A 229894-nucleotide genomic window follows, 5' to 3' on the forward strand; every position below is an offset into this window, starting at 1 on the left:
CAGCCCTATGAAATGGATTCTACTAGCGTCCCCATTTTATAGATGAACTAGGTATAGTGGGATTAAGTTCCTTAGTCAATGGTGGAATCAGGGCACACAGGCAGTTTGACTCTAGGACTGGTGTTCTTAACCATAGCCTATCTGTAGTTCTGAAACTCCCCAACCTCAAGCACTCACTCAGTTCGTGTTCACTCATCTTAATGGGGGAGACAAGAGTGGCATCTAGAAACTAGGTTATAGAAAGAGCCTAAGAGGGGCTGAGCTCCTCCCTAATTAGTACCACAGGTTTGTCTAGTGCCTACCGCATATAAGAGGAGAAATATACTCGTGAGGTTTTTGATATGCCCATACTAGTAGTCACATAATGTTAATCTTACATGTTTACAGTCAGATTTTAGTTTCCAAAAGCATGTTGTTTATTTTATGTTTTTGAAGTATAATTGACATACTATATTAGTTTCAGGTGTCAAACGCATTTTTAAAAAGCTTGATATCATTTAATCTTCTGAATGCCTTGTGAAGCGAACACAGTAAGTTTAGAATGAGAAAACAAACGCAGAAATGTTATGTTTGTCCATCCATCCACATATTTTTTCCACAAACATTTAGCAAGCGCCCATTATGTTCTAGGTACCACAGAGTTTTGTAAAGGTGTTATCTTTATTTTTAGTAAGAAGATGGAAGTCCTGAAGACCACATTAGTGTTGGCATTGGTGCTTTCTCATCTACACCCTCTCACGCACAGGCACACACATGATGTATACATGATGTATTTTGGGGCCCCTATATTACTTATTTTTCTTTCAAAGGATGGAATTGGAAGGTCATTTCCTTGCTAGTCACGGTTAAATTTCACAGTCCGGTGTGCTAGAAAGGAGTTTCCATGATATCCCAGTAGTTGAGTAACTAGTAGTCGAGTTCTTGGTTCCCATTATGAGAGTCTAACCATGATTAGGTAGGTTATGTGAAAAAAATCGAAGTGACATTCATGCAAAAGGGAGTAATTACTAAAAGTGGGAATGAAAATAGAAATAAACACCTATTAGAAAATGAGATCATCTTTTGGAGAGTGCTTTGAGATCTTTGGGAAATATGGTTGGGTGGGGGAGCATGCTGGGACACCTTCCCTCTGTGGGTTCCAGACATTCCAGGCTCCCAGCCTCCCAGCTATGGAATGTCCTGGAATGTGCTCGAATCAGTGTGGGTTGTGGAGCCTGGGAGCAGTAGGGCTCTGCTAGCAGGGGCTGGTCTGGCCCACCTGGGATCTCTGCTGTGGTTCAGTAGCCCCCAGGGCTGGGAGGGGAAGAAATGAATAGGAAATGCAGAACTTGTCACTGCAGGCCTCCCTGAGAGCTAAGGTCAGCCTGGAGCTTAAAGAAGATAGCGGTTGTTCTGTCCTACCTTATAAGTGTCCACGGTGTCAGCATAATTTCCAACAGAGGCTATCCAAATGCCTCCCTCACCCCTGTGTTCACTGAGAGTTATAAAACAGGTGTCACCTACCCTTCTTTCTTGGAAATGAGCATCTTCTATCTAAGCAGTCTTCTATTTCTTTAAGGTTAGGACTGAAGAGAGATGATGTGACTTGGGCAGTGAAGGTACTGGTAGTGGGAAGAGAGGCAGCGTGTTTGGTCCTCCGTCCCTGGCATTCCTGGGGACTCTCCTGCCTACCTCTCTGCCCCCATTTGTACAGACACAAAGGCCCGCCTCTCTGCAGCAGCCTTAAAAGTGAGTCAAGGAGGAGGGTTGGTATGCTTATCAGGGAAAGATTGCTGTTTCTCTCCCACGGAGGCCTTAGAGACTTCTCCATTTCCCAGCACTTCCCAGAAGTGAGCACCGGGGAAGGAAAATTACTGCTTGGAGCAGTTGGCAGTGGCTCGGGATCAGCCCCCTTGGGCCTGGCTTGGTGCCTCTACGGAGAAGCATCTTTAACTTTCGTTGCCAGAGGGTGTTTTGCTTCTAGCGAGGGGAGGAGGAGATGGAGGAAATAAAAGCACAAAAATGAAAAACAAAGAATTCCTGAAGGTCTGATAAGCAGTTCAACTATGCACCAAAACATAAATATTTGGCCAAATTAGTTACTCCAAATGCTTCATATTTCTAAAATTGAACCACAGTTTTGTTATACTTTGAAGTTTTTCAGCTCTTGACAATGCTGTGCAAATCTAAGGGGCATGGGGACTGGAGTTCATTTCCTTCCCCAAGATCCCAGCAAATACTCAGCTTCTTGCTTTTTGATGCCTGGTAAAATGATTTTGCTTTTTGGTTGGTCATCTCTTTCCAAATGGTGATGTTCTCTGTATAGTCACTCAAGTCAGCATTTTATCAACGAACAGGCAGCAAGAAGCTGGGAAGTATTAGATTGGAATGGATCAGAAAGGCTCTAATGGTCATTTACATATCTGCATCCTAATACCTGCGATAGTGCTGCTGTTTGATTTCTCTTTGCCTTTTGTTGAATTCACCTCTGGAGATTTGCGTGATGTTAGTCATAGAGCTTCTCACAAATACAGGTCTCAAATCTAATTTATCTATGCATGGCAGAAATCTGTTGTTCCCTTGGGCAGAAGAATTAACATCTATAAAACTGAGTATTTTATGTGATCCTCAGGCAGTTGGTTAATTTCTTCACTGCAGTCCTCTAATAAATTCAGTGAAAAGCAGCCATCAGACCAGTTATTTGCTATCACTTAAAAAAATAAGTGGAACATGTTAAGGTCTAGCAGAGGACCCTCATTTCTTTTAGCACCCATATTTGAGGTATTAAATTAATTAAACTAAGTTAATTAAGGAGGCCAGGGGTGACTTTAATCCCTTAGTAGTCTCTGTAAGCAAACCCAAACCTAAACTTGCAGTGTTTTCAATGTTAAGAAATCAAACCTAAAGATGATCCATCAAAAATGAGCCTTTCCCTAATAAAACAACTGTGTAAGCTATAGACAACCTACTAATTTCCATGCTTTGCTTCTGCCTCTTGTCTATAAAGTCTCTGCCAGGGCACCTGTAGGTGGTGGGGCGCTTCTGATTACTCATGACATTGCCTGATATGATTCAATTTTAACTCATAGCCTTAGAAATGTAGTATGCCTTAGTTTATCATTTTTTGAAGATATTGTTTATTTGTTGGAAAGAGAGAGAGTGTGTGTGCACACACATTCATGTGCGGCGGAGGCTGAGTGGTAGAGGGAGAGCACACTCTCTCCAGTGAGCATGGAGCCTGATGTGAGGCTCAGTCCTTTGACCCTGAGAGCATAACCTGAGTTGAAATCAAGAGTCAGACACTCAACAAACTAAGCCACCCAGGCACCCCTCCTTCAGTTTATCTTTTAACAAGGGGAAGGTCAAGGCTCTTGGCCAACGGGAAACATCTTCTAGTAGCACTTCATAGTAATGAGAACTGTTTGCATTGAAACACAATGGGTGGTGGTAAGCAGACTGTCACTTTCTAGACATAGGGGCTGAGGAGGTATTCAAGCTTGCTCTTAGACCTGAAATCTTTTTATCTGATTCCAGGAAACAAGACCAGAGACTGCCTCCAGATGTTTCTGATGGGAGTCAGTATGTACCTTAGGGTTCAGGTTAGTTATGTAATGAAGAAAATTAGACACCCTGCCTCTTTAGACTTGGTTTAAATGATCTCTTCTCTTCCACCAGGAACTATTTGTGGGGGTTCAGGGAGAAAAAACAAGGGAAAGAGAGAAGATCAACTGCATAATTTTATGTAAGAAATGCATTGAAAGCACACGAAGTTCACCTATGTATGCAGACACTACCTGAATTACTCTGAAACCAGGCAAAACCAGTAAGCCGAGCAAGGGCACCTGGGTGGCTCATTCAGCTGTGTCCAGCTATTGATTTTGGCTCATGGTCATGAGTTCAAGCCCTGCATATGGCTCTGCACTGGGTGTGGAGCCTGCTTGAGATTCTCTCTCTGTATCTGCATGGCGCCCCCCCACCCCCGCCCAACTTGCATGCATGCTCTTTCTCTTAGAAAAGAAAAGAAAAGGAAAGGAAAGGAAAGGAAAAAGTAAGCCAATCCAAATAAGCTCAGAGGAACAAGATTCTTCAGGAAACATTACCTGTTAGTCTTCATGCTATCACTTCCTTTCCCCCAAAGGAGCTTATCTATCCTTCCTAAGCCTTGAAGGGCCTTCTCTCTTTGCTCTTGAAAGGGCAGTTGAAATGCCTCTTTCTCCAGGAAGCCTTTCTTGGAGAAAATAAGTGACACTCCTCCCCTTCACGTGACTCTCACAGAATCTTCGTTTTATACCTTTTTATGGCACTTCCTTAATTGTACCACATATTGTAGCAATTGATGTTTGCGTCTTATGTTTGCCTCTTATCCCCACTATCTATCTCATGTGATCTGTAAGCCTGGAGGAGAGGAGATCTGTGATATATTTTACTTCGTACCTCCACATTACTCAGCACAATACGTTGTTCCTTACAGGGCACACAGTAGGTGTGTGTTTATTAATAAAGGCATTCAGAGCCGCTCTACTGCAGCACTAACCCGCAACCTCATGTTCTTACAAGCGAGGATAAGATAAGGTTAAAACTTTACTTTTTAAGTTAGTTAAAAAGTACTTCCTTGACATTCTCAATCAAAACTTGTATCAGGCATCTTCAGTTTGTTCAGAATGGGCTGAGCAGTTTAGAGTGTAATAGTTTAAGTAAAGGTTTTTCTTTTTCTTTTTGTCTTTCTTGGGAACAGATGACACTTTGCTGGACAAAAAGGAAAACTGTCTGGGTGGGAGAAGTAGGGTGGGGCCAGTGAAGTCTGAATTCTGTGGCTGGATTTAGTTGAAAATACCAAGCTGTGCTCAAGAACTCTGCATGAAACGGACTCCCTCAGACAGTACTTGGGGTGCCTTCCGTTAAGACTGGAGTTAGGAAGATTTGGGAGCTAAGAGTTAAGCTGAATGAAAGGTCCCTATTTTAAATCAGAACATATACAAGGAGGAGAGGGAGCTTAACCTAAACTCTGAATTCTACCACTTGGCTCTCACCCCTTAGACCTATCTTCTCTGATAAATTTTCCCCAGTTCTATTAAAAAAGGAGGGGTTGTTGCTGTTGTTTTGCCATCCTTTAGTAAGAGCAATTTAAAATATACTCGGTTTCCTTTTAGCGTTCTAAAAGTTAGGCTTTCATCTCCCAATTGTTCAGTAGGATACCTGGGGTTAGGTGGCTTTGTTTTGTTTTGTTTGTGAGGTTGTCTTAGTATTTCGAGTAAAGAGGAGATGGAGAACAAGTGGTAGAAGAATTACAAGATAGGGAAGACAGTTCCTGTTCTTTTTGCTCGGCATCTGGGAGTTTTGGAAGACACTGGGAGCCTTTTTGTTGTGGTGATGGTGGAATTTATTGTTCAGTTTGTGATATATTGTGTTATCTGTCATGGTTGTGTAGGTTTGATGAAGCACTTGCTGTTAGTAGGGGATGACTGGAGAGAACCTGTGGGCATTCCGCAGAAAGAGCTTGATTGGGCTGGAAACTCCAGCAATGGTACCTCCAGGCCTCAGAGCTTGGATTCTGTCATTTGAATATCACTGCAGTCTGGACTTTTTGGGAAGGAGGAATCTGGTGAGAAATAATAACTAGAGATTAGTCTAATGAGGCTAGAGTGATGTAAAGAGAAAAGAGACTTGTTTATTTTTCTACACAAATACAAAGAAATATCTGTCCGCTGCGGAACCAATAATGGAAATGACACAAGGGTGCAGAGCAAGGAATGGGACTTTCAAGGGACAAGTCCAGAGAAGCAAGGTAAAGGTCATTTGCGGGATGGATTTAGCCTCAGAGAATTTTGGAAAGCAGAAGGTCAAGATATACCTACAGCCAGAGACTCAGGTGGTCACTGTAACATTGTGAAGGAATTCTATTTAGCTAACCCTAAAGGGGGAAATTTTCAGAGTTCCAGAAGACAGCAGGAGAGTTCAGAGATGCCAAGGACATGCCCAGATTTCTGAGGTACCAGAGGTACAAGGGTGAACTACATTTCTATAATTTAATTTTTAAAAATCATTTAATTTAGAGAATAGATGTAGGTTTCTAGAGTCAGGATTAGACAAAAATGTTCTTTTTTTTTTTTTTTTTTTTTTAATTTTTTTATTTTTTATAAACATATATTTTTATCCCCAGGGGTACAGGTCTGTGAATCACCAGGTTTACACACTTCACAGCACTCACCAAATCACATGCCCTCCCCAATGTCCATAATCCCAACCCCTTCTCCCAAACCCCCTCCCCCCGGCAACCCTCAGTTTGTTTTGTGAGATTAAGAGTCACTTATGGTTTAGACAAAAATGTTCTTGATCTCACACAAAACACATTCTCAGACCTCTTTAGGGGATGCAGTTCCCAGTAATGTAATGCCTTTCCAGAAGGGAACCAATAGGCCCAGATGTCTGGAACTAAAGGAATCTGAGGAAGGCATAGAGAATGGCCCCCTCAGAAACCCAGAAGCAAGTGTTGTGATCGTGTGGGTGCCGGGAACTCCGGGGTCATGATGGGTACTGTCTTTCAGAATCCTGAGACCTAGAATCACTGGAACGGACCCCTCTCCAATCTCTGACTTCCTCTGCCAGTTTTCTCCACATTGAGGATCTAGCCTCAGCTCTAAATCCGCCAATAAAATGACAGCACCTTACCGTCCTTTCCAAACATCTAGACTTTCCTTGATCTTCTTGATCAGGAAATTCCCTTTAAAACCCCACTGGTTGCACTTTTTGCTGTTTTCTGCTCATTTAAGGCTTTCATATTCCCAGTATTTTCTCTATGAGTTAGCTTCCATTTAGGAGACAAAACCACTACTGGTTACTTGAACAGAGAGAATTTAATAGATAAAAAAACAGCAACAACCGTTAATGAGATACAGAGCTGTTAACAAGGTAAATAAAAGGGTTAGATCTCAAAGATACCATGGAGGAAACCGCAAGAGAAAGCAGCAAACCACCCATAGACCCATAGGATTGAAAGAACAAAGGAAAGAGGCCTAGAGTGTTGACATTTAGAACTGAAGGGAGGGCTCCCATAGAGCTGAAATTGAGATTTCTGAAGAGAAGGGGCTGCTTGGGTGGTGTTGGAATCTCTGAGCTTGGAGGAGCAACCTCAGGAAACCTGGATTTTTTTTTTTTTTAAGACTATTTATTTTGGAGTAAGGGTGTCCAGGGGGAGAGGGAGAGAGAATCCCAGGCAGACTCCCAGCTGAGCTCAGAGCCCAAAGTGGGGCTCCATCCTAGGACCCTGAGCTCATGACCTGAGTGAAAATCAGAAGTCTGAGGCTTAACCAACAGCCACCCAGGCATCCCAGGAGACCTGGATTTTTGAGGAGAGAGTTCAGATAGGAGGTCTTGGGGTACTGGTTGGAGGCTTGATAGGGCATGTGTTGGAAAAACTCCAAACTAGATTCACCTGTGGTTTTAGGAGGGCACAAACTGAGGGCACAAACTCCAGCTGTTGCTGGAGTGACCTCAGGACCTGCTAATGGATGAGACAAAGCAAGCCTCTTCTCTTTCTTCATTTAGCCCTGTGGTCTCCCTCCCCATTTGGTGGTGGAACAGGAAGTCTGAGGTCCAAGCAGAAATGTGTTAGGCAGAGTCACAGCTCCAGCATCACGAAGCCAAACAGGGCAGGGTGGATCTGGAGGTGAGAGGTAAAACCTTAACTGACACACTCTGCTGCCGGCTGGTTGGGAAAGCACTTGGTTCTTTCCTATTAGAACTGTGTATTATTGATTACAGCTAGAATTGTATTTGAGGCCTTTCTAGGGACCTTTCCTTGGAAGGGAAGATCATACCTTTTTTTTCTAGACTTCAAAAAATCCTGCCTTCCTGAAGTCTCAGGCAGGGGTGCTTGGATGGCTCAGTCATTAAGTGTCTCCTTCGGCTCAGGTCATGATCCCAGGGTCCTGGGATCCAGCCCTACATCGTGCTCCCTGCTCAGCGGGAAGCCTGCTTCTGCCTCTCCCATTCCCCCCGCTTGTGTTCCCTCTCTCGCTGACTCTCTCTCTGTCAAATAAGCAAAATAAAAGTTCTTAAAACAAAGTCTTGGGCATATGCTTGATGAGGCTTACCCTTTCATTCCTAGCTATTAAAAGAAAAAACATCAACTTCCACTTTGTTCTGAAAGATGAAGGCAAGTCAAGAATGTGTCTACCCCATATGTGTGTGTGTGTGTGTGTGTGTGTGTGTGTACATATATATTGATTCATCACTTCTAGATCTTACTCCTGTACTAGTTTCATCTGTCAGAAATGTGCAATTTCTTTCTGACCAGGTAGCCCATTGCAAAATTCCAAAACAAATCATTTGTGTTCTTCTCTAACTTACCCATTCTTTCCAGTGTTCCATTCACAGATTACTCACATGAATGAATGCCTTCTTTACCTATAGTACCACTCAGTCCCATCTTATTACAAGACTGTAGTTTAAGAAGAAGATATACTCTTATCATTGTATTTCTTTTTTTTTTTATTTATTTATTTATTTATTTGACAGACGGAGATCACAAGTAGGCAGAGAGGCAGGCAGAGAGAGAGAGAGGAGGAAGCAGGCTCCCTGCTGAGCAGAGAGCCCGATGCGGGACTCGATCCCAGGACCCTGAGATCATGACCTGAGCCGAAGGCAGCGGCTTAACCCACTGAGCCACCCAGGCACCCTTATCATTGTATTTCAATCTGGTGTCTCTTCCCACCATGCCTCAAAGATCACATGAGGGTATAATCCTAGGCTTACTTTGGTTGCAACACATGCTGGGCAGGTTAGGGAGACAATAAGGTGTCACGTGGGCTCTGGACCAGATTGCTTTTGTCCAAAACCTGGTTTTCCTACTTCCCAGCGGAACTCCTAATAGTACCTACTTATAGGACTATTCTTCAGTCTAAAAGCAATATGTAGATAGTGCTGAATCAGTGACAGTTACTATTGGCATAAAGATTCTGAGGCTGTAAGCATTATTTCCATCTCTCATCTCCCTTCCACTATTTTTGGGGTATAAAACACTAGGCACTTCCCATACTTTTATTCATCTCATCTTGTTGTCCTCTAAAGGTGCCACTTTTATAGTTTACCAAGGTAGTTGTCTCCTTTTCCTTCTTTATTTAAAGTCTTTCAAGGAGGGCATTTAGACTCTGGTCAAATATCCTTCCGAGGCCAAGAATCCATCATTCAACCTAGTGCCCAAAACCGTGGTTCTGTCTTTTTAATCTCATGTCTCTTTATCATCGCTTTATTGGGACATTCATCTCCCACATCTTTTCTAGTCCAAAGCCTTGACTGTTGGTAGAGAAAAGTTTAGTCCACCATTTGTGCTGTTGAACCCTATGATTCCTTCCCAAGGCCTCGTAGTTTCTATTCAGATAATGTCATTCATGAAGCATTTTAAACTTAGGTTGTGCTGGGAGGAGATTTCCAGGAGCAAGTTAATAGGGATCGTCAAGTGGCAGAGGAATCAGAGAAGCAGACCTGAGAGCTTAAGGGAATAGCCTTCAAGAGCTTGGTGATCCGTCTTGAGTATGTGACTTGGACAGAATGCTTATTTCAGATAGGTTAAGTAGGGCGTCTTGGGCCTGTCAGAAAATGAAGCTATCTGTAGAATGCCAAAGAAATATGCTATTTAGTCAAAATAACCAGTCACATAATTTCCAAGTTAATTTATTTTTCATTTGGTGTTTGCATTTGCACATCCAGCCCAAGATTCTCAAAAGAATAAATTATTATTTCAGCATGTAAAGGTTTAGTTTCTTCTCTTGGGAGAAGAAAACCATTCAAATTATAAAAGTAAGACTGTATATTGTACAGTGATACCTTCATAAATCTACTTCCATGAGCCAGAGAAGAGGCATCAGGAGTGGGGAATTTCATATGTGTCCATGCATGTACAGAGTTCAGGCTCTAGAAGATAAATGTGTCAGGAATGCATAACTGCTGCTGAGTAATTATGCAACTTATATTTCTGCCAATAAATTTCGAGCCTGATTTATGTCAGATCAGACTATAAATCCAGTGTTTGCACCAACTATCACAAATGCATTTTACAGTCTTGACTATATTATTTTCAAAGAGAAAATAAACAATGGAATGTTATGTCAGGTCAATACTGTGAACTCTTTTGGAGGTTGGGTGGGGAATCTGTCGGGAGAAGGCTCAGCTCAGAAAAGAAAATTTGTACTCTAAGGGTCCAGAAATCATGATGACTTTATGAACCTTGGGCCTGAGCTCTCATGTGAGAAAATAATGCGAGAAGTCATCTTAATTATCCTAAAAAAAAAAAAAAAAAAAAGTATGTTCTCTATTTACTGAAGTAATGAGAGAAGATTATTCTGTAGGAATGGATTCCTAGCTTCTCCAGCCTGTGTGTCCCTTCCCTGTGCCACGTATCTATCTCCCAGTCTCCCTTTATAGAACCTGGACCGTGCATCTCAATGTTGGGAAGTCACCTGGGGAGCTTTGAAAACTACTGATGTCTGGCTCTACCCAAGAATCTGAATTTAATTGGGCTGGGTGCCACTCAGGCATTGCTAGTTTTTTTAAAGCACACTGGGAGAGAAGCACTGGCCTGAGTCGATTGTCCTGGGAGTGGCTTCTGCTTCGTAATAACAGCAGAATCCATTGGCAGGGATGTGAAACAGTGGGGGCTCTTTCCCTTTTTTGTTGTCTCCTCCATGCTCCTCATTCTCTTGCCTTGCCATGTTGGCCCTGTTCTATAGATTGTCCTCTATCCGATTTCATGCTTCTGATTCCCAAGTACCTGCTAGTTCCCTCCCCTGCCTGCTCTGACTCCAGAAATTTGTTTTCCTTCTGAGTGTTTGTTCCCTCTGTTGCAAACTCTGGCCTCATGATTTCCCAGCTGCCTTTGCAAGCCCCTCTGGCTGCACCCACCGGAGGCAGGTGTCTGATTCAGCGCTCTGGGTTGGTGCAGGAGACTGGGACCTCTCCATAGGTAGCCCCTGAATGTATTTGTTCAGCCTGTGACTTCTGTGGGATGGGGTGAGGTCCAGGCTTATCTGTCTAGATCATAGTCTTCTTTTAGAAGACAATGATAATGTGATTCTGGATCAGAACAACCAGGGTTTGAATCTTGGGCAGGAAATCACTGTCCGAGGAAAAAAGCCTAGGTGGCCAGGAGCCAGGTTCCCAAGCAAGGGCTGGAGACATGCAAAGGAGGAACATTATAAAGGGAAGCAAGGAAAGAAATGAATGACAAGTAACACAATCTACTTAAGGTAAAGCTACGTTTGTATAGTAAGTGTTAGTGTGGGTTACTGTGGCTTGCACAACTGCCATTATCATTTTAAAAATTCTGCAGTATGTCTTCTTTGTGACTTTTTAATAGTATCCTTGTCTCAAGGCACAAACAAAAGTGTAAATTTTTTAAATGTCAAGAAACTAATACGTATATTATTATTTTCAACAATTGCAACACTAAAAATAAACTAAAATGCACTGTTGACTTCCATGCCCAATCCCAGTCGACTCCCAGAGGTGCCTCTATTAACAGAGATGTAATCCTTCTAGTGCTTTAACATACCAGATGTATAAAATAGAGGTATATAGCATTTTTATGTTATATAATGTATATTTCTACATAAAATGCGCATTTTAAATTTAAATAGATATTATCACGTTCACACTTCACCTAGGAATGCCAGAGAATACCATTTCACCATACCCTAACCAATACTGGTAACACAACATGGTTCATTTATTGTTCAGTATCCATTTCTTTGATTACAAAGATTACATCTTTGTATACGCTTACTGTCTTCTATCCTTTACCCACTTTGACATCAGGTGGCTTGTCGATCTTTTTATTAATATAGGAATGCTTTAAATATTACGGATTTTGATCAATGCAACTTCAGGCACGCTACTTATTGTCATCTACTTGAATGGCTCCCCCTGCTGGTGTGCAGTACACAGCCTGTGCAGCCATTCCTGGCCAATCTTAATCTTTTGTTTGTGATGAATTATGTAAATACTTTAGCCGTAACTTTTCTCTGTCTTTTAACTTTGCTTGTGTTATTTTTCATAGTAGCAAAATCATTTAATTTTAGTCCTATCAGTCTTTAACTTTGTGTCATTTGCATTTTTGGTTTTGTTTAAAATAGTCTTTTCTACCTAAGGTAATAAAATATTCTCCTCTGTTTCCTCAGATTGTTTTCATAGTTTTTTAATGGTTATATCTTTTATATATCTGAAAATTATTAGTGAATGATGTGAAATGGTATTTTTTTCTAATTTTTTTCTTAACGGATAACCAATAGTCCCAGCAAATCATTGGATGGCTATCCTTTCCCCCTATCTAAAAACACTATCATTATTATATACTTTTCCCCCCTACATTCATGAGTCTATTTTGGGACTCAATTCTGCTCTTATGATTAAAATAATATTTGAAGAAAGTATTTAGCTACACTAGTCAAGTGTAATCTCTATCTATCAATAAGTGAAAATGTGACACTGAAATAAGACTCCACTCTATATTGATTTTAATCCAGAAGATAAGACCTGATGTTACAGTAAATTATATATAAATTATATGGAGTTCTTACTTCTGATAGGAGGCTTATCAATTTCAGTAACTTGTTTGCCATCTTCATACAGCCCCCCATTGAAGACTCCTGTCTAGAAACTCTTATAGGGTTAGAACTGGTAGATCTTATGTGATTCGTAGACACAAGATCCTTGTGCCTAGTTAAGCAATCAACTTGTTTTGTTTTTTCCTGAATATTGTGTTCTACTTGAAAACTCTTAACTTGATTTAACCACATACGTAGTGAACTACTAAAAATTAATTAATATATCTTTTCACTTTAAATGAATTGATTACTGCAACAAAGTACAAAGATATCATAAATACATGAGCTTTTGCATGGGGCCATGAGAACCTTAAAAACAGGATACATCTGATAGCATGGTGTGACAAATAGTAGGCACTGAATAAATATTTGGAGGATGAATGAAGCTAATTTACTTTAAAAAGCACCCTTTATGCTTCACTTTAAAAGCATCCTTTATGCTTTCTTTTTTCTAAGCATTTGACTGATTTGCTTCATTCAGAGTGGCTGTTTTGTTCTTACTGCTTTATGACATATAATATTAAAATGTGGCATGAATCTGGCTTTCTTAGCTAGAAAACTTCAAGTCAATTTAATTATTTTCTTTGGGGTTTATTTAAACCCAAGGCTTAATTATTGGTTATTGGTTTTTTTAAAAAGCAACCTGAAATATAAATCTTATTATCCATATTTGCTTTCCACATGGACCACAGAATGAAAACTGCATTTACTTTACTCTCTCTTGTCTTCAGGTGGCACTATCTATGTAGAATACAGTGTGAATGACTCTGGAGTTGTGCAGTGCACAGTACTGTCCTCCTTCCATCCCAACCCCCTACTCTCTCTATATTTTTCTAATCAGAAAAAGCTGCTTGGCTCTGACTAGCCTGCTATCTGCTGGCTTGTAGATACCTAGACTGTAGCTCTGTGTTCCTTGAAGACTTCATTTCAAATACTGCAAAGATTATTTGTGAAAATAGGCCAGAGACTTTTAGCAGTTTCCAGTTCTGAGTTCTTATCAGAGTTTTTCTTAAGAGTTCAAATTGTCTCCTTTGTGACTATATTTAAAATACAGAGTATAGTAAAACTCTTTTAGAATGACTATATTGATGATAGCTTGTCTACTCACACAAGCCTTAGCACTACTGACCATGCATAAGCATTTTGATGACAAAAGAGGGTTTGCATCTGGAGTCACACTTAAAGCACAGAGATTCTGTTCAGTGTAGCAAGCTTAAGCTACATTTACCCACCAAGGAACTTCTTGTGAGTATATTCTGCTTGCTGGTGTTTTTGAGGGATACTGACTCATTCAGACTGTTGTGTGCAACTCTGTTCTTCCTTTTTTCTTTAGAGAAAGGGGAGAGAGAGAGAGAAAAAGGGGGAGGGCTAAAGGGAGAGGGAGAGAGAGAATATTAAGTAGACTCCTCCCCAGTGCAGAGCCTGAGACAGGGCTAAATTCCATGACCCTGAGATCATGACCTGAGCTGAAATTAAGAGTTGGATGCTTAACCCACTGAGCCAATCAGGTGCTCCACTGTGTTCTTTTCTAAAGCACGTGTAAGATAATGAAAGTCAAAGTCAAAATTCTTAGACTTATAGATTCCTAGGACTGAAAATGCCTTAGAGATCTTCTGAATTTAGAGAACCATCTGAATTTAGAATTGGGATGGATGGCTTGCTTGCTCATTTGATTATATATACCACATAACTGTAACAAACATGTTAATAATGATAGTAAGTGAAAATTAATGTAAATTAATGTAAACTTTAAATGAAATGATCATTTTGGATAAGAGTCCAAATATATCTATAAACACATAAGTTTGCTCTCTTTAAAAAAAAATTCAAAGCACCTATTGTGTGTGTGTGCATGAGTGTGTGTGCGTGTGTGCGTGTGTTTGTGCATGTGCACTTAGAAGAATGTAAGGTGGAGAGGTTACTGATTACCACCCAGCTTCTGATAAGAATGGTGGATCCAGCTACACGTGGAATTCTGGCTGGCTGCTTTTTTTTACTTCAAAGTCTGTTTTATTTTGTGAAACACTTTCTTATCGCATTTATTTATTATTCCTCAAAGGGTTGCTGGGAAGGAGACCGCCTTTATTGCTATTCTCATGTTGACATGTGAGAAAACCGAGTTCACACAAAGCTTGACATTCTCTTCCTGGAAATGTATACTTAAAATAACCTCCAAGATCTAGTCGGCTGTCACTCAGCCCAGCACCCTCTTCTGCTCCCTTTTCTTCCGGTCCTAGGGCCTTTCACACACATGAAACTGATGTCACATGGAAATTCCCCAAGTCAAGGGTTGTGTAGAAATCCCTGTGGGAGAGTGGATGAGGCATATCCCCGTGTGGCTAGAAATGCATGCATATAGAATGATATCTCTATGCTTGGGAAGAAGACACCCAAGGCAAAAAAAAAAAGTACAATTTTCAGAACAGTTGCCTGTGTTGGGGAGGAGTGAAAAAGGATGTTCTGAAAACAAAAACGAAAAGTTTTGTTTTTGCTTCTCTCCACCCGCACCGCCTGCCCCAACCCAGCTTTCCAGAAGTTATCTTCTTCCAACACTTAAGGGAAACTTTAGTGTTTTCTTCTCTGTACACAGTGGAATTTCACCAATTTCTTTGGAATGACAAGTATCGGACAAAGTTTTGTGGCTGCTGCAATCACTTTTCCATAATCCAGCAAGAGTGAAGATCTCGTAGAAAGACAAAATGCAGTAACTTAAAGTTAAAAAATGAAGCTGGTGGGAGGCCGCTAGGGTTTGAATCTCAGTCTTGTGCTGCTGACGATAATCACTCATTGCTAAGTACCTCTGAACACTTTATAAAGTGTGTTCACATTTATTAATCTATTCGATCTTCACATCACCTCCTCAAGGCAGCTGTTTTACAAATGAGAAGACTAAAACTTACAGAACTTAAATGACTTATACAGGTTGCTTTATCTGTAACCTGTACTTTTTCTGTGTTCTGAAGGCAGGTTCTTAACCTGTCTTGCTCCCCATAAGTGAATATTATAATTTGCCAACCATATGGGAGTGTGTAAGGGGAAAGTGGTAATAATGTGGGTGACAATGTCATGGTAACATGACATTGAAATGAGTGCTAAATAAATAAATACATAATAATAAATAAAATTATTTATATTTAGTGTATTAAATACTAACTGATTATAATTACTAAAGCATTAAATGTATTAACACATAATAGGTGCATTAAATATATTAATATATTACTGTATGAAATAAATACATAAACTATATCTATATATCTAGATATAGATGGACACCATTATTTGTATGTTTAGTTTGTTATTTATTCTTACTTCTGAAATATCAGCACCCAGGGTCTTTGTAGTCTAGAAACTGTCTGAAATGGATGGTATTTAGCCAAACTGGATTCCCCCCCACCACCACTTAAGACACCCTTTTCTGTGAGTTTCCCGAGGAAAATAATATGTACAGAATTCAGGGTCAGGCAAAGGATCATTTCATTCATTAACTGGACCTAACCCCAAATCCAGGGTATCTGCCAAGTGAGCTTGGCCACACTGTAATCAATCTATAATTGACTCTTGAATCTTTTTTTTTTTTTAAGATTTTATTTATTTATTTGACAGACAGAAATCACAAGTAGGCAGAGAGGCAGGCAGAGAGAGAGAGAGAGGAGGAAGCAGGCTCCCTGCTGAGCAGAGAGCCGGATGTGGGGCTCGATCCCAGGACCCTGGGATCATGACCTGAGCCGAAGGCAGAAGCTTTAACCCACTGAGCCACCCAGGCGCCCCTTGACTCTTGAATCTTACCGCTCCATTAAGGAAGAAGGGCTGATCCAATGCGCACCAGTCAGAAAAATGAAAAGGAAGTAGAAGAAAGAGTGGCCAGGTGCTGTCCTCAGCATATCCCCAGCTCCCCTTAATACTCTAGCCTGGGAACGGTAGAGCATCTGACCTCAAATACATCTGCCTGAAGGCTTTATCCCCTAGCACCTGGAAGATGTAGCCCAATCAGTTTCCTTGAACTTGACCAATTGGTTTCCTTCTCTCTTAGTTAATAGTTTCCACAGTAAGAAGAATCCCAAAATTTGGGAATACTATCATGAAGTTGAAATTCTCTAAAATTCCTTTACTCATTCTGTAACATTTCGTTTTAGGCATTATACCAGGTGCTGGGCATACAGAGATGAGTATTTGCTTATATATATACACACAGAGAGAGAGGCAGACATACAGACAGACGTACTGTGAATAATCAATCTGAATGTAAACTTTCCAGAAATTATCCATTTAACAAAGTGACGAGGAGATACAGAGGTGGTCTTTTCTTTTCTTGCTTTTAAAAATGATTTTATTTATTTATTAGAGAGAGAGAGAGTGAGCACAAGCTAGGGACAGAGGCAGAGGAAGAAGCAGGCTCCCTCCCGATGTGGCTCATTCCCAGGACCCCAGGATCATGACCTGAGCCGAAGGCAGGTGCTTAACCAACTGAGCCACCCAGGTACCCCAGAGGCAGTCTTTCAAAGGAGATAATTTCTAAGGACATGGATTCAAATAGAATACCAGGAGATAGTCAGTGAAAAGTAATACATAGATAAGATTTGTAACCTGAAAAACAGCAACGTTGGTGTCCTGACAGGCAAAGAGAAGCCTGATGTTTTAAAAGGAGAATATGCTAGGATTCCCCCAGTACTGTTTTAGGGGCAGTTCTCCCAGCCAATAGTGTCTAGTTCTTCAGACAGACAGAAATATCCTGAAGAAAGGCAGTTTATCAGCTGCCACCGGAACCTTCCTGCCAAAGTGGCCAGCTTCTTGGGTTTTTGAGTCAGAACTTTTCCCCAATACCTCCTTTGTGTCTCCTCAGGGAAGCTGCCTATTGGACAGGAGCCTTGGTTCAGATGGCTACCTCAGTTTTTGTGTCAGGATATATGTCCCACTTCCAGTTAATAGGTTGGCCCTCTAGTTTCTTTCTTTTTTTTTTTTTTAAGTTTTATTTTTTTAAAGATTTTATTTATTTATTTGACAGAGAGAGATCACAAGTAGGCAGAGAAGCAGGCAGAGAGAGAGGAGGAAGCAGGCTCCCAGCTGAGCAGAGAGCCTGATGCAGGCCTCGATCCCAGGACCCTGGGATTGTGACCTGAGCCGAAGGCAGAGGCTTTAACCCACTGAGCCACCCAGGTGCCCGGCCCTCTAGTTTCTAACTCAACTCTGGCCATACTCATTTTTTGTTGTTGTTTTTATTATGGCTATTACTTCCCTGACTTCCAGGAGAATCATATGAACTGAGTGTCCCCAAAAGTCCATACATGGGTAGTTCTATTTGAGGTATGCCTGGTATTCATCGGCTCGTGGGAGGGCTGTAGTCCTTCCCCTCCCCCAGCCACCTGCACCTCTTAATTAGGGTAGCTGCAACAAGATTCCAGGGTTCCTGGCCTAGACCCAAATCTATATTCACCATTCCCCGAGCACTGACTTGAATTCTTAGTTTTAGTACTGGGTTTATATGCAGTTAAATATATAATGTAGTTTTTGTCAAAACATCTTAATATTTTGTTTGTTTGTATTTTTTTAAAAAGATTTTATTTATTTATATGACAGAGACCACAAGTAGGCAGAGAGGCAAGCAGAGAGAGGGGAGGAAGTAGGCTCCCCACTGAGTAGAGAGATAGACTCAGGGCTCGATCCCCAGGACCCCGGGACCATGACCTAAGCTGAAGGCAGAGGCCTTAACTCACTGAGCCCCCCAGCCGCCCCTGTTTGTTTGTATGTTTAAATGCTGGCCCAAAAAGGCAATGTTGAGATAAAGAACAAGATAAATGAGTATAATATACGGCCTATAATTTTAAGATACGGCCTCTATTTCTAGAAGTTCTGTCTTATTTAACACTGTGTCACTAGGATCAAAAAGAACTGACAACACATAACAGGCCCTAGAGAAATATTTGTTAATATTGATTAACTATTAATTAAATGATTAGCCATTAACCAATCAACCTAGAATGTATATAAATCAAATCAAATAATTCAAGTCTATTGAATTCAAGTCTAATATCAATTCTATTGATAAATAGAAAATGAGTGGGTTTGCCAGCAGGTTCTGTATGTAATAACCCCCAAGAAGAGTTATTAAATGAAGGCTTAGATTTTCGGGATGGCATTTAGGTGCGTCCGGAGCTGGTGCCAAATGACTGGCAAGGCCTCAGATCCGTGTGAAGGGGTAGAAGGCCAGCTGTGCCCCTTAGGGAGAGTGGGAGGGGGAGTGGGTTTGTGTTGGTAATCTAAGAGAGGCAAGAAGAGGGGGAACGGCTGATCTTGGTAAAATGCTAAGCCAAATTTTGACTTCTTCCTTTTGGTAGTAAGATGATATTGAAGATTTCCAAGCAAGGGAATTCACGATGAAAGCAAGACGTTTGGGCTAAATATATTTACTTTTTATTTTTCATATTAGAAGAGGTAATTGTTGTAAACATGAGAACAAATGAGATTTTTTTTTTTAAACCCTCTAAGATAAAAACGACCTCTCCCTCATGGGTTGCCTAGTGTAACCTCTCTATAGGATTTTTATGACCACACCTGCCCTTTCACTGCACTTATGAGTCCATGGGTCTGCCAGCAAAAGGCAAGGCCCTTTCATGGGACGAAGAGCTGCAGCACCTTACTCAGGATCACTGTATTCCCAAAACTGAGAAAAGCTTCAGTGTGGGGAAGGTGCTTCGTAGAAATTTGTCCCATCGGTAAACAAGCTTATAGTTCACAAAGCAACTTCACCTCCATTTTATCTCATTTAATTCTTAAATCTGCCCTGTGAAGTAGGTGCTCTTATTCTCTGAGAGAGAGATAATCTCTTTCTAAGGGAGAGGTAGGGCCTGACACTGGGGGATATGCACACCGAGGGAAAAGAACAAGGGAGAAACCAAACAGGCCAGCAGAATTAAGACAATAGGCAAGTCCTTAGTGGCAGGAGCTACCAAAGATAAAGGCAGCAGCCAGCGGGGTTAGGGGACGCCGGGGAGGACTGCAGGAGGGTCTAGCTGCTCAGGGATCGTGGGCAGAACCTCTCAGAAGAGGGATGGGGCTCAAGCCAAAATGTTCAGGGCCCAAGAAGTGAGGTCATGGAAGAATCGGGGGGAGGGGGAAGGGTGGCTGCTTCATGAATTAATCATTTGGAGAATTTTGACACTAAAAGAAAAGACGGTGAAGCTAGAAGAAACTAGAGTCAGTCAGAGGTGATTTCCCACAAGCACGGGACAGGTTTAGAGACAGAGGCCAGTGAGCTATGTGAAGAGGACACAGGGACTGTGAGTTGAGAGGAAACTGAGTGGCACCTGTGAAGGCTCAGAAAGGGGAGCCTGGAATGGGGCCGCAGAGGTGGCTTAGTCTCTGTCTGCGACATAAAGCAGACCTCCAGGAGAGCCTGAGGCATCCTCAGATGCATCGATGTGACACAGCTGGCTTGTTCCAAACAGCCATCTTTCCCTGGGTATTACCAGACTCAGCTATCTCTTTGAAAACATGTTTTCTTCCCCCCACTCTTTTTTTGGATCTTAAAAATATCTGCCCCCCACCCCAGGAGGAATCACTGCCTCTCAGATGACATTCTGCTAGGCCAAAGCTACAAAACCTCACCCAAAATAGATCAAATATTTTAAATGTTTTCTTATTTGCACCCCTCACAAGTATGTCTGCAATGCAAAGCCAATTATGAGATTGGCTTTTTTTCCCCCTGAAATGAGAGAAGGATGTGCTTTCTGGTTGGGAGGGAACACCAGTTCTCACCACATGGTCTTGGTTGGATTAGACAGCCTTCGTCACGCATGAGACAGGAAGAGGAAGCACACACAGCTGGGTGAACACGTGCAGAGCAAGCGGGTCTCTCCTAGCACCTGCCATTTGGGAGTCCATCTTGTGCGTGTGTCTGAGCTTCCCCTTTAGCATGGCAGTTCTTTAAAGCCAAGTGTGATGTTTTTACAAGATTATAAAAGGCACGGAGCCTAATAGGAAGCCTTGCAGATAATACCTGTTAGGAGGCTGGTCGATTGAGTGAATGAATGAATGAACACAACTGTCTGAGAAGAATCCAGTTATGGCTCTGAGTGACTCAGGTTCCCACTGGAGACCAAGAGAGATTTCCCATGGATGGAGCCATCTTCCTTTCTCTGAGGATAGAGTGGAAACCATAGGCCCATCCGGTTACCCTCCCTAGCTCAAGAAATAGGGAGATAGTGATTTCCCATAGGGAGACTGAAGGAATCGACCAGTCCTGTTCCTTGGAAGTGGGAAAAGGCAACATCTGTCTCATACGCTCCTTCATCCACACTGGGTCTTCTTGGATCACATCCTCTTTCCATTTCATCAGCTCCTCCCCCTTACATTGGACAACCCATGCCCTTCTTCTTCCTCCTGGTGTCCCAAGAGACCAGCCCCTCTTCCTTCTCTCTGTGCCCATTAAAATGGATCAGAGCTGGCCCTCATTTTATCTGCACCCTATTCACAAAACAATTGGCATTAAGGCACTAGGTCAGGATTTGGCTTAAGGTGTTAGCCCTTAAAGAGTAACCCTGGATTCTACCATGTCAAAGCCTAAATACAAAGATGTGATTCAGTTGAGACCTTCACATTCAGGGCTGGTCAGACTGGTCCTGAGTGAGCTGCACCATGGCCCGGAGGACACAGAAGGGCAGTGGCCTTTCCCAGTGTCACATAAGTGACCAGATACTATTGTCGAGGGGAGAGAATTCTCATTTGTACAGCCGTTTCTTTAATAATAATAAAAAAAAAAAAGTCTAAGGACAATACACAACCAGTGTACATATCTTCAGAACCAATAGATGTAATAATTTTTTCATGATTACTTGAGGTCTTCTTTTGTACATTGCAGATAAATTTCAAGTTCCTTGATTTTTGTGCCCAGTGTTATTCTAGCTTCTTACGGGCAACCACTGTGTTGAATTTGGAAGTGGTTCTAGTCTGCTGTTGCCTGTTGCCACAAATGATTCATATGAATGTAATCAGTCCAGCTGCATCTGGCTTTTTCTTCACATACTATGTTTTTGAGACCAAGTACATTGCATTCATTCATTTTAGCTACTAGCGAGTAGTCCGTGCTCATAGTGTATGTAGGGTCTCCCCTGCTGATGGCTAGAGGCATTTTTGTGGTACTGTGCTGACAGCTAATATTCCGATCAGTGGCCTTTTACTTGTCTCCTTGCTAAAGAATGTGAGTTTCCTGAGAGGATATACCTAAACGTGGGATTGCCAGACAAGGAAGGCATAGGCTAAACATCACTGCCAAGTCACTCTACGAAGTGAATGTACCAGTTTACTTTCTGATCCAAAAATGCATAGGAATTTCTTTCTGCACATGAACAACATCATTTAGTTTTACAACATTAAATGGTAGGGGTTTTTTTGTTTTGTTTTGTTTTCATTTTGTTTTGTTTTTTTACCAATTTGTTGGCTGTGAGCTGGTGTCAGTGTTCTAACTTTCATTTCCTTATCTCTAATAAGGTTGAGCATCAGCATTTCAAAGATTTTGACCTTTGTGTTTTCTCTTCTGTGGATGATGTATCCTATTCCCATTTTTTATTGTGTTTTCTCTTTCTTCTCTGTTCCTATCTCAGTTGATTTTTAGGCATTCTTTGACATTCTAGATTTTACTTTATTTTTTTAAAGATTTTATTTGTTTATCTGAGACAGAGAGAGTGAGCAAGAGCACGACTGGGGGGAAAGGAACAAACGGACTCCCCACTGAGCAAGGAGCCTGATTCGGGACTCAGTCCCAGAACCCTGGGATCATGACCTGAGCTGAAGACAAGAGGCTTAACCCACTGAGCCACCCAGGTGCCCCAATATTCTAGATTTTAATCCTTTATACTTTGCACATTTTCTCTTGGCTCATCTTTTCACTTTGTATACAGTGGCTTTTGTTGAACAGAAGTTTTTACATTGTAAAGTAGCCAAACTTTCTTTAGTGTAAATTTCTTTAGTTTTAAGTCTCACTTAATATATACAAATAGTAGTTAGCTTTTTCTTGGTAAAAACTGCTACAAAATCTCAGTGGCTTGTAACAACAAACATTTATTTCTTATGCCTTTTGTCTAAGGCCTGGACCAGTGGCAAATCTGCTGGTCCCGCCAGGCTCCCTGGCCCAGTGCAGCCCTACATGTCTCCTCGGTCTGGAACCCAAGCTGAAGAGTGGACACGATCTGGGGTGTATCATTTTCCTGAGCTGCTGTAACAAATTACCACAAACTAGATGGCTTAAAACAACAGAAATTTATTCTCCCATAGTTCTGGCGGCCAGGAGTCCAAAATCAATGTGTTGACAGAGTTGTTGGCTTTTTCTGGGAGCTCTGAGGGAGAATCTGTTCTGTGCCTCTGTCCTAGCTGCCTGTGGTACCTGCAGACCTCAGCTTTCCTTGGTCTGTAGATGCATTATTCTCTGCCTCTGTCTTCATATTTCCATCTACTCTGTGTCCTGTGTGTCTCAAATCCCCCACCTTTCTCTTACAAGGATACTTGCTGCTGGATGTAGGTCTCAGCAAGATAATTTCATGTGATCTTAAGATCCTTAACTGAATTACATCTCCAAAGATCCCTATTTCCAAATAAGATCACATTTACAGGTGCCGGATGAATGAATTTTCTGGTGGGGGCACCATTTAACCCACTCTATGGGGCTTGTTATCATGGCAAAAGGCAGACACTTGGGTAAAAACAGAACATGCAATGCCTCTTAAAGCTTCCACCCTGAAACAGGCACACCATCCCTTCTGGTACATCCCATCATTCAAAGCAAATCACAGGCCAAGTCCTCCTACAGGGAGCACTGCAAAGCCACATGGCAAGGACTGAGTGTTTAATCCCATTAAACAAGGAAGTGATTAGTTGGCTGCAGTAATCCAGTCTATAAAAAATGACCTTATTTTTATTTATATATATTTTTTAAAGATTTTATTTATCCATTTGAGATAGACTGCCAGCATGAGCAGGGGAAGGGGCATAGGGCAAGGGAGAAGCAGACTCCCCACTGAGATCCAGACGCAGGGGCTCAATCCCAGGACCCTGAGATCATGACCTGAGCCAAAGTCAGATGCTTAACTGACTGAGCCACCCAGGTGCCCCTACCTTACTTTTAAAGTCAAATAATACTGTGTGGCTTATAACAAAAAGCAGTAAACCTCCATCCTACCCATTCTTAAAACTGACCCCCTCAACCAAGCAGTGGCTCTCAGCTTTTTCTCAGTCTCCTTTTCTGGGCTTTAAATGTTGGGGCGTCAGTTTAACAGCCTCCTCTTTGCTGTTTGCATTCTTCCAGGTAACTTAGTCCCAAGTTTAAAACACCATCTAAAAATGGATGACTCTCAAATGTATACTTCAAGCCTCATCCTCTCCCCTAAACATCAGATTGTATATCACACTGCCTGTCTGCACTTCCGCTTAGATGCCTTTGGTCATCTTCGCATGCTGAAATTAGGTCTACTGTGATTCCCACACCTTCTTGCAAATCAGCACCTCCCTCCATGGCCCCCATTGCATTAAATAACACCACCCTCACTCAGCTATTCAGCCCATGAAAAGACACATCCTTGCTTCTTCTCTTTTTCTCACATCATCCCTTCTCTGAACCAGCAGTGAGTCCTGACATACCCCAAATCCAGTACTTTCACAGCTCCCTGACCACAGCCGCCCTAGTCCAGGCCAGCACTGCCTGCTCATAAGGAGGCTACAGTTCCCCCTGCTTCTACACTTGTGGTCTCAGCACTTGTTCGACACAGGACAGCCAGAGTGAGTTTTTCTTTCTGCTCAGCATCTCCCAGTGACCTTCTGTCTACTGAGAACAAAAACTCAAAGTCCTTACCATGGTTCTCAGGCTCTAGATGATCTGATCTGCCGTGGTGATCCCTCCTCCAATTACTCTGCAGTCTTTCTTTTTTCTTTCTTTCTTTTTTTTAAAGATTTCATTTATTTGTTTGACAGAAAGAGACACAGCGAGAGAGGGAACACAAGCAGGCGGAGTGGGAGAGAGAGAAGCAGGCTTCCCGCTGAGCAGGGAGCCCAGTGCGGGGTTCCATCCCAGGACCCTGGGGTCATGACATGAGCTGAAGGCAGATGGTTAAGGACTGAGCCACCCAGGCGCCCTCTGTAGTCTTTGTTATTCTTTAGTGAGTGTCTGCTGTGTTCTTGTTCTTCCTTCATATCACCCCACTGCTTGTTCCTTCATTTTATTCACCCCCCCATTGAAAACTTCTTCACAGAGGACTTCCCTGATTTTCTCTATTCCTTTATAATTTTTTTATAGCACTTTCCACTGCCCAACGTTAGTATGTTTATTAGTTAGTGGGTTTATCTGTCTTGAATTGTGTTTTGTTCACAATGCCCAGAACAGGCCCTGGCATGTGGTAGATATTCAACAAATATTTGTTCAGTGATTTGTTGGGGGTGGGGGGTAAAGTTGATATCTGTTTTCATGTCCCTAAATAATAGGCTAATCCTATTATTTATTAAAATTTCTTGGGGCACCTGGGTGGCTCAGAGGGCTAAAGCCTCTGCCTTCAACTCAAGTCATGATTCCGGGGTCCTGGGATTGAGCCCCGCATTGGGCTCTCTGCTCAGTGGGGAGCCTGCTTCCCCTCTATCTCTGCCTGCCTCTCTGCCTACTTGTGATCTCTGTGTCAAATAAATAAATAGAATCTTTTAAAGAAATAAAAATAATAAAATTTCAATAGTAGACATTAACTATTGATTTCTTGCTGAACAAAATGAAGGTTTAGCTCTCTTACCCACCCTCATCCTACTAACGTGTTCTTGCTCGTTATCCTTTGAATCTAATTACATCATTGTTTTGATGAAATCAATATGTAGTATTTACATTAGTATGACTGTAAATTTTTCTCACAGTTGAACTATATAGTGTACCATGATCACTTTTCCTTTCTCATACAAAATCTTATTTTTCCCGCAATTATAATGACCTCATTATTACATTTCTTTTTTTTTTTTTTTTTTTTAATTTTTTTTTTTTATTTTTTTTAAAGATTTTATTACATTTCTTATTTTCCGTGTATCTATCACAAATGCTTTCCCCAAGAAAATACCAGGTATAATCTGCCTACCTGACTGTCCTGAAAATGTTCTCCTGGAACCCTCTGCTCCAGTCTCTACTGGTTTTCTTCTTGACATCTGTTGTCTTGGAATTTTCCTTCCCTGTCATCCTGGGATCACCCCTCACCCCATCTCTCTGGTTTTGTACTCTCTATTTTCTGATCCTTATCTTCTGCCTTGGTTTCTAGTTTCAACCCCAACTTTTTTTCCCTTTGGGTGGAAGATATAACCCAAGAACTTGATAGCTTCAGAATTAAAAATGTTTTCACTCATTATACTGGATGCTCAGTGGGCCCTTTGAATCTGGAAACTTGTGTCCTTTAGTTTTGGGAAATTTTAATGTTTTATTTCTTTGATCATTTCCTCTTAACAGTTTTCTCTTTCCTCTTTTTCTGGAACACTTTCATGTTGGTTTTGTTTGATTTGGTAATGTTCTTTTCTCTCCTTTTTTCCATTTTGTCTTTTCCTACTAATTTTCTGATTTTTTTAAAAGACTTCATTTATTGGGCGCCTGGGTGGCTCAGTGGGTTAAGCCGCTGCCTTCGGCTCAGGTCATGATCTCAGGGTCATGGGATCGAGTCCCGAATCAGGCTCTCTGCTCAGCAGGGAGCCTGCTTCCCTTCCTCTCTCTCTACCTGCCTCTCCGTCTACTTGTGATTTCTCTCTGTCAAATAAATAAATAAAAATCTTTAAAAAAAAAATAAAAAATAAAAGACTTCATTTATTTATTTGAGGGGGGGCAAGATATTACAAGTGGTGGGAGGGAGGGAGAAGCAGACTCCCTGCTGAGTGGGGAGCCTGACTCAGGCTCAATCCCAGGACCCTGAGATCACGACTCAAGCTGAAGTCAGACACTTAACTGACCAAGCTTCCCAAGCACCCCTGGGCAAGTTTTTTAAAACTGTATCTTCCATTTCTTAAATTATTATAATTTTCTGCTACAGTATTTTTCATTTCCAAGTGTTCTTTTATCTTCTCTGAAAGTGCCCTTTAGAAGCATCTTTTGTTGGGTACAGTATCTTCTCTTAGCTCTCTTAGAATAGTAATTACGTTTCTCTTAGAATTTTCTTCTGTTTCTCACCTTGCCTCTTTTTCCTTTGAGTATCTTTTTCTTTTGTTCAAGTCTCCCTTTCAGGCCTCTCCTTAATTTGATGTTCATAATTAAGAGTGAGGTGCTAAACAACCGATTGGGAATTCCTGTGCACAAGTTCATGAAAGGGTCTTGGGCAATGAACTAGGTATTTCCGAGGTCCCTCAGTCTCGAGTTCTTTTTTCCATAGGCATGCCTGTTTCCCTGGAGTGGAATTCTCCAATTTCCTTTCTGCAGGGGATAAACCAGACTGTGTCCTGGGAGCCCTGCAGAGTGAGGAGACTGGGGGTGTTCCAGTGTTCACTGAGTAGACTTTCATTTAAATTTTGTTTTCAGTACAAAGCCTGTTCCCGACCCACGGCTTTGCCTGACATTCTGAGGGCAGCACTTCTCTTCTGAGAAAAAACTTTCAGCTTCTGTCTGATTGAAAGAGAAGTGTTCACTGAGTTGTATAGGGGGTTGTGGGGGCTTCTGGAGCTGGGTTTTCAACTGTTCCATACTCAGATTTTCTTTCTTCTTCTTCTTTTTTTTTTTTTTTAAGATTTTATTTACTTATTTGACAGGGAGAGAGATCTCAAGTAGGCAGAGAGTCAGGCAGAGAGAGAAGGGGAAGCAGGCTCCCCACTGAGCAGAGAGCCCAATGCAGGGCTCCATCCCAGGACCCTGAGACCATGACCTGAGCTGAAGGCAGAGGCTTAACCCACGGAACCACCCAGGCGACCCACATACTCAGATTTTCAACCAAGCCTGCTTTCTGCTCCATCCTTTGCCCTGAGTATTTCCTGGGGCTTCAAATCTTGTTTTTCCTGGTTCTGAGGTTGGAGTTGGCTTCTTTCTCATCCACCGGCCTTCCACTCCCCAGGCCAGAGTTCAGTTTCTTACTTCTGCTAAGTCACTTATCAGCCATTCGTCCATTTTCCATATTACAAAAATTGGCTGACATCTAGAGTCTGTGTTGACTCCCTTCCAATATTCTTTGCCTTGTAGGATTTACTGATAATTTTTTTTTTATTTCTAATGCTATCATTTTGATGGGGTTTGGGAAGGAGCAGAAGTAAACAAGCATTGTGAATTTAATATGAATTTAATATAACCATCTCCTCAAAGTTTTCAGTGTTTCTGTCTGAAGTTCTGTTTCTTCCACACCTCATCATAAAAGTACTCACCTGGAGTCTTTCCTAGTCATTTTTAAGTTTTGTTTTTCAGGTAATCTAGTTTCTTTTAGTGTGGGGTAGAAATTTTGAATCTAATTTTACTGTTTCTACATAATCAGTGGTGACCTTACCATTAATAGAAGGGCTCACCCTTTTCTCCCTGATCTGTAGTGTCTCTGCTATTACTTTAGAAGTGTCCGTATATGCTTGGGGCTGTTTCTAGGGTTTCCACTTCATTCTACTGGTCTCTTTGTCTATTCAGGGTGATAACACTCTTCTTAATTAGAATTGCTATATAAAAATAGTACTTATTTTTAGATCTTTATTTTTCCAAACAAATTTTAGGATTGTTTTGTTGAGTTCTACAAAGTTTATCATTTAGGGATTTTAGCTGGAATAATAAATGCATAGATTAATTAATGGAGAATTTACATCTTCATAATTTTGATGTTTGCCATTGGTAAAAGTGACATATTTCATCATTTATGCAGACCTTTTATGTCCTAAATCCAGCTTTGCAGTTTTCTTGCACTATTGTGTTACATTTATTTCCAAGTAATGCACACTTTGTTATTAATATGAATCATCTATTTTCCATTATATTTTAAAATTAGAGACAGCTGGTTATAGGAACTCTGGAGTTTTGCATACTGAACTTGATTCCAATAATCTTGCTAAACTCCTTTATTAATTCTAATATATTTGTTGATTCACTTGAACTTTTTACCCACATGATCATATCATAGCAATAAAGAAATTTGTTTTCTTTTTAATTCCAATAGTTCTTATTTCTTCTTTTTCTTTTTCATTGTCTTGGTTAGGACCTCTGCCCCTCCCCCCCTTTTTTTAATTGTAGAAGAGATGGTAGGCATCCTTGCCTTTTTGTTGATTATAGTGGGAATAATTTTTACCATTTCACCATTAAGATGATGTTTTCTATAGCTTTCTGGTAAAGCTCTCTTTGTATATGTTTGGAAAGAATCTGTTGCTGGTTTTTCAAGAGCTTCTTTTTTTTTCCCCCTATATGTGATTGCTAATTTTACCAAGTATTATTTTTGATATATTGAGACAGTTTTTCTCTCTTTTTTTGGTACTTTTTTCTCTTGACTTTTAAATTGCCAACATTGAATAATATGTCGCTGGATTTTTAGGTTTTGACCATCTCTGCATTGAGCGTGTCTTGTTTTATATTTGTTGGATTCAGTGTGCTAATTGTTCTCAGCTAGGATCATAAATACACTTAGTACAATTCCCTTCTTTTTGTGCTGTACTTATTGTCCAGTTTTGGTATCAAAATTTACCACTCTGATCTTATTGTTTTCTAAGCTTGAGTTTCTGGAAATACTTCATTTGAGTAAAAGAAGATGTGTGTGTGTGGGGGGTGGATATTGCTGCCTTTTAAAATGTTCAAAAGATCTGTTTTATTCAATAAAACTTATTTTAAGCTGGAAAAATGTATGTTCTCTGTGGTATTAAATGACGTGATTTTAATTTTGAATGAAAAAAAGGTGTGGCCTGCTTTTACTTTTCACAACTAACTTACAAGTGAAATGTAATTGCCCACTACTGATCTGCATGCTTGCAAATACTCATTTGGAACTGAAAAAATACAACGAATCTTTTAGGTATTTCCAAATGTCTCTTTTGAGTTGTTATGGTTTGATTAGGTAGATATATCGTATGCTAGACAAGCTGTTCTTTATCTGGGATGGTCTAAGTGGGAAATAGATTCCACACAAATTTCCTGTCTAAATCCTGTATATTTTTAGCGTTGTTTACAGATGACTTCTGGAAAAAGTAAATACTGTGAAAGTGAAGTTTCCCATGGCAGAGATTGGCAACGTGTTTTTTTCTTTCTTTTTTCTAATGAAATTTGTTAAATTATCCTTCCAGCCATATGGTTCTTCCACAGTGTCCATTTTCAAATGCATAAAAAAAGGCTGAATAGGTTGCTCTTCCACTATACCCTGAGTATGAGGTATTCATAATTTATCTAGGGAAGCATACTTCTTTTTTCTAAAGACGGAACCCAAAAATATTTAGCTATTTATCTTCTAAAAACCATGGAAAATGCATGTCCTTTCTATGTTTCCTGCTGATAATATTTTCCCCATTTGTAGTGTAATTTTTCTTTCCTCTGGAAAGCTGGTACTTATTTTATTCATAGATTGCACATTATGCCCTGATGCTGTTTAACCAAAAGGCATTACTCACACAAGCGGGAAGAATGTGGCTTAGGATTGAATCAGCAGTGGCCATGGAAGACAGTGCATTAAAACAGGCCTCACTGAGTCATAGTCCATAGGGCCTAGAGATCACAGGCCCCAAACATCTCTGGACACAGGTCATATCTTTGAACAGGCATCACCAACTGAGTTGGTTTCAGAAGTCATTGAAGTCTGCACTACAGCATCTCCAAACTCAGCAGTTTACCAGACAGGGAACTGTTCTTCTGTCTTCACAACCTGTCCAGATATGGGACAACCCCTGGAGCAAAACTGGCTGTGTTCCCAAAGTTTATTTCCAAATCATTCATTTGAGATCAGAAAACATTTTCCCATAGGAACAATTTTATAAACGGTGGTGCTCCACAAATGCCTGGTTGAGCCAGAGTCCTTAAAATGCTACATCGACTGTGCTATTCCCACCAGCCATTATTTATTCTGTTTCCCTGGGAAAGTGCATTCTGAGTTCCAACTTGGGATTCCTGAAGCTCACCTCTTACTCGGCCTGGCAGCCTCCTCTGTAGCTTTTTTAGGCTGCGCTGCAGCAGCAGTTGGGACGAGAGGATAGGCAGCCTTCCCAAGAAAGAGATGTGCATAGGTTTGATATAGATGCCTCTGGGTAGCTCGCTAATTAATGCTGGAGGGCTGAAGAAGAAAACCACCCATGTGGATTAGTGATTCCCCAAGTCTTCTATGTGAGGCACAAAGGGCAGGGACTTTTTCCTAAGTAGAGATCATTTTTAAGTCAGATCTTCATAAATAAGTAAAGGGTTATATGGTAAAACCTATGGTTTTTGGAGACCAAGCTTGTGGACTGTAGCTAGCCAGAGAAAATGTTTTAAAGTCTTCTTGGTCAGTGGTGAAACAGTTGCCAAACACATAGCAACAATGAGACAGAAATCTGACACCTTGCTCCTGGCCTGACAAATTTTTTGTTGTTGTTGCTGTTGAATTAAATACTGATTGACTAATTAAGTGAATTCTTTATCGAAAAGTACAAGACCACAGATTGTATGCACACGTGGCCCAGTGAATTTCATTCTAATTCAGCACCTCCTAAATCTGACCCTCTCATAACACACATCCTGTCAATGAAGACTTGGTTGAAGCACTTTGGAGAAGTCGCTAGAACAGCGGTGCCATCTCTGTGGGCATGTGCATTGTCTACACCAGTCTCAAAGGAGGGCCTGGGTCTCTTCACACCCTCTCTGTTGGGCACAGTTGCTAACCATGTCTCCCTGTTGCCAAATCCAAGGAAACAAAGGGGAGGTAGAAAGGGAGGTGATGCGGAAAACCAATGACGATAGCCACGCCTGTAGGACCCTGCCTAGCTGAGTTTCTGGCGCTACACTTATTCTGGAAAACATTACCTACTAAAAAAGACCTAAGCTCTTTTTGTCAGTTGTTTTTATAACACGTGTAGACATACTTCTAAGGGGCTGTGCCTTTTTCAGGTTAGAATTTAGTCTGTATACCAGACCTGGGTCCTGGCCATTGTAGGGTTTAAAAGCATATAACAATTTAATTTAATTTTGTATCCACAACTGCTTTTGAAGGAAATATGCTATTAGAGCTCCCTCAATCAAAAAGCCTCCCCCCCCCACCCCACTAAACTCACGGACTGTTAACTTTTGGTTTCATAGACCTGTGCTTTCTTTTTAAAGTTATATTTGCGTTCTACAAGACAGCCTCTTTCTCCAAGATTAACATTTCTTATGATTGTTCCTGACAATGGATTCACTTCCAGAGGCCCTGCTCAGGATAACCAAAAAAGGGCATGTAGCTGGCTGGTTTTGGCAGCCTGCACGCAGCTTCAGAGCTTTTTAGGTCTTGGTTTTTCTGATGAGTGATTTCCTGAGCATGCCTAGGGAATGACAGGCATCTCCACAGGCAGGCTGCATCCACCTCGGCCCGGGTGTCGTCATTGGCTGCCCTAGTAGAGAAACTACAGGACAATGCATACCACCGACTGCCGACTGTAAACATAGGGGATATGTGTTCACTTAGCACGGACTTCTGGGAGGGGCTAAGGAAGGGCGGTCTGGAGTTTTATTGAATAGAGAGCAGTGTGTATTAGGCTGCCTGCCTGGCTGCCCTCTTGCTGTGCTCCTGCTAGAGAAATCAGTCCTTCCTTTCGGACTTAGTCCCCAGGAAGAAGTTGCAGCCTGCGAGGTAAGCCACAGAGGGCTTTCTTTTAATCTCTTCAGAGAGTCTGGGGGCTTTCTGTGGGTTTCAGTCAACATTCCTGCTTAAGGTAGCTGGAGATGCAAGATTGTAAAAGCCAATAAAACATGCAGATTCGCAGAGCCAGACTGGGTTTTGCTGCCCTGCAGATGTTCCCGGAAGACAAACAGGATGAGATTTCAAGTTCTGTTCTTGGAGTTGGGACGGGAGGAGAGATCACATAGAGACCTATACTCAGGGACCACAGGCAACCTTGGCAAGGGAAGCCTTTGTTTAGGAGTGCCACGGGAATTCTACCTGAGAGCCCCAGGCCAGGGTCAGCAGGCGGGCCGTGCCGTTCTGCCCACACCAGTGGTCTCTCCTGCATCTTTTATTCCCAGGCATCTAAAGAGGTTTTACTTTAAAAACAACTTTTTAGGTTAATGAGAAACCAAAAAGTAATGGTTTTTAACCAAAGCCATTTGCATATTGTGCTGCTACCAGTTTTTAAGGCTGGACTTCTAGAGCTGCAAGGAAATAAGTTCAGAGGTGGAAAGAGCGTTTAGCACCAGTTGGGTTAACGTAACTGATCTGATACTTGCCAAGACAGGAAGATGCCTACCACGATCTGTTTCCTATAAAACCTAATAATGAGAGAATGCATGTGCTAGTGGGTGTGTTTTTAGAAATCGCATCTAACATCCTACCAAACTGTTCCTTTAGAAATCTTATTTTCTGTTTGAAAGTGTGCTTGTGACTAGAGAATGTGAAAAGATGTCGTTTTGGAAGTGCGTTCCAGAAAGAGAGGAACCAGTCTTTCATTTCAACATAGTCAGACATATTTGGGCATCTTAAACAGTAGTACAAGGCAGCTAATTGGTAGTAGCCTGGAATTCCTTTTAGAAAGAGCTGATTGTAAAGGGTGGGGGAATTTTAGTGCTGTGGTAATACATGGTCAGAAAAAGTGGATGAGAACAAAGTAGTTGGTATTCATAGATCCCTTCTGTTAACAGGGCTGTGCAGATGGACTTGTAAACTGGAACAGTAAAATCTTTCTAATGTGTTTGGCAAAACCAGACGTGTATGGCTAGAGCTTAAGTGAAGACGAGGTGGTATGTGGCAAGGAGGGCAAGTCTGATAATTTTTAAATAAACTTGGATATTAAAGGTTTTCAGCTCCAAAGGACTGAATTTGATTTTCTTTCTGCCAAGTAAGGTGGTTTTGTGTTGAGATTCATTAAATAATTTTTTTCTCTTTGTATTTAGAAATTTGGGGATAATTTTTTTTGAGAATGCCTCTCTCCCCTCCTAGAAATGATATATGAGAACAGAGTTCCCTGTGAATTTCTTTTCCTGGAACAGTTCTGAGTAAGTGTGGGAGAAAGGGCTGCAAGTGAAAGCTATAGTTTGATTATGGTCCTTCCCTCAAAGAGATCAAGTTCCAAACTATTTTCACAGTGTTTTTAATGTCAATCAAAATATGGAGAGCAATTTCTTTTTCAACTGTTCTCTAAACCATGTAGGGAATGCAGTTTGGAAGGAAATCTATAATCTTGGGATTTGAGGATAAATTCCATTTTGAAACCAACATCTCAAAATCCCTGAAAGTTCAAACTTTGCTGCCACCACCCTCCCCTCTCTTCTTTGTGCGCGCCCCATCCCCCAACAACCACAGAAACACATTTTTCAACATAAGTGTTGTGCTGTCCGTACTGATGTGCTGGAGCAAGGGGATTTGCTATTTTACTTTATATTGAGCTTTGGGCAGCTGTCTGGACTACTTTCCTCCAGCTGAATGTTAGCTAGAGCACATCTCACCAATTGGGGAGGTAAATGGAGATGGATGAAACTGCTGTGCAAAAACTTTCATTTTAATAAAATCATTTAATAAAGAAATACAACGGCAAGAGTCTAGAATAACAAGTCACTAATAAAAAACGGATCTCCGTATACACAAGGGATGTACAGTAGATAGATCCATAGGTGACAGGCTTGGTTGTTTCCACTGGTTCAAAACCAGTGGATAAACAGAATAAATTAAATAATTCAGATCAATAAATTGCTGTAAAGAAATATTCAGTTCTTCCATTAAAGTTAAGAGGAGAACCAGGCTCAAACTGCAGCTTAAGGGATTTACATGGGAGGCATAAAAGCATACCTGGTGCTCAGGCTATTAACGATTCTGATTGGCTCCTATGACAGGCCTAAGGATTTCCTGCTTTTTGGCAGAGGGAATAGGTTGGTGCTGAGTGCAACCTGGGTGTTCTGTGGCCTGATAAGCCCACAAATCACATATAGTTGGGGTGTGTGGGTGGCTTAGTCAGTTAAGTGTCTGACTCTTGATTTTTGGCTCAGGTCATAATCTCAGGGTTGTGGGGTCAGGCTCTGCGTCAGGCTCTACACTGGGCATGGAGCATGCTCAAGATTCTCTCCCTCCCTTTGCCCAGTAAAAACAAACAGAAAAAACACACGTGTAGCTGTCATGGAGACACCCTCACTGTAGCCTCCTGGCAGCAGGGCTGCTCATCAGTGATTCTTCAGCAAGACAGAAAAGTGACGTAGAGACAGGCATGTAAAGGAATTAGCTCAGTCCCCACCTGTCTGCAGTCTGTCACATACCTTAGAAATGTGGTGGGGTGAGCCCATGGTGGGGGGACGGGGAAAACGCTGACAAAGCGGCATGTAAATAGCATGGCGGGCCCAAGGAGGAGGTTAGATGCTGCCAAAGAATTTTTAGACTTTAGAAGAGTTTTCTGGGTAAATTCTCTCTGAGTAATTCTCTCTGAGTAAGTTCTCTCTGGGTGAATTTTCTCTCTGAAAATAGAACCATTAGATCCTTATTGAAAGTCCTTCATCTTTAATGCTAATCCAAGTTTGTCATTAGAGAGATGCCCATAGGTTCTGAGTCCTTTGGTAATTTAAAAAGGTACTTGTAGCTTGACCTAAACTCAGGAACACTGCTAAGAGAGCTCAGTCCCAACACTCGTTCCTCTGTTCAGATAGCTAGGACCTTTGAGGAAGCCATCAATTCCTTGACCTCATGGATGGAACGGGCATAAGGACGCTTCTTCTATCTCCCATAGTGGTTAAAATGCCCAAATGAGATGAGGCTGTTTGACCCTCTTTTATGTAGGCTGTATACTCCAATTTGAGGCCTCTGGACATTAAGCTCATCTTGACTGTATCCTCCACTTCTTACCTAGTATCCCTGATTATCATATTACCCTGATTATAGCTCCTTCCTCATACTTGAGGACCCTTGAGTGGTACCTTCTGAATCTAGTTCTTTCTAGAACCCTGAGCTCTGAGTCCTGGGAATACTGGTCCACCCCACTGTTATCTGAACTTTAGCTCTGGTGATCAGAGACCAGAACACATATCAGGAGGCAGAATGAGATGGGTTATCGGTGGTACAAGGCCATATCCAGGAACCAGGAAATCTGAAGATCCAGTTGAGTGGAAGACCAGTGACAAGGTGCTGACAACAGAAAGGCCTTAGTAAATGAGGCAGCTTCTCTGCCTCCAGCCAAAAGCATGGAACTAATCCCAGCATGTCAAGCCTGGGCCTTGTAGAGAGGGTGAGGTAATCAGGAGCACCTGGCTGTGGTTCCTGTTGGTATTGAGACCAGACTGCTCCGGGATGGAGCCCCCACCCCCACCCCCTGCTCCCTGTTTCCCTCAATCTTTAGTATCCCCAGCTGGCTCTCCTGGGACTAATCCTTGGTGGCCTCCCTAACTTTCCTACCCCCAGTCCTATCTCTACCAGCTCCCCTGGCTCCTGACCCCCAGCCCAAATAAGGGCTTTCCTGATGCAACACAGTCTGCAGTGTCCCAGCTTTAGGGTGAAGCCCAGAGAATAGCAGGAGGGTCAAGCCTGGTTATGTTCAAGATCGGGGAAAGCCTCTTCCCTTTTTTCAGGCGGGGGAGGGGGCAGTTAGAGCAGACAGAGATAATGTTGGAGCAATTTCTGTGGAAAGAGAATCACTCTGCCTGTCACCCCCACTCTCCCAGTTGGCTGGCAGTGAGTTGAGTGTGGGAGGAGGGCAGGAAGAAGAGGCTGGCTGGGCGCAGGCAGGAGAGGTGATGGAGCAGCCATGTCACTTGTTTGTCCCTGTGTTGCGGTTGCTGTGAATGCCTTTGAAATCTGATGAAACCTCGAAACCCTTATGGTCCCTTGTGAGCCCGCCTTTTGTGATTGACAGGTGAGAAAGCTTGAGCGGGGAAGGTTGGGGTGGGGAGTGAGAAAAAGTCTTGATTTCCATTGGAGCCAAGGCTGGATGGGATCAGAACAGAGTGGAGGTGTCCTTCCTTGTTCCCCAGATTTTCTGAAGGAAGAAAGGATGGTGTGAATACACAGACATAAAAGCTGATTTCACATGATCCCCCATTACAAAGAAAAGAAGATCATCTCTAGAAAAGTAGTTTCCTGTGGGGAGCTTGTCGGGGCTGCAGAAGCTGGGAAGGGCTGCTGCCAAGCATGTGCTGAGAGAGCTCCCCGAGCTTACGAAAAGGATCACTAGGGACCCCTGGGTGGCTCAGTGGGTTAAGCCTCTGCCTTTGGCTCAGGTCCTGATCTCAGGGTCCTGGGATCGAGCCCTGCATTGGACTCTGCTTGGTGGGGAGCCTGCTCCCCAACCCCCTCTCTCTGTGTCAAATAAATAAATAAAATCTTTTAAAAAAAGTAAAAAGGATTGCTAGGTACCAGTCAGGGAATAATTGAAGGAAAGTATTTGGGGGAGGTATTTTAAATGAATATGTATATTATATTTCAGTGATGGAGAACTTGAAGATAAATTGCTTTTTAATCACTTCCTGAGACTTCTGGCATTGTTTTGTGAATATACGGATGAAAATACTTCGCTGTAAGGAAATCATCTTACTTGGAGAGGGACATATTAAGTAGGAATATATAATTAGTTCCTTTGACACCCACATGTAACATTCCCTCTCGCCTGTCTCAACCTGGGGAACGAGGCAGATTTTACCAATGTGCTGAAGATGGGCAGGACCAGGGAAGAGTGCCCAAGGGGTCCAAGGGCCAGAAGCATCAAGGACATTAGTTCCCCTGGGGTCAGGAGGGCTAAGCCAGAATAGATATAAAGTACAATAATGGACTGACCTGTGAATCACAGCCAGGTAAGTAAAAGAAAAACAGTAAAATCAAAAGGCAGGCAGAGGTTTAGAAACCAAAAGCCTGTTTAGCAAGGCAGTGTGTAGGCAGGTATTGTAACATGGGTGAGAACACCGGGCAGCGTGTTCAGAGCGACCTATGTTAATAGGCGGTGGTAGCTCAAGTAAAGGGATAGGAGTATAAGATACATATGGAGGGCACCTGGGTGACTCAGTCGGTTAAACATCCACTTCTTGGTTTTGGCTCTGCCGTGATCTCATGGGTTGTAAGATCGAGCCCCACCTTGGGCTCGTTCTCAGTGAGGAGTCTGCTTGAAGATTCTTTCCCTCTGCTCCTCCCCCACGTGGACACGCATGTGCATGTGTGCACGCATGTGTGTGCTCTCTCTCTCTCTCAAATAAATGTATCTTAAAAAAAGATACTTACGGAACAATAAAGGGATGGAATCATAAGGGAATCCAAGAACAGAAGCCACAATTGGACCAGGATCCAAAGAGAACAGGGTTGGAATCAAGGTGGGTCCAAGTATCTCAGCAGAGGTCTATGTGCTTGTGTGAATGTGACTCAGCTGCAGCACATGTGACTGCTCCTTTCTGCTGTCCTACAGACTGGAAAGTTCGCTCTGTGCTTCCTGGTCAAATTCTGAGAGAGGAGACCTGAGTGGTTCAGCTGATAGCTATTGTCTTTGGCAAATCCCCTAGCAGGAGGCTATCAGAGGTTACTGGCATGCTCATGGGTGAATTACGGGTGGGCCTGAGAGCAGTAGTCACCATCACCCCTGGGGGGAGAAAAACAGCCCAGTGGGCAATTTTAGTTAGAAGAGAAAGTTAGGCATGGAAGGCAAATTAGCTGAAATGTCCAACAGCTATCAATGTATGTCATTCCAATTTTTATGTGACTGGATTCCTAGAGAGGCAAGCACTTAATGTCAGGGTCATACAGTACTTGATGACCACTTTGGCATTGCCCAATGAACCAGTCTTAAGGGAGGTTAGCTTGGAAGCTTGCAGCACTGGTAATTGAAAAGATAGAATTATCCATTTGAGACAGATTCTAAAGAAAAACACTTAAGTGTTGTTGTTGGCAAGAAATATCGTATGAGTCATAGGTGTGCTATGGCTCCTCTCAAACTAAAGCAATCTTTAAAATTCAATAAATAATGATTTAATAATTGTAATAAATAAAAATTATTACATCTCAATGTAAATTACAGTACTTCATAAACTTACTGCAAAAAAGCTATGTACCCAATCAGTGAAAGTTTCAGTTCTCTACAGAGTTTGTAGTGTAATCTTTCATTCACTGAACACCTGTCTCGATGTCTGTCATGGGAAGTAAAATGAAATAAAACAAAACAATATGCTCTACTCTGGGCTTGTTCTTCATGGAAGCATTCACAAATATGCATCCAGGAATGAGTGTCAAGGACCAGAGAGGGTCAGGAGAACAAAAGATGAGGAATAGATAAGGGATCTAATCCCAAAAGAATGAAAATTGGGGCCACGTGGATGTCTTCAGATATTTGGAGTACTTTTATACGGAAAGAGGAGAAAGCATGCGTATTTCTCAAGATAGCAGAACTAAATACATGTATCCTCTATTTTTAAAGCTGGGCAGGGTCTTAGGAGGCATTTAGCCCAGGGAGCACAAATCATTTTTCATCTGTTTGCTAGCTCCAAACAATTGGTTGTGAAACAATGTGTTGAGAAGGATTCTGAGGCCGAGTCCCAAGCTCGGTGGGGGCAACAAATGCTGTCATGACAGTGATGTCTGGTGCGGAAGAAAAGGGACATTGCTACTCAGGTACCATGTATTTCACACCATTGATGTAGTCTGTAGGTTCCTAATCTCGGCACTTTGAATCTTGGGGAAGACAAAGAATTATTGCAAGAAGTAAACAAATCCCTATATGCAGCAAATGGTTTTGACAAACTGAGTAAATAATAGATCTTACACAATACATGCTACTGTTTTTTAAATTATATAGATGCATTATGATGATAAAATGTTAATTTAGTTATAATAGTTATTGAAGTCATAGTAGATTTTGGTATTATATTTTCTCAGTCAGTGGACTTAAAACATATAATTATATTATAAGGAAGCTGGGACAAGAAATTTAGGATTTAATAAGAAATTCTTTTAAAAAAAAGAACTAGTGATTTTTCATTTTCCAGGCAAGAGACTAAAGCCTGGCCATACCAAGTAAAATTATACACACATTTGTATGTCTCTGATTAATGTCAGTAAGATTCATAAGGGCAGAAAACAGCTTCTTTTTTAATTAACATATACTCAGAAGTATATGTTACATCGCAGAAGCCTAATGTCTGTTGAATGAAAGAACAAAACAAGTGACTTGACCAAGGTCTTCCGGTTAATTAGTGGCAAAGGTGGTTCTGGGACACACAGCGCCTAAGTCCTATGCTGTTGCTGGTTTTGGTCCACTAGATTGCTTCTCCTGAAAGAGGCAAGAGAGAAAGTCCCATGTTAACACTTCCAGGATTTCAGCTTTACAGTACAGCACAGTTTGCCTATAATCTGTAGTCCAGTAGATCTTAGCCAGTGTCTTAATCAGGATCAACTGTAGGGCTTTTTGAAAACATAAATCCCTGAGTCCCATCCCCTGGAGATTATGATCCAGTAGGTCTAGGGCAAGGTCCAGCATCTGTAGTTTGTAAAAACAAAACAAAGCAAAACTCTCTGGTGATTCTGCTAAAACATCCTGGCTCAGTTCTGTACATCTATGTTTAAAATAATTTATAGTTAGATATATGGAGTAACTTACTCCTCAGAAGTGTAGTTGTGTAGTTTTGAGTAATTTCTTTCTGAAAGTTATAGCTGTATGTTCCAAAAAATCAGTTTTCCCGAAGAGTCTAGAATATTTATCTGAAAATTGCTTCAGCTTCCCATACTCTTTTAGTTTGGGCGCAAAGCTATCAGCCCTGTAAGGTCAGGCTGTCTGATGAGATTTCCAGTGTTTGCTTTTGTAAAGCATTGGAAATGTGGCAAGAATAAAATTTCTCATGGTATTTCCACTTCCTGTTCCAGCCACCATTACTAAGTAAAATTTAGGCTTTGAGGGAGGGGTGAATTGAGGAAAATTGTTCTTTTTTAAGTATTTCTGTCTTTAGGATGTTTGTTTATGTTACTTTAGGTATTTAATTTACCAGGAAAGGCAGAAGATGTTTTTCTCTGTTCTCAGCCTTGGGGTAAGGAATGTGCAAATCCTGAGCAGAAGTGGGGAAAAGCTTCCTCCCCCTCACCTTACATCTCCTCTGAGGCCAGGGCCTTCATAGCCTCTGGCTTAGATGTTTCTAGGGATGGCCCTTTACAGAAGCATGTGAGCCCTCAGAGACAGCCCTCGGGTGAACGCTTCTGCAGAACTGAAAATCCATCTCTAGGGTCTTCCTCCTAGTCAGGAGTTACATCCTGAAGATGTAACCTGCACAGAAGAAGCAACCATATTCAGGGCAGCAATTACATAAATTATATTCACTGAGGACTATAGAGCTAAAAGCATCTCTGCCTGAGTAACGTGATGCGATAAGAATGCCAGAACTACTACTTATTTGTATAGATGCTGTTTAGTATACAGAGCAGTGCTTCCACTGTGTGCATGAAGGAGCACTTGCTGGAGAAGAGCAGCTAAAAAGGAAGTAGATTAGGACCCACACGCATAATAACCTCACACTGTCCCCACTCCATGCACCCAACACCATAGTGTGGGAAGCCAGTTCCTCCTAGCTCCCAAAAGCCAAAATTTTAATTTTTAAGATTTTGAGAACTGGTGCTTAAACATAGTCATTATTAGAAATTAAACTATATCAACTGACAATTATATTAAAAACCCAGCTAATAAATCCTCAAAATTCATTCCTTCCTAATTATTTCCTTATGTTTATTGTCTGTGCTCTGGAGGTTAGTTACATTTATTGTGTCTGTGTGAGGGGAATACCACTGAAATTAACATATGCTGCAAATCAGACTCCTCACCCCCCTCCCTACATCCCAGAGCTTGTTGTGAAACATTTCCTAAGGTATCAAGTTGATAAATTCAGCCTCAACATAGGAGAGCCAATCAGAATACATTTGTTATTTTGTTGCATGCATATTCATAATGTTTGGTTATGATTGTATATTTATTTGTTTATGTGTTGATTATTATGCCCTAGAACATAAGTGCCATGAATCAGGGATTTGGGGATTTTCAGTGCCATGAATTGAAACTAAAAACGGGCCTCCCCCCACACATAGTAGAGAATTAAATGAGTAAAGAAATAAATGTCCATAATTTATTTCTTCTTGGTAAGAAAGCTGAAGCCAGTATTCATGTCTGAGCTCATTGATTCTTCTCTAATTATATTATCACTGAACGCTTACGACAGTGCCCTGGCACGTGCTAAGTAGCATCTAGATGTTTACTAGATAAAAATCAAACAAGTAATCTCCATACAACAACCAAATTTACAGATGAGGAAATTGAGTTACAATTCATTAAGTGACATATCCAAGGTCACAAAGCTAGGAAAGTGGCAGAGCCAGGATTCAAACCCAGGTAACTTGGCTCCATAGTCCACATGCTCAGCCATCACTTTGTGCTGCCTATTGCTAATTACTCCAACATTGGAGGCCCCAGTTTGTGTGTGGCTCTGCAGCTGTGACCCATTTGAGAATACACTTTGGAATACGGAAGACTTGAGTTTGAATCTCAAATTGACTATTTCCCGGCCTGTTTCTTTGCCTATAAAAGGGGGATTATTATTCCTCCACTTAATAGTTATTATAAGGATTAGAAGTAATGTTTCTAAACTGCTTTGCACACGCCGGCACTGAATTAAAAATCATCAGCTCTCAGCTGTGATACCAGTGAGGCTATCTGTAGGTGTGCACTCCCATTAGTCCTCATGCCCAAGCTGCATTCTCCCAGCCTGGATCCTCCATGGCCATGATGTAGATGGAGCAAAGGAAGCCACCTTCTTCCATGTCAGATTCTTCCTGAGGTGGGACTAGGACCAGTAGACAGTAGTTACAGGAAACCCCGTTCAGGTCAGCATAAGCGCTTTGTAACCAGATCTGTCTGTCTCTGGAGCACGCAGCCCTGCTTTGCGGAAGCAGATGACCTCCACCACCCCTTTCAATCACAAAAGTCTTCTCCCCTGCCCTTGTCATTGGTTGTGTGCTGACTTTAACATTCTAGATCATCTTTATCTGGTATGGCTGAAGGGGTTTATTATTCCTGAAGCTGGGTCATTTTGTAGGTTTTAAGGGATTTTTTTTTTGTTTTTTTTTTTTTGTTTTTTTTTTTTTTTTTTACCAGGAATGAGAGGGAAACAGAGGAGGAAAAAAAAGAGAGAGGAGAGAATGAGATACAGCGAGCAGAGAAGATTGAGACTTCCCTGGAGAAAAAAATGCTGAATTTGGGAGGGACAGTGAATTGAAATGGATGGGTGGTTATCCCAACCCCTTGTAGGTTAAGATGGGTAAGAAGATAAGCTAGCTAATTTACTTGCTGTGTGGCAGGCGCCATTCTAGTTGAAAATGACTGTCTCAGGGCAGTCAAGTAAATTAAAGAACTTGCCCAAAGTCACACTACTGGCAAATAGCAGAGCCCGAGTCAGTGCCACTCCCTGAGTCCAGCCCTTTCCATTTCCCTCCAGCTGTCTGTTCTGTGTCTTTCCCCAGAAATACGATGGAAACCAGAGCAGGAGGTTTCCATAACCAATCATTATAATTTGTCAGGGAGCCACACTGCAGTTCAAATAGACAAGCACATTGTCGTTCCCTGCCATATAAGGAAGCAGGGCTAAACACCACTTCTTTCACTACTGACTCAACAGATAATTCAAGTGAGAGACAGGATGAGAATCTAGGCCTATAGCTGTTTAAAAAAAAAAAAAAAAAAAGGCCTGCTGAACTACTTTCGTGTTTTCCTTTCTTGGTAGCAGAGATAGTTTAACAAGCGGGTTATACCCTTTTCCTTGATTCACGGGAAATATTCTGGAATTATGTGCTGAAAGATGAAAATTCTTTGTCCGAATATATGAGTTACTTTAGCTTTTGATTGTCAAATTTAGATATTCAAAAGGCCAAGACAGAGCTGGTTCTGTGACGCTCAGGAAGGAAGTCAGGGACTGTAACTCTCTGCACAAGTTGGCTCCAGAAGTTGGAGTCCACTCACCGTTCCAGCTGTTCTCAGAGATAGTATTTCTTAGTAAGCCTTCCCATGTAAGTTTGACCTTTGTGCCTCAAACTCAGAGTATTCATGTGATTACCCTTTTTCTTAATAACAGTCATAGTGGGGGTTTCAGAACACAGGCCCGATATCCAACTTCCTGGAGAGAGAAACTGAGGCATGAGCAATTGAAATTATTTCCTAAGGGTCAGCCAGTCCAGTCTTGCCACAGGGAGTGCCCACTCCTTTACATAACTCAAAGAAGTATTACTTAGTCTTCTTAGGGAATTGAGGAAACTACAAAAAGTCGGGTCAGCTTCTCCTAGCTCCCATCTTTGACCAGATTGCATCTGAGGTATTAGTTCCCAAGGGCTACTGGAACAAAGTACCACAAACCAGATAGCTTAAGCAACAGAAATTCCTGTCTCACAGTTCTAGAGGTTAGAATTCCAACAGTAAGGTGTTGACAGTGTTGGTCCTTCCTTTTGACAATTCTGATGGAAGGATCTGTTCCAGGCCTCTTTCCTTGGCTGGTAAATGGCTGTCTTCATGTTCACATAGCATTCTCTTTGTATCCGTATCTCTACCCAAATTTCCTCCTCTTAAAAGACAACAGTCACATCGGATTAGGGCTCATTCTAATGACCTCATTTTAACTTGATTACCTCTGTAAAGACCCTTTTTCCAAATAAGGTCACATTCCGATGTATGGGAGTTAGGACTGCAGTATGAGAATTTTGAGGGAGACAATTCAAGCCATAACATGCTCCAGTTCAAAATGGTGATGGAAATCCATACAGCATATTTTCTGAACCTCTAAATGCCAAAGACCTTGTTGCTTTCCCTCTGGGTCTAGGAATTGGTTAGCTAGAAATCACTTGGCCTTTTGAACTTGACCTTGACATTTACTTTCTGCCTTTTGCAATATGAAATTCTGATCCAGGAAAAAGTCAAGAGAGGTCTTTGAAATGACGCACTGAAATGCGGCTTCACATACTGTGGCCTATCTGTGGAAGCCCATGAAACCACGGTGGCAGACTGTCTGGTATGCAGCCATCAGAAGTCGGGGAGGGGGCTTGGTGGGAAGGCTTGGCTGAGGCACCTCTGAGTCTAATACACAGAGCCCTTGGTGAATGTAAGCAGCAGTGGGTGGGACTTCATGTGTGCGGACGCAGGGCAGAAGGCAGGGATGGCCATTTTCAGTCATTTTTATAACACCAATCATAACCACGAATCCCCACATACAGGGGAAAATACTAGAAGCTAGCACATATTTGTGCTCTGAATCATTTGTCTTCTTTGTTTTCTTCTGTCTCTTCTCACCCTTAAGTTTTTATATTTCTCCTCCCAACATTCTTCCTAAGTTTATCTGTGTTCGGCATAGTTGATTACAAATTACCTACTCGTTATAACCGTGTCTCCTAACGCGTCTCTTCTTTAGCCATTACGCCTTCCTTAAAGCTCTTCATGGTTCCCTTTCCCAGTTTCAGTTTTATTTATGGCTACACCCTGTCTTGGGCCAGAGGTGGTAGATAAGGGGGTGACAGTGCCATTTATTATCCAAACCAGGACACTTTTGAGAGGGAAAGGAGGAGCTATTAATAATTTCTCTAAAATAACAGTCCTAAATGGAGGCGGCCCCAGGCAAACTGGGATGGACCGTCATCCTCTCCACCGTGCAGCTTTCTGCTCCACAGACCTCGCTTCACTCAGCAACCACTCCTTCTGTTTCTGTACCTTAAAAAAAAAAAAAAAAATTGTGTTCGGATTCTTCATTTTATTTCCACCCCAAGAAAATATGTAGTTGTATTTTCCTTTATCCTCTCCTCACTTCTTCTCTTCCCTCGGGATCTCTTATCTCCTTTTATTTTGGTACAATCTTGAGTGCATCTCAGGGAGGCCACTTTGTCTGCCATTAAACATGCAGGACAGATTTCCCGCCTGTCTGAACCCATACACACACAACCAGCACCACCAGCAAATGTTTCAAGCTGCCTTGGGTCTCCGATGAGCCCTTGCTGGACCGTCTACCAGTTCAGCACATTTGCCCAGAAACTAGAGCAATCTCTATGCCATGTAAGCAGCTGTGTCAAGCAGTGTACACACAGGCTGTGTATATGTATGGGATGTTACAGGATAGGTTTCTGATATGTGTACCTGTATACAATTATAGTTGAAAATATATGTCCTGAAAAAAGAAAAGAAAAGAAAAGAAAATATATGGCCTGAAACTTGAGGAAAAAATGAGAATCTAAGCTAACTGTGCATTGCCTTTGTCCTGCCTTTGGTAATCAGGGTTGTTTTCTCATCTAAAGCAGTGTGTACCAAAGGCCTGGTAGCCCTGCCATAGATTTAACGTAAGTAGAAATAAAGTTCAAGGCAGAAAGCATAAGCATTGACCTAAGTCCCTTTCAAGTGTAGTTCTTTTTATGATTTGGTCATATGCAACTTAGGGTTCATTCTGAAAAATCACTTCCATTACCAATTCAGGCCACATGAGGAAGGTCTGAACCTTTTTCTCAGCTCTGAAATGAGAAAGGGAGACATTTTCCTCTTGAATTCCAATCCACAGATATCTGAAAAACTTGCCATTTATAGCACTATGTCAACTGGAAAAAGCTATTCTCCTTTTTAGCTATTTGCTTACTTATTTTAGGGTTTTGACCATAATTTTCTTTCTTTCAGAAATTAATGAATGAAGGGGGCGCCTGGGTGGCTCAGTGGGTTAAAGCCTCTGCCTTTGGCTCAGGTCATGATCCCAGGGTCCTGGGATCGAGCCCAGCATCGGGCTCTCTGCTCGGCAGGGAGCCTGCTTCTTCCTTCTTTTTCTCTGCCTGCCTCTCTGCCTACTTGTAATCTCTGCCTGTCAAATAAATAAATAAAAATCTTAAAAAAAAAAAATTAATGAATGAAGAAAAAAACAACGAAAGGAGTCGCTCTATGGAAGGAAATAAGGGTTTTGTTAAAGTTTCCTCCTTCCTTCCTTCCTTCCTTCTGACCACCTTCCCCGTCCTCTCCCCTGTCATCCTTCTCTCTTCTTCTTCTCCTCCCTTCTCCTCCTCCCTTTCTTCCTCCTTTTCCTTCTTCTGTTTTTTATTTCTTCTCCCATTGAGCTTTATACCATTGGAAATGTTCTACTGCTGTTGGCAGCCATATACTTTATATATACACCATATACATGGTGGCCTCCTGTCTCTGTTGCTTAGATATGTCTTCTTAAAAAGATTGATGGTAAGAAAAGGAAAAATCAGAATACTTCAACCGCATTCTGCAGCGTAGGTATACAGTTACAGTAATGGTGAAACAGAAATAATCTACCCGAGGAGCTCTCTAATGCCCTAAAACTGGGCAGAGTGATTATCAGCCAGCCTGGAACTGGGGACCCACCTGTGTTTGAGGAAATGAGAAGTGTAGGAGGTGAAGACTTATTTTTAAGTTTCATGCTTTTCCGTATTTCTGTTCTCAGATATGCTGTTAAAATAAAACAGTTACTCTTTCTATTGGGGGTAGTTTCTAGCTTGCTAGTTCTTTTCTCTGACAGTATTTGCAATGAGGTTTAAGTCTTTGGATTTTGGCTCTTGCATTTTGCAGGGGCCTCAGATCCCAGGTGGTGGTCTGAGAGAAAAGCAGCCCCAGTTCCTGGCTCAAGTCCACAGCTGATAGCCTGCATGACTGTGAACAGACTCCTTCCGTCTCAGGCTTCCCAGTTATAAACTGACAATGGTCTTTTCCCCTCTCTGTAACATCCAGGTAGGGAGCAGGTCTTTAATGGAAAGGCATTTTAGGTGGCAAAAGATCTTTAAGACATGGTTTTCTTTCTCTCTCTCTTTTTTTTTTAAGATTTTATTTATTGATTTGACAGAGATCACAAGTAGACAGAGTCAGGTACAGAGAGAGAGGGGGAAGCAGGCTCCCCGCTGAGCAGAGAGCCCGATGTGGGGCTCGATCCCAGGACCCTGAGATCATGACCTGAGCTGAAGGCAGAGGCTTAACCCACTGAGCCACCCAGGTGCCCCAAGACATGGTTTTCTTTTATTTTTTCTTGAAATATGAAGATTTTTGCTTATTGGATTTTTTGGAAGGCATAGGTCATATATCTTATGAGTTCATACAGGAAATTCTAGATTCGAAGTTTAGAATTTGAGGTTTCCAAAAACTACCCCATGCATGTCGGCTTCATCTGACTCTTTCTGGGGCTGCTTCCTCCCCAGTTCCCACCTTTCCTTCTTTACTTGTTTTTAGCACCTGGGGCAAGCATATTCCTTTCCATCCTAGCCTTTAAAAGGAATATTGACAGTTACCTTGTTTGAGACCATCTGAAACCCCAAGGTGGTGGTGGAAGAGGACCATTAGGACAGATTACCATCCACTTTCAGCTTTATCCCTAGTGTAGCCAGAAGTGTTTTTTTTCTTTTTTTAATTTTTAATTTTTTAAATTTCTTTTCAGTGTACCAGAATTCATTATTTATGCACCACACCCAGTGCTCCATGCAATACGTGCCCTCCATAATACCCACCACCAGGCTCGAGGGGGAGATGAACCATGAGAGACTATGGAGTCTGAAAAACAATCTGAGGGTTTTGAAGGGGCAGGGGGTGGGAAGTTGGGTGAGCCTGAATTTTTTTTTCTTTTAAGTTTTTATTTATTTGTCAGCACAAGACAGAGAGAGCACAAGCTGGGGGAGTGGCAGGCAGAGGGAGAAGGAGAAGGAGCTCCCCGCTACGGAGGGAGCCCATGCAGAGCTTGATCCCAGGACCCTGGGATCATGACCTGAGCCGAAGATAGACCTCAGCCAACTGAGCCACACAGGCACCCCTGGAAAAGTTTTTTGTTTTTTTGTTGTTTTGTGAAGATTTGATTTATTTGTTTATTTATTTATTTATTTATTTGACAGAGACACAGTGAGAGAGGGAATACAAGCAGGGGGAATGGGAGAGGGAGCAGCAGTCTCCCCACTGAGCAAGGAGCCCTAAGTGGGACTTGATGCCAGGACATTGGGATCATGACCTAAGCCGAAGGCAGATGCTTAATTGACTGAGCCACCCAGGCAGTCCCAGAAAAGTTTTTTTATAAGCTATCTGAAAGCAAAGGATCTGTCACTCTCAGCTTCACTAAAATTGTCTTTCATCAGCGTTTACATTTCTAACACATGAGATAACGCATGTGAAAGTGCTATGCTTTGTAATGTCTGTAATTATAATATCTATAGCCAGATGTATTAAGGTTTAAAAATACTCTAGGAAACTAAGAGGAAGAGTGGAAGAAAAGCACATTTGATCCTAGCAAGAGTGCTTGGGGCCAAGCTTGCGCAAGCAATCATATGGGTGGGTCAAATTGTATGTTTTTATTATTTTTAAAATAAAATTTAATTTTAGAATAGTTGTTGGATTTACGGAAGAGTTGCAAGGCTGTTACAGAGTTCTGCTACACCCCCACCGAGGTTCCTTTGTTGTTAATATTACTATGCACATTTGTCACAACTAATGAAACGGTACTGATGGCATTATTAACACAACTTCACATTTTATTTGGATCGCCTTAGGCTTTGCCTAATGTCCTTTATTTATTTTTTTAAGTCCCTTAAAGCAGACTAATGTTTAATATGGTAAAAATTTAATATGTACTTTATGGAGATATTGATGGAACTCGTAATCCTTGAGTGAAGATTGCATAAGCAAACTCTTTTCTCCAACATGTGCTAACCAGCAATCTCCTGAGGACTTTCCACCTGAAATACCTGGGACCCCTCTGTTCTCTGGTCTGTTTCCCTTGAGACCATTAGCAGATTCCTCAGCCTGGTCCACACGGATGCCAGATGCTGGAACCCTGTTGCTGCTGTCACTGAGGCTGGCTTTCCCAAACAGATGGGAATGTCTAGCAGCACCTACCACTGCCATTTTATAGTTTTCAAGCAGAGTATTAGCATGACAGGGTTTAGCTGGCCGTCGAACAGCTGAAACTCTGCTCATCAGTTGTATCATACCCCAGTTACTGGTAAGAGCTTTGGCACTGACGGAGGAATAAAAAGACCTCATCCATGTGCCCCCCCAAATCTTGAAATCTATAGATTTTCACAACTTAAAAATATTACACAGCTCATGAAAAATATGTTACTGAAATATAAATTATGGAGGGGCTTGCCATATAGAAATCGTCTCAATATATCATAGCCTTCCATGTACTAAGCTTCCAGACTTTCTTTGAAATACAAGTTAGCAGCATATAATATAAAAGAATCCATTTAATTCAGTTTCTGCCTTTGAGCAACTTGATGACCTCAGGCAGGTGACTCAGCCTTCTGGGACATGATTTCTTATAATGAAGGAGTTGAATTAAATATGGTCTCTTCTAACTTTGTTGTTTGGATTCATGGATTTACAACTTGCCCTTATGAGAGTCATTATTGTCCTTTTGGTCAAGGTTACTTTCTTGTTGTGCTTTTACTGGCAAATCACTTTTTGGACAACTAAATCTGGTTCAAATAGTAATTACAAATGAGTTGCCTTCAAGGTAACCAATTTTTCCAATTATAGTTGGTTTGTTTTTAAAGTTTTTTTGTGTGCAGATATAACTTGTACAGTGGAATGTAAGGATGAAAATATATGAAGAAATGTTGGTATCTTGGTATCTTCATATAAAAGATAATTGGAGGCATCCATTTATCAGTGAATGAAACTAATATTCTAGACTCAGAAGTAGTCCTTAACACCTCCTAAAAGCAACAATATCAGCCCTTTGAGTTGATTATCTAAGTATAAGTGAAGCTGGTAAGAGACACCTTTCATAATCTGAACGGTTGGGTCAACTCTCAGGAAGACATCAAAGTCAAGGATGAGAGTAAGAGCTCAAGGCTCGGGGTGGAAATGGTTACTAGATTTAGCCTGCTTTGGTCTTTCCTGTTCCACATGCAGCTATACAGTTTATATAAAAATATCTCTCCAGAGGATCAGAAAGAACAGATTTATGGAACCAGATGTGAGTTAGCATTTCTACAGGTGTGGCTCTGCAGCTGAAAGAACATGTTGTACCAGAGATGGAGTTTCTTATTATGTAATCAATATAAATTACCACTAGACTTTTATAGAGGTTGATAAAGCAAACATGTGTCATTTGGATTGGCCTTCTGGTATATAAAGAGAACCTCCTTCGCTTGGGACACAGCGTGAAAAAATGCACCTTTAACTATATATAAAAGACTTGGTAGCAAAGACCGTCAGAGCAATCAGGCAAAGTGGTTCCAGTTCGCACACAGAGGGAAGAGCTGGTGAATAGATGGAAATGGTGTTTGTGTGTTTTTCTTCATCAAGAAGGACAAGGAACAGTTCATAAATATTTATAAAATCTCTCAACATCCTAAAGGAGGGGCCAAGAGGATGCAAATGACTAGAAGATTGAGAAAAAATCAGAATCTAAGAGAAAAGATGAAAAAAGAGTGGAATGCGTTAAACTAAAGAGGCAAATACCCTGTTTAAATGGTCCAAAAGTCAAGGTCATGAAAAGAGATTAATTTGGTAAAATGCAGATCATTTTGACAATTAAACACAGAGAATTTTTTAAAAATTCTAGATGGTAAGAGTAAAAATGTTGCTGGTTAATTAGTGTGACTAGCATCACATACTGTTTTGAATTTTTAAAAAGACTGGGTGCTTTTATCCTAAATTATGCAATAAAATAAAAATGAACACTTCCAACACTTTTCTTTTGCTTAAAGCTCTTTTGATTTAGTTTAATTGTATTGTTCAAATCTCTTACATTCTTAAGAATTTTTAAAACTTTCTTAGTCTGTTAATTTCCAAGGAAATTATCTCAGTATCTCCTGAAAACATTATGAATCTGTCCACTTCTCCTTATAAAGTTAGTCATTATTGCTGTTAAAATTAGTCAAATGTTTCAAGGCTATGTTGTTTACATGTAAGTGCATGCTTTTCTAATCTTCCTGATAAAGTATTCTTTTCAGTTCACCTTAAATTCTGTTTTGTCTTCTATTAATATTGCTATATCTTCTTTCTAGCTTTACTTATTAACTTGATAAATTTTAAACCTTTTATTTTCAACATTTCTAAGTAATTTTTTAAACTGGATCTTTCATAAATATCATGTATATAAATTTCTAAATATAGTTCAGAGGGACTTTTTATCATTTACTGTGTGAGCTAAATCCATTGTGTTTTTATGATTAATGATAGATAGGATGTCTGAAAAGCCAAAACATAGGATAAACTTAACGTTAAATGATGTTATGTTTTCAAGTAATTTGCTCAATATATATTTTTTAAAGCTTCAGACAACAAATTTAAAGCAATGGGTGTAATTATTAATTTTTTAAAAATATGGTAAGTACACTATTTTCCCTGGCTTTTCAGAATTTTTAGGTGCTAAGTAGTGAATTTATTTTACAAAACATATTGAACATATTACTTGAAAATGTAAATAACCTACAGTATAAAAGTGCTAAGTCCTTATCTCCAATTGTAGAAAGTTATCAATAAGGTCTAACATTAATAAAGCCACTGTAATCAAGACAGTTCGGGATTGGTATAAGAATAGACAAATAGATCTTTGAGACAGAAGAGAAACTACATGAATGAACACCATGTTTCTCACCTTTCCAACATTATTATGACTGTGTAAATATTGCTTCTAGCTGACCACATAGTATACTGTGATTACATTTAATTTTTTTTACATTTAATTTCTTACACTTCTGCTTTTCCCTTCCTCCCATCATAATTAAATAGTTATCCTATTTCTCTTACCTGCTTAGTTTAGTTTTCTGTCACTTATGTGAATGTCGAGCCCTTTTCAATACAAATACATCAGGTGTTTGTCAACTTTTTTTCTTGAAAGATATCCTTCCTGAAACATCTTGGAATTTTCTAGGTTTGTTGCATGGCTAGCTATTCTAAATCCACTTCAGTTGTCTTAGGAATTTCCTTCTTAGGACTGAAAGGAATTTCCTTTCCGTGTGGGCTGAAATTTGAATCCTCTGCTTCCTAGCTGCCACTCTTTCTCCTTCTTTATTCCTCTGTTTTGGTGGAGAAGAGCATCTAGGAGCTTCCTGCTCATGCATGCAGAGGAGACACAATTTTTTAAGTGTCAGTGATATACCTTCTACTTGATTGATTAATTGCCTGGGCATAGAATTCTAGGCTAGAAGTAATTTTCCCTAAAACTTCTCAAAGTGTGCCTGCATTGTCTTCTAGGTTATCAGTGTTGATCTTAGCAAGTCTGGTGCCATTTTGACTCCTTAATATTTTTATGCTGGCAGATTTTTTTCCCTTTCTCTGGAAGTCTTTAGGATCTTCTTTTTATTTTCAGTATTCTGAATTTTCATGACATGGGCCCTCATATCATTTGGATCTGTATTCCTTCTCTTGAACACTTAGTTGACCTGCTCAATCTGGAAAAATACACTTTTAGTTATGGGAAGTTTTCTTATGTCTTTTTTGTGATAATTCCTTCTCACCATTTCCCATGTTTTCTCTTTCTCTCCTGCATCTCCTAAACTGATCTTCTGATTTTCTTTTCTCAAATATTTTCTACTTTTCTATATCTAGTCTAATAAGTGGGAAACGTCCTTAATTTTGGCTTTATATTCATTGTTTTAAACCACAGTAATTTGAATTTCTAAGAGTTCTTTTGTTGTTATTGTGATATTAATTGTTCCTTTTATGACATTCTGATCCTTTTCTAGAAATACAATAGTTCTCTTATCTCTCTTATCTCCTTCCCTTATCTCTTATTTCCTTGGAATTATCACTTATATTTTGTTCTATTTTCTTGCCTCTGTGTTCCTATTTTCTGTTCGTTTCGTTGGTCTCTGTTTTTCCTTCTTTTCTCAGAATCCTGGTGATCCTTGGCTTAGAGTCCACATATGGGAGAGAGGCAATAAAAATCTGACTGGATCCCATTCTTTCACACAAAAGGAACTCTCCCCCCTTTAGCCCAGAGTTTATCCTTTGCTGATAGATTGCTTCCTCATTAGTAGAGTATTTCTATTCCTGTTCTATTCCTGTTCCACTGACTTTATGTAGGAGCCCACTTACAGTTTTGTGCCATGTTAACTCAGGCTAACCTCCCTGTCTTTGAATTTCCTTGATACTCTGTAACCAAGGGATGTTTATCTCTTGTTTTCAAGCTCATTTAAATATTTTTCTTATTTTTTTCTGCAACATTTATGTTTTTGGAACAAATAAGAACACCTTTTGGATCTGCTTGGTTTACCATGTTTAACAAAAATCTAAAGCAATTATCTAAAGCAAAAAATCTAAAGCAGTTTTAAAGCAATCGATTTAACATTGTAATATTAGAATGCCTAAGCCAGCTTGTGTATTTGTTAGCAATCCTCAGCCATCAGTTTTATTCATTAAAAACTTTCCTATTGTTTATTAATTTTATGGGCGCCTGGGTGGCTCAGTGGGTTAAGCCGCTGCCTTCGGCTCAGGTCATGATCTCAGGGTCCTGGGATCGAGTCCCACATCGGGCTCTCTGCTCAGCAGGGGGCCTGCTTCCCTTCCTCTCTCTGTGATCTCTTCCCTTCCTCTCTCCTACTGTGATCTCTCTCTGTCAAATAAATAAATAAAATCTTTAAAAAAAAAAAAAAACTTTCCTATTGGAATTTTTATAGTATGTACTTTCCTTAGTTTAAGTCAATTGATAAATTGGTAACTTTGGGATGTTGGCCAAAGGGGAAATTTTTTTCTGGGTAGTTTTTGTTTTTTTTGTTTGTTTTTAAACCACAATCTGGTTTCTAACCTGATAGATGAAACTGAGTGCTTTGGAATATGTCAATAGCTATTCCATTGCTACCTTTTTTTTTTTTTAACTTTCAAATTTTCACATTTTTCTTCATTCAGTCTGCACTATTAGAGGAAAATTAAATTATCCTAGTGGATAGTTCGCTTTGAATATATCTTGAATATAATTTGTTGCCTGTCTCTGAGATGATAGCTATGGTGAGAGGGGGACACTCCAAAAGGCAGTGTTCTGTGCTTGTGTGCAAGTAGAGAACACTCGGGATGTTTGGAAGAGTAACTAACCAATGGTTCTTAGTTCTGTTTTTCCATGCTTAACCTCTTGACTAGGAATGATTCTCCTACAATGAGAGAAATGAAAATCCTGCTCTTTGAGAGTTGTGAGAAATATGAGACCCAGAGACCTCAGACTATATATATATATCTACAGCATTAGCCCAACCATACATAATTCTTTTCATGATAGAATGGCTGGTTTATTAAGGAGTCTCAGTTTGTTGAGAGTATAAAGACAAAATGATTTTGTTTTTACCTATCAGTACCTCTAACTGCTCTTTATCAAACTTCCTTTTATCACTGAGAACAGGAGTCCCTTAATTACATCTCTGTCCAGCTCCTAAACTTGAGGAACATAAAGGTTTATTTTAAAGTTTAAATTTCATCTCATATCTGATTCAAAGCTCTGCTTCCAAGTGCAGTGGCTTAGAGTTGTAGGGCTGTGGCTCTTGAACAACTTCCCCTCTTTACCAGTGAATAACCCGGGAATGCTGGGGAAGGAATAGGGGAAGGAAGAATAGGTCTCTGTTGGACTGCCCACAATAATGGGTTATTATAAAGTGATCTAAGCTGATTTGTCTCGGTCTTTATGGTGAATATCAGTAGTCTTCCATTATTAGATGTAGGCACTGCTTCCTCCCAGATAACCCTAATACCACGTGGTATGTTACAATGGAAGCAAATCTCAGAGACTGAACTCTCCACATGCGCAAATATTTATTAGCAGACACAAAACAATTACAAAACCTGTTCTGTATACTTGGGGAGAGAGCTTGGGGAAGCTCTTTCTTACATCCTTTTAGTTGCTTTGACCAGAACCTTATGCAAAATGTTCACCCCCTGGTAAATGTTACAGTGTTCTGATGGCAGAATCAGCTTCCTTTGTAGCCAGGCTCAAATCTTTCATTAAATGGGCATGGGCCAATAGAATTCTGGATTTATGGCACTCCTCTGGATGCAGGGTTTGCCAGATTCTTAATCCCTGTTCACACAAGGTGGAGAGGCTGACGCAAACCTTTCTAGTCAACCCAGTCACATATATTGAACATCTACTCATTTGCCAAGTAAATAATTATTTCTCTGTGCTTTATGCTAATTTATAGAACTTTAGGTATGAATTTAGATAGGAGCGTTTCAATACCGGTCTTCTCCTTTTGGAGTATGTACCTGGAATCCTTCATGTACTGACACAGTTCCTAGGCTACAGATTAATTTATACATTTTAGATTACACTGTCTACATGAATATATTTAAAAATAAATTTCCCACAATATAATATTGATTACAATGTTGAGCTAACTCTTTGAATATAGATAATGGGAATTCACTCCCAAGGAATAAAAAGAGTAGTTAAGATGTTAGGATGAAAATAAAATAATGGCAAGAAAATTGTATAACCAGGGGAAAGACTAATGCATAGAAAATCTGTATTTTCTAAGAGAATAATATTAAGGCTAGAATCCCGGAGGATTTTATATTCTTCCCAGCTCCCTAATTTCAAGCTAAAATTGCCAGTGAAGTTTCATGTATACTGTAAGGGTCAAAAAATATATACTGCAAATTATATACCTGCTGCCAACCTTGCTCCAGCCCTGGAGTGGCATTGTTCATTAAACATAGCATTCTTTATGGGCACCTGGGTGGCTCAGTGGGTTAAAGCCGCTGCCTTTGGCTCGGGTCATGATCTCAGGGTCCTGGGATCAAGTCCCGCATCGGGCTCTCTGCTCAGCAGGGAACCTGCTTCCTTCTCTCTCTTTGCCTCTCTGCCTACTTGTGATCTCTCTCTGTCAAATAAATAAATAAAATCTTTAAAAACAAAAAACATAGCATTCTTTCTCATGGCTTCAGAATTTTTTTCAACACAGTATCCCAGGCAGCTGAGGCTGATATATTAGATTGACAGACAAAAGAGAACCTGGTGTAGTACAAAAGGCAAAAGTTCTGTAAGAGCTCTAAGACCCAGGTAAAAGTTCGAACCCTTCTTTGCTTCCATTTCCTCATCTGTAAAATGGCATGGGTAGGAGTTATAAAAACTAAATGAAATAATATGTTACTTAGCACAGAGCCTGAAGAGGCTCAATAAATCCCAGTTCCTTCCTCTTGTAGTCACAAATCTTTTACAAAGCTGAGGTACGTTACTTTCAGCTTATGTCTTTTCCAGCAGAACACCATTTCATCTAGAACAGAATGTACATTCAGCAGGCTTCAGTTGTCTATATTTTGACTGTCAGTTTTAGCCATGCCTGTCATTTTTTATTTTCCAACATGAAAAGAGAGGTTTAGAGTAGTGACATTGGAAAACAAAGAAAATAAGATTAAAATTCTCTCAAATCAAGTTTGGAGCCACTAAAATATTAATGTCTTGACAGCTTACTCACAATCACAAAAGACCGTGAGCCAACATTTTGCTTTGTATTGTAGAGGTGATGAGAACATATTTTCATTGCTAGAAAAAAATTAAGCTATACAGACAGAAAATGGACATGGGAGCCAAATTCCACAAGAACACCCTTGAGTTTAAGGGTTTTTTCCCCCATCTTTTGACAATATTTAGAAAACCAAAGACTATAAACTTTGAAAAGGAATCTTGAATGGCTTATAGATATATAAGCAAAAACACTTAGTAGATACAGAATTTTTATAAAAAGTATTTAAATTGATGAATATTATTCTCAGAAGTAGCATAATGTTAAGGATCTAAATGCTGACTAAAAGTGAACATATTATGACTAGTTGCCAGTTGCTGTCTAATCAACCCAATTGGCCTAATCTGCATTTTTAATAAATAGACTTAAATCTTACCCATATGAAATAAATCAAATGGTTGGAGATGACAAATCTTCCAATGGGTTACTCCCAGCTGTCTTAATCAGTGTTTTCTAAATTTTATCAGTTTCTGACTCACCTTTGAACTGCCAGATTATTCCTATTGAGGTATCTAATCCCCCTCTCTAGTTGGTTATAATTATACCATGATTTGTTTACAAGAATATATTCTATGAACTCACTATTAATTCACTATTCACTATGTACGTGTTGTTTTTCCAATAGTTTCCTAGGACAAAATTGTGCTGTTTGAGATGGCTTCATGAGGTGAGCACTAGTCCCAGGCCATTGAACTGGCCATTGAGAGGCTCAAACCATTGACTTCTTCATTAGTGCTCCCCCTTGTGGTGGCGGAAGGCGCCTTCTCTTTTCCTGTACCCAAATGTGTACCAATTCGTTCAATGGTTAGCAGTTAAACAAAACACCAAGTTTACCTTGTGAGATCTGTTCAGGCCTTCATTCCATTCTCAGCCTTTGCATTCTTAGCCTGAAAATTCTTTGCCATCCCCTTGTAGCTGACAGCACTGTGGCTAGGTGTGTGTGGGCAAGCATCCTGGCAGCTCCTGGGCCTTGCAGGAATGACTGACCACCCAGGTTGTATAATTTGCCTAAGAACATGTCTATCAATATGAGCTGTCTGCTAAGAAGGCTGTTTCCTTGGTCTTGAGTGTTTTTATTCATTCTCTACTGACTGAAAGTCAATCCAAAATTCAAGGTTCAAGTCATGCTACCTCCTTGCCCTAGTCAAAATTAATCATTCTCCTCCTGGTTTCCTGTAGCTTAAAACTTTGTGTATGATATCTGACCAGAATGGTTTACTACTCTCTTCTCTCTATTTCACCATCAGGCAGGAACAATTTTCATTGATGTTTGTATATCCTGCCCTCAGTCCTACTGCCAAGCACAACTCCAAGCACAAAGTAGAGGGTTAACAAATGCTGAGTTGAATTTAATTAATTGAAGACAGGAATGTTCACTGACACTGTACTAATATGTCTAATATTATTCTGCCTCCCTGGGGAATCTTAACTGGGGAGAAGCATTGCCAAGTATAATCAGAATGCCAAGAGAATTTTTTCAAGCTACACAGGCTGATAGAATGGATTGCTGTTCAGGACACTCTGAAATTATCCCTGCTCGGTCATCACCAATCCTCATCCTGTCTGAGCACCTTCAAAGAAGACTCTAAGAGACGTCACTTGAAACCTTCTATTTATTCCTGTTTATTTTAATGAAAACCTCATAAAACTACCCATGAGATATTTTCATCACATTTGAAGTTTAATTGACTGATAGCTTGAGCATGATGGAAATACTTAGATTTTCTTAAATTTAACATTTAAACAATACTATTTACAAGTGATCTAGTAAAAACCAACTTCTTAAATGGGCTATTTTTAATATTTCCTAAACAAGTTATTGTAGGTGGGCCAATTTTCCCTCTTTACTTGTCACTTTAGGAGCCCATTCGGACATGTTGTGTCCCTGATCTAGTTCTCTCACCCTACTGGTTACAGAGTAGTGCGTTTTTGTTTGAAAGGGTCAAAGCATTCAGATTCTGACATCCAAAATATGTGCTTGTTTTTTTTTTTTTTTCCTAGAGTCAAAACCCCTGAAGTATAAATCCTTTTTAAATGAAGAAAGCAGTGCCAAAAGGAATGAAACATTTTTGGTCCCTTTCCAAAACAGAGAGATAGCACTGAAACAGGAAGTGGATGATTTAAATATCCACTCGGCATCTTGGCAACATATTTATGTTTAAAGGACTTAAGGTTAAAAGGTTTTAGTCTGGCCTGGGAACACTCTATCTTCCCCTAGAGTTTGGAGCTTTGGGGAAAACTTTTAAGCACTTATCAAATATTTGCAATTAGCCATTTTTTTGAAGCCAGATTGTTACTGGGAATGTCATAGGACACTGTTCTTGGTATGCAACATGCCACCATTACTCTCCAGCTTCTTATGATGACCTCTTTAGCAACCTAGCTTGGAATGGTGGAAAGTCGCTTTATTTTCTATAAAGAAAGAAGAAAAATGAAGTCTCTCATTCTTCTAGCTACTTCTCCCAAGGCTAGACCTCTACAGAATGACTGAAAAAGCAGAATGCAAAACTGGGATTCAGTTGATTGTGTATCTTCACACCTGTCCATATCACTTTCATTTTTTCTTTCTTCCTTTCTTCCACTTCTCTTCCATTTCTCTTCTTCTTTCTCTCCCTGCCCCTTTTTTTCATTCTTTAGGTAGTGCCTTCTAGGCCATTTGTTGGACTTTGGGTTTTATTCTCTATGAATCAGGAAACAGTTGGAAATTTGTGATCAAAAGAATCATGTGAGTTGAATCCCTATGTTGTACACTTGAAACTGAGTTAACATTGTGTGTCAACTATACTTCAATTTTTTAAGAAAAGAATGACATGAACTGATTTAGAATTTACATCTGGCTCCTGTGTTGAGAACAGAATGGTAGGGGAAGGCAGAGAGGATCATAGGGTTGCTGATATAATTTGAAAGATTATAGTATTTTGAACTTGGGTGGCAGTGATGGAGATCGTGAAAAGCAAGCAAATTTTAGATGTGTATTTTGAATGTAGGGCATCAGGATTTGCTAATGAATTGGAGAATTAAAGAGGGAGTAGTGTGCTGTTCATTGGGGCCCTCAAGAACCTATAATTAAGTTTTTAGGAATTTTGTGAGCTAGTTGTTAAATACAAGCTGTATTAGAAATTATATAAAGTTCTAGTTAAATGAGTTACATTAAAACAAAGGTAAAAATTATAAAAATTACAAGACCAGCAGACACATGAAAAGATGCTCATCATCAGTAATCATCATAGAAATTCAAATCAAAACTACAATGAGATATCACTTCACACAAGTCAGAATGGCTAGTATCAAGAAGACAAGAAATAAAAAGTGTTGGTGAGGATGTGGGAAAAAGAGAACCCTTGTTCCTCTGAAAATTGAAACTTAGGCATACCATTTGATCCCCTAATTCTACCACTGGATATCTATCCAAAGAAAATGAAAACACTAATTCAAAAAGATACATGCAAATGTATCTGCTTATGTTTACTTCTGTATTATTTACAATAGCCAAGTTATGAAAGCAACCCAAATACCCATGGATAGACGAATGAATAAAGAAGATATGATATGTATATTTATGTATTTTATATATGTGTGTGTGTATACATATATATGTATACATACATACATAATACACGTAATGGACTATCACTCAGCCATAAAAAAGAATGAGAGCTTGCCATTTGTAACAACAACATGGATGAACCTAAAAGGAATAGTGCGAAGTGAAATAAGTCAGAGAAAGACAAATACCACATGATTTCATTTATGTGTGGTATCTAAAAAACAAAACAAATGAAAAAATAATACTAAATAAACACTAAACATTCATCACTTCTTAATTATTTTACTACATTTTTTCCAATCACACATGCTTCTGAAGATATTTACATCTTTTGTATCCATGTAATAAAAATACTACATAATGGTGTGCCACTTCACATCTCCTCCCAACCCAGTACCCAATGATGTGACATTTGTAGCTACAAAAAGATAATGATGGTAGTATTTACACAGAGAATTTGAGCCTTCTACTGCACACTCTTCAGAGCTGTCTGCTGTTATACATTTATCAACTTAGCACTGGAAAGAGTAGTGAAAAATAAGCTCAAGGTTTTTGGTCCAAGAACCTGCAAGAATAGAGTTTCTATTACCAAGAAGAAAGTAGAAAGAGGAGTTGTGTGATGGAAATCAGTGGTATGGTTTTGAACATTTTAAATTTGACATGAAAATTATGCATCTGATTAGAATTGTTAAATGAACGTTGGATACGCAAATCTGGGGTTGAGGGAAGAGTTTGTAGGTGAAGATAAATACTTGAGAGCCATTAGCATTTGCATGATTGTTAGTGCCAAGAGGCAAGATGAGATCAAGGCAGTGAGTTAGATGGAGGAACACAGTTCCAGGAAAATATCTGGGGTCCTCCAACATTTAAAGATCAGAGTGAACACAAACAAACAGCAGAGGAGACCAAGGAAAATGGCCAGTGGGAGTAGTAAGAGAACCAGGAGGGTGTGATGTGCTAGAAGCCAAGTAACGAAAGTACTTCTAAAAGAAGGGAAGTGATCAACATGTCAAATGCTAATAGGTTAAATAAGACAATGACTGAGAATTGGTCACTGGACTTGACAACGTAGAACTATTGATGATCTTGAAAAGAGTCAAGCCTGATTGGCTTAGGTTTGGGAGAAGTTGAGGGGAAAAAAGGTAGAAACAGGAAGGAGTGATAATTCTTTTAAGAATATTTGTTGAAAAAGAAGCAGAGGATTGAAATAGTTGCTGGAGTGGTATGTGGGTGCATATGAGAGAAGATCCCCTTTTCTTGATTTAAGATGAGGTATATTTAGACACACTTGTGTAATGACAGGAATAATCCACTGCAGAGAGAGAAACTGATGATGCAGAAGTGACAATTGCTAAAACGATGCCCTTGTTTAGTTAGTTGAGAGAGGATGGAGCAAGGACATGAGGGGAAGCATTGGCTTCAGGTGGGAGCGTGGATAAATAAGGCATCTTTGCAAGAAGACAGGTAGTCTGGAGTTAGCTATAGATAGATTGGAAAATAGGGTGGTGGGAGCCCGTGAAATTCTCATCTACTTGCCTTCGTTTTCTCAGTGAAATAGGAAGAAAGTTAATCTGCTAAGCTTGGGAGGAAAAGAGGAGGGTTGGGGGGTTTAAGAGAAGAGAGGATGTTTGGACTTGGGAAACATAGAATTGCCAGGTAGCACTAAGCACCCACTTGACGTTAGTGATAATGAATTTTTAAGTAAAGCCAGTTGACTTAGCTGTGAGTTTTCCTACAGCTGGGTTCAGCTGCCTGCCTGTAGTGTTTAGAGTGATGAATCATGGGATGTCAGCTGGGGAAGGAGGTGGGTGGCTGAGGTATGTAGGATGACAAGATCAGGAGAGGAGTGCAAGGAGCTAGGAGACCAGGATATTAGAAGGATCACATATATGAATATTTGAAATTACTGAGAATTAAGGCAGACATTGTACTGAAAAGAGTTACAACCAGGAGCTAAAATCTTCTAGAAATGAAGGGGAGTAATGCAGGGATTAGTAAGTGACTGTAATAAGGAGGGGTAGTAGGTGATATTTTTAGAGAGAAATGAGGGATGAAAAATGGCAAAGAGGAGCAAGGAAATACCTCCTCCATCTCCACAAAGAGAGCTCTTTGTTCAGGATTAGCTGTTAATTGAAGTTTAATATTCTGGCCTTAGACCAAACAAATGGCAGTCATTTACCAGCCATCCTGAGATGACCACATCTGACCTGGTCCTTGTCCCTGAACCCTCAGCAAGAGGCACCAAGCAGTTGGGCTATATAGTGTATGCCAGCAGTCCAACAGGCAAGAGCTTAAATGTCCTGAGAGTCTGTGCAAGCCAAATATTTAATCTCCCATTGCCTGATTCCTCCCAGGTTCTGAGCGAGGAATGGTTCATGCAATCTCAATCCTTTGGCCAAAGTTAATGGAACTGTGGGTAGATGCTTAATCCAAAGTCGACCAACTCATTTGGCTGACCAGGGGCCTGGGACATGGCTTGTGTAAAGAGCTCTCTGCCCAAACATGGAAAAGTTGAGCCTAGCAGATTCTGTCTCTTGAGAATTTGAACTAAGACAGAGCAGGAGTTGGTAGGCACTGGTGGACACTGGAACTGAGAGTTTGTGAAATAGAGTTGAGATGAACAACATACGGGGACATATGTGAGATGCATAAGCCAAAACTTGATCACAAGAAAAGAAAAAAGGTTCTCAGATGACAAGCAATGTGTGGCCGGGGAAGGTAGAGTAGCCATAGTTCCTGATTTTCTCATTTCCTGTCCCTGCAGTCAATGAAATCTTTGTATCTTACAAAAACCACCACTGTCTTTTTACGTTGTACCTTAAATGGAAAGACCCTTGAGTTGAAGGCAGGAAGAGTCAAGCAGAATCTCTTATCCAGATAGTCATGCAAGAGGATGAGAAAGTGTGATTAGTCCATAAATGTTTGCTATACTCAGAGGAAGGTCAGAGAATAGGATGAAATCATATTCCTTTGGGGTAAGGCCGCAGATTTGGGGTCCTGAGATTTTTTTTTTTTTTCAGTCTCTCTGTGACTTTTGTTTCCCTGTTTGTTGACTCTTGGTAGAAACACTAGACAAAGTATCAAAAATCCTGAGTACTGGTCTTTTTGACATGCTACCATGTGTCCTTGGATAGCTGGATGACTGAGCCAGTGGGGCACCCTGCTTTACCCAATTTGAATTTGGATTTCTTCATCTGTAAAATAGGGAGCTGATCATATGACATCTCGGTTCCTTTCAAGCCTTGAATTCATGGATCTCTAACTGGGTGTGCTCATTTTCTGGATTTTGACCCATTTGACGCCTGGACCCTGGCCTTCATTCAAGTTTTACCTTGATCTGGCTTTTCATTTCTTCTCCCACTGCTAGGAATGGGTCAAGACAAGTATCAGGAGCGTGGACCAGCTACAGTACTTTTGAGCAGGTTTTCTGTCCAGTACGTAACTGTGTCAACATCATAGGGGATACCATTAATAACTCACCCTCTTGGCTTCAACTCTTGCTGGCCTCTATGTATTAAGTGGGATACACATAGTTACAGTTGGATTTCAACTGTACATGTTGTCTGAGAACTTTTTGCTTCCATGTGTGTAAGAGAGTACGAGGAGGAGTGAGAAAGGAACATATATTGTGACATCATATGTTATCTCTATGGCTGATCCAGCCTCACCAGGCAAAACTGCTGCCTCTTTTCTCCCAGTACTGGTGGGGCCTCCCCAAGAAGTTCCCCATCATTGTTTCTAGATAAGGAGAGCTCTCTTTCAGATTTTGGTACACATCATTCTTGCTTTGTGAATATTTACTAACCATAGTTTTAGAGATACAGACCTAATGCACCATTGTTACTCACCTACCTGAAGACTCTCTTATTGGGCTTTTGATATTATCTTAGGTTCATGATCACGATCATCTTCCTTGAATAAGCTGCTATATTTACCAGCTCCTGCTGAGTCATCAATATTATATTCTAATTGTTTTAGAGGGGTGCCCTATACCATTTCTTATGGTTTATAAGATTGCGGGAATGTTAGGCCTATGTGACCCCAGTCCAGAGTTGTACTTTAGCTTCTAGAAGCTAGGAGGATCTAGGGTTTTGACTAAATTGAGCAAATCTAGTGAGTTAGTTGAACTGAAAAAATGCAGTGTTTGAACCAAATGCATAGAAAGAGTGAAAGTAGAGACAGAATACTTCCCACAATTTATAAATATATAATATCCTCAAAAGTACTTATTATCAAATAAAACATGAAAAAATCTATCCTCCAAAAAATAAAGTCTTAATTTTTTAAAAGTCTGTCTTCTGTTTGAAATATATTACTTTTGTGAAATATCAATTACTTAAGAATCTTCCTTTTAACTGACAGTCGTGTCAACCAGGCTCTTTTGGTTGTGGATTCATCGATTCTCCTGACTAGATCCAGAGGATTAGTTTTGCTCAGTGCAGTTCTGTTTCCTCTCAGCCTAGCTAAACGTTTGCTAGTTTATTTCAATTAGATAATTTATTTCTAGTAGCACTAATTCTTTAGGCCAAATGTTAAATTTTCCTGGGAAAGTATGAGAGTTTGTATGCACAAAATTTGATTAAAATAAAACCAAATTTTACATTAAGTTGGAGTTTGTCTCTGTCTGGCTCTATATGTGATATTTCAAACTAGCTGATGTATTTTTAGCACCATACTAAGTAAGACTGAAGAATGCAGGGACCTGCCATGACCTTCAGTCTCACAATTCATCATTTACAACAATTTATTGGAGGAAATTACTGGAGTTTTTGCATTTTCCACTTATTAACCTTCACATGTTGGAGAAGATGGGAACTTGACTAACTCTATTTAGTTTGCAATTTATAAGCTACTCCAGAATATTTGAAAGAGCTTATGATGTCATTCTTAGGTCATATGTGTATTCTCAGAAACAAAATCATTCCTCAACAGCCTCTTTCTGTTCTGCCGATTTAGTTAGTAGTTGGCTGTTTTGTATAATATCAATTGGTTTGGAAGATTTGTGCTCATGTTTCTGCTTTGGCTGAACTGGCCAGAGGATTTTTGGAGTCTCCAAATGAATGGGTAAAATTTAGAGAGTTTAGAGAGTAAGGGCACCTTGAAGTGAACTGTTCAGCCAGCCGTATGATCAACCTCTTCAGCCAAATACTAGAGAAGACCTTTCCAGTGGTTCTGGTGCTAGTTGCATTTCATTGACAGTCCCATGGCTTCAGTAGCCGAGGTTCTATTGAGAATACTGAACTTAACTTTCCTTGAATTTCTTTGATGGTATCTGTTTTCTTCCTTACTTTATAGTCTTTTACCTTTGTTTTGTCAAGAGCATGTTAGAGGGGTAAAGACAGGATTCACTGAATTGATTATTTGTTTTAGAGAATGTTAGTAATTATAACCAAAGCAATAAAGTGCCATTTGCATTTGCTAAAAATTATGATTCCAGGGGTGCCTGGGTGGCTCAGTGGGTTAAAGCCTCTGCCTTTGGCTCAGGTTGTGATCCCAGGATCCTGGGATCGAGCCCTGCATTGGGCTCTCTGCTCAGCGGAGAGCCTGCTTCCTCCCCTCTGTGTCTGCCTCTCTGCCTACTTGTGATCTCTGTCTGTCATATACATAAAATTTTTCCAAAAAAATTATGATTTAAGTTTTATTTATATTTTATATTTTATTATTTTAGTAATATAAAATTATTATAAAATTTTTTATAATTTTATAATTTTTATTATGTTATGTTAGTCACCATATAATACTCATTAATTTTTGATGTAGTGTTCCATGATTCATTGTTTGTGTATAACAGCCAGTGCTCCAAGCAATATTGTTTTGTCTCTAGTCTTCTTACATAGGGTTAAAATTGTCAAGAGTGTGCCTCTGGAGGAGTACAAGGTAGACAAGCTTGCTGCTGGGCTTTTATATGTCAAAGAACTGTGAGAAAAGTTTCTGTTTAACAAATACTGAAAGTCTTTACAGACAGATTCATACCTTCTTTGACTGGTTAGAAAGGACTTTTCTTTATTTGCTCTTTTTGACTATTGACATTTCTTTTTTTTTTTTTTTTCATTTTTTAAGTTTTTATTTTTTTTGTTTTTGTTTTGTTTTTTAAAGATTTTACTTATTTATTTGACAGAGAGATCACAAGTAGGCAGAGAAGCAGGCTCCCCGCTGAGCTGAGAGCCCAATGCGGGCTCAATCCCAGGATCCCAAGATCACGACCCGAGTGAAAGGCAGGAGCTTAACCCACTGAGCCACCCTGGCGCCCCTAAGTTTTTATTTTGAAGTAATTATAGATTAGCATGAAGTTGTAAAATAGTCCAGAGAGGCCCTAGAGCACTTCATCCAGTTTTCCCCCATGATAACATTGTACATAGCTGTGATATACTATCAAAACCCAGGAAATTGAGATTGGTACAATCCACAGAATTTATTCAGGTAGGAAGGACTTTTTAAGACAAAAAATGATTCAGAACAACCAGAGCCTTCCTCTGGAACCTTTTTATTTTACAAACAAGTATCTGACTCTTATATACTGGGCATTTCGCACTTTTCCAAAGCAAGCTCACTTAAATTCACTTAAACTTATCAAAAGCAAACTCGCTTAAAAAAGAGCTGACCTCTTTTCTAAAATTACATTTCTTCTAAAAGATTATCTTCATAAAGCTCTACCTGCTATGGACAGAACAAAGTTATTGTTTCATTTTATGAGGTTTACAAAAGCTGAATGGTAAATCTCTATGGGAAGGGAGAAATCAGCTGGCACAAAGTATTTAGAAAGCTAAGTGAAACAGGAATTCTCTTACTCATTCCATTATTTGAGGGGCCTTTCAAGATAAAAGACATTGTTTTTTATTTCCCCATCTAGGAGTTGCCTGAAAAATCACAGGTATGTGGCAGCATGATTGAAATTTCCAAACAATAGTTTTCCTCCCAGTAAACTTCAACCCATTTAGCTATAACCTCATCTGTAATGAAGCCACAGGTGTTTACCCTTATTTCTTGGTTAACTGGTTTTTGAGTTGTATATGCTTAGATCACATTCCTTGTAGAGGCGGCAGCACACACACACACACACACACACACACACACACACACAGGCAGAGTTGAATTGTTTTGTTTTGCTGTTGCTCACAGTATACTTACACTATTCTGAGAACAAAGACCAAAATATTCTGAGAAGAACATATTGTTTTACTTCTCAAGATTTGTATTTTATTTGAAATGAATTTAGTTTGGAGGGATAAGGATGGAACACCATAAACATGGAAATACTCACCCAAGGTCAATGGTAAACTTGATAGTATCTACAATAGATTAAAGACTGATTTGAAGTTTCACTAGAATTTCATCCAGTGTACTTTTTTCTTTTTGGGGCTTAATGGTGGTTGATAAATGGAAAAGTAAATTTCTCACTGATAACTATTGCAGAGGCCTTCTACTTAAAACTGAGATGCATTTTATTCATATCCTTCTCTGGTTTTGAAGGGTTTACTGTTTATTTGAGGGATGTTAATGTCAGTTATCTAATCAGAAGCAGACCCCAGCCTGCCAGAGATATTTTGGAATGTATGGTCTACTTCAAAGGAAGATTCTATGTCTCCTAACCCACATGAACCCAATTTTTCATAGTGAGAAGAGCAAGGTAATTAGATTGTCTCTTTTCAGAACAAAAATTATTTTTAGATTGAATTTAATGGGTCCTATTTCTCTTTTCAGTAAATATTAACAAGTATCACTCTACTCTTGAAAATGTGACTCAGTGGCCCACCACTGTGCCAAGGCTTCTGTGGGTCACCACAGAAACAGGTCAGATGGCAGCCATGCTCCAAGAGGCAAGTAGACCCAACGTGAAGTTGGTATCTATGAGATACTCCAAGATTAAAACGAAGCAGCCAACTTGTGGAAGTAGTCCACATGCCGGCCTTTTTGGGTTTTGTAAGGAAAACTTAAGGAGGATAAAACAGGAGACTGGGTGCCCAGGTTATGTGGTAGAGATTTCAATCATATTCAGTCACCGAGGAAAATCCAACCAGGCCACCCCGAAGAGGGCCTTTCTTTAAAAAGAAAGACAGTAAATCCAGATCCAAAATCCCAAACCAGTTTCTTCTCCTCTTCTCTGTGAGCTCTTCTGATTTTGCACAAAGCAAGAGGGACTGAGGATGAGGAATCTAACCAGGTAGAGTAGTAACCCTGGGTGAGGCCCAAGAGAAAGAACCAGAGGCCTAGAGTAGAGAACACATTTGAATGACATTCTCTGGGAAATTTAGAAGGAATCTGCTCTCCATTCCACCCCTTCCCAGTCAGCTACTACTGGAAGTCTCAGTGCAGATACCACTTCCTCGGGAAAGCACAACGGACCCAAGTTTGGCTAATTACCTTTCTCTCTGTGTCCTCACAATGCCTGATACTTTCTCTGGAGCAAAATTATCACACTGCATGGCGCTATTTAATTTTTATGTTTCTCCTAGACTGGAAACTTAATAGGACTAGGATAGTGTCTCTCATGTTTATAATTTCATCCTTTGGCAAAGCACTGTGTCGAGCACATACTAAGTACTTTCTATGCATGTGTTGTATTTAGTTGATGTCATCTGGCCAACATGATAGCCACACCTTAATGTTTGGGATACTTCAGATTGCTTCATAAAAATACCTTCACAACCTTAACCAGATCCAGTGGTGTTCAGATCATCTCTACCAAGTTTTTGAATATTCAGTCAGCAACTAAGAAGCCATTGTAAAGATCACTGTGGTACCCTGTGATGACTACACATAAAACAACGTGATTTTAAAGAAGGGATTCCGAAAGTCATGAAAATACATACTGGCCTATAAACTCACACCCTAAAAGAGGACAGAACTGAAATAATGAATCCCGTGAAAATCAGATGTGGTCCTGAAATTTTGTTAATGTGCTTTTTCCCCACCTTCTACTCACTTCAGTTTGATATACATGGGAATTTGGATCTCAGAGGGACTTTTTAGTTCTAGTACATACATATTGTAACCAGAGACTTCTAAGACATATTCTAAAGGTAATTTCAGCCCACACTGCTGAGGGTGGTCTGTCTACTGTGATTCACCTGATGGTCTCAATACTGTGTAGATAGACAGTATCTGAAAGCTATGAATAGAACTGCCCTTTGAGGGATGCCTGGGTGGCTCAGCCCGTTAAGCCTCTGCTTTTGGCTCAGGTCATGATCCCAGGATCCTGATACCGTGTCCTGCATCAGACTCCTTGGTCAGGAGGGAACCTGCTTCTCCCTCTGCCTGCCATTCCTCCTGCTTGTGCTCTCTCTCTCTCTCTGACAAATAAATAAATAAAATCTTAAAAAAAAAAAAAACTGCCCTTTGAACTATTTTACTCCCAAGTCTGTTGGTTTCTATAGGAAAATACTAGGTTCTGTAGTTGAAAATGGCAACAGTGAAATCTAAGAGAAATCTGACATAGGTAAATGTGGGTAAAACACATTTAGTTTTCCAGATAAAATGCTTCTGGGCCTAAAGACTGATGAAAGACACTTGAAAGTCTGAATTTTGGGTTCTCTTATCCAGATACCATTATGGAATATAAAAATATTAGGAGAAAGATTATAGTTCTGGGAGAAAAACTGCTGCTACTGGAAGAAAGCTTATTTGAACACATTATCAGTAGATAACTTGAAGGTCTATCTTGTACCCTTAGTAATTACTATAATTTAAAATGAGATTCTCTGTAGACACTAGATGTCCTAATTGCCCAATTAAAAAAAACTATATGTTATTCTGCAATGCTGGGTAAATATTTTTTTCCTGGGAAGTAGGGTGGAAGAAAGCATGTAAGAATTTTGTGCTTTTAAAATATATATTAGCATTTTGTTATTTTTAAGGCTCTATAAAAAAAGACTAATCATGTAACATGTGGACAATGGGATACATTCCTTAGAAAATTTTAAATGATAACATGAAACCATAATGACCAGTAGAGGGGAGGGAAGGAGAAAAGCAATGCAAACGATTTTCTCTCCCTTAGTGACTAGAATGTACTTGTTTTCTCTTAATCTTAGGTTATACTTTAATCAGTTTAAATACAAAACTAAGGCTAGGCAACTGCTAACATTATAATTACAAAGTGTAAATGCTATACACGTTAACAATGTAAAGAATAATAATGATTTTAAAATAAAGAGGAGACGAGAGTTGTAAGAAAAAACTCTAAGTGTACAGGTTTCCCTCTGTTTTTTTCTAGAGAGTCAGATGGTGTCTAAAGATGATATATATAGTTCAAACAACAAAAATTACAAACCCTGTCTGTCTGTCCATCCGTCTACCATTTCCTTATTTCCTTCAAAGATTTAGCAATTGAGTGTGGTGCATAAACAATGAATTTTGGAACACTGAAAATAAATAAAATGAAAAAAAAAATTTAGCAATTCTTTTTTTTTTTTTTTTAAGAATTTATTTGACAGAGAGAGACACAGTGAGAGAGGGAACACAAGCAGGGGGAGTAGGAGAGGGAGAAGTAGGCTTTCCATTGAGCAGGGAACTCGATGTAGGGCTCAATGCGGGGCTTGATCCCAGAACCCTGGGATTATGACCTGAGCTGAAGTCAGGCGCCTAACGACTGAGCCACCCAGGCGCCCCTAGCAATTAATTCTTATAAAAATAGGGAGGCTGTGGCACAGGAGCTCTCCTTGGCCAGACACATATTATAGGGAAAAGTTCTAAGCCATTAATAAAACTGTTGAGACTAAAATCACAAAACAACTGACAGCTTTGTGGCTTTTCACCAAATTCTTACTCAAAACAGTGCCAATTCTTGGGCAACTCTATAATTTTGGCCACAGCATTGCTTGTTGAAGTTAAATACTGAAGAGAAATCAGAAATGTTCATTTTTAGAATTTTCTGTTTGATGAGATGCCAATAGCTATCTTTTACTATGCCTGTGTCTGGGCCCAAAATGAGGTTTGCCAGATATGTGGGCATATGTTATATTGCCTACCTTTGCACTGGCAATTAATTCATTTGGTGAGTGATAATAAGTAAATGAAATGAAGGGAGACTTTCTAGATTTTCTAAAATAGTGTCTGAACAAGGCATAAATTTGATCAGTTCACTTGTCAAAGTCACTACCCAGCATGATATAAACAAGACATCTAGGGGACTGACAAAAGTTTTATTCTTCAGTTGTATATCATAATATAGGGATTTTCATAAGAGACTTTAATGTTACAAAATTTTTTAGGAAAGATACTAACGTGTCTAACATACTCCTGAAATGCTATAGATGTTCGGTAATTATTTTATGAATGAATGCTAACACCCACTACAAGTATTTTATGACATTAATACTTATTTGCATAAAAGCATTTCAAACTCCTAAAACATCTCCTTTTCAAATTTCCTCTCCAATCCTAAAACAAATTGTTCTACTTCATTTGGAGAGAAGTAGGTTTGTTTTTATTGCATTATTCATACTCAGCTTTGTATTTTGTGGTATAATTAGTTGTGTCTGTCTCCCTGATCACATTGTATATTCTTTTGAAAGCGAAGACTGTGTCTTAATTTACCTTTCTTTGGCTTCCTCTCCAGTGATTAACTAACTAGTACAGTACTTTACATATGGTAGCTCCATACCCAAGTCAATAATTGTGGAGTTGTCTTGAGATGAAATTGGTGGGTAGGTCTATAAAAAACTTTACCCAGGTATTTAAAGTTTGAAAGTGATCACGAAGGTGAAAGAAATTTTGACACTGTAAAGTTCTAAACCAGTGTCAGTGGTTATAATCACACCCATCCATAGGTTGGAAAGCTACCAACTTTGGAGCCCTTAAACAAAAATTCTAAAAAGTCTCCCTTTATCTCATTTATCCATTATCATTCACCAAATAAATTGATCTCCCCTGGAATAGTCCCTCCCCTCTGGGGCATCCTGTCCAACCCACCCGTTCCCTCACTGACCTTCCTTAAAATGCCAGAGTTGCTGAAAGCTTAGGGAATATTTATTTTTCGTATTCTCCTCCTATTTATACACAGAGACATCATCTCAAGAGTAAAATTTGTATAATCATTATTGAAAAGTTGTTTATGAGAACAAAATCGAACAAGTAGCTGAGGCCTTAACCCCTTAGTAGAGCAAATCCAATATCTAGATATTTGCATGTTTCACTGATTCTTTTTGACCATAATAACCACGGGGCAGCAAATACCTGCCTGAAAAGCAAAAAATTCAGTCCCTTAGATGACTGATACCAAGCAGACACTGAATATCATGTCATCCATATCTGGTTGATAGAATGTGAATTTACTCATTTTTATGCAGATGGCTTCAGCCATAGAGATAAAGCGTGGAGACTTTCCCACATTTTACATGGTACTTGGTGTTGTAGAATTCAACTTTTGTGCTATTCTTTTCCTCTCTTCTTGCTATTGCCTGGATCTCATTAGAAACCATTAGTGATGTAATACTAAACCTATGGAATCTTAAACATGCTTTTAAAATCCTGTGGAATAAAGATGTCTCCTACCAAACCAAAAATGCAGTGGGAATAGACAAAGTTACATTTCTTTAAGAAAAAATGACTCATTTCATAGTTCCAAACTGTTTTGACTGAAGCTTCTCAAAATAAACTTTCTGCAATATGCAGCCTTTGATGTCTGACTTTGAAAAAAAAATCATTTCTCAAAGATACAATCCAATCCTTTTTGGGTGTTCATGTATTTTTGCAGATTAACCTACTTTTATTTCAACCAGTGAATGACACAATATTAAATAGCCATCAGACTGAGAAAGAAAAGTATGTTTGAAGTGGTCTTAACTCCTACATAAACCAAATATAAAGAACATGCTGTATGATTTTTTAAATTACCACAAAAATAGAATTTCCAGAACATTACCAGAAGGGGGATTTGGTCCATTAAGAATAACAAAACAGTTTAGATGTCATGAAAGTGGAAGATTAGGAGTGCAGCTAAGCTTAGTAATGATATTTTTGATTCATATGCTATTTCCTAGGCTAGACAATATTTTTAATTTCTCACAGTCTTGAACCTTAATCCTTGAAGGGTAATTCAAGTTTTAGAGCTTACATACTGCAATTTGTTTGGGGTGGCAATCTGCCATTGACTTGCCTCTGGGTTCTTTTGTATTCTTCCAGCTGGGGGACTTAAAGGCGGCCATTTATTAACTCCAGGTCTACATATGGCCACTGAAACAACTGGGTTTCAATCAAATCTTTTAAAAATCCAAACAACAGTTTTTGTGCTGTTGATCAGATTGATTTAAGGCATCAGTCGCTTCTGTTCTAACTGGGTAACTGAACAACTTCTCTTTCCTTCTTTCCTTCTCTTTCTCTCTGTGAGAGTTTCCCTTTGGAATAGCAGAAAGAGGATAGCATTCTACTACCAACTCTTCCCCCTCTATCGGATGCTTGACAAGTTTTTTAACCTCTCAGACCTCCATGTTCTCATCTGTAAATAGAGAAAAAAACACCTCACGGATTTGTTTGGAACATTAAATAAGAGATATGTGACCTTTGACACACATTTGGTATACAATAAATGTGAATTTCTTCCCTGTTCTTCTTCAGTTGCATCCACAGAGTCTTCTGCTTTATCCATTTTCCTTGTGATGGTAACTTCTCAAAAAAAAAAGGGACTGTTTGGGGTGCCCAGCTGGCTCAGTCAGTGGAGCATGCGAATCTTGATCTTGGGGTTGTGAGTTCAAGCCCCATGTTGGGTGTAGAGTGGACTTAAAAATAAAGTCTTAGAAAAAGAGAGAATATTTGACATCCAATCCATTAGGCTACTATAAATGTTAGAATCTAAGATATATCTCACTTAGTCAAATCCAAGTTCTAGAACCTAATGTCTCTGATGATGTGAAGAGAGGACCATTGTTCAAATCTGTGTTATTCCTTGCAACTTTTAAAACCTCCAGAACTTAATGTTATTTTGCAACCTTTATTTTCTTTCCTTCAGAGTCTCTTTATTTATTTTTCTTTTTTCAAGTTTTTACTTAAATTCGTCGGTTAACATACAGTGTAATATTAGTGTCAGGTGTAGAATTTAGTGAGTCATCACTTACATAGAACACCCAGTGCTCATCACAGGGTGTACTCCTGAGATCTCCCTCACCCACTTAACCCATCCCCCTGGCCCCACCCACCTCCCCTCCAATATCCCTTCAGAGTCTCTTAAATCTCTTAACTTGGACCCTGACTCGGGCTCTGTCTCATTCTAATGCATAAGGTTGTTGAGGGGGCATTATATATCCAGTCAAAGCACGTTTGCTTTGTTAAACAACTTCGTTAACACTATTAGAAAGTTATCTTTGGATTTTTTTTTTCAAAGCTTTGATTTTAATGAGTAATTAACGTAGCTCACGGTCTTTAAATTGTTATAAAATATTTAAGTGTTAAAGAAGGAGAGAAATTAGTATATTTCTCTCTGTGTAAGGATAATTCCATAGCCTAACTTTCAGATTTGTTCAAACCTTACATGTATTCTTTCAGGATAATGTGGAAATTTCTGCTTTAGTAAAGTAATTTGTAGTTGATTATTGATTTGTACCACTTACAAAATTATATTCAATTATGCAGTTAATGTAAAGACCTTTAATCACAAAATAACCCACAGTCATTTTATACTTACAATAAAAAATGATCTTGGCCCTTTCTGTAGATTAATCTCCCAAATGATTTATTAGCATTCACAGCACAATTCTTTGACCCATGAGTCAGAGTTCAGTTTTGCATCTGGGCAGGGATCCCTCTACAGACCAACCAGAAGAGACTGGGATATATTAAGGAGAAATAAGGCACATTTGTTGATTCTTCACTGACTTTCTTTTCCTTGATAGCTTTATTGTCACCATCTTAAGGCAGATTGCAAGAATAACCAAACTGATTTCCAGACCTTTCTCTTCTTTGATTTAGTCCCTCTGTGGCCCATCTCATTCCATATTTTGATAATATTTTTATTTATTAAAAGATTTTATATATTTATTTGAATGGGAGAGGGAGAACACAAGCAGGGGGAGCAGCAGGCAGAGGGAGTGGGAGAAGCAGGCTTTCCACTTAGCAGGGAGGCCAATGTGGGAACTTCATCCCAGGACCCTGAGATCATGACCCAAGCCAAAGGTGGACACTTAACTGAGTGAGTCACCCGGGCACCCCTCATTCCATATTTTGAATCTGATTTTGAATCTTCACCAAACTACCATTTACATCAAATATCCTAGCACCTATTGTCTACTCCAAAGGATAAAGTACAAAATTGAGATCCATAGACTCATCAAAACAACTCACTTTCTCACTACCCTCCCAGCTGGGCTTCTGAACATGGTCCCCCATCAGTACAACTTGCGTGTTTCTAACCAAAGCACTGCTCTCTTCCTGAGCAGAAGTGAAATATCTTCACTCTACCTTTCTACTTACCCGAATCTTAACTCTTCTTTTCAAAGCTTTTCCTGAGTATTGCAGCCCATCTGCTTAACAGAAAGCCAATCTTTTCCAGTCCATTCTTCCTCCTTTTACAGAGATAGAGGCCTGCAGAATCTGTGATTTGCTCAAGGTCACATGGCTAGTTAGGAATATCAGCAGAAGTAAAAATCCGGGTCTTTTTAACACCTTCCTAGGACTTTTCACCTCACAGCAACTATTGTCTGATCATGATGAGAAACACTTTACTCCTAGTATTGTTTTTGTATTATTAGTTAATTGTTCTTAAGTATGTAACCCCGAATGACCAAGTTCTTCCTGGGCTGCTCTTTGCTTTCATAACTGAATAAGATTATTAGGCCCTCCATCTCAGTATTTCTGGGAGTCCCCAAGCAAGAGAGAAAGTGGTGGGAACGCCTGTATTTTCCTGTCAGCTCCTGCTCCAATCCTTTCCAGTCTCTCTCAGATTCATCCTGGCCATGGAAAAATTCTTTTTTCCCCTCATTCCCACAAAGCTGCTAAGTTTAACAGACTTTGATGAATGATTTGAGGTGATAAAGAGACATTACAGCGCAGCCGAGAGTAGATCACAGTTTAAAATTAATATTTGAGATGGTATTCTGTGGGGCCTACAGAGGAGCTAATGAGTTACCTGACACTGGTATGGCTGAGGAGAAAGTCAGTTTTTAAACTCTTGGTCTTAATTCTCTCCCAAATGATTGCTGGGGGTGGGGAAGTAGTCACCTTTTACAGTCACAGAGGAAGGTCAGGGTGTTTACATAAAGAAAACAGTCATGGACCCTGGGCTTATGTCCTTAGTAACTCTAGGAAACAATAGAAGTTTTGATGTTAGTTTTTCTTTAATTTGGGCCTGATTGAATGTTTAGGTGGTGCTCCCTTTCTCACTGACAGGGCAAATTTCAGGAGCCAGTGGTTGCATTTTTCCCTTTCAATTTGTACATACATAGTTGGGAAGAAGAATCCAGCAATATTGTGCAGACTTGAGATTACAAAGAGGACAGAAACAGAACATAGGGACCTGCTGACGTTTACCCAGCACTTATCTTCATGTCTGGGACCATACTACTGCATGGCCCCTCATTTAATTGTCACATCAGTGCAAGGCAGATATTTTCTACTTTAACAAAGGAACGAAACACTCTGCAAAAGTCACCCAGCATAGAAGCAGCAGACCTGGACTTCAAACCCAGACCTGTCTGATGTTAAAGCATTCATTCCTGAAGAAACTGCAGTGCCTGGCCAGAGGACGGCCATCATGGGCGGACACAAGAGTGTGCGAATGACGGAAACAAGGGTGGGAGAGGAGCCCAAGGAAGCCCTCGAGACCAAAACAGCCCGAGTAGAATCCTCGATCTGGTGCTTATTGATTGCATTTCTGCTGAGACAAAGGGCAACCTTGAAGATAATACCGGTATTTCAAGTCTGCCAGTGTACTGAAAGTAAGAAGAAATAGGAATGTCAGTCAGAGATGCTATTTGAGGAAGGTGATGGTAAATCCATGATGGGCTGAGATGGGCGATGGAGGAGGCGAATTTCCTTTTATCCTTCCTTCTGTTGAAAGCTCTTTCTTTTCCACAAACTCAGAGGACCTCGTACAGAATCTGAATTAGGTATCCCCACCCATCTTTTATAACCCATGAAGGGCAACATGTTCAATAGACTGTCACCAAGAACCTTTTTGGGCAGCTTTTATGTCTTCATCTCGCCTGCGAGTGGGCCGAAGGGGCAGGTATCTGGTTTTTGTTACTGCCTAGAAGCACAATTACCATGTCGTTGATGTGAACCTATAAGCATTGCAGCTGAACTGAAATTGCACCACATCTAAACAGAGGACTCTGTGGCACTTTTCTTACTAAAAGTTAAGTTTGGCAATCCTCACTCTGTTCCAGTCAAACATTTTCTTAGCCATATTAGGTTATATGGAAATAAGCCAGATCGCAGCTGGTGTATGAGTAGGTCCTCGGCACCGATGCAATTTCTTGAGAGCCTTTCCTCACTGGTTTGAAAGGGATAGAGACAGATGTGGCTCAGAATATATTTTGAAGCATGTCTGGAAGGAAGAACAAAATCTCACCAATCCCAAAAGTATTAGTAATAGCAATTGAGACCAAAATCAGATTTTTTTAGGTTGAAAAACTTGGGAAAGATTTGGGTATTTCTTTGTTTCTTATTGAAAGGCAGAATCAATTAATTAAAAGCCCAACCAACCTTATCACAGATGCAGTGGAAGAAATCAGAATAAAATCACATCAGCCATCCCATGATTTTCCACTCGTGCTCTTATTACTTAGTCCCTTGGGTTGAAAAGCCAGGATTTGAGTTCTGGATTACATTCTGAAGTAATTATGGACACTTGCTTAATTTCATTGTTTGTCAAACGGAGATGATATGCGGTCTATCTCACAGGGTTGCAAGAATCAAGTGAGATCATGCATGATCTGACTAGCACAGTGGAAAGCATATTTATGTGCTTCCTGTACTTTCCCTTTTAAACTACAACTTTCAGTGAAAAGTTGCAGCAGCAGAGAAAGACCTTTTAGGTCATTTAACTGGTTGCTGTGACATAGTTGTCTGCCCTTCATTCAGAGCTCACTGCATTCTGTCTCCAGAGCTCACAGATAATTTATCCATGCATTCATTCGTTGTTCATTGTTTTGAGCTGTTAACAAGTGTCAAGCTGTTAATGAATATCCTCCCAGCAAATAGGTGATAGACCTTTAGTGCTCCCGTCTTACCATTAGACACTCCTTTCAGATATTTTGACTGTTGGCCACTCATTCGCTGTCCTATTTATTGCATGGATAACATTCCGTATGCAACAGCAGAGTGCTAAGGAACCAGAGGTTAAACACAATAACAACAAAACCCAGACACGCCCTCATGGAGCTTTCCATCTTTTAGGGAAGACAAACAGTAAATAAACGTCACTGCAAATTGTAATAGTACATGTAAATAAATGACAGAGCACTGTAAGAGAATAATATGAAGGTAAAAATCTTCAAAATCTGTGTATCTAACAATTCTTCATTTATCAGATCATAACAAAAAATAGCTAGGATAACTGAAGTCTTTAACATACATCCTATGCTTGTGCTGTAACACAAAATTGGTGTTTCAGGGATATGGCAAATAATATTCAGCTTTGAGCTTGTGAGTTTAGGGAAAGTGAAGAATTACCCAAATGAGAAATGTGCTATTGTCAGGGTGAGGGGTGGGGCAATCCTTGCAGTGTTAGCGAAGAGCAGAGCGTGTCCCAAAGACTCTGTGGCCTGCAGGAATTGGATCCATGCAAGAAATTAAAAGAAAGGCCAGATCATATACGGTATTGGGGGCCACGGTAAAGAATTGACTCTATATTCTGAATGCGCTGTCAGGCTCTTGAAGTGTTTTAAGCAGGGCAGTGACATGATCAGATCCGTGTTTCCAGAAATGCTGTTCTTTGCAGAAAGCCAGAAGATTTGAACAGAGAGATGAGTCAGGAGGTTCCTGGAATGGTCCAGATGAGATACAGTGGCTTGATTTAGGGTGGTAGCAACAATGATGAAGATAAGTGGACCATTTCAGTTAAATATTCCTAAGGGAGAATCACCGGGATTTAGTAAATTATGGCATGGGGGGACGACATAGACTGGACGGTGAAGAAGCAGGGACGTGATTTCCGGGTCCAGGGCTACAGCAACCAGGTGAATGCCGGTGCCCTTTACTAAGATGGGAAAAGCTCAGGGAACATGGGTCATGTTCAATTATAGTCTTTTGGCTAAAAGAAAAAGTAGCAGTTCTGGAATGTTCTGTGAATTGTAGAGAGGAAACAAAAGTATGAAATATAATCCCCATCTTTAGAGTGCTTGTGCACCACCCGTTAGACCCACTATTGCCTCTTCCTTAACAGATCTTCTCAGTCCACCAGAGGCTCTGCTGTGATGCTGTGGATTACCACTATCAGCACTGGTTTTCTTTCCTGCCTCACACTGTATTTGCCTACATAGAACGTGCTTGATTTTAGTGGTTTAGCTTGCCACACTTGTGAATTACCTCATTTCTAAAGGCTCAACTTGGTCAGTCTTTAAAATCAGGGGTTTTTGTTTGGTTTTGTTTTTAGTTTTATTTTATTTTTTCAGTGTTCCAAGATTCATTGCCTATGCACCACACCCAGTGCTCCATGCAATACGTGCCCTCCTTAATACCCACCACCAGGCTCTCCCTACCCCCACCCCTGTTCCCTTCCAAACCCTCAGTTTGTTTCTGAGAGTCCACAGTCTCTCATTAAAAATCAGGTTTTTAAATTCAGCTTTTTTTGGTGGGGGTGGGGAGGCAGGGAATCTTCGCTAATCTTGACAGTGAATGGATGATACTAGTTATTTGTTATTTGCTGTAACTCAGCTCCAGATATTTTGGTAGCATTGCAAATACTGTTCCAGCTTTTCAAGTTGGTTATTTGAAGCAAGAAGAATTCACAGAAAGAATGATCAGTCTCACCCTCCAATGTCACTAAGCTCTCTATATTAGTTAGCAACTTGAAACACAGCAGTTGAGATTTAGGAATAAAGATTTATGTACAAGAATGACCATCATAACATCATTTGAAACTTGAAGTACTTTACATGCACAGTGATCAAGGAATGTTTATATAAACGATGGTGTTATTAATCATGTTACAAGAATGATGTAGGAAAACATGCATAAGTAAGAAGTTAAATACATGACATGAAATTTGCTTTTAAAATAGAATCATTTGTGTTGCTAAAAAACAAGTAGAAGGAAGTATTTGAAACTTTAATCTCAAGGCAGGAGGGATTAAAACAGACTTTATCATTGTTCTACATATATCTCTGTATTTTATAAATTTTCTGTAATGAAATGTATACTTATGTATTCTCCATTAATAAGATGTATGTCGATATAGCTTCAGAGATAGGTCTGACTTTACAGATTTGATGATTTGGGACCTTTTACAACAGAGTAAAACAGAAATAAAAGTAGTCTTGAAAACCATCAGTATTTCATTCTGTCAGTAAATAATTGTCAAGGACTGTATGAGTTACTATGAGAACACGAAGCAGTATAAAAATGTAATTGCTCACTCAGGGAGCTTATGATCAAGTGCCAGCACTCCTGGATTTCCCTCCTTTGGATTCAGACAGCCTAAAAATATAATAAGGACACTTTTGGTTTTCATTTCTTGAGTTTTTCCTTTTGAACCGTATCAGGAAATGAAAGGGCACAGAGGGAAGAAAAAACACTCCCTAAACAGTGTATCTCTGCAGCCTCAAAAGCATTTAAATTCTGGCTAAATGTAATATTTTCCTCTCTCAGTCTTCTAGTATATTCCACATAATGTATTTGTAGTTCTGTTCAAGGTTCTGGGATGGCGCTTGTATGTAGCCTCAGTTCTGTTGCTTGCAGTCATTTGTTTTTCATTCTTGCACAATAATTTGTCACAATCACATATTTATGCTCCAAACATGTAAGAATTGTTGTCTCTGGAAAACATATTTTAGGACTTTTTCCTTTTGAAGCTGGAAGACATGTTTTACTGTTATATATTTCAGCTCTGTTTATCCTATAATTGTGTCTGAATATTGGCAGAATTGCCATTTCAAGAGAGAGAGAGAGAGAGCCCCCCCAGTAGTTAGTTGATGGCAATTGCCCAAAAGGTTTTATTGAATAATTTGTCTTTTTCATTTAATTCAGTCAACTCAGCTGTTAATGTTAAAACTGATGAGGTTTCTGTTGGTATTTTTGTTGGCATGTAAATAGAGGCTTCGCTACGTTTAAACAATTCTGTCCATTGGAGATAAAATGATTGGGCTGTTCAATTTGAAATGTTGTATTAATGTGTAAGTGGTTTCATTGACCCATCTGTGTCTTCATTCCATCCTCCATTGGGTTAATAATACACATCATTTTTTAAAAGATAGCAGCCTGGTTTTAAGTTTGTGACTTAAAGCTGGGATATTGAAGCTGGGATATTGTCCACATTACCATCAACCATCTAATATAATTGCTCATAAAAATGTCAGTACCAGACTGCAGTTGATATTCTGATTGTCCGCCTTGCATTGGCTTTCAGTCTGGTCCCAGGAAGAAGAACACTGACTAATGAATCAAGATTTAGAACTGTAAAAGTATGAGCATGTGGGGACCTCATTTATTCACTTAACATATATTTATTGAGAATTTAATATGTACTCAGAGCTATGTTAAGCACTGGGGATACAGAAGTAAGACAGACATTAAGAAGGTAGATCTCATATTCAGTGTCCTTACCACAATAAAATTAAAAAAAAAAAAAAAAGAGAACTCAACCCAGGAGAACCTGGGTGGCTCAGTCAGCTAAGTGTCCAGCTCTTGGTTTCTGCTCAGGTCATGATCTCCTTCTCTGCCTCTCCCTGCCCCCTGCTCATTCTCTCTCTCTCTCTCTCTCAAATAAATACATACATACATACTAAATAAATAAATAGAACTCAACCCAAAGAAAGAAGAAGTGAATAAGACATAAATGGAAATATTTATGTCCTACTAAAGAGTTAGCTCTGTGAGGACAGAGATCTCTCTTCATCTCTGCTATATCCTTAACAACTTCCGTTTATTTTTTAAAAGATTTTATTTGTTTGTTTATTTCTTTGAGAGAACTAGAGCATGTGAAAGTGGGGAGAAGGGCAGAAGGAGAAGGAGAGTGAGAGAATCTCAAGCTGAACCACACTGAGCATGGAGCCCAGTGTGGCACTCTGTTATAGGACTCCTGAGCCAGAACCAAGACTCCGATGCTGACTGAGCCACCCAGGCTCCCCAACAACTTCCATTTAATAACTGGATGTAGAATCCCAAGTTGGGTCTGACTTACTGTCTCATGAAATAAGAACAGTAGAAGAGACAGCCTCAGAATTTTTTCTCCATATGACATACACAAAGAATAATATTCACAGGAACACATGTAGGTAGGCCTTTCTCTTCCACTCAAAAAAGATTCTTAGAATATAATTGAGTGAAAGTCAAGTTTATAGGGATAACCTTGAATACTTCCTAATGTTTTAAAAAGTAAATCATGTGGAATCTGAAATTTTTGATGACACATGTCACCAGTAATCATGCTGTAATTGAGACTCTGTATGGAAAGCCACTGTGGTGTTCACCATGCCTTGATAGATCTATTTGATGTTCAAGTACTTTGAGGTAAGGACAGTTGCTTGAAGGAATTGTCACTTGTCACACTTTCCCTGCTATGGGATTACTGAAAAGACAAAGGTTAGATTGAAAGGCCCACAAAGAATCATTCCTTGAGATTGTTACTTTTATTTTATTTTTTTAAAAGATTTTTAAAATTTCTTTATTTAACAGAGAGAGAGACCACAAGTAGGCAGAGAGGCAGGCAGAGGGCGGGGGGGAAAGCAGGCTCCCCGCTGAGCAGAGAGCCCAATACAGGGCTCGATTCCAGGACCCTGGGATCATGACCTGAGCTGAAGGCAGAGGTTTAAACCACTGAGCCACCCAGGTGTCCCGAGATTGTTATTTTTTAAATTTTAGCCCATGGTACCATTTGGGAATTAAACAGTGGATTGATCTGATTTCTAAAAACAAATATAGTGATTGATTTGCCCTAAGATAATAAATAACCATCTCTGTACACAAAGATAGACTCGAAATGGATAAAAGACCTCAATGTGAGACAGGAATCCATCAGAATCCTAGAGGAGAACATAGGCAGTAACCTCTTCAATATCAGCCACAGCATCTTCTTTCAAGATAAGTCTCCAGAGGCAAAGGAAACAAAAGCGAAAATGAGCTTTTGGGATTTCCTCAAGATCAAAAGCTTCTCCACAGCAAAGGAAACAGCAAAACAAAGAGGCAACCCACGGAATGGGAGAAGATATTTACAAATGACAGTACAGACAAAAGGTTGATATCCAGGATCTATAAAGAACTTCTCAAACTCAACACACACAAAACAGATAATCATGTCAAAAAATGGGCAGAAGACATGAACAGACACTTCTCTGATGAAGACATACAAATGGCTTTCAGACACCTGAAAAAATGTTCATCATCACTAACCATCAGGGAGATTCAAATTAAAACCACATTGAGATACCACCTTACACCAGTTAGAATGGCCAAAATTAGCAAGACAGGATACAACGTGTGTTGGAGAGGCTGTGGAGAAAGGGGAACCCTCTTACACTGTTGGTGGGAATGCAAGTTGGTGCAGCCACTTTGGAGAACAGTGTGGAGATTCCTTAAGAAATTAAAAATAGAGCTTCCCTCTGACCCTGCAATTGCACTACTGAGTATTTACCCCAAAGATACAGATGTAGTGAAAAGAAGGGCCATCTGCACCCCAATGTTTATAGCAGCAATGGCCATGGTCGCCAAACTGTGGAAAGAACCAAGATGCCCTTCAACAGACGAATGGATAAGGAAGATGTGGTCCATATACACTATGGAGTATTACGTCTCCATCAGAAAGGATGTATACCCAACTTTTGTATCAACATGGATGGACCTGGAAGAGATGATGCTGAGTGAAATAAGTCAAGCAGAGAGAGTCAGTTATCATATGGTTTCACTTATTTGTGGAGCATAACAAATAGCATGGAGGACAAGGGGAGATGGAGAGGAGAAGGGAGTTGAGGGAAATTGGAAGGGGAGATGAACCATGAGAGACTATGAACTCTGAAAAACAACCTGAGGGTTTTGAAGGGGTGGGGGGTGGGAGGTTGGGGGAGCGAGGTGGTGGGTATTATGGAGGGCATGTATTGCATGGAGCACTGGGTGTGGTGCATAAACAATGAATTCTGTTACGCTGAAAAGGCATTTAAAAAAATTCCTCATATGAGTGAAAAAAAGAAAAAGATAAAAAAATAACCAGCTCCTGCTAATAAATTTTGTTGTTAAGTAACAAAATAAAACAATGGTGTTCTGTAAAAAGAACAGATTGGATGAACTTGATGTACCCACCACTGGCTAAAAAGGAGTTTGGGTAAACCTTTTAACCTTGCTAGACCTCTCTAAGTCCCATTTATAAAGTGTTGCAAATGATACTTGTCTTACTGACCTCTGGAGTTGCCATGAAAATCATTTGAGGAAGGGGATATAAAAGCTGTGTTTATTATAAAAGTACTATGTATTTTTATTCTTAACCCACTTGTGATGTCACTAGTCACTTGAAAATTAGCCCACAAACTGATCTCACTGATGATAGAAGCATAATTGCCCTATGACCAACCCACTTTGTCCCTACCAAGCATTCCAGACATTTCAGTGCAGGAACAAGATCTATGGGAAAAAGTCAAAAGGAGACTGATCAGAGGAATTCCACTGGCCCTTCCCAGGGCCCTGTGCACAAAATGGTCCCCCGTGCATTGTTATTTTGCTGTTTTTGCCTATGTCCACAGTTTCCAAGACAATAACAGACTGATAACTGGGTGATGATGAACAGACAGAGTAAGTGTGATGATGTTATACCAATTTTCTAGTGCAAAGGACTCAGCATCTCGTACATGGGACTGTAGCTTTCACTAGCTGCTCTTTCAGCCGGAAATGCCAAAAGATAATGCCAAAGCTGATTTTCTCTCAAATGCTGAGGAATGACATCAACCAGTGACTTTTTTTTTTTTCAGTTTCACCTTTTATTACATGGGTTGGACAAGATGATTCTAGGTTCTGGCATAAGCCCTGAGCCCTCCTGCTGCCCAGATACCCTATGTCAGCATTTTATTCTTCATACCAACAGAGCTCAAGTCTCTGGAGTGGGTCGCAAGCACATAGCTCTGGGGTGGAGGGGAGTGGTGGGCAGGGCTAGCTGGTTGGAAACTGGGGAAGAGGAGCAGGATCATTCCATTTCAGGTATTATTTTGCTTTGTATTTTTGCTCATCTAAGCAACTGGCCTTAAGATGAGCAAAATATAGAAATATAATATGTAGCCCTGTCCTCGGGTCCTCAAATTTCAAGCAGCAATCAAATGAATACTAGAAAAAGCTTTAAGAATACTTTAAATAAACAAGTATATATTATACAATAGGAACATGAAATTCAATTCACTGAATCAATCAAGTATAATGAGTTGTCTGAATTGAATAAATAATCCAGTTGCTCAGATGGCCTGTAGTTTGAACTGGAAAGCATTGAACTTAGGACACTGCTTCTTTGTGAATATCCGGAATTCCTCAAGACCCACTTCATGGATGGACTGTTAGTAAATTGAGTCTACTGGAATTGAAGGGATTTGATCATGAATCTTCTAATCTTTGTAGTTGCTTCTCTCTATATGTAAGTTCTCTTTATTTGAGAAGCTATTCACAGTTCCTTTTTGTGCATGTGTGTGTGTGGTAATAACATAGATGTACCCTCTTAACAAATTTTTAGGTGCACAATGCTATATTATTAACTGTAGGCATTGTGCTGTACAGCAGATCTCTACAACCTTGCTGGCAAGGATGTAGAAAAAATCAGAGCCCTAAGATAAAAATAGTGCAGCCACTTTGAGAAAATGCCCTGCAGTCCCTCAGTTAAACATAAATTACCATATGACCCTTCAATTCCACTCCTAGGTATATACCCAAGGGAAATAAAAAAATGTGTCCACACAAAAACTTGGACACGCATATTTATAGCAGCATTATTCATAATAGCCAGAAGACGGAAAGAACCCGAATGTTCACCGGTGGATGGACGGATGAACAAAATGTGATAGAGCCACTCGGTGGAGTATTATTGGCCGTAAAGTTAATGAAGTACTAATACCTGCTACCATATCAATCAACTTTGAAAACATTTTGCTAAGTAAAAGAATTCAGTCACAAAAGACCACATATTATATGATTCCATTCATACGGAATATTCAGAGGAGGGAACTCTATAGAGACCCGACTATAGATTAATAGTTGCTTCGGTCTGGGAGAGGTAAGGGAAACTGGGAGGAGGGTGATGGCTATAGTGTATAATATTTTAATTATTTTCAATGAATATGTTCTATATTGATTTTGGTGTTGGTTGCTCAACTCTGAATATCCTGAACACTATTGAATCATACACTTGAGATAAGTGATTTGCATAGTATGCAAACTCTATCTTAATAACACTATTCTTTTTAAAATAAAATAAAATAATACTTGAAAAATAATATATTCTCAATTTAAAAGGCAAAGAAGCCATACATGTACAGAAGAGAGGCAGGAAGACCGCATTTATTGGGAAATTAAACATACATAAAATTTAAGTGCACTGTTTTCTTATCATGCATTGGAACCCAAACATTTAACATAACATAGTGCATTCTAAACGATACAACAAACATCAGTGCTTGTTGATAATGATCATGATGTTGGCAATGACAGCAACCAAACCAACTGCCTCTCCAGTCTTTGGACTAGTTAGTATCTGCATCATCGGGTCTTTTTTTTGTATGGTAGTTACATCGAAGTCCAGCTGTGGGTATACCAGGAGTCTGTAAAGAGAAAGTTACATTTTTCTCAGGAGTTAACGTCTCATATGTTTGTAGCCACAGGAAGCTTATCAAACACTGACGTCAGCTGCTTTCCCATGAGAAGTCTAGAAATTTCATAATGCCATAAATGACTTTCTCTTTCCCATTTGCTTCAGACAAGTAGAAAAGTTTTCATAATGCTTAAAAATAAACATCTGACCTTTACCCTGCCATGGATACATTCTTACTGCTTCTCCAATCAGAAATTATCTTGCCTGTAAAAATCCACCCATTCTTCTATTAACAATTGAAAGATTTTGGCCAGTACAAATAGCATCATGGATTATTCTTAATTCATTAATTGTTCAAGAAAAAATAGGAAAGGCTGTAGCAAACACACTGTTTAAAGACATCAAGGCCCTTCCTTCATATTCTTATGTAATCTTTTCTGTTCCATTAAGAATTTTTTTCTTCTTCATAGTTGTATAAAATGGCTCCTCTGAGAACATACCTCTAAGCTATTTCCTTTATAGTCTTTGAAATTTTAAGGGAAATTCAACAAAATTCTATATCTCTAATGGTATAGAAATAAGCGAAGGGTTGATTTGATTCATTATGCTTTCCAGAGACAGAATCACAAGGAAGGAGAAAAAGAAAGGAGATAAGTTCATTTGGAACCTATAGGATTCTAGGTCCAATACCATGCTCATTATACATTTTCTCATTCATTTACTCCCTCACTCCCCCAACACACTTTTATGGAGCATATGTTATATGCCATGGCATATGCAAAATGCTTGGGATAGAATGATTGATAAAGACCTTGTCCTCAGGGCGCCTGGGTGGCTCAGTGGGTTAAGCCGCTGCCTTCGGCTCAGGTCATGATCTCAGGGTCCTGGGATCGAGTCCCGCATCGAGCTCTCTGCTCTGCAGGGAGCCTGTTTCCTCCTCTCCCTCTCTCTGCCTGTCTGCCTGCTTATGATCTCTGTCTGTCAAATAAATAAATAAAATCTTTAAAAAAAAAAAAAAAAGACCTTGTCCTTGCTATCAAGAAGTCTGTCCACATACAATGACAGTCCACTGTGACAATGCCATCATAGAGGCATTAACAAAATACTATGGGACACAGAGGAGGAAAAACCCTTCAAAATAGATTATCATTCTCATTTTTTTTTTTAGTATAGTTGACATACAGTGTTACATTAGTTTCAGGTGTACAACTTAGTGATTTGACAAATTTATATGTTATGCTGTGTTCACCACAAGTGAAGCTACTGGCTGTCCCATTACATCACTATTACAGTATCATTGGCTATATTCCTTATGCTGTGCCTTTTATTCCCGTGGCATATTTGTTCTATAATTGCAGGTTGTGTCTCCCTCTCCCCTTCACCCATTTTTTTCAAACTTTCACCCCCTTCCCTCTGACAACCTTCAGTTTGTCCTCTGAATTTATGGGTCTGATTTGGCTCTTTGTTTGTTCACTTATCGTTTTCTTTCTTTCTTTCTTTTTTTAAGATTTCACTTATGAGTGGAACCATACGGTATTTTTCTTTCTCAGTCTGACCTCTTTCACTTAACCATCACACCAACTAGGTTCATCTGTGCTGTCTTACATGGCATGATCTTAACCTTTTTATGGCTGAATAATATCCTGTGTCTGCGTGTGTGCACATGCATGTGTGTATATACCAGATTTCCTTGTCTGTTGTTGGACACTCAGGTTGTTTCCATGTCTTGGCTATTGTAAATAATGGTGTAATAAACATTGGGGTGCCTATATCTTTTCAAATTAGTGTTTTTGATTTCTTTGGGTAAATACCCAATAGTGAAATTATTAGATTATACTGATTTCTATTTTTAACTTTTTGAGGAACCTCCATACCGTTTCCCAGAGTGGCTGCACCAGTTTATATTCCCACCAGCTGTGCACAAGGGTTCCTTTCTCTCCACAACCTTGCCAACACTTGTTATTTCTAATCATTTTGATTTTAAAACAAGTGACTTATATCCAAAAAGAATTTCCTTAAGGTCATGCCTCTATTATGACCCCACAGGCTGTACTCTCTCACAATTCCATGCTGCTTTCAAGGAAAAGACCAATGTCCAACCCATCCAAATAGTTTGAAGCTTTTTCAGTCAGCAATGTGGTGAATCTGTTTGTTGCAGAATGCCAACAGAACTTTTACTTTCATTAATTCATTGACTTTTTCTTGAATTATATGAACAATTTCCTTAGTTTCTTGCTTTATTTAATCTGCTTGGCTAAATAAATTCCTAATATGGAATCCTGTTAATGCACCTTGTCTCTCTCATATACTGTGTTCTCTGAGTATCTTTATATGTCCTATGCATAATTCCATAGTAATATGAAAAATGTAACTTAAGAAAACCAAGAGACTCCATCCCACAGACCTAACAATTTACACTGAAATACAAATGTACTGTGAATAAATATTACTCAAGATACATAGGCAAAAACTTAAATGGAAACATACGATTTAAACAAGTAAGAGGAAACCTTGTGCAAGAGCTTGATGCACATGTACAGCACTGGAGGTAGATTTGGGAAGGTGGGTGGTTGAAAGTGAACAGAAGAAACAGTGTGGTTAGTGAGCAAGGGGCTGAATGGACGTGAAGTTTCACCACATCTTAAGATGATAAGTAGCCCCTGTATTTGAATTGCTTTGGTATGGGCCACTTGCAAAAACATTCAAACTTTTCCTTCTAAGATATAGTAAGCCAAAATATATCTATGGAAAGTTCACTAAGTCATTGGTAAATAATCCTGTGTTGACTTTTAATTTAGAAATAACTGGCCAAATTGATCCCAGCCTTTCCAACTATGGTTTTCCCCCTACAGAGTACATTGATTTGTATTACCTTCTTGTTTTCTCTCATTGTTTGTCTTTCTTTTTGTTATTGTATTTTCCTACTGGTATAATATATGACCAGAAATATTGAACATGCATGATTTTATGTATTTTGGGCTCATAAATTCCCTTTAGTTGTCATCTTTCCCGAGTGAGGCTTCATCTTTTTCTCTTCACATGTTATAAAAATAATATTTTTATTGATGTATAATGTACTGGAAAGTGTACAGATGATACTTGTACAGCATATTGAATTTTCACAAAATGAGTATAATGATAGAATCCCCTTCCAGATCAAGAGACAGAATATTACGGGGTGCCTAGGTGGCTCATTCAGTTAAGGGTCTGCTTTCAGCTCAGGTTATGATTCCAGGGTCCCAGATTGGGCCGGGCCTCAGGGTCCATGCTCGGTAGGGAGTCTGCTTCTCTCTCTCTCCCTCTGCCCTTACTCCCCATGTGTGTGCATGTTCTTTCTCAAATAAGTAAATAAAATCTTAAAAACAAAAACAAAAACAAAAAAACCCAGAACATTACTAGCACCCCAAAAAGCCCCCTTTGTGCCTCCTTTTATAGTCAACCTTTGCCCTCACTACCTCAGGATAACAGTTATTCTGATTTGTAACACCAAGTATTAGTTCTGTGTGTTTTTTAATTTTATGTTAATGGATTCCTCTTCTGTGTGTGTGTGTGTGTGTGTGTGTGTGTGTGTGTGTGAGAGAGAGAGAGAGAGAGAGAGAGAGAGACTTCTGTTATTTAACATCATGCTTCTGAGATTCATTGCCTGAGCAATACTTAGATCATTCTAATTGTTATACAGTGTTTCATTGTTTGCCTCCCTCAACTTAGACTTTTAAGATTTGTTTGTTTATTTGAGAGCGAGAGTGCAAGGGAGGGAGGGGCAGAGGGTGAGGGAGTGAGAATCCTCAAGCACACTCCCCACTGCACACAAAGCTGATGCAGGGCTCAATCCCAGGACCCCAAGAAAATGACCTGTGCTGATACTAAGATCAGACAAGCAACCAACTGAGCCAAACAGATACCCCTGGATTTTTGTTGTGTACATACCTAAGAGTAAGATATCTTGGTCACAGGATACACAAATACTCCACTTCAGTAGCTGAAACTGCCACATGTTTTTCCTAGTGTTTGTACCAGTTTACACTCCCACAGCAGTGCCCGAGAGTTCCAGCTGCTCACCAACACTTTGAATTGTCCGTCTTGTAAATTTCAGCTATTCTAACAGTGTATGGTTTTAATTTGAATTTTTCTAGTGATTGAGATCCTCTTTTGTGAAGTGCCTATCAAAACCTTTACCCATTTTCCTACTGGGTCATCTACCTTTTTCTTACTGATTTTGGGAATTCTTTTTATATTCTGGATATAAGCCCTTTGTCAGATATATGTATTGCTAATATTTTTTTCTCAACCTGTGGTTTGACTTTTCCTTCTCTTTATGGTTCTTAATTTTAATGCAGTGAAACTTACCAATTTTAATTTCCTTATGGTTAGTGATTTACAAAATCTTTGCCCATCTCAAGAACCTGGACATATCTTCTACTTTTTTTCTGAAAGCTTTTATGTGTCAGCTTTCACATTTAGATCTATACTCAATCTGGAATTTTTGAAGGGTGTGGGGTGAAGGGTATGATGTTAAACAGAGGTCAAGACTTAGCTTTCTTTTTTTCCATACGCACACCCAGTTGAAGTACTGTTTGATGTTGTTTTCCTCCACATGGGGTTAACCTATGTTCTAGTAGTTTGATAGATTTGGAAAGTTAACTTTAGCTGAATTAGGGCTGAGATCAGTTTGTATCGCTCCGTGGATCTTCATTCTGCCCCTTCTCCTTGAGCAAACTTTCCAAGGGTTCTATTGCGATTGTGTCCCTAGACATTTTCTTCTTCTTTTTTTTTTCCTTGTTTCCATTTTTTTAATCAAGGCATAATTTACATATAGTAACATTTGCTCCTTTTAGTAGAATTCCATTAAGTTTTGACAAATGCATACGGCTGTGTAAAAACCACCACAATTAGATATAGAGTACCTCTGTTGAGTCCAAAATGATTCCTCCTTCTTGAAGTGTTTCCTACTCAGCTCTGTGCAGCTGCTGAAAACTGTGCTGTGAAGAAGTGCCCTGCTTGGTTTCTTGTTCTCTGTCATGTTTTTGTGTCTTAAGGATTCAGCAAATGCCTTGAGGGAGAAATCACTGAATGTGAGGCCATTTTTCCAGGCCTTCTTTCTCTCTAGGATGTTGGTTACTGCAACAGCACTCTGATGCCTTCAAACAGATTTTTGGAATTTTACCCAAATTTTCTAGCTACTTGTTTATAGGCAAATGCATAAGTCGATCAATCTGCATTAAACAGACTCATTTAAGAACCTCCCCAAATTTTTTCTTGGGTATAAATCTCAAAAGAGTAAAAGAAGTGTCATTATTGGCAGCCATGACCACTCCAAGTGTACAATCATGGGAAGAGCTTTGGAATCAAACAAATCTGAGTACGATTCCAACTCTGCTACTTATTAACTATGTGATAGTGAATCTGAATCTTAACTTGCCTTCAGATGGGGCTAATAAAAATAACTGGTTTCCTAGTTTTCTTTTGAAGATTAAATGAGATAACAGATGCCAAGTACCTTGCACATAGTAGGTATTCAATAACTGATAGATATTATTTTGTAATGTATTATCATTTCTCTTGGAGCTATAAAGTACACTCATCCTTAGAAATGATGGGGAGGGGGGTGGGAGGCTCAGTGGTCCCTGCAACACAGTATCCTTTGTTGAGCAGCCTGCTAGATGCTAAAAGGGGTGAGCTCAGCTGAGCTTGTTTTATTCACAACCAGAACAAAGTCATTCACAGATACTGAGACATGCTCAAGACATTTCCCCCCCTTGGAAAATCATAGAATTATATACAAACCATGTGAATTGGAGGGATCTTAAATCTCTGTTCCAAAAAAATTCATGTTACAGATGAAGGAATTGAGGGCCCTAAAGTGGCTAAATGACTTGGTCAAGGTCAGTTCTCTCGTTAGTATTTATTTAAGTGACCAAATTCCCTAAGATCACATATTTCTTCCCTTCTAAAACACTCCCAGCTCCCATATTCAACTATAAATGAAAAACAGAGACAATTAGTGATGTTTTATTGTTACTGGCTCATTCTGACTAAAACCCATAGATCTATTTTTAAATATTTTATTTTAATTTCCATCCCCACAAATTATGTGACTTCCTGCCAACTACGACTGACATAGCTACTTATCATTCCTTTCCCATTCCAAGGATTATGTCCTGTAGCTTTTCGTTCTTCTGTTATTAAGAAGTACTCTGCCTTACCCTCCAATGCATAAGACTGAAAGGAGCTCACATAGACCCACGGACAGCAGCTCTCTTCAAGTTTGCCAAGTGAGAGGGGGTGCAGGGGACCTCCATCATTCTGGGCACTGAATGCAAAGGTGGCCATGTGTGTCCCTGGCACTCTCCTCTGTGGGTAGGGCCAGATTACCAGCACCACTGCCACTGTCATCATTTCCAGCAAAGGCAGTATTTTAAGGATCATTTTTTGGTAAGTCCCTTGTTCAGCTCATTTCAGCATTGTGTTCTCTGCCAACAGACAGATAGGCCTGAGTCCCTTATGGGCCAAGTAACTTGAAAGAGTTTACACGATCACAGAGCCATCTTATAAAAGCCTCTACCTCATGCCAGGATTCTCAAGGACTCCTCCTGGTACACTCTTTCCCTAGATCTTCACATGGGCTACTCCTTCCTAGAAATGGATCTGCAGCCTCAGTGTCTTCTCTTTGGAGAGACCATCTTTCACCATGCAACTCTGGTGGCCTTCCATTGGCCCTCTATTTCAACTTGTGGTTTTATTCACTATCAGAAGTACGTGTATTGTCTCTACTCCACCAGAACACAGGCTCTGGGCAAGCCATCCTTGCTCATCCCCGTGGGCCCCATCCTGGTGCAGAGTACTCATTCCGTGAATCAGTGAATGTAGGCGTGGTCCTTTAAATACACCCAGCAAACTGGATCAGCCCTTGGGTTTCAGTACTCGCTTCACTACTTACTGGCTGGGTGAATCGAGGCAAATGACTTAAATACAATGAGCTTTTTAGGGCTAAGACTGAACCTCACTAGGTTGCTATAGAGATCAGACCAGATAGACGTGTACCAGATGCTTATTAGCACAAGGGTTGGCACTAAAAGTCCTTAATACATAGTATTTATCGTGTCCTTAAGGAAAGCAGGGCATATTATAAGAATCATGGCAGATTTTTAAAGATAAATATTAATGTTAAAATAAGGGGTCCTAATACAACTACATAAAATTTTAAAGTAATTAAAACCTGGTTCTCATTGGCTCTACAAAGTTATTCATTTTTTAATAAAGAACCCTAATTTAACCTTTGCAATAACTACCTATTATAATTACCTTTGAAGACCCTCCCCTTCACCCAACCCTTTGGTATCCATTTAGAAAATGACATCTTTCTGTGAATACTTGCGGTAGGGATTTTAAGGTAGAATTGTAATCACTTTTTGCAAATTTGTACTGGCATTGTAACCTAGGAAGGTGCTGGTTTCTGTTTCTCATGCTACCGTCTGGTTTTAGCTAGAGGTTTTTGTTTTTTGTTTTTTGAGGTTTTTAAGAAAATCACTACTCTTGGGTATTAGAAATCTGATTGAGAGAAGAGAAATTTCTTCTTTCCTTTTATTACACCTTGATTCTCCCAGAGTGAATGCTTTCATATAAAACCCAAATGTCTTCATATGCCTGAGCAGACGGTTCAATCAAAGGAGCAATAAATAGCACCTGGCTGTTTGCCATGGGCTGGGAAGGGGGTTGTGGGAAGAAGACGGGCTCACTTGCCTAACACAATCCTTCTCTCTGTCGCTTTCCCTCGTCCTTCATCTCAGGGCTTTTCCTTCTTTACCATCCGGTCTAGACTCAGCTTTGCCTGCAGAGAATTTCGGTAACTGCCTCTGAGCCAGGTCAGCCAGAATCCATGCGTTGGGCACTGAATTAAAAGCTTAAAGGGGTCCAGTGAATAACAGTTCGCCCTGGAAACTATTGGAAGTTGCACGGTAACTAATGGTAGAAAAAGATTTTAAAACAGGGAGTAAGCACTTCATTGGTTTTGTGGCCCTTCGATTCAAACTTGGAAAATAGAAAGGAGGGTATGTCTGAAGGCGAACTCCACTTCTCAGTCACTTTGCCATTCCTCTTGGAAGCCTTCCTTTTCTCTCTTTGCCTCACGAACAAGAAAGTTCATGAACGTAGACCTGGCCGCTATAGACCAAAACCAGTTTTTTCCACTGGTAGCATTTTCTTCCTCTATTTTTCCTTTATTCTTTCCTAAAATTAAAAATAAAAATGCTGAGGGAATTGAACGTAGGGAAAGGAAAACTAGGCACATAAATACTGATCCTGCCAGAGGGTTTGGGGAAGATACTGGGAACGGTTTTCTCTGCCAATTTCAGTGTCTCTCAGTATGTTCAGTTTCAGTCCAGGCATACAACTCTTGCTTCCTTCTAGTCTCTGATGTCTTTGTTGAAGCTGGAAGGTCAAGGATGGGCGGTCTCTGTGGGGAGGGTCTGATAATCTATATCACATTCCAAATATAGGCAACTATTTTTAAGTTACAGATTCCTGGGCACCTCTCTAGAGTATCCCATATATTTTTTCAAAGCCCACCCCCCAGGGGATTCTGATGTGTAGCCAGACTGAGAATTCCACTTCTAGGGGTTCAATATACCATAAACACCATAAGGCCAAGCACCAGAACTGTTTGTTCGTTTTCATGTTCCTGATATATTCCTGGGACACAGGGCACTCAATATATATATATATATATATATATATATATATATATATATATATATATTGTGTGTGTGTGTGTGTGTCTATAAATTAATTTATAAGAGCACTCTTTGAAATCAGTTCTCATCTAAACTCCATCCTCAAGTACTCTGCTAAGTTTTTAGCAAGTGGTTCTTATTTTGATGGGAAGAAAAAGGGAACAGAGACTGCCTTGAAAGCTAATGAACACTAATATACACAAACTTTGGCCTATGGTTTTGGGAAACTCATCCATGGTTTCCATTCATTCATCCAACAGATACTTCTTTTTGTCCTACTACATTCTGGTGGGGGACTAGGAACTATAAGGAACCAGATTATGAAGCAGCTTTAGGCAGGCTTTCCATCTAGGAAATGTCTCACTATTATTGTCCTCTCCTCCTCACATTTATAGAAAAGATCTCCAAAGTTGGACCCACAGTAGAAGAAAAGGAATCTAAGTGGGATTTGGAGATCTTATCACTTTCTGGCTTTGTAACCCAGAAGTGTACTTATAGGTTTTATCATTCCAACTGGATTTTAGTCTCCTTAAGATGAAGGCCACATTCCCAGAATGCCTAGCTGGGAACTTTAGCTGTAGGACAGTACCATAGATGTTTGCACTTGGGACCGATGGGAAGAGGTGGTAGAGGTTGAGGGAGGGGAGCTATGGATAGCCTGAGTGGCCGTTCAAGATTAAGGAAAGGGGTGACACCCAGATTTGCTGACGAATCTGTGAGCCCCTCAAGGTTCCCTGATCCTTAGTCTGCAAAACAGCCTTCCTCAGATGGATACAAACCATAAGTTAACATGCTAGGCAGCTTTTCGTTTCGTTTTGATTTGTCTTGTTTTACCTGTGAAAACTGAAATGAGGATCTAGGAATCCAGATCCAGGTTCTAGCATGAGATTCCAAGCCAGTCCCTTCACCTCTGTGAGCTTCTGTTTTCTTCCAATGCCCAGTGGCAGAGGCTGGGGATGGATGAAAGCAAGCTATATTCTTAAGGTCCCCTTGAGACCCATTACTCGATTAAAGGCAAACATTAAAAGCGTAAAATTGCATTTCATACTCATACTTATTAGAAGTCCTTGTTGCATCATGTTGGGAAAGGTTTAAGGGTGTGATGGTGATTTACTGTCACAGTTGTTATTTCTCTGGTCTTTTCTAATGTTTAATATTTATTGCTGTATTTCAAGTACAAGAGAGCCAACTCTAGATTATCTACTAGTACATTTCTATCATCGTAATCCTCTAGACTCTCTCCTACCAATTACTCAAGTTCCTGAACATCATCAACAGAAGACTCTGGACAAAGCAAAGGGTCCAAATGGTCTTTGAGAGTCTGAAGCTTGGGAGGATTGAGGTTTGGGCTTAGAAGGTGTCCTTAACTATGTTCCAAAGCCTTTGTCTTTGATTATTGGTATTTGTAGTACTCCCTGTTCTGTCTTAACTATACCACCTTCTCTACCCCATTATTTATAATAAGTTAGGGGTTGACACTGGAGTAATTATATTCATTTTCTTTACAATCCAATTGCACAACATCCATCAGTGCCTTATTTCCCCTTTAAGGTCCTAGCTTATAATAATACCTGAATGAGAAATTCTGTTTTAAAACATACAGTTTACATTAAAAAATTCATTCCATTTAATCATGTTTCCATTCTCCTTTTATACCAGGTATCATTAAAACATTTTAAGATTCTTCAATCAAATTCTACAAGAATTGGTGATCAACCAGAAGGCTCAGAAGCGACATCTGATTGTACACCTGTGAGTAGCATTTATATTATTGAGGGGGAGGGGAGGCTTTCTTTTTAGCAATTACATAGCTACTCTGTGCCTGATTTTTTAAATTCTTATGCCTAAAGATGCACTGTGCGAAGCCAGGCCTTCTGCTGTGCTCCTCATAGCTTATTTACCAATTAATCTATCAAGTTTGGAAGAGCTGTTTTTTCTGCTTTGTAATTTGATTTCTTGCTTTATTTTTTCCCACATATATAATACCTTAAGTACAACAGTCCCAGATCAATAGTAATGAAATCCTCACTTCCTGCAGAGAATGCTGATGACTTGAGGGACTGGGGAGATGATGAGTCAGTCTTCCCCAGTGCATAAACTCACCTTTGCACAGACGCTGGTGATTTCAGGGGCAATAAGTACTTTTCACTGCCCGTGAGCCCTCCTCAGCCAGAAGGAGAACTTCCACAGGCCAAAGCTCTGCTGGGGAGCAGAAAGAGGGGATTTCAGAAGGGAGAGGATGTAGAAAGAAAAGGAAACTTTACTGGTTCACAGTGTTGCCCAGGCTGGCACCAGTAGGAGGGAAAGTTTTTGAGGAATTTAGCGTGGTTCCCAGGCAAGTGTTATTTCCGGATTATATCCCTTGCACCCTGTATTAGTTTGCTCGGTTGCCATAGCAACATACCACAGACCGGGTGGCCTAAACAACAGAAATTTCCCCACAGTTCTGGAGGCTAGAAGTCTGAGATCAAGATGTCAGCAGGGCTGGCTTCTCCTGAGGCCTCGCTGCTTGGCTTGCAGATGGCTGTCTTCTCCCTGTGTCTTCACGTGGCCATCCTCAGCGCGCACACATGTTTGCATGTTTGGTGTGTCTCTCTCTCTGCCCGTTTACTCTTCCGACAAGGACACCAGTCATTTCACATTAGGGCTCACCCTAAACACCTCATTTTTAGTTAATCACCTCTTTAAAAACTCAGTCTTCATATACATTTATGTTTTAAAGTCCTGGGGGATAGGACTTGAACATATGAATTTGGGGCACTGTAATTCAATCTATATCGCCCCAGCATCCTTTGTTTCTAATATGCAGATTTCTGGTTTATTGAAGATGCACTTCCCTCTGATTCTCCTCACCTGACTTCCGTAGCATGGACATCACTCTGAGAACATTTGGTTGTGCTGTGATGTGTTGTAGTCCTTTGTGTGCAGCTCTCATTTTCCAATAACATAGTGTTATTTTTGAAATTGAAGAGTATGCCTTTTACGTGTCTCACAGGTATAGGTAAGTAAGTTTTATATATAGTAAGACATTTAATATTTATTGAATGAATGAATACATAGATGCTTAGATATAGCCTCTGAACCTACAATTTATTTGCTCTAAGACTGCAAATGATGACTGTTAGTGGTACTTTCTCCTCATTTGCTGCCCATTACCGCAACAAGTGGAAATGAACATTGGAGAGGGACTGAAAGAAAAATATGATTAGCTGACCCCAGGAGACTTACCTCTCTCTTCAAAAAAGTAGGAGACAGTAAATAGCACGAGCCTGCCCCAAGATCCCATCACTCTTCCATGAGAGCACTGTTCCAGAGATAGGAGGGAAGACTGATGAGTTTAGATTGGGATTTACTGAGTGTGAGGACTTGTGGGACTTCAAGGGCAAACTCCAGTCTGAAGGCAGGTGAGAGAGAGCTGGAGACAGATGTTCCCTGTCAAAACCTCTGCTTAAGAATTAGAAACAGAGGGCGCCTGGGTGGCTCAGTGGGTTAAAGCCTCTGCCTTTGTCTCAGGTCATGATCCCAGGGTCCTGGGATCGAGTCCTGCATCAGGCTCTCTGCTCCGCGGGGAGCCTGCTTCCTCCTCTCTCTCTGCCTGCCTCTCTGCCTACTTATGATCTCTGTCTGTCAAATAAATAAATTAATTTTTAAAAAAAAGAATTAGAACCATGAGAATGGAGGATGTCATCCAGAGAGATTGTGTGGAAATAGAAGAGCAATGTTTCCAAAATGCCACCAGAAATTGTATGCAGAAGGTTTTCTTGGAAATTACAGAAGAACCCTCCTATGAAAAAGAAATCCACATGCTACCTCTAATGAGGGTTTGTAAGAACATATATATTAACTGATATATGCCTACCTATTTCTCTCTCATTTATTTTGACCTATTTTATTTCTTCTTCTGTCCTCTCCTTTGGGTCTATGCCCAAACCATTACTGTGGGGCTTGCCCTCCCCAACTTTGCCAACATCTAGCTAACTATATCCATGAGCTTGTGTTTGACTCCCCAGGTTTCTGCCAATAGGGTTCTCACCTCAGTCCTTCCTTTGTGGCCATTCTCTTCCATCAGCCAATCAGAGCTGATCAGACTGGACAGTAGGGGAGCCTTGGGATTAGATTCCTCAATGTCCAGAGAGACAGAAAGTAGATCCTTCTCAGGGTCAGGTGCATCTTGTCTAGACAGCCAGTAAAGGGCTCAGTAGGGGGGAGGGGGCCACTTTCACACTGATCTCCTTCCTTAGTCCATTGATACCTGCTGGTTTCCCCCCTCCTCTACCTGTGCTCTCAAGGAGGCTTTGGCAATATTTTAGAATTTCACGGCCAGATCAGAATGGGGGGTGGAGGAGCGTGGACGGGCCATGATGGCCATAACAATCTTCTCCTAAGCCCCACCAGCAAATGTCATTTCTCACAGGACCTGTTCATCCCACACCAGTTTCCTTAATTTTTCCTGCTTTCTTTGATACAAACAAAAGAAGGACAGATATTTATTCATTTCTTCTATTTTTTGAAGTATTACTTTTCTTCCTTTGAATTCTCTCCTTGCAATTTTTTTCTTTTTTTCTCCTCTCTTAGTTCTCTTTCTTTAGCAGAACCTTGATTTTTCCTTGGATTGTCTGATTATCAGTGGAAGAGGCTTTCTAAGGTCTGGAAACTTCCTCCTTGTCTACACACCCCACCCATGTTCTTTAATGACTATGAGATACCAACTTTCTTGATGTACCCACACCCTCACTTCCCTCTTGGTGTTATTTGAGGAGCCAGGAAAAGATGCCAATTTTTATGCAGCTATCCAGAATACCAGTGACACCTGAGTCAGTGATTTTTACTCAAATTGTTATTTACATAACATGAGAAAAGAGAAATTTTGTAGTCAAGAGAAAATAGCTCGACAATCCATGAATGGCCTAGGTGGGGTGTTCCAAATGAATGGTGGCCAGTGGCCAGCAGAGGTGCCTCCTGACTGGGTTTCATTAATTTCAGTCAGTTACAAGGTTTGGAGAGAAAGAGGATTTTCCTATGAGCATGTAAAAGAAGTGCTTTGAGTTGTAAGCCTTTGCCCTTGTTTAAGAACAGCATAAATGGGAGATTTTATAACCACTGTGGGCCAGTATTTTTGGAGTCAGTTGAAGCTCCAGATGGAGTGGAAAGAGAAGTTTCTTTTCTTCTTTCTTTTTTCTTGAGTTTTGCAGAACGAGTCTCCCTGGGCACCTTTAATAAAGTGCTCAGTCTCTTGTTTAGTTCAAGTGTGCCCAAGCTTGTTATCACAGGATCTGAAGGGGGCTTTCTTACAACTAAGAACCTTTCCTATAGATTTCTGGGTCTTGGCTCTAGAACCAGCCTCATATGTGAGAATATCTTGAATCCACTCCTTCCCCAAGAATCTCACCTTTAGGAGTCCACACTTAGGTCCTTGTCATGTGGTATAAGGAAGAAAATACACCATGAGCCCAAGTTCAGTGAAGGCTTGAAAGGACAAGAGGAACACAGTCCCATGGTCATCTCAACATTCTGGAAACCTTCACATTAGGCAGGGTAAGAGGACATTCCAGCATCACCTTATGCAGATTTTGGAACTTTGGCCAAATGATGAAGGTTTCCAGGCCAGGGAATTGCAGCTGGCTTTAAGAGGTGTCTCTGTGGAAGTACGCACTCCTGCCTAGCAAAGCTCTTAGTGAAGGGGTGTTGTACCAGGGTAGACAAACCAAGATGAGGGCCACGGAGGACAGGGTAAAACAGACAGTGGTGCCAGGAGCACTTTCTAGAAGAAAGTCTCTTCTAGAATTCCTCTTCAGACTTTTTGTTCTAATGAGTATGAGTAAAGAAAAAAAAAAAAGAATGATTGTGCTGTTCAACAGCTTTCAACCAAAATGATCAAAAGTCTTACCTGAGTGTATAACTAGGAGTGGATATATTCAGTGGAAGGACATAGACCAGGCAGCTTCTGAACTCCACTTTGGGCTGTTTAATAAAATGCAGTTGTGGATGACTTGTGCTACGTGCAGCCATACTCCAAGAGGGCTTACGTAGAACAAGCACTCACTTTTAGGGGGCACATCTGAAACAATTTCCTTCCCACCATTCTCTATATCCCAAGTCCAACTAAATGCCAAATTAAATCTAGATATTTCTTTTTTCTGAATCGACTTTTACTAAGGAAAAGGGAGAGCTGCATTCCCTGAAATAGATATTTTGGGCCAAAATTATTACTTTGGCCTTTTTTTCCTCCTCCTTTTTCAAAACAAAATGTCTATCATTCACTCTGACACCAGCGTTTAAGAGCTGGAGACAAATGGAGTCTGAATATTCACGCCAATGTAGTACAAATGAGCTGTGATTTCAGGATGCTGGCTGTTTCTCTGACAGGAGAAAAGAGGGGTTGACTAGTTTAATATCTTTGGCTGAAAACACTTTCTTATAAAGGGATGGAGAAGGCCAACATTAATATTGAGTCCTGTTACTGAATGACCAGGGAGGCTCTATCATGGAATGGGGCATCCTCAGTCTGGGGAAAGTGTGTTGATCACACCCAGACGACGCGGAGGGGGAGCGAATTCACACACACAGGCTGAGATTGAAGGAAAGACATCGTCTAAAAACATTTTCTCCACATTCTTCAAAGAATTCCTTCCATAAGTATATTATACCCATGATTGTGAATATGACTCCTTCTCAGACTTACGCAGTGTGTAAATATAAAGACGTGTTGTAATGAGAGACTCTGGGAGTACATCTCACTGCCTCCCTCAGAAGGCTGGCTAATGGTTTGGAAATAAAGATGCAGTTGTAAGTTGAAGTTTAAGGTGGAGGCTTGTGACCACCGTTAGTACCATCTGTCCTTTCTCTTGTTCCTCAAACATACATATTCAATCACTCATTAATTTACTGTTTCCGGAGTATAGCGACCTGGACCCTCTCCATCTCAGGTGCTTTGTTAGGTCTTGACTACATTAGCAATTCTGCCATTCCTTCATTCTCTCCTATAAAACAGACTAATTTTTATTCAATGCAACGGAAACTTTGGTGAATCTAATGATGCACTCAGTGACATAAATTGTGATTTCCAATACTTTTGTTTTTTGTTGGCTTCATCTTGGCAAAGAGTCATAATATTTTAAAATTTCTCTGCCCTCTTGTCCACCTGTCATGCTTAATTATGTTGTTTATACACAAAACATAGCAGTGTGCTGGCTATATCTATAATCCTACTTTGCTGCAAATTGCTTTGAAGAATGATGCATAATTGTACCCAGTATTATTTGTTTCCTAAATTCTGGTTTTCAGGAAACACTTTTTAGAAGGGGAACATAACTGTAGTTTCAAAGCCATCGAAAATTAAAAGCAAAGTAAGGAAACCGTGACATTTTTATGGAATGCTCAGAAGACCCTAAGGTCTTTCAGCAGAGGTGAAATTGAAGGACCCCTCCCTTGGACACATCTCTGCCACAGCCCTTCTGCTAATTTCTTTTACATTTAATCTTGTATTCTCTTTCTTAAAGAAGGCCTCCCAAACAGTCTTCACATCTCACAAACATGGCTCTGCCCTGAGACTGACACAAACAGATAAACTTAGATGACTGATCTTCACGTTTAAAACTAATTACATTTTTTAAAAAGCAAAGAAATAGTCAAAGTATGAAGTACTGTATTTTATTTTTGAAGACCTTAGAATGAATTCAGCCTATTTTCTAAAGTTAATCCCACTTAAGTGAAATAATAAATCAGTTTGCCAAAACACAAATGAACATAAATAGGAGTTTCAGGGATGCCTGGGTGGCTCAGTTGGTTGGGCATCTGGCTTTGGCTCAGGTCATGATCCTGGAGTTCTGGATTAAGTCCCTTATCAGGCTCCTTGTTCAGCAGGGAGCCTGCTTCTCCCTCTGCCTTCTCCCTGCTTGTGCTTGCTCTTTCTCTCTGTGTTAAATAAATAAAATCTTTAAAAAAAAAACAAAACCCACAAGCACAGGAGATTCATTTTTACTTCACTAATAAACATCATAAATGGAGCTTACCCTAACATGGAGCAGGCCGAATCCTTGGGCCAGGAAACAGCGCCTGCTAAAGGACATTTGTACAGGAGCATAGATCCTTCCAGACAATCACACAGTCATTTCATCATCAAGGTTCTTGCCACAGTCTACCTTGTATGATCCACTTACCGGTCTTTTGAGATGAGTGTGATTAGAAGTACAGACTCTGGGGCCAGGCTGCCTGGATGTAAATACCAGCTCTATCATTTCCTAGCTCTGTGACCTTGGAGACATGACTCACCCTCTCTGGGTGAGAATTTTATAAATATCATCTAACAAAGATTTAGATTTAGATGATCTAAATCTAATTTAGATGATATCATCTAACAACGATTTAGATGATATTTATAAAATTCTGAGAACTGTGCTTGGTACAGAGTAGGTGCCATTTAACCACAGGCTAAGTAAATAAACTTCTCCAGGTAGACTGTAAGCTTGTATGGGTTCTTTTGTGGGTTTACTCTTACATCCCGTCACAGGGTGTAGCCCAGCCCATGATCAGCCATTAATGCATGGCCCTATAATCAGGGGTCACAAACTGGCAACCTGAGGCCCACACTAACCTGCATATATGTGCTTCTCTTGCTCAGCATGGGTTTTTTGTAGTTGTTGTTTTTTTTAAATTTGAATTTGAATGCTCTTAGCAGTCATCCATTCTTCTCCAAGTGAAGGCACATCAGGTAATTGGAGAGAAGAAGCAGAGTCAAAGGCCCAGAGGCAGAAACAAAGGCTGTATTATTGCAGGGCAAAGGAGTGTGGCCTGGGCTGTGAGCTGTGTTTTCAAATTAAGGGCGGGGTCTGAAGAGGAGTCATGTGATGGGTGTAGGGAATCCATTTCATAGAAGACCCCTGGGGCATTCCAGGGACCAGGATGGTGGTGTGTGGGAAGCAGATCATTCTTCCTCACCAGACCCTTCAATGACCAAGTCATGTAAGCCTTCCCAATCATAATCCCTCACCTGCTTATTCCCCAAACCAGGAGTCCTACATGCCCAACAGCTTCCCAGACCCGCAGGCTGTCACTGAACAGAGACAGTAGTAAACCTTGGGTTGCTGCTGTTTCCATTTAAAGGCATCTTTGATTGTTCCTCCTGCTAACGAAGAATATTCAAGTTCAAGTGAAATGGCCTCTCATTTCTGGGGTCAGTTCAGCCTTTCTGCTATGTAACATCTGTTTTTGAAATTCGGCTGAGACCCTGACTTAAATCCATTTAACTTAAAAAGCAGCAAGAGAACATCTTGTTTTCATGAATGTCCAGGGGCTGTGTGTCAACAAATGAAAGGTCTGTTTGTGGTATTCAAAGGGGAAAAGCTGGTTGTGCGATGTTCTGCCACTGGGGTAAATTTATTATGGACTGTTCATTTCTTGGAATCATGAAAAAACAAAGTAGTCCAGCTTTGTTTCAATCAGCAAATTTTGGCTTAATCGTGGGTGGGAAATGTGCTTTTCTTGTCAGAAGGTCACTGAGCTGGATGGTTTCCAAAAAGATGCCCTCACATGTGCCTCCTACTTCAGCCACGTGAAGTTATCTTAAGTGAATTCTCTAAATCTATCTAAATTTTGGCAGACGGCATCTGATAGATCATTATTTTTATATCACTTACACAGGACCTGAGGTGGGAAAGAAGGGGTGAGACTAGTTCGCCATCCCTCAAACCTGACTAAGCTACTTTATTCCTCACGCACTTATTTAGGAGAGACCAACAGAAAAAAAGTTTGGTTCATCAGCACCCAGAAGAGTGAGTGTTGGCTCAAAACAGATGTCTTTATATATGTGTTTGTTTAATGAATATAAACTCTGGTCTTATGAACTCACATTCTCTTTATGAATCCATGTCTGTGCGTGTATTAATATCATTCTTGTCTGAAAAAGCTGTTACTGCTGATGTCCTATTTCAGTCCAAAGAAAAGCATTAGGTCACTCCCGTCACTCTCTTGGAGCCGTGTGTTTTTCCTTTCTAACCCTTATCCCAATTTGTATTTTATTTATTTATTGCCTATCTCTACCATTAGACTATAAGCCCAACAAGGGCAGAGTCGTCATGTTCACGGCTCATTTGCTACATCAAGCAAGGTGGCTAGTATGTGAATATTATTTCACAGTATTTGTTGATTGTTTTTCCTGATGTTTTTGTTGTGATGATCATTGTAGAGCCTTAACCACTCTTGACTCTGTATGAATTGAATCTCAGTGAAGACAACAGGGCTTACAATACAGTTGAATATGCAGAGACCTTTTGTGTGATGACACACACTCATTTGACGCTATTGAAAGTTATGGTGGAATGGGTTAGTCTAACCATCTCTGTTTTCTCAAGTTGAAGTTTTTGAGCCACATCTGCCATTATAGCTGGCCAAGATCAGTGTCATAGCACATGGCAATAGTTTCAGGGCTTTTTTTCTCTCAAACAGTTAACTCATTCCTGGTGGTATTCAATCTATGACTTCAGCCTTATTAGCAATAAATTCTGGCCCACTGAGCTACTTGGTAAAGGCAGTACAAGTATCTGTGGTCAGAAAGAAGGCATTTTTGGTGCCCAATGGACATACAGTTTAATGTGCATATTTGTTTGTCTGGTGGTCATGTATGCCTTTCTTATGATCAAGCAAGCAGGAACACTTCAGCTTGAAGGGGAAACAAAGTAGAATCACTTGCTCCATTTTGCTTTGGCTGTCTGCATAGACAGGGCTGAAATGGGAATGATTTGTGTGTTCCAGAGGATCTCAAGAGAAATGCTCCTTCGTTTACAGGAGGTGCAATTCCACAACAGTTTCTTGCTTTGTGTACTTGAAAACATTCCCAAAGAAACAAAGTTGGATGCAGAAAAAATAATGAAAGAAGAGAAAAATAATACTCTGAATTCTGAACAATTCTGCTTTACTAGGTTGAGCTGTCTGCCAGCTGGCCACAGTGTTGACTACTTGTAATATATACTTTTGGTAGGCTGCATGTAGTTCTTGGAACTGTTTATATTAGACGGCAGAAACTTAATTATTCTAAAATTGGCAGGACTTACTTTGGTTACTTAATACAAAATTGCTTAGTCATCTTTATACCTAGTGTGGACAGCATTGTTTGAGTGTGAAAAGCTGGGAAATGCACATGTGCTCCAAAGAGACTTTAGATCAGGTAGAAAAACAAGAAGGTATCATTTTTTGCAAGATGCTTAGCAGGTGGTCGCCACATGTTTTAATTGGACAAGCTAGGTGCCTGTTGAGTTGAAGTCCTTGATTACAAGTATTTCTCCGTTTTCCTTGTGGATTTTGTAAGAAGTAAAAACGTGCTGCTGCAGCTTCCCAGACTACGTTCTTCTGCATTTTGCAAAGTGCAGGTTTCCCAGCAAAAGGGTGAGGAACGCTAGAATCAGCTGTAAGAGCAGCTTGCTTTCTCTCTGAAACAAACGAGGATGTCCTTTCAAGCTGGTTGACACCCAGGTCCTCCCTTTGCCTCTTTTGGTTTGAATACCTACCTTACCACACTGGAACTACTGCCTTCCGAAGGCAGCACAGATTTATAGAGCTCCAACAAGGAAGCAGGCAGGCAAAATGAGTCTCTTCCGAGTGGTTTAGAGTTTGAGGTGGCGCCGGAGGTCTCCAGGTTTTTCCAGGAATGCTTGTGGCAACCTCACACTCTTCCTGTGACCTGGGCTCTCACTCCTGAGAGAGATGGTGAGAAAAGATAAAAGTCCTCTTGCCAATGGATAATGACACCAGGCTTGGGAGGGGTGGGTTCCCAAGCAAACATCCAGAACAGTGCCTTATGTTTCTAATTTCTGAACATGGTTAGAGAGCAAAATCAGGCAACACTTTTTTTTTAAAGACTGATGGAAGCATTTAAATCGGCTCTGAATGTCAGTATTTTCTAATTATGATGGAGGAGTGGCAAGGAATCTCCAAAGACCTTGGCAATTTAGAGAGTTTCAGCCCAACCCTGATTCTCTTTTTATTCATCATATGTCTTCTTTGTCCTTCTTTCTCTTTCCATGTTCCAGAACTAGCCTATTCCCTCAGTTACAAATGCCTCATATCCCTCTCCTGAAGCCAGAGTGTCTTTCTAAGACAGGATTCTTTTCCACCAGAGGAAACAAGCACAGCTACAAATCGCAATATAAAATAGAGCTCCATAGTGAGCCTCCATCCATCCCAAGGCAGTACTAAAAGCTGGCCTGGAGACACACACGGCCTTTTGAAAGGGCCTCAGCCAAGTTCCTCCATTTACCATTTAAGTACAATGAAAGAAATGCCCTGGAATCCATTCCAATTCAACAAGTCTTCAACCTTGCTGACTATAAGAAAAAATAGTTAAGGGACTCTCAGATCGACTCCTTAATACTACTTCGAAGGATCACGAAAACAAGCAGTAACCTCAAGGAGATTACCATCTTCTAGGAAAGACAGATATGTACCTAGAAATTCAAATACAAGTCGTAGATTAAGTGCTCCAGTAGAAAACTGTAGGTATCCATACAAACTCGTGTCAGTGAGTAAGTTGTTCAGGGATCCTGTAGTCTTATGCTAGTCTTAAGCCTATACCATGAGTCATTTCTTACATGAAAAAAAGTCCAGAACTCTCCAAACTCACAACTGGGCAAACTACCATCTACATGATTCATGTGAAAGGAAAGAGGAAGCAGTCTAAGCACTTTTCAAATTATTATTTAACTTCTGTGTAAATTTATGTATTATGTCCAAGGAATCTCATGGATAATGTCCTTTGGTTTGTTTCAGAGCTTTTCATCTAAGATTATAAACTCCTAGAAGATAGCCTCTAACTTGCTTTGTAATTCTAGAACACAATAAATGCATTTGAAGATCATCATGAATAGAAGTTGAAAAATTCACTAGGGAATGATTTGTCCCCAATTAATAATAGCATGTCTTTCATGTACAAACCTGTTTCCACTGGCACATAACTCTGAATTTCTCCGGCAATGTAACTGGATATATATCCTGCCATCTGAACTGTCTGACCTTGCTAATAATACCTTGTATCAACATGATAGCTGGCTAAGGCTCTGGATCTAGATGGTGGTGGTGGGGGAGGGGTTTTTGGGGGGGGGGACGGTGGGGAGCAAGAGAGGAAGAGAATCTTAAGCAGGATCCATGGCCAGCACAGAACCTGACATGGGGCTCAATCTCACGATCCTGAGATCATGACCTGAGCCAAAATCAAGAGTCAGATGCTTAACTGATTGAGCTACCCAGGTGCCCCTGGATCTAGTTTTAGATCCATAAATTGGAAATGTTAGTTGGAAAACCAGTCACAAAGAGCCGACTCCCAGGTTGTCGATATTTTTACAGCTGAGTAGACCAGAAAGGCCAAAGCGTTATGCAAGTCAAATCACTATTGTGTAAAATATGGATAATCTTTGTTCCATGTTTACCGTTGGTAAAGACCTATGAGCTCTGATCTTGTGTTGCAAATAAACCACTCGTGGTTCCTGTTACATAGTTAAAAGTGTGCTCTTTCTTCAGACCCTGTCTCGGCTGCTTTTGCTTGTGCTGAGCACTTTACTTACTCAATACCAAGTGCTTAGTTACAGTGAGACTGTCTCACCCAATGACCCTCTTCAGGAGAACAGAGAGGTTACTCATGAAGGAACTAAAAGAGCACATCCAGGGTTCCAGAAGCTGTCCTGTACCACAGCCCACGTATTACTACAACTCCTCTATGAGACTATCGGGTCTTTCAAGTCTGAGACCATGTCTTACACACCGTCTTATCTCTGAACTGCAGAACATTACTTCACACAACGCAGTCATTTCATGCAGGGAGTTAGAAGGCCTTCCGGGGGAGCTCTCTAACAGAACTTTCTGTGGTGATGAAAACGCTCTCTGCGTTGTCTTATATGGTAACCACAGAGCACTTGAAATGGGGCTAGTGAAGCTGAGAAACAGAATTCTTTATTTTATTTACTTTTCATTATTTTTCACTTGAATTGTCTCACATGACTAGTGACTACCATTTTGGACAGCACAGCCATAGAATCTTAAAAACTATCTTTCACTACAGACCTACCTATTATTGGATAGTTCTGTTGGGGCAAGGACCCCATCATTTTACATCAGAATTAGCTGCTGTTATCAGGCATATATTTAGAAAACACATTTACACATTTCTTTTGCCAAAGAGCATTTTTGGTTCTCACACAGACACAGACTGGTAAAGAAGTTCCATCTTTGCCTCAGCGTTCTCACCTATGCCTTTGACCTCTCTCTAGGGGCCAAGAGCAGAAGTGGCCCCATGCCTGTTCTAAATTGGTATTAACCTATGCCTTTCAGTGTAGTTTCCTTGAGTTTACCAAGGAAAAGTATTTTAAACTCGGGGGGGGAGGGCACAGAAGTAATTGTGTTCCACATTTTCACTTCTCCTCACTCTTCTCAGAATGGTGTAGAGATTATTCTAAATACCAGCGGTGGTTTCCCACTGATTGGCTGTGGTTCAGGAACTCTTGCCAAAGTTCTATACGTCTCAGTCTTCTTTCTTTAAATGGAGATGAATCTACTTTTCCTACGAGAGGGTCAAACAATGATTGCCCTAGAGATCAGAAGTGCTCCAAATAGAGCAGAAATGTTTATGCTAACAAAGTCCCTAAATGTGTTGTCTTCCCAAGTGCTGGAATCAGTGTACATAAACACCATCGCTTCATAAATCTTAAATGCCCAAACTGTCCAGTCTTAACTAAGGTGAAGAGAGGACACAAAGACATTGATTTTAGTCACGTTAAGTCTGTCAGTGTTTTGCAAATGGAGAAATACAAATAGAGAAAAAGTAATGATAAAAGACTGAGCAGGAATGGAGAGAAAAAACAAAACAAAACAGGCCATAACCTGTTAGCCTGCTCTTAGTGGGGCTTCATGTTTTAGATTCCACTGACTGGAGAACAGAAACAGCTTGAGAAGATAGAGCTCTTCAGGTTGATCCCTTTGATTCTTATTCAGTATTGCTGGTCTTGACAAATGTGCCTTGGTGATTGCATGTATTTTTTTTTTCTTAAGTAGCACAGATTTTTGGAACAAGATGGTGAAGGTTGAGCTAAAGTTAAGTCCAAACTGTATGTTACAATCCATGTGTTTATTTGGTTTTTGAGTCCCAAATGAACTATTCTGTTCAGAAAAGAGCAAAGCAGGTTGATAAATTGAATTTTTTTAAAAAGGACAAAAGTTCATTTTCTGCAGTCAAAAAGAAAACACTACCAGATTTACTGTGTAACTACTGCAAATGTGGGTTTATATAACTTTTGAGATTCATATATAGTCTTTTACCAAAGTCTTTAATTCACTTTGCAAACACTGATCAGTCAATAAAATATAGAGATGAATCAGCTAGAATTACATTTTCCATACTCAGAATGGTAAAATCTAGAATAAAAATCTGATGGTTCAAATCAGCTATAATTCCTGGGTGCCTACTATGTCCCGATAGTGAGGGGATTTTTAAGCAATGGTTATCTATATTCATAAGTGGCCTTAAGAATGAAAATATGATCTCAAATAAAATATTTAAATACTAGTTAGAACAATCGAGCAGTGGCAAAGCAGTACATTCATTAATTACCAAAATAAATGATAGATGTTTGAGGAGAGAGATAGTCACTTCTAAGCTAGAGTCCTCAGGAAAGCCAAAATGAAAAAGTGAAATCTGAGCTAGGAATTCATGACTAAATAGAATATGGACAGTGAAATGGGGAGCCCATTCCAGATGGATGCGATGTGTGAATTGCAAGTGCAGAGAAGGAAAATTGAATGACGTGGTTGAGAAGCAATAAAATAGTTTTATCTAGGATGCCATCAGACAATGTGCTTGGAAAGAAAGTTAATGCTTTCTAAATTAGAAAATCAGAAGAGCATGTACTTGGATATCATTTAGACTTGAAAAGGAGGAAACATGGACATATCATGTTTGATGCATCCATCTTTCCTGGATGGGAGAGCAGGCATGGAACCATAATATTACATAGAGTAGGATGAAACCTTGGACCTTGTCTAGTCCAAGCACCTCATTTCACATTCCTAAGTCTGAGTCCAGATCACTGTTTGCCAAGGGTTTGTGGAGAAAGACAACCGAGGGATTGAAGTGAGTGAAGACCATTCGAAGGGCAGAGGTGAGGAATCCTGCGGGAGATGTGACACCCAGGAATCACCCGGTACATGTAGGTTGGAGAGAAGCATCACTTAGCCACAGTGAGCACCCAGCTGAAATTCACACAGAACTTTGAGGCAGGGAAACATGGATCCATCCACAAAGCCCTGAATCTCGAGAATAAAAACCAGAATACAGCTCATAGTTGTGATCCAAAATTGAAGATGGGTATGATAGACCTGGTAGAAGTTTAATGTAACAAGAAAGTCTGAAATACAAGTTCTAGGAGGACAGGGACCTTTTCAGTCTTGTTTACTGTTGTATCCCCAGGGCATGGGATAAAACTTGGGACAACAGTAGGTGCTCAGTAAATGCTTATTGCATATTGATGGTATACATGTTTTTTTGTTGGGACTTCACTGAATGAGTCAGACCGTGAAATTTGCAGTGGGTAAATAATGGTGACTAGTCAGAAAGATCTGTATAATAATGGTATGGGTCTTGAAACATTAGGGTTCCTTGCAATAAAAGAAAAATAGTTACATTGGGGATGAAGTTATAGTGGTCAGAAGAGGAAGTGCAGTGCAAGAGAAGAAACTCTAATATAACAAAAGTATGCAGTGATACTGTCCAGAATCCGAGCGTCCTGGTTTATGAGTATTAAAAAGAAGTAACAAAAATAAATAAATAAATAAATAAATAAAGTAACAACAAAATAATAGAGGCTTGATCGATATCTGCAAGGTTTAATTTAATTGAGATCTCTGAGACGTGATAATTCTGTTATTTAAACCAAATGGGTGTACAATTGAAGAGGCATGGGTAATTTTGAAGATCACTTCTTACCTAAGTTTATATGATCCAATGAATTAGACCAAAGGTCACTGACAATAATCTTCTCAGAACTTTCCCAGGACACTCTCATTTATTTCTTGAAAGGGGAAACAATTCCTAGAGGGAAATAATAGATTAGTCCAAGAATATTACAGTGGTTAAAAGCACACACTTTGAAATCTGCAAAACAGGGATTTTAATAGCTATTTTACAGGTTTATTATGTAGATAAAATAATTTAACATATTTTTAAATGGCCCAGCAGAGCTGTCAAGCCACAAAAAAAAAAACATAGAGGAAACTTAAATGCCTATCGCTAAGTGCAAAAAAGCCAGTCTGAACAGGCTATATACTGTATGATTTCAACTATATGACATTCTGGAAAAGGCATAGTTATTACAGAAACAGTAAAAGGATCAGTGGTTGCCAAAGGTTGGGGCAGGGGAGGGAGGGAAGGGTGAGGAGATGGAGAACAGGGGCTGTTCAGTGCAGGGAAACTGTTCTGATACTAGATGGTTGATACATGATACAACATCAAGTGTGGAACCTAATATGATCTATAGATTTTAGTTAATAATAATGTGTCAGTAGGGGTTCATCAGTTGTAACAAATGCACTGCACAGCTACAAGGTGTGAATTAGGTTGTACTAGTTTTCTAGGGCTGCCATAACACAGTATCACAAAAGGAAGGGCTTAGGACAGCACAAGCATTGTCTTCAAAGTTCTGGAAGTTAGACATCCAAAATCAAGGTGTCAGCAGGGCTCCCTCTCACTAAGCTGTTCCATCTCTCTCTCTCAGCTCTGCCTTCTGCCTTCTCCGGGCATTCTCCCTGTGTCTTTACACTGTCTTCTCTCTGTGTATGTCTGCTCCTGTGTCTAGATTTCCCTTCTCTATGAGAACACTAACAATATCAGATTAGGGCCCACTCATCTTAGCTTGACTTAGATCTACAAAGGCACTCTTTCCAAATAAAGTCATATTCTGAGGCTTTAGGTCTTCAATATATTTTTTAGGGGTAGGGTTACATAATTCAGCATGAACATAAAAGAAACTGGGCAGGGGAGAGGAAAGGATGGGAAATCTGCACTTTCTGTTCATTTTGTCTTTAAACTTGAAACTATTCTAAGGAATGATATCCATTAATTTAAAAAAAAAAAAGAAAAAAATAACCCAACACATTGTACATATTCAATAAATGTTAGAGTCTTCTGGATGCTGCATTAACTTCTCCAGTGTCCCTGACACAATAGATTTTATTCTTGATGCATTCCAAGATGAGCAATAACATTGCCCAAATATCCCAAGGCCGTCCCCAACCCATTCATTGTTCAGTTTGTGATGATTTGAAGGTAGATAGGACTTAGCTTTCTCCCTGGCTTCTCATCGTAATAACTGAGTGGTAGATTAGAAAGCTGTCTGCTCACAATGTTCTCCTGCCCTTAACTGGATTTTGTGGTGTCATTACCAGAAGGAAAGGGCTGCATGTTAACTGATTTGGAATCTGTAACACTGACTTATTTCTTAACTACAGCAGCATAGATTATGCCCTGTCTTAAGAAAATCTAGTATTTGGGGGCGCCTGGGTGGCTCAGTGGGTTATAAAGCCTCTGCCTTTGGCTCAGGTCATGACTCCAGGGTCCTGGGATCGAGTTCCGCATTGGGCTCTCTGCTCAGCAGGGAGCCTGCTTCCTCCTCTCTCTCTCTGCCTGCCTCTCTGCCTACTTGTGATCTCTGTCAAATAAATAAATAAAATCTTTAAAAAAAAGAAAGAAAGAAAGAAAGAAAATCTAGTATTTGGGAGCTCTTATTGAAAAGACACAGGTATCCTAGCTAATGATTCATCAGCAGAAGTCATGTTGGAGTCTTTTCAATAGCATGACTACAATCCTCCCTTACAATACAAAAATTTAATTTTTCTCATAAAACTTTCAAGAACCTCTTTGGTGAGTGCTGTGAAGTGTGTAAACCTGGTGATTCACAGACCTGTACCCCTGGGGATAAAAATATATGTTTATAAAAAATTAAAAATTAAAAAAAAAAACTTTCAAGAACCCATCTGTCACATTCATGGGTATATACCTTCCCCAGCGTATACTTCTCTTCAGGCTACCCTGACCATTTGTGACCCTCTAGAGCTCCACAGTTTACAGAATCTCTTTGCCTTGACATTGGTTGAGAGTTTGTTTCCCAGCCAGTGTTGCTAGAAGAGACTCAGCATTGACTGAGGGTAGGGGAGGAAATGAGAGATTAGGAGCTGGGGACATGGAAGCCACTGCTCCCCAGTAAAGGGGGGAAAATCACTTACTCTCCCCAGACATGGCTCCCCTTAATAGGACAGTGCTAGAGAAGTTTGGAGGAGCTCTGGGGGATAAGAGTGTGATGATTAAGGAAGACCTCCAGCCCCAGCCTGGTGGGAGAGCAACTGAGAACCATTTTCATAATCATACACACCTTCCCTCTCCTGCACAACCTCATATACCCTAATGGAGGGTCCTACCTCCATCATGCACGTGTGCACTCTCCTCTCTCTCAGATGCTCTTGCCACATGTCCACAAACTGTAACCCAGAAAGGTACGTGTCTGCGTAGATGCATCCAACAGTGACCCCCTCCCCCACCCCTAGTGCCCCCACGTACATGCTCCGCAGCTTGAATAAATGGACAGATAGACTTTGTCTAGGGCTGGGAAAGAAAACAAAAAGCACCCAAGTAAGTACTAAAAGGTGAGGAGTAGGTGGAGACAATGGGTAACCAAAGAAGAAATTGCGTGGGGAGAGAGCCCGGGAGGGCGAGCAGCCAAAGGGGCCACATGCTCTTACTCAGTCTCCCCGCCCTGTGAGCACTCCGAGACATGGCCAGGCTCTGGCAACCGTGCGTGTCCCCAGTCTGCTTGGGGGTACTGACTTCGCTGCTGTTAGCACCTGCACACCTGTGTAGCCTGGAGAACTCAAGGCGTGGCTACTAACCAAGCAGCCCACAGGCCAACAGAGCTTGGGGGAGGAAGGAGCAGAGGGTTTCGGGGATGCTTTTCAAGCTACTTGGATAAATTAAGAAAAGTGAGGGGCACCTGGGTGGCTCAGTGGGTTAAGCCTCTGCCTTCGGCTCAGGTCATGATCCCAGGGTCCTGGGATCGAGCCCTCCACTGGGCTCTCTGCTCGCTGGGGAGCCTGCTTCCTCCTCTCTCTGCCTGCCTCTCTGCCTCTCTCAAGAGAGATCTTGTGATCTCTGTCAAGTAAATAAATAAAATCTTAAAAAAAAAAAAGTTAAATTGTTTACTTACAGACAGACCTCTTTCTCCCATTTCTGTTTGCTGTTGCTATAGTTATCAGCCAAGTGGTTGTCTACAACAAAAGACTGCGCGGAAAAAGGGATGAGAAGAGTTTACTCTCTCCCTGCATCTAGGATTCAAGTCCCCGAAGTTCAGTCCCACTGCCCATAGGGCCCTTCTCTTCCTGCACTGCACTCAGAATGGGAGCCCACTTGGGGGTGGGGTGGGGGGGCGGAGACACACACCCCACCACCACCACTACCTCTTAAGGGATGCTCAAATCACTTGTTGTCCATTCTGATAACTATGGAGAGATCAAGCTGGAAAATGAAAAGATATTTATGGTTGATGAAATAGTAAAGGAAAACAGTTTATTTTCTTCATAACCAGCAAAGTACTTAGAAAGTACTCTTGTTAAGAGTAAGATGGAGAAACACCTTCAAATTTTAAAATTCCCAATAAACACCAAAATTCAAATTTCTTAAAGATTTATAAGCAGTATAAATAATACCCTGAGGGATAAGAAAGGGGGAAAAATGCAAACATTGCGTAGTTGTGTTTTTGTTGGCAGAGATTTTATTTTTGTTTTTGTGAGTTTTTTTCAGGGGAAAATGCTTGAAAAATTAAAGAATCTGACAATTTATTTAGGATACTTTCTGAGCCTGGCTTCAAACTCCGAGTTTTGCTTTTTGCACCCCTCAAGCAAAAATCTCATTAGGCGATGGCTTTACGTTTTGCACAGCTCCTTATTTTCCTACGCAGGGCAAATGGCTCGTCTCGTGTGCACAGAAAGGGCTGGAAAATATTTTTTGTGATCTGAGTGCAGCAGAGAGTCTAGGATTCCAGAGGAAGTGGAGGCCTCCCGCTCCACACAGGAAACAATCTTCAAGCAGGCCTTAAATGCCAGATTCCAGGCCGAGTTTAACTAACCACTGACAGCTCTGTAAACAAAGCAAGGACAAAAAGAGCCCGCTTCCCCTTTTCTGGTAGTCATTTTGGGTTTGGGGGCTGCAGGGGAATTCTGGAATCCTTGGCTTCATGGCACAGGAGCGCAAGGGAAGCAAGTTCCTCAGTTGAAGAGCTGGAAAGGGAAGATCTTTCTGGGATTAAAACCATCACGGAGGAGGTAGGAGAGGATAAAACAGTTTGGTCACAAAGAGCCGGGACTTTGGAGCTCTGAAACAGCTTGATCATCTGCAACTGCTTTTAAAAATGCTGCTGACTTACGTTTATTCATGGTATTATTGTTGTGGTCTTTTTTTTTTTAATAATTCTGATATTAATATTCTTTCAAAATATACAAATTATGCCTGGATACTTCTATTATTTTATTACTATTTTCATTCTTTTCCTTTTCCTTTTCTCTTAGTACCTACGTATTCCTTTTTGCGCCACTTCTTTTTTTCTTTTTTCTCTTTTCCTCTTTCTTTGTTCACTTTTTCATAACCTTTGTCTGTGGCTCAGAAAGTTACAAAGAATAAAATCATTCAGTAGCTCTTAAGTGTTTTTACCAGGATTTCAAATCTTCAAAATCTCTCTGTCTCCTGAGGTTTTACTTATTGATTTTTTTTTTTTTTTTTTTAAAGATTTTATTTATTTATTTGACAGAGAGAAATCACAAGTAGGCAGAGAGGCAGGCAGAGAGAGAGGAGGAAGCAGGCTCCCCGCTGAGCAGAGAGCCCGATGCGGGACTCGATCCCAGGACCCTGAGATCATGACCTGAGCCGAAGGCAGCGGCTTAACCCACTGAGCCACCCAGGCGCCCCTACTTATTGATTTTTAACTGTAATCCTGGGATCTTTACTTATTTGTCTCTAATAAGTAAGTTTCATGAATGAGACTCAATTTAGTACATGAAGGACTCAGCTCCGGAGCCAGAAATTGGTCACTAGCCACCTTGCCAGCCTTCTAAGGTGTTTTTCTTCAGAGTAAAGAAGAAGAGAGAGGGTGAAGAAATGGCAGGAGGCCAAAGCTGAAAGTGATTCATGGGAAACACTTTGATTCATCTGTGATATTGACCTACCTCCTCCCTGTTAGGTCCAGATTCTCCTGTCTCCCTAGACCTGAAGCCACACCATGGATGATTTTGAACGTCGCAGAGAACTCAGGAGGCAAAAGCGGGAAGAGATGCGTCTGGAAGCAGAAAGGTAAGGATCTAAGTTGGACAGTATTTGTATTCTGTTACTAATAGTGCTGGTTTCATGCTCCAAAGATCATCACTCTGAAGAGCCAAATATATTGCACACTAAACTGTTTGCCAAAGTAGTTATGGAAAATTCTCTTGTTATGATTCTAAATGCTGTGTAAAAAAAAGAAAGAAAGAAAACCAACATCAAGGAAGAGAGAGATTCTAGAGGAAGCAAATAGTTGCATTAAGTCAGAGCCTACACTGGAATTTTTGAATAACAAAGGCAATGTGTGGATAAAAGTTTTAAAAGCAGTTATAATGTTGAAATGACAGAAAAAATGACAAATGCTGACTATGAAACCAACTAGGAAATGGGAGTCTTTGGTCTAAAAATGTAAAGGCTATAAGACCCAGATGGATCTTGTGACAAATTTTTATTCTTATTAGAAAAGTAACCAAATCCAGTAATCCACATATTAAAGGTTAATATAAGTTAATGGAGATTCTGAGTGTAGTTGAAAGCTGTTGTGTTGTTTGAGGCCTCTGTTGTGGTGACTTCAAGGACAGGTTGGGGCAGTGAAGCAATGACATACGAGGTATGGGGCATAAATGCATCTTGTAAAATTTGGGCCTCAGGGCAAAGGACATATAATGTGACTTAGATCAGACAGAGTAGGCATTCTTGGGTGTACCTGGCCAGAGGGAAGTATTTTATTTCAGGGAGAAACCACATGTAAATGGAGATTCTCTCCAGGCATTTGGAGATAGAAATGTTCTTTTTTCAGAAAGGGAAAGAAATGATTATTAGAGGATAAGTTTGGAAACACCCAGTGTGGGGTGACAAGTGGACAGTAGTGATAATGTCAAGAAAGAAAGCATAGGGAGAGTGAGAGGTCATAAAGACGTAACAGAAGCCATCAGAGGAGACAAAAGTGTCAAGGACATGGGGAGAACTAAGGAGAGCATCCATGCTGAGCGGCCATCACCATCTTTTTTTTTTTTTTTTTTTTTAATTTTTTATTTTTTATAAACATATATTTTTTATATACATATATTTTTATCCCCAGGTCTGTGAATCACCAGGTTTACACACTTCACAGCACTCACCAAATCACATACCCTCCCCAATGTCCATAATCCCACCCCCTTCTCCCCAACCCCCTCCCCCCGGCAACCCTCAGTTTGTTTTGTGAGATTAAGAGTCACTTATGGTTTGTCTCCCTCCCAATCCCATCTTGTTTCATTTATTCTTCTCCTATCCACTTAAGCCCCCATGTTGCATCACCACTTCCTCATATCAGGGAGATCATATGATAGTTGTCTTTCTCTGCTTGACTTATTTCGCTAAGCATGATACGCTCTAGTTCCATCCATGTTGTTGCAAATGGCAAGATTTCATTTCTTTTGATGGCTGCATAGTATTCCATTGTGTATATATACCACATCTTCTTGATCCATTCATCTGTTGATGGACATCTAGGTTCTTTCCATAGTTTGGCTATTGTGGACATTGCTGCTATAAACATTCGGGTGCATGTGTCCCTTTGGATCACTACATTTGTATCTTTAGGGTAAATACCCAATAGTGCAATTGCTGGGTCATAGGGCAGTTCTATTTTCAACATTTTGAGGAACCTCCATGCTGTTTTCCAGAGTGGCTGCACCAGCTTGCATTCCCACCAACAGTGTAGGAGGGTTCCCCTTTCTCCGCATCCTCGCCAGCATCTGTCATTTCCTGACTTGTTGATTTTAGCCATTCTGACTGGTGTGAGGTGATATCTCATTGTGGTTTTGATTTGTATTTCCCTGATGCCGAGTGATATGGAGCACTTTTTCATGTGTCTGTTCGCCATCTGGATGTCTTCTTTGCAGAAATGTCTGTTCATGTCTTCTGCCCATTTCTTGATTGGATTATTTGTTCTTTGGGTGTTGAGTTTGCTAAGTTCTTTATAGATTCTGGACACTAGTCCTTTATCTGATATGTCGTTTGCAAATATCTTCTCCCATTCTGTCAGTTGTCTTTTGATTTTGTTAACTGTTTCCTTTGCTGTGCAAAAGCTTTTGATCTTGATGAAATCCCAGTAGTTCATTTTTTCCCTTGCTTCCCTTGCCTTTTGCGTTGTTCCTAGGAAGATGTTGCTGCGGCAGAGGTCGAAGAGGTTGCTGCCCGTGTTCTCCTCAAGGATTTTGATGGATTCCTTTCGTACATTGAGGTCCTTCATCCATTTTGAGTCTATTTTTGTGTGTGGTGTAAGGAAATGGTCCAATTTCATTTTTCTGCATGTGGCTGTCCAATTTTCCCAGCACCATTTATTGAAAAGGCTGTCTTTTTTCCATTGGACATTCTTTCCTGCTTTGTCGAAGATTAGTTGACCATAGAGTTGAGGGTCTATTTCTGGGCTCTCTATTCTGTTCCATTGATCTATGTGTCTGTTTTTGTGCCAGTACCATGCTGTCTTGATGATGACAGCTTTGTAATAGAGCTTGAAGTCCGGAATTGTGATGCCACCAACGTTGGCTTTCTTTTTCAATATCCCTTTGGCTATTCGAGGTCTTTTCTGGTTCCATATAAATTTTAGAATTATTTGTTCCATTTCTTTGAAAAAGATGGATGGTACTTTGATAGGAATTGCATTAAATGTGTAGATTGCTTTAGGTAGCATAGACATTTTCACAATATTTATTCTTCCAATCCAGGAGCATGGAACATTTTTCCATTTCTTTGTGTCTTCCTCAATTTCTTTCATGAGTACTTTATAGTTTTCTGAGTATAGATTCTGTGTCTCTTTGGTTAGGTTTATTCCTAGGTATCTTATGGTTTTGGATGCAATTGTAAATGGGATTGACTCCTTAATATCTCTTTCTTCTGTCTTGCTGTTGGTGTAGAGAAATGCAACTGATTTCTGTGCATTGATTTTATATCCTGACACTTTACTGAATTCCTGTATAAGTTCTAGCAGTTTTGGAGTGGAGTCTTTTGGGTTTTCTACATATAGTATCATATCATCTGCGAAGAGTGATAATTTGACTTCTTCTTTGCCGATTTGGATGCCTTTAATTTCCTTTTGTTGTCTGATTGCTGAGGCTAGGACCTCTAGTACGATGTTGAATAGCAGTGGTGATAATGGACATCCCTGCCGTGTTCCTGACCTTAGCGGAAAAGCTTTCAGTTTTTCTCCATTGAGAATGATATTTGCGGTGGGTTTTTCATAGATGGCTTTGATGATATTGAGGTATGTGCCCTCTATCCCTACACTTTGAAGAGTTTTGATCAGGAAGGGATGTTGTACTTTGTCAAATGCTTTTTCAGCATCTATTGAGAGTATCATATGGTTCTTGTTCTTACTTTTATTGATGTGTTGTATCACATTGACTGATTTGCGGATGTTGAACCAACCTTGCAGCCCTGGAATAAATCCCACTTGGTCGTGGTGAATAATCTTTTTAATGTACTGTTGAATCCGATTGGCTAGTATTTTGTTGAGTATTTTCGCATCTGTGTTCATCAAGGATATCGGTCTATAGCTCTCTTTTTTGGTGGGATCCTTGTCTGGTTTTGGGATCAAGGTGATGCTGACGGCCATCACCATCTTACAGGCAATTCCGAGCCCAGGGGGCCATACCTCTTACTCTTCCCAGTGATGTGTTACATGGCCTCGATCCAACTGAAAGTCAATGGAATACCTTGACCCAACAAATATTTGTTAAGCATCAATCAAATTTCCATGTCTGTGTTAGGGACAGGGGAAGCAGTGATGAGATACACATAGGTGTGCTTCTGCTTTTATGTCCCTCATGGCTTTCTAGGAAACCAACATATAGCAAGATCAAAAAACAGACCAGGCCAGCGTCTGGGGCTAGAGGGACTCAGGAATGAGGACAGGAAATTGGGCATCAGGCTAGATCAGTATCTTCAGCATCTTTGCTTTTCTAGGTGAGCAGGGAGATGGGAAATCAATGTGCAAGGAGCACTAATACCAAATTGCTGTGATTTCAAATTTTCTAATTACAGTGAACAAACTTGGTTTCCTTAGAACCAGAATTTTGCCTAAGAATTTTCTACACATCTACATGGTTCATCCCTTCTAGTTTTTTGTTTTGTGTACAAGGACATATTTTCCTTTAAAGTTAGTCATTAAAGGAATGTGCTCAGTGAAGCTTAGTTAGGTACCCTTAATAATCTAAAATAAATTTATACAAATTTATCCTAATTGGGGTATTATGTTCCATCTGATTCCTTTTCTTTATTTTTTTTTCCCAAAGGAAGCATTTAACTGTTTCCTTACACTTGTACTGTTTACCTTTTCATGTTTCAAGATGAACCTTCTAGGTCTGTTATTCTGTGATGTGTTAAATAAATCCGTGTTCACTCTTTAGGATTTTATAAAATCTGATCGCTTATGGGAAAGTGAAGGTCAGGTTTTATGGTCCAACCAACTTTGATGATAAAGTTCAGGGTGTGTACAGGAAACAGATGGCCTGAGCCAAAAATCAGGGACCATCCAAATTCATGGTTTTGATCTGAAGATAAAGGACATAGAAGACCCTGGGCAAATCCCTCTTCCTTTATCTTTAGCCCTGGCTTCCTCATCTGTAGCAGGAGTCGGTTTTTCTCTAGGGGATTGGTGGTCATTTTCACATTCCTTTTGCTTTTGGTATTGTCTAACTTTTTTTTTCACTAATGGTCATATATTACTTTATTTAAAACAGTAAGGCATTTTGCATTTTGGAAAATGTGACCCTGTGGCCTTAGACATAATTTCCCAGGGTCAGACTAGAGAAGACCTAAATGGCCTTTGGATTTAGGGAACTAAAAGAAAGGACTCAACCTAGACCAGGAGTGCTGGTGGAATAAAAATAGAGTGGCCTCAAGGCTCAGAGCTGCAGATTCATTCATTCACACTTCCCATAAATTTTTAGTGGGCATCTACTCTGTTCTAAGCCCTATTTTGGGCACTGAGGGTAAACCAACAGAATGACAGAATTGGGAAAAGTATGCTTCATGCTTTTCAACCTGTCAAAACCAAGTGATGATCAAGACACTACATATTATATCCTCAAGTATAATTTATACCCCAGTACTCCTTAAAAAGTATTAAAGATGGCTTGTGCCCTTTGTATGCTATACCCCTGCAGACAGTGTGGGGAAAGGGACACCACAGAGAAGAGAAAGTCTATTGACTTCCACTGCCTGCACACAAAGGCTCTCCAGATAAAAATACCCTGTTATTTCAAGTAGTTGTTATTGGGTTTGACGAGCAGGTGCAGTTCAGCTTTGCAGTGATAAATAATTGAAAACTTGTACGTTCACCAGATGTTATAACCACAAATTAAAACAACCCAGATTCTTACACATTTCATTCTTCAGAATAAATTTAAAAGGTTATTTAAAAAGCTAACCGTATGTTTTGTGCCTTGCTGGCTTTCACGGGTTTGGGACCAGAATGCCGTCACTGCATCACGCTGCCCCGGGACTGTCGTACACCCACCTCACTCTTCTGGTTCTCATCTGGGCTCTTTGAAATCATGTGGCTTTCCATAGCCTGACTATGAGCCTGGTCCATCAAATACATCCTTCCCTTCTTTGTCCTTCCCTTAGCCTGCGCATCTTTTTGTTACTCAGCTTGTCCTTGTCCTACATTTGGCTATATCATTCTTTTTTTTTTTTTTTTTTAAAGATTTTATTTATTTATTTGAGAGAGAGACAGTGAGAGAGAGCATGAGCTAGGAGAAGATCAGAGGGAGAAGCAGACTCCCCATGGAGCTGGGAGCCCGATGCGGGACTCGATCCTGGGACTCCGGGATCATGACCTGAGCCGAAGGCAGTCGTCCAACCAACTGAGCCACCCAGGCGTCCCTGGCTATATCATTCTTGAGTCCTTAAGATGATTTGGTAGAAGGAAGTACTTCATTTCATCATCATCAAAAAAAAAAAATGTATTGACTCTTTATAAAGCACAAGGTATTACACTGAATCACAGGGATAAGTGGTCCCAGTCCAAGCAGTGTCCCAATAGTCACAAAGCTCATATCCTTGGAGGATTAGTAACTTCAGAGCAATCTTGAGCAAAAAGGGGCAAATACATTGCAATAGACAAAATAGACTGAACAAGGAATCAGTGAAAATTCTAAGTGCATTGTTTCTAAGTAAAAGATACTATTTGTACACACCTTAAATTAAACTGTATCTTTAAAGTAGTTACCTATTTGAACAAATAATAGTTTTGCTCTTTATTTTTCATCTATATCATGAGATAAAAAAATTAATGTGTTTATTCTGCTTCCCTTCCTATATCTATCTTTTATTTCAGTCCCTCTCTGCCTTTGTCTCTGTGTTTCTTAGTGCGTCTTAAATGTGTTTTCCACTGGCCTGTGTGCATCTTCATTAACCCTTGACTCATGTGTTTCCATTTCTTCTCCTATCTGCATACCTAATCCATCTTACCCTGGATGATTTACGCAGGTGCTTTTGTATCATCAGGGCATACATACATTTCAAGGGGGAAAATGTAGGGAAGAGGAAATATTTTCGAAGGGGTCAAATTCAGCTCTTTTCCTGCTCAAGTAGAAAGTAGAAGTAGAAAAAAATGCTGGGCCTTTCATATATATCTGGCAAAGATGGACTGATTACAGTACCAGCAGTCAGTATGTCTGAGTAGAACATATATGTCCTATATAAATGAAGACACACAAGAAGGCATTAGCAGTGGGAAACAGTAGAGCTTAGTAGTCAAGGGTGTGCCTGTGCTTTCAGATCCCAGGTCTACCACTTAATTACCCAAATGAGCTTAAAAATTATTCAGTATTTCTAACTTTGTTTTCTCCTCTCTTAAATGGGGGACATAATATTCACCTTATCGTGCTTTTGCGGGAAAACAAAGGTAATACATGGAGGTATTAACACAGTACTAATTACCTAGTATTTATTACCTAACCACTTCCTGAATGATCATTTTTGTCTATTGAGTGTTATTCAATAAGCATCTTTATTAATTATTACTATAGTTACCTAATTTGATTCTCAAAACACACAAAGAATTAAAGATACTATTTTACATTTACCATAAAACAGAACAAAATAAAAAATATGAAGCTTTTCTTTCTGCACTCCTCAGAGGCTCCAGGAACCTTAGGCAAAATGAAGAGCAGGAATTTGCTACTTAGTGATGAATTTCGAGCGGAGGTGATGGGTATCTGGGCTCAAGGAAGGACTGCTAGATGGTGTCTCAGCCACAAAAGTTGACACCCATTCCAGTGGAGTTCCTCTTTTACATGTAGCCAAAAGGGTTTTGAGCTTGGGTTTGTCTGCTGAGAAACCAGCAGTGAAGTTTTCTCCATGAGGTCTTCAGTCGGTCACACTTTTCCCAGTGCTTGGCTTGTTCACACAACAAGCAGCTCTCCCACTTTTCAAGACATGAACTCATTACATTCCCAGCTCATGCCGTCCACATCCAACACTGAGTTTCTCTTTTTGATCAGAAGAAAGGCCCCTATTGTAGAGTGGCGTTATCAGATTCAGAGGCTCAAAGACATAAATAAAGAGAATGGAAACACTCTTGCTGTTGTCTTCATTCATACATTTTTATGAGCCTCTGAAATACACTGATGATTAGACATTTTGAAAGTAAATATTTTTACTATAGTAGAAAAACAAACAATTTTTTTAAATCCACTGAGTCTAAGTAGCTCCCTCCCAGGACTTGGACACTAAAAGGTTTTTACCTGATTTAATAGTGTAGCCAATCAATGGTTATACGATACACAAACACAAAAATGCTCTTATTTACAGTGCTTAGCATTGAGGTCTTGAAATTTTAAATCAGAATCTTTCAAATGCAATTTTTTGTTATTCTGTAATCAGAAAATTATTTCTCATTAGGAAATGAAATAAAACATTCCTTTGGAACTGTCTAAATTATTAGAGCATCTAAATTTGTTCAAAACTATCCTTCACCTCTCAAGTCACTCCAAGGGGCAAAACAAGTGTTAAGACTTGTATCTACATTTCTGCTTTGAGTTAAAAGTTCTTTTCAAGTAATTTTTTGAAAGAGATTTTAAATGATTTCTGTAAAGTTTTTATATTTATTTGATATTATTTAGGGTCAGCCCCACTTGAATGTGGGGGCACGGACAAAATGAGATGGATAATCTTCACCTGAGAGATCTTTGCTTATTTGTTTGTGTCCAGCCACATAAAGAATCAAAATATATATACAATATGCATAGCCTCCCTCTCGTGTTCTCTCTCATTCTAAATAGACATTATTTATTCTCTGTCAGTTTATAATTGGTGAGATTATAAATGGTGAAGATGGCATACTTGAACCAGTTTCCACTAGCCTAGTAAATTCCTCTGCCACTAAAGTATCCCACTTTAAGGTGGCGTGGAGCATCAAGGCTCTACCCAACATGGCAGCCATTCAGTGGAACTTGAAAATCTAGATTCTTTTAAAAAGTATTTTTCTCAGCCTGGGGTACCTGGGTGGCTCAGTGGGTTAAAGCCTCTGCCTTCAGCTCAGGTCATGATCTCAGGGTCCTGGGATCGAGCCCTGCATCTGACTCTCTGCTCAACCAGGAGCCTGCTTCCCCCACACTCCCGCCTGCCTCTCTGCCTACTTGTGATCTTGGTCTGTCAAATAAATAAATAAAATCTTTTAAAAAAAATGTTTTAACATATTTTTATCCAAGTGTAATTAACATACAGTGCTCTTAGTTTCAGGTGTACAAAGAAAATCTAGATTCTTGAGGACCTCATATGCTGACTTATAACTTCCTTCTTAGGAAAATTGTGATATATATATATACCAGTACACTTGACACTTAAATTAGTGAATTTTTCTTATAGGCTGTGTGTGTGACACAATTTATCAGTCTTTAGTCACCTGAGGAAAATCAGAATGATGTGTTTTTTAAGCATATGGGCGACAAAGTCTGACAGACCTGAGTTCAAATCCTAACTTGACAACTACTAGTTGGGTGGCCTTGTGACGAATTACTTAAACATACTTTGCTTCTATTTCTTTATGTATAAAAATGGGAATAATTATTCTGCCTCATAGTCACTGTGAAGATTAGACTAGTTAACCTGTGTAGAGAAACTAACACAAAGCCTGGTACATACTATATGCTCAATATATGTTAGATGTTATTATTAAAAACATATTAATGTTTTAGTGTATCTTTGGCACAAAATAATATTTTACTGAATTTGAATTTTTATTCATGTCAGTTCATTCATTATGATATGCCGCATCCTTACTGCAAAGCTTCTCTCCTGTGCTGATCTTAGTAGTTGCTAAGATGTTTCTGTTGAGGCTGGGAAAGAGTTAAATCTTTTTGGAGTGCTTGGGTAGCCCAGTTGTTAGGTGTCTGCCTTTAGCTCAGGTCATGGTTCCAGGGTCCTGGGGTTGAGCCCCGCGTAGGGCTTCCTGCTCAGCAAACCTGCTTCTCCCTCTCCCTCCCTGGGCTGCTCCCCCTGCTGTGCTCTCTCTCTCTTTGTCAAATAAATAAAATTAAAAAAAAAAAAAAAAAGAATTTAATCTTTGGTTCCATCTAAGTCTACTGCACAAATGTAATTGCTATATGAGATTTAAAAATCACAGACTAGCCATGTGGTTAATTTTCTAATTCATTAATGATACGTTTTTTTATTTAAAACAGTAATTGTGTAAAAACTCAGAATTTTACCTAAAGAGTTCAGTTCAGCAAAGTAGTTCTCAAATGGAAAAGAGTATCAGCCAAATATCTCATCCAGTGTTATAAGGAAGGAACTGTCTTTGTTCATTATCAGCCAAGTGCCAGCTTAAGCTGTACACTCTATTTACCTTACATAATTTGATTGTCACAACAACCCTATGCCTTGTTTAGTCTGTTCAGGCTGAATACCATAGATGTCATGGCTTATAAACAACAGAAACCTCTCTGGAGGCTGGGCAGTCCAAGATCAAGGCACCAGCAAGATCAGGATCTATGAGGTTCTGCTTCCGGGTTCCTAGACAGCTGCCTTCTTGCTGTGTCCTCACATGGTCAGATGGGCAGGGCTGTTCTCTGGGGTCGCTTTTATACAAGGACACCTATTCCTTTCATGAGGATGCCATCCCCGTGCTCTAATCACCCTCCCCCCAATCCTCAGCTATAAGTACCTTCACACTGGGGGATAGATGTCAACATAGGAATGCAGGGGAAGGCAACAAACATTTATCCTAGAGCAGACCCGGGTATTACTGTCCCTATTTCATGGTTGAGGCATCTGTAGAGCTGAAAGTTTAAGTAACGTGTCCAACTTCATAAAGCTAAGGAGTGTAGTGCGGTTCTGCCTGCCCCAAATCTCAAAGCTTTTCTACTCTAACAGATAGATCAATGGAATTTTTCATGTTTCAGTTTTAACTGGTTGTCTTGACTGAAGGTCCATCTTCTCTACAATGCCAGAGTAACTCCCTAAGATGGGGAAAAAACATTCAAAGCAACAAACTATAAATGAGAATTGGGGGCCTAATTGAAGTGTTCTTTATGCTTATTCGGGTGACTTGCTTGCATATGTAGACACAGTGATTGTTTTATTTGCCCTCTAAAACTCTTCTGTGTTATTCCCATTTCACAGAAAAATAGAAACAGAGAAGATCAGGTTTTCCCCCCTCAAGCCAAGGAAGGCTGTTGGCATCGCTGCTCTTGGCTTTTCTTTGTATTTTTCCCAATAAGACTATAGTCACCATTAGGATAGGGACTTAGTCACATCATCACTCATAAAAACTTACGGCTGTCACTGACCTTACAGATAATCTTCTGCAATGGAAAGTGACTTTTTCATTTTTGGACCACACACTACTCTGTCTCTGATGAAAGCTGTAGACCCTCCTCCAAGAAGAATGCACACACGTACCCACAAAACTTGGCACTTACTTCCAGTGGCATCATGGACCTCCACCCACAGACCTGCTGGGGGCCTGTGAAACGCTGGGCCAAGAATCCCTGACCTAATGAATTGTAAAAGTTTCATTTTACGGAACTTGAGTATAGGAATGCTGACTTTCTCAAGATCATCCAACTAAGCCTTCTTGTACGTTATTCATCTCCCGGAATGAATGGAGCTGTCTGGAACAAGTGCTCTGGCTATCGATTAGGACATTTGAGCATACTTCTGGGAAAGTATATATGCTGGAAAGTATTATATGTAGAGTGGGTTTCTTTAATTTGAAAACAATTTATGAATAATACTTCTTTTTTAAAAGATTTTATTTATATATTTGAAAGAGAGAAACAGTAAGAGAAGGAATAAAGCAGGGGGAGCGGGAGAGGGAGAACCAGGATTTCTGCTGAGCGGGGAGCTCGATGCGGGGCTTGATCCAGGGACCCCAGGACCATGACCTGAGGCGAAGGCAGGCGCTTAATGACTGAGCCACCCAGGCGCCCCTATGGATAATATTTCTAAATAAAAGGAGATTAGGTCAGATTACTTCATGGAGAGAGAAAATGAAAAGAAAAGAAAGATAAGTGGATAGGCAGAATGAAAACAATTCATTGTTAGGAACTGGAAATCCAACTTTGCCAAGTCAAGAAAAAAAAAAAAAAACCTGTTGATTTTGCAAATAGAACGTTATCTGCCATCAATTTTGAGATTCTTCTATTTGGCATATAGGATCTTGGCAAGATTTCTTTAAACAAATCTTAATTATGATACTAAGTTATTATGTAGGATTTCTTCATCCTTACCAGTTTCATTTAGCAATTCAAAGCCCTCAAAGGATTTTTCTCATGAAATATGTAAAAGATAAGAGCGAATTTGATTTCTTAAAGAGGATTTTGTGTTTCATTATTATTACTACCATTTTTTGAGAGGATGGGGCACATCGAAGGGAGACACAGACCTGATGCTTTCCAGAAAACAGGATCGCTCAGATTTGGGTTTGAATCCTCTCAGGGTTACAAAAGACAACTCTTCGCTTCTCTCATCACATTTTCTCATGAGGAAGACAGCCTTATAAGGTTTCATGTAGCACTAGATGGATAGATGACAGATGGATAGAGGCTAGGTAGGTAGAAAGAAACAAATAATATATATTAATATTCGACCAGTGCTCAGTAAATGTGACCTGTGTTTGCTGGTTTGGGGCTGGCTAGAGGACATGGTAAGGAAGGAGCTATCAGGAAAGCCCTCTCCAGGTCGTATCCCCAAGAATCAATGAATATGTGCTTAGTTATCATATTAGACAGTTTGGTCTAGTCTCCACTATGCTTCAAATCTGTTTTAGCAGCCTGCCTTGAAAGTGATGGCAGAATTATGGATATGAAGTCTCTATGCTGAAAAGAAAATCAACCTCCGTATTTCTAACAGTCTTTTTTCATTTTCCCTACTGGTTTTAAATCAAGATAAAAAATACAGGATAGTTTGGTATCTAATGTAGCAAGGTCTTTATCTTAAAAAATTATATATCTAATACTCAGTTAATCATGTATTATAAATAGTTTTCTTTTGCTTTGTGGAATTATCACTTTATTTTTCATATTACATAACTATGGTAGTAACCAAAACCCTCTCAACCATATATATAAATACTGTACTAATAATATAAAGAAAGTATGTACCCATTTTTCACAAAATAATTTTTAATCATTTTATTCTAAATTTGTGATTTTATTCATTTTAATTATGAGAAGCTGATACATGCAAAATAATATAATTTATACAGAAGTTGTAAATCATTATAATGCATGTTATAAGCTTATCACTGAGCTTCACATCTAGAACATTTCCAATGCCACTGACACTTTCTCCTGACCCTTCTCTAATCCCATCCCCTTGCTTCTTCATCAATATAATTAATTAGTATCCTGAATAATTTTTTTGTTTGTTTTAGTATAGGCTCCGTGCTCAGTGTGGAGCCCAACATAGGGCTTGAACTCATGACCCTGAGATCAAGACCTGAACTGAGATCAAGAGTTGGGTGCTTAACCAACTGAACCACCCAGGTGCCCCATAATTCATTTATTTTTAAATAAAATTCTAAATAAGAAAATATGAATTAGGTGATAGTTTTTCTAGGACCCTGTGATCAGAGCATTCCAAAGATTCTCTCCAGACTCAGTTGAAGGTGTTGATGAGAGACCACAGTTCCATGAGAGTGCAAGAAGTTTGTCTTTCCGAACACACAGGATCAAAGGGGTCCCTCTGCCATGTAAGGCTGGGAACTTTGGAGAAGTTTTGCAGACCAAGAATTCTCTACAAACAAAAGAATTTTCATCAAAATCAAATAAAAATGTAATGAAGCCTATCAAATATGTATGTTGAATCTATCTATTCTGCCCATTGATTTTCTCACTGACCAGGCAGATACAAGAGATCTTCATTTGCAGCCTTCATCTGGCTGGGTGGGAATGGCAGACAGAAATGATTTGATTCCAGACTATTCCAAGTTCTTAGTCAAGGTAAATCTATCTCAATTGCTTTCAAGTCTTCTAGGGAAGTTCTTGACCTTTTTTTTTTTTAAAAAAGATTTTATTTATTTATTTGAGAGGGAGAGAAGAAAGAGAGCGCATGAGAAGGGGAGGGTCAGAGGGAGAAGCAGACTTCCTGGCAAGCAGGAACCCCAATATGGGATTTGATCCCAGGACTCCAGGATCATGACCTGGGCTGAAGGCAGTCACTTAACCAACTGAGCCACCCAGGAACTCCAAGTTCTTGACCTTTATGATCCCAGAGGTCCTTAGCAGTAATACAAGAAAGTACCACTGGAGATGAGACATGAGCATGTTGGAATGATGTAGAGGCTGTATAAGTAGATTTTCATTCATCTGTGAATGAGGTTAAAGAGGAATAATGTGCATACTTTGTAAATATTACTAGTTCTTTTCACTAGAGTGTTGTCTATTAAGCAGTGTTCATCACAGTTTTTTAAGAATGTAATTTTTAAAAAACTTTAGAAACATTCACTTATTTTTAAGTTTAATTTTCTAATTATAAATCATTTTCATGTATGCAACTGTTAAACAAGTTTGTAATGTTTTCTTAGCCTAGTGGTAGTCAGCAGGTATGCTCAAACATATTTTCAAAACTGAATTTCTTTTTTTTTTTTTTTAAGATTTTATTTATTTATTTGACAGAGAGAAATGCAGCGAGAGAGGAAACACGAGCAGGGGGAGTTGGAGAGGGAAGCAGACTATCTGCCAAGCAGGGAAGCCCAACTCGATGCGGGGCTAGCCCAGGACGGGGCTTGATCCCAGGACCCTGGGATCATGTCCCAAGCCATAGGCAGACACTTAACTACTGAGCCACCCAGGCACCCCAAAACTGAATTTCTTTTAAAATATTCTACGGGCTCCTGGGTGGCTCAGTGGGTTAAAGCCTGTGCCTTCGGCTCAGGTCATGATCTCAGGGTCCTGGGATGGAGCCCTGCATTGGGCTCTCTGCTCAGCAGGGAGCCTGCTTCTTTCTCTCTCTCTGCCTACCTCTCTGCCTACTTGTGATCTCTGTCGGTCAAATAAGTAAATAAAGTCTTTAAAAATAAATAAATAAATAAAATGTTCTAGAATTTATACTGGCCTTTCTTCCAGTTAGTCTAAATTAGAGAAATCTGACCTTGCATTTGAGATTAGTACCAATGGACTAAGTCAAAATGTGAGAGTTTATTTTCCATTTTAATAACTCCCTGCATCACATACAGTTCCTTTGTTGGAATAAAAATCTTGGTAAAAGTACACATCAGCCACTATAAATAGCACCCATGAGCCTGTACATTCAGGAGAGTCTCCGGAGAGTGTATTTTAAACTGCACGTTGTTTAGAATAGGAAATTCTTCCAATATTCATATTTTCCACTGTGGGTGACATGGACAATCCTGTATCACATCTTCACAAGCTTCCATTTTCCTATACCATTTAGGAAGCCAACTGATAAGTTTCCAGAAGATTGCTCAATATGTGCTATTTATTTGCCTAAGGTTAACCTGCATTTTATTGTCCAGTGCGAACGTTGCATACTTAGGGGCTCTCCAGATGAAAGCTAGGTAACTCCTAGAGCTGGCACCAGCAACAAGATAATGAAAGGGTCCTTTCTTTCTGGAGTTCATAGCTCTGCTGTGCCTACTTAGAAAAACAGCAGGCAACCCATTTTTGATTCCCACAGAAAACCTTGCACTATTGGCAGGTCTTTCTGGGGAACTCAAGAGAGCAATGTGGAAAATAAGTGGGCAGGAAGTGAACAGACAGACGAGCAGGATGAGGTGATGGGGTATCGTGCTGGTTCAAAGACAAGCAGCCTCGGCAGGTGTAATGGCACAGCCATCTTCCCCAAGTCACTGTTGGCAATGCTACTAGTTGTATACCTCTGCCCACTCCTTCCTTGAACAGTCCTTCTGTTTCTCTCACCAAATCTTGTGTAAATCTTGATTTTGTGTGTGTGTGTGTGTGTGTGTGTGTGTGTGGCCCTTTTGGGGGATCCAATATCCCCTCACCATTTCTCCTCTCTCTCTTTTTTTTTAACGACTTTATTTATTTATGTAAAAGAGATTACAAGTAGGCAGAGAGGTGGGGGGGTGGGGCGGGGAAGCAGGCTCCCTGCAGAGCAGAGAGCCTGATGAGGGGCTGGATCCCAGGACCCTGGGATCATGACCTGAGCTGAAGGCAGAGGCTTTAACCCACTGAGCCACCCAGGCACCCCTGTCCTCTCTTGACGAAGAAGATGAGAAGCTACTGTTGAAGGGCCTTGGACAAAAACTGTGGTCTAGAAAGAGTTGATACCTGATGCCCTTCCTTTCTGCTCTTCCCCTTTTAAAAGGCCATAACTCTTCCTACCCAACCATGAAAGCCAAATATCCCAAATATGTGTCTGCTTTCCGAGCCAGCATCCTCAGAGTATATCCTGGCTGCTAGGAGAGTCTCAGGACCACAAAAGCTCCAGGGCTGACAAACCAAACAGAATGAAGTTCTGTAAAACTCAGGGCTGAGGCAGGACGGAAATTCCTAATGCTCTCATATCTAAGTGCCTCGCATCCCAGGAACCTGCCTATAAATTCTCTCTCATTGTGGGATTTGTCAGAGCTGTGGAAGAGCTGAATTGGGGAGGCATAGCCTGTAGGAAGAAGCTGGTTTTCCCTGAGAATGCCTCCTGAGTGCAATTACTGCTAGGAGGCATATTCTTGTCTCCCATTGGGTTCTATGGTCAGAAATTGAGACTCTCTGTTCTACATTCTTGGAAAAGAGTTTGCAAATGCAGATCACTAGACCTGGACTTGATGGGTAACGTGTCGAAGAGCATGCAGTCGGTGCCTGGACCAGATCTGGAAACTGTCATTTATTCCAACTCCGGTACTTGTTCCTCTGCATTTGGCTGTGCCCAACCCATACAAGTGCCTCTGACTGCACAAAATTACCTTTTAGATCAAGGGTAAAAGAAGACACTGGATAAAACTAGCAGATCTGGACTTCCTCACCTGTCAAACAGAACTAGCACTTCTCAGGGTGGCTGAGAAAATCAAATGAGATAGGAACAGATGCCATAAAAAACATATAGGGTGGTTCACATGACATGTTTCTTATGTAGAGGAGCCTGTATGATTCATTAAATCGGATTCACTTCTATTTCTCTCTGTTGAGTTGCAAGTTTCATTCTGATCGTATCCTGGGTTCCAAAGGAATTTTCATACTTCATGCTTGGCTATCTTCTGTAATATCACTGGCCCTCAGGCATTCTAGGCTTCCAAAAATCAGACACAGAGAAAATGCTGTAAAATGTTACGTGTCACTTTCCCTAGATCCCATCGCTCTGGAGAGGGCTTAACTGCAGATTGGAAAAAGCCAAGCCATTTTATCTGCCCTTTCCTTTAGTCATCAATTAAGGAGAAAATTCAGAAGATTTAAAATGATGGCTTTATCCCAATCAAAATTAAACCGTGCTGTCTGTGGGTTATTTCCTTTTCTGGTTTTGCATCTAACTTAGCAAAGGTCTTCAGGCTTAGTGGGATTCTATGCTCTTCCACACCACTGTCTTTTCCCTCCTGAACCTCTTGTAACTGGTGAACTCTTACTCAGCCAGAAGGCCCAGCTCGGCTGCCATCCTCTGGAAAACATCTTCCCAGAGGTCCCCTGTCAAAGTGACTGATTTCCCACCTTGAGTTGCCCATGGCTCTTTAAACGTATATTGATTATGGTCTTATGTTATTATTAACATCGGTTATATCAATTATTACTATTTTTATTTTGACTATTTCATATGCTTATTTGTTCATAGATCTATTTCACCCCACCAAATTAAGAGCAACTCTGCATTAAAAACTACATCTTACTTTTATTTCCCCAAAGACCAGTATGCAGTATGAATCAAGGAAGAAGCTAATGGCTACTTCAGTTCACATCTGTGTGCCAAGGCAGAATCTTGTTCACGTTGCCAAGATATTTATAGGCGGCAGAAATGTTAGTGATCTTTGTGATGTTCCCCAAATACTGACACCATCCATGTCTTCCTTGGGATTCTATCACTCCCTTGCTGTGCCACTGGAATTTTGACTCCCTATCTTTTCTCTAGAGATATGAAGAAACTCATCTCATGGGTTTCTCTGATTACTAAGGATTATTGAACCACTACCTCGTAAACTTTTGACCGTTATGCTTATTCAGTTGCATCATGGAGGCAAATAATATTAATGTGGTAAGAATTAATTCCCTTTAGTGGGCCTATTTGCTCTGACGCTCAAACCCTTTATTATTATTTGTAATTAACATTTGCATTATCAGGACAGATAATTATCAAATTATAGGTTTCATACCAAACCCTAAGCAGTCCAACAGTGAACAAGCTATATTACCCCCCAATTTTCTAATTTCTAGCTTCTTTTTTTTTTTTAAGATTTTATTTATTTATTTGATAGAGATGACAAGTAGGCAGAGAGGCAGGCAGAGAGACAGGAGGAAGCAGGCTCTCCACGGAGCAGAGAGCCCGATGTGGGGCTCGATCCCAGGACCCTGGGATCCCGACCCGAGCCGAAGGCAGAGGCTTTAACTCACTGAGCCACCCAGGCGCCCCTAATTTCTAGCTTCTAATGGAAGACCAAATCTGTTGTCTGAGTAACCTTCGGTTAATCCCAGGAGGATGGGCCAAAGTAGATGAGGAGTAGGACCAACCTCAGGCTAGCATTCATCTGAACACTCTTCAGAAAGAGTATTCAGGAATACTCTTTCTGAAGTAAAGAGTATTTAACATGCAAATTAAATCTCAAGATTGGACTCTAAATAGCAGATTTTCTAGTATTAGAATGTAGTAATGAACCAAGAAACGAAAGATTAAAGAAATACATGAGAGTTCATTTATCCAAGCAAGATATGGGAGGTTAATTTTATTTTCAGTGAAGTAGGATTTTTTTTTATTTTAATAAATACATATACCTCAAAAAAGTATGATTTAGAAGAAAGGGGAGAGGGGTTATAAATAACTATTAGTCAGAACTCTAGATTAGGATTCAGATTAATTCAGTTCACATTGACTGTGATACAACACATTCTACAAGAGGCACTGAGTTTCTTTATTATAAAAGGATGCCCTTTGGTTACATTTGTTAGCATAAAATTTACATTTAGGATAAAGTTAGTGCGTTGAAATAGCCTAGGACAGGTAATACCCAAAGTACCATAGCACACCCTCACAATTGTATCTTTTCATTTTTAATTTCATTTTTAATTCTTAGATCCACTGAAAAAGTTTAGAAGGAAAGATAATTTGAAGTTATCCTAGAAAGCCTCTGAATTCTGAAATACCTAGGAGAATCTTAAATTACATCAGCACTCTCTACTCTGCAACATAGTTTAGAAAGCTGGATGTGTATTTCAGATCATTGGCTCTCGAATTTAAAATGTCTGTCTGCTATTTTTTGTGTTAAGTGTTATCTATTTTCTTTTCTTTGTTGTCTTCATGAGGTCTTAAAATTAAAAAGCTTCCCAGGTGGATTTTGGCTTTTAAATGAGAAAAATGAATATGCTTTTTTAATTAAATGTTTACACTGAAAAAACCTGCCTGGTTCTATTCTATAATTAATGAAAAAAAAAAAAGAGCTCCATTTGCTTTTCCTGCCTTGATCCTAATGATAGCTTGATTTCATTGCTCAATAACTTCAAAGTAAAATAGCATCTTAAAGCTGAAAAGCTTTTCTCCTAGTCTATTTCTAATCTCCTCTCTCAAGCTGCCACCATAAAGTCATGCAAGAATTCTACAAAAGACAATTTCTAATAATAAATTCAACACATAAGTGTTGAATTACATTAGGTCTCCCAGATGTAATCAAGTGTAAGCTAACTGTAATCTATTATCTTAGTCATTTGGGGCTGCTATAAGAGAATAACATAGACCGGATAGCTTAAACAACAGACATTTATTTCTTGCAATTCTGAAGGCTGAGAAATCCAAGATCAAGGTGCCGGCAGATCCGTTATCTAGCAAGGGCCCACTTCCTAATTTGTAGTTGGCCGTTTTCTTGTTGTATCCTCATTTGGTGGAGAAAAAAAGCAAGCTGCCTTGTGTCTTTTCTTAAAAGGGCACTAATCCCACTCGTGAGGACCTCACTTTCATGACCTCTAATTACCTCCCAGAGTTCCCACCTCCTTATACCATCACTGGGGGGGGGGGGGGTTAGAATTTCAACATATGAATTTTTCAAGGACAAGAATATTCAGTCTAAATCATCTGTGTGTTAGCAAGTCTGAACCAAGAATGGGCCAGTGGAAGAGGTTTGCATGAATACCAAGTCCAAGCCCAGGGTTGGTGGTGGCATCTGGGACTATCCAGATGAAATAGACGGAATCTCAGGGTTTGTTCAGTCTTATGACATGAGAAGTATTCTCTCCCCTGAGGGAGATATTTCCTCACGTCTTCCCTTGGCTTGGGTAGAATATTCCTCATGACAATTTTGCCTCCCTGTGCTCTGACTTCACCCTCATGAAGCATTCTCTGGGGACTGTGAGACTTTCTTATATTATGGCTTTGGGGAATGGTGAGAGTATGAGAGCTCTCCAGGCACTAAAGAGGGAGGTCATTCATTCCCTTAACTAATTGGCATTAATTAGCATTCTGATGTATACATCAGTGCCTTGTGAGTCTGGAAGCCAATAGGTCTCCCTGAGACCTATCCACTTCAAGAACTCCCAAAATCCATTTGGCGGTGCAGCAGAGCTTCTAGATCCTGTACTATACTGAATGCTCCAAAAAAGGCCAGTCAGGGGAAGCCTCTAGGAGGACCAGCCAACAGGCCTTATTGTGGCAGCATCTCTACTCTATTGTTGTCACTCTTCAACCTGGGAGAGCAAATGACAAGTATTTGTCAAGTGTCTACATGTCTAACACTGTTCTAGGCTTTTTCAGGTGCAAGTGAGGTTTTAGGAAAAATCTCTAACAGCGAAAAGTTATAATTTATTTATTTATTAAGTCCAAAATAGGACAGTACCTAACCAAGTATCATTTTTATAATATAATAGTAATCTCTACACCCCAAGTATCCGAAATAATGGACTCTTTTTCTAGCAATAGAACAAATACATGTTTTACTCCAATCCTGTCCTCCCCACCCCCAGAAAAAAATCTGGATTTGATTCTAGCTATAAAAGCCATGTGTAAATTTAATATCTAGATGCAGAAAGTGGACACCAGCAAATAAATTTATGGTCGTGGAACTATTTAGATACTTTCAACAAGAGTGATATACACTGAGAAACCTGTGACTTATGAATGAACATGCTTCCTTTGAAGATCTGACCTTTTTTCTTACACTCGAATTATATCCTTAGAGTTAGAATGCTAGTTTCTTAATTTCCTTCCCATCAGTTCTATCTATGGATGATAAAGTGCACATTCCTTTTTTTTTTTTTTTTTTTTTTTCTTTTTTAGGGGTGGGTGGATGGAAGGAGAGGGAGAGAGAATCTTAAGCAAGCCCCACATCCAGCAGTCTCACAACCCTGGGATCATGACCTGAGCCAAAATTAAGAGTTGGTTATTTACCTGACTGAGCCACCCATGCACCCCACAAATTCTACATTCTAAAGCATTTCACTATGGCCTGTATTCAGCTTCCTTTGGGTAGAAATCATATCCTTCCTGTACATACTTCTTTCCTAGAATTATATAAGATATATATAATTATTTTCACTGAGACCAGAACCAGGGTTTTATAGATATGCACTAGCAAGCATACGGTCAAATAGCTGTTGTTAGAACCCTACTGTTTCCAAGCACTATTTTATTATTTTTTAAGATATATTTCAAGCTGGAGGGCAAAGGAGGAGTTGGAGGCATGATCCTTTTTAGGTAGAAACTTTTCTCTCCAGGGAAAGAAAATAGTCTGGCTGGTTAAAAATCCAAAACTTTACAAAGAGCTTAAAGAGTAGACCTAGGGGGCACCTGGGTGGCTCAGTGGGTTAAAGCCTCTGCCTTCGGCTCAGGTCATGATCCCAGAGTTCTGGGATCGAGCCCCCAGTTGGGCTCTCTGCTTGGCAGGGAGCCTGCTTCCCTTCCTCTCTCTCTCTGCCTACTTGTGATCTGTCTGTCAAATAAATAAATAAATAATCTTTACAAAAAAGAAAAAGATTTTCATGATCTTAGGGTCCTGGGATTGAGTCCCGCATGGGGCTCTCTGCTCAGCAGGGAGCCTGCTTCCTCCTCTCTCTCTCTCTCTCTCTGCCTGCCTCTCTGCCTACTTGTGATGTCTCTCTGTCAAATAAATTAAAAAAAATAAAAAATCTTAAAAAAAAAATGAGTAGACCTAAATAATTGCTGCAAATGGGTTTAAACAGAAATGGGGAGCCTCACAGCAAGTTAGCTGGAGGGGCTGACTCACATGTGACAACATAACTATTTCTCAAATGCACGCATATAAGGATAGGCTCAAATATTCTTATCTTTCCTCCTGAGATGGCAAAGTATGAAGAAGTAGTCTCATGTGCGGAAACTTCATGCAGGTTCGGGCTGGACACTGGTTCTTCAAGAATCACTAGAATTCAGAGACGTAAAGGGGATTTTAAAAGGCTAAGCAAAAGAAAAAGGAACAGCTTTGTTGGGTCAAAACCAGAAAGCTTCAGGAAATAACAGGCAAATGGTGGCAAATGCTAATAATCTTTGCACCGAACAAAAGTCCCCTTTATGATAAATGTTAGGATGCAGTGCACTGATTGAAGACGTGTGTTAGGTTGACAGTGGGATACAACTAGAGGTCAGGATATGCCTAAGGGGAAGAGCCAGCAGTGGAATGCTGGGCCTCAAGGATTGGCCTTGAGAAGAAGAGAATGCCCTCCTTTTCACGGAGTGGTAGCGTCATGGTGAGGGGACCAGCATTTCCCCACGAGAAATAACAGAAGCATCAAGACAGAGTGAAAGGATGTCTCATTCCTGCACTCCCATCCCGATTCATCCTAGAACCAAATACACATGATGGTGGCATTGATGGTGATCGCCCTGGAATGCGGCAAGTGGCCCAAAGGAGTAGCTTGCAAGAAAGTGGATTGAACACAGATTCAGGAGAAGCACTGCCTCCAGGAGGGAAGGGAGAGAATGCTATTCTAAAAGAGCACAGGGGCACTAAGTTACTTTGAAATTTTTATTTCTCAGCCAGATGGTGAGCACATAGATGTTCATTATGATTTTTCCTTATTCCTTTTTGTTTGTCTAAAAGATTTCAGAATGGGGCGCCTGGGTGGCTCAGTTGGTAAAGTGATTGCCTTTGGCTCAGGTCATGATCTCAGGGTCCTAGGATCAAGTCCTGTGTTGTTGGGCTCCCTGCTCAGAGGGGGGTCTGCTTCTCCCTCTCCCCTCCACCCCTCCCCCTGTTTGTGTTCTCACTCTCTCTCTTGCTCTCTCTCGAATAAATAAAATCCTTAAAAAATAAAATAAAAACAAAAACAAAAGAGCAAAATGTAAGTTTAAAAAGGTGCAGAATGCAGAAGGGGGGTGGGGTTATGGACATTGGGGAGGGTATGTGCTTTGGTGAGTGCTGTGAAGTGTGTAAACCTGGCGATTCACAGACCTGTACCCCTGGGGATAAAAATATATGTTTATTAAAAATAAAAAATTTAAAAAAAAAAGGTGCAGAACACTGATAGCTGTTATCCATGTATCTTCAATCAGAATCTGCCTATGATTATCAATAGAATCACATTACTAGTAATATACTTCTTAATGCTCCTGCTCATGCAGGATGACCACCACACCCCACTACCAATTTAAAAAAAGAAAAAAAGAAAAGGTCCTCTCTGATTGTTTCTGGAAGTCTGTCTCACACAAGATCATGTGCCACATGCAGCCTCCCATGGCTCCTTGCTGCTAGGCCCCTATCCCCATGAGGCCCCGGCCCCTGCTCTGCCACCAGGTCATTTCAGAGGTGCCTCCACTGCCTCAGCCCCGTTGCCCACCCTGAGACCCTGGGCCTCTGTGTCAAAGGCACCATCCGGTATCCTTGTGCCTCTAGACTTTCAAGCTACCAAAGTGGCCCCACATTCCCTTCAGCCCTCTAGAATTTCAGAACCATGTTGTGTTCAGAACCATGTTGTGCTCTGGACAGATATAGGACTGGTAACTCTGTCCTCTGCTCTGCTACTCTTTGTCATTCAGGCACCAAAGGTTGGCCTAGACTCAGCAAACATGTTGTGGAAACAGCTTCAGCTTCTCTGCACTCTGCTTTTCCTCAGGGCACAGATATGTGGCAGTTGGGGCTGGGGGCTGAGGGGCCAATTCCAAGGCATGTGAGAGCCAACAACTATCCAGACCCCCATGCAAATTGCCCCCCACCTTTGACCCATGTCATTACTCAGTCACACCCAGATGCATCTCAATTCCAGTCAATTCCATTGGTGGGCACAATAAAACTTGAGGCCAGGCCACCATTCCCATCACTCATCCTTCCATTTTGACTCAATTACAAACAAAATAAATCCACTTGGTCAAAGTAATGATTTGCTCATTATGAATCCATGTGCACTAAATCTTTTATGCAGCACATATAGAAGGCCTGCTCTCTGCCAGGCACTGTGCTAACAGGAACAATGGGACGAAGATGGCTGGGACACAGTACCCCTGCTCTAGGAGCTTACAGCCTAGCAAGTGGAGCAAGAAATACATCAGTACACTGTTAGTTCAACCTAGAACCTTGAACTCAGTGTTGCCTCAAATCAATAGACTTCCTAGCTTTTGAAATTCAGGGAGGTGCCCTTTGAAAGATCTTTTCCTCCCTTTTTGAAATCAGGTTTTGTGTTCCTCAGTTCCCGAGACCTTTGACCAAAAAAATACAAAACAATATCCTGAAAGAGTTGAAAGATGGGCCTCTGAAAACAGTCTGGAGCTTTCTCTGTGAGGGGCAAATAACAACAACAAAACTAGCTTCACAGTAAATGCTGGAAGTAGACTGATGAAGTGACAGATCTAGAGAGGAAGGAGAGAAAAAAAAAAGTCCTGGATTTAGCACAGAAATGAATGAGTGATCTCTGTAAGAGATGCTGTTATCAATGCGAAAACGACATTAAGATGTGTTAACAGGAACATGGCAGGCAGCGCTGGGCCTTCATCCAGGCACATTCAGCCTTGGTCAGACCTTTATTATGTCCAATTTTGGTTTCCTGCTTGAAGAGTTGTTGTATTTCAGGCTGATATTAAAAGAATGGAAAATAGGCACTGGCATCTAGCCTAGAAATGACGAGGCTACAGGATGATTTAATACCTGTGGCCCTGATAGAGATATTTCAGCAACAGGAAGTGTAGTTCAGTAACAGAATAAATTGAGCATAAGGGCGATTAAACACGGGGGCCTTGATCTCGGGATGTCGTCTTTGAAGCACAAGTTCTTCAGCCCTGCTGCTTGCAGAGTACGGTTCACTTCCTATCTTGTATTACAATTTTTGTATGCATATCTTGCCTTCCTTTGGGGCTGACCTTCTCATCTTTGGATTCCCTACAGCAGGTCCCTAGGTGACTGGCTCGTAGTATGTATTCAAATGGTATCACGTGAGGAGGGGTTAAGGGGGTACCTGTTGGGACAAACTACATAGCCACTATCGTAAGGGAGATAAGAGAGGGTAGTGCCCAAGACCTGTTACAGGCCTATGGACAGATCTCACAAGGAGTAGTTCAGAGAATTGTGTCAGCCAAGGCCACAAGGATACTAGTGAAGGACAGGTTGTTGCACAGAAAGAGTAGGGTCAGGGGTAAACGGTGACTTTTCCATAGCAATCCGTTTGTTCCTCCAGCCGCAGGCAACATATCACAGACCCCTACAGGAAGACCCAGCCGGAACTAGGAAGACATCAGCCAAGACACAATGGGGCAGGAGAGGCAAGGAAAAGGCACTACTGGAAGGGAGAAAGCAGAAGAAAGAGAGAAGAGGCATCTGTAATTTCTGCAGTGGGACCTGGATAAAGGGAGGAGTATTTCATGGCAAGCTTTCTTAGGAGGATACATTAAAATGCACGATCACCAGGCAATAGAAAGCAGTATCGTTCAAGGGCACAAGCTCAGTGTTATGGGGGTAGAGAGGCCTTGAGCTGTGGAGGGAAGACAAAAAGGGGCTCAAGGAAAGAAGGAAAGAGGGTCTGCCTGCAGAGAGGTAGTTAACCCCTTTCGTTCCATTCCTGTCCACCCCTTGATGAGTAGCTGTCTGGGTAAAATGTTGCAAATGCCCTCATTCTGAGGATATAGAGTCTATGAATTTCTCTGTAAGAAAATATTGTTCAGGAGGCTTTTTAAAAACTCCCTTTACATTATTGAACTGTTGCCTTTCAAGTGAGTAGATGTCTTTGGGGTTTGAGTTTCTGTAGGAAGTAAGTGTCTGTGTGTGTGTGTGTGTGTGTGTGTGTGTGTGTGTGTGTATGTGTGTGTGTGTCTAAAGTGCATTAGGCCAGTACACAGGCGCTTCCCACATACCTCTCTTTTCCCTAGGGAATTGTTCCAAGGTAGAAGCTGTTCTCAAACAACCATTTCAGACTGTAAAGTCTGGAACAGATCATGTGGTCCAGTCTCCTACCTCCATGAAGTTATTTTTTTAAAATCATATTTTATTAATAAAGGACCACCCTGTGGTGGGAGCTGTTCCTTCTATCTCACTGACCTCCTCCAAATCTTCTCAGCACAGGCTCTCTTTGATAAAAAATTAAATATAGTATCCAGAAATGAAGGATGCTATGAGTAATTTGAGACTGGCCCAGACTTCCATTTTCCCTAGTAAGAATCCTGAAATGTCCGACGTGTGATTCCCCATGCTCTTGCTGAAGGATAGATGACTGCCTCAGTTGTTTGCAGTACCAACGGATTAATCCAGTTTTCAGAAACTCCAGTTCTGGAAGCTGGATGCTGAGCACCCTGTCTGTGCTACAGGGTGAAAGCATGGATGCCTGCTGGTCTCTGCAGGAACATAACACTGTGCACAAATGAATCTTTGCTATGTCTCCCTAATTTCCCTCCTCTCTCCTCTCTAGCCCTATCTAGCCAGACACCAGAGGGCTACTTGGAAGTTGTGGATGCCAGCCCTGCTCTGAGCTCATGGTTCACTTCTCTCCCCGCCTCTCAAATGCATCCAGTCTCCCTTTCATGGGCCTTTGTGTTCTTCCTGTTTCCCCACTGGTGTCTGACCCAGGTCCAAAACTCACTTCTTGCTTCACTATCACCATGTCAGTACCCTACTAAGTAGCATGAGTTATGACACCTGCTCCTTTTACTACCGCAAACTGAAGACAGACAGCTACTTCCCAGATGCATTCCATTAATAACAAGGAGCCAGCAAAGAATGTGCATGATTTCCCTCTTCTTATCTTTACAGCTAGGAAAAGAGCTTGGTGAATAGCCTTTGTATAGCTTGCCATTAGCATGCATTTAGTATATGAATACCAGCATATCAGTGGAAGATTACTAAATTCTTGCTTGGAAGGTAAGGGGTGGGGGGTGGGGTGTGTGTGTATGTGTGTGTGTGTGTGTGTGTTGTAAGAAAGAGAGAGAGATAAGATTGGCCTGGAAGAATCACTTTTCTTATAAGCTACTGTTTTATGAGCTTATTTCAAATATACCAAAACTCTACTTGCTACCTTAAAATTGGAGTGTATTGGGAAGGGGGGAAAATCAGGCATTGAAACGAATTCCCAAAGGCAAATGAGTCCCGTAATCAAATATATTAGTTTGCTATCACTGCTACAGCAACCAACCACAGACTTGGTGGCTTCAAACAGCACAAACTGATTACCCCCCCTAGAGGTTCAAAGTCCAACACAGGTCGCCCTGGGCTAAAAGCAAGGCCTGGGCAGGGCTGCATTCTTCTGGAGGCTCTACGGGAGAATCCACTTCCTTGCCTTTCCAGCTTCTAGAGGCTGGCCTCGACCTTGGCCCCCTTCCTCCATCTTCATCGGCAGCAACGTGCATTTCCCTGACCATTCCTCTGTAATCGCATCTCTCCCTGACCACAGCCAGACGGCTGTCTGACGTTAAAGACCAGGTGATTAGACTGGACACATCTGGAACATCCAGATCATCTCCATCTCAGTGCCTGTAACTTAATTACATCTGGGCCGAGTCCCTTTTTGCCACGTACCTATTCATAACTTCTGGAGATTAGGACATGGATGTCTTTGGGAGGAGTGTGATTCTGCCTGCCACAGCAAGTCGCTGAACTTTTTGAAGGGAAAAAAATTGAATGGGCAAACTTTGGTAGTAAGAGGAATAGCAATGCCTCGGTACACGTGTCTGTCTCAGCTCTGGAACAAGCAACTCAGGCCAAGTCAGTATTCTACTGAGGCCTCTCGTGTGAGGGCAGACATAGCTCTGTTTTCAGGGGCTCATGCACTTTATGTAGTCAATATACGTTGAGACATACATATATATCAACATACGGCAAAGAGATCTTTAAATGTGTACATATCATGATACATGGGGATAATTAACTTAGAAATTCGCTAAACTGTATTTGCTCTAGAAACCGTGACTTGATGAGAGCATAGTATTTAAGCAGGAAGACACCCCAAATCTTCTAGGGACTTGAAATGACAAAAGCATCAAATCTAACCGAATTAAACTTCTTTAAATCAAGCACAAGAGCTGCGGCTACAGCTCTGCTCCACGGGCACTGGGCGACCCGTTCACGTGCTCTGGGCTTCTGAGCCCTTGTTTGTGACAAGAAACATCTCCAAGCTGTTTTTCACTCTGTAAAGGGGCTCTCAGTGTGGGCAGCTGATTGCTTCTCCCGCTGGCTCTTTACCGGAAGAATCATCTTGTGTTGTGGAGATCCGAGTTGCTCTGCTTATTTGACAGAGAGCCCGCCCAATAAGTACCCGCGTTCCCCAGCACCAGTCTGATCATTGCAGCTTGGAGATGAAGAAGATCACTCAAACCCAGTCAGAGAGTCGTCTCCAGATCGAATCAACATCACCCCCTCCTCAGGGGTGAGGAGTTGGTTGCCTCCCAGATTGTTGCTGACCAGGCTGTCTTGCATGGCGTGGCTGATGAGATCACCATACCAGCACGCTCTGGGTACAGACCAGGCCCGGCTGTTGCAACATGTTCCCAGGCAGGCTGTTGCCCTCAGTCTATCGAGGGCCGTGAGCACCAAACACCCTGTATGATCTGGCAGTTCACTGGCAGGGCGGTCTCTCTTCTCCCCTTTGCCCTGGGTTTGCATTTTTATATCCTGCATCCATCTTTCCCTGGATAAAAGGGATAAGAGGAGTTTCTCAGATTTGATTTCTCAGTGGGAAATGTTTACTTTGGAAAGCACCTACACCCATGTTAATTGAGAACAGAGCTCAGAATGAGGGCCTGAAAACTGCACCCCTGCGAACTTATTGGTGGGCTGATTTTTGCTGATCTCTCCTTGGTTGGATTGTGCCTGCAAGTGATCCCATGATCAACTATTTTCCAAAAGGCTGCGCACATGGATTGGTGTACTTTCCTTTGACTAGTTCTCTCCCTCGCTGTAATTATTTGTAATTAATATATAAAGTCTTCATCATGAAAGCTACTGAGACTCCTGGCCCCTACTACCTAGTATTAATAGTCTGGAAATCTCCAAGCAATCTGTGCCCTTTGCAGTCTAAACAGGATGGGCCTCTATTAGAGAGATTACAGTAAAAAATAACAATCAGCTCTCTGATGATCCTATGCGGAGGGAAAGGGTGGGGAGGAGTAGATTTGGCAGAGGACAAGCCCAGACTTTCGTCACAGGGACAGACCAAAGTGTTAACACAAAGGGAGAACACGGGAGCATCCTGCACCCTGCATTTCAGCCACAGAAAACATGGCACCTCCAGGGGCCCGGCCCACGTCCTGACCGCCGGGAGGGTCTCAGCACCTCCAATAACCCTCCAACCCTTCCAGCTGCGGACATGCTCGGGGGATCGGGATTGCAGGGAAGACGCAGCCTGGCCGCCCTCTCCCAGTGAGTGCTCGCTTTACCTCTTCGCTTTAAACTTTTCTTTCTTTCTTTCTTGCTCTTTTTTTTTTCTTTTTTAATAAGGGAATTGTTTCAAAAAAGAAGAAAGAAAGAAAAAAAGAAAGAAAAGGAAAGGAAAGGAAAAAATTTAATTGTGGGAGTGGGAGGGGAGAGGAGAAATCAGGAGGCCAAGGCAGGCAGGCAGTATGTAAATTTCAGACCTGTCTGAAACTTTCTGGTCTAAACTTTATAGTTGTTCTGATTGGTTTTCCTCTTTGCCATTTTTTATGGTGGTTTGTAGACCATTTGCAAGGGTTTATAATGCTTAGGTACAGGATTTCTCTCCTGCAAATACTGGGCCACAAAGTATTGTGTTTCTAAAGATCTGCTGTTAATTTAGACCTGAGCCCTTTGCTCAGAATGATTCATTTGCAGGAGTCAGAGATTTTGGCTAAAGCACACATTGCCCAATCCTTAAAGTCAACAGCCCAAAGCCCTTAATATACTGACCATCTGACTGTGACCGAAGAAGATTGAGAGCACATGCAATTGATCAGGGAATTGTTCAGATAACAGGCTCCAAGGTTTAGGATCATGAAACCCTGGAATGTTAAAGCTACATGGGGCCTCTAGGATTGTTCGCTGCGATGTTCTCATTCTGTAGACAAGGAGATGAAACCCAGAGGGGTAACTCAACTTACCCAAAGCCAGACAACTGTCGGTAACAAAGTGAATGTCTTTGTAGTCGCAGGCAAGAGCCCTTTTCATGTTGGTGTTTATGAGGTTTGGAAAACTGACTGGGTCTTGGGAAAAGGTACCGCACAAGAGTGAGAATACCAAATGGCCTTTCAGTAAATCTTTCCCATTTTTGAGAGTTTTGGCACCGATTCAGCATGACAATTGTTGTTCCAGTTGTTCTAGCATTTGTGCAACAGTTAATCAAATAAACAGAGGGACTCAGTGGGGTCCTAAAAACGGGACCTACCTCCACCACATTAGCAGATCTCTTGGATCACCCCTTTCTGTAAGTGTGATCACTCACTCAAGTATGAGCGCTCCAAGGGGTTTTAGAGGTTATCTGTGTAGGCCAATGGTTATCAAACTAGTTGTTTTGGTTTTTTTGTTTTGTTTTTCTTAGCAACTCTAATGTTACAAGGACTTCTGTTACATAAAGGAGATGTTCTGGTTGAATGGGTGGGTGTAGATCTAGAGCTCCTCACTCCTACGACACTCCCAAATCATGCCCCACTGCTTACCTCCGCTCTACTCCCCATCCTTTCTCCACTTCCCCCGACTCTGCCCACTCCACTAAAACTTCCTTGAAATCCTAGATCTCCATGAACAGTTCAGAAACTCCTGGTCTTGTTTAATTCCTTTATTTCCGATAAGGAAAGTGATGCACACAGTAGGGAAAGGTTTGCCCAGTGTTGCACAGCTGGCCACCAACAGAGCTCGGAATGCTGGGAGAGAGCCCCGTCCGTGTGTCCACACATGCCCGAATGTCCTGTGTTTCTCTCTCAACCCCCAGGTTCTGACTTTCCGCACTCCATCCTGCCTGTGGTTCTGTCAGTTTACTTTCTCCATCTCTTTCCCCTCTTCACTCACTCCATCTCCTGAATTTCGAGCTCTTGCCTCTCACATGGACGATTATAATTGCCTCTCCTCCCATCCTGCCCTCAGTCTTTGTCCCCTTTCTGATTCCGTCCTCAGCCGCCTCCTCTGCCCACTTTGAGGATGGAACCCCTTCTCCTTAATGTGACATTCAAAGTTCTCCACAATCTGGGGCCCCTGGGTGGCTCCCATTGGTTAATTGTCTGCCTTCTGCTCAGGTCATGATCCCTGAGCCCTGGGATCGAGACCCGTGTGGAGCTCTCTGCTCAGCCGAGAGCCTGCTTCTCCCCTCTGCCTGCTGCTTTGCCTACTTGTGCTCTCTATCTCTCTGTCAAATTAACCTTAAAAACAAATGAAGTTCTCTACAGTCTGCCTCAGTATCCCTTGCTGTTTTGACCTGCCCCTGCTGCAGCTGAGTCAGACCGCTCACTGTTCCCCAAATTCATGGTAGGCAGACCACCTCCATGCCTTGGCTCACTCTGGTCCCTACACGGGAACACTCTGTGTGCCTCAGCCCCCTCATCTGGAATAAAGGCCTTAAACAAGATTAGGGGTTCCTTAACTAGTCCATGAAAATGTGGGATTCCAGAGAAGTTTTGGAGGGGTAGGGGGAGGTGGGGTAGAGAAGCGGTGGGAGTGAGGTGGGCATGAGGTCTACCTCACCTGCTTCTGCCTACTTCCGTCCTGTCCTTCAAAGCCCCAGTCAAACCTTCCTCCACAAACCTTCCTCAGTTCTGTTTTCTCTCTATGCGAGTAAGTTATGTCCAACCTTCTATGATTAGCTTTGGACTACAGTTAGGGGCGAGCGCGCCTGTCCTTCCCACAATACATAGCAGTTCACTTGTGGGCCGGAACTTTTTTGAATCTTTGAATCTTCAGTTTCCAGCACAGTGCTGGTGGGAAGAAAAAAAAAATCTTTAAATGTCCTATTATTGGGTAAACCAAACTCAGTTTATCCAAGTTCACACTTTTCATTTGATTCCTCTGAACACAGGAAGCTTCTGTACTTTTTGCTTTGGGAGAAGTATTAGGTTAAAGGCCTAAACAGGTGCCCAACAGAATGGTTTCTAAATTCCTTGACATTTGCATCAGATAATTTATCTGAGTTTCATTGCCTACAGAGCAAGATTGGCAGTATTTTTTTTTTTTTTATGAGCCACATTAAAATTCCTGAATGCCAAGCCCTGCACAGAGCCATGTTATCTTCAGGGCAGGTGTGAACGGCCTCTCAGTTCTTTAGACTTCAAGGTGCTGTGTAATCTATTCCAGGTGAGATACTGTCACTTGCAGTCTAATATTTTCATCGCTACTTTTCTCATCTCCCCGAAGCCCTCATGAAGTCTCCTTAAGGCAGAATTTCACATTTCTTGTAAATATTCATGCTTTAGTCCATTAAGAGTTATGTTTCTCATAAAGAAATACGCTTTTATAGATCCTGACGATAAAAAAGTTTTGTTCTTGTGTCACGTTTTGTAACAAATGTGGAAGAGCATATAAAGTTTAAAACCATGGAATCAAAAAAAAATAGGAAGTTATATAGGAAATGAGTCTCAGTTTATGCCGCTTCTCATGTGCCTCCCAGCCATCAAAAATGGCTTTGCAGAGGCAGCTCTAGCTGGGGTCAGAGGAATGGGGTCAGGGGAGGTGCTCCTCTACCATCTGGAGGCTCATTTGCTCCTGGCATTCCCAGCTGAAATGGTGAGGATGCGTTTTTCCCAAGGAAAGGCAGCCTTGCTTCTCAGTATTTGTTTCAGATACATCTCGGGCTTAAAAAGGTGGTTGTGGGCTGGCCTGAGTTCCCAACTGCCATGTATAATGATGTTTGAAGTTCCAAAAACCAATTTGCAAATTAAGGTTTGGGAACAAGCTTTTCATAAATGTAGGACTGCTTGGATTCATTTCCAAGCCTAATTGAATTTTTAAGAGGAGCCTTTAAAACTCTGTAAACCTTACTCATTTCCATGCATTCATTCAACAAATATTCATTGAAGGTTTTCTCTGCCAGTTGCTGGTGCTGGACTAAGCACTAAGAACATAAAAAAGGACAAAACACAGGTTCTGGCTTCATGATGATCTAGTCTTTTAACCTCTCACCCAATGTGGGGCTGTAGGAATCTTTTCTCAGCCCTCCTGCCCTGCACGACTCACGCACTCCCCAGTCCGCTCCTGGCTGTGGCTGCCCGCAGAGCAGCTGACTGCCTCATCAGCCTTAGCTACATTAGTGTTTTCCTCTTTCCTTTTTTCCTCTGACCGTCTGCAAGAAATACAAGTTTCTTTTAACTACTACTTAAAACAACTGAATGAAGTACAATAAACTTAAGTTCATTTTGTGACTTGGTATCATATGTACATACAAACACATAAATGTATTGGAAACAAATAGTTGACAAAGCAGTGTGCACTCTTACTATGTACAGTCCCCTTGGATATTTTTTTCTTTCTTTTTTTTTTTTTTTTTTTTTTAAGATTGATTGATTGATTTGAGAGAGAGCATGTGAGCGAGGGGAGAGGCAGAGGGAGAAAGAGAAACTCAGGCAGACTCCACACTGAGTGTGGAGCCCGAGGTGGGGCTCGATCCTAGGACTTGGAGATCACAACCTGAGTCAGATGCTTAACCAATTAGCCACCCAGGCAACCCTATATTTCTTTTTTTTTTTTTTTAAGTTGTATTGCCCTTTCTCTTGTTTTCAGCTTTATTGGGGTATAATTGGTAGATAAAATTAAAATATCTTTCAAGCATAGAGTGTGGTGATTTGATTTGATAGACATATACATTGTGAAAGATTAACCCCATCAAGTGAATTAACATGTGCATCACCTCCCATACTTACCTTTATTTTTTCCTTCGTTTTTTTTTGTGTGTGTGTGACAACACTTAAGTTTTACTCTCTCAGCAAATTTCAGTTCTACAATACAGTATTATCCACTATAGTCACCGTGTTACACGTTAGATCCCAGACCTTATTTATCTTCTGATCTAACTGAAAGTGTGCACCCTTTTAACAGCCTCTCCCTGTTTCGCCCACCCTCCAACCCCTGGCAGCCACTATTCTAGTTTGACCTGTTTTTTCTCTCTAATTCCATGTATAAGTGATTCAATACAATATTTGTTTTCCTCTGTCTGGTTTGTGTCACTTAGCATAATGCCTTCCAGGTTCATCCATGTTGTTGGAAAGGGCAAGATTTTCTTCCTTTTTAAGGCCAAATAATATTCAACCATATATATGGTTGAATATTATATTCAATATATATATATTGAATACATATATATATATAAATAATCACATATATACACACACACGTATATGTATGTACATATACATATACGTGTGTGTGTATATATATACATATATATATAAATAATCACATTTTCTTTTGTCCATTCCTCCATCAGCAGACACTTGGATTATTTCCATACCTTGGCTATTATGCATAATGCTTTGGTGAACATGGGAGTGCACATATCTTTTCAAGATACTGACTGAGTTTCTTGCCCTCTAATATTTTCTGTTCTTTTTAATTTCCTTTAAAAATGCTGGTCGTGACACATTAAATAGATTTCAGAAGCTGCAAATGAGTCACAAACTGAGTTCAAAAACCACTGAACCTATCACGTGGTCTTGGGACGGCTGGCTGCCTCCGGGGCAGCTTAGGAAGCTCTGCCAGCCTAGTGACCACCTGGCTCCTGCAGCAGGAGTCAGCACAAGGAGGGGCTTCTCAGAGGGGAATCAGATGGTCTGGATTCTGGTCTGGCTCCCCCGGTGACCAGCACTGTGATCCCAAGGAAGCTGCTGCAAGTTGCCGCCACGCAGCTATAAAATGGAGATAGTCATGCTTGCTGTGTGTGACTTGCAGGATGGCAAGGTCATCCACTACAGTGACGTGCATTAAAGTATATGGAAAATATTAAGAACAAAACAAATGCGAGTTATTGTTGAATAGCCTTGTTTTTCCCAATTAAAATTTAATATCAGAGGAACAACTTGGAGGGACCATTTGTTTCTTTATAGACTTGGAAAAAGATCCTTGCATGGGCTATAATATTATGCAATTTCATAAATGAAAATCTCAGAGTGGCGTTTGTTTGTGATGTTGTAACTAGGTTTGTATTTAGGAGCTCAGCTGGGTCATCCTCTCTCCTTTGCCATTTCTGTAACCAGAAAAAGTTAACACAACCAAGGAAGCAGCTGGTGGTCAGTGGGCTTCTGACTCATGAGCCCATTTGTGTGCTTTGCCTGATAGGATCTCCTCCAACCTGCTGAATTTAGAAATACTAATTTTTTCTGTTTATAAGGCTACTTTTTTTTTTAACTGAAAACAATAGACATTAAACAAAAGTAACCAGCAAAGGAGATAATTTTGTGAAGAAGGTTTTAAAAATGTAAACTCCTAGGGGAAATATGGCACTTTTCTCATTGATCTTTCCCTTTTTCTTTATAACTTTATTGTAAACCTCATGTCACACAGACATTGATGAGAATGCATCTGTTAGGTTGTGATGTTCCTATTTAAAGCCTCTTACTCTAGTCTGATAGTTTCTGTGTTGGCGAATTCCTATTAGTTGCCCCTTCCATGCTAGCTCAGCCCGTCCCATTAGCTCTCCATATCTTTTCTTTATCTCTCCATGACTACTTTCTGATCCTTACAAGGAATCTCTACACTCACCTTTGCTAGAATTCAGTTCTCCAAAATACCATCTCTTTCACTTTGTACATAACAGAGGACAAATCAAATAGTAATATAATAAGGACTACGTTCACTCCAAAGAGAGGGAAATAGATGTGACACTCTTATTCTCTAAAGAGTGAAAACGTTCTTTACACAGTTCAGCAATAAGCCATAGCTCATAACTACCCTGTGTATTCCAGAGAAAAAAATATATAAAGGGCGTAAAATTTAAGCAACTCTTTAAAGCTAGCTCTAAGCTGATCTCATGACCTTTATAGCTTCTGCATAGATACTCTCCATAGCTATGTAATAACATTTGTGTGGTATGCTTAAGCACTGAATTGAAAAAGACTATATTCACACAACATTATAATGAACAGGTGATGCCTGGAGGCGCTGAGGCATGCTGAACCTTTGGAGAAGAAGGGATGGCTTTAAAGAGGAACCTGTTGGGGTGCCTGGGTGACTGGGCAGTGAAGCGGCTGCCTTTGGCTCAGATCATGATCCCAGGGTCCTGGGACAGAGTCCCATATCGGGCTCCCTGCTCAGTGGGGAGCCTGCTTCTTCTTTTCCCTCTTGCTCTGCCTACTTGAACTCTCTCTCTTAATGCAAATAAATATTGTTTAAAATAATAAAAAAGTAAAGAGGAACCTTTTGCTCACCTCTGCCATCTTGCAGATAACCTTTCTGGAGGGAAGCGTTGCTACTGGTTAGGAAAAGGGTCCCAGCACACCTGCTCTTGGGCAGGCACAGCTATCACAGTACAAAGTGGGCACATTCTTGACAGATGAGAAATTAAGAGCCAGATATCCTGACTCCCATATCTGTGTTTAGACTTTACTCATTACTAAGTGTGTGACCTTGGGAAGGTCACTTAGTTTCACTATGTCTTAAGTTTTTTCATCTGTTTAAAAAAAAAAAAGACTATATAATATCTTCCTTGCAGGTTTAGTGAAAAGTAAAAGAACCAGCTATGCAAACATGTTTCCTCTGAGCACCCCCTTCCTAAAGCCCCCGGAAGACAGGTGACTTCATATCTTACGTCAACACAACTACTGATGCTGGGGCAAAAGGCAGCTGAATTCGGTTTATGATTGACTTGTATGCACTAAAACATCCATCTACACCAGAAGAATCAGAGGAAATCTTCATCTCAGATTTTAGTTGTTCCATTTACTAACTACCTAAAGATGATAACCCAGGGGCACCTGGGTGGCTCAGTTGGTTAAGCATCCGACGCTTGGTTTGGCTCAGGTCGTGATCTCATGGGTGGTGAAACCAAGCCCCACCTTGGGGTCTGTGCTCAGTGAGGAGTCTGTTCGAAGGTTCTTGCTCTCTGCCTCTCCCCCAGGTGCATGCGTGCTCTCACTCTCTGTCTCTCAAATAAATAAATAAATCTTAAAAAAAAAAAAAAAGATAACCCATACTGCTATACTTTGGATAACTCTGAAGTTAAAGGAAACTTGCTAAAAGCGGACTTTGGGGGCAAAATACTGAATTACTACTTTTCCGACTTGGCACAAATTGGACACATTATAAAGGAGGATGTAGTAAGATGTAGGGATCTGTTGGCCAGAGATTCGAATGCCAGCAGTCTTTAAGTGACCCTCACAAGTATAAACAAAGAATATTGACTTCACAATCCAGATAAACTTGGATTCCAGTTCTCATCGCGTCTTCTTATTAACTGTGTGCCCTTGAGAGAATTACTTAATCTTTTTTTTTATTTTAAGATTTTTTTTTAAAGATTTTATTTATTTATTTGACAGAGAGAGATCACAAGTAGGCAGAGAGGCAGGCAGAGAGAGAGAGGAGGAAGCAGGCTCCCTGCTGAGCAGAGAACCCGATGCCGGACTCGATCCCAGGACCCTGAGATCATGACCCGAGCCGAAGGCAGCGGCTTAACCCACTGAGCCACCCAGGTGCCCAGAATTACTTAATCTTGCTGAGTTTTTCAGTTTTATTCACGTACAAAAAGAGGAAACCGTTTATGAAATGGTTAGCACAGTGCCTGGCACTTAGTAAGTGTTCAGGAAAGTTTTGAACTTGGTGCCAGAGGGATGAATCTCAGATAGCTTCTGGATAAGCACAAAAACACAGTCCTGGGGCTGCCATGACAAAGTACCACAAACTGGGGGGCTTTCTTTGCACAACAGTAACTAATTGTCACAATTCTGAAGGCTAGCAGTCTGAAGTTAAGGTATCTCCAGGAACATGTTCCCTCTGAATCCCGTAGTGGGAGAATCTTTCCTTGCCTCTTCCAGATTCTGGTAACCCCAGACATTTCTTGTTTCGTGGCAACATAGACCCAGTGCTTCCATGAATTCATGCAACATTCTCCGTAGTTCTCTCCACATCATCTTCCCTCTGTGTGTGTCTCTGTGTCCAAACGTCCCCTTTTTTATGAGAAGGCTAGACAGATTAGGGCTCACCCTAATGACCTCACCTTAACTTGATGTGTCTGTAAAAGTATTATTTCCAAATAAGGTCACATCCTGAGGTACTGGGGATTAGAACTTCATATACTTTTGGAGCAGACACAGGTCAGCCCATAGAGTGAGTATACAGACTTCCTAGAGTCGAATGCAGCAAACCTGGCCATTACTTCTGTTTTAAAGTTTGCAGGTTTCCGGAAGTTGGGCAAATTAGGGCATCTAAGAGAGGACTAGCATGACAGCTGTATTCTGGTATTAGCTAAGTAGTGAACACTTTCCTAATCACAAAGGGGCAAAAGGCCCTCAGACTCAAGCCTCGCTGGGAGCTCTCATTTTCACCTCACTAAGTGAAGGGCAGACAGGAAGTACGTACAGCCTCTGCTCATCCCCACGGAAACAGTCCTGAAGTCATAGATTGAACCGTGCCAGATCCCTAGGGGGTTAGAATAATGGGAAAGATTTATCTTCCACTTTCTCCCTCTCTCTTGTAATCACTTTTTTAAAATTTCTGACCTTACTTAAACATCAGACCTTGACCCAGGGAAGTGTTACGAGTCTGCCTCTCCTGGATCTGAAGATGTCGGGCCTGGGAGAGAGATCATGTCAAATATCCTCCCTCCTCCCCACCCTGGGAACGAGGCTCAGTCACCCAGCTGGCCCGAGGAGCCCAAGAAGGCCAGGGTTTCACGAATCCCCCTCAGAGCTACACGTAAATCCCTAACCAAGATCCTCAGATACCAGAAGAGCAAAAGGAACACAGCAGAGGTAGAAACTGAGCATTTAAGAGGATAAATTTACAAGTTGCAATAGAAGGTATTTTAAGAAATCGGATCGAATACTGGCCCAATGTAATGAACCACTCACCTAAATAAACAGTGGAAAATGCTGGAAATTGTGGGGAAAAAAATTGCTAATGAAATAGAATCATTCAATCCTTAAATTGAATGCTGTATTAGTTTCTTAGGACTGCTGTAAAAAACTACCATATCCTGAGTGGCTTGACAGAACTGGCAGGGTTTCCTTCTGAGGGCTGTGAGGGAGACTCTTGGAGGCCTCTCCCCGGGTGGTTTGCTGGCCATCTTTGGCAGCCTTTGGTGTGTAGATTCATCAGTCTAATCTCTACCTTCGCATGACTGTCTTCTTCACATAGTCTACCTTCCATGATGTCCTTTGTATCCAAATTTCCCCCTTCTATAAGGACTCCTGTCACACTGGGTGAAGGCCACCCCAATGACCTCAGCATTACCTGATTACCTCTGTAGAGGCCTTATTTCTACATAAGATCACATTTTGAGGTACAAGGGATGTAGGTCATCGACATCATTTTTAGAGAACACCATTTAATCCATAGCAAGTACTGAAAGGTTTAAGATAGTTTAACATGACATTTCCTAGTTTAATTCATAAGCAATATGTAGGATAGTTTCCCAGGATAATTAAAATGCCAGCTGGCTGAAGGATATTGGGGCAGTGAGGACATATGGGTTCTCCACTGATAGGCTGTCGGTCTGAAGCCATTCCAGTTGAAAGTCAGAACTAACCTCCACACGTAAAGCTCTGAACCATCAATTCTTCACTAAGGTTGGGTGTTAAGCCAGCCCCAAAGATGACTAGAGAAGGGGATTATATCCTCCTCCAGGAGGACATGTGCCCATTTTCTGGCATGGGAAGATAAAGCTGTCTGATGATAAATTTCCATCTGCATTTTAATGAGAAGTGACATGGATTATGAGTGCGACAGAGAAAATGCGAGATAAATGGCATTCCATTTATTGGACATTTTTAGCCACAGCGCTGTCCCTCCACCCTCCTCTCCTCAAAATAGAAAGCCAGAGAAAAGTGAGTCACTAGGAGAGGAATAAGGGAATACAAACAGAAGATGAGACCCCTCCCCTGCTTTCTTCTGCATTTCGGAGCCTTTTCTTATGTCACTATGTGTGATGAAAAGGAGTTAAAGATTCTCAGGTTAGAAAAACCTTTCTGGGGGCGCCTGGGTGGCTCAGTGGGTTAAGCCGCTGCCTTCGGCTCAGGTCATGATCTCAGGGTCCTGGGATCGAGTCCCGCATCGGGCTTTCTGCTCAGCAGGGAGCCTGCTTCCTCCTCTCTCTCTGCCTGCCTCTCTGCCTACTTGTGATCTCTCTCTGTCAAATAAATAAATAAAATCTTTAAAAAAAAAAAAAAAAAAAAAAAAGAAAAACCTTTCTGCCCAGTTATCCCCTTCATGCTTGGAAACAGCAGCATGCTTTGGATACATACAAGCGCAGAACCTATATCCCATATCATGAGGAGGATAGTGATAAATTTAAAAAGTTAATAAAAATGGTTAACAATCATCTAGAACGTACCATGTGCCAAGTACTGCTCTGAGTACTTTTCAAATAGTTGTTCATTTCATCCTGAAACAGTACTACGAATTAAGTACCACGACCTCCATTATATAGATGAAAATGAGGCCAGAGAGGTTGATTCCCTGACCTGGCCACCTCTTCCCTGCCTGGATGTGCATAAGTACTGGCCCTGGCCCCTGGCCCCTGGCCCCTGGCTCCTGGCCCCAGGCTGCGCAGCTCTTGGTGGTTCCCTTGCTCTCTACAGCTTTGCATGTAACGGATGTTATCCGCTGCCTGTGCTCTCACAGCTCTAACCTCTGGTCTGCGTGGGAGACTCTGGCAGCAATTATAATATGACATCAGATCCTGCTTGATGAGCAAGCTTCTCCTCCGGGCACAGAGGGCTGGAGGGGGTGAGAGGAGTGGTCTCAGAGGGTCTGGGATCATGCATGACCCTTTACCTTAAATAGCCAGCCCAGGAGACTAAATTCCACTAAATATAACTCTCCCTTTGAGACAGAGGTCTACAAAGAGGTAGTGAGTATGCCTCTTCCCACAGTGGAAGACCTAGACTCCTATAAAACTAGCAACTCCTCTCATTTCATTGTGATTAATATCACATGACTTTCTTATGCCAATTATATGCAAAAAAAATCTCCAAATGACTTCTCCATATCTTAACTTCTAAATCCTGTCTTGTCTCAATCAGAGAATTGAGGAAAGGAATGGAATATGGTGAGTTGTAGTGGTGCGAAGAACCCAAACCTTGGGCTCGGCCAGAAGGCGGCTAAAATCTGATGTGTGTTTATCTTGAAAAAGTGATTCGATTGCTCTGTGTCAGCTCTACTAATCTAGATTGTAAGATAGGAGTAATCATGTCTCCTGAGTGTTATTGTAAGGGTTAGATGAAATGGATCCTGCCCATTGCCTGGCACCTAGTAAGGCCCACACAGATGGGAGTTCTCACCATTAAATAAGCTTTCTCGTCATTTTAAACAATTTGTTTGCTTCACTCTTTCAAAGTCAAGTTTGGCTAGTCTGGTATATCCCCCCCCCACCACCTCTTTTTTTTTTTTTTTTTTTTTTAAATTACCTGTGTTATGTTTATTTTTAAACAGACAATAGCTGTTGTGTTTGGCTTTTTTAGCCTTAGAAGTGTGTTACCTACAACTTGAACAAGGAGTCAAATTTAGCAGAGTTTGTTGTTAGCAACAGCCCCAGGGGCCTGGGGCCTCCTACAATCTCCCAGGGGCCTATACATCCATTGTGTAGAGGTTCCTGGGGGAACTTGAGGACTTCAGTTCTCTCTGGCAGGCATCAGAGCAATTCATCTGAGCAGAACACCACGATATTATGACATCTTTGAGACAAAGGAGTTCCAGTAAGAAAAGCCCCAATTGATTAGTGATGTCCTAGCTCTGAAGGCAATCGCTCGGCACCACCAAGACTATTTCCTCAACTGTGAAGTAGAAAAGATAATAGTGTTTATCTCACTGGTATTCTAAAGATCACTAGAACATGTACATGATGGAGGTGTTTTGTAAATTACAGGAAGTTAGAATTGTAGTTCATTATTGCTTGGATAGATCTGACTGAGTTCATGAGTTGGCTCTGAAAACTGCTTAGCCACTAAACAGGATGGATTAACAGGACAGCCCTGCTGACACATTATAACAGGGCAACCTCTCGTTTTGACAGGAAGCCCTTCCCGCTTTCACTATTACCATAGACAAAGCCTAGTTTGGATGGGGGTACATGTGAGAAAAGGAGAAAGGTAGTAAAGTAGGGTGAAGGTCAGAGCAGGGAGAGGGCATCCCTGTAGAGAGGGGAGAAGAGAAGCAGGAAGACATGAGGAACAGGGCTATTCTTTTGCTGCAGCTTAAAAAAAAAAAAAAAAAGCAAATGACACCTCTGGGTTCAGATGCATGCTCTGGAACTGAGACAACCCTTCTCAAAGATTAAGACCAGGTACTCAGTGATGATACATATTCAGCTCCATGGAAGCTTTCAACTTAAAATTTCTTTGACTGCATTTCTGAGTTTCAAAAACACCCTTCCAAAAAAATACATCAAAAAAAAAATTAGGATTGTGTTTTTTTTGGTTTGGCCTTAAAAAAAATTTTTTTTTTTTTTAATCCAAAACCATAATTGTGGCCTACCAAGATGGATTCTCCTCCCATACAGCGAGGATTTAATTTTTCCAGTCCCCTCCCTTGGTGCCTGTTATCCTCTTCTGGTTTTTGATGAAGTGCACATGTTCTAGAAGACTCTCCTGGGCCTCAGACATGAGCAGCTCACTGGCCACTGCCAGTGTCCTAATAAGGGAATGAACATGCTCCTGTTGCTGAGGTAAGAGGAGTCAGGCGGTGGAGGATATTTTTGCTGATTGAGGAGGATAAGGTGTGGTTTGGCAGGTACCCCGTTGGTGGGGCTGACTCTCGACCGAATTCTCTTTTTTTCGTAACAGACTGTAAGAATTGTTTCCTCACAGATCCTGAGCTGGGTTTTAAGATATTCTCCCGACACAGATCACCCATGATAGGGAGAAATAGGAAATTGGGGGTTAGGTCACATCTTTATCATGAGAGGAGGTGAAATGCTCCCAGCCGCCAGGCCTGCTCCTCCAAGGGACAGCCACCAGCCAGCAAAGGTGGCGTCAGACCCTGTCAAATCTGGTCAACAGGGAGAACAAGGAATATATCACTCAGGCTATTTAACCAGTGTTTAATAAGTATTAAAAAAAACTTATTTGCACAATATGAAGTAACACCTGCTTTCTGCTTATAAATACTGATATACCTCAATTCAAAAAATACACAAAGAGAACTTAGCATTAGGATCAAAAGGGCGAGTGGCACCATCCGTTTCCTCTCTGATCTCTAAATACTTGCCCATGGCTTCTCTCTCCACGACTCTTTTCTGAATGACTCTACACTGCCTTTTCACATAACTGCAGCTGCCGCCAACTCTCCCTAAGTCACTCATTATGAATCAGTGTTTCTCAATTTGGTTGTACACTGAGCTCAATTGGGGAGCTTTAATGCCTGGATCATAACTCCAGCGGGTCTGGTTTAATTGGTCTGGGGCACAGCTTGGGCAGAGGGATTTTTTTTTTTTTTTTGAAGGTTGATTTATTTGAGAGAGAGTGCCGGGGGGAGGGGCAACAGGCAAAGGAGAGAGAATCTCATCAGGCCCTGCACTCCGCAGGGCTCAATCCCAGAACTATGAGATCATGACTTGAGCCAAAATAAAGAGTTGGGCGCTTACTGGACCGAGCCACCCAGGTGCCCCAGAGCAGAGGGATTTTTAAAAGCTCCCCCAGGTGATTCTAATGCATAGCCAAGGCTGAGAACCAGTGTTCTGAATGTATCCTCTGTTGTGTCATCCAGCCCCCAGATGGCAGAACCAGGCTCCTTTTCTTTCTGATGTTTTGAAGCCTTTAAAGAAAATACAGTATATATATGAAACAGGTCAGACAGGTTTCCTCTCAGATTGGGAGGTTCAGTTCAGTTGTTTTAAGCCTAACAGTGGGGAATTGTGCTTTCAACCAAAATCAACTCCTAGACACATGGTTATTGTCTACACTTCATTTCTCCTGCATGCAAGAAGTGAAATTCAAAAAACAGTGTATCTTTTCCAATGTCAAATAGTGAAGTTATAATCTTAATTTTTTCTCTGTTTTTATGGAGATTATTCATTCCTTGATATCTAATTTAGTTAATAAATGCTTCTTTATTTGGCGTTTCTTTGAATAGTAAGTCAGTTTTACATCCTGAAATTGTGTAATTGCCACCTGTGGCAAAGATAGAACAATATGACTGGGGAATTTTAAAAAATTCTTTGAAACCATCCATCTTCATAAATAGGATCTGGAAGTGCAGGACCTGCATGGGGAGAAGTTTTGAACTTTGAAAGAGTCACAGATTAATGTCCAGAATAACTCATTGCTCGCAACTTCTTTACTGGAAATTTAATTACCAAGGAAGAAAGGTCATTTAGAAATTCAGAAGAGCAGCTGAGCAAGGAAGATAAATTAGAAAATCATCACCTTAAAACTGACTAACAAGTTATTAGTATAGATGAAATTGGCCTGGGCAAGTATGTTGAGCAAGAAAAGAATAGAGCCAAGGAAGACACCCAATGGAAGACACAAAAGAAACTACAAAATAAATGGAGAGCTTCAAAGAGGAAGCTATGGCCAGCAGTGTCAAAGGCCTCTGTGAGGTCAAATAAAACGGAGTCTACAAAGGGCCAATGGGCACTTTGTTTCAAAGTGTAACTCTAGAGAGCACAAGTCTGTAATACAATGTCATTTTGAGGTCATGGCTACTAATGTCTGGATCAAAAATAATCAGTATTTTATTCTGAGATCTTTAATAACCAAATTGAATTGTTCTTTTACGTCTCTTATTAAATTGATTTAAAAAGCCTAATTCTGATACTAAATGTAAAAGGGACAAGACAGCCCATGATACAGTGGAATGAGCTATTTTGGGCTTATCCTATCAAATTGCCAAAAAATGGCAGAATCATTTTCAATTTGGCACTTGAAAATATTTTTTCAAGAGCACTTGAAAATATTTCTAAAGGAACAGCTAAATCAAACTTGCTTGGGTCACCTACTTATACTGAATTATTTTTGCTTTCCACAGACATTGCAAAAGGTGAAAACCAACACTAGGCTTGGTAGTGTGAAGAGAGAATATAGAGGAATATAAGGCATTACAAGGAAAGATGATACAAAGGGGATAATGAGGGAAACACATACCCTCGAGTAGCAGGAAAATACAGAACATCTGCTCTGTTCATGAACCAAGCCAAGGCCAGTCATCTGACAAGAATGGAGATAGGCCAGTGGCAGGTGTGCACATGCACACACTCACACACAAGCTCTAAAAGCAAGCCAGGGTCCCCAGTCAACCTGGAAAACACCAGTTGACTCAGTTTGACTTTAGCCCCTGATTATTGACTAGGTTCAAAAGTCAAATATCTTTCCTGTCCATAACCATTTGGTTCTTCTTAACTAGGAAAACACATTTTCCAGCTCTATCTCAGGGGGACTTTCTGTATGTAGTTGCAACATAATGCCACCTACAGAGAAAGTAGTATACAAATGAGAAACAGATTTGCAATAAATGTATTAAAACTTTTGCATTGTGGACCAAAGAGCAAAATTCTGTGGGTATCTACCCAGGCAGACATTGGCAAGAAGGCTTTGACTGGTGATTGCTTACAACTTCCAGTGAAAAGGAATTGAGAGAAATGTTAATAGTTGAACTTGTACTTCCTGTACTTTTTGCTAACCCTCTTCTGTCTCCATAGATTTGGGGCTGTCACTATCACTCCTAAGTTGGTTTAATATAGCTCTATTTCATCACTTCATAGTATTGAAGCTTAAACCTGAGAGATTATTTCTTCCCTCAATGAATGATCAGTTTTCAGCTCCTAGAAATCATGATCAAAGAACAAACCCTATGGGCCGTGCAACAATGGCAGCAGGCATGGCCAGGTTTTCCTGACATATTCACAAGCCAGTATGGAGCGTCTGCCCTTGGCAACCCACAAAGCTTCTGAATATGCCTTCGGAAAATGACTCCACTGTGTGTGCTTTTATTGTAAAAAAAAAAAAAGTGCACCTTTGGAAGAAGCTTTGGAGTAGTCTTCTCCCTCTGATAAAGCTTTAATAACACTGATTTTTTTGTAAATACTCTGGAGCCTAGTAGAGAATTAATTGGTCTTTTCTTGGTCATGAAACTGAGTCACATTTCATTGATCTGTCCTTTTGGGCACTGCTGTCCTGTATTTGACTCTAGAACTTTTGAATGACTCCATGTTGGCCTAGCTGCCCTTTCCATGGCTGATTCAGAGAAATCCATGTGAACTTGGGCAATTCACCTCACATTGCAAGGAACTGAACTGGGCTTCATCATTGTTAATTAGCCTCCGTAATTGCCCTTGCTCAGGGCTTTATGCCATATGCCTTTCTTGAATTCAATTACAATAACAACAACAACAAAAAAACCCCAACCTTATTAAATACGTATTTTATGCAAGGCACATTAGGAGGAGGGCTAAAAATGTGTATAAAATGTAACTCTTGCTTTCCACAAACATGACATGGGAGTTAAGATGATACACAAATAACTTCAAGGCAATCTGTGACAAATGTCTGAAATGACATCAGAGATTTCACAGGAGGCCCAGAGTCCCTTCCAGTTGACTTCCATTATGTCTGGTAAGACTTCACAGAAAAGTGTAGCCTTTGAGCTGGGCCTGAGGGATAGAGAAGATCGCTCCAGGTATAAACGGAAAGGAGGAAAGGGCATTCTGAGTAGAAGCTTGATCAAAGGAAAGAAGGCAAGAGAGGATGAGATGAAGTTAAAAGCACAGGAAATGAAGCTTGACTAATAGTGATTATGCTTTCTGGTCCTGGCACCTTCACTCGTCCATCTTTCCAACCGCATGTGACTGGTCCTAAGGGAAGAGCAGGGGTTCCCACGCCCAGAGGGGACGACAGCCCCTGCCGCTTCCAGCCCCTGCCGCTTCGCACCCTGGGACTCCTTGCAGCTGACTTGTAACTGGATAAGTGGATTTGCAGGTGATCTAGCTTATCTAGTTTAAATGAAACAAACCTTCAGAAAATGGACTTGGAATTCTGGACTTAAAAGAATTTCTACAGGGACGGCCGGTTGGCTCTGTCTGTAGAGTGTGTAACTCTTGAACTCCGGGTCGTGAGTTTGAGCACTGCATTGGGGGTAGAGTTGACTTCAAAAAAAAAGAGAATTTCTGCAGAAGCTTCGGGTGGAAGGTAATACTGATCCTGTGAGCCCAAAAGACAGCGAGAACGTGGCAGAGCTGTCCCAGATGTGGGGAATGCATGTGAGCCCTCACTTCCTCAGCCACACACTTCACTTGTTCCTTTCGGTGAAGGCGAATTTCCAACAGAAAGGGGGAGTGTAACTGCTTTTCAGAAGAAACTCCTGCCACTGAGAGGTCTTCTGAAAAATGACCCCATTGTCTGTGATTTTGTTGTTGAGAAGAATCAGAGGTGTAACCAAGCAGTGTGATCAGAGCTTCATACCTACCTTGGAAACATTTTCTAATCTTTTAAAAATGTCCCAAGTGAAGCATTTCAGTAGATTTGAAGCTGTTTCCTAAAGATGTAAAACAAAAACACCTTTGGATTACTTCAGATGAACAACTGGTTGACATCAGGACGACGTCAATCTTCTCAGCTACTTTCATCAAACCGCATGCTTGGTGGGGAGGTCGAATCTATTCATATCATGCTTCCATATGCCAAGCCAATAATATGTTCTTTCCGTTTGAATCTACTTTTCTTTTTTTAAAATGTTTTATTTATTTGTTTTAGAGAGAGCACAAGCAAGGGGAGGGGCAGAGGGTGAGGGAGAAGCAGGCTCCCCGCTCAGCGGGGAGCCCAATGTCAGGCTCGACCCAGGAATACCAGATCATGGCCTGCACTGAAGTCAAACACTTAACCAAGTGAGCCACTCAGACGCCCCTCTGTTTGTTTTATAGATCTATAAAACATTTATGATAGCACTATAAATAAACCAGTGCGTGCACGCACGCGTGTTTGTGTGTGTGTGTGTGTGTTTGCTTAATTTTTTAACTGATATGAGTGCACTGTAAAATTTTTTTGAGACCCTTGGGTTAGATCCGGGATCAGTACACTTTTCCTCTGAAGGACTAGATAGTATACATTTTCAAATTTGTGGCAAATATGCCCTCTGTTATAATTGCTCAGCTCTGGTATTGAAGTGTGAAAGCAGCCACAGACAATATGGGCATGGCTACATTCCAGTAAAACTATTTACAAAAACAGGATGTGGGCTGATTTGGTCCTTGGGCCATAGTTTGCCAGTCCCTGGCTTACAGGACGGAGCTATTTGCTGATCTACAGAGTGCCCTAAGAAAGCCCATACAGTGTCATGTCATAGGTGAGAAAGACAACAAGGATGGGAACTATATAGACTTGCATCTGGTCCTGACTTTGTAATTACTTGTATGAATCACTTCGCCTCTTAGACCCTAGGTTGCATGTATAAAATGTGGAGCTTGGGTTGAAAATAACCTCCGAAATACCTTCTCGTTGAATCATTCCATGGTCCTAATATCGCCTCGCCACATCTGTGGATTTTTTTTTACCTAGGACCTGATTTCTAAGCAGAATCTGTGAAAAATCTGATTTAACTCTGTGGGCAAAGTGAGTACAAGACAGTGGAGAAGGTGACAAAAATAAGAGAGGACAGAAATGCTGTTCTAAAAACTGGGAAGTCCCAACTTAGGGCTCCTGAAAAATCCTTTACAGTGCATTGTCAGTGATGGTCAGTCTACTTGTCTTGCACCTCTGATGTGGGGAGCTGGCCCTTTATCTCCTGGGAAAAGTGCAGTGTGAATGAAATACCCAGAGTGGAGACTAAAACTAGAAAACCCTCCTGTGTGCTGCCCTGGGGCCTCTGCCACGGAAGGAGCCTCTCTCCTTAAGCTTTGTAAACTGTTTGGTTACTCTTGTGGTTAATGAGGAGCTGTCTTCTGTGTCTGCCAAGCACAACTGGACCTTCACTAATGCCCTTCATGCACTCCAAGCCCCAGCCAGACTCAACTGTTTGCTTTTCCATGTCCATATTTCCTGACTCCGCAACCTCACCATTTGAGCTCTCTGTATGTGGGTGGGGCCTCTTCCGTCCCCTGCCACCCCCAGTCCCAAAGGATCCAGCTCAAACACCACTTCCTCCATGAAGCCTTCTCTCATCCCTCAGCCAGCAATGCCTCCTTCTTCCTCTAAACTCTACATCACTGTATCAGTAAGTCTCCTATGATATTTCCACATTCTATCTGCTCTTGCATTTTTACAGATGTCTTTGCTTCCCTACCAGAGTAGAAAGTCCTTTCAGGAGTTTAATTCATCTTGGTTTCCTTCTCAGTGGCTTCAACAGAGTAGATGATCAATAAGTATCTGTTGAATGGACATCCTAATTCTGGCCACCCGAGGGTCCATCTGCAATTTCCCACGACCACAAATTAACACCCTACCTTCCCATCTGGCCCAGAATCACCACATCATCCTCAGAATCTAGACCCCTCAGGCAGCCCCTTTTGCTGCCCACAGCTCCCCACCCTGATGTCCCACCCAAATTTAACTGTCCTCCCCTCAAAGTTTAGGTCTCACATGGATCACCAGTTTGATTGGGGAGAGGAATGTATACAAGATTAGAAACCTACAAGCCAATGCCAGTGCTGTAACATTGTAATTTGTAGTTAGAGAATAGGATATCTTTAGGGTAAAGTCAGTTATCTCCCCAACTGAAAGCAGTGCCTTGTATACCAGGTAACAGTTTCGAGGAACTAGTGATTGCTTTAGTATCTAGCTGAGAGACAGCATAAGCCTTATTGGTTAATAATCTGTTGTTGGGATTGAAACCTGCTGGTGTGTGACAGATACCCTCGAGTAATTTTAAGTACTGTTCCAGAATGTCTCTAATGCCTGTGTTTCCCTCCCTCGGAACCCTGGCTGTCTGATTCTTAAGCTGTTGGTGATTGTAATTCAATTAACCCACACAAATGAAGGTGCTTCATTATTAATATTGCTCTGTTAAAATGTTTTCGTTTTTATAGGGGTCTTCTATTAACTCAAAGGGAGTCTTTAAGCGTGGAAGGTTTTTATGTGGTTTGGTTTGGTCAGGCTGGCACTTAACCAAGTCAAAACAAATAGGTATTTGCTTTTTTCCCTCTGCAGTGAGCAGGGCCAGTGTTAGGTAAGGTTTCTGTTGACTTAGGAAGATGATCTACCAAGCACAGAGCAAACTCCTTGACTTCTTTTCCCAACAGTAGGGAGGTTGGACCCATTAGCGATGGTTGGCTCCCAAGTCCTCTGCAAGAATAAATGTTCTTCCCAAAGAGCCAAACATCCAGGATTTGGCCCATCATTTTCCATTTCCTGTCTCCACTCAAGGTTTGTCTTTCTATTTGCTACCCCTTGTAAACAAAACTGCAGTTCTAGCACTTGGAGGGGAGCTACTCGCCAGCTGGACGTTAGGTACGTTTGTGCAATACCTCTGGGGTCAGGGAGGCAGTCACCACCCGAAAATACGCTTTCTCGCCAGAGTGACACTCCTGCATTTCAGCAGAGGTGCTGGAAACAATGGTCCGGTGTCCTATCTATCAGTATAGTGGAGCTTTCTGTTTCTGAGGAAGAGAGGAAGCATGAAAGGGGGAGGAAGATGGGAGGCTCTGCCGCCCAACGGAAAGGAGGAGAGCCAACAGAGAGTACCGGGCAAGAGGAAATGAAGAGTCAATCTTTTTCTAATTAAGAAAAATGAGAGTGGAAGCAGAAAAGCTCCAGAGGGTACTTTTGGAGGAGGAGAGGATGATAGAAGGCCTGTTATGAAAATCCATTACCCATGAATTTTCCCCCAGTAAGCACTGCCTGTCTGGAGAGGCTGGGGAGAGTCCTCTCCGCTGACACAGGACACGTGACAGCCGTTAGCAGCGTCCGCAGGCCGTGCGCCATTTCCGTCAGCGTGTCTGCAGTGCCACTTGCCCCTGTCAGGGATTCCCTTTCATTAGTCACAGGTTCGTAATCTCTACTTTAAGGACATCTTGTTTGCCTTTTTCCAGTCGCCTTACTCCTTTTGTCAGATGCTTACCAACGTGACAGCGGTACCATCATTGGAAGCCCCACCACGTGAAATGGTGGCCCTTTGTACCACACCACACAGATATTTCGAATTTGGGGCTAAGACCTGAATTTCTAGACACTAAGCATAAGACTCATCTAACATGAGTTCGTATTTTTACATTTGAAGATGGAAAGGGGAATTTCTGTTCCTAGGAGTCTTTGGCTATGAAAAGAACCTGCTTGTATATGTATCTACGGTCAGATACGGCTGCTCCAAATTGGCGGTGGAATGTGGGGGTCTCCCTGCACCCCGCTCTGGGGTAGTTGTTGAGCCAGTTATATATCCAGGTGCAGACCTAGTGCAAAAGAAAGGACTGGTAAAATGTAGTGTTGCCCGTCACAGACACCTGGGTCTGAATTGCTTTAATATGTTGTATTTGAAAAAAATTAAAGCCGAGCTTTTTTTGTCCACATCTACTGTGCACATTAAAGCTAGATTGTCTTAATTAATAGATATAGCGGGGAGCCTGGGTGGCTCAGTCAGTTAAGTGTTTGCCTTCAGCCCAGGTCATGATCTCAGGGTCCTGGGATCGAGCCCCATAGCAGGCTCCTTGCTCAGCAGGGAACCTGCTTCTCTCTCTGCTGCGCCCCCAACTTGTGCTCTCTCTCCCTCTCTCTCTCTCTCTCTCTGTCAAATAAATAAATAAGATCTTTAAAAAAATAGATACAGCGGTCAGGAAACAGCCCCAAGTCAGATTTTTCTTTTGGTTGACATTTTAAAAAGCCTAAGTTTATTAATGGCTGTATTTATTTAAGATTCTTATTATTTAATATTTCTTGGTAAACAAAGAATCCTAGGTTGGGGATGAAGAAGAGGTCATACTTCATGAAAACACAGAATTGGGTTTATCTCTTATTAGTCATGTTTTATACTAGTTGATAAGAGTTAAAATAGAGGAAAAGTTTGAGGGGCGCCTGGGTGGCTCAGTGGGTTAAGCCTCTGCCTTCAGCTCAGGTCATGATCTCAGGGTCCTGGGATTGAGCCCCGCATCGGGCTCTCTGCTCAGCAGGGAGCCTCTTTCCTCCTCTCTCTCTCTCTGCCTGCCTCTCTGCCTACTTGTGATCTCTGTCAAATAAATAAATAAAATCTTTTAAAAAATAAAAAAGTTTGATTATTTTAATTCTCTTATTGGCCACTTAAACATTTCTCTCACTCCTTTTCATTCATTTTGACCAAGGTTCAACATTAGTAACCAAGTGAGGAGCAAAGTAGATCTTCTCCATCATCAACCTGCTCTTTCCATACCTACACTTTCCAAACGTTTATAAATGAAACGGTGACCTGTTTGGATCTGACCAAGCTTATTGTTTTAACGGGGCGGGATAGCGGGAGGGATGCAAACGTAGTCCTGTCTGTGGCAAAATAGATTTTCGTTTAATCTCAGGAAACTGTCATGGAATTATTCCTCCAAAATCTGTACTAAATAGGTTTGACAGATGCCTTGTTCCTTTTCAAAAATAACTGTGATAAAAATAGCAGTTCAGTGGAGATGCCTGGGTGGCTGGGTCCATTAAGCATCAGACTGTTGATTTCAGCTCAGGTCATCATGTTGAGGTCCTGAGATCGAGCCCCGAGTCAGGCTCCCCCCTCAACTTGGCATTCCCTCCCTCTGCCCCTACCACCTTGCCCCCCACTCTCTATCTCACTCTCTCTCAAATAAATAAATCTTTTTTTTAAAAATAGTAATTCATTAAGAAAGAAAATCCAGATTCTGTTCATTTAGTTCTGCTGAATATCACTAACCATCTATGGACTTCTTTTTTAAATTATTTTATTAATATATAATGTATTATTTGCCCCAGGAGTCATCTATGAACTTTCAAAAAGAAAATAGTACCAGTTAAATAAAGAGTTTAGATAGAAATTCCAGCCTCAAGAAATGTTTGCAAAACCCTGTGCCTCGTCTATCATTCTAAACTACAGCTGTTCACATAAACATAGATGAATCTCGGAAACACATCGTTTTGTGAAAAACTAACCATAGAGGGCACCTGGGTGGCTCAGTTGTTAAGCGTCTACCTTCAGCTCAGGTCGTGATCCCAGTCTCCTGGGATGGAGCCCCCCATCCAGCTCCCTGTTCAGTCAGAAGCCTGCTTCTCCCTCTCCCATTCCCCCTGCTTCCGTACCCTCTCTCGCTGTGTCTGTTTCTGTCAAATAAATAAATAAAAATCTTAAAAAAAAAAAAAAGAAAGAAAGAAAGAAACTAACCGTAGAATGTATACAGTATAATTACATAAAGTTCTAAGAAGGTGAAACTAAAAAATAAATTGTTGGGGCGCCTGGGTGGCTCAGTTGGTTAAAGCCTCTGCCTTTGGCTCAGGTCGTGATCCCAGGGTCCTGGGATCGAGCCCCACGTCGGGTTCTCTGCTCAGCGGGGAGCCTGCTTCCTTCTCTCTCTGCCTGCCTCTCTGCCTACTTGTCATCTCTCTCTGTCAAATAAATAAATAAAATCTTCTAAAAAAAAAATAAAATAAAATAAATTGTTGAGGCATGCATACCTTGGGAGTGAAACTACCAAAAAAAAAAAAAAGTAGGAGAGTAATAATTGACAATAATAATTAAACAATAATTAATAATAATAATTAAAATAACCCAGAGGAAGGCAAGGTGGAGGGGTGTGCGTCTTTCACTGTCTGATGCTGTTTTCTACTCCGCTCCATGGCACATGACATGTTTTTGCACCGTGGTCTGTGGTTATAAAACTCATGTGATTATGGAATGTCACCATTGTATGAAACATGTGGAAGGCGGAGGGTGACAGCTGGCAGCGATGACATGTATCAGAGCCCTGGAGGATGTCAGCACACAGTGTCTTACTGTTGGGATCTAAAACTTACTATTGCTATGCAAACTGTAGTAATTCTCATAAAGGTGTTAGGGAAAAGGTTCGGGGTGGAGAAAGGGAATAATTGAAATAGAACATACCTCTCTTCCTGGGTAAATTTCTTCAGAGTAATTTTCAGAGTAAGACTATATGCCTTCACCCTGGCCAGAGGCACACCATTGATACAGCAGTGAATTATATGATGACAGCTTATTTTTACCTTCTTTCCCTACCAAAAACCCCATATAATTATATAGATATATAAAATAAATAATATATAAATATATAATAAATGATAACAATATTTTAAAATATATATGCACTCTAAATCAAAGGAACTTTTCTTTCATTCTGTTCAATTTGATTACTAGCAGACCAGTTGACTATTAGCTATTAACCCATTTCTAAACTTATTCTGCCTTAAAAATTTCTTTTATTGATTTTTTTCTCCATTGTAATTTTTAATGCCTTTCTTTAAGGAATTCAAGGGGGAAACATTCAGAATTGGACTTTATGTTCATTAAATGAAACCACAACATTCTGCAGACACCACATATAAACAAAATGATATCTAAGAGCCTGGAATGTTGCTATAAACTTCTTTTAATTTTAGAACATACAGTAAATCTCTGGGGCAAATAGGACTTGTTTCAGTAGGTTGGATTTTCCCTCCTAATCATAGCATTGCCTGAGAGTTTGCTAAGAGCTTTTGAGCAATTCACAGAGCTGATGGGATATGTTTGGATATTCTGCTTACAAGTCATATTATGAAAGAAAGTCACCAGGGTTTTTGGTACATGGAAAAGAATAATGAAAGTATGTATGCATCATTTTGCCTCCTAATAGTTGAATCCATCTGTAACCCACAAGAGGTTTTAACTCTTTAAGTTGGATCCCATATTAAGACACAGGTTAAGACAATGACATAGAACCAAGAGTGAGGGAAATCAGATGAAAGCAATTGACTAAGAAGTTTTTCTTTAAAAAAAGAAGAAGAAGAAAAAGAAATCATTTTTCCTTAAGGCCTTCTCCTGAATCTGGCCACTGTGAGGAATGGAGAGCTGCAGAATGCTGTGGACAGGATCATGTTTGTGGTTGAGTGTCTCAGTTACATCCTGGAATCTCCCCACCTCAACCAACACCACCTTCTCTCAGACAACTCCTTATATGAAAGTGTGAAAGTGGGAAATAGTATGGGTTGAGGGAGAGGAGAGCCGATCTGAGAGTTCAGCCAACCCTACCAGCCCACAGGTTGTTGTGAATTTGCAAATGGTGAACTATTGGTAGGGTCTCTGGTAGTGAATTTATTCAGTCTGTTGGAATTTTAGGTGCAGTATTCTCTTTTTAAAATACGGGAATGTGGCACAGACAAGGAAGGCAGAAAGACTCGGGACACTGATCTGCATGGGGACCTCTTTAAGTCTTTTGTAAGCAGTGCTGGCTTCAGTAGCACCGACACTGAAATTGTGGCAATCCAGGAAAGATTAGTATGGCCCCTGCCCAACGATAACCTGCAAATTCGTGAAACATTCCTTCTTTAAAAAAAAAAAAAAGTCTTTAATAAATAGGCCTCATTTTAGTGCTTTGAGCCTTTTATTTTCTCTGTGGCTTTCTTCACTTAACCTGTGGGTCTGCATGTGTGTCTGTGTGTGGGTGTGCTCACTAGCATGAGGGATGTTGAAAAACAAAAGGCTTTGAAGGTGACAATTCAGAGTCAGTTCTGTGGCGCTCTTGTCATCTCTTGTACATCTGTGGTTCTCTAGTGGTGAAGGTACTGGAAGAGATTCCCAGATTGATATCCACGCCCGTACTTTCTGTGGTCTGATAAGTACCCGTTTCAGGCATGAGAGAAACTGTTCTTCAAATACATAGAAATGCAGTGGTTTAAAAGACAGATACCCTTTTATGTATTGTTGAATTTATAGACATTTTATAAAACATTTTATTAGTAAATAACAAAAATATAAGCAGTTATCATGATACCTTAATGTTTCTTGATATTTTGGTTTTTTAACTTTTTTAAAGATCTATTTATTTTAGAGAGAGAAAGAGAGAGAGTGTGAGTGAGAGGGGGAGAGAATCTCAAGCAGGCTTCACACTGAGCAAAGAGCCTGATGTGAGGCTCGACCTCATGACCCTGCAATCATGACCTGGGGCGAAACCAAGAGTCGGATTCTTAACTGACTGTGCCACCCAGGCCCCCTTCTTAATATTTTAAAAGGATCCACCTTCTTAAAATAGTAGAAACCACTGCTATACAAGATATAGAAAATTAAATATTTTCTCTGGTCCTGTCAGTTAGCAGGGGGCTGTCTTAATGTATGCTAATGTGACTTGGTTATTTGAAGTGACAGAGCATGGGGAATTCTCACTTCAAAACATCTAGAGTGACTACTATGAAGGGTGATGGGACAGAATCTTTAAATGAACATACACTATGCCACTTCCCAGTTATCTACCCTATAAAAGGCGTGCACAAGAAGGAACTGTATGCAACAGAGTTGTAGCACTATTTGCAACAGAGAAAAACTAGGAGAAACCCAAATGTCTGTCGAAAGGAAAATGGTTAAATAAACTGAGGGCTTCTGTGCAGTAGATGATAAGAATAAATTATGTCTTGATGAACTGATTTAGAAAATCATCAAATATATTATTAAATTGTTTTAAGTTGCAAAATATTGTATCATGTATACCATGTATGTAAAAGAAAAAAAACAATAGCAAGATTACAAATCCAAACTTGATTATTTGGCTGTCCAGTTAATTTCTCAGAGTAGTACTGTGATTATCAACGTAAAGTAAGTAAATTTAAACTCATTATAGACTCAACCACACTTCCTTTTCATTCTCTGTAGGTCTTCAGTGCTCCTAAACACGCAGTAACATCAACTTCCTCCCCCTCCATAAAAACGGTTCTTGTTTTTCTTCATCCTATTTTTAAACCCAACTTCCCGATAAGAGATCTTGTTTGGTTAATTAAATAAATTGCCAGCATTTTTGCTTGAAAATTTTAAGGATCTACTGTAGTCTCAAATCAGAAAGCTGCAAAATGGAAAGAAAAAAAAAAGACAAAATGAAAGGCAGTAGGACAATACTCTTTAGACTGTGGGGAACACAGGGTACAAACAAAATGAAACAGCCTATACTCTAGGTGAAATTAGAAGAATTTTGCCAGTGTTGTGCAAGTCTTGAGAAATATTTGTTGGGGAAGATGGGGTGAGGGAAATACTGAGGCAAGATGACTAGCGCCTTGCTCCAATGTCTTACTACAGAAGCCTCGCCACTTCGCCTTTCTCCCTTCTAGCAGACCCCAGCCCGTCCAAATGTAGACACTGATTCCTCAGTGACTTTCTTATTTGCCATGTCTGCAGTACTTTTATTTATTTGAACTTCCTGTCTAAACGGCACAGCATGTAACATGATTATCTTGTTACTTGAATATACTGAGGCTATGGGGCTCTGATGGTAAAAACTTAAAACGTCTTTGGTGTGAAAGCCACAGCATTCCAAGAAAATTTTCCCATTGCATACTTCTGTTTTTTCTTATAACACCAGAACCTTTAAGCTGCTGGTTCTGGGAGTGAAAGACAAGCCAGTCCTCTCTCCTTTTTTCATACCACTGACACAATCAAATAACATCATGGAATTTTTATGGACTTTTGAGACTTTTTAACACTTATTCTCTCTCTCTCTCTCTCTCTCTCTCTCACACACACACACACACACACACACGTGCTCTTCCTTCCGAATGTTTGATGCTACCAGCAGCACTGGCCTTCCTGCAGTGAGATCAATCATATCTTTCACCAGGTGTTCTCTAAGAGACGAGTGAAGGTGGTTAGCAGAAACGAAGCATAATACTCCATAATAAACCTGCTTACACCCAGCAGGGTTGAGAAAACCATGGATTCTGGCCAATCAAAACTGATATTTAATACAAGTGCCTTACCTATCATTAGTGAGTTACCAGCTTCTTAGAAGAACAGATTGTAGTAAAATGGTTAAATGTCTAATAAACATAGTGTAACCATTCTCAGATGGTTCCGAGGAACTTTGGGTCCCACACTGCCCCAAGTCATCTGGGACCAGTAGCAGAATACCACTGGGCTGCTTTCAGCTGGCATCTGCTGAAGGTTCACAGAAGGAACAAAGGGATTGGAATACTTTTATACAAGCCAGTGGGCGTTAGGTATGATTTTTACTGGTCAGCAGCATTTCAAATATGTTTAAGTCCAGTGTGCAGAAGATTAGAAACGTTAACATTTTGTTTTTAACTGAGTTCCAAGTAGAGGTTGTGCTAACATTTGATATATTAAGAATGCTGAGTACTTGACTGTCCTTTGGACAAATTCTGCTTGGAGTGAAATTAGCACTCACTTATTTTGCTGGTGTTATATACCTTTCTGTTAAGGGCAATTTGCCAACATGTATCAGAAGCCTTTTAGGGCCGCCTGGGTGGCTCAGTTGTTAAGCATCTGCCTTTGGCTCAGGTCATGGTCCCAGGGTCCTGGGATCGAGCCCCACATCGGGCTCCCTGCTCGGCGGGAAGCCTGCTTCTCCCTCTTCCACTTCGCCTGCTTGTGTTCCCTCTCTCACTGTGTCTCTGTCAAATAAATAAATAAAATCTTTTTAAAAAAGAAAGAAGCCTTTTAGATGAAGATATTCTTAAACGCTAACTTCTGAGAATTTTTCCTAGATAAATAGCTGAACATAAAAGCATATCTATAATGATGTCCTTTGCAGCCTCATTTATAAGAACATAAAGTTGGAAAAATCCTAACTGTCCATCTACAGAAAATAGGTTACAGACTAGTACATCCATATAATTGCTATGTGGTTCTATACACAGAATACTGTGTTGCTGTGGAAAATTAGATTTTACAAATGTGTTAAAAACAGTCATAAATAAAGAAACTGTTTATGAAATGATATGTATAACACGGTCCCAGTTTGTTAAAAACAGAAGTATCCATGCATGCAAAACAAATGTGTGGTAAAATACATCAGATGTTAGTTGTGTCCATATCTGAGTGGTATGATTAGGGAGTTGATTCTCACTTTCTCTTTTACACATCTGGTAGTGTCTGGTTTAAGCAAATAAGAAATGTATGTTACTTTTAGAATCAGAAAAAATTAAACAGTTGAGTTGCTGTCCATTTTGAACGAAAAGTAATAAACCTGTGGGAGTAGCATGAAGGGTGAGCTGCTGCGGGTGAGGCCTAAAAGCCAAGCAGCCGCTGAGGCTCATGGAGGAAGTCTCAGAGTCGAAGAATTTCCACACGTATCAAGTCATTTGGCAGGGACGGAATTTCACTTATAAAGTCAAGTGGTATGTGACTGAGCCAGCAACTGGGCATGTTGTGATTCAAAATACCATGAAAGTATTTTGGCTCCTTGTTTGTTTTGAACTTTGAAAACAACTTTAATATGTTTCTTTATTGGTAGCAATAAAAGATCCTTAAAAATCTAGCTCTGATAACTGCGTAGCCTAGGCAAGGAGCCACCAATGGAGAATACCAAACAAGAAGAATTAGGAGAGACAGAAGAGTGAGTGGTCTGGTTGTCAGCCCCCCCCCCCCTCCGAGGAGAAATCCAAGATGAAGAAGGGTTGAGTATGACCTGGCCTAGAGAGATGGCAGATCTAGTTGGGTAGGTGGGATGTGGAGGGCAATTAATATCTCAGATCTTTGAAGTATAGCGGGAAGTTGAGGGTTTCATGTGAGATTCCATTTAGGGGAAGGCAGGGGGAGTTGTTTTTAGCATAGGATATCCCAGATGGAGCTTTTAGGTCTCTTGCTTGTTTTGGAAAAGAAAGGCCCCCAAGTAGTAGCCAAGACCTCACGGCTGATCCAGAGATGTAGAAGAATGAATTAAGCCTTTCTGCTTGATTAGCTTGGGAAGCAGTCATGAAGGGCTCCTTCTCCCTGCTGTGGTTAAAGCTGTCTACTGAGAAATAACCCAAAGGAACATTAGGCCAAGAATCTGAAGAGTAAAGCCAAACCACTGGGAAGGGCTTTTGATTGCAAACTACAGTGTGATTGAATTAGAAAGGAACATTCGATTCATGTCATGCTGTCACCTCAAATTCAACACGTCTAAAATTGAACTCATCTTTCCTCACAAAGCAGCTTTTCAAGTGAACTTTGCTAATAACAACAGAATATTGCACTGTGAAATGCCATACCATAACATATCCAGGATTTCATTTGACTGTCACACAGTTACAGGCAAGGGACTTTAACTCAGGTTAAAGGGCTGGGCTGCCAGCTAGTAAGAGAGCAGTTCTAGAGACGAGGTTTACTGAGTCCTAACCTAATCCTCCTTCAACGAGATCACACCGCCCTTCTCTCCAGATCTGTAGAAATAAACCAGTCAGCTTCACAGAATTGCTGTGACATTTTAGTTACTTACATTGACACTTGAGTAGTGCACACTAGCATATTTTAATAAGTATGAAGTCAGATTTTCTGAAGCAACAAAGAACAAACCAACCAAACTGTGGAACGGTTAGTCTTGTTTTTTATAGGTAAAAAATATGCATAGTGTTCGTATTCTTGAAGTCAAAAGATAGACCCAGATGAAATAAAGTGTCGGCTCTAAGCCTAAAGATGTCTCATCTGTAATCTAACATAAGCAAACCATCATCAGTTATAGTAGGTTCCTATTGTTGGGACAAATTACATGGTTCTGCTATTTTATTTTCTTTCATTTGGAAATTATTTTAGGTTTGTCATTATGTAAGAATTCTAAGCATGAAATGTTTATATATCTGGATATCTATTTGTAGATGTGTAAGTAATATCATAAGACAAGGGCTTTAACTCCCCAATGTAAAAAGCGGCCCACTGTGCATTGCGGCTCCATCTCAACCCATGGCCCCTTCGGGCCAGCTTGGCCCTGGGCCAGCCAGCCTAGCCCTGCTTCCTTGGGACTCTGTATCTCAGATGTGCTCCTCCTTCACAAGTAGCCAGGGTAACCATGCAGATCGCTTTCTCTTGAGTTTGGACATCTGTAGTTCCCCAATTCCAATTCTTGATTTGGGAATAATATTAATGGAAATGTACGTAATGCAGTGATGGTGATTGTATAATTTTCCTAAATAGGTATTTGCTTCAGGCAAACAACAAAAGCCTGATACCATCTATGTGTACAGAGAGAGCCCTCTGTGCTTCCCCTACCTGCCTCAGCTCTTGGGTTTCTATCTACACATACTCCTGGGGGCTACCACGATGGGCCCAACCTGTGCGGGTAGAATCCTAACGCATGGGTTTTAGAGCAAAAAAGGGGGCCTTACAGGGAGCCGCACTGACTTGGAAACCCTCCTATCGGTTGTCAGTAACAGCTTCCCTCTCCAGTGATCAGGAACTGAAAGGAAAAAATAAAATCCAAGCAAAGAGGGGATCCTACTCTCCATTTTAATTAGCAATTTGGGTTTACTAATGCCAAAATCCTGGCTTGGTAACTTGATTCTTTTCTATACAACATGCTGAATCTTTTAAGCGAGTGTTTTCATTATTTTTTGATTCAGTGTTTCAGATTTTTGCCTCGAAATCCTAACATGAGAATAAGTAGTTTAGTAAAGATATATAAATTTGCTTACCCACAGTCTCTGCACAGCCTGCTTTTGTGTATTTTTTTTTTTAGGTTAAGCTATTATTTGATCACTGAAAATTGTCCTGTGTAGCTATTAGACTCTTGCTTTTCAGATACTCGGAAGTTTGCAAACTATGCAAATCATGTCTCTGTGGAATGGAACGATCCATTTAGAACTCTCTGGTTCAGTCAATGGTTGAGGTCAGGAAAGGACTCAGAGCTGATCTGGCAGAGATCCTGGTGAAGATGGTTGGCGGCTGGCATGCTCAAGAGGTTGTCTTTGTGACGTTACAGGATCGCCTACCAGAGGAACGATGACGACGAGGAAGAGGCCGCCCGTGAACGGCGCCGCCGCGCCCGGCAGGAGAGGCTGCGGCAGAAACAGGAGGAAGAATCCTTGGGGCAGGTGACTGACCAGGTGGAGGTGAATGCCCAGAACAGGTACTGTCCTTCCCGGAATGGAGAACTTCTAAGTTACTTCTTAGCCTGTCTGATGAATGGAATGTGCTGGGCAAAAGCATTCCCTTCTCAGCCCGGCTCAACTCTTTTTCAGTCTAACTTATTCCATCATTTTTGTGGTCATTGTAGGCCCCTAATCAGATAAGATAGTCAAACTGATTTAGAAATTCAGACACCACCACTTTCTTCTCCTCTACCATCCCCTGCACACACCCCACTTGAAGTGCTTTATTTTATTTTATTTTACAGTCTAATAATCTTTTGTTTTTTTGAGATTTATTTATTTATTTATTTGACAGAGAGAGATCACAAGTAGGCAGAGAGGCAGGCAGAGAGAGAGAGAGGAAGGGAAGCAGGCTCCCTGCTGAGCAGAAAGCCCGATGTGGGACTCGATCCCAGGACCCTGAGATCATGACCTGAGCCGAAGGCAGAGGTTTAACCTACTGAGCCACCCAGGCGCCCTCTAGTAATCTTTTTATTTACTAACTATGATGGGTTACATCTTTAAGTAAGGAAAACTATTGACATTCATTCTTCAGGGTGTTGTCGTCTGTTTTAAACTGAAGATTTATTAGCTTAATTTATTAGCTTTAATTTATTAGCTTAATTATGCCTCCCAGTAGCAAATAATATTTGAATTTTTAAAGTAGATGTAAATGGCAGATGTCTTATTTTTCCTGATCTACAGTCTCAGTCAGTATTCTCTGATCACTACAATATTCATCAAGGTGCAGAATCCTGCTTAATTATTCAAGCAAGCTTATGAGTTTACTAGCACATTTTTTCCCTATACAGGCTTTGGTAGCGATCAGGACAGTTGAAAACTCCTGATCGGTTCAACTTCTTCAAAATGGGCTTTTCTAAGCTCACACATATGTCACCTTATGCCCCAAGGTATAAAAAAGATGAGAATATTTGGGGGTGGGGTTGGAGAAAAAAATAATTTTTGTTTGTATTTATGGGCTAAATAAATGTGAAGCTACGACAGAAGCTTCTGTGTATGGTTTTGGTTTTAGCCTATTTATTTTGTGTGTGTTGGGAGGGCATTGTTGATAGTTCCTTTAAGTCAATCCAACAAGAAAAAATCGAAGGAAAACAGTTCTGGCCTCTTTAACCTAAGTATGAGTGGGTACATAGGTGTCTAAAAGTCTTGAAGATTCTGTCAGACCTGATGAATTCAATAAAGAAACCTATTGGTTAGGTGGAGACATAGAAACCTTGTTTTTGGTAGGTAGCTCCTAATTAAAGAGGAAGTATGGCAAAGAGGTTGTGGGTATGTTCTCTAGGGTTCACTACTGTCTCTGAATTCGAATTTGGCCTTTCCCTAACTGTGTTTCTTCAGTTAAATGGAAATGAAAATTGTACCTCTCTCTTAGGAATGTTGTTAATTTAAATGAGATGATACTACATATGAAACCCATGATGCCTTGCACATAATAAGCACCTAATTTTAACTATTACTGGGAAAATGTTATCAGAGCCTTACAGAAGAGGTCTACATAGTCATTCACTATCTTTATTATTCTAGAGTTGAACAGGAAGGGAAAGAAAGTTTTGAAATGGCATTCTGAGGCCTTTCCTGAATCTGGTTATTAACAGTGGCTTAAAAGTTACTAGTAGTATTTAAAATCTTGCTTCTATGTGTTTTCTCTTCTTTTTTCACATTTATTAATAGTAATTATTTCATGCTGTTGATTGGTTCACACATTCTTTTTCAGTAAAGCATATTCTTTTTTCTTAAAGGCTTTATTTGTTTGAGAGTGAAAGAGTTCATGAGGTCAAGGGGGGCAGAGGGAGAGAGAGAAGCAGATTCCCCGCTGAGCATGGAATCTGACTCAGGACTCGATCCTAGGACCCTGGGATCATGACTGAGAGGAAGGCAGATATTTAACCAACTGAGCCCCAGGTGTTCCTTCAATAAAGCATATTCAGATCTGAGAACATATAATTTATCTCTGACATATTAATTATCCACAAGAAGTGTCCTTCATGGGGCTGAACGACCCTAAACGGTACTCAACTCTACTGATAATTATTGTGATTATAAATAGGCAAAGAAAGATCCAGTAGAATCTGGTTTTTATTGCTTTGAGAGAAAGAGAGGACGTGCACATGTGAACAGTGGTGGGAGAAGGTTGCAGAGGGAGAAGCAGAAGCAGGCTCCGCATTCAGCATGGAACCCAAAGTAGGGCTCTTTGTTACAACCCTGAGATCATGACCTGGGGCAAAATCAAGAGTCGGACACTAAACCGACTGAGCCACCAAGATGACCCTATCTGTTGGTTTCTTTACTCAAGAGTACTTTCATCTGGCTAATGCTTTGGAATTTTTGGTACCTTCTAAAAATTATTTGTATTCAGTTGATCCAGATTCCTTATGTGTAGACGTTTCCCCTTAAATTCTAAACTATTTGTATTTTTAGGGAAATTTAATACTTTTGTCTAATTCAGGGAGACAGTGTCCTACAGCAAGAGTTAAAGCCAAGGAAGCTTAATATCTAGCCTTTACTCTGCCATTTCTTCTTGTTAAATGTGAGATGTGTTTTTCCAAAATTAAGTGAACTTGAACTTCAAAAGGGCCCAGTTCAATATGAACTATGAAATTTGATGGAGTTTCTAAACTTTATAAGATCTATTTTTCCTGGGGCGCCTGGGTGGCTCAGTGGGTTAAGCCGCTGCCTTCAGCTCAGGTCATGATCTCAGGGTCCTGGGATCGAGTCCCGCATCGGGCTCTCTGCTCAGCAGGGAGCCTGCTTCCCTCTCTCTCTCTCTCTGCCTGCCTCTCTGTCTACTTGTGATCTCTCTCTGTCAAATAAATAAATAAAATCTAAAAAAAAAAAAAAAAAAAAAAGATCTATTTTTCCAACTCTGGTCACAGTTTCTGGTATCACATGGACTGGTTGTTTCATGCCAGTGGAGACCAAGTACTCTGGCTTTGAGCTATAATAGTGAGTAAGGTGATAGGTTTGGTACAGTTTGGTTTTTAGATATTTTGCTTTTCTGTTTGAATAAACATCAAATTTAACTATTCTTTGTCTACCACAGAGAAGGGCAAAAGACCCTCTATTCATGGAAATCTTGACAAAGAGTGAAGACAGTGTGTGCATTAGGGTAACGTCAGCTGGTGTAACAACGAGCCCCAAATTTTAATAATTTTGGTACAGTAACACCAATGAGTCTAATGTGGTATTTTTGAGTAGTAAACAGAACTGGTCACCTCCTTTCCTTCCTCTTATGACTCTGTCAACTCCTGGGCTTTAAAGTTTTCTGATCTACTTAATAGAGATAGAGATGGTGAAGAATGCACTTCTGCCTCGGAGTTGTCTTGGTCTAGACACATCACTTCTGCTGACACTAGACTGGGAATTACTGGACACAGGGCTCCACCTAGATGCAAGAAAGAGGGGAGGGTCAGAAATAGACTCCTTGACTGGCTGTGACTTCCCTAGGACTGCGGAAGGGGGAGCATGACTTGTGACGGATGGTTAGATGCCTGTACCATGGGGGTCACTGGCATAAATACGGCATCACCACTCTGTGATGTACACTTGCTTCCTTTCCAAGTGCCTTATACCCCACAGATTCAGCTCAGGATTTCTAGGTGACTTGGTGACAGGTGAAAATACTGTATGATACTAGAGGAGCTCATTTCTCAGTTTCGTCCTTGTCTTAGTTTGAGTTGCCCAAGAAGCAGATTCTGGAACAAAAAAGATTTAAGCCCAAGTCATTCATTTGGGAACCGATCCCGAGACACCAGTCGCAGTATGGGACAGTGAACCAAGGAAGGGAGAGCGACCAAATAAAGGTTTTATGGGATCCAGAGCTTACCTCCACCGGGAGACTCTGAGATCCAGGGCGGGGCAGGCACCCCAGTTATCTACCGCAAAAGGTGAGGGGAGCGGAGGTATTGATACACTGAGCCTTCTCCAGTGCCCCGATTCCGAAAGCACTTCCGGCAGATAGAGTAGATGCCCGTGGCGGGAGAAAGAAAGACCCAGGGCAGAGGCCTGCATGCACGGTCTACTGACCACTAGGCAGGCCAGCGTCACCAGAAAAATGGGTACCGAGGGTGGGGGCGTCCCCTAGGTACACATGGGACCGTGAGACTCGCCCCGGCACCCATCAGACCGCACGGATCCCGCTGACCCATTCATCAGCAGCTGTCTTTGGTGTCGTTTCTGTTGTCCAGTGTGGCCGACGAGGAGGTCAAGACAAGCACCGCACACACGCAGCTGGAGGGCGACGACGAGGCTGCGCTCCTGGAGCGTCTGGCTCGGCGGGAGGAAAGACGCCAGAAACGCTTGCAGGAAGCCCTGGAGCGGCAGAAGGAGTTCGACCCCACGGTCACGGACGCGGGCCTGTCGCTGTCCAGCAGGAGGATGCAGAACAACGCGGCTGACAGCGAGGCCGCCGAGAAGGAAGCAAAGAGTGAGCGTCGCCAGGAAAGATACGAGATGGAGGAGACGGAAATCGTCACCAAGTCCTATCAGAAGAACGACTGGAGGGACGCTGAGGAGAAAAAGCAGGAAGAAAAAGAAAAGGAGGAAGAGGAGGAAGAGAAGCCAAAGCAAGGGAGCCGGGAAGAAAATCAGGTAGAGGTGACCGTGCAAGGCGGAACAACAGAAACAGCGGTCCCGCCGTTGGAAACGGGGCAGCTCAGTGCAGAAGAGCCTAGAACAGAGGAGGAGCAGGAACAGGGTGCAGATGAGGTCGCCCACAATGGCAGCCTGGAGACAGAAGGGAGGGAGCAAGCTGAGGCAGACAGGGCCAGGATGGAAGCGGAAGAAAGAGACAGAATTAAAGCTGAGCAAGAGCAGAGGGTCGCAGAGGAGCAAGCCAGACTGGAAGCAGAAGAGAGAGCAGCTGCGCAGGAGAGAGAAAGGAGGGAGGCGGCCGAGAGGGAGAGGGCTGAGCGGGAGAGAAGAGCAGCGGAGGAGAGGCAGCGGGCAAAGGCAGAGGAAGAGCAGAAAGCTAAGATAGAAGAGCAGAAGCTCCGGCAGCTAGAAGAGAACAAAAGCAAAATGCAAGAGAAAAAGCACACAGGGGAAAAGGTAGAGGAGAAAATGGAAGGGAAATGGGTAAATGAAAAGAAAGCGCAAGAAGATAAACTTCAGACAGCTGTGCAAAAGAAACAGGTACAGTAAGCATTTTGCACCAAATGTGTGATGCCTGTGACTTGGGAGAAATGTAATGCACATCGGACTTGGGGCCGAGGCACGTTCCTGCAACCCCACGTGCTTGCTCAGTCGGCAAGCTGTTCATTTTTTCCGGCCATAGCAATATGCAAGCATGAAGCAGTCAGTCGATGGCTAAAGAGTCAATCAACCCAATTTACTAGGACAGCCAGAGAGAGATTAATTGCTCTTGCTTGCTTGTTATGAATACCAGAAAAATGAATTAACCCAGAGATGATAAGTGTGGCAGTGCTGTGTTGACTTACAATTCTGCACCTGAATCTCAATTCTTTCCTTTTAACAATTTATCTCTAGCCATAGGTCTACATGAGGCAAGAGGATCGTAACTCCTCCCCTTATCCATATGTTTGGCATTTCATTAAAAATTATAAAAGGTGGGGTGGGAAAATGACATAAAGAATCATGGTCAGAAATTGCATCTTAAGAAGGCAAAAATAACCCCCTTGAAATCACCTGGTAATGAAGGAGGGAAAAAAGCCAATTTGGACCTTTCATTAAGTATGTCAAAACCACAATTTGCCATCATGTAGACCTGAGCTTAATGCAGACTTGCAGAAAGCCATTCATCTGGGGTGGCATCAGTTTATAACTGACTGGTAATTAAGAGCATGCATTTTGCTGCTTTTATCGTTGGGATGACATAAATAAATTCATGTAGCCTGAGAAGGGTGGAAATGGAGGGAGGAGGTGTTTGCAAGCTGTGAAAGACCTTTTTTTCTGTCTGCAAGCCTGCATTGAAAGCATTCTAGCTAACCACGGCCTGTATCCCTACTCCCATAAAAGGAGAGAAAGAAAGATGCTTGCATATTCTCATTTGCAGAGAGAACCCTTATCACTGAGTCTGCATTGTGCTGAGGTTGTCTTTCACTCTTGCTTGTTACATGGGGCTCATGAGCACAGCTACATTTGGGACCATCAGAAACAAAATGCACCAAACCACACACATGGTTTGCAAACATGCACAAAGGACCACCACGTCACGCCAGGTTTCAGGGAGCACAATGGCAGGCACGTGAGAAACAGTTTTGGTGGAAAGAAACGATCCCACGTTGCTGTTCAAAATCACTGGCACCCAGGCCTATGTGAGCACTGAGTCAGCAAAGTCCTGAGCCACGTGCAGAGTGACCTGAGCACCCCCTCACTCTTGTAAGCTAGAAAGGGCTTCTTTTAAACAAGTGACCTTGCCACTCTTGAAAATAAAAAGGAAGAAGAAAAGGGGGCCAAAGCACAAGTTAAAAGAGAAAAATCCCAAGAAGACAAGCCTACCTTCAAAAAAGAGGTAAATATTACTGAGAAGTAACCTAAACATAAAGCAACAGAGAGAGTATTCCATGACTTTTCAGATCTGCTGATCTCAAAATTGTAACCTCTAATCCAGTGTTTTTCAAGCCATGACTTGACCTTCATGATTCACTGAATGGTGAAATCAACTTAAAGCATCTCAAAAGTAGTTAAATATGTCAATGGCATTTTAAGACACGAAACCAAAAAATAGAAGATACCAGATATTGTAAGCAGTACTACATCATGACAGAAATTGTCCTTCTGGCTGTGGGTCACAGAAATCTTGAAAAACACTGATCGGATCCATTTTTCCCGCTTTCTGCCTTCTAAGTGCTCTTTTTTTCTCCTTGAACCATCCTACTTGAATTTCCCTTGTGGGGTATTTTCAACTGGCTTTGATTAATGATAACAACTTTCCAAAGGAAAAACACTACCCGCCCCCATCTCAGTAGAAAATTCGATGAACTGAAGATGGTATTTGATTTTCAAAAGAAAAGTTTGGCAGAATGTACTGCATTGCATTTCTGAGGCACACACAGGAGCTGGTGCCAGGGTGTTTGTAGGTAAGTGAGCGAGTCAGTGGGGGCAGGGCCGCTATCTAGAGAATGTCATCACGCCCCACGTGATCAAAATGCCACATCAGAAAGCCTGGCCTCGTGTCAGTCCCAAGTAATCCTAAAATCTGTAACAATATCTCATAAGTTCAAAGTGCTTAAATGTGGTAAAACTAAATTATCGAAGGTAGGGAGATTTGGGTTACTTTGCACATGGGACTGAATCAGAGCTGTTGAATTATTAGCTCAGATCGACTTCTGCTGCACTTGTCTGCCCATTGTGGCATATATTAAGAAACAGAAAAATCCGTAGTTAGAAAATTAGGTAAACCAGATTCAGCAGGGGGATGGTTATTTTCTTAAATGCTTTTTCATAAGATTCACAGAAAAAAAAGTTAAGAACCTCTAGATCATGTTCTGTTTGTTTTGGTTAAGATGTACGTACCTTCCTGTTTCTAATGGAACTCGAGGGGGTTTGGGAGTCGGTACTGAATGCAGACACCACCCATTTAAAGGAAGGTGGAAGCGTAAAGGCTGAGAACTAGAAAGCTGGATTTGGTTCAAACGAGGCGGCTAAGGAAATGGTTGAATATTGTTGGGAAGCACTGTTCTCATTTCATAGCGGAAAAACACCTACAGATTCATCTGCAAAAAAAATGAAAGTTACTGGGAGCTAAACTCAACCAAAAATGTCCCACTTAGGCTCTTGGATAAAGCTGGTGTTTCATGGTGGACAGCTTTACAGAAGGAAGAGGGCATGAGGTCCTAACTCAGTGGGGGAGGGGAAGCTGCAAGAGCACTGTTTGGATTCCATATTTAAAATGTAATTGACTTCCCTAAGATGTGACTTGTTTTTAATGACACAAACATTCTATGTCTATGTATTGTGCCCCTGAGCAAGAAAGGGCGCTCATCCTTCTGCCTCTTTTCAGAGAGAGCCCCAGTCCCAACAGTGTTAGTGGTATAACCATCTCAGACCTGCCCCTTTCCCAGTTTGCTCTACACCCCATTCTAGAATCCCAAAACTTTTGGCCCCTTTTTTACACAAGGCCAGATTAGCCACTAAGTCGAGGCTCAAAAAAACTAAAGGAAGGAAGGAAGGAAAAAAATCTGGCATCTCTGCTTTAACATTGCATATGTCAATTACTAGTTGGATGACTAGATTCCCCCCCTCCAGCTAATTGTGTGGTTACTTTATGTAAACAGCTTTGAATCATATTTTACATTTCAACACCTTCCTCCTTTTTTTACCTCCTTTTTTGTTAAAAAACAACCAAAAAAATATTTCCTTTCAAGGAACTGAGCAGGATCAGTCAACTGCAAGTAAACACAAACATCACATGAGACTTCTTAGAGAAAACATTTCCAGAAGTCACTCTAATACCTCGGAAAAAACTGTCTTTCTCCCCCTGCAGTCCTGCAGTTTTAACTGTTCGTGGCGATGGAACACAGAACTTCACCAACCTTGAAACTTAGCTTTCTTTTTCTCCTCCCCAGTTAAATAATGCCTCTTTTTCATTCTTCACCCCCTAATTGTTTTTTTGTTTGGTTGGTTTTTTCTTCCTGGCCTCTAACAGAAAACTTGTGTCCAGCAGAGTTGTTCATGTAATACTGAAACTGATATTCATATCATGTACCAAAGTTTCCCAAACATGGGCATGCTTATAAATTACCTGGAATCTTACAAAATGCAAAATCTGCCTCAGTGGGTCTGGGGTGGAGTCCGAGCTTACCACTGAGGTCCGTGTTGTTCACAGACCAAACTTGCAGTAGCAAAGACATCCATGTGGCAGACATCGGACCCAGAAAAGAACTGAGGCTTCTGAATCTAACAGAAATGTGTCAGACCTAATGTGAAATGTAACTTGCATCGGTTCTTGTCACTCTCCTGAAACCAAATAATGCAAAACATCATTCTGCAGAGACGGACAGCTCAGTCTTTTTGACTTGCGCACTTGACCTTTTGAGGGTCTCTCTGGCACCATGACATGTCACTTGAATTCCCATACACCCATGTGTTGTTAGCCCATTGGATATCCCAAATATCCAGAGTTTTATCCAACTGTCTCATTTGACCAGAGCCTCTCATATGCTAATATTATCTGAATGTGAAGCACGTTAGCTTTTCAGGATAATTATGAACCCCTCGACACAGATTTTCTTCATGCTAGCAGATCAAATAGCATTTGATCTGCTAGCATGAACAACACGGACCTCAGTGGTAAGCTCGGACTCCACCCCAGACCCACTGAGGCATTCCCTCAGAATTTCATGAGTTTAGGTTGAATCTATCGAATCTATTCCACTATTCTCCTTAAGATTTAAAGGCATGAATGAATGAATGAATGAATTATTTATTCAATTTATTTATTTCCCAGAAAGAGAAAACCATTTGCAAACTCAAATCATCATTTCATTGGGAATTTTTTTAATAGATTTTTTTTTCTAATTCTTTTGACAGACAGAGATCACAAGTAGGCAGAGAGGCGGGCAGAGAAAGAGGAAGAAGCAAGCTCCCCGCTGAGCAGAGAGCCTGATGTGGGACTTGATCCTTGGACCCTGAGACCAGGACCTAAGCCCAAGCCAGAGAGGCTTTAACTCACGAGCCACCCAGGCGCCCCATCATTGGGAATTTTTCTGAGAAAGCCTTCCAAAGAGAATATCCATCCCCTATAGTCTTTGCCAATAAAGGCAGAGCTGGAAAAGAGGGGAGGGGGGTTTTTCTTCTCTTAGCATGTATTGTTTTACAAATCTACTTTATATATATTTTTGGTCAATAAGTCAGTTAATACATTTTGGGAGATTGGAAATATCTCTGACCCCAAAATAGGAGAAATGAATTAAAGGTAATTTCTCTTTGCATAGTGCTCCTAAAACCATGAGATTTGACTCAGAATGTGTTTTGTGGATTCCTGAAACAGGACCCAAATTTGCATCCCCAGACAGTTCTTAACCAGGATATAAACTCCAGTCCCTGGTATCTGGGACAATATCCAGCAATGAAGGTCAGGACGAGAACAGGCAATGTCTGCTCCTGCCCGCCCAGAGAACACAGATTTTCTATGGGGCAAGAACCGCCACCAAGGAGCTGCAGTCCAGCTTTAGGACAGCTCAGAACTTCCCTCTCTTCTCTCTAGCCTTTCACAACAAATCAAGAGCCAAGAGGGAAATGACAGGATAAAGGATGAGGAAGGAATCCTCTGGTCCAACCTCTCTTAATGTATGTGTAGAGCCAACCTCCCAGAGAAACCAGGTGATTTCATTTTAGCTAGTCTGCTGACAGCGCTGAACCAAAAACTCAGCTTTCCTAACTTCTAGCCAAAGCTCTCAGAGAGAATGGCAGAAGAACAGCCCCCTTTTTCAGCATGTCCAAGGGATAGCCTTGGAGGAAGACTGAAGTCTTAACTAAGGGCCACATGGTAGTGAATAGTCAGTCTGTGGTCATTTAATCAAATAACATCCAAAGAAGGCCGTCAGGCAGAGGACTATTCAAGGCTCTTCAGTGAAGAGAAATAAAAGTACTGTGCTTAGTAAGACCCGCACTTCAGGAGTAAGTGTTCAGACGGTATCAGAGGAATAGCTGGGAAAAGGTGAGATCGGATAAGAGGAGACCATCTTGGGCATCTCCTGAAGGCCCAAGTTCTTATGCCTACACTTCCTCTGTTGCTTGCTCCAGAACATGAGTGTCTTGTCCCTGGTTGTCTTGAATAGAGCAATAATGAACCTCTCCTGTTTTCACACTCATGGTTTAGGAATGGGTGAGCTGATACAGGTAATCTCAACCCCCTAACAAGCTATGTAAATTCACTTTGTTTTGAAATAATGTGTCTCATTTACTGTAAGGACCTTGTAAGACAAAACTCACAAAAATTAAAGCTAACACCCACTTTCCATATATCACTTTCCTCTGTCTCCTCAACAATCACAAAACCACTTCGGTTTCCTGTTGCATTAGAAATGTAGTGGTTTAGATGACTACCAACATGGTCCCACAGGTCTGAGTCGTCTCCCCTAAGGTAGGGTTATTATATCTTCAGTCCTCAGAACCCTAGTTACTCATTTGATTAAAATACAAGGGTGGGCTACCTCTGCCAAAGGCCAAAATTGGCTTGGCAGATCTGGTAGGTTTCCTTGGTAGGTTTCCTTTTTCCCTCCTCAACACATGTGTGTCCTTTTCTAAGACAGAGTCTTCATCCAGGAAAACAAAAACCTGTCCAACCAACCAGGCCATTCTCCCATCATTGGCACACTAATGATCACTCTTTTCAGTGAGGACTACAAAGATCTACTCTTACATGGAATTCCCAGAAAATAATAGTTTCCAAACAGTAACACCTCCACTGCTCTCAAAAACAAAACCCCAGTGAAATCAGGGATGATCTTGGTTTCGTAAAATTGTGATCTAGATCTCTGATCTAGATCTCTGATCTAGATCACGGAGGCAGGAGGACCATAGCTCACGCTCTAAGAATTTCCTCTCACCCCGGCTCTACCACATCATTCTCCAGTGGTTTGTTTTACGTCTGAGTTTCCTGGCTTCTTAATAATTCTGGGTCTTATTTGGTGATACCAACCAAAACCTAATGAGACTTTTATCATTATGTTTCTTCCTGATGTGTACTGTTGGTTAGATCAAAGATGAGAAGATTAAGAAGGACAAAGAGCCCAAAGAAGTGAAGAGCTTCTTGGATGGAAAGAAGGGATTTACAGAAGTGAAGTCACAGAATGGAGAATTCATGACGCACAAACTTAAACACACCGAGAATAGTTTCAGGTAAGAAACAGAGGCTCCTTAACAATGACTGTGTTCTCATGTGAGGAAAAAACAATAATCAGCCTCCCTATCCTGTGCCTCCAGACAGAAACGTGCTAAACGGGCAACATATTTCTGTTGTGAAGTCATTGACCATTGTCTCAGAGATACTCAGTCAGCAGGTCAGGCTATCAATCACTAACAGAAGACCAGCAGTCATTGCTCAGACAAGGTTTAATCTGCTTTTCCCATTATTTAGCAAAGCAGATCATGCTTAGGATCCATGTTTTTGTTCCGTGACTAATATGCTCAAGTAAGATCGGTTTATTAGAAAGCATTATGACTGGGGCTAATGTCATTGATTCTCTGTATGGTCCAGCCAGTTTCCCAAGAGACACTTGTCAGTACCATTTTCAAGAATATATATATTTTTAAAAATTATAAATAAATGTTGCTTAAAACTGAGATTGTCCTGTGGCCAAATACTCAGGAAATGTTAGGTTAAACTAAGTTAATTAGATCTCTTTACCACAGAACTTCGAGAGCGCTTGATGTTAATATGCATTGGGAATATCAAAGAGGAAGGAATAGGGCAGGGCACCCGTACTCCATTTAATACCTTTTGGACAACCCTCTGGCATAGCTTCAGCTTCCCCCCATCAAGTTGAATATCTGGACAGTTGATTTTAGGACAGACAGACAAGTACGCACAGGTAAATCCTTACTTCTAGATACACTGAATACTGAGCGCTCCCCCCAGTTCTGTAGAAGGACTCAAGTTACAGAAGCCAGCCATGGACACCTGGCCACATGATGCCTTGTGCCCCTCCCCCACGCATATACTACCTCCAACCATGGGTGTCAAATTCCTACCTCCGTTATGTCACTGGCTGTTGTGCCAGATGTCCTGGAAAAATTGTGGGTCCCTGAAACGTGGATTCCCATGGGCTTGTTTTGGCAGCAGTCTTGCCTGTAGACCCTGTTTTCCTGAACAATTCAAATAAGAAAGCCCCCATGAGCAGGTATTGTGTAGAAGCTGGACATATTCCTTATCCCAAAGCCTTTGTGGCATTCAGAAGCCAGCAGAGCTACTAGGGCTCTGCTCCTCTAAGCAAGCTAAAATGGGACAATTTAATTGCCCCCCCCAAACAATTTCTCTAGATAAAAATTTGAGTGGAAGGGGAATCACATTGACCCAAGGGCAAGCCTATAAAGAAAATGTGTGCAGGAAATGCCTAAGTAAACTGGAAAGGAGGAGGACATGCAAATCCTACAGATGTTCCTTGTGATTGGCCAGAGAGTAGACTTTCAGTAGAGCAGTAAGAGTTTATTAAGAATTCATAGAAAATCTAGAAACTGAGTTGATTCCTGATGGTTGTCCAAAGCAAGCCCAAAGCTTGCTGGAGTGCCAGTAGTTTAATATTTCAAGGCCCTAGAACGGTGTCAGGTTCATGAAAAGTATCTGACGAATATTGCCTAACAATATTACTGTCTTATTATTTGATAGTTTAAAATGGGTTTTGGGGGTATGAGTAAATTTTTTTGTTAAGAAAAGTAATGTTTTTTTAAAATCTCTCAGTAGAAAGAAGTTAACAATTAGCAAACTTGCCAACCAGCTCTAGTCCAAACTCATATTAATAATTAACATGCCCAGAGTGTGGAAATCCAGAGAGCTGGGAACTCAAAGAGAAAAATCGCAAGGATGGCAGCAGGTGTAGCACTGAGAATTCTAAAATGTGACTCTGGCCTTAATTTTTCCATCTTTGGGCAGAAAAAAAAAAGAGAAACAAGCCCCCACCATATCATTCGTTTTTGTTTAGCTGCCAACATAGGTTAGTTTTACTTTCAGTTTGAAGTTGATGCCAACGGAAGCAGAGAGGCCTGGTTTTGCTATATATACTTATAAAGCAAGGAACTTTATAAAGAAGGGAGTGGGAGCCTCTGTTTAGAATAGCCTCGTGCCTACTAGCCTAACTGCAAACAAACTGTGTTCGTGGTGAAAGATCTGATGTTCATCTAGACATACGCCTAAGGACGCAAGGAGAGAGGAGAGACCTTCTGGGAGAAATTTCCATATTAGTGTCACCCTTGTGCTGAGGGCATGCTGGTACATCTGAGTAGAGGTGACGTCGACAAAGCTCTTGGTACTGTTTTGACCAAAGCTCCTATGTTTGATTTAATTATTGCCTCCTTTGACCTTTATTTTTTCTTTTTTTTTCTTTTATTTTTGTAAGATTTTATTTATTTATTTGACAGAGAGACTGCAGGAGAGGGAACAGAAGCAGAGGGGATGGAAGAGGGAGAAGCAGGCTTCCCTCTGAGCAGGGAGCCCCATGCAGGGCTCGATTCTGGAATTATGACCCGAGCTGAAAGCAGACACTTAACGCCTGAACCACCCAGGCACCCCTGATTTTTCTTTTTCTAAAGGACTTTTTTTTTTTTTTTAAGATTTTATTTACTTGTCAGAGAGAGAGCGCGTACGCACAAGCAGGGGGAGCGGCAGCAGAGAGAGAAGCAGGCTGCCCCCTGAGCAAGGAGCCAAGGATCCCAGGACCCTAGGATCATGACCTGAGCTGAAAGCAGATACTTCACTGACTGACCCACCCAGGCATCTGATAGTTCTCTGTTTTTTGTGATTATATTGTTTTCTCTAAAGCATCAAATTTTTTAAAAATCAACTCAATTAGCAAAGTATAGAAAAAGCAGTTTATACCAAGGACTTTATAAAAAGCATAAAACCAGGTATTTGTTTTGTGGTCTATTTTTAACATGGTAATTAAAGTTTTTTCTAATTATAGGGGAAAAAAGATACTCATTATGAAACATTCAGAAAATAGAAGTGCAAAAATAAGCACCCACTACCCAAAGATAACTACCAGTAACATTTTATCCAGATATTTTTATGTGTATATATTCAAAATAGAGAAATATATATAGCATGTATATGTGTATATAACTATAAATATATTTTTTTAATTGATTCTTGCATTATATCATAGCTACCCTTCTGGACCAGTGAATATAAGCTTACAGTTAATAATGTTAGCGTATTACCCCGCATGGGTGGGTGTGTCGCGAGTAACTGAACCAGTCTCTAATGATGGACCTTTTCATTGTCCAAAATGAAGACTGAGCGACACCTAGTGGAGTCCAATGCCCATCCACTAACATGACGAAAAGGAAGAGCAAACTCATTTCTGAAGATGTGAAGACCTTGAACTAGTGCAGAGAGATTGTCTCTCTACCGTCACAACCTGTGAACTTACAAGAGTCTGAAAGGGCAACATCCAAGTTTCAAGGGACCCTCTAACCTTTGTTTGAGTACAAAATTTAAAAAGTTCATCTTACACTGTCAAGAACCTAGAACAAAATTTTAACATCTAACCTGAAGTCTTAGTAAGAAATAAATTTTACATCATGACCCAGTACAGAGCTGCATAGAGACTTGTCACTGAAACAAACATGTCAAGACAGGGCACTTTCCCTTGTTCCATGCAGTTCACTCTGGTGTTTTCTGTTTCGTTTTGTTTTAATGCTGACTGTGATCCACAAGAGTTGTCTTTCCATCCTGCATCTTGAAAAGATTGGAAAGGAGATGGTATACCTCAATGTTTGAGGGTTCCTGGGTGCCTTTGTTGGTTAAGCGTCTGCCTTTGGCTCGGGTCATGATCTCAAGGTCCTGGGATCAAGTCCTGAGTTGGTCTCCCACTCAAGGGGGAGTCTGCTTGTCCCTCTCCCTCTGCCTCCGCAACCCTGTGCTTGTGCACACACATGCTCTCTCTCTCAAATAAATAAATGAAAATCTTGGGGGTGGGGGGAGAACTACTTCAGTGTTTAAAAAGCATGAGATGTATGCATAAGATCAGTATTATCAATGTAGTCTTGAACTCATTTTCTATCTTACTCTTTTTCTTGTTCCATCATTAGAAACACTGACCCCTTCTCTACATGGAATAAATGATACCAGACAGTGGTAGTTCATCGGTTCCTTAGACAAAGTGTTAGGGATGGGCTACCTGTGTTCAGAGCTAGTTAAGCATGACCTCACTGCTTGTTAATGAGTACTTAAGCAGCTGGCAAGCTACATCCTTGTCTCTTAGTTAAGGACTGTCTGTAACTAGGTATACTTTTGAGAACACCACTAAATTCTCCTAAAAGGCCTGGAGGATCCAGCCGACAGGAATTTTGCTCCAGTGACAACGCAGTGCTCTGCTGCAGTTGTGTCAATAGCAACGTGTTTTGAAGACAGTTATCAATGTGATAATTCTAGTAGATAGCAAATTTAATTAAAGGAGCTCAGGGTCAGTAGGTGCTAATGACCTCTCTCCTCTCTTTATATGATTTATGTAAAAACACTAAGAATGCCAGTCCTGAAGTGAAATTTTAACATAAGGACCCCTGGGATAGTGTTTTGTCTCTAGTCTTAACATGTTCCCAGTTCTACAGTAAAATCCCTCTGGAGACTCTTTATTCACAAAAGAAAACTTTAGCATAATTTCAGTTTTCTTTTTTAAGGGTGATCTCTTTTCTTTTTTTTATGTTATTTTTTTAAGAGAGGGAGAGAGGAGGGAGGGGGCAGAGGGGCAGAGAGAGAGAAAATCTTAAGTGGGGTTCACGACCAGGATCGAGCCCAACTCGATTTTACAATCCTGAGATTCTAAGCCGAGCAGAAATCAAGAGTCAGACGTCTAACCAACTGAGCCACCCAGGCACCCCTAATTTCAATTTTATTTGTAACTTATAAAAAAGTACCCATTTTCTTGCTGTTTGATAAGCTCTGCCATCTGATGAAGCATTGCTTCCCCTGGAGCATGGAAGGTAGTCAGGCCTAGACTGTATAGATTCTAGAGACTTACAGGTAGGAAACATCCTCCCAAACTCTCTAGTCGTCAGTGTAGGAGGTGAGCGCTAGAGGCTAACATGCTTGATTTGGTTGATTTTTTATTTTTATGACAAACCATATTTAACTCCTGATAGAATTATAGTACAATGGGAAGAAGAGTGTACTTAATAGAGAAACACTGGAATCTAATTGTGGCTCTACCACTTTCTTGCTACCAAAAGTTGGGCCAGGGGCGCCTGGGTGGGTCAGTGGGTTAAGCCGCTGCCTTCGGCTCAGGTCATGATCTCAGGGTCCTGGGATCGAGTCCCGCATCGGGCTCTCTGCTCAGCAGAGAGCCTGCTTCCCTCTCTCTCTCTCTGCCTGCTTCTCCGACTACTTGTGATTTCTCTCTGTCAAATAAATAAATAAAATCTTTAAAAAAAAAAAAAACAAAAAAAAACAAAAGTTGGGCCAGGGGCGCCTGGGTGGGTCAGTGGGTTAAAGCCTCTGCCTTCGGCTCAGGTCATGATCTCAGGTCCTGGGATCAAGTCCCGCATCGGGCTCTCTGCTCAGCAGGAAGTCTGCTTCTCCCTCTCTCTCTGCCTTCCTCTCTGCCTACTTGTGATCTCTGTCAAATAAATAAACAAAATCTTTAAAAAAAAAAAAAAGTTGGGCCAGACTGTTTTCTCTCTCAAACATTGATTCCTAATTTGTAAAATGGCAGTATTTTTTAAAAAGATTTTATTTATATATTTGATAGAAAGAGACACAGAGAAGGAACATAAGCAGGCGGAGTGGGAGAGGGACTGAGCAGGGAGCCCGATGCAGGGCTTGATCCCAGGACCCTGGTATCATGACCTGAGCTGAAGGCAGCCGCTTAATGACTGAGCCACCCAGGTGGTAGTATTAACCTAATCGGCTAACTCCCTAGTTATTGAGACTATTATATGAGATAATGATGTGAAAAGGGCCTATAAAGCATAAGTAACAGCCCTAACTATACCACATCACGGCTAATTTAGTAATTTTAAGTCACAATTAGGAATATTCCCGTCATGTTAGACCACACAAATTGAAGCCATAAGGTAGTGGTGTCATTACGAACTTTCTTGGAACAGCTGTGTAAGAAAGGACACATATTACTGTACTTACAGCTCTTATTCAAGAGGCAAAGAGTAATTTCATCTCCAGAAATCAGCAGCCAGAGTCAAGTTCAAGAAATGGATAAGTAGATATTTTTCGGAGCCTGCCCTAGTTTCAGCCATCTTTTCTTGTCAACTGCGCCTGAGCCTGCAAGTCTTCCGTTCTGATCCCTGATTCTAGGGAGATCCAAATTAACCAGTAGCTTATGGCAGAGGAGGTCACACCTAGATTTTAGAACTCAGTCTCATAGCACTGTTTTGCATTACATGCCTTCCTTGCCAGTAATAACTAGTATTTATGATAATAAATGTCAACAATTATTTAATATGTGGGATCCAAAGAATAGCCCAGGAGGTAAATAGAACAAATATTACTTGCCTGGTTTTTCCACTTCGTATCGTGCATGTATCATGGATTTTTCTTTAATTGTGGTAAAACACATAAAGTTTACTATCTTTGCCATTTTTAAGTGTACAGCTCAGTAGTGTGAAGTGCATCACATTGTTGTGAAACATCTCCAGAACTTTGTCATCTTGCAAACCTGACCCTCTATACCCATGAAATAACTCCCCACCTCCCCTCCCCACAGCCACTGGTAACCACCATTCTGCTTTGTTTCCCTGAACTGACTACTTGAGATAATTCATGTAAGCGGCGTTAGGCAGGATTTGTCTTTTGGGGATGGGTTTATTTCAAGTAGCGTAATATCCTCAAGGTTCATCCATGTCATAGCCTGTGACAGATCGCCTTCCTTTTTAAGGCTGAATAATAGTAGTCTGTATGTATGAACTGCTTTCTGTTCACTTGTTCATTTGTTGATGGGTATTGGGGTTGCTTCCACCTCTCCACTGTTGTGAATGATGCTGCTAGGAACAAGGGTGCACAAATATCTTCTCAAGATCCTGCTTTCAGTTCTCTGGGATATAGACACAGAAGTGGGGTTGCCGGTGCATATCGTGCTTTCACTGTTAATTTTTTGAGGAACCTCCCTGCTGTTTTCCATAGCGGTGGCACTCTTCTGTCCATTTTCCATGTACCATTTTGCCACTGACCATGCCTGTTTGCCTGGTTGTCCAGCTAGGAAACCGAGGGTAATTGGCAGAGAGGGATCAGATTCAGACCTTGAGGTTGCAGGCAGACCCCTGGACCCCTTGGGCTGGTGTGAAGACCCACTGTGTGATGAGGGGGAATAGAGATTTCTTTTGAGTGGGGGGTGCAAAGCGTGCAGACCAAAGTCCTTCCCTGGGGGAGGCTGCCAGACTAATGGTTGTCACCCCGCTCTGCATTTCCGGACAGCCGCCCGGGAGCGGGAGCAAGGGCTGGCGAGGCCAAGGAGGCCGAAGGCGCTTCGCAGGTGGAGGCCGGCAAGCGCCTGGAGGAACTTCGCCGTCGCCGCGGGGAAACCGAGAGCGAGGAGTTCGAGAAGCTCAAACAGAAGCAGCAAGAAGCAGCCCAGGAGCTGGAGGAGCTGAAGAAAAAGCGGGAGGAGCGAAGGAAGGTCCTAGAGGAGGAAGAGCAGAAGCGGAAGCAGGAGGAAGCAGAGAGAAAAGTCAGAGAGGAGGTAAGGAGGGCACAGCCTGCCTGCCCTGGGCCCCCAGTCCATGTCTGGTGACCCTTCGAGCCCAGGGAATAATTTTTTTCATGGTGGAATGCTCTTGCTCTTTTGAGCATGGACTCTTATAAATATATTTGAAGAATAGTAAGGCTAACCATGCACTGGGCACAGTTCTAAAACCTTCATCTGTAGCACTTTATATCCATTTATAACTTTCTGATGTGGGTAGTGTTATTATCCCATTTTTCAGATGAGGAGACTGAGACACAGAGTGGATTAGTCATTTTCTCAGTCTGCAGAGTAGTTATAAGAACCGGGAGCCACATGATAGTTGTTTTCTGATATTTGAAGAGTTTTGATAGGGAGATTTTTTTTAAATAGCTTTTCTTTTTTTAATGGAAGAGTCAGGAAATGAGGTCATCACAAGCAGGGGCAGTATCTGCTTTGTCCATTACTGTAAACCCAGGAGCCAACACAGTGCCAGGCATGTAGCAGGAGCCCAGGAATGATGAACAGATGAATGTGTTCCATCTTTTAAGACAGAACTAAAAACAACAGATAAAGTTACAAGAAGACAAAGTTTGAACACTGAAAAAGCACTTAACCAACTACAGCTTTACAAGGTGCATTCTTTCCTTTTATCCTGAGGTGTATTATTATCCTCACTTTGTAGACCAAAAGAAAGAGAATCAGATTATTTGAGTGAATTCTGTGAGTCACTTGACTAGTAAGTGATAGAATCAGTACTGGACCTTAATTCTCCAAATCAGTTTAGAGCTGTTCCCTTTGGTCTTAGGAGATAGTGACCTTCCATGATTTGAACTATGCAGAAAGACTTCCGATGGCTTTCTGACGTGGATCCTCTGTGAAAATTGGCTGACCACTGCAGAAAGTTTGGATAAATTATTCCAAGATCTCTTCCAACTCCAGCTCTCATTGAGCCAGTTGCCTTTGGTTGGGAAGTGCTTGGGATGATAGTGCCTTTGAATCGAACATACCTGGGCCAGGATCCTTTGCCATCTGCAAGCTGGGACCTCAGCAATTACTGAACTAAGATCAGCTAAAACTTCTTTTCTTTACCTGTGGAATAATGTCTACTTACAGCACTGATGCCAGGATTAAATAGATCATTGTGTTCATGGTGCCTGGTAGTTAAAATTATTGTTATCGTTGTTATTGTTATTTAGAGGAGCAGAGTATCAATGAAGGCAGAAGAGAAACACTGACTCTTAGAATTGGATTGGACCTAGGAGATGATTTCATCTAACCTCCTACCAAACAGTCATTAGTCAGCAGAGCCACAATAACAAATTCCTATAGACTCGGTAGCTTATAAATAACAGAAGTTTATTTCTCAGTGTTTTGGAAGTTGGGGAGTTGGAGATCAAGGCCAGCAAATTCTGTGCCTGGTGAGACCCCACTTCCCAGTTCATAGCAGTCTTCCCATCGTATCCTCGCTTGGCAGAAGGCGGAAGAGAGCTCTCTGGGTTCTCCTTAATAAGGGCACTAGTGCCATTCATGAAGACTTTACTCTCATGATCTAATCACCTTCCAAAGGCCTCAACTCCTAAAACCATCACTTTGAGAGCTAGGACTTTAATTAGATGAATGGGGGTGGGCACAGACATTCAGCCCATAAGACAGAGAATCATTCTGCCAGATGAACATCCAGTCTCTGTTTAAGGATATATAGTTTGAAAACTACAAAAGACACACACATCTCTCAGTCCATCATTCATAGAGGATGTGTGACTTGATCAGTGCTCTGAATGTTTGGCCTGAGAGAGAAGACGGGGGAGAGTATCGTAGACCAGAAGGAAGGTACAAAGGGGTTACTGAGACACACTGTGAACATCTCTGACTTCTGTGGTGCAGTGTCTACATATTTTCAGGTTTGTCCAACCATCTAAAATAATCTCAGTTGAGGCAGGGACAACCATAAAATTATCTCTTACATAATTTGGTGACTCTAAGAACTTAGATTTATATAACTTTGCACATCAGTTATCTCATTTGCCTTCACACCTTTCACAACTCTCCTAGCAAGGTAGGAGAAGGGACATTTACCTTCCTTTTACATACACAGAAACGGAAGATCAGTGTTAAATGACGTGACCGGATGGTAACGACAACGATCAGCTTCATGCTGAGCACGAGGCCTGGCATTTTACATGGGTTTTCTCATTTAGCCTCATGACAGCTACCATAGTCTCATTTCACGGATGATAAACTGAGGTACATGAGCAGAGAAGTGAAGGGGCCAAGGTCACACAGTTGGGAAGTGGCCACGCTAGAGTGTGAGTCAGGCAGTTGGACTTGCCAGCTCAGGCTTAACCTCTGGCCACTGCCCTTGAGGAAGGGGTGGCATCCAGTCCAGAACCCAGCTCGTTTTCCTCTGGGACTAGTGCTTTCTGCCCTCTGGCCCTCCTACCTTCTGGCTTGAAGCTCATACTGATGTCGTTGTTATGTGTTCTTTTTCCCTCAGGAAGAGAAGAGGAGGCTAAAGGAAGAGATTGAAAGGCGACGGGCAGAAGCTGCCGAGAAACGTCAGAAGATGCCCGAAGACAGCTTATCAGATGACAAGAAGCCATTCAAGTGTTTCACTCCTAAAGGTTCATCTCTCAAGGTATTTCTTATTCCCATGAAGTCTTCTTGTAACACCTCCGTTATAATGTGATGAAAACTGGATTTTAGCCCCTTCCTTACTTAGTCATCATTCAAAGCCTTTGCTTCATTTAGCTTTTTGCTCCTTTCAGCCTTTTCAGAGCTCCTCTTTGTAGCATGTAGGGAGGAGAGAAATAAAGCAGAGAGCTTTTTATCTGTTGCTTGTTAGATGCTTTGGTAAGCATTAAAGTGACATTCGGCGATTATCTCTAGATTTCAGTGACCCATGCCCTCCAGATGCCTCATCCCTTCAAGCTGTTGAAAATGGAAACATTAAAAGTTTATAAAGTGGGCAACTATACTATAAAGGTTTGAGCCACTTTTCATACTAGCCATTCACTTTTAATTTGTCATTATTAAAAGTAGGGCAGCTGGAAACGGTACTGGTCATTTCTGAAAGCTGTTATCCCGGGAGGAGATGAAATGTAACTTGGGGATCCTTTGCCAGGATGAGTTTGGTCCCAGCACTGCCTTCGAGGAGTCTGCTCCTAACTGATGGAAGAGGGAAGTGCTGGCAAGAGACGAGAGGATGAGCAGGAGGGAGCCCAGTCAAGGACTTGAGGGGAGGGTTGGCATGCAGAGAAAAGAGAACAGAAGCAAGAAAGCACTATCTGTTATTTGTACTAAATGCCAGTATTTTTAAATATGTGGGGGGTTTTTTTGAGAATGAACATTCATTGAGCACCTGGCACAGTGAAGATAGTCAGTGAATATTTGCTGAATGAATAAATAAATGAACGAATCTTCAGAGATTGGAGCTTTTAACACTTTTATTTCTCCCTCATTTTCCATCAAACTAGCGAGGCTACCAAGTGTGGACGATGGGCAAAACCAGTAGAGAATCATAGCCAGGCTCCAGCTGCTTAAATATACGTGTGTGTGTCTGTAATTGTGTATGTGAGGTCATCTCATGTGGCCCACTAAAGTGAACAAAACCCAATTACTTACATTTTACAGTTACTACCTGTTTCACAGGAAAATCAGCATGTTTGATCCTTAAGGAGCTCTGCTTAGTCTTTATGATCATCTGGGTCCCAGTCATAGTCTGATGCCTCCCACATAAACTCCTTATACTCGAACCCTCTCTTCTCAAGATCTGCTCCCAGGAGAATCAGAACTAAGCCACAGGGGGATTTTATTGTTTCATATTTTATATTTATAACATACCTAATGGTGGCTATGTTCTATGAAGGAGAGAAGTGCAAAGCAAGGTCTTTGCCCCCAAGGCGTTACCACAGTCAGGGGAATCCCAAGAATAACCAGGTAACCGACTGTAGACTTGCAGGCAGTGACATCTCAGAGCAGAGCACAATGAGTAGAAAGCTTTATGGAGTGGATGAGGTTTATGGTTGGACACTGAAATTTGGATTTCATAGTTTTCCTATGTCCCCAAATATTCTTCTTTGGATTTTTAAGCCGTTTAACAATATAAAACTCATTCTTAGCTTGAGAGCTATGTGAAAACCGTGGCCTGCCTAAGGCCCATAGGCACATGGGCCATAGTTTGCAGATCCTGCTGTAGAAGAAAGAGCAGAAAGTCAGCAGCAACAACAACAAAACAAACAAAGCAAAACAGAAAAGCAAAAAACAAAAACCCCACGCGATTCAGGTTATCTCCATGCAGTTACCAGGGTTCTGTTCTCAGCCTGGGTCCTTGTGTTTCTGGCTCATCGATAATCAAAGAAAGCTGTGTTCTCTCTCTCTACCCTTGACATCTCACTCAAGCTAAACTCTCTTTGTACAGGCTTGATAACATGAAGAAAGCCAGAGTCATCTAAGCTTCTAGTTGCTGTTCTTTTCAGGAGAAACTACAGCCCTTCGTTTCCTTCTCCAAATAGCTCCTCTCTACTAAATTATTCAACTTACTTATTTCTCTGGTCTTTCCCTAAGCCAGATTCCTGGCTTCCCATTTCATCCAGCATTCCTGGGAAGCCATTCATCTGTTCCCTCTGCTAGAGAAGCATGTGTGAGCAAATTATTTATGTTAAAAAGAAACAAAAACTGTTTAATTCCTATATAACAGAGACATGCTTTCAGGCACAGGCAGCCTATTGCTTTTTTTCCATAGTATGTGCCTTGAAGAATTTGCTGTGGCTCTGATTTTGGAGCTCAGTTTCATATTCTATGATTGAATTCCTACAGTTGTTGATACTCTTGGCCCTGCGACTTTTATAAGTGGTCATAAGATTGTAGAATGCCAGTGCGAGGGAAAACATTTGCTATTTGACCTCAAAGTATTATCAACTCATGTATTTTGTTAAGTTCTCATGACTCTTATTCCTTGTCTGGGAAACTCTGAATCTGGTTTCTCACGGTTAAAATTTTGTTAGCAGTGAATGGTTTTTCTTACATAAAACATGCGCAGAGCAAATTTTAAGTGAATTAAATTTAAAATTGGGTTTTTATTATTGTTGTTTTCATATTTCGGTGGTAGAAGGGGTGTAGAGTAGGAGAGAGCCAATTTTCTAAAATGAATAGCATGCGGGCTTTCCCTTCAGTTTTATCGAGACAACACTGCCACCTCTTGGTCTGCGGAAGAACCGATTGTTCTCGTTAAAGTCCTTTTACAGAAATTTGTTTAGTGTATAAATTCAGTACACCTTGTTACATTATCTAGTTGAAGTTAAGGATGTCCCAATAGGAATGCATCAGTAATGGACGGTGAGACCTGACAAAATGTGATGATGAAGTCAAGCTGTGTTTGATGTCATAGGTACAAAAGGAAATGTCAGAGTCGGAGAATCTCTGTCATTTGAATTAATGGGATAGGCAAGGTTAGCAAGCTCATCCCAGAGTTGGAAGGATGCTGGCAGTGCTTCAAAAACCAAGGCTCACCTCTGCCGCCCCTTCCTCATGCCTCTCTCCTTCCCCTGTGCGTTTCATTCCTCCATCCCCCCTGCCCTGCTCCCCAAATCTCCATGCTTTGTCCCAAATGTCCTGTTTACTGTAACTCATGCACTTCTCTCCCCCCCCCCACTTCCATAAACTCATTGATGAACCTGTGTAAACTAGAAACTAAAAACCTCAGCTCAGAATCCAAACTACTGAAAAACTTCTCTTCTCCACTGACCCCACAGACTCACTTCTCCCAAAGCCATATTTTCTTCTTCTCTTTACTATGGTACCTATCATTGAGTGTGAAGTATTTTATTTGTTTGTTTCTACTCGTCTCCCCTAGTCATTGTGTTCTTCTTAAAGAATGGGACACTGTTTTACACACTGCTGAGTGTTCAACTTTATAGAGTGAGTGCTCAGTATGTAACTTATTGGTTAGTTTAGCTGACTCGCTGTCAGCATTAAAGGATGGATGGATGGATGGATGGATGGATGGATAATATTAAAAATGGCAGCACATTGCATGGTTTCAATGTATTTCACCTTATTCATCTGGGAACTTTTTCTCCAGAAGTGCAGATCTAAGTTATATTAAAATCAGAAGAAAAATCTTAAGACAATTTGCATCCCATAAACTCAGGGCTACTGATAACACTTTTTTGTATGAAGTTTTATTTTTAATGAGTTTGCATTTATCATTGTGAGAAATCATTGAAAAGAATGAAATGCCCCCACTAACATCTTTAAAGATGTCACTCAACTGATATTAGGAGTGAAGCATTTTTCCAAAAAGTAGGCTTTTTGTTTACTAAAAAGTCCATGAGTCCCAGGACAGTCCAGGCTAGAAAGAGCCACTACCATCTCAGAAGACTCTAGGGGACACTCAACCACAGCAGCCTGGAGTGTCTGAAGTCTGGTAGATTCCTTGGCTGCCCTGAACAGGGCAGAAAATGGACCCCTTGGGCAAGTGTGTGCTTTGGCACAGGCAGTCATTTGCAGAGGTTTTAGTATTTGCTGATTTGGGTAGGTGATAAGTGACAGAGGCTATTTCTCCCCTGACATTGGGTATCCAAAGGAGTCAACAGATACTTGCTGACTTACATAGAACATCTGATTCAATTCATACAGTTTTAGTGAAATACCATGTTTGATTTAGTAGCTTTAGTTTTAGTAGAAGGAATTGCCTAGCTTTTTTTTTTTTTTTTTTTTTTTGAGATTTTATTTATTTGACAGACAGAGATCACAAGTAGGCAGAGAGGCAGGCAGAGGGGAGGTGGAGCAGGCTCCTGCTGAGCAGAGAGCCCAATTCGGGGCTCGATCCCAGGACCCTGAGACCATGATCTGAGCCGAAGGCAGAGGCTTTAACCCACTGAGCCACCCAGGCACCCCTGGAATCATAATTTTTAGCAAATGCAAATGGCACTTTATTGCTTTGGTTATAATTACTCAGGGATCCCTGAGATCATGACCTGAGCTGAAAGCAGAGGCTTAACCCACTGAGCCACCCAGGCACCCAGAAGTTCCTAGCTTTAAAGAGAAAAGGGTTTCTATTAAAGACTAACATTTCATATATACCCATCAGTTTTTCTGGGCTTTTTTCTGCCATTCCCACTTGGGCTAATGGGGGTTTCATGGGAGATGTCAGCCTTGAGGAGTCGTGCCCCAGATCTCAGTCTCCTCCCATCCCCGTCTTCCATGTTCAAGGCCAATTAAATTCAGCCATTGGCTTGACAGCTGTCAGTTAGGAAGCCAGGCTAAGCAGGAGGGGAAGAGTTCACAGTCCTCGTTATCTTGCTCATTCGATCCTATTGCACACTAAATACATAGTTAAAATGCTGTGGGAAATTACCCATACCAAATACCATGGTATATCTATACTCATATAAATATGTCATAAAGGGTAACGGCATGTGCTTTTGGAAAAAAATGGTTGTGACCTTGTTTCAGAGGCATTTTTATTCCATTTCTGTCTGGTCTTTAATTTGGCTCCAGAACTTTGTATTTCTCCACACTTTCTCTATCGTCTACCATTGGTCCCCTCCAAATCTCACTCTCAAATACCTCGTAAGTAGTTTTATTATTACTGTCACCCTATCCACTCTCTGGTGCTTTTACTTCCCAAGGCACATGGGCTGAGAAACTTTGTTTATAAGCTGCAAATATTCACTGGGTATTTCTTTTTTTCAATTCCTAGATAGAAGAGCGAGCGGAATTTTTGAATAAGTCTGTACAAAAAAGGTAAATATGGTTGATTATTCAGTTGAGAATTATCAGCGGTTGTATATATGGAAAAATTCTCTCCTGTATTTTTATGTGTATATGTGTGTGTGTTTATTCACATAACAGTGGCATCAAATCAACTCATCAAGCAGCAGTCGTCTCCAAGATTGACAGCAGACTGGAGCAGTACACCAGTGCAATTGAGGTGAGGTGGCCTTAGTGTCATGGGCAGAGACAGACTGTGTGGGTGGATGACCATAGAGGCCTAGGACAGTAATCAGGTCCAGTAACCACATTACTGTGTTGGAATATTAGTGATGCTTCATTATACTTCAAACTAGTTACAAAAAAAGAGCAGTGATAAAGATAAATTATAGAAGATTTTAACTAAATTGTTTTCTACTTTCAGCCGGAATATTCCTTTTTTTTTTTTTTTTTTTTTTTAAGATTTTATTTATTTGTTTGACACAGAGAGAGAGAGATCACCCAGAGGCAAGCAGAGAGAGGGGAGAAGCAGGCTCCCTGCTGAGCAGAGAGCCTAATGCGGGGCTCGATCCCGGGACCCTGAGATCATAACCTGAGCCTAAGGCAGAGGCTTAACCCACTGAACCACCCAGGTGCCCCACAGCCAGAATATTCTTTAATGAAACTGTTACTCATTTAATGAACGGGCTCCTTGGTACTGAACTATGTTACTTGTATGGGCATAAGTATATCTTCAATATCCTTAATTATTTTTAACCCACTGAGCCACCCAGGTGCCCCTCCTTAATTATTTTTAAAATGTATTTTCCATATGTAGTTTAAACAGTTCCAACTGTGCTTAATCCTTTTTTATCTATAAAAACTTTTATTATCAAATAAAAGTAGTAGTATAAGTTAATATAAAGGCAATAGACTAGGTTTAATCATCATCAATGTGCTTGAAAGACCATAGTTTTATGCTTCTTTCTGTTCCAACTTTTTTCCAACCCATTCCCACAAAAAGGGGGGTCTACATGATTTGGAAATAGAGTATATTTCCAAGTACCAAAGCACTTGGTATAGGGCCATTGAAGAAGATGTGGTTTTTTTCCTCCTTTTGTAGTTTTAGTCAATGGTTTTACCCTTCCGATGTATATCAGAACACCTGCTATAAAGTAATTGGATCCGTTTGGTTTGATTTTACTCCTCTCCTTTGTACAGAGTAGAGATACCTGTAAGATAGTTCACAAACAAATGATAAGAGGGAATAAGAAAGAGAGAGGTCTGGATGATTTATCAAATGAATAATCAAGTCCTAGTACTGAAGAGGTGATTTTTCACAAGACTAAGTGTCCAGAAAAATATAAGACAAATTGCAGATAGTTACTTCCTGTGGTTGAATTGATCAGAGCTTTAATAGGATTAGCAAAGCCGAGACTGTGGCTTCAGAACTTACACAGTCCTGGGAGATTTTCTTACGTGCGGCCACTGATGGTACGTACGCCTCACCCTGGTTGGCCACCTTGCCAGCACATGCCACGGGCCACAGAGCAGGACTACCAGAGAAACTGCAGGCTTCTGGGTATGCCCATCGCTGCTGCTGAAAACATACTGTGAATGCACACCTTCCATTTTTACATTGTTCTTCCCTGTTTCTGGTACATTCTCCATACACAGATCTCCATTTTTCAACATGTCCCTGCCTTTGGTCCTTTGTATATGCCCTTCCCTCTACATGGAATGACACTCCTCACATAGCCACTTCCAAACCTTCTGTAGCATCTCTGTTTAAATGTCACTTCTTCAGAGGGGCCATCTTTGCTGCCTTAAACTGTTATTCCCCTCACGGCTGCCCTCTGGGCGAGCTTTGCATACTACATTTCTCTTTCGTAGCACTTTCCACATTGTGAAATAAATACTTGTATAACTAGTTACTGTTGTTCGCACAGCAGACTGTCTTGAGCAGCTCTGTATCCCCAGAGTCTAGCACAGTGCCCTGCACACACACAGCCCTTACCTGTTAAGGAAACAACATGAAATACCACCTTCGCTATCAGCGGTGTCCCAGGAGGAGGCATCATTTCATTTTTGGAAGACCCTCTGACCTAGGTCCTCTGGTTTATTTGAGGCATATGTGTCATCAGAATGTAGTTTCACAACAGAATTTTTGGAGAAGGTGATTTTTTTTTTTTTACTGTCACCACACATTTTAAATGATCATGTTGAAGAAGACAAGCTCACCAGAATCTTATGAACAGACTTCTCAGCACGAACCCTAAAGATAGTTCACACATTTCAGGGAACAAAAACTGCCAAACCTCTGAAGCCAGCGGCCTCGGATCTTCCCGTTCCTGCTGAAGGTGTCCGCAACATCAAGAGCATGTGGGAGAAAGGGAATGTGTTTTCATCCCCCACTGTGTCAGGCACACCGAATAAGGTCAGTAGACAATTTGGGTCTTTTAATTTGAGAGGCTGGATTTTTTGTTTTCTTTTTTCCTTTTTTTTTTTTTTAAAGAATCACACTGCTTAATTATAAAAAGCAGTGAAGAAGATGTTAATTCTCTCAGAGACAATGTGTTCAGGAGGCTAGACTGTGTCCTGTGCTCTGACCACGGTATTCTAAATGAAGTGCCTGAAATTAATCATCAACCCCTGGGAGTGGGAGTGGGGTGAGGCGCAGGGAAAAGAAAACCAGATAACATTGTCTTTAAATATCAAGTTTAAGATTTAGTTTGCTCAAAATATTAAAGATAGAGATCAATAATTGATTAGTGTTACATAATGGTTATATGAAGAAATACCTAGTAGTATTTTTGAGGTTACTTCAAAGTTTTTTTTCCAAGTAAGGTTTATTTTTTTTTTCTGTAATATTGGATTATTGACTTTGTAGGAGACTGCTGGCTTGAAGGTGGGGGTTTCCAGCCGCATCAATGAATGGCTAACCAAAACCCCAGATGGAAATAAGTCACCCGCTCCCAAACCGTCTGTAAGTAGCTCTGGGTTTTTCTGAAGTGTTTTGATCTCAGTTTCCAGCAGCATAAGGTCTTTTTGCCTGGGAAAGACAGGTGCTTCTCTCCTTTGCTGCCACCCCGAACAACAAACGAGGAGAGGCTCAGAATGCGAGCAGTCCAGCGCAGAGGGTAGAATGGTGCCACAGTCACCTCAGCACCCTGAGTGCGGCAACTCGCCAGAGCTTGAAGCATCCACAGTTTACACTCTTAACTAGTCTGTTGGCTTAGCTTCCATTCTATAAATCGCAGTTAGGAATTTGAAAGTAAAAATGGTAAATTATCTTGGCCGCTTCTCAGTCAAGGGCACTCCTAGAGTTATTCCCAAAAGAATGTGTATGTTGGCTATTTTGAAACCATATTTTCTAATTTGCCTAATTTCTGTAACTTAACACAAAAATACAGTTATTGGGCAGTTGTTGAAATAATTGCTATAATTTTATTGTCAACACCTCCAAAGGAAAGCCATTAAAAAAAACAGGCAGTAAAACTGGAAACTATAAAAACTGGTTATGAATGTTATTTTTGGAAATCTAACATTTTCTTATTAAGTGTGGCTATCTTACTATAAAAATGTTCTTTTAAATTTTTCACTGAATGTCTGTGATAATTGCCTTACATTTATCATTATAACCAAAAACCTTATTAAGCTCCCTACTATATATTAGTGGGCTTTCTCTGTTAAGTTGCTTTTATACCTTTGTTGGTGCCCAAGGGAGCAGAGCCTCTATTGGTATAACCACTCCAAACCAGAGGTAGAAGAAAAACCTTCTCAATCACTGGCCTCTGCATTGTTGAGCATTTAATTGCATCCATTTAATCTCCATCCACATTTAATCTCCAAAGTAGTCAGTAAAGTTTATCACTTTTCCAACTTAAAAAGAAAAAATGGAAATATTTCCATACGTTTCATGGGTACAACTCCTTGTAATCAAGTAATTTTCAGCCTGAGATTGTTTGCACTAGGGCTCACGGGAGGTATAAAACTAATGTAAACCCAAGTTAAAACTGAAAAGTCAATATATTGGAAAAAAAATCTTTCCCCCATCCAAGTAGATACGGAAAGAGGGGTCTGTAACTGGAGACAGTTTAGGCAAGCGATCATACCCAAAAGGTATATTCTCTTTAGTGCCTCAAATTTCCCAAGCACCAAAGGTGACATAAAGAGTAGGAATTACTTTTTTAAATGGTAACTTATATAAGTTTTGTGTGTATAGACGAGTGATTATTAACTTTTCTGAATTTGGGGCCCTTTTGAAAACCCAGTGAAATCAAAGGGCACTCTCCCCTCAAATACACATGTGATACTAATTGAGCAAGTTCGTAGACCCCCTGAAGGTCTCACGAGATAGAAAGGCTAAAGAGAGAAAGGTATATGTTGTTTCTTCTTTGATGAGTATAGCACATCACTAGACGAGATGGTTACTTTTTCACATTTACAGTTTGGCGATCTCACTCATTTCTAAACCATATTATACCCCTGTATTTGGTGTAGGACTTGACCTTACTCTTTTAACAGTACCATAACTGATAAGTTATCTTCATCCATGTTGTCCTAATGGGAGGGTTAAGAGATTTAACTTAGTTATTACTACAACAGGTATAATAACTGCAGATTTTCTGGAAGGACCAAAAGGTATTACAGGGAAATTACAAAGCCATTGCCTGCCTTACCTGTGATTTAGTAAGCAATTTGCAGACCATCTCCGAGAGGATGGAGAGGAAAGGAAGGAAATGCATCAATTAGTATAGATTGGGGTAATACCTTTTTTCCCATGTCTCATTGGATTTGGTACACTAGTGTGACTTCCTAGATGAAGGTCAGACTGGAAGAAAACAAATGTAATTTGTTGTCAATAACGGCTTGTTTGAATGTGCTTGGTAAGCAGATTTAAGCTTTGTGCACATCCCAGGTGTAGTGCACCTGGTGCCATGTTGAAGTCTGAAGAAGCAACATGGTAGTCTCTTTGGGAGAGGATATGACTTGGAGCCCAGCAAGGGCAAGATGGTAACTCAGAGACAAAATGGATCTAGCAGAAAAGAGATGAAATCTTGCATAAAACTTGTCAGGAAAACATTAAGTCTGGGAGAGCAGCATAGACAGATCAAGCAAGGAACTTATTCAAGTTTTATCCAGGAGGTTCTCACACTGGTGAGCTAAGATCTGTGTTGTTTGAGCCGCTTTATTTCCCTTTTTAAAATTGTAATTTGAACACCGTATTGAGGTGCAGAGGTATACAGTCCTGAATTTGTTGATTCCCTCTTAAAAAAAAAAAAAAAAGATTTTATTTATTTATTTGACAGTGATCACAAGCAGGCAGGGAGGCAGGCAGAGAGAGAGAGAGAGAAAGGAGGCTCCCCGCTGGGCAGAGAGCCCGATGCAAGGCTCAATCCCAGGACCCTAGGATCATGACCTAAGCTGAAGGCAGAGGCTTTAACCCACTGAGCCACCAGGTGCCCCAACTTTTTTTTTTTTTTTTTTTTTTTTGGAGTTTCTTATATCCGGTCTCTTTGGGCATTTATGTTTCTAGCCTGGTCCTTCGTCTAGGCATCTAAGTTTGACACCCTTGGGACTCTGAGCCCCAGCCCAGGATGTCAGAGGATTACCTAAAGATAGCAGCCAGTGGGAGACCCCCAAAGGGGCCTTCTGATTTGGGATCAGAGGTGATTTATCCTCAGCTCCTTTTTTATAGTCCTTGGTATACACGAGTGGAGGGGAAAGCCTGGGTTTGTTTTGGCAAGTGTGCAGCATATGTCCACTAAAGAAAAAAAATCAGAGGAAAATTCTTTCCCAAAACAGTCCTCACCCAGTGAAGCCTCAAGCAGGGAAGGAGCAATCCACAGGATTAGAGTTCTGTTCTACAACTCCCCAGAGAGAAAAACGACCCTTTACCACGAGTTACATAGTAATTTTCATATATGCTAAAAATCAAAGATGTTCAAAGTAGTTTGTCAACCAGTATTTTTAGGGTGTCTGAAAATTAACTTACTCAGAATTAAACAGTATCTATACCTGATTCTTTACTGGGACACCTCCTGCTATTTGTGGGCAGAATTTATAGGATTTGGGTATAACTTTATAACTAGAATTCAGTTCTGAGTATGTCTGCTTTATCTGGCTTGACTGTTCTTTGTGTCTAACCTGCATGTTATATACAGCAATTTAAGTGCTAATTTGTCTTTCTTTTTGTTTAAAAAGTCCCAACAATGTCTTTCTCAGCTGAATTCTCTTCTTCATTCTCTGATCTCTGGTTGACTGGAAACCTGCTTCTCCTGACTTCATTTCTCCCTCTTCTTCTGGAGTGGGTCTTTCTCTAGAATGTAGTCTGGCCAGGTAACTGCATTTATATTTCCCCTTTGATTTAACATGCCAGCTTATCACCTGGATGTTCATATTTTCTTGAGATGGACTCTTTAAACTCTGCAAGTGCTCTCAAAAGGTTACTAGTCAGGATTTAAGGGAACTACAATTCACTTTCTTCAGTAAAAGAACATTCATGTGAAAGAATAATAATTGTTTTATATGAATCAAATAAATAAAGTAATAATAGCCACTTTCCAGAGCTTCCATTAGTATGTTCCTAATTATAGTTTCCCAAATTTTAAAACAGTCGTCCAGACAATTTGGCAGCTTCTACCTACATTGGCAAATGTAGTGGAATTCTTCAAAAACAACCTGATGTGTTGCTTCTGGTTCCAAGTTAAATAGGTATAACTCTCTAATGGAATATCAGGAATCCAGGCCACAATGGAAATCTAGAAACTCAGTAAGATTAAGGTAAATATGAAATGCTTCACTTGGTACCATTTACCCAGTGAATTTTCAGTGTCAAGATTTCAATAGTATCTATCAAAACTGTGTCCATTTAGACCAGTGTCTGTGGATAAACGCAATCGTTATTAGCTTTGCCTTCCTAATGAGAAAAGGTTTTGCCAAAATAAACATTACTATTTCAGTAAAACACATTTATTTTCTACAAACCACCTTTGCCAAATTCTAGTATAAGCAAATGCTGGAAGAAAAGTACATGGAAACAGAAATTTGGATCCCTTTCCAAACCGGATTCATTCTGAGGTAGTAAATAATGAATCAAAGCTATGTGACTGTTGCCGATCATTATTTCAGTGTTTTCTTCCCAAGATTTCCGCATGCTCTCACACATATCATCAACTCACCTTCTCTTACGGGTACACCCTGTGGTACATGTTTCGTTTTGTGGGCTAGCCTGTACTGCTGTACACTTGCTCCTTAGAAAACAACATGATTTTAGTCTGACGGAAGTGCAGTTAGTTGAGCTGCCCAGGGCCAGACTCTAAGATAGTAATTTGAATGCAAATACTTTACTGGGGAAGCAAAGAAAACACTATAGGAAGTGAGTCAGGGCAAAGAACGAAGCCAGTAATGCTATTTAAAGTCACCACATGGGCTATCAAAGCTTAATCCCACTGAGGCACCCTGGAAACCACCATAGAACACACACTTCCCAGTTTTCCCACCTGAGGCGTGCGTGAGCCTGAGAAATACTCTTGCACCAAATCTCACCAGTGAGGAATTGAGGACTGCCCCTGGGGGTGTTAACTCTCTGAACTTCCAGCCTACCTCCTGGGTGGGCAGAGTGGGCATCGGTGCCCAGAGAAAGACCCCAGGCCAAGAAATGGGAGTGTTGGCGTTTGGAAGTCAGGCTGGTCTGCACTGAAGTCCTAAAGGTGTAGGGAGTCCACCAGAATGCTGAAAGAAGGCTGATCTGCAAGAGGTGACCCGCTTATCCAACCCCAAAAGAGTTAAAACTAACGTACATTCTATTCACTTCTAAGAGCATGAAAAGTTGAAAATAGGCTGCATTATTTTAAATGTGCTTATATTCCAATTCTACTGATCAATAAACAGGAAGCCCTCTGTGGAGGCTGGATCATTCCAGCCCATTCTCCTATCATAACATAGACCAAGTTCTATATAAAAACAAACAGTGGCTGATGATCCTTTTGATTCCATCCATTTCGAATCACCAGGATAAAGTGTATTAAATAAGAAATTAATTCAAACAAACTACAGAAGTGGGGATTTATTTAGAGCTGGCCAGAAAATATAAATGGCCACCTATCAACTTCTTCTTTTTCATCATTAGGATTTGAGGCCAGGAGACGTATCTGGCAAGCGGAACCTCTGGGAAAAGCAATCTGTGGATAAGGTCACTTCTCCCACTAAGGTAATCTCCTGGGAAGATTTGCTTTTCATAGGTTCTTTTCCTGCTGTATCGTGCAGTATGATGTCTCAGGGTCAAATGAGAAATATCGCTGATCCACAGAGCCTTGTCTAGGTGACCATCAGCTTCTGAAAAGTTGCATGTGGTACAGTGAGAAGTAAATCTCACAGAGTCTGCTGCATTGTCGGCTTGTCAGTCATGCGACATAAATAGTCCGGACCTGTGGAGTGGTCCGCAATAAGACATTCTAGAAGCACCATTGTGGTAGGAGTGTTAATCACAGAGGTAGTATGGTACAAATAAGCATGCTCTATGCTTCCTTACACGGTCCAGGCTTGGACCGTGACCATCACCTAGGGGGGAAACATCTGTCTCCCTGAGTGGCCCCAAAGCTGCTTTCTAGACCCATTACATTGTCAGGAGTCTAGGACCCAAGGTTGCTGTGGGAAAAAAAATTAAAATAATATTTAAAAGTCAGAAAGAAAAGAAAGAAAACCAATGGCTAAGAGTGCTTGGATTTGTCTTTTTTTGGTCTTCCCATCAATGGGTATGCTCATTTCGTCATAAAGGAGGCTCTAGACAATATCTAAATGATACTCCAACTGAAAATAGGACTGTCTGTTGTCCAAGGAGCTAATTCAACTTCTGATTGTAGCCCTTCCCCACTTCAAGCAATAAGCCCAGTTTTTTCCTTTAACAGAGGGAAAATTGAAGAGAGAGAGAGATCAGAGAGCAGCCATAAGCAGGATTAGAGCAGTCTGCTTACAGGTCGATTTAGAAGCACTTTTCAAGCAAACCCAGGGCTGGGGAACCCCTCAAAGGCAACTAGAGGTTCTCTACAGGTCCATGACGTCAGGGAATCACTTGCCCTTTCCTACTTCGACATGTTCCTCAGTCTGGCACAGCTGCCTAATGTGCTCTTCCGTCTTGATTAGTTACTGATTGCTCTGCATTCCAGCAAAATCCAATGGCCCAGTCTCTCTATTTAAGGTGGTTTTTAAATAACTTTTCTAAATATATTAAGTACCTGGTAATAATTATCACCACTACAAACCACTTTATCCGCCCTATGCAAGGAACTGTTCCACCTTCTTAAGCTACAGTATCTCCTTTGACCTTCCAACCACCCTGTGAAGTGGTCTTATTATCACCTTTGTCTAGAGCTGAGGGAAGCAAAGCACAGGGACATGAACTTTCCCCAACGACCCAACAATAAGTTAGCAAAGCCTGCATCCAAACTCGGGCCGTCTGATCTGAGCCTACGATCTTAACCACTATGCATGCCCCTTTCGTTGGAGGATTGCATAGTTAGCAGAAAATAGAAATCTTGAAAGTTCCTTGCACAATTTTCTCCTGGTGGAGGAAGGGTAAGGGGATTGTTTATTGTTTCTTTTTGAAGACAAAGAATGTACTTTTGTTGGCCTAAGCCATCATGGCCCCTCTAGCATCCATCTCCGACCTCTTGAAAATGGCAGTCGAATGTGTATATAGTCTGCTTTCTGAGTGGAGGGTGCCAGCTGTCCTAGCCTGTCCGCACAGGTTTCATAGAGCCTCTCAGGAAAACATTCCTCTGAGCCAGGGTTCTGGGAAGTGGAGTACGGAGACGATCTGGAATGGTAACACTCCAGAGAACACCACTCATGTTCATCGCAACATGACTGGTGCTCCTTGGAACTGGGCTGTGTGGTGATACAAGGTGGGAAGGTGACGGGGTAGTCTCCACAAATACCACCCCCTCGTCCTCGGTCATACCACAGAACTCTCTGTACAGTAATAATAATACAGCCATGAGGCCCAGAACTGAGTTTACAAGGTAGCAGAGCAGGCAGCAACTCTGCTGCAAGATGTCAGACTCACTACACGTCAGGATGTCATTCCTCGGAAATGCAGATTCACAACACCAAGGCTTGTGAATACATCAGCGAGGAATTCTAGCAGTTAGTTGTAGAAATGGTATACAAAGAAGAGTGTGGGCCAGATAAGTTTCAAGGATCAGGGTGTAAGAATAGGAGGGAAGAAATTAACCCCCCACACACAAAAAAATAGGAGAAAACTAAAGATAAGCACATTCCATTTTGTCATTGTCCTTGATGTGGCCAAGACTGAGCCACTCGCCATGTGTGCCTGTTTTGGAAAGCGCACTAGGGATTCCTGGCCCTGCGAGTGGAGGTCTTTTGTTTTGTTTTTTGTTTTTTGTTTTTTAAATGTTCCTTGACTATGAACACCACAAGCACGGCTAAAGACCAAGATGGGGAAGGGGGAATATAAAGAAGAAAGAAACAAAGCGAGAGAGAAAAGAAAGAAGAAAGAAGGGAGGAAAGAAAGGCAGGAAGAGAGGAAGGAGGAGAGAGGAAGAGAGAGGGAAAAGGAAAGGAAAAAGGAAGGGGTAAAATCAGCAGAAAAGAGGGCAGACGGGAAGATCAGGAACATATTTGAACAAAATACCAACAATAATCCTCCCTTTCTTAAATATTTATTCCTGCCGTATTTCAATTATTATTTTTTTCTTCTTATGACACAAAACATCTGGCTGAAACGCCATGGCCTGCGGATTTAAAGCTCTCTTCTCTTAGCAGGTTTGAGAGAGTTCAAGAAAGAACCCAAAGTAGCCGCTCAAGATGGTGGACCAGCTCAGTTGGAGAGGGCTAGTTTGCTCTGTTTTATATTTATGTTGATTTACTAAATTGAGTTCATTTCCTCTTGTTTTATTTTTCATTATCCCAGTAAACCCATGTATATTATCACTATATTTAATAATCACAGTCTAGAGATGTTCATGGTAAAAGTACTGCCTTTGCACAGGAGCCTGTTTCTAAAGAAACCCATGCTGTGAAATAGAGACTTGCCTACTGATCAGCCTAACTCTGTCTGAGCAGTGACACCAGCCACACCGGAAGTCAGCTAAAGGAGCCTCACATTGAAAATTGCCTGAGAAATGTGTGCAGTGTCCAGAAAAACAAATCCTAGTGGTTTGGTTTGGTTTGGTTTTTATTTTAAATACAGAAGTCATGTTGTTTCTGCACTTTAGCATAAAGCATGGAAGAAATTATCTTACTCTAGGCAATTGTAACACTTTCTGAAAGTAACCCGTTTCAGATTTGAGATACTGCAATCATGATTGTCTTAAAACAAACAAAAAAAGATGTGCTGTTAAGGTATTGCTTTTTTCATGCTGATGAGTATCTAAATTGGATAATGATGTTAGGTGACATTGGTACTGATTCGTTAGGTTGGTTGCTTTGTGGATTTCTTTGGTAGTGATAGCGAACCACATTTTAGATGACCCGATCATGTATGTATGTGCATACACGTATACAAACACACTAATGGTAGAAAGCTTTTTTATGTGCTAGACTATTATATTTAGCAGTATGTCCTTGTAACTAGCCAATATCACAGCTTTTTAAAAATTAAAAATCACACTATTATATTAATATTTCATATTTGCCAATAGATACATGGCAGAATAGGTATTGATATGTTTCCAATGCCCGATAACCTGTAAGAAGAAAAGAGAAAAGTGTCAAAATTAGTTGACATTTTCTATAAAACATAGTATTTAGTTTATAATTAAAAACAATCTTGAAGTCCGGTGGGAATTTGTCCTAAAGCTACCGTCTCAGTCAAACACAAAGCTTGCTCAGAACTCTATTCTCTTCTTAAAATCAAGTCCACGGTAGGTTGGCTTAGATGATAAATGAGGTCTCTTCCATCTCCAAAATTTGAAGACCAGCATTTTTGTCACAAAATCGTACAGATTGGAATTCCACATGTGGGTATCCTAAGACCAACTTTGGCTAATGTTTGGAGGCAGAGAAGAAAAGTGAGCAAAAGCCAGTATTTAGGAGTCATGACAGTATTTCCATTCTTCATAGACTGAAACATATTTTAAATTAAACTTTTCTACTTTTATTAGTCATTGGTACTTGTAGCTGACAACATGTTGAATTTTCAAAAAAAAAAAATGTGTGACTTAGTCCTGCCTTTTCCCCCAAGAGTCTATTGACTTGTCATTTTTACATTTTGCACACACAATCTAGATATCACGTCTTATTTTAGCTTACTAGTGCTCATCTATTCTCCTCAATAGATGATAAAAGAGTCTTCCAGTGTCTTGCAGTATGTTCTAGCATAGAAATATACATGTAGTTTAATTCTATAAACTTATACCTCATTTGACTTAACCAAAATTGTCTTAGTCTCAACTCCTACCACATTAAGGGAGTCTCTCAGATGACTCTTTTCTAATCTACAGTACTGCCCTAGAAGAGCTAGCCAGGGCAAGGCTGGCATGCAGAGTGACCACTGCCTTCTGAAGTCTATTTTCCTCATAAATCAGTAAAGAATTGTTGAATCCTCTAGCTTTAGCACACCTGGACCAAAGGAAGGAAAGCCACGAGGACTGCACTGGTCATCTATCCATGACAGAATAGACATGAGTCTATGATAAAGTGAACTAGAATTCGCACGTAGTTCCTGATTTTAGCATTCACTCCCATAATTGGAGTGAAATGGATCAAAGTTTGAATTAAGGCCCATGGTGAAGCAATGTTGCTTTGTTGTATTTTTGAATAAGAGTTTCTCCTGATCACTATTATTTTTTTTTTTCCTAGAAAGTCTTAAGTTGAGAAGAGACTATATCGATCCTGACTTTTATTCCAATATTGGATGGAATAAGTTTTAGGGTAGAATTTTGTTCAGTTTGGATTTAATCTTTTAAAAAATAAATTCCTTGTTTACTTGTCTGATTACAATTCTCTTTGTTATCTTTAAGAGGTAAGACTGCAAGGTGACTAGCATGTTCTGTGAATCTGCCATTCCTAAAAATTTTATAAACACTTGATATTTTTCACTGATAATTGATCGCTGCAATAAATATATATTGTGAAAATGCATCCACAATAAATGGAATTCCTCCAATGTCTCTGCCTTGCTTATTTTTTATGTACTGTATTGATTACAAATAAGAGTTATATCTGTTTTAATAAAGATGGTGGCATAGCAAAATTTGTATTTCAGATTGAGTATTGGTTTCACTCTTCTTTTTTTTTTTTTTTAAGATTTTATTTATTTACTTGTCAGAGAGAGATCACAAGTAGGCAGAGAGAGAGAAGAGGCGGGGGAAGCAGGTTCCCTGCTGAGCATGGAGCCTGATGCGGGACTCGATCCCAGAACCCTGAGATCATGACCTGAGCTGAAGGCAGAAGCTTAACCCACCAAGCCACCCAGGTGCCTTTTTTTAATTTTTTTTAAAGATTTTATTTATGGTTTCACTCTTTTTTAAGAAGAAAATACATTTCATTTTTAAATTATTCTTCTTACTGGCAATTTCTAAACAGAAATTGCTCTGATATGGACCACTCATCAAACATGTATGGAAAAGGTTGAAAAGAGGGATTAAAAAATTCTCCTTCCAAAAAAAAAAATTGTATCTTCCTCCATCCTCCCTCTCATTCCCCATCTTATTGCACACCACTCCTCTTGCTCCTATGATGGAAGTACTATTTTCCCAAAGGTAGTGTCTTTTATAGTAGAAGTGGTCATTTAATATATACCCTTCATTTGCAGAATACCGACTATTTTCAAGGCACTGGAGACTACATTTACATCCACAGATTTTTTTTGGTAGTAATTTTGCATATTTATGTAACACTGGTTGAATATATGAGGTTCTCCTCATAATGGTTTAAACTGTCAGCCCAGAGCCCCTGAACAGTCCCCTAATTCCTGCCCAGCAGATTGGACAGAATTAGCTAAGTTACTGCAGCTTAAAAAAATAGTACCATTTACTTCATCATTTAGGCAACAAGCTAATTGTCCTCAATGTTAATGCACAGAATTAAACAATGAAAAGAATGCCATCTACAGTGCTGGTACCAAACTGATAGGATTAGGTTAGGGATGGACAAAACTTAATTTTACAATATGTGTATTCAGGTTATGAGGTTAAAGATGTTATAGTCTTTTGTATGATGTAGAAACAGGTCTGTATTTCAAGTTTTTTCCTACTCTTGCTTGTATGAGTTCTCGAAATGGAAGAATGGATTTTTAAAAATCTCATGATCCCAAATATGTGTTCTTCCCCAGGACCAAGAAGACCAACAAGGTCTTGATCTGAGTGCTTTGTGTGTTTGGGTCAAGCTTATTAGTCATGTCCAAACGTTCTGTATCCTTACTGATTTTTTTTATCCATATCTACTATTAAGAAAGGCATGTGAAAATCTCCCTGTATGATTATGGATTTGTCTATTTTTCTTATAATTCTGGAATTAATTTTTAATTAAATAATTTTGCTTTTCATATTTTAAGATGTTTTAGGTGCATGTACAAGTCTAGAATCATTAAAGCTTCCTAGTAAACTGAATGTTTTAACATTACAAAGTAATCCTCTATTTGCACAGCAAATCTTTTTTCCTTAGAGTTTATTTTTTCTATTCTTAATATTGCTACAGTGGCTTTCTTTTGGTTAACACTTGGCATGACATAACTTTTTTCATCCCTTTACTTTCAAGCTTTATGTAGCCTTTAGTTTTAGATGCATGTTTTTGAAAATTAGACATCTTATAATCATCAGGTTTTAATCCGTTCTGATCATCTCTGAGTTTTATCTGAAGGAATATTTAGTCCCTTTATATTTTATATAATTACTGATATTCTCTTATTTAAGTAGCATCCTAGTTATGTGCCACCTGTTCGATGTACCTTTTCTCTCTTGCTTTTACACCAGACCTATTTCTGCTTCAGAACATCAGTGATCTACAAGAGGCAGCTGAGAGGCTAAGCTAGACTTTTGGCAACCCAATGAGGCTAGAGGGAAAAAAAAGAATATTCTGTCAAAGACGAGGCTTTGTTAAACTACTTTCTCCTTATGCGACTACAAAGAGCTGACTCCTGAAAGTAAGCATGAGCTTGAAGTAATTGGTCCTTACATGAATTGGGACCTTCCTTAATTTGGGGAACAACTGCATTATTCCATTGGGGAGATAAGTGATAGACATGAAAAGTTACAAAATACTGAGGAAGAATTCAAGAGCTTAAGAGAAAATATCATAAGACTCTAGTACATAACTGTCAAAAAATTATGTAGTACATGATTGTAATGTTTAGAGGGAGGAAAAAATATTTCAGCTTGGGGTAATCAGAGAAAAAAAATATATTTGCCTTGTATTTCTTTTGTACCCCCAGCAGTATATACCCAGTGCACCACACATAATGGTGCTGGATAAGTGATATGATGATTTCATGAGCAACCCAATTTATAAACTCTCTGCCAGATGTACTCCTGTCAAGTTCTGTAGGAGGATTTTTAGAGTTCTGATAGGTTAATTTGCTTTATAACATTTTTGCTCGCACATTTGTAATTACTCAGCCCTGCATTTCAGCTTCATGAGGATGGTTGGCCTCTTGCTTTACTCTAATGCAGATCTGATACCAGAGTTTTGCCAAGGCTTTTAGTGATGTTGGCTTTTGCTACCCTGAAATAAGATTTACAAAAAATGTCTCATTAAAATAGGTTGTAGATGGCCCAACTGGTCAGATAAAGAAACTTCATTCAATAAACTCTTATGGAATGTACTAATATTTAAAAAAGTGAAAGAACTATAATCATACAGAACACAAGATTAATTTCTTAGGTCCTTTTTAACCTTACTTGGCTTTCTTCCACCCAAACCTACTTTTCTTAGAACAAATGGTGTGTCTTGTATGTCTAGTGCCTGCCGAGGTTAGCAACACAGGTGCTTTGAGGTTTTTTCCGATGATGGAAATCAGCTGTCCTAAGTGCACTGGGGTTTCGCAAGCCTTGGTGAACATCAGAATCAATGGTAGAAATCATGGAACTATATAGGTTCCAGTCCCAGGAGATTCTTATCATAGGGTCTAGAGGTGAGTTGTATAATACCCCTTTGCTTTTCAAATACCTAATTGTAAAATGCAGATTTTGACACAGAAGGAGTTGGGAGGGCCTGAGATTCTGCATTTCAATAGGTTCCCAGATGACGTGCCAGTGGCTGCAGCTGCTTTGGGCAACACATTTCAAGGAGCGAGATCTCGCTCTAGGCTCTGTGTGGAAATGCACGCTCCAAAGATTCTCACTGCAAAGATTATCACCGTTGTGATCTCATTCACAACAGAATGAGATCACTTGCTGTGATACAACACTTTATATATAAACTGCCTTAATCCTTAACATCACTTTTAGCAGATAGGTGCCATCACTATCTCCATTTTATAAAGAAACTGAGACCCACAGAAGTTAAGTAACTTACCTAAGGTCGTACAGCTAAGTATTCTGGTTCCAGAGTCCATACTCTTAACCCCTTACCCTAGTGGGGAGCTTGTTCGAGCACAGATTGCTCTACCCCAGAATTTCTGATTCAGGCCTGATAATTTGCATTTTCTAACGAATTCTCACATGATGCTAACACTGCGCATCCCATAGGTCAGCAGCACTAGCTGATTTAGGCAGGTTCCATTTTTCCCAAGAATACATCTTGGAAACTGACATCCCTCATGACCACCAGGTCTTTGTTTCCTATTACTTGTTGAATATATTCCCCCAAAATCTCCCCAGAAAATACTATTCCGATCTATGCTCACATGTTGTCCCTTACCTAATACATCAGCTTTAATTTTTTTCCCTTTCTACGTTCTCTGAAACCAAGTTTGAGTCCACCTCATCTAAGAAAACTTACCCTAGCACACTCACTTTTATCTGAGCCTTTATTCTTGTTAGTGATTTAGTACACCCATAGCGTGCCTGCCTTGTGACCAGCAGGCACTGGACTAGGCAACCAGAATGGAAAGGGGAACCTCAGACCTTCCCTTCCAAAGGCTATTAGAGAAAACCAGATGTTGACATTACTCTCTGGGAATCCTAAGCAGAGATTTACACCAAGTGCCATAGGTTCACAGCAGAAGAAACCTCTACTCCAGACAGCCTGCCTGCTCCCAGAGCACACCTCCCTTGTTGGTAACAACCAAGTCTTACACCACCTTGCACCCTTAGCTCTTAGCATCGTACTTTTCACATGCTAAACACTCAGCACATTTTTTTATCCGTATTTACTGAAGACCTACAGCTACCCATCAACATTAGCACTAGAGGTAAAAAAATAAGCTCAAATCCCAGCCCCCTGACCTTAATGGGCTTTGGTATTAAGTAACAAGAAACAGAATTGGGTAAGTTAAATGCAGTAAAGTGTTGATGTTATGACAGGAGTGGGTTAATGGGCGTAACAGAGGCCCAGAGGACAGAGTTGCCTAAAAGAAACTCAAAAGGGTACTTCCAGGACGAAGGTGGCCAGCAGCTGCTAAGAAGGCTAAGTAGGTGGCATTAACTTGCCTCAGTTCAAGTTCTGCTATTAAGCTTTACAGCCTGAAAAACGACTGTCAGCATCCAGAGAAGGAATCTATTTTTTTTTTTTCTTTTATGGATGTACCAGTAAATTAACCAAGCTCAGAAACCCAATATATTGTATAAAGTCAGAATGGCAACACACTCGTTTGCAGTGAGAAATTGCCCTCATGGGAACACTGGGCTTCTGTGAGCAGCATTATCTTTTTGTGAACTAAGGCGCTATTTCTGGGAGAGGGGGGCATTCAAGAGAATCACGGAGGACTAGAGGTGTCTGGTTGAAGGGAAGGCTGGCATTTTTTCCTGTTGGATTGCTGGCGAGCCAGGAGTTGGCTAATTTGTCTCTATGCTACCTGAGCTCATAGAAAAGGGAATTGTAAAGAACAGGCCAGACAGGACAATACTGTGCCAATGTAAAGAAGAAAGGTCACATATGTGCCCACCAGTCCTAGAGTTGCTCATCACTGGGTCAGTGGTGACACTGTATCATCACGCAGGGATCACCACAGCAAGGCAAGTAGATGCCCAGGTATCAGAGTGATAGGTGTCATTGTCACCAGTTGGAGGTCCGCCGGTCAAATGACAATGACAACTAACATTTTATTGGGTCCTTCCCATATTCCAGACACTTTCTAAGCACTTCATATGTTATTCACTCATTTAAGCCTCACCACTACCGTACAAGATAGGCATTATACATCTCTCTTGACTTTTGATAGGGTCACGCCCCAATAAACACACTGTAAGTTGAAAAGATCCTAAGTCAAAAATGCATTTCAGGGCTCCTGGGTGGCTCAGTGGATGAAAGCCTTTGCTGTGGCTCCATGTCACTGTCCAGCATTCCGGAAGAGGATCACCCTGCATTATGGCTAACCCAGGAAAAGACCCAAATTCAAAATCCAAGGTCTGGTTTCTGCTGAATTCATATCACTTTCATACCATTGTAAAACTGAAAAATCATAAGTTGAACCATCATAGGTTAGGGACTTTCCGTAGTACTGTATTACCACATCCTACATGTAAATAAACTGAGAGACAGAGAAGTTAAAGAATTTGCTCAAGGGGTGCCTGGGGGGCTCAGTTGGTGAAGCATCTGACTTTTGATTTCAGCACAGGTCATGATCTCAAGGTCATGAGATCAAGTCCCGTGTTGGAGCTTGCTTGGGATTGTCTGTCTGTCTGTCTCCCTCTCTCTCTCTGTCCCTTCCCCCATGCACACGCTCTCTCTCTCTCTCAAAAAGAATTAAAAATAAAATAAAGCCTATGGTTAAGATCATATAGCTATTAAGTGGCAGAGTATTTGAGCCCAGCCAGTTGGCCTCTGAGCCCATAGTCTCTCAGAAGAGATTGTCATTGCCTTAAAGAAAGCCTCTTGTCAGCAGGCAGTTCCGAGTCACCACCCTCATGAAGCCCAAAAAGACCAAGACTAGCACTTGACACCAGCTGTGTAGACCGCAATTTGGCCCAGTTAAAGAGACATTTCCCCTCTTCTTCCCAGTTCATCCTAACATAACAAGGACCTGGCACTTAAAAGGAAGCCAGGATGAATGTAAATAGCAAAACACCAACTCACGCCCCCTTCCCACGGCACCAGAGCTAGGGATAGATCTAGGCTGTCTGGGGGGTAAGGAAGAAGAAGGGTTTGATTCCAGTTTGAAACTAACATTTATAATGTATTTAATACCAAATTTCAGAGTAAAATCTTAAAAACCAAAAGTTTTAGTGTTTCAGTAGCTCAAAGTGGGTAGACAGTTGTGGAATCTGGCATGTTTGTCCTCTGCCGAAAAGGGGATTTCACTGTTGCACCATTCAGGGGCAGGTCTGGGGCCAGATGGCGGGGAGGGACCATGTCATGGTTTTTGTCATGAGACTTCACACTGAGCATTCTTTCTCTTTCAAGGTGATTTATCCTTTCCATTATTTGTTGAGCAGCAGGGGACATTCTTACTAACCCCATTTCCAAGTGTTTAGGAGAATAATGATTCACTATAGTCCCTCGATTTAGACACACTATACAAACTAATAACACAAACTACTGGTACCAGTGATACTGGTACCAGATAGAAGGACTTCACTGTGGGGATGACCCTTGAGCCAAGTCTTGTGGTTAGTTAATTAGCTGGGACAAGTCTCAAGGTTTGAGTGGTTCCTGGGTGGCCCAGTTAAGCATCGACTCTTGATTTGGGCTCACATCATGATCTCAGGGTCCTGGGGTCAAACTCCTCTGTTGGGTTCCAAGCTCAGTGGGGAGTCTACTTGGGATTCTTTTCTCACTCTCCTTCTGCCCCTCTGGTCCCCCAAACCCCACGCACATTCTCTTTCTCTCTCTTTCAAAATAAATAATCTTCTTTAAAAACCTCAAGGTTTAAACTTGGAAAGAGTTTGAGAGGCTTGACCCTATAGCAGAACATTCTAGACCCAGCTAGTCTGAGGAAAGCCAAGATGGGTACTAGAGAACCACAGGGACCCCAGGACCTAGTGTGGCTTCCTCTGCCAAACTGTGACAAGACCTCGACAGACACATAACCACTAACTTCTGTGATGTCATAAATAACTCCGCTTGCCCTAGTCACTGTATTTAAGTCTCTGCTCAACAAAGACCAAGCAAGAATAAATTACAAAGAATAAATTACATTCCTAACACAATTTACATTTGGGCATGTTCCTAAAGTGAACTTTCCTCCTGATTCCCACACTAGTCATTGTGCTCTTTGGAGTGTTGTTTTGGCTTCCCTTTTCCCCCCTTTCTTACTCTTATTGTAATGCCTTTTATACTGCAGGCTTAGACTAAATAAGTTCACCAAAAAATAGGAGGGGGAAAAGTTGCTGCAGAAGTAGAGCTGCTTTGCCAAGAAGCCGAAGCTACCTGTATAAGGAGTCTGTCCTATGAGCGTCTCAGAGAAGATCGTAGAGAAGGGAAGCAGAAATTCAGCCTGAAAGTCCTCAGCAGCTTACTCCAGGCCTTCCTTCCACTCTAACTTAAAGACAAAGAATTTCCACTACGTCTGAAATAGAGTAAGTTTTTTTAAAAAGTTAAAAAGAAGCAAGTACTTAACGAAACCATTTAAAATTTACTTAAGGAGGAAATCCTAAAGAAATCTCTTGCCTAAAAATGATATTGACTCAAGTTAAGCTTCACCGAAACAGTCCAGGTCTCTCAGGGCCTTTGTACCTGCTGCTTTCCCTGCCTGGCAAGGTCTTCCCTCGACATCAACATGGCTCCTGCCTTTGCTTCTGGTCTCTGCTCAAATGCTTCCTGGTCACAGAGGCTACCCTGGGACACCTGGCTAGCTCAGTAGAACATGTGACTCTTGATCTCGGGCTGTAAGTTGAAGCCCCATGTTGGGTGTAGAGTCTATTTATTTTTTTTTTTAAGATTTTATTTATTTGTCAGAGAGAGGGAGAGAGAGCGAGCACAGGCAGACAGAATGGCAGGCAGAGACAGAGGGAGAAGCAAGCTCCCCACCGAGCAAGGAGTCCGATGTGGGACTTGATTCCAGGATGCTGGGATCATGACCTAAGCCAAAGGCAGCTGCTTAACCAACTGAGCCACCCAGGCGTCCCTAGAGTTTACTTTAAAAAGAGAGAAGGGCAGGTGCCTCCGTGGCTCAATCGGGTGAAGCATCTGACTCTTGGTTTCAGTTCAGGTCATGATCTCAGGGTCGTGGGATTGAGCCCCACATCAGGCTCCACACTCAATGCAGAGTCTGCTTGAGTTTCTCTCTCCTTCTCTCTCCTCCCTCCCCTCCCTTGAATAAATAAATAAATCTTTAAAAAAAAAAAAAAAAAAAAAAAAGAGTGGAGGGAGAATAAGCACTACCACTACCAAGGCCCACCCACCTGGAGTACTTCCCAGGCTCTTTATTTTTCTCTGCTTTATTTCTCTCCATACCAATTGGCATCACCTGAATGGGTTTGGGGATTGGTTTGTTTGTTTTCCATTGATTCATCTGTCTTCTCCCATAACCTCCCTGAGGAATGTCTATGTGGTTTCCTCCAAATACCTTACAGGAGAACAATCCTTGACAAGTAGCAGACATTCAATAAAAATTAGTTGAATTAATGAAAGAAAAAAATGATTTTCAAAGTTCTGTTGAATTCCTAAGTATTTCTGCACTAAAATAATTTTTCTCTATAGGACTACTTGAAATATGATCATGTAAAGATTCAAACTAAAAATCATGAGACTTAAGCCCCAGCTCTCCCTTTGATTTCTTTTGTAATCTGGTTAGCTCGTTTCTTGGAGCTTTTTCATCTTGCAAGACATCTTGTGGCTTGCAACCCTGATTCTAAAATCCAACAGAAAAATAGATTCCATATTTAAACATTCTCTGTACATGTCACCTTTAGTTGCATATGTACGGCAGAAAACAAGGTACAACTCTAAAAGGCACCTGATGGGGTTCAGAATTAGTATCCACAAAATGTGCCACTTGGCATGCAGATTATTTGAAGCTGAAGACAATCTAGGCCCAGAGACTCAGGAAAAGCTTTTTCTCTGCCCCCCTGAACTGCCTCTAACAATTTAGAAAGATGGCCTGCTCCAGGAAAACAGCTATCACCAGAGAGCAGTACAAAGAGTATGGGCTAGGTGTAGAAAGCCAGAAGGAGATTGGCAGGGCATGTCTGTTCAAATCCCTCTCTGTGTCCCCTGTCTCTGCTTGGCATGGCAAACATTTGTTTCCCAAACATTTGTTCTTCCCATCCTCCTGTGAAGCCCCAGACCCCACCTTCTCCTTAGTTCATGGTGGCATAGGAGCCTCAGTTCCCTGTCTCGGAGGTTCTCCTATCCCGGTGAGGTGTCCGTACATAAGAAATGAAACA

At 40.8% G+C, this 229894-nt stretch overlaps 1 protein-coding gene and 1 non-coding gene across 6 annotated transcripts; both read left to right on the plus strand.

Annotated features, from left to right (window-relative positions):
• The first annotated feature begins 32032 nt into the window (after positions 1-32032).
• Positions 32033-220635, plus strand: CALD1 (caldesmon 1). 5 transcript variants are annotated; one of them, XM_059171911.1, is made up of 15 exons: positions 32033-32302; positions 97851-97943; positions 118445-118554; positions 180351-180497; positions 184704-185649; positions 186914-186988; positions 192179-192321; positions 199562-199826; positions 202306-202446; positions 207514-207557; positions 207666-207744; positions 209803-209940; positions 210394-210489; positions 215638-215718; positions 218289-220635. In XM_059171911.1, the coding sequence occupies exons 3-15, from the start codon at positions 118484-118486 to the stop codon at positions 218295-218297; spliced, it is 2235 nt and encodes a 744-aa protein (XP_059027894.1). In that variant the 5' UTR covers positions 32033-32302; positions 97851-97943; positions 118445-118483; the 3' UTR covers positions 218298-220635. The 5 variants fall into 5 exon arrangements, with proteins under 5 accessions (XP_059027894.1, XP_059027896.1, XP_059027898.1 ...); XM_059171913.1 differs by having other exon boundaries at positions 32035-32302; positions 218292-220635; XM_059171915.1 differs by lacking the exon at positions 186914-186988 and having other exon boundaries at positions 32065-32302; positions 184704-185106.
• Positions 173898-174004, plus strand: LOC131831008 (U6 spliceosomal RNA). The gene has a single exon (XR_009353527.1). It is a non-coding gene; the product is annotated as a U6 spliceosomal RNA (small nuclear RNA).
• Positions 220636-229894: the final 9259 nt, after the last annotated feature.

The sequence above is a fragment of the Mustela lutreola genome, chromosome 4 (genome assembly GCF_030435805.1).
Source record: "Mustela lutreola isolate mMusLut2 chromosome 4, mMusLut2.pri, whole genome shotgun sequence".
Taxonomy (NCBI): Eukaryota; Metazoa; Chordata; class Mammalia; order Carnivora; family Mustelidae; genus Mustela; species Mustela lutreola.

Coding starts and splice junctions, on each gene's coding strand:
- CALD1 (XM_059171911.1), top strand. CDS start 118,484: ATGGATGATTTTGAACGTCGCAGAGAACTCAGGAGGCAAAAGCGGGAA. Junction 202,447..207,513: donor CTAAAGGTTCATCTCTCAAG/GTATTTCTTATT, acceptor TTCAATTCCTAG/ATAGAAGAGCGAGCGGAATT. Junction 207,745..209,802: donor AGTACACCAGTGCAATTGAG/GTGAGGTGGCCT, acceptor CACACATTTCAG/GGAACAAAAACTGCCAAACC.